Here is a 233,174-nt window from a genome sequence, read left to right as displayed (position 1 = left end):
ATATGAATGGATTCATATACTATGTGGTCTTCTGTGACTGATTTCACTTAGCATGTTTTCAAGGTTCATCATGTTGTAGCATGTTTCAGTACCTTATTCATTTTCATGGCCAAATATTATTCCACTGCATAGATATACAATCCTTGTTTGTCCATGGGGATACATTCCACGACCTCCCATGGAAGCCTGAAACCATGGAGAGTATATATAGTATGTTTTTTTCTGTACAAACATACCTATGATAAAGTTTAATTTATAAATTAGGCATATTAATGAAGAGTAACAATAATAATAAAATAGGACAGTTACAAATCATATACTGTAACAAAAGTTATGTGAATGGCTTTGGGGCTATTATTAAGTAACATACGGGTTACTTGAACAGAAGCTCTGCAATAGCGATAGTCGATCTGATATCCAAGGCTGCCGTGAAGTGACTGATGGGTGGGTAGTGTATACAACATGGATAGGATGGAAAAGGAATGATTCAGGTACCAGGTGGGACCGAGTGAGAGGGCATGAGTGTTCATCACACCACCCAGAATGGTATACAACTTAAAACTGAGCAATTGTATTTCTAAAACTTTTCATTTAATATTTTTGGACTATGGGTAACTGAAACTGCAGGTTAGGGGGGACTATTGTGCCACATTTTGTTTAGCCATTTGTCAAGTAAATGGACATTTGAGTTGTTCGTATTCTTTGCCTATTATGAATAATGTTGCTGTAAACGTGTACAAATTTGTACGTGGACATGTTGGATTGGTAGATCATCTGGTAAGTTTATGTTTACCTTTATAGGAAAATGCCAAATTGTTTTCCAAAGTGGCTGTACCATTTTGAATTCCAAACAGCAGGGTATGAGAGTTCCAGTTGCTCTGCATCTCTGTCAGCAGTTTGTATTGTCAGTTTTTAAAATTTGGAGCTATTCTCGTGTGTAATGGTAGTGATACACCACTACACAACTACTAGAAAAGATGTTGAACATCTTTGCGTGTGCTTATTAGCCTTCTGTATATCCTCTTTAGTGATGTCTGTTTAAACCTTTAGCTTGTTTTTTAAATTGGGTTGTTTACTGCGTTTTAGGAGTTCTTTATATGTTTAAGATAGAAGCCTTTTATCAGATACTAGGGGCCCGGTGCACGAAATTCGTGCACTGGGTGGGTGGGGGGGGAGAGTGTCCCTCAGCCCAGCCTGCCCCCTCTCACATACTGGGAGCCCTCAGGCGTTGACCCCCATCACCTTCCGATCGCCTGATCGGCCCCTTGCCCAGGCCTGACGCCTCCGCCAGAGGTGTCAGGCTTGGACAGGGGACCCCCATCTCCCCCCGATCACTGGCTCTGGCCCCCGCCCAGGCCTGAGGCCTCTGGCCCAGGAATCATGCCTGGGCAGGGGACCCCCATCTCCCTCTGATCGCTTGCTCCACCCCCCGCCCAAGCCTGACACCTCTGACCCAGGCTTCAGGCCTGGGCAAGGGGACCATCATATCCCCCCAATCACCGGCTCCGCCCCCCACCCAGGCCTGATGCCTCGGCCAGAGGAGTTGACCCTCATCACCCTCCGATCACCAATCACCGGATCGGCCCCTTGACCAGGCCTGAGGCCTCCGGCAGAGGTGTCAGGCCTGGGCAGGGGACCCCCAGCTCCTTGCGGTTGCAGGCTCCGCCCCTGCCCAGGCCTAACGCCTCTGGCCTAGGCGTCCGGCCTGGACAGCGGGGACCTGCAGTGGCAGCGGGGGGCGCCGCAATCGTGGGCTTCGCTTTAGGCCCAGGCAAAGGACCCCTAGCTCCTGGGACTGCCAGCTTTGACCGTGCCCAGCTCCCATCGCTGGCTCCACCCCTACTTCCTGCTACCACTGGCCAGGGCGGCAAAGGCGCCTGATTCTCCGATCATGGCTGGGGGGCAGGGCAAAGGCGGCCCTGGGGCCGCCTTTGCCCTGCCCCCCAACTCTTAGCTCCCCCCTGGGTTTCCGATCACTGTCAGTGGCGGGGGGCTTCTTCCTGCTTTCCCTTTCGCCTCCCTGCATTGTGCCTACATATGCAAATTAGCCGCCATCTTGTTGGCAGTTAATTTGCATATAGCCCTGATTAGCCAATGAAAAAGGTATCGCCGTACGCCAATTACCATTTTTCTCTTTTATTAGTGTAGATGTGATTTGGAAATATTTTCTCTCACGTTTTGGCTCTTCATTCTTTCTAAAGTATCTTTCAAATAGTGAAAGCTCTTATTTTTTTTTTTAAAGTACAGTTTATCATTTTGTTACTGGATCATACATGCTTTTGGTATCATTATCTAAGAAATCTTTGCCCAACCCAATATCACAAAAATTTTCTCTGATGTTACTTATACAGGTTTAAGTTTACCATATATGTCTATGACTAATTTTGACTTAAACTTTGCATAAAGTATGAGGTAAGTTTGGAGGCTGTTTTTTTTTTTAAGCCTGTGGACACACCCATTTGAAAAGATTATCCTTTCTCCATTGAATCACCTTTGCATCTTTTGTAGAAAACCAATTGACTATATAAGTGTCAGTACATTTGTAGGTAATTAATTCTGTTCCACGGACCTGTCTCTATGCCAGTACTACACTCTCTTGATCACTGTATGCTTATAATGAGCTTTGAAACCTGGCAATGTAACTCTTCCAACTGCTCCTTTTTCATAGTTGATTTTTATTATTCCGGTTCATTTGCCTTCCCACATAAATTTTAGAAAGTTTATTGATTTCTACAAAATATCCTTTTGGAATTTGATTGGAATTGCATCTTCAAATTTGTTTAGGGAAAACAGAAATCTTAATATTGAGTTTTCAATCCATGAACATGATGAATCTCTTCATTTTTAAAGGTCATTTTGGTTTCTTTCATAAGCATATTGTAGTTTTCAGCACACAGACCTTTTATATAACTTGTAAGATGTATACCTATGTATTTTCATAGGTTTTGTTGCTGTCATAAAAAGCATGTTTAAAAATTTTAATATCCATTTTTTTTATTGCTCTCATGGAAATACAGATTTTTAAAAAATATATTTTTATTGATTTCAGAGAGAAAGGGAGAGGGAGGGATAGAAACATTGATGAAAGAGAATCATTGATTGGCTGCCTCCTGCCCACCCCCTCCTGGGGACCAAGGCCACAACCTGGGCATGTGCCCTTGACTGGAATGGAACTCAGGACCCTTCATTCTGCAGGCTGATGCTCTATCTACTGAGCCAAACCATAGATATATAATGGGCGAAATACAATTTTTTTTTTATATTGACCTTGTGTCCTGTGAAATTGCTCAATTCACTTCTAGTAAAAAAAATTTTTTAAATATATTTCTTTATTGATTTCAGGGAGGAAAGGAGAAGGAGAGAGATAGAAACATCAAAAATGAGAATCATTGATCGGCGGCCTCCTGCACACCCCACACTGGAGATGGAGCCCGCAACCCAGGCATGTACCCTTAGCCAGAATCGAACCTGGGACCCTTTAGTCTGCCGGCCAATGCTTTATCCACTGAGCCAAGCCGGCTAGGGCTAGTAGAGTTTTTTGTAGATTCTCTGGAATTTTCTACAATCATTATAAGTAAAAAGTTTTCTTATTTTCTATGCTATATGCTTTCCTATTGTTGCTTTATTGCACTGGAAGGACTGCACATATATTTTTTTCTCTCTCTCTTGATGCCAACACTACATCTTGAATAGGAGTGGAGAACCAAGATATTATATATGTATTTTTAATTTCTAAAATTTGCCAGGATTTGCATTATGGCTCAACATATGGTAAGTCTGGGTTAATGTTCCATGTAAGCCTCCAAAGTCTGTATTCTGCAGTTGTTGGGTAGGTCTATATATACATGTCAATTATGTCTATATATACATGTCAATAACCAGACCAGAAAACACAACATGATGTATTAATTTTATTATTAAAATCACCTACATCATGTTGTGCTTTTTTTCTGGTCTGGTTATTCTAATAAAAAGAGGTGTGTTAAAATCTCACTGTGATCTTGGACTTGTCCATTTTTTTGTAGTTTTGTCTGTTTTTGTTTTGAGGTATATTTCAATTTCGAGTTGCTATACTTCCTGGTTAACTGAATTTCTTATAATTGAGATACCACTCTTTATTGCAAATAATGCTTTTTGTCTTGAAGGCTTTTTCCAAAATTAATGTAACTAAGCTGTTGGCTTCAGTATCCTTCTCCCAACTGGTTTATGAGCTTCTCTCGTTGTGTCTGGCAGAGTAGGAAATGATCAATAAATGTTGATCACATGACTGTCACTTAGTTTTCTACTTTCCAAATGTGAATAACCATGTATTTGTATATCCTTAAAGTGTTTTGGTTTTGTCTGTTTTTAATCTTTATAAATGGACTCAAACTATACATTTTATTTTTTTGACTCACCCTTGTTTTTGAGACGTACCCATTTTTATTACTCACTTTTCACTGCTGTATAGTATTATATAAATAACCCCTCAGGAGATCTTCTTCAGTCCCATACCTTCCAAATTTATATCCCTACTTGTGCCCTTTCATTTTGAGCTCTAGACTTCCACATCTACCTGTTTACTCAACATTTCTATTTTGATATGTAATAGGAATCTCAAATTTAATGGCCAAAATATATTCTTCATTTTCTACCTTCCCCTCCCAAGTTTGCTCCCTTTTCAGGCTTTCGTATCTCCCCATGACACCATTCACCCAGCTATGCCAGAACCCAAATCAAGATGGAAACACATTTGGTTTTATGTTGAGGTATAAGCAGGAGGACAGACTGACTGAACTGCGGTAAATATGATGAGATATCACAAGAGAAAGTCACAGAAATGGACAGTGGCCAGAACGTGTAGGACTTGTAGACCATGGTAAAGAGTTCAGGGTCAGACTGAGCGTAATAGGAAGTCACTGAAGGATTTGGCAAGCAGGAGTTAAGATCGTGGTGGGAACTATAGCTGTAGCAGTAGAGATGGAGAAAAGATCAGCTGGAGATGGTAGAACTTGCTGATAGATTAGATGCAGGAGTGTGCAAAAAAAAACCCCCACATTAACTCAAAGGTGTTATGTGATCTCCCTTCCCTTCTGGACCTATTAAGTGTATATGAGATGCTACCATTCCATCTCCCGTGATTTCTGCCTATTCTTTCCTATTTTCTATCAATACATCTCTGTATCTCATTGTAGGTTAATTTCATAAAATTAATCTCCCAGTTCACAAATTCTCTTCAGCTGTGTCTAATCTGCATTTGATAACTATCACATTTCCAATTCCAGTAACTTTTTCATTTTTAGATCTTTTCAAAGTTGCCTAATTTTTAATGTTTTATTTTTATATTGAATTATCTTAATCATTTTATGGTTTTTCAGATTATTCTAATTTGCAGTTAATGAACTAGCCCTCTTATTTGCATCTGCTGACTTTTCTTCCTCTAGGTAGTATGTATATGTACATTTAATCTTAGAACCTTTCCCCCTGTGGAATTCTACCAGAATCTATCTATATGTATTTACTTCTGCTAGAGTCCCAGAGTTGATTTTGTTGTTTTTTTGATTTGTGGTTTCACAGTATACACTCAGCCTAGACCCAGACCTTAAACTTAGTGGTGCAGGCCTGGGATTCTGACTTCTCATGGAAAACTTTATTTCTGGGCTCCTGGATAGTTTTGCTAGTCGTGTTTGAATACATTAGCTCTTTGTGACTTTATGGAGGGGATTAAGTCATAGTTCCATTTTATCCTGTAAACCTGAAACCCAGTCTTTTGTCCCTACACAGATAATAGGATCTCAGCCCCTATATTCTTCAATAGAACTTCATTGGCTTGAGTGAATTTACCAGACTAAGAACCTTTTTTTGAATTGGGGGCAGTTTCTGTCTCCTAAGCGATAATGACTGGTACTGATTTGTGTAAATAGTAAATAAACATTTTCTATTAATTGGCATAACTTAAGTTTTTGTTGTTGTTTTTTACATTGAGTGCTCTGGCACTTGATAATAGATTTTTCAGCAATTTCACTTTACAGCTCACTGACGCCAGCATAGATTCTGAAAAATTGAGGTTTTTTTTTTAACAAGAGAGACGATTGTATTGGGATCTTTTGGAACGGATGTGGTAGAATGCTTACTACTTTTATATAATTTCCATTCTACTTCTAGAGGCAAAATTGGGGAAACTATTAAGTGGTCACATTCTCAAACAGCTTCACTGAAGTATTTATTTTTGAATAAGCTTATATAGTCATCTAAAGGAATAAAATTATACTATTCTGGGTCAATCAGTCCAGCATCAGAGACTTTCACCCTTGTTACAATAAGCTCCTGTTGAAACACTAGAATCTTTTTTGACAAATATTTATGGATATGTTCATATAACAAAAATTATACACAGAACCCCAAATTTTAACATTTTTAGTTCTAAAAACTGCTTTTCCTATAGGAAACACATAACTGATAACCTCTGAATTATTTTTAACTGACATTTTCTATAATAAAAAAGGGGAGAGAAAAGTACAATGGATATCCATGAACCCAAACCCAGCTTAAAATATTAACATTCAGCTAGCATGGCTCAGTGGTTGAGCGTCAACCTATGAACCAAGAGGTCACGGTTCAACTCAGTCAGGGAACATGCCCAGACTGCAGGCTTGACCACCAGTGTGGGGCGTGCAGGAGGCAGCCAATCAATGATTCTCTCTCATTACTGATGTTTCTCTCTTTCTCCCTATCTCTAAAAATCAATAAAAATATATTTTTTAAAAAATTAACATTCTCCCATGCTTGTTTTGTTTCCCACATGAACACAGTTTAAGAAACATTACCATATCATTATCATAGCCACAAAATTAACAGCTGTAAATTTCTTTTACTATTATTCACTACTCAGTTCACTCACTTCAATTCTCCTCATGTAGCCATTATTCTTAGGCTGCACTACTGACTCCTAGTTGGTCAGTTAATTGAGAATACTTAATTCTTACCTGTTTGTGTTTTTCTTTATTTAGAAAGCTGGAATGAGATTTAATTTTGTGTAACTCAAAAGGTTATTTTAAAATTTTGTTTAAAATATTTAATTGAGTTTAGAGAGAGAAACTTCAATCAGCTGCCTCCCGCACAGGGTTCAAACCCACAACCTAGGTATGTGCCCTGACTGGAATAGAACCCACCACTTTTTGGTATATATAGGACAATGCTCTAACCAACTGAGCCATACTGCCAGGGCAAGGGTATTATTATTTTTTAAATATATTTTAATTTATTTCAGAGAGGAAGGGAGAGGGAGAGGGAGAGAGAGATAGAAACATCAATGATGAGAATCATTGATTAGCTGCCTCTGCACACCCCTTACTAGAGAATCAAGCCTGCAACCTGGGCATGTGCCCTTGACCATAATTGAACCCGGGACCCTTCAGTCTGCAGGCCGATGCTCTATCCACTGACCCAAATCAGCTAGGGCGGCTCTAATGTTATAGTCACACTAAGTCTTCCTCTTACCTTTGACCCTTAGAGGCAATCACTGTTATCATTATTCTGCCTGTGCTACTAGAAATATCCTACTCTTTTAAAATTTAAACTGCCTTGTCCAGCCGGAGTGGCTCAGTGGTAAGGATCAACCTATGAACCAGGAGATTGCAGTTTGGTTCCCAGTTGGGGCACATGTCTGGGTTGCCGGCTTGATCCCCACTGTGGGGCGTGTCGGAGATGGCTGATTGATGATTCTGTCATCAATGATGTTTTTATCTCCCTTCCTCTCTGAAATCAATAAAAAATATATTTAAAAAAAATTTAAACTGCCTACACATCTGACTTCAGCTTTGCCCTTCCAATTTGGAAACAACTTCAACATTTATGTTGTGAATTCTCTTCCTATTTCTTTAATGATATATTGCTCCTTACATAGTCTTAGAAAAATATCAATTACTCTGAGCTATGCTCAATAGTTGGCTTATGGAAATAGCATATAAATACTTAATTAAAAAAAATTCAACTCAGGTATATACAGGCTCAGTTACCCAGTGCTATGTACAAAGGGTGTCTTATATAGTTTCCTTTTGATTTTTTGCAATTTGAATGTAAATTCTAAACAATGAATCATTTAATTATTTGTATGTATGAACTAGTCATTTTATTCTTTTGCTTTTTTTAAATAATCATTTTGTACAAATAATACACATAGTTGCATATATATTACAGTTTCAATCTTATTTATTACTCTTGTGGAATGCTAGGTTTAATGTTACAGTATGGTTGTCATAGCTACTGAAATGTGACAAATGTCCATGTGTAAAAGCTGCAGAACAATATAAGTAATGATTTTTAACAGAACAGTTACTTTACAGCTGAGGTCTGATGGTTTTTTAACCGATGCCTATGTGTATAACCAGCCACAAACCTTGGGGATGTTAATTACCTGTACATGTATATACAAATATGTCCCATACATATATATATGCACATAGGCATTATTAATTTATGTGTGAAATTTATAAAGTTATATACATACACATAAATGCACATCTATATACATATATCCACCCTCACCAGTGAGATCACTTTTCTAACACTAATCAACTTCAGGCCAGTTATTATTGCTGCCCAGTATAACTACATGATTTTAGTACCAATACCAAGCACCTTTTCAGATGCAGGACAGGTGTATGTCTGTGCATATAGGTATGTATGTATGTCTATGTATAGAAAGGAATTACTTCTTTTTATGCTTTAGTCATGCATTACTTCAATAAACAGTCTTATCACCATATGTTTTAGAATTCTAAAGAGTGTAAAATTTACTTCTGGAAAACTGTATATGTTCATAGTTACAAAAAATATATATTATATATATATATGATTGAAACCTATTGTGTACGTATGTTCTCTGAATTGGCTATATTCTAGCCATTAGATAAGTTAAAAACAAACACCCTCTTAATAGGATGTTATTATGATAGCCTTAAATACCCCATTACCTGTATTTAGAATAGTTGATATATTTTAAAAGGTGACAAAATGACGTTAAAGATTTGAAAAACACTATGCATCAGCATTAAATATACAAAGGTTTCACCAAGGGCATGGTTCAATTCATTGTCTAAGATTTTCATATTCTAAAAGTGACCAATAGCATAGTCTATTTTTAAAATTATGGCTCATTGAGGCTTTTATGAACAAAAGCCCTGTTTTTAAAAACAAGTTCTATTTAAACAAAAAAATGTACATGAACACTAAAGTACTTTTGGATATTTATTCTGTACAAAGTGTCTATGTAAAATAGGAGGCTCGTTCCCAGTAAGAACACCTCATGGTAGCACATGTAAACCTGGTTTGGTTCCTCTGCTCTGCAGCTATTCAGCATGTAAAATTTATACCATTTCACATTAACATTTAAATTTAATACAGTGCAAATATTTGAGAATAACTTGTTCCCCCCAGTGAAACAAGAGCCAGCATTATGCTGAATATTCTTCAGATCTATTTACACACTGAGCTAAAAGTTCACCATAAACTTTGAAATTTGCTGAATATCAGCAGAAATGTAACCGAACTAGCAGCAATTGCATTAACAATATTTGATAGTTACTTGAGAGAATGCATAAAATTTTCCAGGCTGTACTCTGAGTCATATTGCTCTTGATCCCAAAGATCACTCAGGTTTTCGAGAATTGATTTCATACTTGCTTTTCCAGAAGTAGAGGTGTCAGCTTTTTCTGCTTTGCCATCCTTAAGAAAAATTGGCAGAAAGATCATTAATTCAAAAATTAGATTTTCCTTTAAAATACCATACTTGTTTCTAACATTGCTCTTATTCAACAGAGTTAAAAAATAGTTCAAGTGATGGTAAGTTCATCTCATTAGATAGCTTATTCTATTTTCCCACAGGCCTAATTTGTCATTTTAAGATTACAGAATTATAAGAATTTTAAGAACATTACACAGGACAGTTAATTGTGTCACAATGGCTTTGTCATTCTCTCTCCCAGACATATAGTTAAATAACCAGCTTTTTACCCAAACCATTCAAGAGAAAGTTGTAGATATTATGCCCCTTTATCCCTAGATAGAACAAGGACATCCTCTTAACATAACTGAAATACAAAGATCAAATTAAGAAAATTTAATACAAAATGATTTAATATAGTCCATATTCAAATCTTCGCAACTGTCCCAATAGGATCCTTTATAGCAATAGTTCTTGCTTCCCTGGAACATCCCCAAGTCCAGTTCTCCTTGCTAAAAGTCACACATAAAAGTTATTTGAAGGTAGCAATCCATATTTCTTTCAGCTTTCCTTTTTCTAGGTTACACATGTCTTGTTTTTAACCTTACCTTATATGATATGATTAAAGAACCTTCTTCCATTCTGGTAATCTTTTGGGGACTTACTGTTTAAAATGCAGCACCCAGAACCAGACATAATATTTAAATATGGCTGAACCACACAGTACAGTGGAACTACTTTCTCTCAGATTTGGCTATTACAATTCTGTTATTACAGCTAGCTTAATTACATTATCTAAGGCCAATTCTCACTATAATTTATACTGGTTGTACAGCTGACTTTCTAAACCTAGGCAGGACTATAACTCCAGCCATATTAGTTTTACATTAGATTGACCAGTATTTCCAGATGGTGCATCCTTTGATTATGGATATTAGTTCCATCACCCATAATAACAATAATGGCTACTATGTACTGAGACTCTATACTAGATACCCTTTCTAAGTGCTTACATATATTAACTTCATAACCATGTAATAATATAGGCATTATTATTCTCCGAAGGGTGTGGAACCTCAAAGAAATTAACTTGCCTAAGATCACCAAGAGGCAGGGCAAGAAACACAGACCCAGGTTTAGCTGACTTCAGTGACAGATGTCTGTTATCAGGAAAGGACTAAGGAAAGAAATCTTGGGGCAAGACACTGGAGACATTAATCAAAACTTCAAACATCCCCAAGAATCCTGGAGAGTTTTATCTGGACGTCAAAAATTTCCTCAAAAAATTGTCTAGTTGATACTATTGATACTAAAGTGAATGCCTTTTGCTAGTTCCTTCAATACTTTTACCAAGCAATCCTAGGAAGTCTGTGCATGCATTAAAGATAGGGAAAATTGGCCCTAACCGGTTTCTCAGTGGTTAGAGCACTGGTTCGTGGACTGAAGGGTCACAGGTTCGATTCCAGTAAAGGGTAAGTACCTCGGTTGCAGACGGCAACCAATCAATCAATGTGTCTCTCTCACATCGATGTTTCCCCCCCACCCTCCTTTCCTCTCTAAAAAAAAAAAAAAAAAATCAATGGAAAAAATATCCTATTAACAACAAGAAAAAGCAAATTGTGTTAAGTTCTTTACCTTATCAAGTGTGAATAGATCGAGAAGTTGATCTGTTCCCATACTCTGCAAACTAGAATTCTCTTGGCTAATAACTGTATTCGCTATGTTCATCTTGAATTTCTGCAAACCCATTATTTTCTCCTCCAATGTTCCTCTGGTTATCAATCGGTACACATTCACCACACGTTTCTGAGTAAGAAAAAGAAGTTAAGCACAAATAAACTGATTGGCTTGAGGTAAACCAAGTCAAGGGCTTGCATATTTAACTACTATCTAATTATGGTGGGGTTATCTGGCCCCAAGAGTTTAAAATGTTTGCACAGAATATTAGTGATGGATAGATAGAGTCCCAGTTTTCTTAGCCTAAGCTACCTCATTTAATGCCTGAGGAAGTGGTGCCACAGAATTAAGCTACTTGCCTAAGGTCAAACATTTGTTAGTATCAGGGGTAGAAACTTAAACCAATTCCTGTCTTTTTTGAGAAGTGTTTTTCCCAGTTCATAAGTTAACACCTGTGAGTGGTGACTCTTTACCTGCCCAATGCGATGGGCCCGGTCCATGGCTTGTAGATCGCGCATGGGATTCCAATCGTGCTCCACAAATACCACTGTGTCAGCGCCTGTTAAGTTAAGCCCCAGGCCACCAACGTGAGTTGTAAGTAAGAGAACATCAATGGATGGATCATTGTTAAACCTAAAAGTATAGATATTTTAAAATAAAATTAGTACATTTCTAATGTACCCATATAACAAAAATTAGACTACTTAATAAAAATTAAGAACACAAAAGAGAACACTTCTTTACAACTCCATAATATAGACACTTCTGTGACCACTTGAGATCAAACTATTCTCTTTTAGTATTTAGGGTAGGGCAAAAGTAGGCTTACAGTTTGTATGAAAATAATACAAGAATAAATGGTTTCACATACTCTGACTATAAACCTACTTTGCCCCACCCTGTACATAACATCTTTAGTAGTAGAAAGAATGGAAGTCAGAAACTTTACAAACAGAAATAAGTCCAACTGGATTATATTTTAGAGTATCAGATAAAGACTAAATTGAAAAAATGTAACTAAACACTAATTCTAATTAAGGCAAAACTCAATCATCAACCTTTAATGTAGAGAAACAGAAGATAATGGGGGAAAGGCTAGATCAGTTGGGGAAGGTAGAGGGTAAGGGTATTGAGGGTTGCTGCTATTGTACTGGTCGTAGCATCTATATATATAAAAGGCTAATATGCAAAGTGTCCCCTCAGGAGTTCAATCGCTCGCTATGATGTGTGCTGACCACCAGGAGCGGCACAGAACAAAGGAAGGCTCAGGTCGGCCCTGATTGCCCGCCAAGCCTAGGGACCCTATCCATGCACAAATTTCTTGCACTATAACTTCGAGGAAAAAGAAAAACTAACATATTACCAAGCTCCCATTTATTAGATTTCACTACGATTCAAGCAATGGGGCTTTGTGCTTTATATGCATTATGTTACTTCAATGTTATTACAGCTCTATGAAGATATTATCATTTGTCCTTATTTTAGGGAAACTCAAGCCCTGTGGAAGATAATCATGCCCAAGAGAACACTGCCTAAATAGCAGTCAGGAGTCAAACCTGGGTCTGTCTCCAAAGCTTGATCATGGGTCTCTAACTGTATCATGCTAAACAATCTCTTGAGGGTGCTTGTTAAAAATGCTTACTCTTAAAGTTACAAGTCTGGGACAGAACCTAGGAATCTATGATTTCTAAAGCAGCGGGTGCAGGCCACACTTAGGAAACACTGCATTCATTGATTTTGCTTCCTAGCTGGGCCAGCGTCCAACTTGTTCTGAGCAGAGGCACAGAGATGAAGATACAGATCTCAGCTAAGCCACATTTTTGCTTCTTTCCACCCCAACTCTCCCCAAAAAGGTGAGGTAAAATGTTATCTCTATTTTTTGTTGATGCCTTAATTCTCTTTCATACCCTTCAAAGTGCTATCCTAATAAAGCCACACTTTTTTAGCTAAACAAACTATTTATTCAATGGTATTTCTGTAGTTCTATTTTTTTTGGTTTTTAGAAAAATATTTTTTTTCTCTAATTTGTTTTTTAGTTCTATATTTTTAAAGAAAATACTTCATGAGGCAAACTCCTATGTAAGAAATAATACACTGACTATGGCCATGATTTATAGGAGTTTTAGAAGCCACTTACCGTGAAACAATGGCATGCCTCTGACCAGGAGGTATGCTTCCATCTAATCTCAGGTAAGTGACAGAGGGTAAGTGAGGCTTGAGAAGATCATGTTCTACTATATCAAGCATGCTTTTCAGCTGACAGAAGATCAGGATCCTGTGCTGGGCCACAACAGACTCTGTGCCACTCTCTGAAGTGCTGCCATTTCCCAAACCGCAATCCAACAGCAACTAGAAAAATATCAGTTGTTACACAGGCATTCAATAAAAGTAGGCAACCAATAGTTTTTCAAGCTATACCTCATATAAAATGGTTCCTAGATTATTTATTATGGTTATAATAAATAATGGCCCCAAATTATAAATGATACTCAAAATTTGGTCTGATATAAAATACAGTGAAACTATGATTCCCTCATTTTGGCCATTACACTGCTTTAACCACCAAGATCATATTAGCTTTATTTACTGGCAACTAATTCATACAGTAGGTTTGTAGTGAACTTACCATCAAATCAAATTCAACTTTGCCCTATGTTTGCCAAGTCTGACAGAATCTATATTTAAGTGTTTTCCTTTTAAAAATTGACTGTGCTTATCACCTTTAATTGTCACTTGGAGTTTCAGTTCATTCCATTCTACTGAAATTTTAAAATTCTGGCTCTAGCAATATTAGATATTTCTGGCAGTATTATCTGCTGATAAACATATTTCTTTACTTCTACTGCCAGATTTTTAAAATGCAAATAAGATTCTTCCTCTACTTCAGAGAACAGACATATTTTAAAAGAAAGCAAGCTAGTTCTCTCCTGAGATAGAACCTTTACTCTGAATATCTAAAAAAAAGGGTTCTAGAACAGCTCTCCATAAGAATAGCCAGGAATAATCTGGGCCTAAGTTGCAGAGTTCCTAAATTTCTTAATTCCAGACACTTCAGTGTGACAAGAGGCACTCTAAAACGAGAGATTAGTTTAAGTAATAACTGCAGGTAAAAAAGTAATGTACAAAAATATAAACTAAAAACAAGTTAAAGCCTGTAGTATAATTAAAATGTGGATGAAATTCAATTTTTATTTGAAAACAGGAACTTAAAAGCAGCAAGAGAAAAGTGACTTGTCATGCAAAAGGGATCCTCAATTAAGATTAACCCCTGATTTCTCATCAGAAACCATTATCAAGAAAGTGAAAAACAATGAAATAAAGAATGGAAGTATTTGCAAATCATATCTGGTAAGGGCTTAATATTTACAATAAAAAACAATCCCTAAAACTGAACCAAAAGATAAACAATCAAATTAAGAAATGGTCAAAGGATTTAAACAGCATTTCTCCAAAGTTATATAAATATCCAATAACCACACGAAAAGATGCTCAACATTATTACTCATTAGGGATAGCAAATCAACAATGACATTCCACTTCATGCCTACTGGGATGGCTATACTAAAAAAAATTGAAATTGTTGGGGAGGATATGCAGAAATTATAACCTTGGCACATAGCTGGTGGGAATGCAAATGATGCTGCCACAATGGAAAACAATTTGGCAGCTATTGAAAAGTTAAACGTAGAATTGTTGTATGACCCAGCCAGCAATTCCACTCCTATGTCTATATCCAAAAAAGACTGAAGAGAGACAGACAAATACTTATAAGTCAATGTTTACTGCAGCATTATTCACAATAGCCAAAAGGTAGAAACAACTCAAATATCCCATTAACACATGACTGGATAAACAAAATCTGGTGTAAACATAACAGTAATAATGGAATATTATTCAACCATAAAGCTGAAGTACCAATACATGCTACAACATGAATGAATCTTGAAAATAAGTGAAATAAGTCAATGATTCTACTTACATGAAATATTTAGAACATGCAAATTCATAAGACACAAAGTATATTAGAGGTTACCCAGTGTTGGGGTAAAAGGAGAATGGGAAGTTATTGCTCAATGGGTACAGAAATATTTTGTAAATAGTGGTGACAATTGTACAATACTGTGAATGTAAGTAATGTCATTGAATTATATACCTAAAAATAGAATGGCATATTTAATGCTTTATGTATTTATACCAAAATTTAACCAAATTAAAAATAAAAATGGTAAATATATCAGTAATCTATTGGAAATGCAAATTTACCTAGTGTTCTAGATCAGGAATGTTCAACACACATCTAACCCTTAAAAGACCTACTTACTTGTTTCAAAGCTGAGAGTTTAGGGGCATGTTGAATATCATGAAGTGAAGAATTCTGTACGGCCAGTTTTTCAGTAGTACTCTTGAACTCAGGGTGTTGAGGTGTTAAGACTAATGCTGGATGGTTGCACAGTTTACGTAAGTACTGTAACGCCTTTAAAAGAGGAAAAAGTATATCCTATATAATAAAAGCGTAATATGCAAATCAACTGAACTGTGGAATGACTGGTCGGTGGGGGTGTTGCCGAACAGGCGGTGCCAGGCCAGCCAAGGCAACACCAGTCGGACATCCCCCAAGGGCTCCTGGACTACGAGAGGGCGCAGGCCAGGCTGAGGGACTTCCCTGAGTGTGCAAATTTCGTGCACTGGGCCTCTAGAATATCTATAATAATAAAAGTGTAATCTGCTAATTAGGCCAGATGTTCTTCCAGACAACCTTCCAGATGATGCCGGGGCTGCAAGGAAAGCCCAGGTCCCAGGTGTCAGAGGGAAGCTGGTGCCAGCAGCCAGGGGAAGGAAGGCCTACTCTTGCACGAATTTTGTGCATCAGGCCGTGTGTGTGTGTGTGTCAAGATCACTTCACATGTCACAAATGTTTGCACTTCAGTATCTTTTCCTACTGTCTAGAATGCCCTTCTCTCTCTTTTGACTACCCTTACTCCTTCAAGAATCAGTTCAAATCTCATCTGTGATGCCTTCGTCTGTTTCTTGTGCAGTTTGTATTTATTTTTTAGAGCATTTATAGCTTGTATCAATCATACTGTTTGTATCCCCCACTAGACAATGAGCTTCTCATGGCAGAAAAAGGTTTATTCATTAGCTCCTATACCTAACCCTTTCCCACTCAAATGCCTCATAATGCTTACAGATGCTTCTGGCACCAGGCATCACTTCCCAAAGAAGGGTTACTCAAACATCAGTGTGTATAAAATGTCTTGAAGACCTGATAAATCTGCAGATCTTTCCCCTCTACATAGTATTCTGGTTCAGTAGGTCTGTAATGGGGGTTGGGGAGCTAGGTGGTTATTTCAAGTGGTTGTGTTTAAGAATCAGAACCCTATAGGATCTCTTCTTTCTTTTCTCTAATTCAGCCACAGCCTTTCTCTTTTGCCTTTTGCTTGGGCTATTATTTGTGTCTCACCCTTTGCCCTGGAGATTTGTATTAGCAAGCTTCACTGACAAGGCACTATAATAGAAACTGTGAGAGAGTTATTAGCCTTTACAACTACCTTTTTCCTCTTCTATCTTTAAAAATGCTTGCAGCATTTAATTTATTGGTGGCAAAGGGGTTTGGAAGGTTTTCTATAGTATATTTCAAAAGGGAAAACAAGTGAGTTGGCACTTTCCATGTCTTTTTCTTTTGCTACCCCCGTGAGCACAATAGGCAGGATGTCTCAGGACCTCTGTAGTTTTTGTATCCTCTGCCCAGAATTGCTTCCCCTTACATAACTGCCATGCCTCAATCCTCCTTCAGATCTCTGCTAAAATGTCACTTTCTCAGTGAGGCCATACCTGATCCCTCAATTAAAAATCACAACCTATCCTGACTCCTTTATTGCATAACCCCACACTGTGCTTTTTCTCTTACATGCATTTTATGTATTCATTTTTCATATTTACAAGGGAGGCAGTCTGTTTTGCTCACTGCTTTAATTAATCCCTGTGCCTAGAAAAATTACTGCCTTGTTGTAGGTGTCCCAGTATTTTTTAAATGGAAAGCAAAAGATTCTCTATTCTAAAAACCCCTTTAAATATATAATAAACAATGTAGATTGCATTTTACGTTTAATTTTAATATTAAACTACTTAATACGAAAATAGATTGGCACTTTTCCCTATTTCCAAGAATGTATACACAGTATTTTAAAAATTTAAATAAACCCACATTTCAGTGTTCCATGTAAAATCTGCATTGAAGAACATACTTAGGCAACATTTAAAAGTAGACTGTAATCTATACCTGGAATACATGGCCTGTAGCTTTAAGCTTTGGTTTTTCAGTTTCTTCAGAAAGTGCAGCTGAAGAAACTGTTTCATCAACATCACACTTGGCACGAGACTTAGCAAAGTCCTCGTAGAGCTGGACCTGCAAAATTTCCCCCACAAACAAACATACTTATTTTCAATTGTTGAAAAAATAACTAAGCAAAGGCCAATAAGAGCAATAATTTAAATCAACTCTCATTAAATTATGATACCTGTACTTTGCTACTGATTAGATAATCCATCTTGGTAAATTCCTTTAAAATTACATTTAGAAAACAAGTATAACACATTAAGTTGGGCTGCTAAAATATTAAAACAGTAGTCAAATAGTCCTAGACTTAATTTTTCCACTCTGTTCAGGAGATAAATATACCACCACTAAAAAAGAATCTGAACTCTTACAAGTAAATTAGAAAATCTCCCTTAAGTGAAGTTATGTGATCAAGACTAAAGGTACATTCCAAGAGACCAACTTTTAAAAGAATATTGCTGCCTAAAAGGCAAGTCTAAAATATTACCTTGGGGTTTGGGTTCTGCTTGTACATGCTAAAACAATGCAAAAGGGAAGAAAATCTAGAGGGCTAAATAAAGCCAAATGTCACTTCCTTCCCTGCCTCCAGTCTACTTAGTGTATTTTATGCTGATATTTTAATACCATCACTGGTATATCATTACAGCCTTTTTTCACATGGCACCTTTTATTTATTGTATTTTACAAAAGCTTCATTCCATTACCCATACAATATTTAAGAAACATTAACCCTATTTTTACAAACAAGGAATGGAGGTCCAGAGAAATAGGGTAGATAATATAAATGATCACAGAATTATTAGCATCTAAACTCTAGCTGCATAAATATATACCAACAGGCTGTCTTACATACAGGGGAAAGAAGGTAAGTTTGTAGGGTCAGTCTATATATCTTATTCATTTGATCAACTCATACTACTGAAATAGATTAATGACTAGTAACCTAGAACATAAAGTACATATTCAAACAAAAAATTCTGATTATAGGCCATGTCTTATTAAGTGTCTTCATAAGACATGGCCTGTAAGGGGCAATTTACCCTTATAAAATACTACACAAGGAAAGGCATACAGTACATTCTTTTGATAATGGTCTCTATGTACAAAATCAGACCTGCACAGAAGTCAAAATTTATTTCAGAAATTTACTGGTAATGCAATAATACTTTAAAAGGGATATGATCCCCACTTCCCAAAGTTTGAAACTCAATCCTGATATATGTTAGCTATACAACCTTGAGCAAGTTGCTTAACTTTCTGAGCTTCGGTTTCCTTATTTGTAAAAATGGGGACTGACGTAAGATACCTATAATGTTATATATGTGAGGATAAGACACTATAGGCAGATTTTTGGTCCTTATAAACATTTCTTCATCAGTTTAACCTTTTCAATTAACTAGACATATGAGAAAGCAACTATGACACTGAATTTTGCATGTTAATGCAAAATGCACTTATCCAAATATATCCACATATATACACAGATTCACTTAGTGTCTTATCTACATCTATTTAAAACAATATTTTTCTTTTTTTTTAAATATGTTTTATTGATTTCTTACAGAGAGGAAGGGAGAGAGATAGAAACATCAATCAGCTGCCTCCTGCACATCTTCTACTGGGGATGTGCCCGCAACCAAGGTACATGCCCTTGACCGGAATCGAACCTGGGACCTTTCAGTCCGCAGGCCAGTGCTCTATCCACTGAGCCAAACCGGTTTCGGCCAGAATATTTTTCAAGTTTAGGAAAGTAGAAGCTAGATTAGAGTGATAAAGCCAAAGGCTATTCCCCTTTTGTGGCTTATTCAAAGCATTTCACTAATAAACATATCACCATCAACCACAATCACCAGATTCCTAACCTGGAGAAGACTGAGAGTACAGTAATAGTCTTGAATAATTTTGGGTGGAAGGTCTTGCAAAACATCTTCTTTCATTCTTCTCAAAAGAAATGGTAGGACTTGGCGGTGTAGTGCATCCATTGCAAGGACACCTGTTAATAAGAAAAGAAAATGGCTCAAAAAAAGAATAAATTATATTCACTTGCACAGAAAATATAATTATCTCTTTTTCATACCTGCTTCTTGTTCTCGACTAGAGCTTCGAGCATCCCTACTTGCTAATATAGGTTTACCATATCGAGCAGCAAACTGGCGTTCAGTCCCCAAAAATCCTGGCATGAGGAAATCAAATAATGACCACAGCTCCAAAACATTGTTCTGAATATAAGAAAGGAATATATTTGAGTTTGTACTGAGATGATTTACTTACACTTAAAAATTGAAACATTAATTTAAAAAAGCCCATTATGATGATATAGATGAGATATTATCACACTTTTAGGTATATGGTATAAGTCTATATTTAAAGGTGTAATATTCAAGTCAGCATCCTTGGAGAAAATACTCTTGTCTTATTTGGGGGGAGGAGGGGAGATTTTCAAGTCTCCTCCACCAGCTAAGTCTTGGTCTATAGTATTAAGTCCTACTGGTGGCATAAAGTAGTAAATAAAAGAGCAAAAGGATGAATGTGTTTCTGATTCTTTTAACTTTGACACTCATATTGACAGCAATATTTAAGGAATCTGGCCTACATCACCATTTCTTCAACAAAGGAAAAACCTAAAGAGTTTGGTTATAGGTCAAGTCTGCCCAGTATTTAAGGTTCACAAAGAACTGGCACAAGTTCTTTCCAATTCTGAAGTTTCATAAAAAAAACAAAAAAAAAACAAAACACATTTTCATTTTGGATTCTTTCCCAAAATGTGTGTATCCTAAGGTGCCATTTTACCCTTTAACTCTTCCAGATGTCTGTCCTTCCTCACCCTGCTCAAGCTCTGGCTCACCATGCTGGGCTACCCTCCCATATGATGGACACCCTTCAAATCCCACTTAAGTTTGACTTCCCATAGGGACCATTATCAAATGGGCTACCATGGCTCTTCAGTGCAGAAACCCACCTTACAGCTTCAGAGCTAAACTGTTCAGGTGGGTATGAGGGAAAAAAAGATTGCTTTTAAACAACTCTTTTATTGTGAAAGCAGTAACCTATTTAAAAATACTGTGACGTTTCTATATAAGTTTAAATTGGAACAAAATAAATTTCGATAATGCAAGCCGAAAGGGTCTTTTTCCCCCTTTTAAAGGTACTTTTAAAATCCATAGTGTTCAAGTAATAGACAAAACCCTAACACTTATAATAATAATCAGTCCATCACCAAAAATAAGTAACAAGTACATTAAAAAAAAATCAATTATTTCAAAGTCACCTGGTGTTTTTTCTCCCACTAACTGGAGAGTGATGAAGGGTATCTTCCCCATCCAAGTGGGCTATCCAAACTAGGTGTGAACATTTGCAACCTCTGGAAGTACTGTAACACAATCTCTCTTATCTGAACACATCTACATATTCAACTATCTTCTTCCTTTTCCAACATAAACTTCTACAATCTCCTGCTTTCAACTGTTTCCTAATCTCAGGTATTCATGGTTTCAGTGTTAAATCCAATTGTGGTGCAACACTACAAAAGGAGAACGGCCATTTTGGAATAGAGTCGGACTAATGACTCCTAGACTTTGGACATAAGACTTCTATTTACATAGCCTAAAGTTGCATTTTAAATATGACTTTAAAAACCTAGTTTTCTCAGATACTGCTACGTACCAAATGAACAGTTATAAAAACATAATTACTGGAAATTATCATTCCTATAAACTAACAAAACAAACAAAAACCTTCTCATTTAATTCAATGCCAATGCCAATCCTTCTCTTCACATGGCAAATATTTTTTTTAAAGTAAATAATTACCTGTATTGGTGTTCCAGAAAGAATAATCCTATAATTAGCAGTCAGTTGTTTTACTGCTTTTGATAATTTTGTTTTTCCATTTTTGATGACATGGCCTTCATCAAGAATACAGTAGTTAAATTTAATATTTCTAAGGGAGAATACACAAATAAATTTAGTATGAAGAGTCTTTGAGGCAGGAAAATACTAAGTTTCTCCAAATTTGATACTAAGTTTTTCTAAGTAAATAAATAAATGATTCTTACCTAAAGAAATCTATGTCATTCCTCACAACATCATATGAAGCCACTATCAGATTATGCCTTTTTACTTGATGCTGTAACCTGTATTTAAAAATAAGAGTAGGACATGAGGAATCTGCAAAGTTTATAATACAATTTCAAAGGGGAAAGAAACTACATGTACCATCATATAAGGTGCTTTCAATCTGTCTAATAAGACTAACATTCCCTTCTGTTTGCATTTATGACCCTGCTACCAGAAGGCCATTCTTATAAATGGGCCTATTGCTCTAACTTAGTCTGATTAGAAAAGAGACGGATACCTGACTTAAATGTGGTAGACATTTTAACTTCACTTGCCAATACCCCTTCCTTCACTATTCCATGTTGTGCTGGAGGTTGAGGGGGAGCGATCAATCCTCGTATTCACCAAAGAGATGAAGCACTTGAATCAAGCTGAGACCCTCACAATATTCGCTGACCACAAAGGGCTGGTTTTGGGGCATGACCAATGGGCCTAAGACTGCCCATGATCATCATATCCACCAACTATAGACTGAAGTCCAGCACAGACCAAATATAAGTTACGTATTAGGAGAAAGAGCAAACAAGAGCAATCTAGATATGCCCGAAACAAGAATTACACCCATGAAATTATCAATTTAGTGAATTAATGAATTTCCTGTTTATGTAAGCTAGTCTGAGTTTCTATCACTTGTAAATAAATGAATTCTAACAGACACTACAGTAAATTTTTTAAGAATACAAGCTGTTGAGATGCCTGTGTTCAAATCTCTTATTCAATTAGCTGAGTGACCTTGGACCTAGGCCCCATGCCTTAGACTCCTCATCTGCAAATTAGGAACAAGAGAACCCACACCTCATAAGGTGATTGTGAGGACATACAATTTTACATAAATGTGAAACTGTTTAGAACAGTGCCTGGCCAGTAAGTGCTCAATATGTTACCTATTATTAATACAGAAGGAGCAGGGTATCTATGGACTAATCAGCAACCTATGACTATCCAAGTTTTTTTAAAGATGAACTGAAATCAATGAGATTCCCCTCTTTAAAATTTGTATTTAGGAACATTAGGGGATATACTAGTGAACACAGAGAAGGTAAAGCTAATAGAACTCTAGTGTTGCTATGGTATCAGGACAGCTAAAGCAGTCATTGTGGACTAAAAGCACTTTTGGGGAGAAGGAACTCTTAGGGAAAGTGGGTAGCTTATGACACTTAAATACTATGATCACAAGGCTCCCAAGAAAGGCATAGAGAATGGCTTTGGTTCCTGATAGTTTTCTAGCTCCAATACTTAGAAGGCCCAATTGATTGTTAAGAACAGCCCAAGTCCTTGATATTTTTTTAAAGAACTTAAATTTTGCCCAGCCAGTGTGGCTCAGTGGTTGAGCATTGACCAGAGATCATAGTTCTAATCCAGGTCAGGGCACATGCCCTGGTTGCAGGCTCAACTCCCAGTAGGGGGCATGCAGGAGGCAGCCCATCAATTATTCTCTCTCATCACTGATGTTTTTATCTCTCCCTCCCTCCTCCTTCCTCTCTGAAATCAATGTGTGTGTATATATCTGTATCTATAATAATAAAAGTGTAATATGCTAATTAGACTGACAGCCGAACGACCTTCCAGACAAAGCCGTGGCAGTGGGGGCTAAGGCAGAAGCAGTTAGGGGTGATGAGGCAGGCAGGCAGGAGAGTGGTTAGGGGCGATCAGGCAGGCAGGCAGGAGAGTGGTTAGGGGCGATCAGGCAGGCAGGCAGAGTGGTTAGGGGCGATCAGGCAGGCAGCCAAGCGAGCGGTTAGGAGCCAGCGGTCCCAGATTGTGAGAAGGATGCCTAACTGCAAGTTTGGGCCCGATCCCGCAACTGGCAGTCAGACATCCCCCAAGGGGTCCCAGATTGTGAGAGGGTGCAGGCCGGGCTGAAGGACAACGCCCCCCCCTCCCCCCCATGCACAAATTTCATGCACCGGGCCTCTAGTATATAAAAAATACAAAGAAGAACATTCAATATTATTTTATGTTAGTATCAGGTGAAAGCATAATGGTTAGATAATCATATACTTTACAAAGTGTTCCTGCAATATTTCCAGTACCCACCTGGCACAATAAATAGTTATTACAATATTATTAACTATACTCATAATGCTGTACTTTACATCCCTGTGACTATTTTGTCCTACTACCAATTTGTACTACTCAATCCCTTCACCTTTTCACTCGTTCCCCCAACTGTCCTCTGGCAACCATCGGTCAGTCTGTTCTCTGTGTCTTTGAGTCTGTTTCAATTTTGTTTGTTCATTCATTTTGTTCCCTAGATTCCCCATATAAGTGAGTCATATGGTATATGTCTTTCTCTGATTGACTTGTTTCACTCAGCATGATACCTTCTAGGTCTATCCATGCTGTTGCCGTGGTAAAGTTTCATTTGTTTTTATGGCTGAGTAATATTCCATGGTGTGTGTGCCATAGCTTTTTTACCTACTTTCTATTGATGGCCACTGGGCTATTGTAAATAACAATGAACATAGGGGTGGCATATATTCTTTTGAATTAGTGTTTTTGGCAAAGTTCTTGAATTTTGATGAGAGAGATTATCTTTAAAATGTATGTACACTTACCTTTCTTAAATAAATTTATATGTCTGATAACAAAAAAAGCTAACTAAATTCACCTGCAATAAATTTTATTCTTCCAAACTACTTAGAGCAAAAGAATTAACAGTTCTTACCTTATTCTTTCAGTAGGAGGTCCAGTATAGTGCAATGGATTGAGATATTCTCTGGAGCAAAATTTACCTACTTCATCCACCCAGTGACCTGTTAATGTTGGTGGACAAACCACCAAGGAAGGAAGTGGCATACATTCTGCCAATTTTGATCTTGCATATTCCTGGGCCCTTTACAACAACAAAAAAATAAATTAACCACCTTGTCTATATTTCTCAGCACCTGGAAGCCTTCTTTCAAAATAATATTTTAAATTACCTGTGACAATGATCTCCTGCTAGAATGCAGATGGACTGTAAAGTTTTTCCTAAACCCATATCATCGCATAGAATTCCATGAAGTTTATACTTATTAAGAAATGCTAACCAGTTCACACCATCCTGAAATGTTGAAAGAGAAAAATTATAACTATAAACAAATCATAAATAGCATTTTTACAGGCATGAAAGAAATAAATGGATATAGGATACCAACCACAATTATTTTACTAAATGAATTTTAAAAACTCTTTGAGGTACATTTGAAAGGAATAGTCACTATTTATATTTATAAGATAACTATAAAACTTTACCTGCTGATATTTTCTGAGTTCAGCATTGATTGGTACTGGAATTTTGTAATTTTCCAATTTCTTCCCGTCTAACAATTGCTCCAAAAAGTGTCGTTCCTTGGCTTTCAATTGGATTAATTCTTCTGACATATTTGGAGGGTCTGGAATGCCTGCCTAAAATGATTTTTTAAGTGTATTAAAACTATTTACTCATGATTAATTTTTTATCCTTAGATTATAAAATACTAGTAATTTTAAGTTTTATTAAAATATAAATGCAGAGAAAAAATTAATTCAAAAGTAGTATAATTTTAAAGACTGGAAAACAAACAGTTTAAAGAATCTGACAGGTATTAACCCTTTGCAGTCCAATTTTATTTTTGGAATTCAAACAGTCTGGTCCAAATTAATTGACGGGATTGAATGTTGAACCGGCTGCGGTGTCGACCTCAGCCTCAACGTTGGACCTGCTCCTAGCGCCTGGTCTGTCGAGTCAGCCTCCACATTGGACCAAAAAGGGTTAAAATGCTACAATGAGACTACTAAACAAACACATTTGAGGTATTCTAAAAAATACACGTACAACTTAATTTTTCCCGCACCATGCATTACTTAAAAAGGCAAATTAAAAAAAAAAAAGGCAAATAAAGTTGTATAGCTTATTTTAAGTGATATGCTGTTACTAGAGCTTCTCAATTTGGGTTATGATGTCCCAGGATATTGGTTCTCAAAATGTGGGCTGCCGACTCCTCAGGATCCTCAAGACCAGGGGTCCTCAAACTATGGCCCGCGGGCCACAGGTGGCCCGCCAAAAACATTTATCCAGCCCACCGGGTGTTTTTGCTGCCGCTGCCTGTCCTGCTTAGCAGCCGACTCGTCCCGGGCCCGCAGTGTGCATGTGTGGAATGTCTGAGAGACAGTGAACTGCCCCCGTTTAAAAAGTTTGAGGACCTCTGCTCAAGACCTTTTCAAAGGGTCACTGAGGTCAAAACCATCCTGTGTAATAAAAGGCTAACATGCAAACAGACCAAACGGCGGAACAAGAACCGAACAACTGGTTGCTATGACGTGTGATGACCACCAGCGGGCGTGCGCAGACCATGGCGGGTGTCAGCTATGGTGGGATAGTGGAACAGGTGAGCAGGGGCACCAGACCAAGGCAGGCCACCAGTCGCTGTCATCGGGGCAAGCCTCTGGTGGTTACTGAAAATTCTTTGCTCCTGCGTGCCACGGTCCCACCCAGTGCTTGCACCTGTTGCTGGCGCTGGCCCCGCTCACCCCCGCTGCTGGTGCCAGAGCCTCTGCTCGCACCCTCGGCCGGCATTTGGCGCCAGCCCCGATCACTCGGTGCCGTCAGTGGGTGTGAGTGGTGGCTGCCGGCCCTGATCACCTCAAGGGCTTCTTCACCTCCCCCTGCTCCTAAGGGGTGATCAGGGCAGCAGCTGCTACTTGCACCCACTACCAGCGCCAGCCCCACTCATATCCACAGCCAGCACCAGAGCCACCGATCGAACCCGCTACCCAGCACCGGTCCCGATTGCTTGGCGCCATCAGCGGGTGTGAGCAGTGGCTGTGGGCCCTGATCACCCTGAGGGCTTCTCCATTTCCCCCTGCTCCTAAGGGGCGATCAGGGCAGCAGCTGCCACTCGCACTGCTGACAGCGCCAGCCCCAATCGCTCCGTGCCTTCAACAGGTGAGAGCAGGACCAGTGCCATCAGTGTGTGGGAGCAGTGGTGGCGGGAGCAGGGCTGCCGGCAGACGGGACTAGGGGCTGTGGCAGGAGGGGCCAGGCGAGGGTGCAAAGGATTGGCCAAGACCCGCCCCTGTGCTTACCATAGCCTCATGGCCCCACAGTTCCTTTCAAGGTGCATGTATTCATGCACTGGGCCCCTAATTTCATAATAAAAGATATTGTTTGCTTTTACCACTGTGTTGACATTTGGACTGATGATGCAAAAGTAATATGGGTAAAACTTCTTGTCGATCAGAAAGAATCATGGCAATTGCACCACATATACTAGCAGTCACTGTATTCCTCCCAGCCATGCACCAGCATTTTAAAAAAAAACTGGTTTCAACCCTAGCCGGCTTGGCTTGGCTCAGTGGATAAAGCATCAGCCTGCGGGCTGAAGGGTCCCAGGTTTGATTCCGGCAAGGGCATATGCTTGGGTTGCGGGCTCAATCCCCAGTAGGGGGCGTGCAGGAGGCAGCCAATCAATGATTCTCTCTCATCATTGATGTTTCTATCTCTCTCTCCTTCTCCCTTCCTCTCTGAAACCAATAAAGAAATATATTAAAAAAAAACAAACTGGTTTCATTTCAGAACGTCTTTTAAAGTAGTAAACATAATTTTATTAAACTCAACCATGAATGCACATCTTTTTAACATTTTACATAATGAGATGTAAAGTATACATAAAACATTGCACTATATGTTGAGGAAAAGCACTTGTAAGACTGCTTAAATTATTATCTGACCTAGTGATTTTTCATAGAACATTTTACTTGACTGGACAGATAAACTAGTTATTCTGACTTGGGGATTTGGCTGACATTTTCTCAAAAATAAAATTTCACTTCCAAGAAAACAACTGACCTAACTTGTTGCCAATGACAAAATAAGCTTTCAGGAAAAACTTAGCACTGTGAATGTGGCAACTTGCCAATACTAAAAAGGAATTTTCTGTTGGTGATATTAATTTGATTTTGCTACAGTATGGTGAAATATACCAACCGTTAAAAATTTTACTGGCCATGGCCAAATAATTTCAATTTGTTGGAGCGTCGTCCCGTTATACCACGGTTGCAAGTTTGATGGTTGGTCAGGGCACATACAAGAAATGAATGCATAAGTAAGTGGAATAACAAATCGATGTTCCTCTCTCACACAACCTTTTTCTTTCTCTCTCTCTCTCTCTCTCTCTCTCTCTCTCTCTCTCTCTCTCTCTCATCAATTTTTAAAAGTTTTTTTTTAATGCAACTCAGTGAACCAATATTTTCCCAATGATGTATGCATAATGTTACAAAACACATATGGGTAAAAAATCTACTCAAAAGTGTAAGATTAACCAATTACTTCAAAAAAATATATATTTTTATTGATTTCAGAGAAAAAGGGAGAGAAATAGAAACATCAATGATGAGGTCATTGATTGGCTCCCTTCTGCACACCCCCTACTGGGGTGAGGGGATCTAGCCCACAACCCACGCATTTGCCCCTGGCCGGAATTGAACTTGGGACCCTTTAGTCTGCAGGCCGACGCTCTATCCACTGAGCCAAACCGGCTAGGGCTAACCAATTACTTTTAAAGTAAGGTAATTTACACATTCATTGGTAGAACGTTAGATTCTACATTGAAAACAAATTTATCAAGCTTTCTCTTTTTGAATTTTGATATGCTATCAGATAAAAGAATACCCACAATTATTTGAAAAGGCTGTCAAAATACTAACTTTTCCAACTACCTATCTCTGTGAGGCTAAACTTTCTTCAAATAACTCAACCCAAGGAACGTGTTGCAAGAGACTGAATGCCCAAGGAAATACAAGAATCCAGCTACCTACACCTAGTTCTAAAAGAGATTTGTTAAAATGTCAAACAATGTAATTTTTCTTACTAACTTTTTGTTTAGGAAATAGTTATTTTTCATTAAAAATGTTACATATGGGAACATCTAATGGATTTATTATTTAAATTAATAAATCCTTTCACATTACAGAAAATATGATAAACAAAAGCCCTTTGGAGATCTTCAATTTTTTAGAGTGTAGAGAGATCCTCAGACCAAAAAATGTGAAAACTACTGCCCTATGCTCTCTAAAGTTTAAAAAATTTAGAACTTTGGAAAAAGAATTATAATTAAATTCAATTAAAATATATATGTACACTGAGTTTTAAAAATGACTGCATGGTACATTTACAAAAGGTTTCAGAATTAACTTTAGTAAGATAGAAACCAACATTTTAGCACGTCTAATACCATAATGATATTAATAAAAATGAGGCCTTTCTGCACAGTACTTTACAAAGATGTAACAAAATCTGCATTTATCCTCATGGAATTTTTAATAAATGACATATAACGAGATCCTTTTCTTAACAATGAAACCCTAAGTCCAAGAGTCACAAATATTATTTAGTCCCAGGAACCCTTTCTGTGAATATCTTCTTCACTCCAATTCCTATAAAATCAGCAAGTTACTAATAGTGCAGGGAATTAGAATTGGTAGTTGATATTCCCTGAATCTTTGATAGTACACATTTTAGAAAAGTACATGATTCTTCCTATTATGATGTAATAGAAATCAAGATCAAGTGGAACAGCATTGAATCTGCATGACATTCTTGTTTCTATTGCTATGCTTTCAAGCTCACAAATCTTTTCTTATGCAGCATCCAATCTGCTATCAATTGCATCCAGTGTGTTTTTACAGTCTTGCATCACTGTTAACAACAGGGATACATTCTGAGAAATGCATCCTTAGGCAATTTTGGTGCTGTGCAAACATCAAGTGCCCTTACACAAACCTAGCTGGTATAGCCTACTACACACATAGGCTATACAGTAGAGCCCACTGCTCTAGACTACAAATTTGTACAGCATTTGATTGTAGGCAGTTGTATCACTATGGTATTTGTGTACCTAAACATAGAAAGGGTACAGTAAAAATACAGTGTAAAAGATAAAAAATGGTACACCTGTATAGGACACCTATCATAAATTGGAAGTTGCTCTGAGTCAGTGAAGGAGTGGTGAGTGCATATAAAGGCTTAGGGAATTACTATACACTGCTGTAGACTTTATGAGAACTGTCCCACAAGCCCTCCTCTGCCTGCTTCCTTCTGACAGGGTCAGAAATAAAACATTGAAGCTGTTGATGCTGCTCCATGAAGAGAGATGTGGGCTGGATTGACTGGAAACATGAAGGAGAAACTGGCTGGATAAAGCTTAGATCACTATAATAGTGACTGTCAGGAGGGAGTAAAAGGATCAGTAGGAGTAAGAAATTAAAATGGAGAGGTAAAGGAGCACTGAGGGTTGTAATGGCAATGTGGTTTTGCCTACTGCATGTTGGAGCAGTGGGCAGATTAAGGAACTTTGTGGTATTCATTTAAAAAGAGAGTGTTTAACATGGAGTGGGTGTAGAACTGAAGAGTCAATATTTTGGTTTGGAAATTTGTTTTTGAGTCCATGGACCTATCTGGCATAATGGGCTCTCTCTGACAATGAACTGATGGAACTATTTGTAATTATATTTTTCATCTCACAAAGTTCAATTTAGGTTGTTCTCATACCTTCCATTTTGCTCATTATATTCATACTGCCTTCTTGAACAAATGGAGTGCATTTTAATGTTCTTGTCTACTAATTATATTATATGGGCCATTTCAGAACCTGTTTCTATTGACTGACTTTTCTCCTGGTTACTGGAAATATTACATGGCTGGTAATTTTTTCATGGATGTTAAACATCACAATTATGTTGTCAGGTGCTAGATTTTCTTCCTTTAAATTTTATTCCCCTGGAATGTAGGTAAGTTGCTTGAAATCAATTTGATCCTTTTAAGGCTTGCTTTTAAACTTTGTTAAGGTGGATCCAATTTAGCCTTTTGTCAAGGGCTAATTTGGTTCCACTACTCAGGCAATATTCTTTTAAGGACCATACTTGGTGCTCAATATGGTTGAAGGCTTTTGACTCAGTTTTTTGGGCACACAAACTATTCCTGGCCCTGTGTAAGCTTTGGAAATTATTCCACATACTCCTTTCTATGACATTTCTCCCCCACCCCGTCTCAAACATATATTCTTTTTTTAAAAAAATATATTTTATTGATTTTTTACAGAGAGGAAGGGAGAGAGATAGAGAGCCAGAAACATCGATGAGAGAGAAACATCGATCAGCTGCCTCCTGCACATCTCCCACTGGGGATGTGCCCGCAACCCAGGCACATGCCCTTGACCGGAATCGAACCCGGGACCCTTCAGTCCGCAGGCCGATGCTCTATCCACTGAGCCAAACCGGTTTCGGCCATATATTCTTATATATGTTTGAATGTGAACTTGAATGCAGTATGCTAGAATACATATGCCCAGATGAATGCTCAGTCCTTGTGGGGACCTCTGGAGCTTCCTATTTATGCAGCTACTTCCTGTTGGGTACGTTGCCTTGCAAAGTCTCACCATCTTGTCCTCCCTTCACTCTGAACTCTGACTCCTCAACTTGGCAAAGGCACTAGGCTCTTCGTTTCCCTTCTTTCATAAAACATTATTCTGTGCTGCCTGTTGTTCAACATCTGAAAACCAGTTTCATTTTGTGTGGTTTTCTGGTTCAAGTAGGAGGATAAATCTGGTCCCTGTTTTTCTATTATGGCTGGAAGCAAAATATGCATCACATTTTTGTAATTTTCACATCAAAGGGAACCTTTTCTCATTTCTAAAGTCAGTATCTCTTTTCCTTGCCAATGTTTTATGTAATATTATTTTTTAAGTGTTTATATCCTTTATAACCTCATAGTGGATCTGGGGGCACTTCCATTCTAATTCACATTCAAACAGCTATTAAACTGATTTTCCCAAGACCCTGCTTTCAGCTGTTAAGACTACTTTTCCTAAAACATTGCTTTTATCTACTCCTTTGCTCAAAAAAGATATATTTTCTCATCACTCATGGATTCGAAAGCTAAAACAGGCCAAGGGGACTAAATATAACCAATTTAATTTATAAATAAAATGATGCAAAGCCCAAGAATCTAAGGATATGAATAAGACCTAGGAAGTGGGTGATGAAAACAATTCTGGATATAAAAATATATAAACAAATGTACAGTTTAGCCGAAACCGGTTTGGCTCAGTGGATAGAGCGTCGGCCTGCGGACTGAAGGGTCCCAGGTTCGATTCCGGTCAAGGGCATGCACCTGGGTTGCGGGCACATCCCCCATGAGGGGCGTGCAGGAGGCAGCTGATCGATGTTTCTCTCTCATCGATGTTTCTGACTCTCTATCTCTCTCCCTTCCTCTCTATAAAAAATCAATAAAATATATTTTTTTTAAAAAAATAAAAAAATGTACAGTTTAATCTATATATATAAAAGCCTAAGCAACCTGAACCAGAATGACTGAAATGACCATAACGACCAGTCACTATAATGCGCACTGACCACCAGGGGGCAGAGGCTCAATGCAGAAGCTGCCCCCTGGTGGTCAGTGCACTCCCACAGCCAACCTCCCACAGCCAGCCAACCTCCCTGGTCCTTCCCCCCTGGCTGGCAAACATCCCGTGGGCCCCACCCCCGTCTGTTTCTCTGGCCAGCAGGTGGCAGGGAGCAGACTCCAGCTGGCAGGCAGCAGGTGGCAGGCCCCAGCTGGCCTGGCCCCAATTGGGAATAGGCGAGATGGCCCCAATAGGCCCTGATCACTGGCCAGGCCTAGGGACCCCACCTGTGCACAAATTTTGTGCACCAAGCCTCTAGTAAATTATAAAAAACACACTTTTATAACCATTACCCAATAAAAAAAAGAGCCCTGCCAATATCCTAGAAGATCCCATATGTTTCTTCCCAGTGATAATTACTTTCCTTTCCCTAAGAGGTAGTCACTTCATTAACTTTCATGGCAATTTTCTTACTTTTCCTTATACCTTTATCATCTAAAGTATGCATCTTTTGCCTATTTTTGAACTACATTAAGAAAGGGAATCTTATGTAAAAGGATTCATTAATATTGTACTATGCATCTGTACTGTTCATTCTTATTGTAGTACAATAATCTAGTTAACATTAGTCTACTGATAATGAACATTGAGCGGTTAAAGACTACTATAAATAATGCTATACTACTACTAAATGTTCTTGAAGATGTGCCTTGGTATATGTCTATGAATTTTTCTAGGGTATATATCTAGGATGGTTTTGCTGGGTCACTGGGATGGGAATCTTCAATTTTACCAGATCTAGCCAAACTTTTTTTCAAAGAAAGAGGGTATCAAACTTATGCTCATACTTTGCTGGTAGACATGTAAAATGGTACAATTACTTTGGAAAACGGTTTGGCAGTTTCTTAAAAAAGAATTGACCCAGTAATTCCATTCCTAGTTAACAATCTGCTCAAAAGAAATGAAAGCACACATCCACAAAAGGACTTATAAGTGCAAGTTCATAGTATTACTTGTAACAGCCAAAAGCTGGTAACAATCCAGCTGTCTATCAACTGCGGAATGAATAAAGAAATGGTGGTATGTCCATACAATGGAGTACTATTCAACCATTAAAAAGGAAGCATTTATACATAGACAATATATGGAATAACGCGGACATCCAGTTGTTCTGTTACACCTGAGTAAGTTATTACGGAAATTTCCGAATGGTTCTGAGGTAGCTGTTTTCACAAATAAACTGAAGTATTGATACATATTATAACATGAATGAACTGTATATCTACTTATTTATAAGGATCCCACCAAAATATATTAAGGGGCTTGGTGGGCAGGGCTCTGGTACTTCCCTTGCTTCAAGCCATTATTTCCTGATTGGCCACATATATTATTTCTGTCCCATGAATATACTCCAAAATTCTCCAGTTTCAGTCCTTCAAGTCTGTTTCTCCATACTCCCACAGAGACTTCAATTGCTTTACATTTTCAATTATCATCTCTCAAATTTACTTTTCATGTAAACTTCAGCATAGAATCTTTACATGGATGTTATAGGGATACTTATAAATAATACTATTTCTAGAACAGCATTAATGAATTAGTCTTTTAGGAACCATAGTTTTACTTAAAACTCTTGTTTAAAAAAGTTACCCATTAAAGTATAAATTTCTTAATGCTTATAACAAACATATTCAACATTATTTTTGAAAACTTGACATATCCTGTAAGTCCATAAACCAAGTGTCTTCTACTTACCTCAAGTGGCATGAGTCTAATTAGGGTTGCAAAGCACTGCGTAGCCATGAATCTTACACTGTCTGTCTGATCGCTCATTCTTCCCAACACAGGCACAACTAAAAGGACAATATATGGAACAATACCAACATCCAGTTGTTCCATTACACCTGAGTAAGTTATTAAGGGAATTTCCAAATGGTTCTTAGATGTTTTTGCAAACGGATACACCAAGATTGTAACTTCTAAGACAGTTCCTCATTTTCTCATCTGTGTTTTGAGGGACTAGACCAGTGATGGTGAACCTTTTGAGCTCGGCATGTCAGCATTTTGAAAAACCCTAACTTAACTCTGGTGCCGTGTCACATATAGAAATTTTTTGGTATTTGCAACCATAGTAAAACAAAGACTTATATTTTTGATATTTATTTTATATATTTAAATGCCATTTAACAAAGAAAAATAAAAAAAATGAGTTCGCGTGTCACAGGTTCACCATCACTGGACTAGACTGTCCCTCAAGGTCTATGATTCATTTATAACAGCATTTGCACACTGTTGCTCTTTGTAAACATTATGTAATTTTCTCATGATTAAGAATATAAAATCATGTTTCCATCTGAGGTTGGCTGGAGGAAGTTTTACTAATAAGATTTTTTCATTCCTATACTATCAAGTTTCTAGACTTCCAATACCAAAATAAAGTGAGTTACATTTTAAGCAGGGAGCACAATGCTCAATGATTAATTCTAAACTTCCCATCAAGATCTTGACAATCATAAATTCGACATAACAGGCCCAGTAAGTTTAGTTCCCCTGCAATATTCAGCATTTCTGAACCTGACTTTCTACAGATTTGATCTCCATTCATCTTTCTTGCTCTTAGAAATATCAGGTACTTCAAATTAAATAATGTCAGTAGATGCCATATCCTTTTAGCAAAGAGCTTTGCCTGTATATTCCCAGTAATTTAGAACATGTAGTCATATTCTACCCAAGTAATGAACAAAATGTTTTATAATATAAGAAGTACCTTAATATCTGATTAATATTAATGAAGTATTAATTATAAACCATATATATAGTTCATAAAGTACATACAATTATTTTTGCCTATTGAAAAGATTTCCTAAAATAGCAATTCTGCAAAACTTTCTGTGTAAAAATTTTCACAATAAAATGTAAATATATTTTTAATGTATTTATACTATAATAAAAAATTCTTCAAAATAGAATGTAAAAAGGCAGTTTTCTTTTTGGAACAAATTTACTTGAATAAATCGATTTTATTTTAGCCATCCTTAAATAAAATAAATATAATTGCTGAACATTTTGTAAAAATAAAAAAGGATACAGGCAAGTGCTTCAATTGCACCCTCTTGCTTGATATTGTCATCAATTGCTCCCAGCCATGGAAGAACTTTCTCCAAAAAAATATTCATTGTTTCCATGGTAGCGATTTTGCTCATGATTCCTACACAACGAGCAGCCATGTGTCTCACTGCAGTGCTGGGGTACTGAAGGCACATATAGAGATGAGGCAAATGCTGTACCAACTAAAAAAAAGTTTAAAACAATAAAAATACTCATTAGGAAATGTACTGTTTAAAATATAACTATAATAGTCCACATTCAAAGGTTCTCAAATGCCAAAGTGACTCTAAATCCAAGACATTCTCAAACCATTACTGTCAAAATATCCTCAATAAGAAACTAATGTAAATCCAAACTAAGGTATAACTCTTTTAGAAAGAAAAGGTGCAGAACTTCCCTGCTCAATATCTTCTTTTAGTTATCAGGGAGTGTACAATTATTTCAAAAATTAACAGGGGAGTCCTCGCTCAGTTGGTTGGGTTTCATCTCGTGCACCAAAAAGTTGTTGCTTCGATTCCAGGTCAGGGCACATGCCCAAATTGCGGGCTCAATTCTCAGTGGGAGTGGTTGTGCAGGAGGCAGCTGATGGATGTTCCACTATCACATCAATGTTTCTCTTTCTCCCTCTCCCTTCCTCTCTCTCAAAATATAAAGAAAAAATGTATATTTTTAAAAAAATTTAATAGGGGAACACATCAAAAGGTATTGCCAAGATTCTCCTACTGAGGCTGGGAAAATGACACCACACATTACCAACCCCCTCCAAATCTTGTAGCATTAGCTTAGGTTTAAGCACATACTTTTTATCCACTGGGTTGAGTGATCCTGATTTTGTTCTAGGCACCATACTTTGATACGTGCATTTTCCACTTTAACTTCCTGGCATACCATAGTGTTATGACCACAACAGCAAGACATATGCCATTATTAAATGCATGCTGCACTGAACGCCAGGATTGATGTTGGTGAAAGCCAGATACCTGCTGAACAGACTAGCCTTTAATTTCAGGTGAATGCATATTGTTGAACGTGGGGGGTAACAACATATGGATGGATTCTTTACTAATGATAAATCAGTGAAATTTAACAAATAAAAGAACATACTTTATTACTGTATAAAAGGAAAAAGTTCATTCTTTTTTTTATATATATATATATATATTTCTTTATTGGTTTCAGAGAGGAAGGGAGGAGAGAGAGATAGAAACATCAATGATGAGAATCATTGATTGGCTGCCTCCAGCATGCCCCCCGCTGGGGACCGAGCCTGCAACCCTGGCATGTGCCCTTGGCTGGAATCGAACCTGGGACCCTTCAGTCTGCAGGCCGACGCTCTATCCACTGAGCCAAGCCGGCCAGGGCGAAAAAGTTCATTCTTGTCTACTCTCTCCTAGATTCTCCCTTTTCCATTAGCTGTAAGTAGAGAATTGGAGTTAGCACCCTGTAAATTGCAGAGAGCTTCCTATTGCAGCTATGTGGAAAAAATAATACTTTCTTCAATGGAAAAGTCAGGTAATTAACTCTATTTTCCTCCTCCCTCTGTCCCAATATTTTATAAGAAATTTTTTAATAGTCAAAAAACTCAAATTAGTGTTCTGTCTTTGCCACTAATTTCATCTTGTCCAGGTAACTTCCTTCTACCTTTACACTTATCTTGAGAAAAAGTTTTATTACCTGTGCTCTTCCTTTCTTAAACCTATATTATTAAGGTGGTAAAAATGAATAGGCTGCAGTTTTCTTTCCTGTTTATATCCAACTTCTGTGTCATCAGAGATCTGTCCCTACTGCCCTGTATTCAAAGGTCCCTGAGTAGGTTTCCTATCATTCATGTACTCAACTCTGCCTCAAATCCCATAAGAACTGTACTGTCAATAAGGAATCTAGACACACCATATAAAAGAAAATGCAATTACTAGGGATGGCATCAAATTGCAATTTTCCAGCCATAAGACTTTTATATAAAGCCACTTGTTTTAATAGAAGAAAACTACACTTGCATTAGTTAATTACCAAAGGATGAAGCTCAGAATCCATTGATGCTGCTGCCGTTTCAAAAACTTGCAGAGAATTCACCAATTCTTGAGCAGGGCCATCTCCGTTTTCCAGGAGAGACTTTCCATCTATTAAAATACATTGATTTCAGTGCATATCACCTTGTAAATAATTTTTCAAAATCTAGAGCCCACATAAAATTTTAATACCTCCCCAGTTACCATGGGAAAGTGATTTTGCCTTTTCAGTGTCAAATTAAATGCCATGCCTTAATTTAAGTGCTAAGATACACTTAAAGCAACTAAAAAAAGTTTAACATAATGACTGACCCATTCCAAATATCTTTCTAAACATATAATAGAAAAAAAAGCAAAAAATATACAAAATGAAAATAAATTAAAATAAATGCTTCTACCAACCTTCCATCTGAAAAGTTAACAGCAAGTCTGAGATAAACAGGTATAGGCGTTTTTATAAGAATATATGTAATAAATATACACTGACATTTGTCAAAATTCCAACTCAGATAAATATGTACACACCAAAATTATTTATGTCGATAGTATTCCTTAATGGACCAACCATAGCATCCCAGAGATGTGGCAATTTCACGGCCATTTCACCACCAAAATGCTTCACTATAGTTGTCAAGGCAAATTCAGCTCCTCTCCGTTGGACCAGGTAAGGTTTCTGGGCCTACAATTAAATGTTAGTTTTAAACAGAACTTCACAAAAAAGTATAATGCATTTGAAATTTCATTAAGAGAATATAAAAGTAACCACCTAAGAATTCAGTGTTACCATTATAAATATATATATTTTAAATATATTTCTTTATTCACTTCAGAGAGGAAGGGAGAGGAGAGATAGAAACATCAATGATGAGAGAGAATCATTGATCAGCTGCCTCCTGCACGCCCCCTACTGGGGATCGAGACCGCAACCCAGGCATGTGCCCTTGGCCAGAATCGAACCTGGGACACTTCAATCCGCAGGCTGACGCTCTATCCACTGAGCCAAGCTGGCTAGGGCTAAATATTTTTTAATAATTAAATTTACAGTGGCATAAAATCCAAACTAGATGTCTTCCATCCAAAGCAAAATACTTTTTTTTGGGTTGGGAATAAGGAATAGAAGAATATGTGCTGTTTTCAGAGATAGTCCTAAAAGATCTACTTTTCTTCCCCCTACCCCAAAGAAACTTATCTGCTAAAGAGAAGATTAGAAGACAGAATGATCTGTCCTTATTAATATTTGTTTAAGGGATAGAATAAAAGCATCTATTTAATGTAACCACAGGTAACTTCTCACCTAGCGATAATTTTATTATAATACAAAAAACTGTTGCCCCAGAAAGATACATATGTTTTACGAGTTATTTTTTTAAATTGATATCAGAGAGCAAGGGAAAGGGAGAGATAGAAACATCAATGATGTGAGAGAATCACTCATCAGCTGCCTCCTGCACACCCCCTACTAGGGATTGAGCCAGCAACTCAGGCATATGTCCTGACCAGAAATAGAACCCTGAACTCCTGGTTCATAGGTCAACACTCAACCACTGAGCCATGCAAGATGGGCACAAGTTATTATTATTTTTTAAAATATATTTTATTGATTTTTTTACAGAGAAGAAGGGAGAGGGATAGGGAGCTAGAAACATCGATGAGAGAGAAACACCGATCAGCCGCCCCCTGCACGTCCCCCACTGGGGATGCACCCGCAACCAAGGTACACGCCCTTGACCGGAATCAAACCCGGGACCCTTGAGTCCGCAGGCTGACGCTCTATCCACTGAGCCAAACCGGTTTGGCGGCACAAGTTATTTTTAAGTGGAAGAACTATACACACCATAGAGGTATAAGCGTAAAAATCATAGTAAATTTTTTACTACAATTATTATTGGAAGAATATAATCAGCTTCGTTCATAAAATATTTTATTTTAATCTTGAGGATATGTTTCTCATTAATGAGAGAGAGAAACATCAACATGACAGAGGAACATTGATTAGTTGCCTCCCATACACACCGTGACCAGGGATTGAACCCTCAACCTGGGTAAGTGGCCTGACCGGGAATCGAACCCAAGACCCTTCAGTGCACGGGACAACACACTGGCCAAGACAGAGTATTTCAAAAGAAACAGACAATAAGCTAAGATTTTTATTTTAAAACTTAAAATGCCTATATTTTATAGAAATATATTAAACACATGTCTTTTAGTATTGATAGATTATTGCTGAATTTGGGTAAGTTCCTGTTTTGCAACCAAAAGAGCTCTAGAGCATTCATTTCATTAATAATGTGACTTTAATATTTTCAATAACCACTTTTATCATCTTTAACCCTATGCAGTCCAATTTTATTTTTGGAATTCAAACAGTCTGGTCCAAATTAATTGACGGGAATGAATGTTGAACCAGTTTGCGGTGTCTCAGCCTCGATGTTGGACCTGTTCCTAGCGCTTGGTCTGTCAAGTCAGCCTCTACATTGGACTGAAAAGGGTTAAAGAATATTATACTGCAGAACAAGTAGACCAATAAAGAATAGAAAACCCAAACAAATCTTCATATAGTGTATATGAAGCATGATATATAACAGAGGGTACCATTCTAAATCAGGGAGGAAAGGATTCAAGAGTGGTATAACTGGCTATTCATTCGGGAGAATAAATTTAGATCCCTCCCTCACTTCACACATATAATAAATTCCAGGGTGACTAAAAGTCAGATAGGTGACAATTATTTGACACTTACCAATTTATCCTCTGAGTATCAACAATAATTCCTGTCACTGATAGGACTGAGAAAAGTTAGCTTTCACTGTTATTTAACAACTCTACAGTCACTGCTATAGGAGCTGAATTAGTTTACATTTGTGAAGACGTATGTACCAAGAAAGTATCTCTCTTAGGGAGATAAAGTTAGGCAGATAAAATTTGATGCATGAGAATTTGAAGAAATTTGCAGTTTTTCTGAATCATGTTGCTGGCATACTCCAAAGGGTTATTAATCCCAGTTCTTTCGCTTAAAAATATAAAAATACAATCCTGGAAGGCGAGATGACAATTGACAATTTTGCTATCAATCTGAAAGATATTCATTTAGAAACCAGAGTATTGAAAGAAAAAAGAATTTACCTCATCAAGTTCTATAAGGATATTTCCACTATTTCCTGGAGGAAGATCTGCTATTTGAGCTTTTACTGCTTTGGGGGTAGGACCTCGTCTACTTGTGATTGCAAAAGCAGCTTTCTGATGCCTATAGAGTGTAATTATACCTCTGTGCTTGGTGACAGTATGGTGCATTCCATCTTTTTCGGAGCTGGATACTAATAAGAAAAAAAAGTTACATAATCCTTTAAGCATAATATAGGTGACCAAATACATTCTGCTAAAAAAATAAAACATATTTTAAAACTATGTCTTTAAAGTCTCCAATCTTTATAGGCCAAGTACATTTTCTTAAGACAATGAAGTGGTAACAAAATTCTCAGTAATTTAGAACATTAATTTAAATGTTTTGATATCTGTATAGGTCCATACTTAATAAAATCAAGGTTGTAGGATCATGTTAATAACTGCCACATGCAAGAATAACTGGCCTTCAAGGTAAAGAATATTAATTTTTCAAAATGATTCTTCCTAGGCATAAAAACAAACTTTAAAAACATATTGCAAGCAAGTTCTCTCTATAAGAAATATCCAGAGTTAGGTCAGAAACATTGACCCTGCAAAATACTGTGCCTCACATAACACTGGGGTTGGGATGGCGATTGGAATTATCCTATCACATTTTTATAATGTTGACATTCAAAATGTCCACCACATTCCTCTTCCAGTTCAGATTTCTTTTCAAGACCTATATGTGCCAAAGTTATAAATTTATTACCTTTGCTTTCCCAAAATCTTATCAAAAGGAATAAGTAAATCACACAAGACTAAGGCATGTGAAAAAACGCTGGTCCTTGAGACTAGCCTAGAGAGAGCAGTTCTTGTTTTCCATATAGATTCTCCAGATGAAAACAGAAAAGTTGGCTAGTAATTATTTGCTAAAGGTAATAAAGTTCATTTATTTCATAAGATGTACAAAATTAGAGAAATCAGACTTTAATAGGAAGAACTTACAGTTAACATTTGATATCATAAAAGTTCACAATAAATTCTAACCCCAGTTCACAATAAATTCTATATTGCTGATGTTGAAAGAGAAGGGTTAACACCTCAGATTTCAGTCATCTTATATTAAATATCAGACCTTTTATGAATAGCTGATTTGAGTTTAAAGGGTTGTGATTTTATTAGCAGTATGTGCAAATTCTCTCAAAATGGAAAAAAGCACTAACATAAAATGGAATTTGTGCTTGAATTATAAGTAAATGAAAACACATTTAAATGGTTATTTCTCTATCCCAAATGACAGTTTAGATATATACCTTTAGAATTTTCCTGGCCACTTTGTGTTGGCACTGGACATGTGACACAAGGAGTTAGATAGGGGTCCACACAAAGTGAACTACAAAGGTTTTTTATAATTTTTGAATTGGGACAGGGTGTCCTCGTTGTGCACTGTTGAAGTAGTTTGGCTATAGACAGAGCCGCATAGTTTTGCACTAGTGTATTCTCTTCCTTTTTAATTGTCTCCATTAAAGGTTTTATGATAGGATTTAATTTCTCCGGAAGCTGCTGCAGGCTCACAACTGCACATGCAGCAAAAGTATGCACTCTCAACTGCAACACTTGCCACTCTTGGTTGGTCTCTGTAATTGTCATTTGGACCTGCTGTCGTTTACTATCTAACTGCTGTGACACTTGAAGATTTAATTCAAAAGATGACGTGACTTCATTAAAAACAGTAGTAACCTATTGAAAAAGAGAAATTAAAATAATTAATGATATCAACCCCAAAACAGTCCATAAAATCCTAAAGGGCTGATAGCAAGCTGTCTGCTTCAATTTGAAGTTTCACATTATCTAGTATTATTTTAGTATTCAATAGATTAAATGTCTAAAAAGTTCCAACTACATTTTATTTTAACGTTAGCATTATATTCTTTAAGAAAGACACAGTATCTTGAAAAGAATCGAACAGTGACTATCTGGCTTATAGGTCGATGGTCTCCCTTCTGGTGAAAATAACCGAATAATGGGGGGTGTATGTGGGGGGTGTAGACAATAGATTAATTCTTTAATTACCAAGAACTGCCTAAAGCTATATAGCTGTGGCATCAGACCCCATTAAAAGACTGCTCAGTACATCTTTTTTAACAACATCATCCTATCTAATAAAGAGGGAATATGCTAATTGACCCTCACGCCATCACAAAGATGGCGGCGCCCACAACTAATGAGGAAATAAGCTAATTGACTGCCCTGACCTTAAAGATGTCAGCACCCACAGCCAATAGGAGGGAATATGCTAATTGACTGTGATGCCCTCAAAGATGGCAGCGCCCACAGCCAATAAGGAGGGAATATTCTAATTGACTGCCACGCCCTCAAAGATGGCAGTGCCCACAGCCACAAGATGGCCAGCAGGGGAGGGCAGTTGTGGGCAATCAGGCCAGTGGGGAAGGGCAGTTAGGGGAGACCAGGCCAGCAGGGGAGGGCAGTGAGGGGCGACCAAGCCAGCAGGGGAGGGCAGTTAGGGGTGACTGGGCTGGCAGGGGATGGCAGTTGGGGGTGACGGGGCCAGAAGGGCATGGCAGTTGGGGGGGGACAGGGCCAGCAGGGGAGGGCAGTTGGGGGCTACTGGGCCAGCAGGGGAGCAGTCAGGTGTCAATCAGGCTGGCAGGGGAGTGGTTAGGGGGTGATCAGGCTGGCAGGCAGAAGCAGTTAAGGGCAATCAGGCAGGCAGGCAGGCTAGCGGTTGGGAGCCAGCAGGCCCGATACGTGAGAGGGATGTCCGACTGCTGGTTTAGGCCCGATCTCACAGGGATCGGGCCTAAACCAGCAGTCGGATATTCTCTGAGGGGTCCCAGGTTAAAGAGGGTGCAGGCTGGGCTGAGGGACACCCTCTGCTCCGGTGCACGAATTTTGTGCACCAGGCCTCTACTTGAAATATAATTCACATGTCCAGCTGGCACGTGGCTCAGTGGTTGAGCATCGACCTATGAACCAGGAGGTCACAGTTTGATTCCCGGTCAGAGCACATGCCCGGGTTGAAGGCTTGGTCCCCTGTGTGGGGCAAGAGAATCAATGATTCTCTCTCATCGTTGATGTTTTTATCTCTCTCTCCTTCTCCCTTCCTCTCTGAAATCAATAAAATATATATTTTAAAAAATATATATAAAGTTCACAAAAATACACCCATTTAAAGTATACAATCCAATGGTTTTGATTATAGTCACAGAGTTGTGTAATCATTGCCACAATTTTAGAACATTTTCATCATCCCCAAAATAAAAGTCATACCTATTAGCAATCATTCCTCTTTTCCTCCCAGCCCTATGCAACCACTTATCCACTTTCTATCTTTACAGATTTACCCATTCTGGACATTTCATATGAATGGACTAATACAATATGTAACCTATAGTGACTAGTGTCTTTCATTTAGCATAACACTTTCACAATTCATCAATGTAGTAGCATGTATGAGTACTTCATTCCCTTTTTTGTGTCAAATAATATCCCACTAAATGGATATACCACCTTGTATTTATCCATTCATTAGTTTATGAACATTTGGGTTGTTTCCACCTTTTAGCTATTATGAACAATTTTGCTATGAACATTTATATACATATTTTTGTGTGAGCATTTTTAATTACCATCTAAAGACTGAGTGATGGCTTACATAAAAAGAAATTAGTCTTCTTTATAGGTAACTGCAATCATAAAGAGATTCCATAAATAGATCCAGTCTGATTAATATTGGTCAGAAAAGCCTGCAACACTAAAGAACCTAACTTATTTTTAATGGAGAACCTAATTTTTCAGACTTAGAAATGATCAATTCCACTAAGGACAAAACTGATAATGCTGGCTTCTTATTATGAAAAACAAAGTAGGCACACATATAGATCTTCTTTTATCATTATAAAATACCAAAAACTTTAAGTTGAGCTATATCTGCTTGACCTTGTCAGTCTGCTCACTACAAAGGAACATGATCACATACCACTGTCTGTTTTATTTATTCAAGTTCTGCATAAAATTTATTTGAAACAGGATTTCATTGCTAAAAGTTTTAAAACACTGTCTTAAATAACTAGGTTTCTGTCTAGGCAACTAAGGGAAAGCTTTCCAATTACCCCAACTTCACTCATTCATTCATTTAACAAATACTTATTAATACTAAAGATGTTTTCATACATCCAAAAAAAATGCAGACTCTAATGTGGGGGATAGATATGTAAGTAAACAACTAAGGCAATCCTATATAATAAAAGCGCAATATGCAAATTGACCCTAACAATGGAACAACTGAGAACAACCAGTTGCTATGACGCACACTGAACACCAGGGGGCAGACGCTCAATGCAGGAGCTGCCCTCTGGTGGTCAGTGCGCTCCCACAGGGGGAGCTCTGCTCAGCCACAAGCCAGGCTGACGGCTTAAGCGCAGTGGCGGTGGTAGGAGCCTCTCCCGGCTCCTTGGCAGTGCTAAGCATGTCCAACTGACAGCTTAGGCCTGCTCCCTGCTGGCAGGTGGACATCCCCCGAGGGCTCCTGGGCTGCCAGAGGGTGCAGGCCGGGTTTAGCCCCCTCCCCCCACCCAAGTGCATGAATTATCGTGCACCGGGCCTCCAGTGTAACATATAACCAAGGTAAATTCAAGTTGCTGTGGGAGCACATGGGTTTGTTTGACTTTTCTTGGGTGACAAGATAGTGGAGGCTTGCCAGGAGGTTAATACCTGTGCTGAATTTCTTAAGAATGGGTACGTCAGGAGTTGTAGGGACATCTTTGAAAATAGTGTGTTAGGGAGTGAAAGCTGGATGTTGTTTAAGGAACTGAAAACAGTTTATCATGGCCTGAGCACAGGGTACAGATGGAGGAATATCAAGAAATGAAACTGGGATAAGCATAGAGGATTGAGAGTAGAAAATTCCTGGCAAAAGAAACAGGAGCTCAGGCAGAGTGAGAATGAGGACACACAGAAAGTGAGTGTGGTGTATTTTTCTGCAAGAGGAAAACTGAGTTAAAGTGGAAGGCTCTGGCTAAGTAGCTCAATTGGTTAGAGCGTAGCCTGATATGCCAAGATTTCGGGTTTGATCCTCAGTCAGGGCATGTACAAAAATCAACCAATGAATGCATAAATAAGTGGAACAACAAATCAATGTTTCTTTCTCTTTCTCTCTCATCAATAAATTAAAAAATAAATTGTTTAAGTGGAGGAAGTCTGAGAAATAAGGAGGAAAGAGATGAGCAATTTAAAGAAGGTACTGAAAGTAAGAAAAGAAAACTCAAATTTAGAAGGAGACAATAATGTTTCAGGGGAGGGATGCATTCAGAGTGGCACTTAGGGGATTTTACTAGGCTGGCATAGCATACAGAATGAAATGAAACAGAGACTTGCCTGGAGACTTAGAGGTGAATCAGGTTCTAGTAATAAAGGCCTTGACTAAGTTGAGGCAATGGAAACAAAGGATAAGCATATGAAATTTTTTGAAAGAAAATGTAAACAAAATGTGTGAGTGTGAATAAAAATGGCACTTTTTTGCTTAAAAAATTTCGTTTTAGTTGTGTTAATTTGAAGTGACAGTGAGACATCCAAGTAAGAATGCTTACTAGAAGAATATATAAAACATCAAAGGAGATAGCATAGCACAAAGATAAGAACTAAATTGTGTTAGCCAGGCTCACCAAGAAGCAAAGAGAGAGGGCCCAAATAAACAAAATCAGAAATGAAAGAGGCGAAATACCAACAGACCCCACAGAAATACAAAGGATTGTTTAAAAATACTATGAACAATTCTATTCCAACAAACTAGACAACCTAGAGGAAATAAACATATTCCTAGACAAATACTTTCCAAAACTCATTCAGGAAGAACCAAACAATTTCAATAGGCCGATAACTATGGAGGAAATTGAATCAGTCAACAAAAAGCTTCCAGCAACCAAAAGCCTGGGGCCAAGCGGATTCATAGGGGAGTTTTGCCAAACATTCAAACAACTAAAACCTATCCTCCTCAGACTATTCCAAAAAATTCAAGAGGAAGCAACACTTCCAAGCTCATTCTATGAAGTCAGCATCACCCTAATACCAAAACCAGGTAAAGACAACACAATGAAAGAGAATTAGAGGCCAATATCCCTCATTTACATAGATGCCAAAATCCTCAACAAAATTCTAGCAAATCAGATCCAGCATTACATCAGAAAGATCATACACCATGACCAAGTAGGATTTATCCCAGGGATGCAAGGATGGTACAATATCCGCAAATCAATAAATGTAATACATCACATAAAAAAATTGAGAGATAAAAATCACATAGTCATATCAATTGATGCAGAAGAAACATTTGACAAAATCCAATATCCTTTCTTGATAAAAACCCTCAGCAAAGTGGGAATAGAGGGATCATACCTCAACATAATAAAAGCCTTATATGACAAACCTACAGCCAACATCATACTCAATGGGCAAAAAACTAAAACCATTTCACCAAAGAACAGAAACAAGACAGGGATGCTCACTTTCACTACTGCTGTTCGACACAGTTCTGGAAGTGCTAGCCATAGCAATTAGACAAGAAGAAGAAATAAAAAGGTTTCCAAATTGGAAAAGAAGAAGTAAAATTGTCATTATTCGCAGATGACATGTTACTGTGTACATAAAAAACCCTAAAGACTCCATAAAAAATTATTAGATTTAATAAATGAATTTAGCAATGTAGCAGGACACAAAATTATCACCAAGAAATCTATGGCATTTTTATACAGCAACAGTGAACTTACAGAAAGAGATTAAAAAAACAATCTCATTTACCATTGCAACAAAAAAATTAAGATACCTAGGAATAAAGTTAACTAAGGAGGTAAAAGACCTGTACTTGGACAACTACAGAACACTGAAAAATGAGAAAGAGGAAGACATAAACAGATGGAAGAACATACCATGTTCATAGATTGGTAGAATCAACATCATTAAAATGTCCATACTACCCAAAGCAATCTATAGATTCAATGCACTCCCCATTAAAATACCAATGGCATATTTCATAGAGCTGGAAAGAACTCCCAAAAATTCATCTGGAATAAAAAGAGACCCCGAATAGCTGCAGCAATCCTGAGAAAGAAGAACAAAGTAGGAGGGATCTCAATACCTGATATCAAGCTGTATTACAAAGCCACTGTTCTCAAAACTGCCTGGTACTGGAACAAGAACAGACATACAGACCAATGGAATAGAATAGAGAACCCAGAAATTGACCCAAACCACTATGCTCAATTAGTATTTGACAAAGGAAGCAAGAGCATACAATGGAGTCAAGACAGTCTCTTCAATAAATGGTGCTGGGAAAATTGGACAAATACTGCAAAAAAATGAAACTAGACCACCAACTTACACCATACACAAAAATAAACTCAAAATGGATAAAGGACTTAAACATAAGATGGGAAAAAATAAAAATCCACAGGCAGCAAAATCTCAGACATATGCCAAAGCAATTTCTTCACAGATACAGCTCCTAGGGCAATAAAAACTAAAGAGAAAATAAACAAATGGGACTACATCAAAATAAAAAGCTTTTGCACAGCAAAAGAAACCATCAACAAAACAACAAGAAAGCCCACTGCATGGGAGAACATACTTGCCAATGATAAGGGTTTAATTTCCAACATTTACAGGGAACTCATACAACCTAACAAAAGGAAGATAAACAATCCAATCAAAAAATGGGCAACGGACCTAAATAGATACTTTTCGAAAGAAGACATAAGGAAGGCCAAGAGACATATGAAAACATGCTCAAAGTCATTAATCATCTGAGAGATGCAAATCAAAACGACAATGAGGTACCATCTCACACCTGTCAGAATGTCTATCATCAACAAATCAATAAATGACATGTGCTGGCGAGGATGCGGAGAAAAAGGAACCCTCGTGCACTGCTGGTGGAATGCAGACTGGTGCAGCCACTGTGGAGGACAGTATGGAGTTTCCTCAAAACTAAAAATGGAACTCCCATTTGACCCAGTTACCCCACTTCTAGGAATATATCCCAAGCAATTAGAAACACCAATCAGAAAGGATATATGCATCCCTATGTTCATAGCAGCACAATTCACCATAGCTAAGATTTGGAAACAGCCTAATTGCCCATCAGCAGATGAGTAGATTAGAAAACTGTGGTGCTATCTACACAATGGAATACTATGCTGCTGTACAAAGGAAGGAACTCCTACCATTTGCAACAACATGGATGGAACTGGATAACATTATGCTAAGCGAAATAAGTCAGTCCAAAAAAAGACAAATATCACATGATCTAACTCATTTGTGGAATGTAATGAACAACATAAACTGATGAACAAAAACAGATCCAGAGACAGAGAAGCATCGATCAGACCGTCAAATCTCAGAGGGAAGGTAGGGAAAGTTGGGGGAAGGGGGAGAGATCAACCAAAGGACTTGTATGCATGCATATAAGCCTAACCAATGGACACAGACACCAGGGGGGTGAGGGCATGAGCGAGGGTGAGGTTGCGGGGGCAAAGAGGGGGTAAGGACACATGTAACACCTTAATCAACAAAGAAAAAAAAATATTGCTACCAAAAAAAAAAAGAACCAAATTATGAGACTCGTGAGAAACAAAGAAGTGCCTGTATTTAGCAGGTAAGAGAAACATAGGGATTCAATGAAAGATACATAGACTACTTTTAAAAACTGCCCTTCCCTCAATACTCTTCCAGAGATTCCGGTATCTCGGGTCAAAACATTGGTGAAATAGCATAAGGAGAAACAAGTAAACTGAACAAACAGAGCCTAGATAGAGACTAACACTTTTAACAAATTTTTGACAAAGGTGCCAAAACAATCCAATGGGGGGGGGGGGGGGTGAGGGAGGAAACCTTTTCAAAGATTAAAAAACAGGAAAAAATGGTATCTTTGGGAAAAACAAACAAAATTCAATCTCTACTTCACACTATACATAAACATTAACTCAATATGGATGATAAATCTAAACATAAAAGCTAAAATTATGGAGCTTTAGAAGAAAATGTATGTGCATACATTTGCCACTTGCAGATAAGAAAAGGTACCTTAACAGGTCACAAAACACAATAACCATAAAAGAAAACAACTGATAAATAAGACTTCAGCAAAATTTAAAATGTCTGCTCATCTAAAGACACCAAAAATTAAGAAAATGAAAAAGCAAACCACACACTGGAAGAAAATATTCAGAAACATTTATCTGACAAAGGATTAGTATCTAGAATATACAAAAATTCCTACAACTCAGTAATAGACAACCTAATTAAAAACAGACAAAAGATTTGAACAGACATTTTAGAAAGAAGACCGACAAATGGCCAATAAAACATAATAAAGTGTTGAACATATTAGTCATCAAGGAAACACAAATTGAAACCAAAATGACACTATCACACAACCACCAGAATGACAAAAATTAAAAGGAGTGAACACACCAAATTTTGGTGATGATGTGGAGCCAGAACTCTCACATATTCTGGTTAGAAGGTAAAAATGAATAGCTACTTTAGGCAAAGGTCTACAATTTTTTATAAAACTAAGCACCTACCCTATGATCCAGCAATTCTATAATATATGTGCTATGCATCTGTAATTAGTTGCATATGCATGTGATAAAGCAAAATTAGCAATTCTATAATGTACTCAAGAGATATGAAAATATACTACTACAAAGACTTATATAAGAATGTTTATAGCAGCTCTGTACCTAATAGCAAAAAACTTGGAATAGCCCAAGTGTTCAACTGGAAAGGGGCTTAAATTGATTGAAATATCTATATTATAAAAGGCCTGTGGCCGAAACCGGTTTGGCTCAGTGGATAGAGCATTGGCCTGCGGACTGAAAGGTCCCGGGTTCGATTCCGGTCAAGGGCATGTACCTGGGTTGTGGGCACATCCCCAGTAGGAGGTGTGCAGGAGGCAGCTGATCGATGATTCTCTCTCATCAATGTTTCTAACTCTCTCTCTCCCTTCCTCTCTGTAAAAAATCAATAAAATATATTTTAAAAAAAAAAGAAAAAAAGGCCTGTGGCCCTAACACTGTAATGACCAAAGACTGGCACAGGTGGGTGGGGCTGCAGGCATGGCAAGGCCACGCAGGTAGGCAGGGCTGCATGATTTCGCGAACTGGGCTTCTAGTATTTATAATAAAACTTGGTAATAAAAAAATGAAATACTGATACATGAGTGAAATGTTTAAAACATCATTGATATAAAAAATATTTATATCAATCAGTACCGAGTCTATGATTCCAATTATATGAAATTCTAGAATGGGTGAAAGTAATCTATGGTGGCAAAAAAATCAAAACAATGGTTACGTGAAGGCAGGAAAAGGAAGGGATTGACTCAGAACTGGTGATAGGGAACTGGGTTTCCAAGGTATAGACATCTGTTAAAATTCATCAAATGGTCCATTTAGATTTGTGTATTTCACAGTATATAAATTTTAACTCAAAAAAGCAAACAATCAAATATTGAATTTTAGTTAATGACATACATGCTGAAATGTATTTATATCTGCAACTTAAAAATGCATAAGATGGACTGATGACTAGATAAAGGGATAGTTAGTTGCATACGCATGTGATAAAGAAAAATTACTAAAATGTTAACTTTAGAACCTAGTTGGTGTGTATATGAAATGTTCATTGTGTAATTTTCTCAAGTTTTATGTTTGAATATTTTCATTATAAGTTGGGAGGGGGAAGGAAAAATACTCATGAACTTATAGAAGCAGTTTTTTCCTATACTCTGCCAGTCTTAAGCAAGACACAGAAACAACAAAAAATGTAATAGCTTTTCTAATAATGGTGCATTGGTTTGCCAGAATCTGAACTTAAAAAAAAAAAATTCTTCCCCATCCCCTTATTTTAAGAAAAGTCAATACAATGAAATAACCTTTCCAAAGGATAGAAATGACAGGATATCGAGCCACAGAAAGATTCAACAAATCATTGTTTTATTTCATGCTCAATCTAAAATTAAGAAAGTTACTTCTTTACTCACCAGGTCATTAGCTTGATCTATTGTAAAAACATTGTTGTTTACTCTATTACCAACTTCAATATGTGCATCAGCTAAAGATGAAATAAGCTGTTTACACTCATTCTGCATTCGTGTGAATGGGACGGCAATTTCATCATAATATAAGTGTTCTGAAAGGATATCAAGTAAACGTGGCTGCACAGTTAGCGTAACAGCTTTACACTCCTAAAATATAACAGACAACAAATATTCAGAGCAAATAAACATAATTCTAAAGATGCATAAATTTTCACTTGCAAACTGCCAAGTTCTAAATTCCTCATTTTCAATTTATGTTATCTCCTAAACAACAGTTAGTTGCACAGAGAAAAGGTATCACACCCAAACTACTCTAAATTTTTAATATGAATGAATAAAGAACATGCACATGGAACTATTAAAGTTCCATTACATTTGCCAACTAATTTCTGTTACTTTACTCTGAATTTATTCTAAGTTTACATCTATATAGCACAGATTTAAAAATACATAACTGTAAAAAGAAATCAGTCAGATAAGAACACTTAGCATGCACAAAAAATGTTATTTAAAAACTCATTATTAGATATCTTAACAGTCGAACCCATAGCTTCACATGCCATACTGTAGAAATGGGTATATAATTTAAAAGCTACTTACCTGCCCCCAAATTTAACTAACCCTTCCCACTCTGTCTGGTTGTTGCCTGCCCCAACCAGAAGGGGAATGGCCTCAGTGGTGAGACATGAGGGGTTCTGTGGGATCTGGGTGATCAGCCTGGGCTTCACAGAGTAAATCCAGAGAAGCTCTGTGAGGGTCCAGAAACCGAACTGTCAACACTTGCTGCTGAGTCTGAGAGGCACAAAAACACAGCATCACTGCCTCTCCAGCACATTGAGTCGTCCCTAAAAACAGATGAGCCTTGCTTTTTCCAGAAGCAAAACTGGGGTCTCAGTTGCAATAAAGCATGGCTCAATTACTTTTGGGCACAGATCTGACAAAATGCTAAGAGGCAGTAATAAGCAGCTCTCACAGCAAGTGCAGACAGTTAAATTTCCAGAATTCCAGTCAATGGAATAAACAAAGCCAGCAGGAAGTTTCTTTAATTTACAGAAACAATTCTTATACAAAGTCATACATCTTACTAGAAGTTAAAGGGGATACATGGTATGGATTATTTGGAAACAAAGATTTTTGGCTTCAATGTGGAGATAATTCTTTGTGTGACCAAAAATTCTGCCCTTGCTAGACTACTCATACAAATGGATCTCTAGTACTCAAAGCCTCTTATCTTTGGTAGTTTTTAGTGATATCTGAGAGAGATATAGAGGAATAAATGACCAATAATTTCTAAACTGCTTCCATACATACACGTTATATTAGGAGGGACATTTCTTTTTTAAAATATATATATATATTTTTAAATATATTTTATTGATTTTTTTACAGAGAGGCAGAGAGAGGGATAGAGAGTTAGAAACATTGATCAGCTGCCTCTTGCACATTCCCCACTGGGGATGTGCCCACAACCAAGGTACATGCCCTTGACCGGAATCGAATCTGTGACCCTTGAGTCCGCAGGCCAATGCTCTATCTACTGAGTCAAACCGGTTAGAGCTAAAATATATTTTTAATGATTTCAGAGAGGAAGGAGAGGGAGAGAGAGATAGAAACATCAGTGATGAGAGAGAATCACATTGCCCCACACCACAGGGATCAAGCCCACAACCCAGGAATGTGTCCTGACCTGGAATCGAACCCTGACCTCCTGGTTCACAGGTTGATGCTCAACCACTGAGCCATGCCAGCTGAGAGGAGGGATATTTCTTAACAGAGAGTAGATCAAGAGTAAATGTTAAGTACAGGCATAACTAGTAGTCTCAGGTATAAGACTAGGAATTCTAAGAAAAAAGTCCAGGGTTAAAGGCAAATGAGAGACCAACAATGTTTCAATATAATCTGGAATACTTTTCTGTAACTGTTGGATTTTTATACAGAGAAAATTTTCACTTTTCTGTTTATAAAATATAATGAAAGTAATCCTAACAGCTATTGAAAATTTACTTAATGTAACTTAATTTCTTTTTGAGCAAAATCTTACCTTTTGTAAAGCAGCCCATTCACAAATTACCAAAGCAACACTAATTCTCTGTAAAGCAGATTTGGAGTTCAAATGGAAGAGTAGTAACTGGCCAAGGGATTCAGCTGGTTTAATTTCTTGGGTTACTACATTTACACCTGGATCACAAATACAGCAACAAAGTGCTCCTAACAACCTAAAAGGGAGAAAAAAGAAGTTACTATACAAGTTACTTGAGGTAAAGTTTCCCCTATTGAAGCTAACTTTTACCAAGAAGACATAACTCCAATCTTACCTTCACAAAAATATATAAATCCTATTTAAAACTTCAAAAAATTAAGTTTTCTTACATGTTTTTTTTTTTCCTTTGTAAATAGTGTGATGGAGGGAGGATTAACAGACACATTAGAGGAATCTTTGGGTTAAATGACTTTTGAATTTATGTATACTCACTTGGCTGCCATAATTCTGGCCCGCATAACTACAAAATCCCTGGTTGCAGGGTCTTCCATAATGGTGTCTGCACCTGCAATGTACTCCTGAAGTACTTCTTTACTCTGGCTTTGGCCTTGGCGTATCTTACCACCTGTTTTTTCCTAGAGGGAATGAAAAAAACAAACAACCAAAAACCATAAAACAATAAAGAGTAATCATTAAAGTTTAATAGCAACATCAAAAATATTTTTATTTGTTATAATCTCAGTAAAATACAGTTTTCACAAAATTTTAATGGATAAAAATTACTATGCACTTTGTTAAGATCCTAATAAAATAATTTCCCATTAAGCTAAATTAATAAAATCACACTTATAATAAAATACAGATTTCCTATGTGGTTACCATATTAATTATTATGAGCTAAACATGCAAATATAGTATGTCCCTTTCACTTACCTTGGCTCTAGCTTTTACTTCCAGCAACATATTTAAATCAATAGGTAAATGTGAAGGTTGCATCATTAAGCAAAGCCAAGCACCCATCCATGGACAAGCAGCTGCTACCACATACTGAACTGAAGCCTTGCTCAACAATTCCATCCAAACCTACAGAGTGAAGGGGGAACATGAAAGTGAAATTTTTCCAGTAAGGGCTAATAAATCCTAATACTTATTGTTAGGGAAAGCGAATTGGGGAAAAAAATTTTCAGAAACAGTATAGATTAATTTTAAAATTCAATATAGAGGCCTATTTTTAAAATACTGGGATGTTTGTTTGTTTTTTTGGTAGGTTTGTACATTTAAAATGTAATAAAAAAGAAAGTTAAAAAAATTTTCAGTATTTTATGAAAGTCATTTAAAATAAAGTATACCCTAAAAATAATAAGAGTTGTCAAAATCTCAATAAGTCAATGAAATCCTTTGCATATATCATAAAGTTCAATACTAATACAGTCCCACATTCAACTCACTTCGAGATATAAGAATTCATGATAAATATCCTCTAACTTTTGAGATCATAATATCCTAGTATAAATTAAGAACAGTATAAGTCTTGATTCATGAGCTTACTTATTCATAAGATACCTTACTTGATGACTAACATTACATGGGAACAACCAGGATGAAATAACAGTGGTAGAAATAACACCACTGTTAACAATGAGCCAATAATTCAAGATTAATTTAATGGGCTTTAAAGGTACAATAGTGCAATTCCCCCCTCCCATAAATGTTATTAAATATATCACATGGTCCTTCTTTAAACATTCCAACACATATAACCAATCTTACTAAGTAAGGGAGGAAAGTACTAAACTATGACAGACTCTACAGATCACCAATAAATCCCAAAAGATACTTTGCAGATCAATAAGCATTCTGATAAATAGCAAAATGAGTGATAGAGAAAAGCAGTCTTTGCTTCATTTTATTTTCTATATTGAGGCTATCAGAAAAATACTTAACTTAAAATACTTGCACAGAAGGTCACATAAGAAAGAGAAGCATGGCCAGTCAGACTTAACTATTATATTGCATAAGAAGCCTATTTCCTTGTCTCACCTTGCAGATCTCCAGACTTTTCAAATCTCTTAGGTGATTTCTAATTTCTTAAAAACCTCTAACCAACAACAGTATAGCAATAATGAAAGAATTTTAAAACTACCAAGTTATTAGGAAAAGGAGTACAGATATATTCACTGGGTACCTTGTGAATGAGGTCCAGAATTTCCTGGCTGCTTTCTAAAACACAAAATTGAAAAATGTGTCGCAGCATATCAGGCAGAATAGGTATAAGCCAAGATGAAGAGTTCTGAAAACAAAAACAGAATCAAAGCTTTAGCACATAACTCATGGGTATTAGCTTATCTGAAGAGTTATAAATAAGTCAAATAATCTTAAGTATTACCATAAAAAGACTATTTAGCTTTATCAAAAAGATTCAACTAGTGATAAATTCTGACAATATTTTATTACACCACCACCACATTTACTATTCCAGTAGTCTAGAGAAACTGAATAGCATATAATTGCTAGGAAACTGGAGAAGTCTGACTATGATTAACAACACTAAATTTTGCTTCAAAATGTTGAAATCATCCTCCACATGGAAGGAAGCTCTAACCAGCAACATCTCCTTGGTTACATTATTTATCACTGCTTTGTCAGGGAAATTTGAAAGATGATCAGATTTCTGCTGCTGTGCTGGATGATCAGAATTCAAATTCTGCCGCTGTGCTCACCAATAATCCAAGTAAAGAATTATAAGATGATACCAATCTTCAAAACTCTACTTTGAGTTCGCTATAAAATTAAGGCAGAGGTTCTTAATCTATTTTGGTTCAGGGGCCCTTTGAAAATCTGAAGAAAACTATGCACACTCTTTTCTTTGAAAAATCAGTTACATACATATTTAGGTGTAACATTTTGCTTCCAATTTCAGAGGGTTCAGGGATTCCCTTTATGCCCAGATTTAGCACCTCAACATAAGGAATTTTTCAACAATTCAAAAGTTCACCCAAAGAAAGCAATCAAATAGTGCTCAACCAAACACCTATTGTGTGCCCAGGATTCTCAGAAAGGAATCTCACATGTCTATTGTTGTTCAAATAAGTATAAACTCAATGACTAAGACTGACCAACCGAAAAATTCTAGTAACTAATTCACAGTATTTATCACCACACTCCACCATAATTTTTTAATTAATTAATTAATTTATTTATTTATATATTTTTATTTATTTCAGAGAGGAAGGGAGAAGGAGAGAGAGACAGAAACATCAATGATGACAGAGAATCATTGATTGGCTGCCTCCTGCACGCCCCCTACTGGGTATCGAGCCTGCAATCCAGGCATATGCCGTTGACTGGAATCGAACCTGTGACCCTTCAGTCTGCAGGTTGACGCTCTATCCACTGAGTCAAGCCAGCTAGGGCCCACCATAATTTTTTAAAGCAAACATATGCTGTTTGGAAGAGTATGCAGAGAAATTTGAAAATTTAAACTGAAATTTCAGGAAGCTAGAAGTTCTAGGGATAATGCATAACTTAGCTATGTATAATTTTCTAGCCAATGGAAAACTAATTAATAACAAAGATAGGACCAGGATTATATGTTCTCAAAGTAGTTTGAAAGATGTTTAAAACAGACAACAAAATCATCAGCTAGGGTAGCCTACTTACTGATATGCTATGCTTTAACTACTTTTCATTGAAAGGGAAAGAGAAACTGAGAAGCTCTTTTTCTCATCAGAGAGAATTAGGGACAATCTCAACAGAATTAGGAAAGCTATAACAGCAGCAAGCAAATATTTTAATATTACTCTTCTATAATCTTTTCTCTCTTATGATTTCTTCCCCATCATATTTACCACCCTCAACCCCACTGGAAATCCAAACAGTTACTTGTAGATCCCAAAGCTGTATCTATAGAGGAATACTGTTTCTCCTATATTTATAAACAATAAATGTGATATAAACTGTAGTAGTCTTCTCAGGCTACAAGCTTAATTACTATAGTAAATTCTACTTTATACTTATTAAAAACAACAAGGGGGAGGAAAGGATAAATAGGTAGAGAAGGGGGAGTGGGGGTGGAGAGTGGCAGAATTTAGAGAAACTATTCTGTATGATACAATAATGACAATATGTCATTATACATTTGTTAAAACCCATAAAATGAATGTACAATATCAAGACTGAAACCTAATGTAAACTATAGACTTTGATAATGATGTGTTAATGTTGCCTCACTGATTATAATAAATGTACCGCCCTGGTGTGGGATGTTGATGGTGGGGAGGAGGTATATGCTGTGAACATAAAACTGCTCTAAAAAGTAAACTTAATAAATAAAATAAAGAGAAAAATAAAATTTAAAGAATAAAGAGAAAACAAAAACAAAAAATCCAGCCAAATAAAAAAATACCATACCAGAATACATAGATCAATATCATCACAGGAATTAGCATTTAAAAAAATGTAGATTCTCCTAAGTGAAATGAGCCAGTCAGAGAAAGATAAATATCACATGATCTCACTCATGTGGTATATAATGAACAACATAAACGGGGGGGGGGGGGGGGGGGGCGTTTCAGAGATCAACCAAAGGACTTGTATGCATGCATATTAGCATAACCAATGGACACAGACACTGGGGCAGTGGGGGCTTATCCTGAGGGGTGGGAGTGTTGGCGGTGGTGAGGTCAATCAGGGGAAAAAGGAGACATATGTAATACTATAAACAATTTAAAAAAATGCAGTTTCTCCAGTCGAATAGTATAAAGTCTGCTTAGCAGAAAATAAGATAAGGCTGGGAAAACATCTATAGACCAAATTTAGTCCACCTGAACAATTGTACAAATATCTCCTTTATATATACATATTTTTATTGATTTTAGAGAGGAAGGGAGAGAGAAATAAAAACATCAATGAGAGACGATCACTGACTGGCTGTCTCCCGCACATCCCCAACTGCACAAGCCCACAAACCAGACATGTGCCCTGACCAGGAATCCAACGGTAACCTCCTGGTTCATAGATTGATGCTCAAACACTGAGCCACACCAGCTGGGCCAAGTATCTCCTTTTAGATATAGTTCCAAAAAGTAACATGCCTTTAGCTCACTATTAGTACTATCTTAAAAGATCACAGGTAGCCGTAACTGGTTTGGCTCAGTGGATAGTGTCGGCCTGCAGACTGAAAGGTCCCAGGTTTGATTCCGGTCAAGGGCATGTACCTTGGTTGCAGGCACATCCCCAGTAGGGGTTGTGCAGGAGGCAGCTGATCGATGTTTCTAACTCTCTATCCCTTTCCCTTCCTGTCCGTAAAAAAATCAATAAAATATAGTTTTTTAAAAATCACAAGGTATAGTTTGCCAATCCAGGGTCAATCCATCTCTTATAAAACTGAAAGTTGGCCCACCGATTTTCATTTATTTTACACCTGCCTTCTAGTAGGCATTGATTTAGACAGGTAACTTACTGCTGTTGCTTTGTATTTATAGGTTTATTTAACTGGATTATAGTGAGGGAGTCGGGCACAGCAGGGACTTTACTATTTTTAGTCCTTGCACAGAATTGTAGTTGGCAATAAATCCCTAACTGGCAAAATTGGTATCCTAGGAGGGCTTAAGATCTTGCCAGCACCCTTTGCTATGTCCCCTCCCCCACCCCCTTTATCTTCCTGCAAGTATTCCTGCAAAATGGGTAGGTGTGGAAAAAAGCAGCAATCTGGTCGTCATTACCATGAACATCTGATTCTTGCTTATAGGCAAATTAATCATTTTTTCTATCTCCACAGCAAATGAGTTTGGGTGGCAGGGAAGATCTGGAAAGAAGCTATAAAAAAGTGATAAGCCCTAGCTGGTGTTATTCAGTGGTTACAGCACTGCCCAAACACTAAAAAAAGGGCTGCAGGTTTGATCCCAGCCTGGTAGGGGTACATGCAGGAAGCAACCAATCGATGTATTTCTGTCACACTGATCTTTCTCTCTCTCTCTCTCTCTCTCTCTCTCTCTCTCTCTCTCTCTCTCTCTCTCCTCCCTTCCATTCTCTCTAAAAAAATCAATGGAAAAAATATCCTCAGGTGAGGATTAAAACATATTCATGCACTGGAGAGGGTGTCCCTCGGCCCAGTCCAGGAGCCCTCAGGGGCGGGAGGTGACCCGGTGATCAGGGGAAGGCGACACCCCATCACACCTCTGCTGCTGCCACTGCTGGCAGCGCAAGCCTCGGCTGGCCCTGGTTACCTGAGCCTCGTGCAGCCCTGGGCAGCTGGGCAGCCACCATCTGAGGTTTGTCTGCACCTCGGGCTGGCCCTGGGCAGGTGGGGAACTGGGGGACTCCGAAGGCAGGCGTGTGGAGCTGCTAGTCCCGCCTGGGGGCAGCCCAGGCCTTGCTGCGCCTGCTGCCCCGGCAGGGTTGAGGGGACTGAGTGCCACCATCTTTGAGGGCGTGGCAGTCAATTAGCATATTCCCTCCTTATTTGTTGTGGATGCTGCCATCTTTGAGGGTGTGGCAGTCAATTAGCATTTGCCCTCCTTATTGGCTATGGACACCATCTTTCCGATGGTGTGAGGGTCAATTAGCATATTCCCTCTTTATTAGATAGGATGGTTCTATTTAAAGACCTTTTAGAGAATGGCATGCCTGCATATATGTTTATGATCAAATAAATTTTAAGATTAAGAACATCTTTCTCATAAAGTCTTCTGGTTTTATAAAGCAAAACAAAACAAAATTACTAAAGATAATCAGAACTTTCAAGAGAACAGAGGCATCAGTCTTTATGAGGTATCTGATGCACTGAGCTACAGCCAGGTTTAGCCTCACCAAATTACCCTCGAATTATTGAGAGGAATAGGTTGAAAAGTTAGACATTAAAGCCAGAATAAAGTTACTAGTAATTTAGAAATAAGGTTAATTTTTTCACTTTGTACTTAAGATGATTTCATATACAGGAGTGGGAAAGCAATTCAATAGACAATTCATTTGGCCTCCATGTAAATTAAGAACTGAAAGATCAAAATTACAACTAAACTACAGAACAAACATCATTCAGAACCACCTGAAATCTAGCCAAACAGTAGTCCTACAACTAAGAATATAAAGAAGCTACATCGAGACTGGTAGGAAGGATAGAGACCGCACAGGCTGGTCCCATATCTATGTGTGGTGTATAAATATCTTGGAGTGTTATCTCAACTGCAGGGGTCCCCCGAGGAGAAAGTGGTCAGGGTTCCAGTGCCAGGAAGAGAAGTCTCCATAATTTCTGGCTGTAAAAACCAATAAGAATTGTAGCTGAGACAGAAGGCTGCTGAAGTCCCAGGCATTCCTCTTAAAGGGCCTGTGGACAGACTTACTTGGACACAGTCCTTCAGAGTTCCAGCACTGGGACAACAGCTCAAAAGGCTCCAGGGACACACGAAAGGCATTTTTCAAGGCACTGAACTATTCTATATGATATTATAATCATTTATATCTATCATTGTACACTTCTCAACAACCACAGAATTTATAAGACAAAGAGTTAACTTTATTTTAATTTTTTATAATATATTTTATTGATTTTTTTATAGAGAGGAGGGGAGAGGGATAGAGAGTTAGAAATACTGATGAGAGAGAAACATCAATTCAGCTGCCTCTTGCACACTCCCTACTGGGGATGTGCCCGCAACCAAGGTATATGCCCTTGACCAGAATCGAACCTGGGATCCTTCAGTCCATAGGCCGACACTCTATCCACTAAGCCAAACCAGTTAGGGCAGAGTTAACTTTAATGCAAACTATGGCCGAGCTGGTGTGACTCAGTGGTTGAGCATTGACCTATGTACCAGGTCACAGTTCAATTTCACATCGATCCCGGCATGCGGGAGGCAGCCGATCAATGATTCTCTCTCTTCATTGATGTTTCTATCTCTCTACCTCTTCCTTCATCTCTGAAATCAATAAAAATCTAATCTAATAAAAGACATATAGGGTCTTTTATTAACCATACCTCCGACACGCTTCCCATTGGCTAATCAGGGCGATATGCAAATTAACTGCCAACAAAAATGGCAGTTAATTTGCATAGGTAGGCTCCAAGCAGTGGAGTCAAGCCAAATGGCCCGAAGCCAGCTGAGCTGCGAGGCCTCCCAGCCCGGGATCGGCGGAGCCCCCAGGCCTCACAGCCCCGGGATCAGCGGAGCCGCGAGGCCTCACAGCCCCGGGATCAGCGGAGTCCCAAGGCCTCACGGACCTGGGATCGGCAGAGCCGCGAGGCCTCACAGCCCTGGGATGGGTGGAGCCACGAGGCCTGACGGCTGGGGTGGGGGAGGCTCTGGCAGGAGCCCAGCCAGAGAGAAGGCCTGGGTCCCGAGTGCCAGAGGAAAACTGGTGCCAGAAGCCAAGGGAAGAGAAGGCCTATTGCACGAATCTCTTCATGCAACAGGCATCTAGTCCTATATAATAAAAGGCTAACATGCAAATAGACCAAATGGTGGAACAACTGCACAACCAGTCGCTATGATGTGCGCTGACCACCAGGGGGGGTGTGCGGAACATGACGGGCATTGGCCACGGCAGGATGGTAGAGCAGGTGAATGTGGGCGCCAGACCAAGGCAGGGCGCCGGTCGTTGTCATCGGGGCAAGCCTCTGATGGTTACTGAAAATTCTTTGCTCCCGAGCATGGGGGTCTCACCCAGCACTCGCACCCGCTGCTGATACCTGACGCCAGTCTCAATCACTCGGTGCCATCAGTGGGTACAAGTGGTGGCTGCTGGCCCTGATTGCCCCTGAGGGCTTCTCCACCTCCCCCTGCTCCTGAGGGGCTATCAGGGCAGCAGCCACTACTCGCACCTGCTGCTGGCACCGGGGCTGCCAACAGACGAAACTGGGGGCCACAATGGGAGGGGCCGGGCGAGGGCTAGGAGGATGGGCCAAGACCAGCCCCATGCCTACCGCAGCCTCGCAGCCCATAGTTCCTTTCAGGGTGCACAAATTTGTGTGCTGGGCCCCCAGTGTGTGTGTGTGTGTGTGTGTGTGTATTTTTTAAGTCCTATGGATTTATTTTTAAAAAAAGAACAACACGAAGGCAAGAAATTTGGTAACTTTAAGAGGCCTATCCAAGTGAATTTAAGACTACAGTTCGTACATCAAAAACATTTAGAAAAAAACCACAAAACTAAAACAAAAATAAAGTAAAAATTCAGAACCCATGCCAGTTTTGTCATATCAACCCATGCCTGATCAACTGAGGATTACAAAACAGACCTGATAGTTTCTCCTTAGAAGAGTCTGAGTAGACAAAATAAAAAAGATAATGCAAAACAAAATTTAAAGATGCTGATTCATAGAAGTGCAACACAGTAGCATGCTGTAGATTAAAGCAAGTCTATATGGAATATCCCTAATTCACAGAGAAAAGCATGGTTAGTGAACACAAAGGAGACATTTATCTGTACTATAATCTATTGTCTAAAAAAAAAATCAATGAATGCTTTTTAAAGGTCACTGGCTCAAACGGTAGTACCTATAAATTAGAGCATGAAAGATGAATGGATTCCTTATCATAGTTTTCTAAATTCTAGTATTTTGTTTGACCCATAGGGTTATTTAAAAAAATAGGAATGTGGCCGAAACCGGTTTGGCTCAGTGGATAGAGCGTCGGCCTGCGGACTGAAGGGTCCCAGGTTCGATTCCGGTCAAGGGCATGTACCTGGGTTGTGGGCACATCCCCAGTGGGAGATGTGCAGGAGGCAGCTAATCGATGTTTCTCTCTCATCGATGTTTCTGACTCTCTCTCTCTCTCTCTCTCTCCCTTCCTCTCTGTAAAAAATCAATAAAATATATTAAAAAAAAAATAGGAATGTGAATATTACCTGAATGATTGCTATACACATTTCAGTGTGACTTCTGAAGTATTCTATCCTTGGAAATATCATGCTCTTAAAATTGAGTTATCCTTAAAAAGAAGCAAGTGCCTAGCAATTTCATTGTTAATCTTTAGAAGTACTACAGAGCTTCAAATGTAACCTTCTAATCTGAGATGGGTTCTGCCAACCATCAAATTCATCAGCAAAGACAGAATAAAGGTCTTTGACAGGAAGGGACTATTCAATCTTTCATAATATTTACTGAGGGCCTTCTATGTGTTAAACATTATTTCAAGTGCTAGTAATATGACCTAGATGAAAATATTACTATTAAAACATTCCTGCCTTCATCGTGATTATATCCTTTTGTGTCTATATGGTCACCATACTATTTCTACTAGGCCCAGCATTCTCCTGATCCTTGGATATGTAGTAACGGTAACCTGATGATCCAATTTACTTTAAAAAATTAATTTACATAAATTTCAAGATTGCTATACATAGTTATTCCTTCTTACCTGGTCCTGTGTTGATAATAACGTAAACAGAGTTTCCAATGCTGCTCTTCGAACTGATGATATAGTGTGATGCAAAAATGGCCAGACACGTGGAACTAAAACTGTGAGTGACTGCTGAATACTAATAAAGAAGACACAAGTTAATCTAATTATTCTCAGTTGAAACTCCATTGATACATTACCTAAATATCATTTCCTTGTGGACCTGTTATCTTTTTAGAGGAGTAAATTCTAAAAATATAATACAATTTTCATATGAACCTTCATTTAATATCTTCAATCAAAACTGTTATTACAGCACCAGTATAGCCAAAGCAAACAGTCATAAAGAAGAACAGAAATATTAACATTAGGTTCTTCTATGGTGCTAATGTCATAAATTACCTTTATCAAATTAGAACTTTCCAATATAATGCTTTTATTCCCAATCTGTTCTTACTCAAAAAAAAAAAGGGGGGGAGGGTGGCATGTATCTTAGCTGGTAGTAGCCTACACAAAATCAGGATTGCTAATCCTTACTCCTCTCCTGTGGGCAACCATAACATACACATCATTTACATCCACTCTGGGGCCATCTCTGCCACATGTCAAATGAGCAAAAGGTGGTATGGTAGTAACTTTGAAATGTATCCTGATTTAGTATTACTTAGTTAAGAAAACTCAAATATCTTCCTTCTTACAGGTTAGATTGTAAATAGGAAAGCAAGCAAAGCCACATCTAGGCTGACAACTTGAGCCATAGATTCCTGTCACAACCATGAGTGATTTATAAAAGTTACCTGGAATGAGGAAATGATTTGTAAATAGCATGTAGAAAAAAGCATGAATAAAAAAAGAATATGTCAGTGTAACTATTTATCTGTTGTTTTGTAGTTCCTCTCAGGTGGCCTATCTTTTAATATTTCAATACTTGAAGGTTTGTATAAAAAAATGACTTGTTACATTAATTTACACATTTAGTACACATGCAACACAGACTCAAAATATGTAAAAGCATAGTAACAATGTCTTGTTAACAGTGTAACTCCTCATGCTCCAAATGACATGCTGAATTTCTTCTGACATAAACTAGAAAGTATCTGCCAAATAGCACAATATATGAACAAATGTTCCAATAAAGCAATTTTGAAAAAAGAAAATGTAAAAGTACATTATTTCACATTGTGGCAACAGAACTTTCACTACAGTTTTTCATTTTCTTACATTATGTTGCTTTCCTAACACTATCTAGTTGGTGATTTTTTTTAAAGTCCTAAGTCCTTTATTTAGAGCAGATGTCAATAAATCTAAGGCCCACAGACTAAATCCATTCTACCTGGTTTTAAAATAAAGGTTTTATTGGAAACAGACATATTTACTCTTTCATGTATTGTCTATAGCTGCTTTTGTGTTACATTAGCAGAACTGAGTAGTTCTGACAGAGATCACATGGCCCACAAGGCCAAAATAATCATTATCTGAAGAGTTGAGTAATTTTGAGAGATCGCATGGCCTACAAAGCCAAAAAGATAATTATTTGACTTCACAAAAAGGTTGCCAATTCCTAACGAAGGGTAATTAAAAGCTCTTGCATTTTGCAGCTTGAGAAGAGCTTTCACACAGATTAACTCATTTACTCCCTATAGCTTTTATTACTAATGAAAGCATCTGAAATATATGCACTATCACCTCAGTTTTTCTATTCATTTACTTGTACGGGTACTTATTTAGCTCTTCCAATTTGTGGGCTATCCTGCTAACCTAAATTTAACATTGAAGTATTACCAGTTGGTCGGCACTATTTGAAACATTCTCTACACATTTTCATGCATCTATGATTATTTCTTGGAAATATTCATTCAGAGTCAAAAATCATTTATGATCATAATCATATGAACAGTCACTGAACACCCTCACTAGGCTAAGAACAGCAAATAATTGTCTCATCTGTGATTTTTTTAAAATATATTTTTATTGATTTCAGAGAGGAAGGGAGAGAGCTAGAGAGATAGAAGCATCAATGGCAAGAATCATTAACTGGCTGCCTCCTGCACATCCCCAACTGGGGGAGATCGAGCCCACAACCAGGTCATGTGCCCTTGGCCAGAATCGAACCCGGGACCCTTCAGTCCGCAGGCTGACGCTCTATCCACTGAGCAAAACTGGCCAGGGCTCATCTGTGATTTTTTTAAAGTTGCATAAAAATTTTTACTTATTTATCTTCAAGGATACTATTAATAGAAACAATAACATTCAGGAGCCAGTCTAAAAAGCAGGAAAAACATTAATTAGCTGAACTTCATTTCAAATATCAGGAAAGGAAAGTACATGACACTAAATTCTTTTGTTTTTTGGCTTCACTCAATCTCTCTGCCTTTGGACATTATATTTGTGCATGGGTGGGGTCCCTCAGCCTGGCCTACGCCCTCTCACAATCCAGGACCCCTTGGGGAATGTCGGACTGCCAGCAAAGCGGCAGGTGGCTGGGGAGGTACCTGCCGAGGCAAAGTGCCGAACCACTCCTGCTCATCCCGTTCCCTCTGCACTAGCTGCCACTTGGTAAGCTTGCTGAGCGTCGCTCCTGCTGTGGAAGCACACTGACCAAAGGGGGACAGCTCCTGCGCTGTGTGTCTGTCCCCTGGTGGTCAGTGCGTATCATAGTGACCAGTCAGACGGTAGACTGGTCAAACAATTGACTGGTCACTTAGGGTGTTATATATATAGATTACTATGTATCTTCTTCCTGGTGAGTAATTCTTGAAGTCAAGAACAAGAGTTAAAGTAAACATTACAAGGGAAAAGTGCCTAGAGAAGCAAATTTTGGAAAATGCAATGCTGGTGTTCAATGATAATTCTGCTAACTAAATACCATTAAATTAGGCAAAAATTCTACATTTTGGGGCTAGAGGTGAAAATAAAATGCAATAATTATATTTCTGAAGTCAACTATTATAAGATGAATAAGATGAAGACTTCTATAACCAAAGTAACCCAAGCATAAAAGAATATGACCTTTTTAAGCTCCAGTCCCAAATGTGCTAGTGGCTAGATAGTTGGGGGGGGGGGGGGGGGGAGAGAGGGGGGCGGGTGGAGGCTTCCTGAAAATTGTAGTTTTGGGCATCACCAACTTCAGCACTATTCCTAAAAGCTAGACTATTATATTTTTAGGCTTAAGTATTGGAAATTTATGTAAATACTTTTTACTTTATTTCACTAAATAGAAATAATTACCTGCATTGTTGGACCTGAGGGTAAGTTAACAGGGATGAAAGAAGAGTCATAATACTATTGGTTGAAGCTGTTAGATCATCTAGTTCCAGAAGAGCATCCCATAATGTATTTATAATGAAGGGTACCTATAAGATCAGTTATCAAGCAAACAGTTACTAATTTTACACAATATATTCACAAGCCATGCCAGGTTGTTTGTATCCCAGGAGTCACTACTAATTCAATAACATATACAATCCCAATGATCTTGAATAGAGTCAGGTTTGAGCAAAGTTAAAAAGGGGATATTATTTGCCTTTAACAATTCCCTACCCGTTTTTAATGCCACTCACATCTATTTTGAAATTTCTCTTCCTAACCGGATTTGCAATGGGAGGGAGAATTCAGGAAATAAAATAGCCAATACTTTACGTAAAAAAACTAAACTGTGAAAACAATACAGTGTTGACATATAGACATGACCCTCTTTGTAATTTTATTTAAAACAGTACTAAAGACAAATTTCACTTGTAAAATACTGCTTGCTGCACTTCCAAATACATGTGTTCTGGTTTTGATAATACAAGGGAAACAGAGAGACCTTGAGAGAGTCACTTCAAAAAATGAGACCAGATTAAAAAACCAAAAGCCAAAAACCAAAATCAAAACAATCTCGTATGTCTGAAAACCAAGAGTAAACTAAAGAAGAAATGTTTGCATTTTTCTCAAGGAAGTTCCCTGCATAGCATGTGTATGTAAATGGGAAGAAGGTTAATAGTCACAATTCACTCTTCCTAAGGATAATGTATAATTGAATTGTATATACCAGAGGACTGTCATAAGAAAAATGAAGGGTAAGGGGAAAAAAGTAGTCAATGTTTTTCCTAATACTTTATACCCCAAATGTAAATAAGCTATACAGGAAGAATATTGAAAAAAAATTAAATTTACCTTTTGTGTCTGAAGATACACAAGGCTTTCTACCACAGGTACTAATGATGCTGCAGCAACAGCTCTGACATCATCATCAAGGTCCTGGAGTCCTTCAATTATTTTAGTTAAAACTTTAGGCAATAAAGTATTAATTACATCCTGTAAAACAGTACATCAAAATAAATTAACTTTCTGTAGTACAAATATTGTGCTTCAACATTTTTTATTAAATTTGCCATATGAAAACATAAACCCAAATCTTTATTTATTAAAAAGGAATCACAGCCCTAACCAGTTTGGCTCAGCAGATAGAGCGTTGGCCTGCGGACTGAAGGGTCCCAGGTTCGATTCCGGTCAAGGGCATGTACCTTGGTTGCAGGCACATCCCCAGTGGGGAGTATGCAGGAGGCAGCTGATCGATGTTTCTCTCTCATTGATGTTTCTAACTCTCTATCCCTCTCCCTTCCTCTCTGTAAAAAAATCAATAAAGTATATTATTTTTAAAAAAGGAATCACAAACAGAAAAGAAAAATAACATCAATAGAAGCCTATATAGCTAATCCTATTTACAGAAGACTACAATATCAAGTACTTTATTATTATTCAGTGTGATTTAAAACATCAGAACATGTTCTCAAGGTAAGACTATGAATTCCATGTGACCACAGATACATAGATAACCCTGCTATTAGAACCTTAATGCCTAGTTCTCATTCAACCCCACTGATAGCCAAAAAGGGTATGAGAAGAGGGAAAGAAAAGTAACCCCTTCCTACTTCTCTTTATTCCAATCTACTCTTTTTTCAAGTTCCTCATCGAGCCAGCCTTCAGAGGCCATTCCTGTGATCACATACAATGGAATCTCACCTAGAATTGGTCTTGCTATGAAACAATAACAGGTTTCTAAACCTAATTCATCATCTTTTGATTTGTACTTAAATTGTTATTTGTACCTATCTCTATGACACTATCTCAAAAAAGCAAATCTTGAAGGACTGACTTACCTAAGAATAGCTTGTTTACATTTGGGGTAACACTAAGAATCTAGGGCCATTTCATATAATTAATGAAAAGAAACTGAGGGGAAAAACTCTCCCATATATGCTTCAAAAACTGAATGTTTACCTGACGAACTGCCAAAGCATATTTTATTCCTAGCAGACCACCATGTCTAACTTCCCATTGTTCCTGTGTAAGTAACTTAAGCAGCACATCCACAGTCTTATGAACTCCTGTTTCATTCATGTGTTTTAACACCACACCTAATGTTTGAGCACAAGTTTCACGAACTGGTGCCACAACCTACAAATGAGAAAGGAAGAAAACTCATATTTCAAAAGCCTTATTTTGCCGAATTTGAAATTTAATTGGGCAAAGCCTCCCTTAGGTGATACTTACTTCATCAGAAACAAAGTCTCCAAATCTGTCTAATGCAAAAACACAAAGGAGTCTAATAACCAAGTCTTCCAACCACTCTTGATGCTGCTGAATCATCTGTTAAACAATCATTTTTTAGTAACAAAGATCACACTTTGTATTGAGGGTTGGGGAAATATTAGGTCCAAAACAAAAAACTAAAATATTGGAACGGATTATTTTAGCTGTAGGAATATAACCAAAATATATTAGAGTTCCAATTGCTATCTTTAATATTAATCACATCCTCTTATTAGATTCAGATATACTATACCAAAATCTTTAAAATTCATGAATTCTATTATACTATTTGCACTCCAAGAAAAATGAAGGAACTACTTAAGGCTGCTCCAATATCAACTGTATCTATCATTTACTTACTATCTAGCCTATTACCAGTGTCTCCATGCTACACCAATCATATTGCTCACTGGCCTCTGAACTATCCTCCTATTCATTTTACTCTACTTTCTAATCCATTATGTCCTGCTCAAATATTGCTTCTACATATTTTTTCCACTCAATGTTTCTGAACATCTTTCCTGTGAACTTGTTCTTCCTGTCTATAAATAAACTTCATCCTAAGCTTTTTACTTTTACTCTTCCCCTCAAAATCACCTTTCCATATTTCTTATTATTTACCTTTTATTTTTACCTTATGGTACATGCTCTGTTACTTCTCTAACTTGGAAGAAGAGCCAACTACTGAAACTCGATAATAATTGTTCTTTACTAGACTTACCTCTTCTAAAGTACTGTCTCCCATTTTACCACCACTTTTCCCATGAGCTTTAAGTATTTCCCTAAGTCCAGTGCCTGCACCATGTCGAACCTAGAAATAACCAGAAAGCAAATGTCAGAGGTTAAATGCTTAAGAAACCAAGTTTAACTTCTTTAATTTGGAAAGGGAATATTAGATTTTTAAGATATTAGAATAAACTAAGTGATATTTCACAAGAATTTTTTTTCTTCTACTATTCAAGGAGAAATACATATATAAATGTTATAATCTTGGTTACGTAAAATGTTTTTTAAATCAAGCTAAGATAATAGCTATTCTAATATCCTCCCGAGGTATATGTAATCCACTTGGCTGTCCCTCCTATACCCTCTATTTGCATTCAGCATTATCCACATTAAAGAAAGTATCATATATTGTTCTTCAAAGTCCCAATATCAATATCTTAGAATATATGCATCAAAACTAAGTTCTAAAGCTACCAGTGTTAAGTGGCAAAAGAAGACAATTCAAATAAAATATCTCATGACTAATGCTTCATTATAGCCCTATACCCTTCTGAAGTGATATATGGAAGGGAGAAAACAGGCCACTGACACTGTACCCACTTATTCCAAGATCTCTTGTGAGTTAAAATATGAATAGCTTTAAACAGAAATATTATCAAAGGGTAGAAAGACTGCTTAAAGGTATTCCAAACCATTGTCTTTGAAATTACCCAGAGGCCAATATAAGAGGAAGAGAATGGTTTGAGACCAACAACCCTCAACTTCAACCAGAGGAACTTTACTTTCATATCTATTACATATTGGGACCTGCTGAAGATTTTCTTTGATGAAATATATTTGAGGTTTAAAAGCTGTTGTGGAAATTTCTACTTTTAATCAAAATTGTCCAAAGGAAATTTTTACTGTCTGGGAGAGATATACAAGCCTTTGTATTATAGAGAGAGAACTATAATACAAAGAAATAAACAAGTCACTAAAGAAATACAACAAAAATGATATGAAAGGTGAAAATCAGTCCAAAGTTTTCTACTTGGTAATAGAAAATGCCTTGAGCAGTGGTCCTGAGAAGGACACGAGGGAAGAATACGAACCATGATAAAACAGATTGTGCTTGACACAGTTCCCTTCATTGGCAAAGAAAATAAAGTTAGAAAAATTATAATAAAGAAACCGTAGACAGCGAGACTGGTAGGAAACGTGGAGAGGTGACATGAGCTGGCCATGCTCCCACAAGAGGCGGCTGAGATTCAGGAGAGATATCTCAGCTGCTGGGGTTCCTCCTGACATCATTCCTGGAGCACTCAGCTCAGGTGGTCAAGGAGACTGCACCACTGGGCCCCACAGGACACCTACTCCATAAGGCTATATACTACCTAATACACAGAAACAAACACATAGAGGCAGCCAAAATTGGGAGACAAAGAAACAGACCCCAAATGAAAAAACAGGTGATATCTCAAGAAAAATAAAAAAGCTAAATGAAATGGATGCAAGCAATTTATCAGATATAGAGTAAAAAAAAGGGGGGGAGGTTATAAGGATGCTCAAGAAACTTACTAAGAACTACAAAAGCATGAAAAGGACACAGAAACCATAAAAAATAAACAGCAGCCTTAAATGACACACTAAATCAGATGGATATAATTGGTATCTTCAAAGCATTTCACCCCCAAACAACAGAATATACATTCTTTTTAAATGCACATGGAACATTTTCTAGGACAGACCACAAATTAGGACACAAAACAAGTCTCAGTAAATTTAAGATGAGTGAGGAGAGAAACCAAGATGGCGGCATAGGTAAACACCGGAAATTGCTGTCTCCCACAACAACTTCAAAAATACAACTAAAAGACAGAACGGACATCATCCAGAACCACAGGAAGGCTGGCTGAGTGGAAATTCTACAACTAGGAGGAAAGAGAAAAGCATACCGAGACTCAGAGGAGGTGTGGAGCGGGAGTAAAATACAGAGGTACAGAGGCGCATGCGGAGAGGGCTGGCGGCTGAGGACATGGTTGTCTTTTTCAATAGGGAGGGAGTCTCAAGCTCTGAGCTCCAGTTCTGGGCAAGTCTCTGGGGACCCAGACTCATACAGGAGAAACTGGACTGTCTGGCATCGGTCGGAACTCAAGGGCAGCTTTCTCTCGGATGTGCTTGCAGCGATTGCCGGGACACTGAGAAGCAGGGCCTCTAAGGGCAGGACTGAGAGCAGCCATAACTGCTTGCTCCGCCCTGTTGATCCCCTGTGACCCCGGCCTGCCTAAGCCATGCTCAGAGGCTTTTGCATATAAAAGGCCTGGCCCTTTGCAATCTGATAATTACCTAACAAACTGCAGTTGGTCCAAGGCCCCAGGGCAACTTGCATTGCGTCACAGCTGGCTCCTGCTGGGTAGCCTCAGGCAAAGGCTAGATTACCACCTCCTTAGAGATCCAGGAGCCAGTGTGCTGAGTGGGACCATCCAGATTGCAGCTCCTCGGATCCATAAAGGACACACTCAGGGGGCAGACTCAGTGAGCACCAAAGCCCCATTGAAGCAAGTCTTGCCCCGGAGGGGTGTCTCCAGCACAGAAGTTCTCCCACTGCAGACACAGCTGATTCTCACAGCCAATTGGCCTAGAGGTCAATCCCTCCCAGTGTTACCTACAACAATTAAGGCTTAACTACAACAAGACTGTGCACAAAGCCCACAAAGGGGTGAGCCAAGAGTGTCTACCTCAGGTAATTGGGGAGGATGAGCCACTGGGCCCTATAGGACACCTAGCACAGAAAGCCACTCTTTTGATACAGCAAAGCATAAAAAAATGCGGAGACAAAGAAACAGGACACAAATGAAAGAAATGGAGGAAAGCAAACTACTGGACATAGAGTTCAAAACCACACTTTTAAGGTTTTTCAAGAATTTTCTAGAAACCACCGATAAACTTAATGAAACCCTCAAGAAATCTAATGAGACCCTCGAGGTTGTGATAAAGGACCAACTAGAAATTAAGCATACACTGACTAAAATAAAGAATATTATACAGACTCCCAACAGCAGACTAGAGGATCGCAAGAATCAAGTCAAAGATGTGAAATATGAAGAAGCAAAAAACACCGACCGGAAAAGCAAAATGAAAAAAGAATCCAAAAATATCAAGATAGTGTAAGGAGCCTCTGGGACAGATTCAAGTGTACCAACATCCGAATTATAGGGGTGCCAGAAGAAGAGAGAGAGCAAGATATTGAAAACCTATTTGAAGAAATAATGACAGAACACTTCCCCTACCTGGTGAAAGAAATAGACTTACAGGTCCAGGAATCGCAGAGAACCCCAAACAAAAGGAATCCAAAGAGGACCACACCAAGACACATCATAATTAAAATGCCAAGAGCAAAAGACAAAGAGAGAATCTTAAAAGCAGCAAGAGAAAGAAACTCAGTTACCTACCAGGGAATACCCATACGACTGTCAGCTGATTTCTCAACAGAAACTTTGCAGGCCAGAAGGGAATGGCAAGAAATATTCAAAGTGATGAATACCAAGAACCTACAATCAAGATTACTTTATCCAGCAAAGCTATCATTCAGAATTGAAGGTTAGATAAAGAGCTTCACAGATAAGGAAAAGGTAAAGGAGTTCATCACCACTAAACCAGTATTATATGAAATGCTGAAAGGTATCCTTTAAGAAGAGGAAGAAGAAGAAAAAGGTAAAGATACAAACTATGAACAACAAATACACATCTATCAATAAATAAATCTAAAAATCAAGTGAATAAATAATCTGATGAATAGAATAAACTGGTGATTATAATAGAATCAGGGGCATGGAAAGGGAGTGGACTGACTATTCTTGGGGGGGGGGAAGGGGTGTGGGGGATGCGGGAAAAGACTGAACAAAAATTGTGCACCTATGAATGAGGACAGTGGGGGGGGATGAAGGCGGAGGGGGGGGTGTGGGAAATGGGTGGAGGGGAGCTATGGGGGGAAAAAGAGGAACAACTGTAATAATCTGAAAAATAAAGATTTAATTAAAAAAAAATTTAAGATGAGTGAAATCGTATCAAGCATCTTCTGACCGTAATGGTGTAAAACTAGAAATCAATCACAAGAAAAAAAATGAAAAACAGACAAAGACATGGAGGCTAAATAACAGGTTACTAAACAATGAGAACAAGGAAAAAATCAAAAGATACCTTGAAATAAATGAAAATGAGAACACAACAACCCAAAATCTATGGGACACAGTGAAAGCAGTCCTAAAACAGAAATTCATAGCATTACAGGCCTACCTCAGGAAATAAGAAAAAACTCAAATAAATAATCTAACTTTAAATTTAAAGGAACTAGAAAAATAACAACAAAGCCCAAAGTATGTAGAAGGAAGGAATAAAGATCAGAGCAGAAGTAAATAAAATAATCTAAAAAAGTACAAAAGAGCAATGAAACCAAGAGCTGGGTGTGTTTTTTGTGGGGTTTTTTAAAGACAAACAAGACTGACAAACCTTTAACCAGAATAAATCAAGAATAAGAGAGAACACAGATAAATAAAATAGGAAGAAAAGAGAAGTAATGACTGACACCAAAGAAATACAATTGGACAATCTAGAAGAAATGGATAAATTTCTAGAAACACACAGTCTTCCAAAACTGAATCAGGAAGAATCACAAAATCTAAATAAACAGATTACAACTAATGAAATAGAAGCAGTAATAAAAAAAAAAATTCCTGACAAATGAAAGTCCTAGACTGGATGACTTCACAGGTGAATTTTACCAAACACTCAAAGAAGAACTAACACCTATCCTTTTCAAACTATTCCAAAAAGTTCAAGAGGAGGGAAGACGTCTTCCAAGCGCATCTTACAAAGCCAATATTTTCAAAAACTAGGTATAGACACTACAAAGAAAAAAAATTATAGGCCAATATCCCTAATGAACATAGATGCTAAAATCTTTAACAAAATATTAGCAGACCAGGTTCAGCAATACATTAAAAAGTTCATGCACCATGATCAAATGGGATTTATTCCGGAGATGCAAAGTTGGTACAATATCCACACATCAATAAATGTGATATATATACCACATAAACAAATTGAAGGACAAAAAATCATATGATCATATCAATAGATGCAGAGAGAGCATTTGATAAAAGCCAGCACCCATTTATGATAAAAACTCTCAGCAAAATGGGAACAGAGGAAGCATATCTCAACATAATAAAAGCCATATATGACAAACCCACAGCAATATTATACTCAATGGGCAAAAACTATAAGCATTTTCCTTAAGATTGGGAACAAGGCAGGTATGCCTATTTTCATCACTCTTATTCAATAGTTAGTACTGGAAGTCCTAGCCACCGCAATCAGACAAGAAGAAATAACAAGCATGCAAATTGGAAAGGAAGAAGTAAAATTGTTAGTATTTGCAGGTGACATGATATTATATAGAGAGAACCTAAAGATTCCACCAAAAACTACTGGAACTGATAAATGAATTCAGTCAAGTAGAGGATATAAAATAAATCTATAGAAATCAGGTGCATTTTTATACACAAATGAACTACCAGAAAGGGAAACTAAGAAAACAATCCCATTTACAACTGCATAAAAAGTTTTAAAAATACCTAGGGATAAATTTTACCAAGGATGTAAAAGACATGTATTCGGAAAATTATCAGACATTAAAGAAAGAAATTGAAGCTATATATATATATATATATATATGCATATACCACGTCCATGGATAGCAAGAATTAACATCATTAAAATGTCCATACTAACCAAAAGCAATCTATAGATTCAAAGCAATTCCTATCAAGATACCAGTGGCATATTTTATAGAACTAGAAAAATATTCCAAAAGTTTACATGGAATCACAAAAGACCCCAAATAGCCACAGCAATCTTGAGAAAGAACAAAGTTGGAGGAATCATGCTACCTGATATCAAACTATACTACAAGGCCATAGTAATCAAAACAGTATGGTATGGGTGGATGGGAGGTGATCAACCAAAGAACTTACATGCATATATTCATAACCCATGGACACAGACAATAGCTGACTGGGGCAAGAGGGCGGGCTGGAGGTGGGGGGGGGGGGGGGAAGGAGGGGCATATGTAATACTTAGAACAATACAGATTAAAAACCAAACAGTATGGGAAAAAAAAGTATGGTACTGGCATAAAAACAGACATATAGATCAATGGAACAGAATAGAGAGCCCAGAAATAAACCCAAACCTTTATGGTTAATTAATATTTGACACAGGAGGCAAGAACATACAATGGGGTAAAGGTAGTCTATTCAGTAAACAGTGTTGGGAAAATTGGACAGATAATGTGCAAAAAAAAAAAAAAAAAGAAAGAAAGAAAGAAACGATATCACCTTTTTACACCATACACAAGAATAAACTAAAAATGAATTAGAGACTTAAATGTTAGACTCAAAACCATAAAAATCCTAGAAGGAAATATGGGTGGTAAAATCTCAGATGTTTCATGTAGCAATATCTTTCTTGATATATTGCCTTGGGTAAGGGAAACAAACAAAAAACACAAATGGGATTACATAAAACTTAAAAAGTTTTTGCACAGCAAAGGAAAACATCAACAAAACAAAAAGACAACCCATTGAATGGGAGAACATATTCGCCAATGATAAATTTGGTAAGGGGTTAATATCTAAAATTTATAAATAACTTAAAAAAAAACTCAACACCAAAAAAAAAAAAACTAATCCAATATAAAATGGGCAAAGAACCTAAACACACACTTCTCCAAAGAGGACATACAGATGGTGAATAGACATATGAAAAGATGCTCAACATCACTAATCATCAGAGAAATGCATATTAAAACCATAATGAGATATCACCTAACACCTGTTAGAATGGCTATCATCAATAAATCAACAAACAAGTGCTGGCTAGGATGTGAAGAAAAGGGAACCCTCGTGCACTGCTGATAGAAATGCAGACTGGTGCAGCTACTGTGAAAGCAGTATGGAGGTAACTCAAATAATTAAAAATGGGACTGCCTTATGACCCACCAATTCCACTTCTGGGACTATATTCCAAGAAACCCAAATCACTAATTATAAAGACTATATGCATCTCTATGTTCACCACAGTGTTGTTTTACAATAGCCAAGATTTGGAAGCAGCCCAAGTGCCCATTAGCAGATGAGTGAATAAAAAAGCTGTGATACACAATGGAATACTACTCAGCCATAAAAAAAGAAGAAAATCTTATCTTTTACAACAGTATGGATGGAACTGGAGAATATTATGCTAAGTGAAATAAGCTAGTCAGAGAAAGACAAGTACCATATGATTTCACTTACATATATGCAGAATCTAATGAATAAAATAAACTAATAAATAAAATAGAAATAGGCTCAGATACAGAGAATAGACTGACGACTGTCAGAGAAGAGATGGTTTGCGGGGCTGGGTGGACAAGTTGAAGGGATTTTTTTTTTTTTTAATTTGTTAATACCCAAGGATATTTTTCCATTGATTTTTAGAGAGTGAAAGGGAGGGGGAGCAACACAGAGAGAAACATCAATGTCAGAGAAACATATCAACAGATTGCCTCCAGAACAAACCCCAACCGGGGCCGGGATCGAGCCTGCAACTGAGGTACGTGCCCTTGACTGGAATCAAATCCAAGACCCTTCATTCCGCAGGCCAATGCTCTACCCACTGAACCAAATGGTCCAGGACAAGTTGAAGGGATTAAGCAAACAACAACCTTGAGACACAGACAACAGTATGGTAAGAGGGTAAAATTTATAAAGAACTTAAAAAAACTCAACACCAAAAAGAAAAAAAAACTAATCCAATATAAAATGGGCAAAGAACCTAAATAAACACTTGACTTGAGGTGATGAATACACAATACAATATACGATGATGTATTATAGAACTGTATACCTGAAGCCTATATAATTTTATTAACCAATGTCACCCCAATAAATTCAATTAAAAAAGTAATACCTAAAAAAATAAATAAATAAAATAGGTTAAAAAAAAGAAAGAAAGAAAGAGATCATACCTCCCAGGAAGGATTAAAAAGGTCATTGCAAAGTTCTTCACAAAAGCTTTCCAAAGGCCATTCATTTGTCTAAATAAAAACACACACAATATTACTACTAATTCAAAAGGTCTATTTTATGCTAATAATTTAAGTAATTTAATAAAGTGTATTTATGTAGCGGTATAATAATAATAGTCAGGTCTTAACATGTTTAAATAATTAAAATTGCTATTAATGAAGTAAAGGAATAAGATTTTTAATATAATTTATTTCATTTGACAGATTATTAAATACTATCTACTGACACATTAGTATGAAAAAATTATAAATAATTTCAAAGGACACTTTAGGGCATTTCAATAGTACCTCTTCAATTAAGGAAGAACTGTCTGGAACATTATCAATCAAGACTTTGGAATCATTTGCAGACTGATTAATAACAACATTTGATATTTTTCGTTTCTTTTCTTCTGGTTCTCCGTCAGTGCTATCATTGCTAAAAAAAAATAAAATCACTGTTTGAAACGTGAATAAGGATAATGTGAACCACAATAAATGTAAGAAAACCCATCATTTGAACAAATATTTTGTCATATTCTTATGATTTATTTATAATTTCATATATCAAATAACAAAAATTAACCACTTAACCACTGAGTCGGTATGGCTCAGTGGTTGAGCATCGACCTATGAATTAGAACAGCCGTGGGCAAACTACGGCCCGTGGGCCGAATCCAGCCCGTTTGAAATGAATAAAACTAAAAAAAAAAAAAGACCGTACCCTTTTATGTAATGATGTTTACTTTGAATTTATATTAGTTCACACAAACACTCCATCCATGCTTTTGTTCCGGCCCTCCGGTCCAGTTTAAGAACCCATTGTGGCCCTCGAGTCAAGAAGTTTGCCCACCCCTGAATTAGAAGGTCACAGTTCGATTCCCAGTCAGGGCACATGCCCGGGTTGCGGGTTCGATCCCCGATGGGGGGCAAGCAGAAGGCAGCCGATCAGTGATTCTCTGTCATCATTGAAGTTTCTAATTCTCTCTCCCTCTCCCTTCCTCTCTGAAATAAATAAAAAAAATTTTTTAATTAACTACTTAAAATTTTTGAGCAAAAATATATCCTTATTGATGAATATAAAATAGCCAATTAATTTTTACTTTCAAATTTAACAAGTCTTTGTTTTTTGCCTTTCTAGAACCAGCTTCTCTCAAACTCCCTTGGTCTAACAACCTAAATCTGGCCAAGCATAACTTTTTTAGGCTTCTGTACTCAGGAAAAAATATATTGAGTGACACACTATAATTTTATTAGTTCTTGAAAAACATAGAGATAAGACAACTGATCAATAAAAATGTTTCCAAAAAATATGAGGAATGTTATTTTATGACTAAAGGACCAAAAATATTGAGGCTGGCTTCATAACAAAATATTACAAAGGAGAAGACAAGTAAAACTATTCTGAATTAACGGAAAGGAACAAATTAGCACCGTCAAGGTATATACAGCATCATTTTCTGTAAATACTGCCCCCATCTTAATGGTGTAATTTCTTTGGCCAACTATATTTTCTATAAGGTGATGAATGAAATCTGAGCCTTTCTAATCTCACTCCTTATTGTTTTTACTCTAATTCTCTCCAATCTAGCCACATTGGTCACCTTACAGTCCTTGAATTAGTTGGGCACATTTCTACTTCCAGGCATTTGCCCTTGCTATTCCCTCTATGTGGAAAGAAGTAAGGATTCTTTCAGATCCCGAAAAGTCAACTCTGTGAATCCCTCCTTGATCGGTCTATTTAAATTTTAAACTCTCTACCCCAAAACGTTTCACTTTTTTCCTTCTTAATTCTTATTAACATGTGATTTATTTATTTCACATCTTTCCCTCTAGCACAGGGTGGGGAACCTTTTTTTTTTTTTTTTGGCCAAGGGCCATTCAGATAGTTATGACATAATTCACTTAATATAAATTTATGTTGCTATGAAAAAAGTTCCTAGATTTATTGAATTTCGAGTCCCACCTGTGGTTGCCATGGCAAGGCCAGAACCCTGCTCTAGAATGTAAGCTCCAAAAAACAGAAATCTTTTATCTATTTTATTCACTACTGTATGTTGAGTGCCTAGTACAGTATCTGGCACATAGAAGATATTCAGTAAGTATTCATGGAATGAATGAAACACAAATCTGAAAAATAAGATCTAATATTTCCAATATTCAAATATTTGGCTAAAAGTGCTTATATAAATAAAAGCCAGTTGAAACAATTGCTAGTTACCATACAATCCTAATGAAGTTAACTTAAAAAATCTTGTTAACTACAAGCAATAAAGACTCTATACTTAAAAAATAAAATAATCCCATATAAAAATTTATACCAACTAGATGTTTATTATTTGTCCTTTACTGTGCCTAGCTTTTAACCCTTTGAGTGCCAACCAATATCCTAGGAACTATGCTAAAATTGCCAAGGCAGTTTGAGTTAAGGTTTTTAAATTTTTTTTCCCACATAAAGAGTGAACTACTAGCATCTAATAGTGACACTGCTATTGCGCTCCCGGCACTTTTGGCGAAAGACAGGAGGTGCGCGATCGCGCTCCCGGCACTCTAGGGGTTAAATAAACACTGTAAACACTTATTTTTTAGCTTTATATAGATGGGGAAAATGTCAAAAGGTTGCCATCTGCAACAAACATTTTTATAGGCTCTTGTGTTTAATTCATCATTTACTCAAGCACTTCTTGAATACCACTAAAAATTCTGATATAATAGAGCTGAATGGGGCCCAAGATCCTGCATTTTAACAAGTCCCTCAAGTGCTTCTGAAGGGGGTTGTTTTAAACCACCCTTTGAGAAATGCTGCTCCAACCCATGCACAGATACCACTTTTATTGACTCATTAAGAACATGAGAGAAAAAAGAAAAAACAAAAACGTGAGGATCATGAGTTCAACCATAGAGTTCTTTCCTACAACAAGTTAGGTAGACAAGACATAATTATTACCTGTTATTTGGTTTAGCCTCCAGCCTAAGAAACAGGCAATGTAATACTATAATAGTTCTCATTTTACTAATGCACTCTTCTTAACTTGTAGCCCTTACACCCGTGGTCGGCAAACAGTGGCTCGCGAGCCACATGCGGCTCTTTGGGCCCTTGAGTGTGGCTCTTCCTAAGCCTTAGGAGTACCCTAATTAAGTTAATAACAATGTACCTACCTATATAGTTTAAGTTTAAAAAATTTGGCTCTCAAAAGAAATTTCAATCGTTGTACTGTTGATATTTGGCTCTGTTGACTAATGAGTTTGCCGACCACTGCCTTACATCATCATCTTTCTGACTTCACTCTTTACTACTCTCATTTCCATCCACTCATCCTGGCTATATGGCCCTTCTTTCTATTTCCTGGATACTCCATGATTAAGGCATTTATACTGTTGCATCTGCCTGAAATGTGCTCCTCTTGGAAGACCTTCAGCCCTCGTTCAGAGTTCATAATTAGTAAGGAAAACATCTGCATGCAGATTTTTCTGGGAAGTTGTCCTAGTCCAGCCGTGGGCAAACTACGGCCCGCGGGCCGGATCCGGCCCTTTTGAAATGAATAAAACTAAAAAAAAAAAAGACCGTACCCTTTGATGTAATGATGTTTACTTTGAATTTATATTAGTTCACACAAACACTCCATCCATGCTTTTGTTCCGGCCCTCCGGTCCAGTTTAAGAACCCATTGTGGCCCTCGAATCAAAAAGTTTGCCCAGCCCTGTCCTAGTCCCTATAATAGTAAATACTCTGACAGTTGAGCAAGATAATTCAAACGGTACTCCACAGCTAGAGACAATGTCAGCAAAATGTTTTAGAGATCAAGCAGACACAGATTTAAGCTATATAGCAGTACTATTTTAAATGAGTAGCAGAAAAAGATTTCTACCTCTTCTCATTGGTTTCCACTGCATCCCTGGATCTCTGTTTTGCAAATAACTTGGCCATTCTTTTAGCTTTATTCTTTTGTCTATTGCTCATTCCTGCTCGAAATTCTGAGTCAATAAGTTCAGCTGCCTGGAGAGTCTAAAAGAATAAAAGAACAGAGTTTGAACTAAAGAAGTCAAAATAAATATCCATAGTCTCAGCCTCAAAAGAGGAGTATGTCTATAAATTTCACTATATACAAATTGACCACATTTTTTTTTTGAGAGCTTCATGCTATTCCACTGTATGGCTGTACAATAATTTCACTCTCTTCTTCCTTTTTCCCTGTTCTTCCAAATCCTAACAGATGCTCATGTTTCTTAATTTTTCTTATGTCATGGATGTGACACAAATGTATGATCCTAACCCACAAAAAAGACATAAGATTTCAAAATAACCATAATACAAATCAAAAATTTTAAGAATAAAGAATGTCAATGCAAGAAACTGATAATTATCATCTGCTGAAAAATATTTTAAAAATTATAGCCAGAAGTGATTGGTCCAGCATCCTACAGTCAACTTACCCCAATAAGCACTCTTCTTCTAAAGCACTCACTGCCTACTGTTTTTTGAATCTCTTCTCCATTCATGGGAGACATTATAAAGACTGTGAAGTTAGAAATGCTTTCAGCCCAAGCCTAAAGATCCTTTCTGCCACTTAAGATTCAAATGAAATTTACCATTCTACAACCAATTAAGGCCACTGGTATGGATCCCATGCTACAGTCTTGATCCAGGGACCATTGGTGCACATATAAGGCAATGGAGCAGTAATGAGCTAATGCAGCAGTAACTCCTCCCAAACGTCCATTACAACCAAATTTGGATCTTTCAAACCATAAACTGGCTGTTACCCATCCCATGTCCAACTATTCTGTATACTGACCATTTTCTCTAATATACCTGCCCATTCATTTTCTTACGCCATGCCCAATTACCACACTGTGATCACAGTACTATATTTTTGTTCTCCTTTAATTCTATTTTTTTTTATTTACCCCTTTTTCTACTTCACTTCTTTCCACTCTTTATTGGTTGTCACTATATTTTCTGCCTCTTTATACTCTTTTCCTTTTCCCTTACAGTATGTGCAATATTGTTCTTTGTCTGCAAAGGTAATTCATCAACACACACCCCCTAACCCTAAAAATATAAACTTGACAAATTCTAATGGATAAGAGAACAATTATTATAAAGGCAAATAGACCATTCTCAAGTAAAGGGCAAGGCCAAGGGAATGAGAAGATGGTTTTATGATTGCAAAGCAGGAAATCCTAACAGGGCTCACAGAACCATGAAAGAATATTGCAAGGGCAAGAAGAAAGGGTATTGAACCCCTGAAAGGTAGTATTTCACTTGTATGTTAATGTTCCTGAGGAGAAAGCCACAGCTTATAATGAGTCTGGGGTATTAAAAAAAAGAAGTGCACAGGCACCTATTGGAAATTGGAAGAACAGAGAGAAAAGGGGCAATACAGAACAGAAGTATGGTAAAGCCACTAACAAAATAGCCTGAGGCTATTACAAAAGAATGTGATCAATCTGTATATATTGATATTTCAGTTACATGAAGTCAGTAAACGTAAACATGGCTTAAAAGGGCACACATACTTGTCTACACAGAGAATATTTCAGAAGGATGCATAAATAACTACAACAGGATTGCCTATGCAGCATGGGGACATGGCTATCTATCAATTATTGGAAAGAAACTTCTTTTACTTCATATTGTATATCCTTTTTAAATGTTTAAATCCTTTTTATCATGTTTGTTACTTTCTCAAATTAAAAAATGAATCACAGCTCTAAAGATTTTAGATTCATATCTGACTATGATAGCCCTTACTATCCCACTCTCTCAAACATTTACTTTTTTTTCCCCTTTGCTAAAGAACAAAGGAAAGAGCAACTGGTGCAACTAGGAGTTCTCAACATAAGAGGCTTCAAAAGGTCCACTACAGCTCTTATCTAACAGTCCAGTCTCTACAAGGTAGGTTGAACTTCTATCTCTTTAAAATCTTTCACCAGAAACCCAATTTATAAAGACATTAGCAATGAACAGAATTAAGGACAGTATTTTTTAAAAATTGCAGTTGCATAGCAAAATGAAACAAGCCCTTTGTACTATTGTTTAAAATCAAACAAATAAAGGTTTTACCTACAGGTTGTTTGTTTACAAAGGTTGCTGAAGTTGGGGTATAATCTAAATCTTCATCATTAAAGAGTTCTTCAGTACTCATTCCAATGGCTTCTCCCATATTAAGGCCAAGTTTCTTCTGTAATAGTTTTCGTTGGCGTGCTATCCTCTCTTTAGGATCCACTTCACCTTTAAGCAGAAAAGAAATACATTTCCTCCAAATCAGCTAAGAAGTATTCTAATACACAAAGATAAGACTCTATTAAAATACCCCCTCCCCCCAAAAAAAGCCCAGCTGGTTTGGCTCAGTGGATAGATCATCAGCCTGTGGACTGAAGGGTCCCGGGTTCGATTCTGGTCAAGGGTACATGCCTGAGTTGCAGGCTTGGTCCCCAGTAGGGGGCATGCAGGGGGCAGCCAATCAATGATTCTCTCACCGTTGATGTTTCTATCTCTCTCCCTCTTCCTTCCTCTCTGAAATTAATAAATATATTTAAAATTTTTTAAAAATATAAGAGAAGCTCAAATAAAACTAACTTAAAAAAAATAAAATACAAAAAAATTTTTTAACTGTTAAAACACCCCTCCTGCCCTGGCTGCTTTGGCTCAGTGAATAGTGTTGGCCTGGGTTCTGAAGGGTCCTGGGTTCGATTCCAGCCAAGGGTACATGCATGGGTTGTGGGCTTGGTTCCCAAATCATTTTTATCATGTTTGTTACTTTCTCAAATTAAAAAATGAAGGGGGCATGCAGGAGGCATCTGATCAATGATTGTCATCATTGGTGTTTCAATCTTTCTCTCCCTCTTCCTTCCTTTCTAAATCAATAAAAATATATTTTAAAAAATTAAAATTAAAACACCCCTCCTGACAATAAGCAAGCCATAATCAGTCTTTAATAGTGGATAATTTAATGTCATAAACTCCATTACCTAACCATTAGAAAATATTTTTCATTGAGACTTCCCATTGCCCTATTGTCAATTATCGAGTATATATAAAATGAGATCTATTCTTGCCAAAACCGGTTTGGCTCAGTGGATAGAGCGTCGGCCTGCGGACTGAGAGGTCCCGGGTTCGATTCCGGTCAAGGGCATGTACCTTGGTTGCGGGCACATCCCCAGTGGGAGATGTGCAGGAGGCAGCTGATCGATGTTTCTCTCTCTCATCAATGTTTCTAACTCTCTGTCTCTCTCCCTTCCTCTCTGTAAAAAATCAATAAAATATATTAAAAAAAATAATAATAAAATAAAATGAGATCTATTCCTATGGAAAAATATAATCTTATTTTAGTATAACTATACCTTGTACATTCTCTGAAAGATCTAACCACGCTAAGAAACAAAACAAAAACCTAGGTTTTATTTGACAGAAAAGATCTCAACAAATACATGCTTATTCCAAGTGAGGCTTTTATGTATTCTGAGATGATATACCCCTAATAACAAAGATAAGGCATAAAAGTAGACAGATTTTAAATGTCCCAAGTAAAACTTGTACTACTTCACTGGAAAACAGATCAAAAGGTATTATTTTAAAAACTAGAGGCCTGATGCCTGTCCCAGCGCCCACCTGCACCCTCTCACAATCCAGGAGCCATCAGGTTATATCCAATAGACGGCTTAGGCCCGCTCCCCATGGGTCAGCAATCGGACATCGTTAGCGCTGCTGCAGAGGTGGGAGAGGCTCCCACCACCACCCCTGTGCTCACCAGCTGTGAGCCAGCTTCTGGCTGGGCGGCACTCCCCCTGTGGGAGCATACTGATCACCAGGGGATAGCTCCCATGTTGAGCATCTGCCCCTGGTGGTCAATGTGCGTCATAGCAACCAGTCATTCAGCAGTTTGGTCGATTTGCATATTACCCTTTTATTAGATAGGATATAATTTTGTGCTTAAAAATAGCTAAATTGCAAGATATGGCTCCCCAAAATTAGAAATTTTTTTAAAAACATTTTAAAAACTATAATGATTTGCTTTTAATAAGTTCTTATTGGACTAACTCTCCACAGATTATAAGCTCTAGACAAAATATGAAAAAAACAAATACCTGAAGACAATGACTGGAAAGTGTACAAAAGTAGGCATATACCTTTAGAGAATTGTCAATACCTGGAAGAAGGGCATGGCACTGGGTGAGTCTCCCAATTTTGCAGTTTTTAACCTGAGGGTAAACCCAGTCCATGGTGTATGGGCAGCTAAAAGCTGGATAAAAAACCCAGTCTCTCTGGCTTGAAGAATTAGAGAAGAGTCAGGGGTCAATACAGCTACTGGAAGATAGAGAAAACGCAGAAATTTGAAAGCCAGAGAGAAACAGCAAATTCTGTATAAACTCAGCCAAATCTCTGGGTGAATTCTGAACTTTGCACACACAGGGCAGACTCCACACAGTCCAGTTAAAGCTAAAATTTGATCTGAAATTTTAGCTGTTGGAATCTGTAATTTGAGTTTCACCAAATTAAATGCATGCTAAAACAAACAAGCAACAAAAGCCAAATCAACCAAAACACTCTGGAAGAATATAACAGATTCCAGCATGTGTGAGGGATACAACCTAAAATTAACTGACATACAAAGAATCAAGAACATGTAACCCATTCTCCAAAGAAAAGACAAACTCTGAGATAACCCAGATGTTGAAATTAGAGGGCAAGATTTTTTATTGATTTTAGAGAGAGAAATGTGGGGAGAGATAGAGAGAGGGAGGGAGAAAAGGAGAGAAAGAAAGGGAGGGAGGGAGAGGAAAGCATCAATGTGAGAAAGAAACTTTGACCAGTTGCCTCCTATACGTGTCCCAACCAGAGATCCAACCTGCAACCTGAGTATGTGCCCTGCCTGAACTCAAATCAAACCCTCCACCTTTCAGTGTATGGGACGACACTCACTAACTGAGCCACATCAACCAGGGCAATGACAATATTTTAAAGCTGCGAGTTTAACAATGCTCAATGTAAAGGAAGATACTATCACAATAATGAAAATATAGGATACCTCAATAGAGAAACAGAAACTATAAAAAAAGATCACCTTCAAGTGCATCAAGGATCTGCCTGAAGACTTGGAATGAAAAATTATCTATATGGGTTCTGCAGAAAGTGAAAAATACGGTCAAGTTTTAGACTCTGTCTTAGTGGGCCCTGTTCATACAAGAAGGCATATGTTTGTATTTCAGGCTGATGCACCTAATCCAAGACTAATTCCAGATGCAGAAGCAATAGGTCTAACAGTTGCGCTAATTACAAGCACCGATTGAGGTCAGAATTTATTAGATTTGGCTATTATGTAAGTAATGAATATTATCGAGACAGAATTAAGGGAAAATCCACCAGTAAAACTAGACTTTTCTAAGCTTCAAAGGAACATTTTGGCATCGAATCCCAGAGTCACACGATTCCACATTAATTCAGAAGATAACACAGAAAAACTGGAAGATGCAGAAAACAGCAATCCAAATCTACAATCACTTCTTTCAATGGATGCATTACACCTTCAGCATCAAAGGGATGGTCCACGTCAGAAAACTCACTAAATGTCATGTTAGAATCCCACATGGACTGCCATGTGACCACCTGCCATCTCTTTAGTACAAATTAAGCTATAAAAACACCCAGAACTATTTCCCTAAAATTTCATAAGTCATAGACACTAAGATACAATATGAAAAATTTGTTTAAAAAACATCCTGTAGAATGTTTATAAGAAAGCCAGTATTTGAGCAAATCGTAGACTATAAATACAACTATTTTAAAGTAATTTTTTCTCTGTTATTTTACTTGTTCTGAAACTAATCTGATTAAAACATATATATACTTTTAAAAAAATAAAGAGAGGGGGGGAAAAAAGATTGAAAGAACCAAACAACCCAAAAATGAAATTAAGAAAACAATTCTAGCCCAGCCGATATGGCTCCATGGTTGAGCTTCTGACCTATGAACCAGGAGGTCACCATTCGATTCCCAGTCAGGGCATATGCCCAGGTTGAGGGATCGATTCCTGGTGTGGGACATGCATGGGGCAGTTGGTCAATTATTCACTCTCATCATTGACGTTTCTTTCTCTCCCTTTCTTTTCCTCTCAGAAATCAATAAAAATATATTTTCTAAAATTCTACTTGCAACATCAAAAGCAAAAATTACAACTTATATTCTGAAAACTACAAAATATTGGTGAAAAAATTAAGGAACATTCCGTGTTCATGGATCATTGTCAAGACAGTAATAATTCCAAAACTTATATACAGAATCAACACAATTCCTATTTTGTTAGCTTTTTTGCAAAAATTTAAAAACTGATCCTAAATTTCACATAGAAAATCAAAAGATTCAGAAAATCCACAACATTACTAAAAAAGAACGAAGTTTAATTTTTTTTTAAATGTTTTATTGCTTTTTTACAGAGAGGAAGGGAGAGGGAGAGAGAGTGAGAAACATCGATGAGAGAGAAGCATCGATCAGCTGCCTCCCGCACACCCCGCACTGGGGATATGCCCGCAACCAAGGCACATGCCCCTGACCAGAATCGAACCTGGGACCCTTCAGTCTCCAGGCCGACACTCTATCCAGTGAGCCAAACCGGCCAGGGCTAATTTTTTTCTTTATTAAAGTATTACATATGTGTCCTTATCCCCTCACTCATGCCCTCAACCCCTGGTGTCTGTGTCCATTGGTTAGGCTTATATGCAGCATACAAGTCTTTTGGTTGAACTCTCCCCCTTACCCCCACCCTCCCCTACTTTCCCTCTGAGGTTTGATGGTCTGATAGATGCTTCTCTGTCTCTGGATCTGTTTTTGTTCATCAGTTTATGTTGTTCATTATATTCCACAAATGAGTTAGATCATGTGATATTTATCTTTCTCTGACTTATTTCGCTTAGCAAAATGCCCTCCAGGTCCATTCATGCTGTTGCAATGGTAAGAATTCCTTCTTTTTTACTGCAGCGTACTATTCCATTGTGTAGATGTACCACAGTTTTCTAATCCACTCATCTGCTGATGGGCAATTAGGCTGTTTCCAAATCTTAGCTATGGTGAATTGTGCTGCTATGAACATAGGGGTGAATATATTCTTTCTGACTGGTGTTTCTAGTTTCTTGGGATATATTCCTAGAAGTAGGATCACTGGGTCAAATAAGAGTTCCATTTTTAGTTTTCTGAGGAAATTCCATACTGTTCTCCACAGTGGCTGCACCAGCCTGCATTCCCACCAGCAGTGTACGAGGGTTCCTTTTTCTCCGCATCCTCTCCAGCACTTGTCGTTCGCTTGATTTGTTGATGATAGCCATTCTGACAGGTGTGAGATGGTACCTCATTGTCGTTTTGATTTGCATCTCTCAGATGATTAGTGACTTGGAGTATGTTTTCTTATGTCTCTTGGCCTTCCTTATGTTCTCTTTCATAAATTATCTATTTAGGTCCGTTGCCCATTTTTTGATTGGATTGTTTATCTTCCTTATGTTAAGTTGTATGAGTTCCCTGTAAATGTTGGAGATTAAATCCTTATCAGTAATAACATTGGCAAATATGTTCTCCCATGCAGTGGGCTTCCTTGTTGTTTTGTTGATGGTTTCTTTTGCTGTGCAAACGCTTTTTATTTTGATGTAGTCCCATTTGTTTATTTTCTCTTTAGTTTCCACTGCCCTAGGAGCTGTGTTGGTGAAGAAATTGCTTTGGCATGTCTGAGATTTTGCTGCCTGTGGATTCCTCTAATTATTTTTATGGTTTCCCATCTTATATTTAAGTCCTTTATCCATTTTGAGTTTATTTTTGTGTATGGTATAAGTTGGTGGTCTGGTTTCATTTTTTTTGCATGTATCTGTCCAATTTTCCCAACATCATTTACTGAAGAGACTATCTTGACTCCATTGTATATTCTTGCCTCCTTTGTCAAATATTAATTGAGCATAGTGGTTTGGGTCGATTTCTGGGTTCTCTATTCTATTCCATTGATCTATATGTCTGTTCTTGTGCCAGTACCAGGCAGTTTTGAGAGCAGTGGAGGCCCATGCTTCTTGGTTTTAAAACTTACCACAAAGCAAGAGTAACCAAGACTATGAGGTAGAGTTGAGAATCCAACAAAACTGTCTATGACCAACTGATTTTCAACAAGGGTGGCAGACAATTCAGTGGGGGAAAGAACAGTTCTTTTCAACAATGGCGTTGAGACAACAGGAGAGCCACATGCAAAAGAATTAAATTGGACCCATAACCCCACAACACATACAAAAATTAATTCAAAATGGATCAAATGCCTAATAGTAAGGGCTAAACCTATAAAACTCTTAGAAGAAAACGTAGGGGTAAGTGAGCTTAGATTTGGCGATAGTGTCTTATATATACCATCAAAAGCTTGAGAGGAAAAAAGATAACTAGAATTGTTCAAAATTAGTAACTTTTGTGCTTCAAAGGATACTATCATAAAAGTGAAAACACTACCCACAAAATAAAAGATGTTAGTAAATCATATATCAAACAAAAGGTTTATATCTAGAATATATATCTTACAACTCAGTAATAAAGAACAATATTCCACTTAAAAATGGGCAAAGGAGGTACATTTATACAATGGAATACTACGCTGTGGTAAAAAAGAAAGAATTCTTACCACTTGCAATAGCATGAATGGAACTGGAGAGCATTATGCTAAGTGAAATAAGCCAGTCAGAGAAAGATAAATATCACATGATCTCACTCATTTGTGGAATATAGTGAACAACATAAACTGATGAACAAAAACAGATCCAGAGACAGAGAAGCATTGATCAAACCATCAAACCTCAGAGGGAAAGTAGGGGAGGGTGGGGGTAAGGGGGAGAGTTCAACCAAAAGACTTGTATGCATGCATATAAGCCTAACCAATGGACACAGACAACAGAGGGCTGAGGGCATGAGTGGGGGTGGGTGGGGGTGGGGGCAAAAGGGGGATAAGGACATATATGTAATACCTTAATCAATAAAGAATAAATAAAATAAAAATGGGCAAAGGAGAGATGCAAATTAAAACGACAAAGAGGTATCACCTCATACCTGTCAGAATGGCTACCATCAACATATCAACAAATGACAAGTGATGGCGAGGATGTGTAGAAAAGGGTACCCTAGTACACTGCTGGTGGGAATGCAGACTGGTGCAGCCATTATGGAAAACAGTATGGAGTTTCCTCAAAAAATTAAACATGAAACTGCCATTTCATCCATTGATCCCACTTCTAGTATATCCTGAAACACCAATCAGAAAGAATGTATGCATCCCTATGTTCATAGCAGCACAATTTACAATAACTAAGATCTGGAAGCAGTCCAAATGCCCATCAGTAGATGAGTAGATAAAAAAGCTGTGGCACATTTATACCATGTAATACTATGCAGCAGTAAAAAAGAAGGATCTCTTACCCTTTGAGATAGCATGGAGGGACCTGGAGAATATTATGCTAAGTGAAATAAGGCAATCAGAGAAAGATAAGTATCACATGATCTCAATTCATATGTGGAATCTAATGAACAAAATAAACTGTTGAACAAAATAGATCCAGAAACACAGAAGCATGGAACAGACCGTCAAATCTCAAGAGGGATGACGAACATGGGTGGGTGGGTGGGAAAAGATCAACCAAGGAACTTGCATCGATATATATAACACATGGACACTGACAATAGTGCGGCGAAGGCGTGGGGTCGGGGGTGGGGGTGAACTAGGAGGAGTCAATGGGGAGAAAAAAAGGGGACATATGTAATACTTACCACATAAAGATTTTAAAATAAATAAAAATCCTATATAAAAAAGGCTAATATGGCCCTAACCAGTTTGGCTCGGGAGATAGAGTGTCGGCCTGCAGACTGAAGGGTCCCAGGTTCGATTCCGGTCAAGGGCATGTGGCTGGGTTGCGGGCATGTCCCCAGTGGGGGGCGTGCAGGAGGCGGCTGAATCGATGTTTCTCTCTCATCAATGTTTCTAACTCTGTATCCCTCTCCCTCTCCCTTCCTTTCTGTTAAAAAATCAATAAAATATATTTTTTAAAACAAGGCTAATATGCAAATAGACCGAACAAAGGAACCACCAAGCAACCAATTGCTACAAGGTGCGCTGACCACCAGGGGGCATATGCAGAACATGTCGGGAGTTAGTCGAGGCAAGATAGTGGAGCAGGTGAGTGGGGGCACCAGACCAAGTCTGGGTGCCAGTCGCTCTTTGGGGCGAGCCTCTGGTGGTTACTGAAAATTCTTTGCTTCCGTGCACCACGTTCCCGCCTGGTGTTTACACCTGCTGCCAGCGCCGGCAGCCAGCACCACAGCGCCGCTCATACCCATTGCTGGTGCCCGGCGCCAGTTCCGATCACTCAGCGCCATCAGCGGGTGCGAGTGGCAGCTGCTGGTCCTGATCACCGCTGGGGGATTTTCCACCTCCCCCTGCTCCTGAGGGGTTATCAGGGCAGCAGCCACCGCTCGCATCTACTAACGGCGCCAACACCGCTCACATCCATTGCTGGCACCGGCCCCAATCGCTCCGCACCGTCAGTGGGTATGAGCAAGACTGGTGCTGTCAGCGCATATGGGAGCGGCGGGAGCAGGGCTGCCAGGAGACGGGGGGGGGGGGGGGGGGGGGCGGCGGCACAGTGGGAGGGACCGGGCAGGGGCGTGGAGGATGGGCCTAGACCCGCCCCTGTGCCTACCGCAGCCTCGCAGCCCACAGTTCCTTTCAAGATGCATGAATTCGTGCACTGGGCCCCTAGTGTAAAATAAAACCATGGGCAAAGGATCGGAATAGGCAGTTCTCCAACAATATACAAATGGTCAATAAAGACATGAAAGATGTCCAATATGATTATCAGTCATTAGGAAAATGCAAATCAAAACTACAAAATAGCACTTCACTCACTAGTATGGATATTAATCAAAGTCAGTTAATAACAAGTTTTGTCAAGAACATGGAGAAACGCCCTAGCCAATTTGTCTCAGTGGACAGAGCATTGGCCTGCAGACTGAAGGATCCCAGGTTTGATTCCATTCAAGGGTTCAAGCCTGAATTATGGACTCGATCCCCAGTGGGGGTGTGCAGGAGGCAGCCAATCAATGTTCTCTCTCATCACTGATGTTTCTATCTCTCTCTCCCTCTTTCTTCCTCTCTGAAATCAATAAAAATATCTAAAAAAATATATATAGAAAAATATAAAACAGAATTATTAAAAAGGACAAATACTGTATGATTCCACTTACATGAAATACCTAGAGTATTCAAATTCATAAAGACAAAAAACAGAATAGTGGTTGCCAGGGGCTGGGAAAGGGGGAGTAATGGAAATTGTTTAATGGGTATAAAGTTTTAGTGTTTTAAGATGAAAGTCTGGAGACTGGCCACATGACAATATGAATGGACTTAATATTACTGAACAGTATGTACAGTTAAAAATGGGTAAGATGGCTGAAACCGGTTTGGCTCAGTGGATAGAGCATCGGCCTGCGGACTGAAGGGTCCCAGGTTCGATTCCGGTCAAGGGCATGTACCTGGGTTGCGGGCACTTCCCCAGTGGGGGATGTGCAGGAGGCAGCTGATCGATGTTTCTAATTCTCTATCTCTCTCCCTTCCTCTCTGTAAAAAATCAATAAAATATATTTTTTTTAAAAAATGTCCTCATTATTATAAAAAAAAAAATGGGTAAGATGATAAATTTTACGTTATCTACCACAATTAAAAAATGAATACATCCTATAACAGTAATAAAAACTATTTTAGACACAGAATCTAGAGACAAAACCTAGGGAGAGAACATGGCAAAAGAACCTAGACCAGCCGTGGGCAAACTACGGCCTGCGGGCCGGATCCAGCCCGTTTGAAATGAATAAAACTAAAAAAAAAAAAAAAGACCGTACCCTTTTATGTAATGATGTTTACTTTGAACTTATATTAGTTCACACAAACACTCCATCCATGCTTTTGTTCCGGCCCTCCGGACCAGTTTAAGAACCCATTCTGGCCCTTGAGTCAAAAAGTTTGTCCACCCCTGACCTAGACAGAACCTGGCGACCCTGGAATGGAGATAAGAAACGCCCTAACCTTTGCAATAGAAATTGACAGGATTAAAATAAACTGGTATAAACACAGATGTAACAAGACAGTAAACACCAAAAATTGGCTAGAGATCCTGGCTAGGCTGCTCATCAACTGAAAAAAAAAACAAAAAAAAAAACTATTTTAAAACAAAGCCCCAGCCCAGCTGGCATGGCTCAGTGGTTGAGCGTCAACCTATGAACCAAGAGGTCACGGTTTGATTCCCGGTCAGAGCACATGCCCAGGTTGTGGGCTAGATCACCAGTATGGGCATGCAGGAGGCAGCCAATCAACAGTTCTCACTCATCACTGATGTTTCTCTCTTCTCCCTCTCCCTTCCTCTCTGAAATCAATAAAAACGTATTTTTTTTTTTAAAAAGCAGCAGCCCTGGCTGATGTTGCTTAGTGGTTAGAGTGTCCGCCTGTGCACCAAAGGATTTTGGGTTCCATTCCCAGTAAAGAGCACATAGCTGGGTTGCAGGTTCGATCCCCAGCAGAGTACATGTAGGAGGCACCCAACAGATGTGTCTCTTTCACATCGATGTTTCTCTCTTCCTGTCTATTTTTCTTCCCCCACTCTGTCCCTCCCTATCCCTTCTTCTGTCCCACTCTAAAAAAAAAAAAAGAATTCAATGGAAAAATACTAGTATACTTGGGTGAGGATTAACAAACAAACAAAAAAGAAGTGCTGATATATGCTACAATATGGATAAACCTTGGAAACTTGCTGCTAAGTAAACGAAGCCAGTCACAAAGACCATATATTTATGATTCAATTTACAATAAATGTCCAGAATAGACAAACCTATAGAGACAAAAAGTCACTCAGGGTTAGAAAGCTGAGGAACAAAGTAGGGGGTAAAACGGTGTTAGCTAAAGGATATGGAGTTTCTTCCTGAGGTAATGAAAATATTCTAAGATTGACTGCACCTATCTGTGAATATACCAAAAACCATTCACTTATATAGTTTTAAAATGAGTAAATTGTATAAAATGTGAATTATGTCTCAATAAAGCTACTTTTTAAAAATTTTAAGGCTGCTCTATCCAGAAGGAAAAATAGTAGGCCCCAAATTAGTCCTCTTGTTCCAAGGAAAGTTACTGGGAAAAATAACCTACATACCTGCAAAGGAAACTAAGACCAGCACCTAAACTAATCATGGATGTGTTCATCACATACATCAGACAAATAAAGATGAACAGACATTTAAAGAAAATCCAATTTTAGGGTTTTAAATAAGCATGCTGTGACAAACCAGCATTTAAAACTGAGTTCCGGGGTTTCCAATCCTGGTTACATATCAGAGTCACAAGTGCAGTTTTTTCTTTTAAATACAATTTCCTAGAGCTCTCCAGAGATCTATTAAATCGGAATCATCTCTGGGGTAAGACCCAAACACATTTTTTTTTAAATATATTTTATTGATTTTTCACAGAGAGGAAGGGAGAGAGACAGAGAGTTAGAAACATCGATGAGAGAGGAACATCGATCAGCTGCCTCCTGCACATCTCCCACTGGGGATGTGCCCGCAACCCAGGTACATGCCCTTGACCGGAATCGAACCTGGGACCTTTCAGTCCGCAAGCCGACGCTCTATCCACTGAGCCAAACCGGTTTCGGCTTTTAGTGTACTTTTATTCCTGGATTAGGGACAAAGATCTCTGATAATGTTCATGGGTACCTTAGTAAGTTAGCATACTTTCTGTTTAGAGAATTTTTTCAAGTTGAAAAGTTTCTACCTCCCTTATTAGAAAAACTATTGCTTTTCTGGAACTTGAGCAAATTTTCCTAATTTTCTCTAAAAATAATTAAACTATATTTCCAAAAGAAATCATATAAGGAAGAGGGAATGGGTACTTAAAATTTTTTTAATATGTACAAATTAAAGAGAATTTCATTAACTTAGCTGGATAGATATACTTTGACTAACGATTACTTTATTTGGCAACAAAACACAGTTATGTTTTGGTTTTAGTCCAAAAAAATAATTTATTTACTTACAAATCCATTAAAAACATCAAGGTTTTTTCCACTCAAGGCATCAATCTTGAATGGCCAAAACATTTATTTTATATCCAGATAGATTCTGTAAGTTTAAAGATAATGGGATAATTACCTAGCCACAATTTATTTTTCATTTTTAGTTTTTGCTTGGTCACCAGCAAGAATAGATCCAATTGTTTAAATACTTAAAACATAATAAAAACTATCATATAGCCTCTCAGATTTCCAGAATTGTGAGAATATTACCACAATCTGGCTTTTAAAATCGTTTCAATTGAGGCTCTTGGGTAACAATTTAAAATTTCTATATTAGATAAAATAGCTACTGAATATTAGTATGTACCATTAATAATGCATAGAGGGTGGGGCAAAAGTAGGTCTACAGTTGTGAGTACACAAAACACAGATTATTTATTAATTATTGTATTATTTTTCCATATGAACAATTGTAAACCTACTTTTGCCTCACTCTGTACATATAGTACATATTCAGTTAAGGGAAGAAAAATATTCATATGGTAGCTTTAGACCAAGTATTTCTGGTTATCTTCCCACTTGTAGCACCTCCAAATCCTTCCTGCAAACTTTCGTTGATTTATATTTCATGACGTTATATTCTGCATGACTAGTACATAGCATATCAAGTGATAAATTAGTTTGAACACACGTGTTTCAGACTTTCTTCTGTAGAACTACTACATACCTGATTTTTCATCTTGTACTTCAAATTCTGCACCAGCAGATCCCAATAGTGACGCCCCATGTTGTAACAGTCTACATATATCAAATCTGTCAAAATTCAATCGATCTGTAGTAGATGAATCTTCCATAGCACTTTCTGAAGTAGGTTCTAGATAAAGTTTAAAAATATTTAATTTGATCACACAGCCAAAATGTAAAATGAAAGAAAACAGCATTACTTGTGGTGGATGGGTAATATTTTAAGAAAAGTAAAAGGGGAAGTAGAAAAGCTACTGTGGATTTACTTATGATCAGCTCTTATTTATGAATAAACAAACTATTTAGTCGGTGGCTCCCCTCCTACAAACTATCAGAATGTTAGTGGATGTATGTATAGCTGTTGTTTGCTATAAAAGCACAATGTTATATGAAAAAATGCATCCCCCTTCATGTTGAAATACGTATAATAAATATCATGCTGTCTCCACTTACAATTAAATTAAAAAAAAAAAAATACCAAGGTAGGGGAGAGAGCAACCAAAGGATCTGTATGCATGCATATAAGCATAACCAATGGATACAGACACCAGGGGTGAGGGCGTGGGGGGGGGGGGGGGGAATGGGGCCAACGGGGGGATAAGGACACATTTATAATATCTTAATAAAGAAAAAAAAAATTTTAAAAATACCAAGGTGGCCCAGCAATTGTGGCTCAGTGGTTGAGGGTCACCAGAAGGTCACGGTTTGATTCCTGGTCAGGGCATATGCCCGGGTTGTGGGCTCGATCCCCAGTATGGAGCATGCAGGAGGTAGCCAATCAATGATTGTCTCTCATCATTAATGTCTCTCTCTCTTTCCCTCTCCCTTCCTCTCTGAAATCAATAAAAATATATATTTTTTTAAAAAGCTAAAATAAAAATACCAAGGTAACGATGAGTTTATTAGCTAAATTGAAAGATAAACATATTCATATAACTAAAACTAGTAAGCATCATTCCTCCCTATAACACAAAGCAACTACTTATTCAATAGCACTCACTTCTCAAAATATGAAGCTACCAGCGACATAGAAGCATCGAACAGACTGTCAAACCTCAGAGGGAAGGCAGGGGAGGTTGGAGGCAGGAAGTGATCAACCAAAGCACTTGTATGCATGCATATAAGCATAACCAATGGACACAGACAGTAGGGGGGTGAGGGCATGTGCTATGGGGCAGGAGCGGCCAGGGAGAGGTCAGTAGGGGAAAAAGGAGGCATGTAATACTTTCAACAATAAAGAATTTAAATTAAAAAAAAAAAAGAAACTAATTATAATCCACTGTTAAATTGCTAAAATTATATCTGAGGCCTAAAAATAACTCCAAAATGTTCTGTATCCTTTCCAAAAAGGTATGCCATTATAAATTTTTAAATATATTGTTAATTGTCCATTGGTTTGTTGAGCTGCCATTTGTATATAATTCATCCATAAACAAAGCATAATTGCTTCACTTAAAGAGAACTGCTACACATATTTTAAGTTTTCTAGTGATGATAAGCAACCTTACTATAAATATTAATGCCAGTATAACTAATAAGTTTTGTAAAAAAGAATCTGAGTTCTACCATCTCTATATACCAAAATAATCAGGGATAATAACCTGAAAAAGAAAAAGCTCTTTTCTAAAAAAAAAAAAAAGTTATAACTTCTTTTGGTTATATATTTCATTTGACTACAGAAAAGACAAATTAACATAATCACTGAAAATAACATGTGCCAGCAAATTAAAGCAAAAATTTTAGATAATTGAAACTTATAATAAAAGTGATATTATCAAAGTGACTTGAAAATGAAACCCACTTGCACCATATTAAATTTTCACTTAATTAAAATTTGCATCTTTACACATTTTTAAAAGCATACAATCATTTTTAAATATTATTTCAGGAAGTCAGAAAATGATTTCCACTATAAGGCATATAAAGGACACATTAAAAAACTAAGCATCCCAGTCAGGGCACATACAAAAATCAACCAATAAATGTATAAATAAGTGGAACAACAAATCGAAGTTTCTTTCTCTCTCCTCCCCTTCCTCTCTCTCTCTCAAATCAATAAATAAAAATTAAAACAACAAAAAACTAGGCATAACCATCCAAATAGCCACACATAATTGTGATTAAATTTAGAAAATAATTACACTATTCTTCCACCAACAAAATAAATAGACTACTGCTTCAAAGATTTACTTTGTATTGATTTAATTTTATTTTTTAGGACATAAATTCCTTCAGGGAAGTAATAATCTCTATAAGTCAAGCATATTGTAGAATAATTTATTTTCTTAAGAATATTTTTATTGACTTCTGAGAGGAAGGGAGAGGGAGAGAGATAGAAACATCAATGATGAGAGAGAATCATTGATCAGCTGCCTCCTGCATGCCCATGCTGGGGATTAAGCCTGCAACCCGGGTATGTGCCCTGACCACGAATCGAATCATGACCTCCTGGTTCAGAGGATGACGCTCAACCACTGAACCACACCTGCCAGCCTAGAATAATTTAAAAAAATAAATATGAAAACATTTGTTTAGTAGTCTGTTTTTAAAGTATATGAAAATCACCTTATTCAATGTCATTTTTTGATAAGGCTACATCTAAAAGCATAAAAATTAAGACTTAAAATTATTAAAGTATAAAATGTATAGTTTAGTTAATTCTACAGTTAGGTGTTTTACTGCAAATAGGTTTTCCACTTAAAAGCACCTTGTTTGGTTCTTGGCACTGGATTCCACTCAGGTACGTTTTTCACTATAGCTTCAACAGCTTGTCCTGCTGCTATCCGAGTATCCCAATTTGTACTCCTTAAGTATATCAGCACCTTAAAAAATGATAAAACAAACACAGTTATATACCAGAAAATGTTGTTTGTTCAAGGCAGCCAGAACAGAGATATACAAATTTACATGTTATTAATGTATTTTAATTTAGCAGCCATCAAATTTATATACAACGTCTTGAAATTATTAAAATCTTTTGTAAGATTATATCATTCACATGAATCACACCTTAAAAAGAATTTTTAATAAATGAAGACTTAAGTACATTTGAAAAATAACATAGCTTTTAACCTGCTAAAAAGCAAAGTGTATATTTTAAGTCTTATTTAATGCAAAAAGTTATAAAAATCTAGCAGAAAGAATAAATGAGGTAAGATTGCAAGAGATAAAATCAGTATGCAAAAATCAATGGAAAGTGTTCCTATAAACTTTCAATAAACAACCTGAAAATAAAATTAATAAAATAATTCCATTTAAATAACATCAGAAATATAAAATACTTAAGAATAAATTTAAGAAGTACAATACTTGAATACTGAAAATCACAAAAATTCAAAATATTGTTGATAGAAATTAAATAAGATCTAAATAAACAGAAAAATACCTCATGATCATGGACTGAAAGAATCAGTATTGTTAAGATAGTTAATACTCCCTAAATTGATCTAGATTCAACAAAATTCTTCAAAATCTCAGTTGACTTTTTACAGAAATGAACAAGTTGGTCCTAAAATTTATATGGAAATGCAAGGAACTCAGAATAACCAAACAATTTTGAAAAGAATAAAATTGATAGATTCACACTTCTTGATTTGAAAACTTTCTATAAAGCAACAATTACCAAGACAGTGTGATACTGGTGAAAGAACAGTTATCTAGATTAATGGAATAGAATTAAGAGTCCAGGCCCTGGCCCAGAAGCTCAGTTGGTTAGAGCAGTAGTCGCCAACCTTTCAGACCTCACGGACCACCAGTGGTCCGCGGACCACCGGTTGGTGACCACTGGGTTAGAGCATTGTCCCTGATATGCCAAGGTTGCAGGTTTGATCTCCAGTTAGGGCACATACAAGAAGCAACCAATGAATGCATAAATAATTGGAACAACAAACTGATGTTTCTCTTTCTCTCCCTTCCTCTCTCTAAAATCAATTAAAAGTAATAATAATAATTAAGAGTCCAGAAACAATACTATGTGTCTATGATCAACTGATTTTCAACAAGAGTGCCAAGACAATTCAATGGATAAAGTGTTTTTATTAACAAATGGTGCTGGGGCAACAAAGTAATGATTTTGAACCCTACCTCACACCATACACAAAAATTAACTCAAATGGGCCATAAATCTAAAAGTAAGAGCTAAAAACTATTAAATTCTTAAAACATAGGGGTAAATCTTTGTGACACTGGGTTAGGCAAGGGTTACTTAGATATGACCCCAAAAGCACAAGTGTTGGTTTTTTTGCACGTGATATTTAAAAAAAAATGGACTTCATCAAAAGTAATAACTTTTGTGCTTCAAGGACACCATCAAGTAAGTGAAAAAACATCCAACAGACTGGAAGGACATATCAAATACCTGATAAGGGGCTTGTATACAAAGTATATATAAAAGTCTTACAACCCAATAATAAAATAACAAATATCTCACTTTAAAAACAGGCAAAGGATCTGACTGTTCTCCATAAAAGATAAACAAATAGCCAATAAACACATGAAAAGATGTTCAACATCACTAGTCATCAGAAAACCCATCAAAAGTACAATGAGATATTACTTTACACTCACTAGTATGTATATAATCAAAGTCAGTTAATAAGTTCTGGCAAGGATGTTGAAAAATCAGATCTCTCATACACTGTTGTTGGGAATGTAAAACGGTGGAGCCAGTTTGGAAAACAGTCTGGCAGTTCCTCAGGATCCAGCAATTTTACTCCAGGCATATATCCAAGGGAAAGGAAAACATGCAACCACACAAAAACCTGCACATGGATTTTCATAGCAGCATTTCATCATAGGCCGAAAAGTAGAAACAACCCAAATGTCCATCAACTGATGAATAGATAATAAGGTATATCCATATGGTATATCCATATCTATACAATAGAATATTATTCAGCAATAAAAAGGAAGGAGGTAATGAGACATGCTACAATATGAAAGAACCATAAAAATATAAAATATTATTTTAAGTATAAGAAACCACTCACAAAATGTCACACAACTATATAAAATGTTCAGAATATGCAAATCTATAGACAGAAACTAAATCAGTGGTTGCCTAGGACTGAGGATGAGAGAGGGAGCAATGAAGAATGACTGCTAATGGGAATGAGGTTTCTTTTGGGGGAGATAAAAATGTTTTAAAATTAGATTTTGGTGATGGTTGATATATCTGTGAATATAATTTTAAACATCATTGAACTGCATACTTTACACGGGTGAACTGTATTATATGTAAATTCTACTTCAATAAAGCTGTTTTAAAAACAAAACTGAAAGGCAACAAGAAAACACTGAAGGGAGAGAAGAGAGAGTAGGAGGTAAGAAGGTGCTAAAAACAAACTTTGCCTCTTTTGGAATTATTTGATGGCAGCCAGTATGCTGGGGTCTCATTTATGAAGACCAGAACTCACTTGGAAGGCTGGAAACTTTTTCTCAGTTCAGCATAGATTAGTCTTGTTCATTGTTTCCAGTTTTAGCTCATTCAGTCCTCTCTTCCCTTGGGATGAGAGGAAGTGGGTATGCTTCCCTATCCCTCCACCTTACACATGAGTATAATATTGCCTAATATGCATCCTTCTCCATTGTGAGAACATGGGACCTGTAGATGTCAAATCACTGTCTCTCTGTCTACATCTTGGTCAGAAATGGTAGTATCTAAGCAGGGAATACATTGGAAAGAGAGTCACTGAGTCACTGTTAACCTTTATGGTAGGAACCACATAGTACAGATTTATATATATCAACAAGGGGCTTATAACTCCTACTCCTAAGAATCAGGGAGGAACAAATGAAAATGAAAAAAGGGATAAGATCAGTGGGAAGAGAGGTATCATGGAGCTTCGAATGTCTGGGCTTATCATATTGCCCCTCCCCCAACCTATTCCCTATTCTTCCTTCCCGCAAAGCACTCTTGTTTTTACTCTGCATGCCAGAGAATTAAACATATGGAATTTGCTGCTTACTATCATACAGACATATTTCCACAAGCCCAGAGTTCAGTGAAAGTACAGTCATTGCTTGAGGAAAGAACTTAGGCTAGCATTATGAAAAGAGTGATCCAACAAAGCAAAAAGCCTCCACTTACTAAGAATATAATGACAGCTAGGTTCTCATATATTTTAATCATGCCCATGAGTACTCGTCCATTTTAAGACTGCCAACTGTGATATAATTATTAGCCATTAAAAACAAGTTAGACCACCAATAAACTAGATTAACAACTTAGTTCATTACCAAACTGGGTCAGATTCAAATTTGTGCCACAGGTAAAAAATGTTATGTTGTCACATCCCTTAAACAATTAAACTTGATGCAAAAACAAAACAAAAATACTTTAAATCTTGCAACAAACAAAATACATTATAAATAGCAAAAATCTAAAAATATTTGAAAAACGTTAAGATATTTAATGGAATTTGAAGACCACAAGCTGTCACTAAAATAAAATAAGACAATTTCTGTCTTTTGTTATCTATGGACAAATTTTCACAATTGTATTAGAATTTTTAAAAAAAGCATTCTTACTTTAGATAAGAGATTATGTAGTTCATGGGGATGAAGCTTTACCACTTCTCCAAGTTGCTGTGCAGCAGCTTTTCTTGTAACTGGAGTAGTGCCAGTATCCAGTAAGATAAAAAGACGGTCAAGCCTAAAATGCCAAAAATACAATGGTTATTCTGAAATGTGTTTTCTCATATGTATGAGTTAATAAATGTACTGAGCATCTGTGAACAAAGACCTATGTTAAAGCTGCAGGGGAATCTCTACTCTCAAGCAACTTGCTATGGCAAGACAAATATACAAATAAGTAGAATACAGAATACAGTAAGATACATGTCAGAAAAAACATACAAAGTATTTTAAAGAGTAGGGACAGAGAAAACAAATACTATATCCCCAACTGTGTAATACTGAAAAGGCTTTGTAAAAGAAATGGTGTATGAGAAGGACCATAATGGTAAAAAATAAGATTTCAATACTGGTGGAAATGAGGTGGTAAAAGGGAAGGGGGAGAGACACCTGGAAGAAATAATACCACCAAGGCAATAAGAAAAGGACTACATTTAGAGAAGTGACTAGTAGCTTAACTGTAAGATAACAGTGGGAGACAGAAGTAGTTATAGAGCTCTAATGTGGAGATCTTTGAATGTGTAGTTCAACCATGAAGGTCTTGAATTAAGAAAGTGATGAGACTGGAGCTATGTTTTAGAAAGATTGCTCTGGCAGCAGTTTGAAGCATGAAATAAAATGGAAAGAACCTTTTAGATAACTTAAGGCTAAAAGTGCAAACCTGAACTATAATCATAGCAAGACTAAAAAGAGGTGGAGAGAAATGCTGAAGTAAATCACACATGGTATAGTAATTAAGTGAAATAAATGTTAAGGAAATAAAAAGATTCTGAGACTCTAAATCTTAGAAAATGAAGATGTCATTACAAGAAATGGGAAGAACTGGTGAAGAAATGTTACAAGATGACAAGTTTACCTTGGCCGGATGGCTCAATTGTTGGAGCATCATCCTATACACCACCCCCAAAAAAGGTGATGGGTTCAATTCCCTGTCAGGCCATATGCCGAGGTTGTGGGTGCATAGGAGGCAACCTATTGATGTTTCTCCCTTCCCTGCCCCCCCACTTCCACCTTCTTCTCTCTTTAAAAATCAAACAAACGTATCCTCAGAATAAATCCAGAGACATGGAAGCATGGAACAAAGTGTGGAATCTCAGAGGGAAGGTGGGGGAGGGGAGGTGGGAGGAGGTAATCAAACAAAGACCTTGTATGCATATATGCATAACCCATGGACACAGACAGTGAAGTGGTGAGGGCCTGGGGGTGAGGGGGTGCCAATGGGGGAAAAAGGGGGACATACGTAATACTGTCAACAATAAAGATTTCTTTTAAAATTAAATATATTAGATATAAAAAATAATAATAAACTGTAGAGAGGCTCATATTTTACTTCTGGGATTATTTTTCTTTTATAGAGAGCTAAAAAGTTAAAAAACAAAGTTCTGAAAATCTTTTATAAGGATAAACCTCGGGGGGGGGGGGATGAAATGGGCAGGGTTTTTCTTTTTCTTTCTTTTCTGCTAGTTTTTCAAGCTAGCTAGTCACTAATAAGTACAAAATCATTATAACTTAAGAAATATATAACTAAAATAGGTCTTTTTCAGTCAAGAAGTTTAAGGGTACTATAAAAACTTTTCAACTGCTTCAGAACAACACTAAGGGGCAAGGTTAAAATTTTATAGTTAAGGATGTATAAGAAGGACAAATATTTGAGGCAATTTAAGCCGTAACATAAAGAAAAAAAGAGTAATACAGCACAGTTTTGTTCCTATATAGTGAATGGCACACTGAATGGTTATAAAGAAATTTTTATAGGACATGCAAAAATTAACTTACTTTATACAGACATGTCCCATCGTATTCATTCAATGCTGTCTAAATATTTGTCTTTACCCATTTATCAGTTTTTGCTACAGGAGTTGGTGAAGTGACTCAGGGAGATAGTGGGACAAAAGGAAAAAATTTTTTTTCTGACAATTGGTGTTCTTAAAAAGTTCTAAGACTAAGTTGGACCCCAGACCTCGTGCCCACAAAGTGATTTATCACATACATCCTATACATAACTCTCAGAATCCCCTTTATTTTCATCTTTAAAAGTGGTTACAATGTTAAAGTTTATAAGAACCTTCTCTGAACCAACAAATAATCTGTACATTGCCATGACAATATGATTTTTGAATGTCTATGCTCACTGAAAAGAAATTTATGAAAAGAAATTCTAAACATCTACAAACTACTTCCTGTAAGTATGAAGACAAATACTCATTTATTGTTTTTGTTTTTAAATATATTTTTTATTTCAGAGAGGAAGGGAGAAGGCGAGAGATAGAAACATCAATGAAGAGAGAGAATCATTGATTGGTTGCCTCCTGCACGCCCCCTTCTGGGGATCGAGCCTGCAATCCAGGCATGTGCCCTTGACCGGAATCAAACCCGGGACCCTCCAGTCCGCAGGCCAACACTCTATTCCACTAAGCTAAACCGGCTAGGGCAAGACAAATATTCATTTAAATCTTCTATATTCTATGGCAGGCAAAATTATCAAAAATTAAATGTTTTACTATAAAAAATGTATTAATCTTAGATCAAATTTATGCTACAATGGACGTATAATTGTACTAGAAGGCCCAGTGCACGGATTCATGCACCAGTGGGGTCCCTTGGCCTGGCCTGCTCCCTCTCACAATCCAGGACACCTCGGGGGATGTGAGACTGCCAGTTTTGGCCCGATCTCCACAAGCCAGGCAGAGGGTCCCCACCACTGCATGCCTCTAGTATGCATATAAGATCTTTGGTTAATCTCCTCCCACCTCCTCCTGAGATTCATCAATCTGTTCCATGTTTCCATGGCCCTGCATTGAGCATCTGCCCCCCGGCGGCTGTGCACATCATAGCTACTCGTCGAACTGTCGCTTAGGCTTTTATATATAGAGATTGCTGCATGTACTCATGTAGTTTTTTTTTTTTTTTTAAATATATTTTATTAATTTTTTACAGAGAGAAAGGTAGAGAGATAGAGAGTTAGAAACATCGATGAGAGAGAAACATCGATCAGCTGCCTCCTGCACATCTCCCACTGGGGACGTGCTCGCAACCCAGGTACATGCCCTTGACCGGAATCGAACCTGGGACCTTTCAGTCCGCAGGCCGACGCTCTATCCACTGAGCCAAACCGGTTTCGGCTACTCATGTAGTCTTTATAACAATACTAGAGGCCCAGTGCACGAATTCATGCACCAGTGGTGTCCCTCAGCCTGACCTGCAGGATCAGGCCTAAACAGCTCTCCGACATCCCCAGAGGGGTCCTGGATTGCGAGAGGGCACAGGCCAGGCCAAGGGACCCCACCGTGCACAATTGGGGCTGGGGAGGGACGCGGGAGGTTGGCCAGCCCATGAGGGACCGCGGGAGGGCTCCAGGGCATGTCCGGCCCATCTTGCTCAGTCCCGATTAGCTGGACCCTAGCAGCAAGGTAACCTACCAGTCAGAGCATCTGCCCCCTGGTGGTCAATGCACATCATAGCAACTGGTCGACCGGTCAACTGTCTGCCCCCTGGTGGTTAGTGCACATCATAGCGAGCGGATGAGCAGCCTTAGCATATCATTAGCATATTACACTTTGACTGGTTGAATGGATGACCAGACACTTAGCATAGTAGGCTTTTATTATATAGGATGTTTCTTCAATATATGTATAGTTCACAAAGATTCAGCACTTTCCTATACGAAATAGTGATAAAATGAAAAACAAGACTGGAAATTAGAGAAGCTTTAAAGGTCCTACTTCTGTCACTTATTAGAGGACTTAGGGAAGCTCACTTTGCTTAACCTCTTATTTTGGAGGTAAAACTAGATATTTTGGCTATATTTTACAGCATCACATCATTGCAACATTTTTGTATTTTTTCTTATATAATGTTTTTCATATCTTTGACACCTGATGTCAAATTCCTTAGACATCTGCAAAGATTTTAACTACTTCATAATTCCTTTTCCATATGGAGTTTCTGCTTTTTTGTGACCAAAAGCAAAGCTGGCCACAAAATGAACACTCTAAGGAAGTGGCAATACTAACCTGTTTATAAATCCATGTGTAAAAAGTTGAAAGAAAATTCACAGTTTTCAAAATTTTCCCCAATCATTTCCACATTCTTCAAACCCCAATTACCATTCCCTATTCCTTAAAAAGGAGCAGACACCCTGCCAGTGATGCTCAGTGGTTGAAGATCAACCTATGAACCAGGAGATCATGCCTGGGTTGTGGGCTCGATCCCCAATAGGGGGCGTGCAGAAGGCAGCCAATCAATGATTCTCTCTCATCACTGATGTTTCTATCTCTCTCCCCCTCTTCCTTCCTCTCTGAAATCAATTTTTTTTTAAAAAAGGGTTACTTTACTGCATAGACAGATCTCCAGGATATGGAACACAAATGATCTCAAGTTCTTTCTTAACTATCTCTAAAGATTGGTCTTTATACTTATCCTCTGTATTAGTACCTTGAACCAGTGCTTAAAAACACCTCTTTTATTTCCTCCTCATACAATTTAATTTTTATCAGTCACGTTTCTAATCCTTCTCTACTACTGAAATAGCATACCTGAAAGTCACCAATGAACTTGTAAGATCCAAATCCAATTTTTTAAAAATCCAATTTTCTTGACTCTTCTATGACATCTGACATCAGCAAAAATACTCCTTAAAATACTTTCTTTTCTAAATTTTCATATTTTATTACCCTGTTCTTCTTTGAACTCAATTCTTTCCTTGGTTTCCCTATTCTTAACACATTTAATATGAACATTCTCCCAGATTCCATCCTTGGCTGCTCTTCTCTCACCAGTTTCTCCCTTAGGAAACTATATTATTTGTTAAAACTATAACACAGTACAAATAGTCCCTAACTCTGGCCCATCTGGAAGCTCTACTGCCACACTTTCAACTGCCTGGTAAGCATAATCTCATACTGATGTGATATTATTTGCCAGATTTACTTCCTTAAGCACCCTTTGGTCAAATGACTACCTTATTCTAAACTTTTTAATGGCTCACCCTTGCCTATCAGATAGCAATCAAAAACAAAAAAGTCTCTCCCAAACATGAACCTTTTTGGTGTTCATAACTTTGTCTATACTGTTTCTTCCACTTAGAATGCCTTTTCTGGGTTCAATTCTTCAGCTAGCTCCCATCCATCAAGATTTAAAGTTGTGCCCTAGTTGGTTTGGCTCAGTGGATAGAGCATCGGCCTGCAGACTGAAGGGTCCCAGGTTCGTTTCCAGTCAAGGGCACATGACCAGGTTGCGGGCTCAATCCTCAGTAGGGGATGTGCAGAAGGCAGCCGCCAATCAATGATTCTCTCTCATCATTGATGTTTCTCTCTCTCTCTCTCCCCCTCTCCCTTCCTCTCTGAAATCACTAAAAAATATATTTTTTAAAAAAAGATTTAAGCTGACACTGGTTTGGCTCAGTGGATAGAGCGTCGGCCTGCGGACTGGAGGGTCCCAGGTTCGATTCCGGTCAAGGGCGTGTGCCTGGGTTGCGGGCATATCCCCGGTGGGAGATGTGCAGGAGGCAGCTGATCGATGTTTCTCTCTCATCGATGTTTCTGGCTCTCTGTCTCTCTCCCTTCCTCTCTGTAGAAAAATCAATAAAATATATATATATAAAAAAAAAAAAAGATTTAAAGTTGTTTACCCTTTGAAACCATTTCAAACTACTAAACCATAGAGATTATTTTCTCTTCCGAAATCCACATGAATTCTCATCTTAAATGGGCATTTTGGTATTTATTATGCTTTGCTTTGTGGCATCTCTTACACTGAGTTGTCACATGATGTCTTATGCCCATTAGGCTTCACCTCCTTTGATGATTCTTTTTGCCCCGCTCCCCCACAATACTTTGCACAGTGTCTCTGCACAGTATTTAAATGTAGTTGAGTAGGTGGTGCTTACTGTGATTAAAATTATAAAGAAAAGTTCAAATTTCTTGGGAACAAATTAGGCACCATTTTTAAGCCAAAAAAAAAAGTGTGCTGTATTATTAAATTTTTTTTTTTTGCTTCCTTTGAGAAACAACCTTAATTTACAACAGACGTATTACATAAAAACAAGTTATTAAAATAACAGAACTGATGGCAAGATAATATTTCAATTAATGAAGAGATTAGCATAACAGTACTTCAGCATTCTGAACATCAAGGCACTTATGTCTGCTCCCAACAGCAAGCTGAAAGAGACCATGCAGTAGGCACTGTATTCCTTCAATAATTTCCAACCTTCCTAAACTTTCCTTTAGTCCCCTGCTACCTAGCTTCATCAGAACCACAAGCTGCCCAAAGACCAACTCCTAACTTAATGCTGATCTGTCTCAGCCACACAGTTACTCCTGCCTCTCCTTTCTGCAAAGCCTTTTATCACAATGCCATGTCATGTCACCTGTGCTCCTCCAATAGCCAACTGCCCTAAGAGTAGCAGATCAGCTCACTCTCTCATCCAGTTCTAGGTCCGTTTATTCTCACATCTTCTACCTGGTGGTAATAAACATGTCTCCCTGAACAGAGGAATGGAGACACAAGATGCTTCCTTGGTCCTCTTGACTCACAGTCTCTTTTGGAGTTCTCCATTCCTCTCTCCAGGACAGCAGATTAGACACCACATAAAAGGCAGAGAACAAAGAGATGCAGACCAGGATCTGACAAGAGGGCAGTCTGATCTGTTACCCCACGGTAGACAGCTATAAGGCAAGCATGGTAAGCCTCAGGGCCAGGCCACAATGGAAAAGGCTGGTATAGTGAACTGATGGGAGAGGGGCAAGGGCTTGAGATAGGGTCAGTATTATGTTGGAGGGCAGACAGAGCCCCTGGTGAGGGAGAGGTCCTGAATGAAGCTAGGTGGTCAGAAGAAAAAGGAAGTTAAAAGAAGGGCTGATTGAGGAACACAGTACTTACCACAATACTTCTTTCAGCTAAACCTTCTCTTGCAGAAAAGCTAGTAGAAAAAAATGCCATTCTTCATTCTCTGAAGATAGACAGATGGAGAAGAAGAAAGAGGTAACAGATGTCAACTGTATAAAAGGTACCAAAGAAGATAGAAGAATAATTTAAATAAAACCTAAGGTAATTATATTTGACAATATCCACTACTTCGGAATCTACTGATGATCAGAAATCTGGCCCATTTTCAATTTCGGTTTTAATTCAGAGAGATAACTACTCAAGACATGATTCATGTTTTGTTTACCTACTTGTGATTTCAGGCAACTGTTCTAAAGACTACCTAGGAAAAGGAAAGAGTACAAGAAGTTTGTAGAGTTTATACTGGCAGCTGCAATCTAATCCCTCTTCTTTTCAGCTCTCTGCAGTATGATACCTCATAAAGACATAAAAAGAAACTGAAAGAAGTCATACAGGGTGGGCTAAAGTAGGCTTACAGTTGCAATACAAATAAATATTAATTAATTAATAATAATACAAGAAATAAACTGTGTTTTGCATACTCACAACTATACACCACTTTTGTCCACTCCTATATATTATTACTATGCCCTAGATTACTACTCCATCACTAATAAACAGGTATATGTTGCATTTCCACTCCTAAGCCAGTTGAAGATGGAAGAAAAAAGGTATAAAATATAACTTCCTTAATCTACTTCCAATCTCAATATTCTCGGAATAAACTTAATCTCTGAAAAATTGTGGAAGGTGAACCAACAGAATAACTCACAAGAATGGCTTTGTAACCTTAACTAAAAGAAAATGATCAGTCAATTCTGCCCAATCTGTTAGGTATTTTTTATATTTAGCAAAAAATTACATTAAAATTTAAAACAGAAATTATCTAAATTTTCACTTTTCTTTATTATATAGGGAATAAGGTAAGAAAATAAATATCTAACATGAACACTGTCCTAAGTCCCACATATTATCATTAAGAAAGTTACAGTCAAAAGAAAAAAATTTCCAAGAAATTCTCTAGCCTGGTGTTTTAAAGCACAAATCTTCTAATTCAAACTATGGGTAATTTGAAACTATGCTAATGTTAGCTCTTTAAACAAGGATGTAGATTAATTTAAGATAACACGTAGAACACAAGGGTGAATATGAAGATGTGAAACCACACCAAAGCCAGGGGCACAGCCAGGTGCATGCTAGATAAATTGTATTTCCCCCACAACAACACTAGAACATAAACTCCCTGGGAATGGGGACTCCATTTTTGTTCTCTGTTGTATCTCCAGTGCCTACAATATAGAAAGCATTCTGCAAATACTTGTTAAATGAATGCTTAAGTATATATACATACACCGGTGTGACTCAGTTGGTGTCATCCTGGGCACCAAGAGGCCTCCGGTTGGATCTGGGTCAGGGCATGTGCATAAGTTTCAGGCTCAATCCAGGGTAGGGGGTGTGCAGGAAGTAGTCGATTGATTTTTTGCCCTCATATCGATGTTTCTCTAACTCCTCTCCCTTCGCCTCTCTCTAAAAATCAATAGCGATATATATATTTTTAAATACAACAAAGTTATGTTTTCTCCTTCAGGACATTTTTTTCCTAATCTCTATCCCTACCTAATAGCCTACTGCCTTTTGTATGATTTTTGTTTGTTTGTTTAATAAACTTTTAAAAAATATTTTTATTGATTTCAGAGAGAAAGGTAAAAGAGTGATAGAAACATCAATAATGAAAGAGCATCACTGATTGGCTGCTTCCTGCATGCCCCCCATTGGAGACCGAGCCTGCAACCCGGGCATGTGCCCTTGACCAGAATCAAACCTGGGACCCTTTAGTCTGCAGGACAACACTCTATCCACTGAACAAAACTGGCTAGGGCTGTATGATTTTACCTTAAAGATAAAATATAGGTTCTTTAGAAGAACTATCTGTGGTTTTAAAACAATACAAAATTATACACTTTCCCCATGTATATCAAAATCTCTGGATGCTCAAGACCCTTATATAAAAGAGGCCCAGTGCACGAAATTCGTGCACAGGTAGGGTCCCTAGGCCTGGCCAGCGATCAGGGCCAGTTGGGGCCTTCCTTCCCCGGCTGCCTTCCTTCATTCCATGCCACCCCCTGGTGCTCAGCACATGTCATAGTGAGCGATCGAACTCCCTGTCTCCTGGTCAAACTCCTGAGGGGACACTTTGCATATTAGCCTTTATATATATAGAAAATAAAAGATGGCATAGTATTTGCATATAACCTACATATATCATCCCATATATAGCAGGTCCTCAAATAACATCATTTTGTTTAAGGTTGTTTTATTATAATGTTGATGAGATGATGAAATGCCACAGGAAATTAACTCTTGTTTATACCAGTTAGCATATGGTAAAATGGTTTCATTATAAGTTGTTTCCCTTACAGTCTTAGGATCCATCAACAATGTTAAGTGAGGACTTGCTGTAGTTTAAATCATTTCTAGATTACGTATAATACCAAATACAATGCAAATGCTATGTAAATAGTTGTTACACGGTATTGTTTAGGGCAGGGGTGGGGCCGTATAAAGCCCACAAAATCATTTGGTCTGCCCCTGCCAAGGCAACCACAGGCAACAATAGAAATTCAATAAATCCAGGCACTTTTTTCATAGCAACATAAATTTATATTCAATAAATTATATTAAGCAAATGATATAAATATCCAAATGGCCCATGGCAGAAAAAAGGTTCCTCACCTCTGGTTTAGGGGATAACAAGAGTCTATACATGTTCAGTACAGATGCAACCATTGTAGGCCTAACTACATAGTACACATCAACAACAATGTAACTTCTTTCCCCCAAATATTTTTAACCCAGACCCATGATTGCTTGAATCCACAGATATAGAACCTGCAGATATGGAGCGCCCACTGTATGTAATTCATAATAGTCCCTTCTGTCAATCCTATAATGAATTAAAATTTGTAGTAAAAGAGGAATAGGCTTAGCAAATACAAGAAACATATGCTGTCCTATAGATAATTAAGATCATTTTAGCATTTCCCCTGTCACTAGGAAGAATCCACTGGAACTTCCCCCACATCAAGGAACTTCCTTTTACTTGGCAGAATAGACCTGTTGAAACAATGTTTCTCCGAAGTATCAGCAGTGCAGAGAGAATTAACAAAACTAAGCAAAGTTCTGTTCATATGTAGCAATTTGTTTCTTCCATAACAGGATATGTTCCGATTTTTTCCTGAATCCTTTCTGAACACTGCATCATTTTCAAATGCAAAGATATATGTCACAGATGTAAGATGTAGCTTCTAATGTAGTCAAATCATGGTTACTGTCTAGGCATTTTAGACATGAACCTCATTTTGTTTAGCTTATAACACTGAGGAAAAATTCTCTATATTTAAAAATTTCCTCTATATGATCAAGGAAAAACTGTTCGTATTAACTAGTCAATGTAAAACAACAGTCAACTGATTCAATTGTGGCATAAACAGGCAAAGGCATCAAAAACAATCTTTAAAAAACAAATCTCTGCCCTGACCAGTTTGGCTTAGTGGATAGAGCGTCAGCCTGCAGACTGAAGGGTCCCACGTTCGATTCCGGTCAAGGGCATGTACCTTGGGTTGCGGGCATATCCCCAGTAGGGGTTGTGCAGGAGGCAGCTGATCAATGTTTCTAACTCTCTATCCCTCTCTCTTCCTCTCTGTAAAAAATCAATAAAATATATATTTTTAAAAAATTTATATTAAGCCATCGAGCCCAACAGTTACAGATTTACCATCTTCTGTAATGAGCATAATACTCTTTAACAATTCTTCTAAAACTACCCCAACTAGGTAGTGACAGGTGATACTAGAGCAGCGGTTCTCAACCTGTGGGTTGCGACCCCTTTGGCGGTCGAACAACCCTTTCACAGGGGTCGCCTAAGACCATCCTGCATATCAGATATTTACATTATGATTCATAACAGTAGCAACATTACAGTTATGAAGTAGCAACGAAAATAATTTTATGGTTGGGTCACAACATGAGGAACTGCATTTAAAGGGCCAGAAGGTTGAGAACCACTGTACTAGAGAAAGGATCACAAAATAAAACAGCAGAATTCAAAGATTTAACAACTGTAATATAAATTGTCTGAAAGCAACACGAAAAGCAGTAATATATACTAATTTGTCTTTTTGCTGAGGCTGGTTTTAAAGGAGCAAGTCAAGTAGCTAGTGAGTGAGCTTTGCTTATTTTCCAGCATTCACATGTAAAGGGTAACTTTGTTCTCTACTCCTACATTTATATACTCCTTAACAATTGTTTATTAAGGGTCGAAAGGAATTATAATTTTTCAGTAATATTTCACTGCATTTTATGGAGAACTTCAAATGCTACCATAGTGTATGTGCTGCTGAAGGGAGAACAAAATGCTATAATTGTACTTGCAATTTTAGAGGGTCCCAAAGTTTGTGATGGGTGTTGTTTTTGTGAAATTTAACCCACCCATGTGCATTTTGTCACAGTCTTACAATTCAAAGTATAATAAATCTATAGGCCTTTATAAAACTATAACCAGGGTCTAAAAAATTTGATCATTCAAAATGCAGTAATAGCCAGTTTGCATTCTAAAATGCCACATTATCACAGAATTATGCCAATTATAAACTTTTAAAAATAACTCTAGCCCAGCTAGTGTGGCTCAGCAGTTGAGCATCAAATCAGGAACCAAAAGGTTTCCAGTTCGATTTCCAGTCAGGGCACATGCCCGGGTTACAATTCAATCCCCAGTGGGGGGGCCATGCAAGAGGCAGCCAATTGATGATGTTCCTCTCTCATCAATATTTCTCTCTATATATCCCTTTCCCTTCCTCTCTCTCTCTCTCTCTCTCTCTCTCTCTCTCTCTCTCAAATTCAATTTAAAAATATATAAAAATTAATTCTAATAATATTTATTATGTTAAGTTATAAGCCTAGCCAATATTCCAGAAGAAAAAAACCATGTAGCTAAACTCAGAAGCACTCACTGGAAAACACTGGAAATATTTTACTATATATAAATTACAGTAAATCATGACAAGTATTAAAACAACAAAAAAAAAACTCATTTAAAAAAATGTACTGAGCTCCTAGTAGGAGCCAGGACCTCCTGCAAGGGATAGAAAGATCAAACATATTCCCTTCTCTCACAAAGTTTCCTATATAATAAAAGGCTAATATGCAAATCGACCAAACTGCGGAATGATTGGTTGCTATAATGTGCACTGACAGGGGGGGGGGGGGGGAGGTGCTCAACGCAGGAGCTGCCAAGCTGCAGTGACTTGGCAGTGGCGGTTCTTGGGTGATGCACCCTGAAACCAGAGAGTAGGGAGCCCGATTCCTTGCAGGGCCACGCAATTCCACCTTGAGCCGTGAGTTATGTTGTTGCTGGGGCACTGTCGGCCCCGAATCTGGTTTACTGCAGATTGCATTCCATACTCTGTACAACAGCAACTTTGCAGAGTGCCCTCTCACACTCCAGGACCTCTAGGGGGATGTCGGAGAGCCTGTTTAGGCTCGATCTCCGCAGGCCAGGCCCAGGGACCCTACCTGCTGGAGGGACCATGAGAGGTTGGCTCCAGGCCGTGTCTGGCCCTGCCCTGTAAGCCACCTTCTAATTAATTTCCTTTCAATGTGCACGAATCCGTGCACTGGGTCACTAGTGATAAATATTATGATTGACAGAACACATTGGTGCAAAAAGCTCAGATGAAGTAAAGGCCAGAGAAGGCTTCCTGAACAAACTGACATATTGCCTTAGACCAGCCCTGGGCAAACTACGGCCCGCGGGCCGGATCCGGCCCGTTTGAAATGAATAAAACTAAAAAAGAAAAAGACCATACCCTTTAATGTAATGATGTTTACTTTGAATTTATATTAGTTCACACAAACACTCCATCCATGCTTTTGTTCCGGCCCTCCGGTCCAGTTTAAGAACCCATTGTGGCCCTCGAGTCAAAAAGTTTGCCCACCCCTGCCTTAGACCCAGAATATAAGGTTGGAATTAGTCAGACTTAGGAGTGGGACACAAGAAAGAAATGTTCCAGAAATAAAGATTAGGAGGTGAGAACACAAATTTGGAAAAGGGGAGAAAGGAAGTGAGAGAGACACAGAACTTGACACAAGATGAAACTAAAAACGTGAAGGAGTAATCAGATCACAAAAGACCTGGAAAGATGTGTTTGTTGAGAAATTTGGACTTTATCCCATGTCATTAGAAAACTATTGGGGTTTAAGCAGAAAAATGACAATATTAAATTGTGTACATTAGCAAATGACATGGCTGAAGTAAAGAATATGTTAGAAAGAGCTGCCATGGGAGGCAAGAAAATCAACTGGTTGCTGTTCCAAGTGTCTTGGATTAGAGATGACGGTGCTATGAAGCAGGATTGTGGTTACTGGTATGGAAAGAAAAACTGACCAGAAAAAGATTATAAAGGCAGAACTGATGACATTGGGTTTGGTAACCTGCTAGATAGGGGGAAAAGAGAGAGGGAGAAGTCAAATATTATCCCAAATTTCTGAATCTGGCAACTGAGGGAATGATGATGGCACCAACTTACTGTTACCTTTCTGTTGGAAATATTTACAGGTCCTAAAAACGTTATTACAGTTACTTTTCAGTTATGTGCATTGATATAAACAGAGCAAAAAACATTTCTGATTTAATTCTGGCAAATAGGCTTTTTATCTCTTGAACTATCTTCCACCTACTCTGTATGAAATAAGATTAAAATGAGTCCATATTTCACATGCATACAGTAACAGGAGAAAAAAGATAATTAGTTAATAGAGAAACTTTGCTTAGTGCATGGAGAAGGCCAGCTTGAAATTCAAGTTTGCAATTTAGAGTGACTCTGCAGATGAAAAAGGCAAGAACTGACAGTATCCCCAAAACACAAGAGTCTCAAAAGTGTTTTCTTTTAACCTATTATATTACAAAAATAAGCACAGGAGTAGCTCTTTCATAAAACCATGACAGGCTTTTTAAAAAGTAGAATTTAATAGAATTTTGACAAGATGAATAGGAAAGAATCTCCTGGGGTGGGGGAGTGAGGCACTACCCGCTGAAATCCAACGTCAGGGACAAAAGGCAGTCTCTCTTGAAACCCACTCATTCCTTCAGAAATGTAGGTGCCCTAACCTTCTGGTCAAGCAGATGAGTCTCTTTTTTAATCACTTTCATTTTGACTCTATAAAACCATATCCAATACTGCGAAAATACACTTAGCTCTAAGAAAGGAACTTAAAGAACAACTCATTCCCTTACATACTGTTATCACCTGGGAGACAAATATCATACCAAGTTTATGTATCAATGTATTTATAATGCACATATGTATGTATTTATATGGAAGGTAACACATTAAAAAGGTGAGAACTTGCACAGTCTTGTAACGTTCTGCATTTGCAAAAATCCAAAGTACCGCTTGTGTTCTCAAGGCAGTTTTATGTATCACAAAATAAGAACTTCCTCACACTGAATGAGTTCAGTTAATCGATGAAATACAAAGTAGATGCCCCATAACTCCAGGTACCTAGCAACCCTCTTCACCCAACTCCCCTGGGGCTTCTCCCACACACGATTTCATCAGTTACCTGGGGAGTCTGTGAGGGATGGGTGATCCTTTCTCTTGGAAAACAGATACAGCTGGAGCACAGTGTGTGTTCAAGGACCATGTTCAATTAATTATGCAAAAGAATAATGAAAACGACTCGTTTTCTCAACTATCATTTTTCCTTCCGTTTATGTCAGTGGTTCTCAACCTTCCCAATGCCGCGACCCTTTAACACAGTTCCTCATGTTGTGGTGACCCCCAATTTCATTGTTACAAATTGAACATAATTAAAGCATCGTGATTAATCACAAAAACAATATGTAATTATATATGTGTTTTCCGATGGTCTTAGGCGACCCAAGGGGGTCGCGACCCACAGGTTGAGAACCGCTGGTCTATGTGGTAGAAGGACCCAATTCTCATGAAAACGGGCTTCATGAACTCTAAGAAACTGGCTAACTCCTTCTAGTTGTCGTCCCAGGGGCTGTCCCCTACTCACATGTACACAGACCCACTACAATCAAACATCCGACGGAAAGTTTCCCCACCATCCTGCCGTGCTGCAGGAAAGGCATGCAAATATGTTGGTTTCCCCTAGGCGGTCCTGTTGACAGGCAACACCCATTTTTAAATAATTTCAGATCTGTGATATGCCTTTCGCGCTTTAGTTAAGGAAAACGGTACTAATACGATCATTTGCCCAAGATTACCACGCTGACGACTGAATGTGTACTACTACACAGAAGGTAAATTCTACTGTAACGTTTAAAAAAAAAAAAAAAGTCCTCAGGGGGAAAAAAAAACAAAACTTATCTCTAAAGCCGTAACTATAAAATGTTCACGTAACTAGCAGCTCGCTTAGATCCTGGTACTCTAATTGCCCCATCCCGGAGCGTTCCTACCAAGTTTTCCCGTGAAATGGAGGTTAGGGAGCAGCCTTAAAACACGGAGATAAAAAGCTCTCCTCGAACTGAAAGAGGGAAGAGAAACCAGACATGAGAAATGCGGCGAGGAACGAGAAAAGCAAGCTCTATCGTGGCAATAAGTCAATTACATACACACGCACACACACACAAAAAAAACATGTTTTGAACCATTCACGAGGAGGAACCCGCGCCCAAAGCCCCGCAGACAGAGGGGCGAACTCCGTGGTCCGTGGAAGAAGGCGCCCGAGCCCAGTGACAACGGGAACCGCTCCCTTCTAGGAGGCGGCCGCGGACTGGAGACGGGGGCTGGCCGGCGGGGGCCGCCTCCCCGCCGGCTGGTCCGGAGCGAGACCCACCTGGAGACGGCCATGGCCGGGCGCCGGCGGTTCGAGGTTCCCCGCGAGCTGGGCGCCGCGCCGCCGAGGCGCTAGTTTCCCGAGAGCAGCGCGGCACAGGCCCAGACCGCGGGGCAGAGGGGAGCGGCTGGCGCGGCGCGGGGCGTCCGGGCGCGGGCTCTCGGGCATCTGCCCCCCGCCTACCGACGCTCGTCCCCGCAGCGGCCCGGGAGCAGGGGTCTGACACAGCGGAGGCGGCAGTCCTCCAACCCGCACGACTTCAAACCCGGTGCCCCCAGCCCCGCTCTCTGCTGACGCAGGCGTCCGCACGCCGGACTGAGCGTCAGCGCGCCGGAAGTGACGTCAGCTCCCCGCGAGGGGCTCCGCTCCTGGGAGAGGGCGAGCAGTGTCAGCAGCTTGGCCCTGGCAGCGAGCGTTTAAAAAGGGCGGAGGCAAGCTCTTCGTGCTCACCTGGAGAGGGTCGTTTAATTTTAAAACGAGGCGGGGCGAAGGAATGTGGGGCCTCTCATTTATTTTTCAGAGAAGGAAAAAAAGGCGATTTAACCGTAGTTCCGGAAGTTCAAAAACTTAGTTTCTACTTCCTTACCGCCCCATCCTCATCCCACCGAACTGCTTGTAGCGAAAGCAATCGCGCAGGACCTCAGGGCTCTAGTCCAGGTGGGGAAGCCAGTGGGAGGGGAAAAATGAAGACAGATTTGCGGTGGCACTTAAGACACGGCGCGCACGTTTGCCCTATTTGCCAGAAGTTCTGCATAGGTATTAGAGGGAAGGTCTTTTAAAAAGGCAACTATTTTGCCAAGTTTGACTTCCCAATTGTTTAATGGTGATGGTGCCATCATTTTCTCAACCAGATGTGAAAACTCCCAGACTTTTCTTTTTTTTGGGGGGGGGGGGGGGGGCAGGGAGTGGGAAGGGTCAGGTTTATCTGGTTATTCAGTCGCTTAATTCATTGGGTTTTTAAATGTTATCCAGTCACCTGGTGCAGGCCCTTATCAGCATAAACTTGATTTTTATGAAAGTAGTCAACGTAATATTTCTCCATCATCTTCTGCCGAGCTCATCTTCCAGGCCACTAAGATTAATCTTCAAAAAAACCCCACTGTTTTTATTGTGTCACTCCTCTGCTTGTAAAACTTGTACATTGGCGTCTCATGACCCGAAGAGGGCTATGTCTCAAGCCCTGAGTCTGTTTTTCAACTATAAAATGAGGCTAATGAGAAGTACTATAGAAGGTATGGAAGTAAAATGAGGTCATGCATCTAGAAGAGCTTCCAAGAGCTTTGTAAACAATAAAGTAGTATATACGTAAATGTAAGGGGACAGAAACTAGCTTAAGTACCTGCTATATGGTAGGCACGTGGTACGCATTCTCTCATATAATTCGTAGGCTTGACCTGTAAAGTAAGTTTTAATCTTCACTTTATGGGCGAGGAAACTAAGCCCAGAATGTTTTAAGTAATTTACTAAAGATCCAAGCTAGTAATAATATTTACTGTTCATTCATCAATTATTTATTCATTCATCAAGTATTTATTTGGCACCTATTCAGTGTCAGACCTCTGCTAGGCACTTCTATGCTATTAAATCTGATTAAGCTGATGTTCAAATATCTTCACATTTCACAGTCTCCTCCCACCTGCATTCACAAATTTATCTCCTACGACAAACCAGCAGATGCTATTTACTGGTTGTACTATGTACATTCATTTATTCAACCAAAATTAAGTACGTACCCCCTTGCTAAACTCTGTACTGGAAATTGTGACTTCAAAAGAAACCAGAACAGACAAGGTGCCCACTCTGGTTGAAGTTATATTCTAGGAAAAAGAGAAAACAGATAAATAAGAAAATACCATGTTTACATGTTATGTAAAACAGAATGATGAGCTAGAGAGGATGGTTAGAGACTATAAACTGGGTAATTAGGAATAATTGAGGAGTCACTTGAGGTGAGGCCCAAATGACAAAAGGGAGCCAGCAGTGTGAGAACCTGGGGAGCCTTCCAGGTGGAGGATACACTAAGTGCAAAAGCCTAAGAGAAGTCTGCCGTGTTGGGAGATGAGCTGGGAGAGGTAGAAAAGGGCCAGTGTAAGGAATTGGGATTCCACTCTAAATGCAGTAAAAAGTTATAGAGGGTTTTAAGCATGTGAGTAAAATGATCTGGTATACAGGTTAAAAATCTTACTCTCGCCGACACCTGTTTGGCTCAGTGGATAGAGCGTCGGCCTGCGCACTGAAGGGCCCCAGGTTCGATTCCGGTCAAGGGCATGCACCTGGGTTGCGGGCACATCCCCGGTGGAAGATGTGCAGGAGGCGGCTGATCGATGTTTCTCTGTCATCGATGTTTCTGACTATCTCTCTCCCTTCCTCTCTGTAGAAAATCAATAAAAATATATTTAAAAAAAAATCTTACTGTAATATCCAAGAGGTAATTAGACATGTAGTTATAAAGGACATTTAGAAGAGAGGAAAGGACTAATATGATAGGTTTGTAAGGGATAGCATGATAACCAAATATATTGCTGTCAGACTAAGTTGTTTTTAAGTCATTCCTCACCACACTTACCAGCTGTGTGCCCAGGAGAGTTATATAACCTTTCTAAGCGTCAGTTTCTTCATCTGAGAAATAAAAATAATAGTACCTCAGAGGGTTGTGATCAAGATTAACTGAGATAATGAACATGATGTTTATTGTAATAAAAACTAAAGATATTATTCATTACATTGGTTATTCTTTGTGTTAACTATTCGACCTTGAACAAGTGACTTAACTATGTCTCAATTTTCTCAGCTGTGAAATGGGGATAATAATAGCACTGGTCCACCACCCTTACCTGAAACCCCTGCCAGATGGTTTCTTAAATTTAGAATTCTTTCAGTTTTGAGAAGTTATCCAATATACATGCCTTTTTATGTCACACCCCAACAGCTTCTAGGGCAGCACCTTATAATCAAATACATTTCTAGTTCTGCAGCAAAATGTATTAATAGGCATACTAAGAGGAATAAATAAAAGACTGTAAATAGCTACATGCCAGTTCAGATGAGGTTTTGCTTCCAAATGAATTTTTTTAAAGTATGGTTTTCAGACCTTTTTCAATTTCAGAATTGTAAATAATGAACCATGTACCGTACTTTTAAGGTACATGTAAAGTTGTAAGGATTAAATGAGTGTATACATGAAACACAAATATTAAATGCTAAATAAGTAGCTATTATTATTTTATTATTATTAATCCTCATCCAAGGATATTTTTCCAGTGATTTTTAGAGAAAATGGAAGGGAGAAATGGAGGGAGAGAAACATTGATGTGAGAGAGACACATCTATTGGTTGCCTACTGCATGCACCCCAACAGAGGCCAGGGATTGAACCTGCAACCCAGCTACATGCCCTTAACGGGGAATCGAACCCAAGACCCTTTGGTGCACAGGCTGATACTAACCACTTAGCAACCAAGAGTACAGAGTCGGGTCACACACAGATAACTAAACCAACCATTGGTAATGGGGATGGAATTTTCCTTAGACCAACCATGAGACAGATTCAGCTTCCCGTGAGATAAGCTCTACTGTGAGAGTTGGAAAGAAGGTTGCTCCACCTCCAGGCATCATACATCCAGGAGAAAGAAGGAAAAGGAAGGAATAAGAGGCAGTGCTTGTCTCAAGAAAGCAAAAATCTTCCCAGACTTAATATCTCATTGGCCAGAACAGTGTCATTTGGCCACTAAAACTGCAGGGAATTCTGGGAAGATAGTGGAATGATACATCCACTAACTTCAGCCTTTTCTCATATGCTCAAAAGACCTTTGATATGAATATATAAAAGTATAAATTATCCAGTTAAATTATTTAGAGGTTTACATCAAAGTTATTACATCTACAGATATATTGTTGTCTCATGCTAGCCACAAAATAAATTTTAGATGGATTAACTGAAATTTTAAAAATAAAAACAACATAAAAAGTATGTATATTAAATTTTATATATAAAATCCCAAATGAGATTTTATATGGATACAAACTCTGCCTTCCTGTAGTCAAATAAGAGGTTAGTTGTGAAAGGAGGGGAAAAAGAGAACCAGCCTAATATCCTAACCCCAGGCCCATGGTTGAAATAAACATAGGCACATTCAGGCTGAGGATCTTGAAATTGAGTGTTTAAAAGTCTACTCAGGCCTACACACTTCTTGAAAAGTTTTTGGGTATCCCCAGGGGTACATATACTCCAGTGTAAAGACCACTGCTCTAGGGGAAACTCTGTACACAAAATCTCTACACGAGTGTTCACTGCAGCACTGTTTATCAGCTAGCAACCTAGAAATGGCCTAAATGTCCATCTCGAGAATGATGGAGAAATTAAATGTAATATAGCATACGATGGAATACCAACAGCAGTAGTTAAACTAAATTAACTAGATCTATATATGCCAATATGGATGAACCGCAAAACTGTAAGTTGAGTAAAATAAGCAAGGTACAGAACAATATGTACAATATCATACAATTTCTATAAGTTCAAAAACTATATTTACAAAGCAATACTATTTGTATTTTTGAATTATGAATTATATTAAACATACAGAAAATATAGAGAATAAAATCTATGCATGTACTTACCCACCAGATTTAACAAATGCTAATATTTTACCATATACGGATACATTTACAAGAAATTGAATGTGTAATTGGGGTCTTATATTTCTCTCTAATCCCTTACTCCTCCTTACCTTCCCAGAAATAATTTATTAAGAAGTTTGTGCCCTGGCCAGTTTGGCTTAGTGGATGGAGTGTCGGCCTGTGGACTGAAAGGTCACAGGTTTGATTCTGGTCAGGGGCACATGCCCGGGTTGTGGGCTTGATCCCCAGTAGAAGCCGTGCAGGAGACAGCCAATTGATAATCCTCTCTCATCATAGATGTTTCTCTCTCTCCCTCTCCCTTCCTCTCTGAAATCAATAAAATGTTTTAGAAAGGAGTTTGTGTGTAAACTACCTGTCCATGTTACCATTTTGCTACATAGATGTGTATCTATATCCAGAATACATAAAGAACTCCTACAACTCAACAACAACAAAACAACCTAATTTTATTTTTTTTTAATTTTTTTAAAATATATTTTTATTGATTTTTTACAGAGAGGAAGGGAGAGAGATAGAGAGTCAGAAACATCGATGAGAGAGAAACATCCATCAGCCGCCTCCTGCACATCCCCCACCGGGGATGTGCCTGCAACCCAGGTACATGCCCTTGACCGGAGTCGAACCTGGGACCCTTCAGTCCACAGGCCGACGCTCCATCCACTGAGCCAAACCGGTTTCGGTTACAACCTAATTTTAAAATGGGCAAAGGACTTGAATAGACATTTCTACAAGGAAGATATAAGATGGCCAATAAACACTTGTAAAGATGCTCAACAACACTAATTACAGCATTGCAAATCAAAACTACAGTGATGCCACTTGACACCCATTATTATAAAAACGAAAATAAGCAATTAATCAAACAAACAGTAAATAGCAAGTATAGATAAGGATATGGAGAAATTTGAATCCTTGTGCACTATTGGTGGGAACGTAAAAAGGTGAGCCGCTCTGGGAAAGCCAGTATGTAGGTTCCTCAAAAAGTCAGAAACAGAAGTACCACATGATCCAGTAATTCCACTTCTGGGTACCAGTATATACCCCAAAACAATTGAAATCAATAACTCAAAGATATTTATATACCCATGTTCATAGGACCATTACTCACAGTAGCCAAAATGGGGAAGCAACCCAGGAATCCATTGACAAGTGAATGGATAAGCAAAATGTGTACATATATACAATGGAATATTATTGTTTTAAAAAGGAAGGAAATTCCAACACATGCTATACCATGGATGAGCCTTAAAGGCATTATGTTAAGTGAAATAAACCAGTCACAAAAGGACAAATTCTGTATGATTCCACTTATGTGAGCTCCCTAGAGCAGTCAAATTCATAAAGACAGGAGTAGAAAGGTGATTGCCAGGAGGTGGAGGGAGAGAGGAATGCATTATTATTTAATGAGTATAATTTCCATTTTGGAAGCTGAAAAACATTCTGGAGATGAATGATGGTGATGGTTGCACAACAGTGTGCATGTACCTCATGCCACAGAACAGTACACCTAAAATATAGTTTAAATGGTTAATTTTGTGTGATGTATATTTTACAGAATTTATAAAAAGTAACTTCAGATAAGAAGTGCCCCCTTCTGACGTGGCACAGCACATAGCTGTGTCCTTACATTGGGAACGATGTCTCTGACAGAAAGCATGGTCTCTGGAATGTGTAATACGACTCTTCAGATAATAAACGTTTTCATTGTAATTAGAGCAGAATTTCACAAGATGTCACTCTTTAGCTGAGAAACTATTCCAGTTGGCTCAGTAGCTGATAGCAGTAATGCCAGAGCAACTAACAGAAGCTTGTAACTAACTACTCCTCAGTACTTTAATCATACAAACATGGTTTTCTGGGAAAGGTTTTCATCTCCCAGGTGTTATTAAGAAGCTATTCTTGTTTATGAAACTTATGTGAATATTTTAAACTTCATTGGTACTAATTGCTTTTCATAATAAATCAAATTGGTGTAATTAAGACACAACTAACTTTGATATTGATTGTAGTAATACGAAGCTGAAATGTAAAAATTATTGGTCATTGAAAGTCAGGTGGCTTTTGGCTTTAACACTCAATGATGTGTGACCTTAGGTAAATGATTTCATCTCTCTGGTATCACCAGAGTGGTAAAAAAACAACACACACACACACACACACAAAACACAACAACTTCCTTTCTTAGGTCAATATACACTATTGTATATTTAATATATGCTAACACATATTTAAGTACATTCTTCTAATTTAAAATATTTTGCTTTTTATAGTAGTACTCAAATTATAACTGTTCAAATACACCACCAATAGGAGTTCAGTAATAGAAAATACTGTCTGGCCCTAACCGGTTTGGCTCAGTAGATAGAGCGCCGGCCTGCAGACTGAAGGGTCCCAGGTTCGATTCCGGTCAAGGGCATGTACCTTGGTTGCGGGCACATCCCCAGTGGGGAGTGTGCAGGAGGCAGCTGAATCGATGTTTCTCTCTCATCGATGTTTCTAACTCTCTCTCTCCCTCTCCCTTCCTCTCTAAAAAATCAATAAAATATATTTTTAAAAAAAGAAAAGAAAAGAAAATACTGTCTGCAAGATGGATTTCTTGACATCTTGGGGAAGTATTTAGAAAAATACATGTGTAAAACAATTATAGTAAAAAGTGTAAACTCTTAAAATTTAAAAAAATCACATTTATTGCTGAAATCGTTTTTTTTAAAAAATATATTTTATTGATTTTTTACAGAGAGGAAGGGAGAGAGATAGAGAGTCAGAAACATCGATGAGAGAGAAACATCGATCAGCTGCCTCCTGCACATCTCCCGCTGGGGATGTGCCCGCAACCCAGGTACATGCCCTTAACCTGAATCGAACCTGGGACCTTTCAGTCCGCAGGGCGACGCTCTATCCACTGAGCCAAACTGGTTTCGGCCTGAAATCGTTTTTTAAATGATGATATCCTGATGTATATTTTAGCTTTGTTTAAATATAAAAATTTCAAGATTCAAGAACATTTCAATTCTTAAAGATAATAGCATTTGAATTAGTAATATTACCTTGCAACTATAATCCAAATAAATTATTATTTTTTAATCTTCTATTTTGGTAAGCAGTTTATAACTGATTTATAGTACCTAAAAATAATCCAAAGCTTAAATGTCCACCCCTGGGTGAACTGCTGGACTCTGTGGTACATTAATAAACTAGAATATATTTTATTAGTAGTAACAATTATTAGGATTAAATTATTGTGATAAGAAATACTATTGGAAATGAGTGAAAATATTGAAGTCAGAATGATATAAAAAAGAGTGTAAGTATGTAAGTAGTGCCTGGTTTAGAATATTGCTTTGTTTAATTTTATTGTTTGACTGTTAAAACTTAGGTCTTTCTATTTAACTTTTCTGTTCAGATGATTAAATATGTTAAAGAAAAGAAAAGAATTACTTGTTAAAATTCACATGATTATTTTAAACACTGGAAGCTAAATATACGATTTATATTCATGCTACAGTGCCACTTCTATCGTGTGTGTGTGTGTGTGTGTGTGTGTGTGTGTGTGTGTGTGTATTGGGCTGGTGGTGGGAAATCTCCCAGTGTGAAAGGAGTCTGGGAGGGGCACAGTGGGAGAGACCCCTTCCGTCCCATTAACGTTCGTTCACTGGGAGTTGGCTGAAACAGACCTCTCTTCTACAGTCATTCCCTTTACCCTAATAGGGCTCCGCTACCGCTGCTAGAACTCGGTAAGCTCCTGGGGAATAGCCTGACATGCTTTGGGGGGATTGCTTATTGGATGTGGAGAAGGGAGGCTGTGGAGGTGGTAGTTATCAGGCATTGCTTTGCTTCCGTGTTTGCACGGGGTTTAACATTTTATTTAAAAATGATTATTTAGACAGTAAACTATTTTTTCCCAGAAGAACTTTTCAGGGGGGCTGCTGCTGTGGCCCACTGGCAACAAGCGCCCAGAAAGCCTGGGGAGAGGGATTTCGCAGGTGTCGGTGCTGGGGCCAAGGACTGCGCGGGGGTTCAGCCTCTGCCTCTGTCCCCAGGTCGCAGGGATGCTGCTGTCCTGGCCCTGCCACCACTGAAGCACCCAGGGGTCCCGGAAGAGCCGACCTGAGCCATGAGTCCTCTGAGGCTGCGAGCAACACTCTTGCTGCTGCTGCTGCTGCTGCTGCTGGGTGGCTGCCTCCTCGCGGCCGCCCGGAGGGACCCGGGGGCGGCAGGCAGCGCCCCAGAGGCAGCCCGGGGTGCCGTGGGCGGCTCCACCGGCCGCTTCATCAGCCCCGAGCGCCACGCGTGCAGCTGGCAGCTCCTGCTGTCCGCTCCAGGGCCGGCGGCGGGCAGCGAGCTGTGGCTGCGCTGCCAGGGCCCGGACGGCGAGCGCCGCCGGTGCGCCTACCGCGGGGAGCCCGGGCGCTGCGCCGCCTACGCCGCCCGCGGCGCGCGCTACTGGAAGCAAGTGCTGGGCCGGCTGCGCAGGAAGCGGCGGCCCTGCCAGGACCCCGCGCCGCTCCGAGCCCGCCTGTGCGCCGGCAGGAAGGGCCAGGGCGCCGAGCTGCGCCTGGTGTCCCACGCGCCCCCGCCCGCCCGCCCCACTGCGGCCGGCTTCCCCCCGGATCCCAAACCCCGGGCCAGGAACCGGGGGCGGACCCGGGAGCCCGCGATCGGCCCCGCCGCCAGCGTCCCGCCTCCCCTGCGCGCGCGCCCCGAAGGGAAGCCCTCGGAGAAGAAGACGAAAGGGGGCAAGAGGAAGGCGGCCTCGGACCCAGACGAGGAGCGGCCCCTGGGGACAGGGCCGGATCCCGACGGGCTGGACGGGAACGCGAAGTTCGCGGAGACCTACTGTGCCGAGAAGTGGCACTCCCTCTGCAACTTCTTTGTTAGCTTTTGGAACGGCTGAGGGTGCCGGCCTGGGAAGAGATATGGGGGTTTGGGGGTCGGGGGAGAGGGCGCTCAGCTGGAGAAGGAGGCGAAGGGCACCTTAGGTCCGGAGGTACGGGATAGAGAGTGGGGAGGAGTCCAGGTTCTAGAATGGAGGTGGGGGTGGGGGCTTGGGCTGAGAGTGTAATGTAAGGGGATATGGACAATCTCTGAGACAGCAGAGAAGTTTAACCAATTTGAAGAGTCTCCACCCTGATTAAGACCAGAAGAAATAGTGGAAACAGAAGTAGGCATACCTTAAATGTGTAAAAACTGTAGACTTGGGGGAGAGATATGGGTACAGAGAGACTGAAAAAAATAATAAGGGGGGAAAGTGACTAAAGTGATGTGACTCTCACGCGGGAAGCTGATACAATGTGTACTGTTTAGCGCACATATTAAAATGTAATCACGAACAACTGATAGCTTGAGCCAAGTGGACCTGTATAATGTCTTCTCACCTAATCAGCCGACAGGGTTTCCAACTTTTTTCTCTTTCCGAATTAATAGTAACTTGGACGCTGCTTGGTAATATAGATGACGTCTGCAGGGATAGAAGCCATTCATTGGTCAAAATGGACTCGAATGAATGATTTTAGAAGTGCTACTTTTAAACAGTGATGCCTCATGTTCTGAAACTTTCCCATTACCCTTCTAAATTCAGAAGTGAATTGTAGAAATTGAGGGCTCCAGTAGGTTTTAAAAAAATAATATTTTATAGTTGACCATATTTTTAAAAACCAGCTAAAATGTAAGTATGTATCTCAGAGTCTTTTGGATCATTGTGGAAGCTGTATTTCTGTTTCATGTAATTGTTAACATATTTCATCTTAAATAAGATGTAATGAGAGACTTTGCACATGTTAGGTGCCCAATAAAAACTGTGTGGATAGATTTAAAAAACTGACAGGGCAATGGAAATTCTGACTGCATTTGATCTAGTTCTGAGTTTATCTTGAAGTAGGCTGCTAAACTTATCTTCAATTGTTGGGAAAGACAAGAAAGAAGCCTATAAGTCAAGAGTCACAAACTGTCCATTTGGCCTGCGTGTGGTTGGTTCACTTTCATGTTTCCTCTCTTTTTTCCTCCCTCCCACATTGAATGTGTTGCCAGCACTTAAAAATTAGGTAATTTCATTAAAAATCCAGATTTTTGAATTGTCTTGAAAAATCAGATCTAGAAACATTGGACCTACCGTCCTGCATGGCAACAATTGGCTGACACCTACCGTTGGCTGCCCCTTTAGAATAGGCATGTTTTCTGGAATTCTCCACTGCTCCTGCACATCTTATCAATCGACTTCATTCGTGTTACAGGCCTAAGCCATTAGACATTTAAGCCACTGCCCAATACAGTGGGGCCTTGACTTACGAGTGTCCCGACTAATGAGTTTTTTGAGATACCAGCTGTCTCTCGGCTGATTTTTTGCATTGAGTTGACAGAGTAATTTAAGTTAATGAGCTCCTTAACCAGCTCCTTAACAAGCTCTGTCTCGCAACGAATTAAACTCCTAAGTCAAGGCCCCTCTGTATAAGGTTTTACCAACCTTCTGTATTTCTTACCTCCTCCCCTTTAAAATCATGGTCAATACGGCAATCTTACAGATACCGAACATCTCTTGAACTTTTCCCTCTCTGTCTGGCCTCTAGGAAATGTAAACAAACGATCTTTTACCGATTCTGTACATTCTTGTATTCATACAATTGGCAAAAATACTCAGATTGCACACAGTTTCAGGCCAGGTTTATGAGATCACATTTGAGTAACAATGACCACCAGATAAAATTCATCTGGGACAAGGAAAGGACGCTCAGAGTGGCTGCAGACTATTCCCTAGAAATACAGACCAATGTATACTTTCTTCAAAAAGATTGGCAAAGTTGGGGTGTCATCAGAAAAGGGTATTTGAAATAAAACAGCACTGTCTGGAACCATTGTTTTACCTCTCCATACAAGACAACTGCCCATTCCTTCCTGTGTGTCCTGTGGCCGGCTGATGAACGTACCTCTATGAAAGAGAGAAAGGCCAAACTCTGTAGGCCAGATACACTGTGTAGGTCGCTACTTCTCTGCTGCTTTACTGTTTAAGCAGATCTATACTAGACTCTGTCTCAGGAACAGGAGACAGACTACAAGGGGCCAATTGCTTGCAGTGGAAGAGAAATGGACAGATTCTACCATCAGCATCCTGGGTGACTTTCGTTAAGTCCCAATATCTCTGAAATGTACATTGAGGGGAGTTGGGCTTGGTTAAATCTGAGGTCCCTAAGGCACACTACCAGCATTCTGGAAACCTATATATAGTTTTTCATAGAGAAGATAATGTGTGAAAATCAACAAGTGCTACATGTAGTACTACATGTTATAACCCCAGAAAGATCATGGAGTTAGAAAAGACCTAGAGAAAGACAACCAAAATGACCAGAGAAATTGAGAAGGCTTCTGTATCTGGAGCATCTAGAACAGCCGTGGGCAAACTACGGCCCGCGGGCCGGATCCGGCCCATTTGAAATGAATAAAACAAAACAAAACAAAAAAGACCATACCCTTTTATGTAATGATGTTTACTTTGAATTTATATTAGTTCACACAAACACTCCATCCATACTTTTGTTCCAGCCCTCCAGTCCAGTTTAAGAACCCATTGTGGCCCTCGAGTCAAAAAGTTTGCCCACCCCTGATAGAAAGACTTGGAAGGTTAAGCTAGAAGGTGAAATGTGCAGGTGGGAAAAGACAGGATCAAAATCTCTAAAATAATGAGGCGGATGTATATGGGAAACATGGGAATTTCCCCCCTCGGGTGCTATTAGGAGTGAAGGGGAAGTTGCCAGACACCCTGGTTAACGTCAGAGCTGGCACCAGCATGGGCATCAGAAGTAGCAAGGCATCTGTAGCTCAGTCTACAGAAGACAGAGAATTTGTTAAAAGCATCAGACCATCTTGTTCTGGTTGTACTTCCCAAGTTATTTAGCACAGAGCTAAGAGGGAATAGCGGAATTTTTCTTAACTCATTTTGACTAGGCAAAATTTTCCAAACCTTCAAAGTCTCTATCTTTTCAGTTTGTCCTTCACACCACCAACATATTAATCTTCTAAAACAAAGCTTTCATTCAATGACTCAGTTTATGACTTTAAATAAAGGCAGGATCAGTGCTGGTGCTGTGGGAAGCTCTATTGAAGCCTGAGGCAAAAGGAAAACCAGTAATAATGATCCCATCTTTATTTAAAAAATGCAGTACTTTGTTCCTCGCCGATTGTTTTGCATTAATTTTGATTTTTAAAATATTGCATTAAGATATTTATTTTGATGACTGAGTTTGTTGGGACTGCCTTATATTTTGCACCCTAGGCAAGAGCCTCACCCCTCTCACTTGCCTCCTTCAAGTACTGGCCCGAGGAGGCCGTTCTGTGATGTGGGTGAGCACTGGTTTTGAGTCAGACATGGCTGGTTTGAACATTAGTTCCACCTGCCACTGACTTTGCGTTATTTTGAGAAGGTTGTTTAGCCTCTCCATGTTTCTCTCTCCTCTTGTTCAATAACAATAATGGCTAACTTCCAGAGTTACCATGGAGAATAAATTCTGTGATACATTGGATACTACTCAGCACCACACAATACTTGACATATAATAGGCACCCCATAAATGTTACCTCTCCTTCCCTTGAAGAAGAGTAAAGTTTAAAGTCAATTAGTTTAATTAAACAATAAACAAATAATGTTGGACGCTGTTCCAAATGCCCTGGACTCTGGTGCTAAGGAAAGGGGCAGGGCACGGGGATACCCTGATGTAGTTCCAGCCTTCAACAAGCTGGAATGTAGGATTACACCACGAAACCATTAGAAAACAAAACCTAACAACAACAATAAAAATTGGGTTTCTACATGTAAAAGATTAGGGACATGGAAGCTGAGAGAAGGGCTGGTTATCTGGGAAGCCTTAATCTAGGAGATGTCAGCTTGAGGTAAGGAATGGCGGAACCCAAGAAACAGGTGCGGGGGAGAAAAGACACAGTTTAAACCTGAAACTCCTGGGCCACGCCCTCCGCTGCTTCTCAGTCTGTCTTGGCACTCATAAACATATCTGTGCTCCAGGATGGCCCAGGAAGAACAGGTCCGTGGTGTGAACACGGCGGATTCTGAAGGTGCTGCTGCCGGACCCTGTCAGCTAATGGCACCGCTCATGACGGGCTCTCCCGTAAAGGGAGATTGGAGCACTGCACTCTGTTTAATAAAAGGCTAATGTTTCAGTTTGGTCGAAGCGTGAGCTAGGACTTTTTCCTTCTACCATCACAAAAATATACTACAGCTAAAAGCTACTAAGAGCTTAGGTGAAGGAGACCAACATGCATGGGTTCAAATCTCGGTATTACTACTAACAAGCTGCATGACCTTGGACAGTTTACTTCGTGTCTGTCTCAGAGCTTCAGTCTTCTTCTATGTAAAACAGGGAAAAGGGAACAGTAATTCCCCCGTCGGGCTGTTGGGAGGGTTAAATGAGATGCTCATGAAAAGCACAGTGCCTGGCACCTTGCAAGCCTGCAATAACTCTATCCGTAGTGCTCCCATTTCCTTTAGTAGACCAACGCGGGCATCCAGAGGGACTTTCAGCCTTAAAGGGCGGCACTTACACAAAATGGCAGTCAGCAACTCTGCATCTCAGCTGGGAACGGCGTCAAAAGAAAGAAGCAGGAAATGTGTAGGTGTTGAAGAGGGAATTATCCGATGAGGAGGGCAATATGCAGTGCTTGCCTCCCTAATGTGGAAGCAGGGGGGTATGTGAGATCTTCAATGAGGACGGCTTGAAAGGAGAAGAGAATGTTTTGGGTCTTGAAGGCTTGGGGACGACAGCTGACCTCCCAGCTCTATGGCTTTCTTTTTTTTTTTTTTAAATATATTTTATTGATTTTTTACAGAGAGGAAGGGAGAGAGATAGAGAGTTAGAAACATCGATGAGAGAGAAACATCGATCAGCTGCCTCCTGCACATCTCCTACTGGGGATATGCCCGCAACCCAGGCACATGCCCTTGACTGGAATCGAACCTGGGACCCTTCAGTCCGCAGGCCGACGCTCTATCCACTGAGCCAAACTGGTTTCGGCTCTATGGCTTTCTTACAACTTCAAAGAACAACTCTCCTTGCTTCCTGCCCAGGCTCAGGGCTGCAGAGCTGTGATGAATTTACCCCTAGTTTGTCCCACCTGTGTGACCTCTGGCTCACCACATTCAAACTCGTCCCCGTTTCAGTTTATAAAAGCAGGCATGAAAGCAGACCAGAGCCCTCCTCTCCTTTTCAAAACAGGATGTTGGCTTCGGTCAAGTTAAAATTATTGAGTGGTCATTGTGTACAGACAAGCGGGAAGAAAAGACGTTGAAAGATGCCATTAATAATAAGGTAAGATGCCTAAGAATAAACTCAATAAGAAATATGCAGAGCTATATGAAGAATACAGAAATACTTCAAAGGGCAGAAAAGAAAGCCATAAAAAATGAAATTATAGATGAGTGTATTATTATTACATAAGAAGCATTAAATTATTTTTTTCAATCTATAAATAATCTATACATTTAAACATGATTTCAACAAAACCACTAGCAGGATTTTGGGGGGCTATGGGAACGAGGCAAACTGTTTCTGAAGTTCTAAAGGGGAACCAAAATGAATTTGGGGGCTGGAGGAATGAAGGGTTGGATGTTTCACAGACGGGGGGGGGGGGAGGGGGGGCGGGGGGGGAAGCTCTCATTGAGGGTACAACTTGAAATGGCTCAATACAGAATTTCCCTAAGGACTGTTGGCAGCACAGGGCAAGGCAACGTAAATGACTGAGGGGACTGTTTCTAGGCAACCACAGGAACTCTCCATGAAAGGCTAGAAGCTTCCGACCAGCACTTCGGTTAACAGTCGCCTCCTTTGAGCTGGGTGGTCATGTGATGGTGGTGGGGCTGAAGACCCTGACCCTTTGATCCAGATGTTCTTTTGTTTCCATGCACAATGACCACAATGAGAAGGATTCTTCTCCCAAAAGGGATAGGGCCCTTTTGCATTGATTTTAAGAGGTGGGGAAGAGAGAGATGAAGGGAAGACAGCCAGTGTGGGACCTGCAGGAGGGTGAGATGTCACAGTTTATGTTTAGTCATATATAAGTATTTGTTGGCAGTGCCCTGGGATGAAATACTTACCAGCACTTAGAGGCAGCTATTTACATTTCTCTCTTCTTATCCCTTCCAACTAATGCCCAAGGCTCAGGAATGCTTTTACTGTAATTACATTTTTTAAAAAATATATTTTATTGATTTTTTACAGAGAGGAAGAGAGAGGGATAGAGAGTTAGAAACATCGATGAGAGAGAAACATCGATCAGCTGCCTCTTGCACACCTCCTACTGGGGATGTGCCCGCAAGAAAGGTACATACCCTTGGCTGGAATCGAACCTGGGACCTTTCAGTCCGCAGGCCGATGCTCTATCCACTGAGCCAAACCGGTCAGGGCTGTAATTACATTTTTAAAAAAAGGCAAAGCAAAGCTAAATAAAACACAATACAACAGAACACACACACACACACACACACACACACACACACACACAGGATTGGAACATTTGGAAAATGTACCAACAGCAGCATGCCTACAGCCAAAAAGATGTTTAGGACAGCATATCCTAATGCCTTAGCTCATACCAGCAGTCTCAACCATGTGGGTATGCAACCATTTTCTCAGGTGGGTGTGGATGTTCCTGCAAAGCCCTGTTAAAATCCATAACATAAACCCTCAGGAAAATCTGGAGGGTGAAACCACTTTGTGTAACTGTGAATGGCTGGCACCTACAGTGTTATAAAAACTTCCAGTGAGTCACCCAGAACGAAGGAGGACCTCAGTGTAGGATGGCAGCATGTGTGCCAAAAAGCAAGTAGGCTGCGGGAGGAAGGCTGGGGCAGACAGAAGGCTGGAGAGCTCTTATTTGCCCGCAGGATAATTAGCCTCCTGGGCTCAGCTGTAGGGTGTTAGAGGAGGGGCCAGCAGGGTTATTTGGCTGCAGCCTCAAGTTCCTAGCAGCCCTAAAAGGTGACCACTGCTTAGTGATAGATTTGTTCAAAGTAGCAGAGGAGGCCTTCTCTTTTATGGAGTAAGAGAGAGGGAGATGGAAACATCAACGATGAGAGAGAATCATTGATTGGCTGCCTCCTGCACACCCCACACGGGAGATCCAGCCAGTAACCCAAGCATGCGCCCTGACTGGGAATTGAACCGTGACCTCCTGGTTCATAGGTTGACATTCAACCACTGAGTCGCACCGACCAGACTGAAAAGCATCTTCTTATATGTCCTCTTATCTACCTCATGAGATGGCATTTTATGAGTGAAGAAACAGGTTCAGGGACATTAGTGAATTCTCCAAGGAGAGAGGAGAGCTGGAACTTGAACTGAGTTATTTTTGTTATGGCACAACTGTCCCATCACCAGGCCATTGACCTTGAACACCTTCCATCAATACCCTCATCCTTGATCCTCTATGAACCCTTGTTTCTGCTGAGACACAGTGTCTTTCTGCCAGGTCTACATCCATACCCTTATGGAAGCATCAGACTTTTGCACTTAACCAGGGGAAACCACTTTCAGTGATTTTGTTATAGGGGCCTAGTCCGCCATCCTGGCCAGCAGACTCCATCACAGTAACCTGGCTAGCATAAAGATGTGTCTGATGAATCACCTCCTTATTGGTAAAATGATGATGTTGGCCTATATGGCCCTATCCAAAGTCAGTTCATTATGAGAAAAATAAGGGCAAGATAGTGAATTTTGACAGATCTGAATTTTTTAGATTAAGGATTATTCTTTATTCTGAAGTTATGTCCCTTCTAATCTTTTTATAGGAGTGGAGGGAGATAGATTTAAAATAGCCTTTCTTTTATAAAATGATGATGCTAGTATTATAGATGGTGATTTTAAAAATTGAATGTTCTCACTTGGCAAATGTCATTCCTCCAAACGTAGGAAGTTTTAATGGTTTTGGAATTCCAGATGTTGGGAAACCACTGGTTTAGGGGATGACCTAACCTTCTCTGACCTCCAGGGGTGTCACCAGTGATGTTCTATGGCCTCAGTGAGCCAACGGCTAGCTGATATATGTCATTTAGTTAACCAAAGGTCATTTAGGTAAAAGCTTAGCCTTGTGCTCAATACACAGCCCTGGCACATGAGTGTCACCAATTTCTACCAAATGACTTGTGAATATAGTGACAGTAAAATAACATGATGGATAAAATACCTTCCAATTATACAGGCTCTTTATGTGTTGAATAAAAAGATGTGTTAATGTCTCAAAGGTAGTATACAGTGTTAAGAACATGAACTCTGGAGTAAGATAACCAAGGATCAAGTCCCAGCTCCACATGCACCAAACTACTTATTCTAAGTCTCACTATTCTCATCTTTAAAATGGGGGTAATAGTGCCCTGCCCAGGTAGCTCAGTTGGTTACAGCATCGTCCCATTATGCCCAGGTTTCGGGTTCAATCTTCAGGCAGGGCACATATAGGATCAACCAATGAATGCATAAATAGATGGAACAGCAACTCAATGTTTCTCTCTCCCTCCCTTTCCCTCTCAAATCAATAAATAAAAAATAAATTAAATTAAAATGGAGGTAATATTAATGGTGCCAATTCTATGAGATTGTTCTGAGCAGTGTGTGTGTGTGTGTGTGTGTGTGTGTGTGTGATATAGCAAGCACTCAATGCACACTGATTATAGATAAGCCAGGAGAGAGAGGCAATAGGACTATAGGAAAAGAATGCTGAGGTCCACATATGTAATAAGAACAGTGACAGGACTTGGGGAAAGTTTTAAAAATATTTTTAAAGGTTACCTATGAAGAGAAAAAATAATGGTTTAATTTGGGTTTGATCAGAGTTATTGTAAAACAGCACACAAATCATGGATCCAAAGGGAGAGGTAAGAGAAGATGGAGACAGCCCTCTGGGACATGGCCCTGAAAGTGAGGGCCTAGGAAAAGGAGCTTTGTTGCATCAGGTTTGGGTCAGACTCCAAGGGAGGAAAACACATTGGTTGGTCTGCCCATGAAAACCAAGATGTGTACTGGAAGCTTAGCAACAAAGTATTTCTGTCAAAAATCTTGTTTTAAAAATGTGCTAACCTTAAGGAAAAGATAGATCTAGAATAACCACAGTACCCAAAATTAAATTCCAGAAATGTGCTATGCAGGCTAAAAATAATAAAAACCTTTTAAGAAAATTACCATAAAAATAAATAACATAACTAGATGCAATGCAATCCATCTTTATTCTGGATTTTAAAAATCTTGGTTCAAAGGCATTTTTGGAACAACAGAGAAAATGTAAATATGGCCTATATTTTAAGTGATTATTACTTAATTAGGGTTCATTTTCTTCGGTGTGATAAATTATATCAGAGTAGAGTGTCATGCGATCTCCAATATACCTTCAAATAATTTAGGAGAAAAATATATCGCTATACAGATAGCTGATTAAGTAATATAACAAGATGTTAACAAGTAATAAAGCTAGAAGGAGAGAGAAATGTTTATTTGCATTATTGCATGACATTTTCAATGATTCCGCACATTTGAGTATTTTCTAAATAAAAGTTTTAAGAGAAACTAACGGGAAATTGATCATTCGTCTACTTACGAATGTAACAAAGTTACAGAGAAGGCGAGAAAAGAGAGACAAGGCCTGACTGTTCCCACATGCAAAGTGCGGAGGCGGGGGCTGCAGTTTGAAGAGCTTGCCTGGTGCTGGCTTCCCTCTTCTGGACGCTGTGTCGTGACTGCCAGCAAGGGAAGCCACCTACGTGACGTTGGCTTCCTGGGGCCCCACGATTACCTCAAACTATTTTATAAATTATTTGAATTGTAGCGAGAATATGTGGACTCTGGGGAAAGTAATTATGGTGATTAAGCGGTGAAAAAAAAAGGGCAACACCTAAGGGACCCGGGTACAGGTAGAGGACAATGAATTGGGCGGTGCTGCCACAGCGGTTAGTGCTTCTGCGCCGGGCGATGCCCCGGGTGCCGGGGGATGCCCGCGGCGGGCGGGCGCGCACAGGGTTAACCGCGGGCCAAGGGCTCCGCGCATCCTCTGCCCGCCCACATTTCGCCACTGAATGGAGGCGGTGGCCTGATGCCGGTGGGGTGATGTCGCCCCTCCGCGCCCGACCTTCCCACTGGCCGGGCCCGCGCCCCTCCGGGACCCCCCGCCCCGCGCTCCGCAGTCACGTTATCTTCTCCACCATTCTTGCGGCCAGAAGAGGTTACAAAGCGGGACATGAGTAAGTCTGCGGGCGTCGCAGAAACCAGAACGCGGAGCCCGGAACGTGGAGACAATGATCATGTTCCTGAAAGCTGCCCTTCTTCGCCCCCCGCGGGTCGCCCAACTTGTAATATGACCCCTTCCGCAATGTTACAAGGGGGTCTGTGTTTGCAAATCTGTTTCTTTGTCTGAATTTGGAAAATAAAGCGTCTTACAGCTTCAGAAATATGTGTGTGTATGTGAGTGTGCACGCGCCCTTTCATTGAATCCATATGAAAATTGCCAAATGGGGACACATTTACTAATTTGCCTTTGTCTAATTTTATAAAATGTGTATATTATAAACTCTTAAATAATAGCAAAACCAGGGTGTAAGTCTACAAAACCTAAGTGTAAATACACATTTTCATAAGTAACACTCCTGAGCTAAGTCAAATCATTTAACCTTGTGACAAACCACATTTCTGAATCTTTTATTTGAGAACTTCAGCTGGCAATAGTTCCTAAAATATTTTATAAGATATATGGAACATAAAATAGTGCAAATGCTTCATTTTTATTACATGATCAAATGACTGTGAAGAAATGGATCAAGTGGGCAAAACATAATGACACTATCATCAGAGGAAGTAAATTGGCACGTACAGAATGAGTCAAGTAAAATGTCCAAATAGAAAATTAATCCACACTCTTTCAACTAGTCCCTAGCCCATAAGAATTTGGGCTCTGGTAATTCAAAAGTAAGTGGGACGGGCACCGGTCCTGCCCTCAAAAATCTCCCGGGAGCCCTGGATGGATAGCTCAGTTGGTTAAAGCATCCTCCCAGGTTTCAGGTTGGATCCCTGGTCAGGGCACATTCAAAAAGCAAATAATGAATGCATAAATAAGTGGCACAACAAATCAATGTTTCTCTCTCTCTCAAATCAATACAAATAAAAGAAAGAATCTCCCAGGATTCCTGAAAAGGGGCACCAAGTGTAGGGGCCAGTATTATGAAAGGTTAAGTACCAGGTACTGCAGGAGCCTAGGAGGGTCCCCCCACAGGGTCAACTTCACGGAGGTGAGTGGAGGTGAGGGGAGAGCGAGCAGGACTGAGGGAAGGCTTCTTGAAGGAAGAAATCGAAGCTAATTTGGGTCTAAAAGTTACCATGGCTGGTCCTCAGGTAAAGAGAAGGTAAATTGCAGCATTTTAACAACTGGGGGGTGGGGGGGAGGGGGGGGTGGGGTGGGGTAGGAGGGGATTTTTCTTTTCTCTCAACTCACCTGCTTCATCTTCATCTTGTGCTTTAGTTGTCGCAGCAGAGGCAAAGGTTAAAGGATTATGGTTTCTATCTTCAAATGGTTTCCCTCTCTTTATTAAAAAGCACAAGACCTGGCAAAATTATGAGTACATCCATCATGAAAGGTCAAGAACAGACCAAGGAAAGAGAGGCCACAGGAAAGAATATTCCTTCATGTTAATGGAAGCAAACTGTGCAAGCTGGAAGTTAAGGTTCTCTCTGCCCTGGTCATGAAATGGCCTCTTGCAATTTAACTCTTGTTCTAAATAGTAGTTGCAGGCCTACAGGCGCTTTACAAAAGAGAAGGAAAACTTCTCTTAATCCAGCTGAAGCAGCCTGCATTTTCATTAGGTCAGAGACCACAGAGCGTGAACTCCTTCTTTGGGAGGAAGAGGGTGCTATTTTCTGACATTCTAAGAGACCCACCAAAGCCCTAACTAAACAGCACATACAAGAAGTTGATTGGAGAGCCCCAGGGAGTGAACCCCGCACTGGCTCTATCTTATTAACCTCTAGAAACCTTTGCATCTCTGTAGGAAAGCAGGAAGGCAGAAGCCAGGCATTTATTCCATTTCATTGGTCCTCCCCTGAAGCACTGGGTATGTGCAACTGTGACCACATGGGATTAAAAAAGGGCAATCTTTTGTGACCTAGATTCAAGCCACAAAGGCACTCCAAATTTGGGGACCTCTGAGGGGACAGGGCCAGGACGGGGTCTGGAGGGAGAACACTCTTTTCATTAGTCCCATACCCAGTGCAATAAGGAGTCTGAGCCTCTGAAACCAACCAATCAGCACAAAGCCCCGAAAAGCGAAAGCTGACCTACTAGTAAAATGAAGTCAGTCACAGGCAAAGCCCGTTGACAGGGAAGGAGAATGTTTAGTAAGAAAATAAATGTGGATTTTGAAGCAGACTCCCCCAAAGTAGCTGGGAGCTGTTGTCGAGCCCTGAAAATAAATCAGGCTTTTCCAAATACCCTTTCTTCTTGGGCACAATGAGGTAACGCCTCCTCACATTTACATGCAGCTTATAATTTGCCAAGTATTTGCACAGACATTACCTCAGCCGAGCCTCATGGTTGGCAGGGCATGCATAATCTTTCCCCTCATTTAATACTGTGAGAAACTGAGGCTCAGAGGGAAAGAGCTGCCCCTTATGCCCACATCTGACTGTAAAGCACTTTCTACTCACTGGTATGTTTTCAGATCTGGGTTGAGCATAAGCTCTACTGGAGCCACCCAGAGTGCTGGTGGAAAACAGATTTCTGGACCCCACTCTGATCTTGCCAGAGTGACCGTTTGGGGCAGCACTTGGGAGACTATTTTTAACCTGCAGATTGCCCAGGTGGTTCTGATAAGTATCATGTTTAGTAACTATCATGCAACGCACCTAGACAAGATTCAGGAGTGTTTCATTTTGATTCATGGCTCTTGTGAGGTCTTGCATCTAACTTTTTAAAATATGTTTTTATTGATTTCAGAGAGAAAGGGAGAGGGAGATAGAAACATCATATGATGAGAGAGGATCATTGATTGGCTGCTTCCCCAACCCCCACTGGGGATCCAGCCCACAACCTGGGCATGTGCCCTGACTGGGAATCGAACTGTGACCTCCTGGTTCATAGGTCAACCATTGAGCCACAATGGCCAGGCAGATCTAACATTTCTTGGTGTTGTACCAGTTAGACCGTGTGCTGCTGGAAAGTATCAGACATCTACCTACTACCTTTTTCCCCTAACACCCTTCCCATAGTTCTGCAGGGATGTTCTGAGGACACTTGCTCCTGACCCCCGGACAACCGAAGTTGAGATACTTTATTCTATGTGATGGAATGCAACGCAGTCATTAAAAATAACCTTTTCAAAAAGAGAATATTTAATGAATGGGAAAATGCTATGGATACATTACACTGAGTGGCCCAATTATCATGACCACCTGACGTTTGTAGGCAAATTAGCCGTACACTGCATCGTATGGGATATGGAAGCCGAAGGCCTGTTCAAACACCTTTGCTGTCTGCAGTTACCAAGATAAAACATCTCCAATTTGCACAGGAACACAAGGATTGGACAGTCGAGCATTGGAAAAAAGTCATGTGGTCCGATGCATCATGCAGGAGATAAATCACGTTTCCAGTTGCATCATGCAGATGGCAGAGAGAATTTGGCAGAAACAGCATAAAAGCATGCACCCCACATGCATGAGTACAACCCTTCAAGCTGGTGAGGGCAGTGTTATGATTTGGGGCATGTTTTCCTGGCATGATTTGGGCCCTTTAATTCGTGTGGAACGTCTGAATAGCACAATATACCTAAGTATCATTGCTGATCAAATTCAACCTATCATTTTGATAGCGTATCCCAATGGAGAGGGCTTCTTCCAACATGACAATGCGCCATGCCACGGTGCTCGTATTGTGCAGGAGTGGTTTCAAGAACATGAGGGAGACTTTACCTTGCTTAGGTGGCCCCCACATTCACCAGATCTCAATCCAATTGAGCATTTGTGGGATGAAGTTAAAAGAGCCACAGCCATCAAATCTCACAGAACTGGACAGTGCTATTCATCAGGCATGGTGTCAGATTCCTTGCATCACCTTTCAACATCTCGTGGAGTCAATGCCGTAGTATTGAAGGCAAAAGGTGGCCCAACGAAGTCCTGATGGGGTGGTCATAATAATCTAGTATTGAAGGCAAAAGGTGGCCCAACGAAGTCCTGATGGGGTGGTCATAATAATCTGGCCACTCAATGTATAAGAAAAGATTCAGGTTGAGCAATATGATCTGGATTTGTTAAAAACAAATTATCTGTCTGTATGCATAGAAAACATATTGTAAATAATTGCACCAAAATGTTGATGGTGGGTTATTTCTATAATGGGTGATTTTTATTTTGCTGTTATTTTATAGCCTTTTCCAAATTTTCTACAATAAAATGGGTGTTACTGTTACCATCAGTAATTTTTGTTATTACTTAAATGGATGTTTTAAGGCTCACCCCCGGCACCTGCCACAGCACTTGGAGGAATTAATCCCATCCCAGAGAAGATGGGGATCGTGGACAGGTATCCAGCCCTGAAAGTAAGTGCTGTTACCACTTTAGTTCAGTCCTTTTGTTTGAAAGATGCTACTAGATGTTAAATGCCAAATTACATCATCTGGAATCATGGTGACTCTTTGTGTTGTCAGCTGGGAGAAGGGTGTGTGGTGCCACCTCTTACTTGCTCCCTCCAAGCCCCACCAGGAAGGGCTGGGAAGACATGAAGATGTTGTGTTACATCAGGATGGTATGCAAATGCCAGCTCGTCTCCAATCCTCTAATCCTATCAGGAATGCTTAGCGTGTTAATTTGACCACCTTTCACAGCTCATAAATCTACTTGGGGGCAAAGCTGAGCTGCCAGACACCATCAAGCAAAACTCTTTCTGAGGCTGGCAGTTTGAGTAAAGCAGCAGGGATCATGCATCAGTAAAGTCCAATAAAGAGCTTTGTATGTGGGGGACTGGAAAGCAGCTTCTCACATTTGGATACAATAGAACAAAACAGTGGGAAACGTGAATGTCTGATTATCTGGACTGGTGGTCTCCCCTATGCCCCGCCTGCCCACTGAGCCATGGATTCTCATTCATTCACAATTCTTTGCACGAAGATGGATCTATCTGGTTCCCCAACAACTGCCCACATAGACTGTCAGATTAGTTTATTTAATCATTGTCTGTAAATACAAATGGACTATATTCACTTCCACTGGAATCTGCTAGCCTTTTTATATTAAAATCTTTTAAACTTCAGCCAGGTCATTTCCTTTATTCATTCTGTGGTCAGAACAGAAACATTCTACTCTTTCTGGGACAGAACACTCCCAGGAAGAGTTCCCACTATTCCCTCTTGAGGAATATGTATGGTTGAAATTGCCAATAGAAATCAGTTTCAACCTCTGGATGATAGCCTCACCCAGAATCCATCTGTTCCTCCATTGTTCAGTTTTAAATTCAGCTGTTTAGAGATTCTAAGTAAAAACATTCTTTCCAGCATGTTTCAAGAGGGAAGGCACTGAGGTAGGCAGTTTGATTTTCAACTTCCTTCTCAGTTCAAGCCCCTTCTAAGGAAAGTTGGAGCAGTTTTCTGCCTTTAGGAGCATGAAGCTCCTCTGACCAAATCTGCAGGCTGATGTGGGGCGGAGTGCTGGCTCCAGGACAGAAAGACAGTTGATCTGAGACTTAAGTACCAGAAGCCAGAGATCTACCCATCCTGGATCTGTTACGGTACAGGCAATAAATGGCATTCCCCCAGAGCCTGGAGGACTCCTGTCCCCTTAGGACTGATGAACTGCTCCCAAGAGCACAGCAGACTTTGGAGGGTTGAGGGACATGGGAAAGGGAATCCTAGAGACTTATCAGCCTTGGCTTTGGGCAAGTTTAACTCTTGAGCTCTAGTTCCCTTATCTGAAAGAGGATCCATGTGGAATTATGTGGCTCATGGTGCAGGAATTTAATAGATGGTAACTATGATTGATAGTTATTGCTGGGGGTTAATAAAACCCTTTATATCCTCTCTTAATACATGGATATATTTCAGTCTGTTTACCAATCTTTGTTCACCATGCTTATTGTATCCCACTCCGTCCTGGATGTCTTTTCTGAAGAACAATCCTGAGTTCTTTCAGCAAAATCTGAAAATGTGTTTTTTGTCCTCTTTTTTGGACATAAACTTGGAATACCAATTTATCTGTTAGAAAATTCAAGGCTAACATCCTTTTCTTTTTTCTTTCTCAGCACTTAGAAGGTATTTATTTTTATTTTATTTTAAAATATACTTTATTGATTTTTTACAGAGAGGAAGGGAGGGTGGAGTTAGAAACATCGATGAGAGACAAACATCGATCAGCTGCCTCCTGCACACCCCCTACTGGGGATGTGCCCGTAACCAGTGATGGCGAACCTTTTGAGCCCGGCGTGTCAGCATTTTGAAAAACTCTTAACTCTGGTGCTGTGTCACATATAGAAATTTTTTAATATTTGCAACCATAGTAAAACAAAGATGTAAATATATATATATATATTTTAAATATATTTTATTGATTTTTACAGAGAGGAAGGGAGAGGGATAGAGAATCAGAAACACCGATGAGAAACATCGATCAGCTGCCTCCTGCACACCCCCCACTGAGGATGTGCCCGCAACCAAAGTACATACCCTTGACCAGAATCAAACCTGGAACCCTTCAGTCCGCAGGCCGACGCTCTATCCACTGAACCAAACCGGTTAGGGCAAGATTTATATTTTTGATATTTATTTTATATATTTAAATGCCATTTAACAAAGAAAGATCAACCAAAAAAAAATGAGTTCATGTGTCACCTCTGACATGTGTCATAGGTTCACCATCACTGCCTGCAACCAAGGTACATGCCCTTGACTGGAATCGAACCTGGGACCCTTCAGTCCACAGGCTGAAGCTCTATCCACTGAGCCAAACTGGTTAGGGCCTTAGAAGGTATTTAATGTCTTCCAGCTTTATTGCCGCCAGGGAAAGGCTGCTGTCAGTGTATTATTCCTTTGTTGTTAATGTCTTTTCTCTTTGGTTGCTTTTATTTTTTTAAAAAATATTTTTGTTTATTTCAGAGAGGAAGGGAGAGGGAAAAAGAGAAACATCAATGATGAGAGAGAATCACTGATTGGCTGCCTCCTACACGCTCCCACTGGGATCAAGTCTGCAAGCTGGGCATGTGCCCTTGTTTGGAATCAAACCTGGGACCCTTCAGTCCACAAGCCAATGCTCTATCCACTGAGCCAAACCAGCCAGGGCTCTTTTTGGTTGCTTTTAGGTTTTTCTTGTCTTTTGCAATTCTACTACATGTCTAGAAGCAGACTTGTTTTTATTCACCCTACTAGGTATTTGTTACGCCTCGTTGAGGATTCACATTATGAAAAAAATCTTCAAATCTCTTCGATCACTTTTTTAATGTATTTTTATTGACTTCAGAGAGGAAGGAGAGAAAGATCAGTGATGAGAGTAATTGATTGGCTGCCTCCTGCACACCCCACACTGGGCACTGAGCCTGCAACCCTGGCATGCACTGACTAGTAATCAAACCATGATCTCCTGGTTCATAGGTCGACACTCAACCACTGAGTTATTCCGGCCGAGAACTATTCTGTTCTTTACATTGCACTTTCTCATTCTGTTCTCCAAGTCTCTTATGCCTTTTCTAGTTCCAATATCTTCCTGTTACAATCTGGGTCTTCTGGTTTATCTCCTAGTTCACCAATTCTTCAGATATGCCCAATCTGTGGTTTAATCTGTTCACTGAGTTCTTAATTTCATTAATTACATATTTTTTAGTCCTCAAAAGTTTTTTCAGTGTCATCTTTTCTAATGGTTTTTAAGCTTTCTCCCCTCCCATTTTAAACATTCTTATCCCAGTTATTCTAAGAGTGTGTGTGCTAATCTTCCAAGATTGTGTCTGAAGACTCGTGTTCAAAACAGATAGTTTTGGATTTTTAAAAAATGTTTTCATTGAATTTAGAGAGGGAGAGGGAGAGCTAGAAACACCCTGCACGTCCCCTATTGGGGATCAGGTCTGCAACCCAGGCATGTGCCCTGACTGGGAATTCAACAGACGACCTCTTATGGGTCGACACTCAACCACTGAGACACACTGGCCGGGCTGTTTTCGATTTTTGAATGAGTCCATTTGAGTGGAGCTTGTTTTTTTTTTTCACTGTAGGAATGATACAGCTTGGGTTATGGGTATATTTTCCTTATCCAACCAGGCTGCCATGTCTCCTCTGATGCTTTTATGAGTAATTTTCAAAATGGGATCCTCAGGCACCTAGAGATTTATACACTTTACATTTTGAGCTTCTTAAGATTTCATTTATTAAAAACATATTTTTAAAAATAGGGCTTTTTTTAAAAAACTGTTTTTATTGGTTTCAGAGAGGAAGGGAGAGGGAGAGATATAAAACATCAATAATGAGAGAGAATAATTGATCGGCTGCCTCCTGCATGCCCCCTACTGGGGATCGAGCATGCAACCCGGGCATGTGCCCTTGACCGGAATCAAACCTAGAACCCTTCAGTAGGTAGGCCAACGTTCTATCCACTGAGCCAACCAGCCAGGGCAGGGCTGACATTTTTTATTTTTAGGGGGGGGGGAGGTGGGAGGGGGAGAGAGAGAGAGAGAGAGAGAGAGAGAGAGAGAGAGAGAGAGTGAGAGAGAGAGAGAGAGAGAGAGAGAGAGAGGGAGAGGGAGAGAGAGAGAGAGAGAGAGAGAGAGAGAGAGAGAGAGAGAGCGCGCGCGCGCGCACATGAGAGAAAGAAACATTGATTTGTTGTTCTACTTATTTATGCATTCATTGGTTGTTTCTTATATGTGCCCTGACCAGGGACTGAATCCGCAACCTTGGTGTATCAGGACAATGCTCTAACCAACTGAGCTGAGTGGCCAGGAAAGATTTCACTTAGATGAAGGTATCAGTGGCTAATCTTGCTGCTTTAAAAATTCTATGTTCTATGTCTCCATGACAAGTGAGAAAACCCAACCACTAGTTCAGGAGCATACAGGGAAATAATAATTAATACAAAAAGTAGTAATTAACTACAACAAGCAGTTATTGTCAAGTATAGTACTTAAAGGCACATACAGAATATCATTTGGAAAAAAAAAAGCATCATTTAGTTCTTTCAACAACCCTGTAAGTACTCTGAAACTTATCAAGGTCATATAATTTGGTCAAGACCACACAGTTGGTGAGAGATAGGGTAAAATTCAAATCCAAATCCATCTGACCTTAGAGCCCAAGCACTTAATCACTATTTATTTATTGACTCAAAAAGTTTCCTGAGGAATTATTATATGCCAGGCAGGATGTGCTAAGTGATGGGTCCAGTGGTAAACAAAACAGATATATCTTTTATACCTTTCAAATTATCTGAGGGACCAGTTTTTTCTTCCTTTTATTTGTTGCAAACTTTTTTGTAAAGAAAAATTAAAAACATCGCAGCAATGTCTAAGTGCTCTAAAAGTTTCCTCATTTTTTTTTCATCTCTCCATAAGCTGCTAACAGTCTGCGGACCAACCTACCCGCAGGCTACTTTTGTATAGCACTGCTTTTCAGTATATTGGCAGGCCATTTGGGGGGCTCTGTATACATAGGGTGTCCCAAAAAGTGTACCCACTTTGAATAATTACTAATTCCAATGGGTTAAATCTGAAGAGAAACAACTGAGCTATCAGAAAAAAGTGTGTGTACATTTTTTGGGAACACCCTGTATTTGTGTGATTGGGGGCAACTGTGGGTGGATAATGAATTAGAGAAGACACTTCCGATAATGGTGGCTTGTAATGTGGAGAGCATAATTAAATATTTTAAGTCACAGTCTGCCTAGCTAGTAAGCATGAAAAGAGGGGTGGGGTGGTAGAAACTCAGGAGCCAGTGAAAAGGCCACAGTATAGTCTAACTTTACAAAAATACGACAGTCCTCCAGGGGAAGAATGGGTACTACAACTTGCTTCCTCTGTCACTCTAGTCCTTTAACAGCACGGGACAGTAAGTAAATGGCAAGTCAGGAACTCTAATCACAAAGGCTTAGGGAACTTTATTTGCATGTTTTCTTTCTCCATCTCCCTGCAAATAAGTGGATCACATCATACATGGGAATGCATACTTATGAACTAGCCAGCAAACATTTTAATACTGTCCTAAGTGAAGCAGGAAGATCAAACTGCTGAAATATATTTAAAGCCGTGATTTATGGGTTATTTGTGCCATTATTCTCTTACTATGAAAAGCAGAGAATTGAGCACACATATGTGGACATTCAGTGTACTGAAATGCATAATACATTTATTATGCTTTCTTTCAAGAGTAATAAATACCACTAAATTTAAGATTTGAAAACTTGTAATTTTTTATATAATATAGAGAACAAAAATATACTCCTCTTTATAAGAAGAAAGATTTCCCAGGAATGAGCTTTAAGGTTTGCCAAAAGTAGTGTTGGGTAGACTAATTGTCTAAAAGCATATTACAGCTACTTTCAATCTTAAAGTAGCTGAGAAGATATGGTCACAACCTTCAATATTTCACTCTTTAAACTGCATTCTTTATCACTATTAGACTCAGAAATACAGTGTTTTCCTGCAATTGTGGTTTATTGTAATCTTAATCCATTTTCTCAAATTCCATTCAACACACTTATACTACTCCAGTAATTACCATGCTACCTGAAAAAACAAGTGAACAGTTTATTAAGAATTAAATGAGGGTATGGAATGTGATACAGTACAAGTAAGACACTCTAGATGAATATAACAGTACTACTCACACAAAAAGTTAAATCTCACTTCAAAAAAATTCACAAAACAAAGGAAAAAGCAATTCCATCATTATAAAGTAAGGTATTTCATGCAAAAACTCCAAAAAAAATCCCCTAGCCCCTCCAATCCCCCCTTCAAGCTCCCAACAAACAAAAAGCTATCTGAAAATGTCACCATGCTAACATATTAACCACAATATAATCATTTATAGAAAAACTTGAACACACTAATTAAGCAATGGATTAGATGAAACAACACAGGCTGCAATATGGTAAACTTAGACCACAATAATTTTACATGATAAGCAATTCCAGATTCACTCATAGGGTGAGGATTATGGGCTAAATGATGAGATATAAGGTATGTAAATATAAACTCCATCAATTCATCTCATTATCTTAATTATAAAACATGGAAGCTTCCAGAATCTCAAAAATTATATAAAATTTGGCATACTTCATTTGAGTTCCAAGAAATGACTTTAGGATTATGTTTGCAATTATTAGAAGGCTGTATAAAATCACTTAAAGGTCAGGATTGACCTCAAATAATAATCACAACTTACATGGCATTTTATGGGATAGCGTTCTCTCTACAGCTGCCAAACAACTTACATCACAGAAACTCCAGATATGTATTTACTCTGATTAACTCTTAATCAAGGCAAAAAACCCACCATGATTTTCTAGCACTTTATGTACAAGTTACTGTAAAGGACCAATTAGTTAGAGACTGAATGAAATGTAAAACAAAGGTAAATTGGTATAGAGTGAATGGGAACATCCTCATTTACAAAGACTTAAGTGAGTAAAACTCTTGCCTTGACTTATGAGGACGCTAGAGTCAACAAACAGACTGCCAAGCCGTAACTTGTGTCTCTGTACCAAGATGCCTTAGCATTTTTCATGGAAAAGATAGTTTATATTAGAAACTAGGAATGGCATTTTATGGGATAGCGTATCTCCAACTGGGTGTAATGTCATGATGAGGTGGCCTAGAGCAGAAGCACCCTTCTCACTGCACCTGCCCATTCAGGAGGCAAGGAGAGAACTGGGACACCTACACTTCATGTTCTGGGTGGAGCTTACCTATCGTGTATAGACTGGCTGTAAGTATAAGAGTAAGGCCAAAGAAAAAGAACAGGAAAAAAATAGGACAAAAAAACCACCCACTCCCATTTGCAATTTTTTTCTGCTTACATTTACAGTGATTAGAACATACTGGAAAATTATTCAAGATTATCCTTCCCATCTCTGAAATTTAACTTCCTATTTATATTCCATGAAAAGAACAACGTAATTGTTCAGTGGCAGGACATAACCTTTCTAAAAAAATAAAAGCACTTGCTCTAATTTTCACAGAATGATATGAAAACTTTTTCCAACGTGAAACCTAGAGTTTGATGCCAGTAAAGAAGCATCTTTAATATTCAGGACTACCACAGTTAGAGCTCTTTGGAATGTATCTTATACATATAAAGGTAGCACAAATTAAATCCCCAGAGAGTTCATGAAATAGGCTCTTAAATGGGAAAGATTTCTAATGAGAGATACATGCTTCCATCAGCAAATTAAATGTGACAAATAAATCTTTCCCAACTGACAAAGTCTCTACTGACAACTCAACACAGCCTCTGAAATCAAATGTAAAGATCAATCATGATGATGTAGGATGAAGTGCAGATGAGCGGTACACATGAAAAAAATCTGTAACCACTGCAATTCTGAAACGGTAGATTTATATTACAAAGCAATGTAAATAAATATCAGGCTAGTACAAAAGCTCTTATTTACAGTTTTACAAATGAAACTGTATTCAGTGTAAATGCTGTGTTTTAAAGAACACAGTACTGAATTAGTAAAATGAGTTCTGTTGGAGGATTACAGTTTCTGTTAGAATCAATGCATAACGTATAAAAGATTCAAGTTAATTGTTTATAATTTAGTACAGACAAACCCAGTTTTAACCTGGAATGGCATCTGTTAAAGTGCTGAAAAACAGGAAATATTTAGAAAACACTGTACATTATTAAAGCTTTATCAAGTCAGAATGTTAAAACTTCTTTCACATTTTTTATCCTTTTGCCACAGGCTTGTTGAACAATGATTTTTCTCAGCAAAGGAGTAAAAATTAAGAGGCCACCAGCTGTTTTGATGATTTTAGGTTCAGTGGAATTAGTTTCCTAAAATAATTATCCATCAACCATACCTTCAGGCCTCACAATCTGGTAAGTAATTAAATATTCAGGATAAGCCTAAAAGAGAAAGATTAATTCAAATATTGGTAAACAAAATTTTTTTTTAGAAGAGACTTACTCTAAGCATTCCTAAGCTTCAGGGAAGAAGTTTTAAAACTTAGTGCTGTGGATCAGATTCATGTGAGAGCATTTTCTCAAAACACCTCTACCTTGATTCCTGTCCCTTAGATTCTTAAGATCTGGAAGGAGTACTAAGTATGTGTTTGTCTGTTGTTTTTTTTTGTTTTTTTTTTTAATATATATTTTACTGATTTTTTACAGAGAGGAAGGGAGAGAGATAGTTAGAAACATCGATGAGAAACATCGATCAGCTGCCTCCTGCACATCTCCTACTGGGGATGTGCCCACAACCCAGGTACATGCCCTTGACCGGAATCGAACCTGGGACCTTTCAGTCCGCAGGCCGACGCTCTATCCACTGAGCCAAACCGGTTTCGGCTTGTCTGTTTTTAATGACCTAGATCCATGGTCGGCAAACTGCGGCTTGCGAGCCACATGTGGCTCTTTGGCCCCTTGAATGTGGCTCTTCCTAAGCCTTAGGAGTACCCTAATTAAGTTAATAACAATGTACCTACCTATATAGTTTAAGTTTAAAAAATTTGGCTCTCAAAAGAAATTTCAATCGTTGTACTGTTGATATTTGGCTCTGTTGACTAATGAGTTTGCCGACCACTGACCCAGATGGTTCTAATACATATCTCCAATTCAGAACACAATCTAGAGATGCTTTGACCAGATCTGTGTCACTAAGAGCAAGAGGGAATTATACATTTCTTTGCTATAGGCAGATTAACTACTAAATATAGAATTCTACTTAAATGTATTTTAGAAAAGCTGGAAAAAAAAATCCAGTATAACTGGCAAAATCTGAATAAGGTATTTTCCTGATTTTGATAATTTTAAGAGAAGCTCCATGCTTTTAGGAAATACACTTATAGTACAGATTTAAGGATAAAAAAACATGCCTATGTTCCTAAGGGTAAAGGAACTGTCCTCTCAAGTAGGTCAGAAAAAGAAAAAGTATAAACACCTACTCAGGAGGGCGAGACTGATAAAGGAGAGAGAATGTTAAAATGTTAACATCTGGGCCCTGGCCAGTGTGGCTCAGGTGGTTGGGCGTCGTCCCAGAGGTTGCTGGTTTGATTCCCAATCAGGGCACATGCCCAGGTTGTGGGCTCAATCCCTGGTGGAGGGTATGCTGGAGGCAGCTGATGATGTGTCGCTCTCATATAGATGTTTCTCCAGCTCTTTTCCTCTCTCTCTAAAAATCATTTTAAAAAATCTTAAAAAAAAAATGAACATTTGAAAAATCTGGGTAAAGGGAATTCTTTACTATTTCTGTAACTTTTCTGTAAGTCTGAAATTATTCCCCTCCTCCCCCCCCCCCACAAAAAATTAAAAAGAAACCCATTTCTCAAGACAATATACCTTGTTAATTTAAGAGATTAGTAAGAAGAGATTCAAGTATGGCTCTAAAGTATTTTTGAAGATAACAAATAAAAATGAGTTACCTGTTCTCCTCTGTAAATAACATATTCAGCTAATGCTAGGCCATTTACACTGGGTCGACCAGTGACTGAGTGATGTCCTGGAGGAGAATGTGCCATTTTCATTGCACTGAACTGCAGGAACGATTTCCCTAAGGTTACCCGGCAAAAGAGCAGCTGCCTATAGCGTGAAAAGGAAAAGATCTTACTGAATACAAAGTAGCATATGACAATTTTATTTGTGTACACTGTCTAAGCTTTTTAATACATTTATACATAAACATTTATTACTGTTTTTATCATTTCACTCTAAGTGAACTTTATAAGAATGTCTTCTACTATTCTCATTAATGAAAGAATTTTTCACTTTAATTATAAAACCTGAAAATGTAATAACCGTATAGGTATCCAGACTCAGCCATCCTGCTTCAGCAAAAACACAAATCATAGCCCAAGTGGGAAGGAGGAGCTTTAAGGGACTTCCATGAAGTGGTTTGCAAAGAACGTTTTTCCAATGAAGTCCAGTGGATTCTACCTTCAAAATATATTTACAATCTATTCTCTTCTCTTAAATGTTCACTTGGACTATAATAATGGCCTCTGATTTAGTCTTCCTGTTTCTACTCTAATTAATGTTTAAACAATTTTCCATTCAAGCAACCAGTGATTTAGGAAAAAAACAAAACCAAAAACCAAAAACATAAATTAGATCACATCACTTTTCTGCTTAAACCCTTTTAGAGGCTGCTCACTGTACTTAGAAGAAATCCCCAAATTCCTTACAATGGTACCAAATTCTCTAATCTTATTGTGTTCTTCATGCCCCAGATACATTTTCTTCTTTCACATAGTCAAACTTTCTTCCCCCATGACCAGGATACATAATATGCTGTTTCCTCTACCAGCCATTCTAACACTCTTCAAATGGCTAACATTCATTTTGCAGGTTTCAGGTGAAATGTTACTTGCTCAACTAGGTCTTCCCTACCAGAAGTTTAAGTAGGTTACTTTCCCACTCCCCTCTGGCATATGATTGGCCTTCTTTAATTCCAAAGAACTATCTCCCGTTCCTGATTTTGATGGACCAGTTGATGATTCTATTCTCCAAAGAGATACAATCTATACTTGCTATTTAGCCTCCAGATAATAAAAGTAGAAATAGCAATGTTCAATTTATAAAATATTAAGAAATTATAAGCCTTCTAACCAGTCCAATTTATGATCTAAAATAGAAATGGGTAGGAAGTCATATCCAGGAGAGCTGACTTCAGACACCTACACAAAGTCCAAATTCAGGGGGAAAACAACAAGAACTAAACAAAAACAGACCTCTCTCTAGGGCTATAGTTCTTCACCTTGGCAACCTCTCAAAATCAGCTGGGAAGCCTTTAAAAATCCCAATGCCCAGATCATACCCCAGTCCAATTAAATGAGACTCTCTGAAGGTGGGACACAGACATTCATTTTTAAAGCTTCCTGGGTGATTCCAATGTGCTGCTAAGACCGAGAACTACTGCTCTAGGTTGTTGTTTTTTCTTCTAGATCTGTAATCAGAAGCATCAGGAAACTTGGTAGAATTCAAGTTCTAGGACCCCATCCCAGAACTATTAAATCAGCAACTCAAAAGATAGGGCCTGTGAATCTGAATTTTCATTAACCGTCTAGGTAATTCTGAAGCTTGCTAATGTTTGATAACTATTGCTCTAGATCTTTATAAGCAGTGCCCTAACTGTAGAATTCATCTCAGTGTTTGATCTTATTTGATTTTTCAAATGGCAAAAGATAATTTATTTATCAGGAGTTTATCAATTAGAGCCAAGTTATTTGAATGCTTTTAACAACCGAGTTAGACCAGGATAACTACTTTGTACTCCCTCCCCCCTTTTTTTTGCTTATTTACACTTCATGAATTTGCATGCCACCCTTGCACAGGGGCCATGCTAGTCTTCTCTAAATCCAATTTCAGTATGTGTGCTGCTGAAGCGAGCACACAAGTAGTTATTTGATAATAATGTGCTTTCTACAGGATTGATGTGCTTTATTATAACTTTTCAAGTAGTAATATTATAAATTGAAGATTATGAGCATATCATAATGGAAGAGAGACTTCTTCATGCATTGCCATGAAATAATTAGGTTTCGTAAGTAGTACCATTTTAGCATGTGAATACTAGAATTTTTAGAGTTCACAGCCCCACAATAAAATCTCTTTCATGCCCAATGATATGTTCTTCTCCATATTCTTTAAAACACCAAATGTACTAATGATTAAATGAGTTAAACAGATCAAGTGCTTAGAACTGTGCTTGGCCCATAAAGTTTACCTAGCCTTGCACCCCCAAATTTTCAATATGGAACCAGTTCTTATCTGATTCTTATAAAAATAAATGAGAACAAGTGCTCTCTTACCTGTGGCAAATGTAACAAGATCTGTCTTTGTGAACTGGACACCCAGTACCTCCTCCAATTCCATATACATACTGATTGCTTTTGGAAGAGTTTTCAGCAAAATAAATCCCAGCTCCGAACATGCCACCTATATAAGCATGCCTTTCATCGAAGCCTTTATGGATAATTGCATTCACAAAGGGAGACCCTAAAACACATATAGATGAATAACAATTTTATCTTAAAAGAAAAAGAACAAAAACTAAAGCTTCTTAAAAGTTAAACTCTTAAGTATACATACATCACTACAATAAAGCAAAATCATAAAACAAGGACAAGTTAACTGTCAGCTGATTCGCTGCTTTAGAATAATTATTTTAGAGGAATTACAAAAGTCAATGTTCTAATAGGGTGGTAGTAGTTGAGCTGGTAAAATAAAGACACATACATATTCAACTAGAATAACAAACAGATCACTTGAAATACAAATGCCAGAGTTATCAAATTCCAGACCCTAAATCTATACAAATCAGAATCAATCCTATATAATAAAAGGCTAATATGCAAATTATCCCCTCAACCAGGAGTTCTACCAGAAGTTAGACCAGGGGGCGGGGTCGACCCACCAACTGCCCACGGCCCCTCCCCCACCTGGCCTTGATCAGGGCAGGCTGGCTGGACCCCACCCATGCATGAATTCGTGTACCAGGCCTCATGTAATCTTATAATTCACCTCATATAGCAAGGATGAGTTCATTAGGTCTCAGAATGACACCCATGTCTATGTACATTTTTTAGATATCAAAAGTAACCAAAGTGATCTTTTCAATGTTCATTCTCTTCTTTATATCTTGTTTTTCCTATCTTTCCAGTGCTCTGCCTTTCATCACCTGCTTTAACAGATTCCATCTGCAAAAGAGGTGTGCCTTCATTCCCTGCACAGTGACTTCTTTCTCCTTCTTCCTTGCACGTGTGCAAAGACAGGGAGCTTAGCCAAAGGGGAGGAACTGAGCACGGGAACCGGGCCAGGGAGTGGGGTCAGGATAGGAGTTGGGAAAAGCCAATATAAAATAGCTAACTGATTCATCAACATCAGTGACCCTGTTCATTAAGAGACAGGAAAATACAATGAATTCCACTTTACAGAAACACTGAAGAACAGAATCACTTATTTGAAATAGGAATAACAAACCATTTAAGTCAATACATAAATATTTTTGTAGGTCAATGCCAGAATAGGATGCATACATTCTTTTGAGGTGATTTTCAGTTCTTACTTTAATTTTACTTCAATCAACTAGTTAAAAATAAAACCATTTCTCAGAGTGTCATAATAAGCAAAATATTATATGAAGAAAAAAAGGCCCTAGCTGGTTTGGCTCAGTGTATAGAGCATCGGCTTGCAGACTCAAGGGTCCTGGGTTTGATTCCAGTCAAAGACACATGCCCAGGTTGGGAGCTCGGTCCCCAGTAGGGGGCATGCAGGAGGCAGCCAATCAATGATTCCCTCTCATCATTGATGTTTCTATCTCTCTTTCCTCTCCCTTCCTCTCTGAAATCAATAAAAATATATTATAAAAAAAGAAAAGAAACTAGGACTTAAAAAAAAAAAGGAGGAAAATATGAATAGTGAACATTCCCATTTCTGTATTTTTTCCATTATGGCAATCTTGTTTATAGAAGCTATCCATTGGGAAATATGTAAATTCAAAAGAGGTTGAAAATATGAATATAGCCCAGTCAGCGTGACTCAGTGGTTGAGCGTCAACCTATGAACTAGGAGGTCCTGGTTTGATTCCCGGTCAATCTCAATCCCCAGTGGGGGCTGTGCAGGAGGCAGGTAATCAGTAATTCTCTCTCATCATTGATGTTTCTCTCTCTCTTCCCTCCTCTCTGGTATCAATAAAAAACAAACACAAAACAACGAAAAAAAAAATACGAATATATAAATATAAAATTTACAAAAATAATTTTAAAAAATGACAAAAGGGCCCTAACCAGTTTGGCTCAGTGGATAGAGCGTCGGCCTGTGGACTGAAGGGTCCCAGGTTCGATACCGGTCAAGGGCATGTGCCTTGGTTGCAGGCACATCCCCAGTAGGGGGTGTGCAGGAGGCAGCTGATTGATGTTTCTCTCTCATGGATGTTTCTGACTCTCTATCCCTCTCCCTCCCTCTCTGTAAAAAATCAATAAAATATATTTAAAAAAATAAAAATAAAAAATGACACAAGGACTATATAGATTCATTATTATTTCATACTTGACAAAAAGCTATTCTAGCTCAGCCGGGTGTAGCTCAGCGGTAGAGCGTCGACCTAGGAACCAAGAGGTTACCGGTTCGATTCCTGGTCAGGGCATATGCCCAGGTTGCGGGCTTGATCTCTAGTGGGGGACGTGCACGAGGCAGCCAATCAAAGATTCTCTCTCATCAATGATGATTCTATCTCTCTCTCCCTCTCCCTTCCTCTCTGAAATCAACAAAAATATATATTAAAAAAAAAAAAAAGCTATTCTAATGTGGAGAATGTGGTAAGGTAGGAGGAGAGCAATCTTACCATGAAATAGCATTCTTTCATTTGCATGGTTGTGGTTTTCTTCAGAAACTTCTTTTCTCCTGTGAGTATACCTTTCCCATAGTTTCTTGTTACAAACTTTCTGAATCTATAAAAAAGGAACCAGAAAAATAACATCTTTAGCTCATAATAATTACTTATCTTCTTGCTTATCTTAACCAGAAATGGGCCACATAGCCACAAGAGGCAAAACTTTTCTCTAAAATGTAAACTATGGCCGAAACCGGTTTGGCTCAGTGGATAGAGCGTCGGCCTGCGGATTGAAGGGTCCCAGGTTCGATTCCGGTCAAGGGCATGTACCTGGGTTGCGGGCATATCCCCAGTGGGGGATGTGCAGGAGGCAGCTGATCGATGTTTCTCTCTCATCGATGTTTCTGACTCTCTATCTCTCTCCCTTCCTCTCTGTGAAAAATCAATAAAATATATTTTAAAAAAAAATAAATAAAATAAAATGTAAACTATGTTATTTTAATCAACTAAAGATGGAAATATAGCTACATTTTGGAAACTGAAACCTTCAAAGGGAAAAAAGCTATATAGGCCATATGTAAAGGTCAATAACCATTGATTAAAATATTTCCATTCTCATTAATTTATAATTATTACTAAATATCTCCAACTCAGATATGTTTTCTGTATTTAAGTATTAAAAAGAGAATATGTCTTCCCTTTGTTTTATCTGGTTCAAAGTACTTTATCTGTTTTTAATTAAAATATTTGAAATAGCCTACACCAATAAACATTCTTAAAATATACATACACATATCCCTTATTACTCCCTCTATCTTTCCCTATCCCTACAATTCTTAAAATTTTTGTCTGGAGAAGAGTTCAAAATGGATGCTAGTCTCATCTCGAGTATTTACAAGGTCAAATTTCATAATCCTCGAGCTGTTTCTTAGCTGTGTTTAAAGGTGCTATAGCCCCCTGATGGTCCTAGAGCACACCTGGGAGCTGGTTGTAATTCTGACTCAAAATAAGCCAATATACTGCCACAGACAAAATCGAGGAATACAACAGGCACAAAGGGATCTCATTTAGGTAAAAAAAGTAACAAAATTAAAAGTCTTACCATTGAAAAAAAATTTTTCGTTAAATATTGCATTAAAATATATTATAGAGGAAAAAACAGCTTACTCAAATTCAACTACTGGCATACCTCAGAGATATGGTGGATTCAGTTCCAGACCATCACAATAAAGCAAGTGTCACAAAAAAGAGAGTTGTTATATTTTTGTTGGGGGAGGGTCTGGCCTTCAACTTGAAAAATCTGTGAAGCTCAATAAAGTGAAGTGCCAATAAAGTGAGGTGTGCCCGTATTCTGGAAATCAAATATATGTTCTCTCTCCTGCCCTCACCCTTAACAACTGTTTGTTACTGTTTGCAGACAAAGTAGACTTGACTGAAAATTTGCTTGTAATAGGCATAATTATTTGTTTTATTAAAAATTATTATATATGTCCGTGAGTGGAAATATCAAGATGTCATTCTTATGTCATCTTATATAATAAAAGCCTAATATGCTAAGTGTCCAACCGTCTGTTTGACTGTTCGACCAGTCACTATGATGTGCACTAACCACCAGGGGGCAGACGTTCTGACCAGTAGGTTAGCTTGCTGCTGGGGTCCGGCTGATGAGGACTGGAGACAAGCCGGACAAGCCCTGGAGCCCTCCTGCAGTCTCTCCAACTGGCCTGCGCCCTCTCACAATCCGGGACCCCTTGGGGGATGTTGGAGAGCTGGTTTCAGCCTGATCCCTGCAGGCCAGGCCGAGGGACCCCACTAGTGCACAAATCCATGCACCGGGCCTCTAGTACTATGATAAAAACTAACAAAAAACATTAGTCCCAACCCTGGCCAGGCCTGGGTTTGATTCCAGGCAAGGGCATGTGCCATACCTTGGTTGCAGGCAACCAATCAATGTGCCTCTCTCACATTGATGTTTCTGGTTCTCTCTGTCTCTCCCACTCTCTTCCACTCTCTAAAAATCCATGGGGAAAAAATATCCTCAGGTGAGGATTAACAAAAAAGAAAGAAAGAAAAAAGAAAAGGAACACACAGAAGTATGATCCTTTACCTGAATAATGCATTTGTTTTAAATCATCTATAATAGTATGTGCATAGTATATAATATATATAATATATAATATATATAACATATATATATATACAATATATATATAATAATAGTATGAGCATAGCAACCTCAATGTATAGTTTTAGTATTCACTAATTCTAAAATATGGCATCTAATATTATACTCATAATAGTATATTTGTGAAACAGTAATATATACAACTGAAAGATGATGCTCACTCTTGAGTTTAAAATCTAGATATTTGCCACATTTTAATTCTAGCCACCTTATATTTATAATGATTAGGAATACTAGTATATCAATGTAAAAAAGAAAGAATGTATCAATGTAGTTATTACAAAATCATTATGCATCTCAAGTAGAATGTACACTCTTTGCTTGCTATAGTTAAAGAAAAACAGCAAAGTTGGAAAAGGTCCTAAGAAGAGTCACTGGTATCAACAAGGAGACAGAACTCTCATTAGAATGACTAAAAAACATTTTTGAAAGACTATTTTTGGAAAAGATGAAGGTATTGAGGGAGTACTATTAAAATTATGAAAAAGTGATAGGTATGTTGACTCACAGAAACCTGGAGTAGTCAGTTAGGACAAATAAAAAAAAACATGATGTAACTATAAAGATGAAGTCCTTTTAGGAGCCACAAAAAAATTCAGCTTTGTTACCACAGAGCACCTTAATAATTTATATAAAGCCCTAACTCTACAGGACTTATCATTACCCCAAGGTAAAGCATAACTGCTAAACTTGAATATTTCAAGAAGCACCGAATTACTGATCATAAAAACAGTACAGGGTTTTCAGAATTTTAAGCTTTCCAAGGGTATATTCTTTCCCAAAATATCCCCTGTGCCATGTCACAGACTTATAGGGCTGGATAGATCATTATATTCTTATGAAAGTTAATTATGGTTTTAGGCTTTGAAAACTATGGTCTCAGCAAACTATTTTTACTAACTTATTACCTTGAGAATATTGTATCTGTTGAAGATTCCACCTGCATGACCTCCATCTCTGTGCTCTCGGACTGTACTTTGCATCTGATGGAAAAACATTTCAAATATTTAGCTATTATGTCTTTTCTGATTTGGGGAACATGGTTCTTGACTTATATGATTCTATTTTTGAATATAAAATGGATTTTTAATATTTTTTGTGGTTTAAGAAATATGAGTTCTATAAGTTCACAAGTACTATTTTCTAGTGATAGCTGTTAGCTAGTACAAACAATCTGAAAACGTATTTATAGGTGAAAACTATATAATTCAAACTAAAGGAAGAAAAAACAGCTAGAAGCACAGGGAGCTAAACATACAAAGCTAGCTAACCACTTGACATACCAAAATACAAAGATTTGTTTCCATTTGTTTTGCCCTAATAAAGCACAATTTGTATTTTATCAAGAGTTGGAGTTTCTTGGGTTTTAGAACTAAGTCTCACTCAATTTTGTATCTTTGTAGTCAACTCACACATATAAAGGGTACAAGTTCTTCAAAGTGTAAAGCACTATTAAAAGGTGTTAGTGGATCCATGAATTTTGTAGAAAGAAAGCTGGAAGAAAAATTTTCTGGGTGTGTCCTCCACTGTTCTGGGTCCTGTCTGATACTGGGCTTTGCAATTGCCTTCACGAAGGGAGGTGACATTAGCATCTTCATTCAAAGGACAGCAACCACTTCTCGAATGGAATTCTGTGTTAGAGCATTAACTGTAGTGCTGAACTGGAATTAAATTACTGAAATTAAGGTTTACTGAGGGAGTCTATCTTAAATGCAGATTTTGAAAGTTTTCCAGGTAGGAGTTAGGGACAATAAAATATTCTATGAAATTTTCAAGTATATCTGGAAATCTACAGGAAACTTAGTTATTGAACTGACATTTATTTAAGATATATGAACATACCTCTTCCTCCACAGACTGAAACTCTTTATCATCAGGAGACAGATCGATAAGAATTGTTCCACTTCCAGAAGTGTTCAGAGTTAAGTATGGATTAAGACCTATTGAATGAAATTTGAAGGCAAAAATTCATTTGTTAAAAAAACCCCACAAAAACAACCAACCAACCAAACAAAAAACATCAACCAAAAATAACCTGATTTATCTGATGCTTACTACCAATTTTAAAAGATGTTTTAGATTTCACCGTTTTCCCCACTAATGTCCTTTTTTGTATTCCAGTATCCAAAACAGAACATCACACTGCATTTAAACTACTAATTTGACCTGGCAAGTCATAAGGGTTTTGTGGGAATAGTTCAGAAAATCTTTCTATTCTTTATCTTCTAGTCTTACTGAGTATGTCTTTTTCAAATTATCTCCTTTATTAAATGTGCAACCCTTCCAGCATTTAATCCCTTTATTTATTGAAACTATGAGGAAGAATTATGACAGAAACTTGCATAACCTCAAGTAATTTTAAATCATCCTAGAATAAGAACTCCATAAAGTTTACTAACTACTGACACTTATTCTTACCCATAATACCAGTAGGTTCTTTAATTCAATGCAATGAATTTGTCTTATTTCCTGAATATCAATGGTCAAGATAACCACATATATTTTTCTAACTTTATTCTCATAAAACTTTTTAAATGGAATCTTAAACAGGTTTTTCCCATTTCTTTGGTATATTTATAACAATTCTCCTTTAATATCTACAACATGATCTCCAAAGTTCTGCTGTTTTTCCAGGTATGGATCGTCCTTTACTGCTGGGTCAATGCATGGCAGGCGGTTTGCCTCTGGAGGTTAAGAGCACTATTTGAATTTAGAGTTCTGGTCTGAATAACTAACTGGATTACCACCAACATGCTGCACTCTTATGAAGATTTATAGGCATGGCTAAATTACAAGGTTTCTAGGAAGTACAGAGACTATGCAGAGGTGAATAGGTTACAGCAGAAACACTTAATGAAGACTGACATATGCTTGAATAAGGCATCTTTGGACCTCCCTCAAGAAAGACCTTTATCAGTGTTGAAATATCAGGACAGGGAATTTATTAATTTGCTGCACTAAATAATAGCTAATAAAGCTTTTACGTCAGGACCAGAGGTGGCATGGAGGTACATATACTTGCCACTTGGAGGCAGTATCTGTTTCCATCATGGTTTCCTGAGCCTTTCAACAGTCTTAATAACTGTGTGCCACATACTATGATGTACTTACTGTACAAACACTGCCTGCTTTTCCTTTTTAACCCACCTCTTTCCATCACACTTGCTACCTTACCAGATGGTTTTACTGTAATAGAGTCAGGATGGCAGTCCACAACTGAGGGTTCTAGTTTCTCTTCATTTTTGATACTATTTATATTTATACTAACATTCCAGGGAGCCATGGGTTTTCCCTCCTCTTTATCTTATAAAATTTTTGTCATCTATACTGTAAATATTCAAGACTATCTCTAAACATTTTGCCCTACACCCTACCAGATAAGTAGGATGCATTTACCTTTAACTGATCCTATTCCAGACTTCTAGTATACAGCATTCCTTAGCTTGCGTTATTACCTAATTTTTAGAGGCACTCCTTTACCTTCTTCAAGAGCTAGATCCTCTTCTGGCAGGTATACATTCTTCCCTGAAAATTTTCATTTTTGCTAATGGAGGATTATCTTCAACCCTAGTTGTATAGCCAGGACTTCAATTTCAGGATGCTTCTGACCCCAGGGTAAATAATTTCCTCAATTTAACAATGAACTTAAAATGTGATTTCTGAAACTTAATTCACCTTTTTATACTCAGGACCTGGTACATGGGAAGGGTTAACATCTGTTGACCGAATACAATTTGTATATTCCTTAAGCATTAACATCCAGGAGAAATAAAAATATTCAACTTTGTTTTGTTAAATTTCCTCAGTTGCAACATTGTTTCCCTGTATTTTCACTGCAAGTGTTTAGAATTTAGCTATTTACTACAAAAGAGAAATTTACAAAGTCTTTTATGGGCAGTCCTGAACACCTAATCATTGCCTATTACTATAAGATACAAGATACCCAAGTTTCAGATCTTTCAGAATCAAAACTTTGGAGCTAGGATAACTTCAGAAATAACTAAATAGAAATAACAGCGCTAAAGCAATCCCTAAATTTCTGAATGGCCCAGAAGTTTTCTTAGGTTCACACAGTAAATAGCAGCAGCTCAGGAGGCTTAGTAGTAGCAGCAGAGTTAAGACTTGATTCCAGGTTTCCCGGAGCTCTTCCTATTAAATGGACTCTTAAGATTTTTAAATTATCAATTCGTAAGTTGAGGACTGCCTTTATGGAAGCTGTTAAACTGACAATAGCAATGATTTAAAATGAAATACCTTGTTGTCCAGAGATAAGTCTCTCAACTCCTTTAATTAATTTGTGTCTATGTCCATAAGCATTGATTCCAATCTCTTTCAGCTCCTTGTGCCCCATCTCAACTAATACATCCAAAGTGATCTTACAAAAGAGAATAAATTGTTTAGAAGACTTACTCATTTGGTGAACATTCATATATTGGTGATCTCACAATGTACTAGATTCATACATTTACTTCAAATTAATTTTTGAACAGCTTAGGAATGAAAATAAATCAGCTGTTAAACAAAATGAAAAGCTGCAGCTAATTTTAGCTAACTAGCTAATTTAATTATATAAAGTTGAGTCATGAACTACCAAAAGTATCACTATCATTTAGCATAAGAACCTGAGAACAAAGCAGCAAAACAAAAAATGTATTTTCAAATTAACCATATTTAGGTACACTATTATATCTTTCCACCATCCCTCATGTATACAAGGCTTTTAATTGTTCCTCCAGGCTCCAGATCGTGCTTCTGCATCACTGTTCAAACTAATCCTTTATCTCAATTATCTTATTCCCACTTTGTGAAACTAAAGACACTTTAAAAAATCCTCTTCTATTTATACTATGTTTTCTCTGGAATCCAGCTCGCAGTAATCTTTTCTTTCTTTGCATTTCTAAAATAGATGCCCCAAACTTAACTCTTCATATGTTCTTGTTATAGCTCTATAACTAGATCGGAAGTTCCTTAGGGTATGAATAAAAAAAATCTGTAATTATATTCTGACAGAGTACTGTAAATTGGGACTATTCTAGAAAAGACCAGATATATAGATGGCATATCTATAGGGTATCTAAAAAAAAAGTATACACACAGTTTGAATAATTATAAAGGCAGTGTTTATTGAAATACATTTCACTTTTTAAATTGAGCTATCAGCTGTTAAAGTGTGTACACACTTTTTTGGGACACCCTGTATATAGAGGCTAGTGAAGTGTCAGTACAGTGAGTAGTTACTGATAAAACAGAACTAAACAAACAGGGCTCAAGGGTAACTTATTTTTGGTTGAATAAGCTAAACTTTGCATTCAAAAAAGTTATTTTACTATTACTACACGAGAGTTAATTTTATGTGCTAATAAATTGAACAGAAATTCCAAGACCAAGCCAAATTAGAAGAGTGATTTCCAGTCTCTTAAAAAAAAAAAAATACCCTCCCTACACTCCAAACAAGTGGAGCATTTCAAGTATGCCTGACTTTTTCCTTGAGGTTCCATAAAACACCAAAATAAGGAAAACAGTTAACCAACTCACCTGTTCTCGCTCAAATATATCCATTAGGTGTTCAAGCCCAAGAATTCTTACAAATTGAGTTATGCTAAAATCTACCCCTGGAACTGAAAAATACAAAATCCAAAACAAAAAAAATTCACACATCAGAATAATAGATATCAACATTATGACAAAATTTTTGTAATATTACTGTATACATAAAGAAAGTAAAAATAAAGCAAAATGTGAATAGCCACTAGGGATATAATATTGAATAAAACGTTAAAAATTACAAAGAATGCTGTTAAGAGTTCATCACTAGAAGAAACAATTAACCAACAGGACACTCTCAGGTTAAAACAAATCTTTTAATTAAAATAATTTTATTTTTAATTATCTTTAAAATAAGTTTTCATAGAGCTGAAACTACTGTTATATGTAAATTTTATCTCCATTAAAGAAGCTTCCCTGTCTTTGAGCATGTAAGCTACTTCACAAAATAATTTTCACAATGTCACATAGGGTGAGATAAATTTTGACAGGTAAAAGGTTAAAGAATACAGCTTTTAGAGACTGCAGATATGTGTGTGTGTCTTTTTATCTTTTTAAAATTGGGTATTTTGACATGGAATAAAAAGTATTCCATAAATTTGTATACAAGAGGTAAATTAAGGCACAGCTACTCAACCAAAAGGACTTCTAAACTTTTTAGAAAGCATATTTACATCTAAAGAGTAGGTTAACAGCATCAAGTCTCAACTTGAAAGGAGAAAATGTCATTAGGAATTATAATAATGTAAGGAAAGTAACAAAATGCTAAAACTTTCCAACTATGTTAACCTGATACTAACAGTTATATTTAAAGTTAAAAAAAGAGACTTTTTAGCATTCCAAATATCAAATATGTGCCTACAATGTGAGTTAGAAAACATTTTCATAAAATCTCACCTTCTTTTTTCTCCAAACTGGAAGCACCCTCTGTTCCACTTGAACTAACCACTGAAGACAGTTCAGAAAAGCTCCCGGATAAGTTATCGAGACTGCTGGCTGCAGAAAGACTTGATGGGCTGGATGGACCCGAAGACAGGGCATCAGCAGAGACTCCAGGGCTTCTCATGCCATTGAGCACTTGAGGTTTATAACATGAAGGCAGCGCAGAAGGGGGCATGGCTGCTGTCAGGAGAGCACTGACATCATCTGCCTAGGTTACATGCCAGAGAGATGAAATCTGTTAAAATTCTACTACACCCAGTAGAATGCATTTTCAAATGACAAAACCCCTACATATTTGCTCTAGAACTGCTTTTCAATATAAAAACGATTATTTTAAAAAGTGAAGCAAATAAGTGATATTCAGCTATACTATTATTCAATATAAAACATAATTCTTCCAAGACACAGAATCAAAACTGTTAAATGTGGCAGAGCATTAAAAAAATCATAATTTTGATACTACAATGAAAAATATCAATTTAAAAAGGTAAGAGCTTTTAACACTTGCAATTACTGTGAGAGAAGTAATTTAACATACATTAAACTTTAGCAAACATCATGATTGATTGTTTACTGGAAAATATTCAATGATATTTGTTCCTCAATACTGAATGTTTTTGGGGGGTTAACAAAGACAATTATTTTAATAAAATTTGCTAGAATTGAAAAAAATCCCCAAATTTACTGGCAGGTTAATTTAATTAGTGACATTACCATTCTTTCATAATGCTCAATTAGGACACTAGGTAATTAACATTCAGCAAGAAGTAAATCAGTACTTGTTTTCATGGTTAGTGATTTATTTATACTGACTATCCGATCCTTATCCTTTTGTTCCCCCCGAGTCTGAGGACTCTCATGGGACTCATGGTTTGTATATAACATTTAAAAATAATATTAGCACCATTTTTTTTGGGTGCTTTTTATGTACCTGGTACATGCCAAGGACTTTAAGTACATTAAATCTCATATTAACCAAATATATTTTATCCCCATTTATAGATGAGGTAACTGAGGCTTAGAGGTTAGGCAACTTGCAAGATTGTACAACTAGAAGTGGTAGAGGTGGAATTCTAAGGCAGTCTGTTCAACTCTAAAGCCCACACGTGTTCTCTAGAGCACTTTGTTTCATTGTCAATTATATTTGGTGGACTGATAAATGAGTTGATTGAACAAGAAAAGTTGACTTTTAAGGAAGTCTGGAATGGGAAAGACATTTCCCTGAAAAAAAAGTTGCAAATATGATTGGATTGTCAACCTAGAAAAATCTATTTAACCTACAATGTATTTCAACTAAATTAGCTTTTCAATATAACTTATAACAATGGAATCTCTCTCAGTGAAAGCAGTCTGAAGAGACTTCCCTTCCTACCTCAAAAATTTCTTCTCCTTTCCCTCACTGCTCTGGTCAATATCCCCAGTGGTGGAGGCAAGACAGGTACCTGTGTTACAGTGGTCAAAGCAGAGGTAGAGGCTAGTATGGAGATTCCTACAGGAGTTCCCTCAGGAGAGGAAGACAAGACTTCCACAGAAAACTGGAGAAACAAGCTTGTTTCGTGAACAGCTCTACTGGGGAAGAAATATGAATTTGGGATGAGGTAGTGTGGGAGGGAATCTACTAGAAGCAGGTTTTGTGGCTGCACCTGAGGGCAATGCTCCCAGCTAGGGAAATTCCTCAAGGCCCATGTCCTGTATTATCCTGCACCTGTATGCACTGCCAGTATTCAATGGGAGCTTGTGCCTATTTTGGTTCCCAACTAATATAAGTAGTTATGCTTTATACTTCTTTTTTCCATTTCCCAAAGTACTTAAAACACAATAACTAATAATTCTATTACTTAGTTATTATATTTTAATACCAAAAATGTTCTACAATTAAATTGGGCTATAAAACAGATTTTACACATTCACCATGAAGACATTTTATATATACCAAGTGAATTTTAAAAAGCGAGAAAAGCACTGAGTTTTTCAAAGAGCCCATCACTTACTGAAACTAAATCTAAAGGTGTTTGTCCTTCCTGATTTTTAAGAGTAGGATCAGCTCCATGGGCCAACAATAAAGCACAAAGCTGTGTTCGTCCCTTTTGGGCTGCTTCATGCAAAGGTGTGAAAGCCCATTTATCCGTGGCATTGACACATGCATTATACTTTATTAGTAAAGCTGCTACATCTACGTGCTGTAAAAGAAAATATTCCTGTTACAGTCTGAAATTTTATTCCACTTTAGTTCCTAAAAAGTAACTAGCCCTATATACCTATTTTTACATGTATTCATACTTAGCCTGGAAATAAAAAACTGTTTCTTCCCAACATCACAATGTATAGGTAGTTAATTAAAAATTATAGTAGATATTTAAATTACTTGAGAAATTATCTAGAAAACATGAAGAATTTGACAAAGAAGTGAACTAACTAGTATGACTTCAATAATTTCTCAATTATTCAGATGTTATAACTGTGGAACAATGATTTATAAATAAGCAGCCTTCCTCAATTATTCAAATTATACTACTGGAGACTGTCAGTACTGGTGGCAACATTTAGGGTTATAAAAAGTCAGGAATAATGCATCTGAACTACAGATTCCTATGAATCCCAATGAGTTTCCTAGGCACCAACAAATAAATCAACAGCTTAGTGAAAGTAAAAGATTGGTGGTAAGATAGTAAAATGAATGACAAATGTGCTGCACATCTCACAGCAGACTTACAATAGATTCAGAATTGAAACTTGTAAGTTATTTAACCTCTTTAGCCCTCATATTTACTTCTCTATAAAATGATAAAGTCAAGCTAAATTCCCATTGAACTGTAATACTGATTTTCACTTTGAAAATCTCAAAGACTTTTAAAGGTAAAATGGAAGAACTTACCCCATAAGATGCTGCATTATGTAAAGGAATAAGTCCTCCTTTGTCTTGGGCATTCACATCAGCTCCATGTTGCAACAAATACTCTGCAACTTCTAAATTATTATAGCCAGCTGATTTAGAAAAGAAGTAAAATTACTTTTAATTGTTAATATAAAAAGTTACATATAATTATAGAAATATGAAATTCCCCTTTGGGGTCTATTAAAAAATTTATCTTTGAAATAAAATCTGCCCACTGGCCTCAAGTTGGAAGCTCTCAGGGATGATACTCATTTTAGAAAACCTGACTGATATGACTGTATCTTTTTTTTTTTTTTTTTTTTTAAATATATTTTATTGATTTTTCACAGAGAGGAAGGGAGAGAGATAGAGAGCCAGAAACATCGATGAGAGAGAAACATCGATCAGCTGCCTCCTGCACATCTCCCACTGGGGATGTGCCTGCAGCCCAGGTACATGCCCTTGACCGGAATCGAACCTGGGACCCCTCAGTCCGCAGGCCGACGCTCTATCCACTGAGCCAAACCGGTTTCGGCGACTGTATCTTTTAAAACCTTTTTTCCAAAGTCCCAGCCTTCATGTTGTTATATACAACTTCCAGAATTCAGATACACGGTCTCCAAGGCTGCAAGTTAAAGGCATTCAATCATATAAAAGCTAAGTTAGGACCTCAATGCAGAGCAGGAGACAGCACCCAGCATGGGTCTTAGGGCACCAATTCCCCAAAAGGCCATAAGAACATGCTTTTATCTCCACAAGTCTGGCAGCAGAACCTATGTGTTGCTAAACCCATGAAGTGAAACAATATTTTATAAATATGCCATAATCTGTCATCTTTGAAACTGTCAGCTATCTTAATACATACTCTTACGGTATAGTACGACACATACTCACAGGCTGAAAGCAAATCTGGAAGTTAACTTTGCCAAAATAAAACCAGATATGACTTGAAACTTTAAAATAGTTGAAAATATTTTATCTACATTTAATTTTTATTGTAGTTTTTATACTTTTGCTGAAGGTCCTAAGGCAAAACAATTTTAGTAAAATAAAGCAAAGAAAGACAAACCTACAAAACTATTATAAGCTAAGTGTTGCACTGAATGTACAAACCCTTCTGGGTCTCAAGGTATAGCACTGCCCAGGTGGGCAAAAATATTTTGTGCATACAACGTATTTGCCACTTAAAAAAACAACATAATTAAATAGTGATGTTAATGTTCTAGATAAGCTTCCATAAAAATTTAAAAAGCTAATATAAATAAATATGCACAGCACAATTCAAATCAGAGGTTAGGTCACTCTTGTCTTACATGAACTAGAAACTCCTGATTGCCAGTAGAAGCAGAAAAGCTTTTTATCACCATGTGGCTTATCACTTCCAAAATTCTCCAAAAGACACAGATAGAGTAATACTTCTCCTTGGAGAGTGGGGTCCCAACTTACATGGGGTGAGAAGTTAAAAATCACATCTAATCAAAATTATCCCTTAAACACTAGGAACACACTCATACTGAGACTGAAATGAATAGATTTTTACTTTTTTCTTTTTTTAATACATGTTTTAGATAAAGTTGTGTGAGTAATATAGGCATAGGACACAAATCCACTGAAGTATTAGCTGTGGCTCAGTGATTTTAAAGGCCCATTCTCTAGCACCTTCAATGTAGCTGAAAAAGCTGTACTGAAACCACAATGCTGTATATCTGCACTAAAAACAAGGTGCACGATGCCAATTTTGAGTGAAAATTTAGAACAAATATTATGTACTCAAGTGTGTCCTCCAAAATTCCTATACTGAAGCTCTAACCACCAGTTACCTTAGAATGTGACCATCCTAGCAGACTGGTCTCTTATAAAAGGAGAGTGGGACCGATAGAGAGAGAGAGACGGGGATGTGTTCACAACAAAGAAAGGCTATGTGAGGACACAGCAAGAAGGTGGCCCTCTGCTAGGCAAGGAGAGGGGCCTCAGGAGAATCTAATCCTTAAAATCTTGATCTCCAGAACTGTGAGGAAATAAATTTCTGTTGTTTAAGCCACCAATCTGTGGTATTTTATAATTAATATAAGAAATAACTTTGGTGAGAGGTTTATGTAACTTCTGAAAAGTCTTTTAAGATTTATTTTTCTGCTTGTGCTTAACAGCTATCATCAGAAGAATGGAAAGCTTTAGCTTCTCATGAGGAAAGCTGGGTCAAACAGGCATATTTTTCAAGTTTCTGTACCTAAAACTCACTCACCAAAGATGATTCAAATATGGTGACCTGAAATAAAGGTTCCAAAGCACACATGGTGAATGGCAGAGCCTCTTTCAACTACTACTAGATTGACCATGACGTATAGTTGCCTAGATCAGTGATGGCGAATCTTTTGAGCTCGGCGTGTCAGCACTTTGAAAAACCCTAACTTAACTCTGGTGCCGTGTCACATATAGAAATTTTTTTATATTTGCAACCATAGTAAAACAAAGACTTATATTTTTGATATTTATTTTATATATTTAAATACCATTTAACAAAGAAAAATCAACCAAAAAAATGAGTTCGCGTGTCACCTCTGACACGCGTGTCAGGTTCACCATCACTGCCCTATACAAACACACTAGAGCCGTGGTCGGCAAACTGTGGCTCGTGAGCCACATGCAGCTCTTTGGCCCCTTGAGTGTGGCTCTTCCTAAGCCTTAGGAGTACCCTAATTAAGTTAATAACAATGTACCTACCTATATAGTTTAAGTTTAAAAAATTTGGCTCTCAAAAGAAATTTCAATCGTTGTACTGTTGATATTTGGCTCTGTTGACTAACGAGTTTGCCCACCACTGCACTAGAGTGTAACAGTGGTATTAGGAGATGTTTGATTTGAACCCTTTACATTTATTTGTAGAAGATATTTTACTCAGATAAAATGAGTCTTAGGTTTCACCAGACTAAATCTGTGAAACTCCATTCCCTTACCTGCTAAATGTAAAGGTGTTGAATGTCGGCCTTGGGTATCACGGCAATTGACATTATCAGGAGAAGACAACTTCTTCACTCTGGCTAAACAGCCCTTCTTGGCAGCATCTAACAAAGCTGAGTCTCCCCTCAGCAGATCTTGGATGTCAGTGTCTCCATCTTTAACAAGATCCAAAGGAGTATTGCCATCCCTGTTCTTCTTTGTAGGATCTGCACCATGCTGGGCATGTGAAAAAAGAGAACAAAGAGGAACTGACTTAGGTTTGTCCTTGGTCAATGAGAAAACAGTCAATGTAAGTATACTAAAGAAAACTACTGCCTACTGAGACTCTACCTTAAAGGTTAACATGATTGTTATCAATGTTTAATTTAATATACAGAAAATTATAATAAAAAGAATATAGAGGCAGTTAAAATGTATTGGGGTTTTATAATGCAACACTAGTCAAAATTTTAAACTACATTTAAAATAAATTAACTTTCAAATACACCATTTTTAGTTTCCACAAACATTGAAATAAATTATAAATTTAACTTTACTCTTGTTTTTACTGTAAAATATGTACACTGGTACCTGTATTGAATCAGCACTATCAATTTGATTAGACTCAAATAAATCTGGCTTAGAAACAAGGAAGCATGGGACAGAGTGCAGAACCTCAGAGGGAAGGTGGGGGGGAGAGGGAAGGTGGGAAGCAGAGAAGGTGGGGGGAGGGAGGTAACCAACCAAGGACCTTGTATGCATATATGCATGGCCCATGGACACAGACAATGGGGGTGGTGAGGGCCTGGGGCAAGGGGGTAGGGGAGGGCTGGAAGGGGTTAATGGGGAAAAAAAGAAGACATATGTAATACTTTCAACAATAAAGAATTAAGTAAATAAATAAATCTGGCTTATTAATTATATAATGCATCAACTATTTTGAAGTACTAAGAAAAAAACATAATCAGAGAACTATTAATATAACAATAGTTGACTTTATACAATAATAAATCTACTCAACACTAGGATGACAAAAAATCCAATTAAAAAATGGGCAAAAGACCTGAATAGATACTTATCCAAAAAGGACATACAGATGGCCAATAGATATATGAAAAAATGCTCAACATCACAATAATCAGAGAGATGCAAATTAAAACTACAATGAGGTATCACTTAACACCTGTTAGAATGGCTACTATCGACAAATCAACAAAGAACAAGTGCTGGTGAGGAAGGATATGGAGAAAAAGGAACCCTAATGCACTGTTGGTGCAGACTGATGCAGCCACTGTGGAAAACAGGATGGAGTTTCCTCGAAAAATTAAAAATGGAACTGCCTTTTGACTCAGTGATCCCACTTCTAGGAATATATCCCAATACTCCTAAAACACCAATCAGAAAGAATATATGCACCCCTATGTTCATAGCAGTGTTTATAATAGCCAAGATCTGGAAATAGCCCAGATCAATAAAATAGAACCAGAAGCATGGAAACATGAAACAGACTGACAAGTGCCCATCAGCAGATGAGTGCATAAAAAAGCTGTGGTACATTTATACAATGGAATACTACACGGCTGTAAAGAAGAAAATTTTTGCTCTGGCTGGTGTGGCTTAATAGAGCATTGGCCTACACACCAAAGGGTCTTGGTAATAGACCCAGTCAAGAGCATGTAACTGGGTTGCAGGTTCTAATCAGTGTATCTCTCTCATATCTATGTTTCTCTCTCTCTCTCTCTCTCTCTCTCTCTCTCTCTCTCTCTCTCTCTCTCTCTCTCTCTCTCTCTCTGTCCCCTTCCCCCTCCCTCCCTTCTACACTCTCTAAAAAGCAATGAAAAAAATATCCTCAGGTGAGGATTTAAAAAAACCCCTCAAAAAACCTCATCCTTTGCGACAGCATACTAGATGGATCTGGACATGTTAAGTGAAATAAGCCAGTCAGAAAACACAAAAAACATGATCTCACCAATAGGTGGAAGCTAATGAGCAAAATAAATTGATAAACAAATTAGAACCAGAAGCATGGTTACATGGAACAGACCGACAAATGTCAGACAGGAGGGGGATGGAGGGGACTGGATAAAGAAGGTAAAGGGATAAGCTAAAGAATATATGTATAGCTCATGGACACTGACAATAGTGTAGTGAGAGCCAAGGGACGGAAAGGTGGGAGCTGGGTGAAGGTGGGCAAAGGGGGGGGGGGGGGGAAATGGAGAACTGCAGTATTATCAACAATGAAAAAATCTAAATAAATTAAATAAAATAAAAAATCTATGTGTGGTAAACATACTCATATTAAAATAATGTTCCTGGCCGAAACCGGTTTGGCTCAGTGGATAGAGCATCGGCCTGCGGACTGAAAGGTTCCAGGTTCGATTCCGGTCAAGGGCATGTACCTGGGTTGCGGGCACATCCCCAGTAGGAGGTGTGCAGGAGGCAGCTGATCAATGTTTCTCTCTCATCGATGTTTCGAACTCTCTATCTCTCTCCCTTACTCTCTGTAAAAAAAATCAATAAAATATATTTAAAAAAAAAATAATAATGTTCCTGGCATTTATTCTGATATCTAGGTAGAGAGTTAGATACTGCTTCCTATTCCTTTATTAGTTTAAATTTATATTAGAAGTATTAAACATTTTCTATGTAATACACCCTGTCAACAGTAAGTGCTTAAATATACCTGGAGCAGGAGTTTGCAAATTTCATATTTTCCTTTTGCTGCAGCTTCATGTAAAGGTGTAAATTTCCATAAATCGGCTACGTTAACTACTGCTCCATGCTTAACAAGAAGTTCTGCAACTTCATAATGTCCGTAAGAACATGCATTGTGCAAAGGTACAAGGCCTCTGAAAAAAAAAAAGTAAGCCATGCAAAGATATTTTTTAATTTAAATAATTACATATAGCTGATAAATTTCTTGAACTGTAAAAGAGATTATGCTGATTATACAGAACCTAAATATTGAATGAAAGCATAGATGGAATTATTTTGGGGGGCAAGCAGGAAATAGTTAAAATTGCAGAGAATATATTAAATACCTAGAATTGTATATTTTTAAAGAAAAATAATTTTAAAACAAACTGGAAGATTTTAAATATTACCAAAGCAAATTAAAACATTTTTTAAATCAACCACACTATTGTAATCTCCTTGGTCATCTAATCTAATAAAAGAGAAACATGGTAATTGGCATACAACCGCTACCCTTCCCATTGGCTAATCAGGGCAATATGCAAATTAACTGTCAGCCAAGATGGCAGCCGGCAGCTTGAAACTAACATGAGGCTTGCTTGCTTCAGTGACGGAGGAAACCAACATTCCCTGCCTGCCTTGCAGGCCTCTGAGCCTGCAGTTTCAAACACTGTAACAAATATAGAAGCTAAAAAAACAACAACCCAGAAACCAGCTTTCAGCAAGCTGGGATCTCAGAGCTGGAGTCAGAGCTGGAGTTATACATTGTTTCGATTACCTACTTTCAGCAGCTGAGGCCTAAGAGCTGGAGCCTCAGAGCTAAAGCTGGCCCAGAATTAAAAAAGAAAAAAAGGAGCGGTTGGGAGCTTCCATCACCCGCCAGTCTGAAAACAAACCTCAGCCCCTCACCCAGACTGGCCGGCCATCCACCCCAGTGGGGACCCCCACCCTGAAGGGTGTGTGACCAGCTGCAAATAGCTCTCAGCCCCTCACCCAGGCTGGCCAGGCATCCCAGTGGGGACCCCCACCCTGAAGGGTGTGTGACCAGCTGCAAACAGCCATCATCCCCTCACCCAGGCTGGCCAGGCACCCCAGTGGGGACCCCCACCCTGATCCAGGACACCCTTTAGGGCAAACCAGCCAGCCCCACCCATGCACCAGGCCTCTACCCTATATAGTAAAAGGGTAATATGCCTCCCAGCACCGGGATCAGCGTGACAGGGGGCAGCGCCCAAACCCCCCGATCGCCCTGCAGCTCTGTGTGTGACAGGGGGTGGGGCCACAACCTCCCTATCCGCCCTGATCTGTTTGTGACAGGGGAAGGCGCCCCAACCTCCTGATCAGCCCTGCTCTGTGCCTGATACGGGGGAGCTCTCCAACCTCTGATCGCCCTGCGGCTGTGTGTGACAGGGTAGAGCCATAACCTCCCCATCGGCCCTGCCCTGAGTGTGAGAGTGGCGGCGCCCCAACCCCCTGATCGGCCCTGCTCTGTGGGTGATAGAGGGCGGCGCCACCCCACCCCTACCCCCATGGGCCCTGGTCTGTGTGTGATGGGGTAGAGCCATAACCTCCCCATCGGCCCCGCCCTGAGTGTGACAGTATAACTCCAGCTCTGAGATCCCAGCTGGCTGAAAGCAGGTTTCTGGGGTTTTGTTTAGCTTCTATATTTATTACAATGTTTCAAACTGCAGGCTCAGAGGCCGGCAAGGCAGGCGGGGAACGTTGGTTTCCTCCGTCACTGAAGCAAGCAAGCCTCATGTTAGTTTCAAGCTGCCTGGCTGCCGGCTGCCATCTTGGCTGGCAGTTAATTTGCGTATCACCCTGATTAGCCAATGGGTAGGGTAGCGGTCGCACGCTAATTACCACGTTTCTCTTTTATTAGATAGGATAAGGCATTATGCAAATAAGCCTGTATGTAAATGCTAACCATCATAAAATCTTAACTAAAATGAAGAAGCCATATTTAAGCTAATGTTAGGGAATAGATTTCCCTGAAAATAAAACAACTACTAACTATCATAAAAACATTTTCAGATTTTCCTAATAAGGTCTGATAAAAGAAAGAGACTATGGCAATGGCTGGTACTTGCCCTTTGTCTTTAGCATGCACATCAGCTCCATGTTGCAGGAGATATTCCACCACAGACACCCTGTTATAGCCAGCTGCAAAATGGAGTGGTGTAGACTGACGCCCTTCGATGTCTCTGCAATTCACACTCTGAACAGTACACAATTTCTGTAGGATGGAACACAGCATACATACAATGCTACTTATTCTGGTTTCTTATTTTCATTCATTTAGTAGAAATTTCAAACGTCTGAGTTATTTTCTTGCCTCATCAAATTAGCATCCTCAGAAACTATTGCTTTTTATTCTTATTTCATCTTGTCATTTATTGAGAATCCCTCTGTTCCTCCCATCTCTAGTACCTGTATTATCTTCTGCTAAGACTAGTAGGTAACTTTTACCATTATCACAATTACTACTTACATAAAGGTAATCTAAGTATCAATTATCAGCAATTGTAATTTGCATTTTTGGCAAATATATGTAGAAGCACACTGCATCATCAAATCATCAGTATCACCTCAGGCTTATGAAAAACTCAGAATCTCAGACCCCATCTATTGAGTCAGAACTAGCATTTTAATAGGATCCCTAGGTGATTTGTAAGCACATTAAAGTTTGAGGATTACTGCTCTAGATCAATGATTTTCAAATTTTCATGTTCATTGGTTCTCACCTCCAGATTTTCTAACTCAGTGTGCTGGGCTGGGACCTGAGAATTTGCCTTTCTAACAAGTTTCTAGATAGTGCTGATGCTGATGCTGGTAGTCAAGAAATTACATTGGTAGAAAATTAATGAACTACATGGAATGAACTAACTATAGAATGTTATTGTTTCTTAAATGGGAGAATTAAGAAAATAGTCAAAGAATTTTTTTGTGTTCTTTGGTTTAGGTAACAAAGCCTAGCGGGAAAAGGCCATAAGAGCCACATTCAAAACACTCAAGAGTATTTTGCATGAAAAGTATAAACATTTGGAGAATAAAAGCAACACCAATAATAAATCACAGTGCTCAAAAAAGGTCAAATGAAGCTAGCTAGTTTGGCTCACTGGATAGAGCATCAGCCTGTGGACCAAAGGGTCCCAGGTTCGATTCTGGCCAACGGCACATGCGCGGGTTGTGGGCTTGATCCCCAGTATGGGGTGTGCAGGAGGCAGTGGATCAATGATTTTCTCTCATCATTGATGTTTCTATCTCGCTTTCCCTCTCCCTTCCTCTCTGAAATCAATAAATATATATATATATTTTTAAAATGGTCAAATGAATGTTAGTATTAGTAAAACCTCTTTCTCTCTCTTTAAAAAAATTTTTATTGATTGATTTAAGAGAGAGGAAGAAAGGGAGAGGGAGGATTTGTTGTTCGATTTACTTATGCATTCATTAGTTGCTTCTTGTATGTGCTCTGACTGGGGATCAAAGCCGAAATCTTGGCGTGTTGGGATGATGCTCTAACCAACTGAGCTAACCAGCCAGGGCACCTTATTCTTTTAAAGAAACAAATGTATGGGTTCTTTAAACAAAATTCATTTCCATGAACATGCAATTTACTTAAATTTGTGACTGTGATGCATTTAGAGAGATGCAAATGAAACTAAAGTTTCTTTTATTATTTAATGATTCTTATTTTCAGAAAACTAGAGTAGCATTATTTACCTCTTGAAACAAGGCATATATAAATAACTAGGCTCTTCATTATAACAATACAAACACATTAAACATTATCAAAATAAAAACACAAAATTAAAAACATAAGATCCTATCTTACTTTTACGGTTTCTACATCTCCAGCCTTTGCAGCTTCCAGCAACTGTCGGTCAGCTTCTGAATTACCTAATGGGATACCCTCTAAAGAGAGAGAGAGAGAGAAAAGTAATTAACTACTACTAAGGAGGTAGAACCAAGCTTTAAGGGCGGAGGCACCTTATCTGAAAGTTAGAGTTCTTTCAGAGTTTGGTAGATTATGTAGGAAATCCCTATGGAGTAGAAGAAAAAAACAGTGTAATGAGTTAGGAAGAAATAACAGCCAAAAATTCTAAAAATGTTTCCTTTTACTACCAACTCTTACATGGTATGTGGAAAAAATATAAAGGTTAATTAACAAAATTAATTTCAGGGAAGCATGTAATACCTTGAAGAAGCTGCTGCACATTTTCATTTCCCATCTGTAAGGCAGTAAAGCCCTGAAGGGATATGATATTAGGATCACACCCGTAGCTCAGGAGTAGGCGGCAAGTTTGTAGATGACCACAGTGTGCAGCTCTGTGCAGAGAAGTCTGACCGAGGTTATCCAGAGCATTAACCTTAATAATGCAGACAAAGCTGAAATTAGCCTTCAATGCAAAATTTAAAGCACCCAATCATGTATTTAGCATTAGCTACTAATTTAAAATTCTCAATTATTCTCTTAAGAAGCCTATTCAAAGCAAGTATTTATGCACAAGTCAAGAACATAAATTCACCAATTCATGATGGCTGACATCAGAAGGAAGATTCAATTTTGGGTTAAAAGTGTGAGATGTTGAATAATAGCTGTGTTTAGCATTAAAAAGTTCAATGCATTTAAAGCTGGACATTGCCTAAGTCTAATCCATGTATTTCTATGGCTCTCTGAGGTCCAGAAATGTGGACAATAACCTGAAGAGTATAGTCAGTAACAAAGCCTGAGATTAGATAAGCACGAAAACATTTATTTCTACTGGCTTAATCTTCTACCTTTTTAAATCATGGAAAATATAATCTGTACATATAAATACACTATGGTATATTCATGCAATGGAATACTTCTGAGCAATAAAAAGGAACAAACTATTGATTAGTGGCTGAATCTCCAAGACAATATATTGAGGAAAAAGCCTTACACATGAGTACATATTGTATGATCCATAGACACGAAGACCTTGAACAGGCAAATGTAATGTATGTAGGAAAAAATTACAAAGGGTATTATCTCTAGGGGTGGAGAGTGCCCTGTCTCTGCCATGAGATAATGTTCTGTGTCTTGGTGATTTAGTAAATGTACATTTAAGGTTTATGCATTTAATTGCACGCAAATTTTACATCTAAAAAAACCCCCCGTAAATGAATATTGACCTCTAGATCAGCAGTTGCCAACTGGTGGTCCACGGACCACTGGTGGTCCGTGAGGTCTGAAAGGTTGGCAACCGCTGCTCTAGATGTGCCTATTTGGAAGTATTTGAGAAGTGCACAATAATTTGCAAATTACTTTGAAATGTGTCAAAAAATAAGATATATTGATAGAGGGAGAAAATTAAGTGGTGGGTATATAATTATCTTCTATAAAGTTCTTTCAACTTGGTTGCACTTTTAAAAATGTTTCTAATTTAAAAAAGAACACCACCTGTAACATTCCCTATTCATCCCTACTCCACCCCTCCCAAATCAAGGAAGTAATTCCTCAGAACATAACTGAGAAATTAAGTTTCTTGGTAATCAATCCTGTGGCCACTAGTGTTTTGAGAAACTGTTCAATTCGTATTCATGGAAGTGGAGAATATTTCAACAGGAATATAGTACGACTTTCTCAATGAACCCAAAACTAGACTATAAACGGCTAATCTTCAGGCTTACAGGGCCTGAAAAGGCCATTTAAAATGCTCAGGGCAATTAATCTATTTATTCATATATGAAAATTCACTGAAATATGAAATAAATTCACTTTAAAAAAAGTTTATTTGGGTACCACTTTATTTTACGATTAGGGTGACCGACTTTGTCCTGGTTTGCCCGGGACTTCCCGTTTTAGCACTGAAAGTCCTGTGTGTCTGGAAATTCCTCAGTCCTGGACAAACCTAGATGGTTGGCCACCCTAGTCAAGACTGATTCGCTGAGTTTCATAACTCAAGGTTAATATGCATCCAGATGTATAAAAAAGCAATCAGTGAAAAGCTATAGAACAGACAAATGAGATATGCCAAGCAGTCAAGCAGAAATAACTTTATTTCATTCAATAATTTACAATAGGAAAGATGGAGATTATACATTATTAAGAATTCCCCGAAATCAAAGAGAAATTAAGACGATGAGAGGCAACAGAAAAAAAAAAATTATAGAATTCTAAGTGTTCCCTTGAGTGGGAAACCCAAGGAAGGACAGACAGAAACGACTCTGCAAAGCACATTTATAGAAGAGCCTGGGGTCCACCCAAGGGGAAAGGGTCTCTATTCCATTCTTCTCCATTCAGGGCAGCTCCATTCTTCCTGTTTTATTGTACATTTCTACTAAAGATTTTGTTTAAAGGCAATGATCTATGGCTAAAAATTATAAAAACTGTTGAATTAAGTGACTATCATCCCAATCTGGGATGCTATGTATATCTTTTACTGAGTATTATTTTTTAAAGTTCCTGGGTAAGAAATTACAATTTGTAGCCTGGATGAAAACATAATTATTCCATGAATAAAATACTTTGTGCACAAATGCCAACTAAAAAACAGTAACTTCCCAATATGATAGTATTTATTTCCCAATATGGAGAAAAAACCAGAGGGTAAGAAATGCTGTGGCTGGGGTAAATAACAGGAGTTATCATGGTAATCAAGGAACAGAAGATTTGAGAAAAGAATACTAGAATGATGACAGGTCAGAATCAGAATGTCTCCAGCTGGTTACATTTTCCTGAAGAGTATAGTTGCTAGAAAAAGACCTTAAGGATAACTTGACCAGTGGGGTGTGGTTAAAAGGAATAGAGAAGGAAGGATATATAGGAATAATGTACTTTTGAGTAAATCCATAGGATTTCTAGAAAAAAAATGAAGAAAAAATATCTGCAGGATTATTTTAAAATATTGATTCAGAGGAAAAAGGTAATACTTATGAGAGAGTAAATAGTCTAGGAAGGCAGACATTTAACCTGCTAAGTATAAAATAACTCATTGGATTACCAAAGATTACCAAAAAGGTAATACCTTTGCTTCATGTTTCACCACAACTTCAACAACATCATTATGAGCTTTCTCAGATGCGACGTGTAGAGGAGTCAAGAATCTTAAAGAGAAAAAGCCAGCCAGACAATAAGTGCATTTTTTCAAAAAATAAAATATCAATAATTTTTAATTATTAAAAGTATACTTACTCTTTAGTCTTTTCATTGATGTTTGCTCCTTTTCTTAGCAACAGTTCACATATTTGCTTTCTTTTGGGGTATGGAGATGCGGCAGCACAATGCTAGATAATTTAAATTGCAGCATTAATCAAGGACTATACATGACTGCTTTTTATTTAAGAACATCTGTTTCTAATCTAGATTTTTTTAAAGAAACAACTTTTATTTATTTTTTTTTATATATTTTTATTGATTTCAGAGAGGAACGTAGAGAGAGAGAGAGAGAGAGAGAGAGAGAGAGAGAGAGAGAGAGAGAGAAAGAAACATCAATGATGGGAGAGAATCATTGATTGGCTACCTCCTGCATGTCCCCCACTGGGGATTTAGCCCACAACCTGGGCATGTGATCTTGACTGGAATCGAACCTGGGACCCTTCAGTCCGCAGGCCGACACTCTATCCACTGAGCCAAACTGGCCAGGGCTAGAAGTTATTTTACTTCTGTGTTTTATGTTTGACTTTAACTTTTTTAACTTTGCTACTCAAAGATTTTCTATTCGATAGAATGTGCAACAATTACCAAATTCTGGCAGGGCCTGAAAATCTTATTTGCCTGATAACATCTATTACTAAATATTCCAATTAAGCTTATAGTTGTCCTACATATTTGAAAAAGCCACTACTGATGTGATGAAAAATTTAAATTAATGTGACTATTACTCTTTTCATAACTGTTCCCATTGAGAACACTGTTTATATCATTTTTTTAAAGGTTAACTGACAAAACAGCCCAAAGACTGGGGTTTCTTTACAGGAAGAAATAAGACAGCACTCATCAGTTCTGGCTTCTGCTTGGTAATGGCACTGATGGAATAGTTGGCCAGATGAGTAGTATTTGTTTCTCTTTCAACTAGTTGCTCCAGCAGAATAAGGAACTTGGATTATCAGTGGTAGAAAATGATACACTTTAAGTTGAATGTGGCAGCATCTATGTGCATGATACATCAAGGAGGAAGGGAGACATAAGATAGAGATCCGCTAGTTTTAAACCTATAAATACCTCATGGTCATGTCCCAAATCTTTGAATCCCCAACATCCAGGATGACACTCATACACAATAGGTGTTCAATAAATGTCTAAATGAGCGAATGACTAAATCCATGTATGCATACGTTAAAATTGAAACCTGAAAATTCATGGAATAAAAGTTCCAGATAATTGTTAAGCTAGGTTGTTTTATATATCTAAATACACAGTACACATGAAATTTATTCTGATTTTGACCTGTTAATTACAAAGCATATCTGATAGTCATGACTTTGTTTCAGATTTATTCGTTGATGTTGCTGCTGTCACAAAAATCATTCCTTTGCTCTCAATGAAACCATTTCTATATGGTGAACATTGTTCCTTTGATATGGTATAAGTAATCACCCCAGGACATCTAGCAGGACAGCACACAAAATGGAAATAGTTTACTTTCAAGAATTTTGATCACATCTACTTCAAATTGCTCCCATATTATTCTGTCCCATTCTGGGACAGGGCCTGCAGTCTCTGGAAACCTGGAAGGCAGTGCCCCTGGAATCACAACTATGCAATATTTAGGGAAAACAACAAGTAGTACTAGCTCTTTAAAATTTTCCATGTCAATCTTTCCAAGTTTCTCTGTACCAGCTTAATGCTCCTACGATTTTAATTTTGCACTAGTATTTCTTATTAGCTTGCAGCTTTGCTATTGTTTTACTGGGTATTTTTTACATGTTAAGTAGCAAAACGGTCTAAAATGTTTTATAGATTTCTACATAACCTTCACATAGTTTACATCATAGCATTAGGAAGAAAATTAAACATAAAAGCTATCAGGGAAGTAAGGCTACTATGAGTTAAATTTGCCCTTAAACACATGAATTTATGTAGGGCCATTTTTCCTCACCCAAAACACATTCTGCAATTCATACAGCAGGGCTTGGTTTCTTTTAATTTCTACTTCTACGATAGGCTCTGACTATACCATTCCCGTTTCTCTCTTTCATCACTTATCCTTTTTTTAAAATGTATTTTATTGATTTTTTTACAGAGAGGAAGGGAGAGGGATAGAGAGAAACATCGATCAGCTGCCTTCTGCAAACCCCATACTGGGGATGTGCCCGCAAATAAGATACATGCCATTTATTGGAATCGAACCTGGGACCTTCCAGTTCTCAAGCCAATGCTCTATCCACTGAGCCAAAACGGTTAGGGCTCATCACTTATCCTTGCCAGCTTCCATCTTTTCTGACTGCTTTTCCACAGACTGCCTGATTCTCTCATTTAATTTGTTATAGTTCCACAGAGTGGTTATTACCTCTACCTCTATCAGGGAAGTAGCCTCTACTCACACACTTTATTTACACAGGATAGAGGAGAGATATACAGACTTTAGATCTCGCTTTGCCCTGGCTGGTGTGACTCAGTTGGAGCATCATCCTGTACACCAAAAGGTTGCGGGAATGGTCAGGGCCCATACCCGGGTTGCAGGTTCGATCCCCAATCTGGGCATATGGGAGGCAACCAATTGATGTTTCTCTTTCTCTCCCTCCACCCTTCCTCTAAAATACAAAGCATATCCTCGAGCAAGGAGGAAAAATATTGTAGATCTAATATTGGAAAAAATAAAAAGAGACAATTCTAGAAGAAAACCAAGTGATTTTTATCTTGGTGGTAGAACTGTTTTCTTTTTCCATTATTTTCAGTGAATTCCAAAATTTTAATCATAAACATAATAAAAAACAAATTATATGAACCATTCATAATAAAAAATTACACACAATATATACCAGTACATAAACAAAACTTGTTTCTGGAAATATACTCAAATGAATAATAACATTGCCTTTTGGGGGGTGAGGTAGGTTGTCTATTTTTCTGTATTATTTAAAATTTTTCTATATATATGTGGAGGCATTAATTTTTAAAAAGCACAGATTTTAAGACGCTATTACAAAAATAGGATATTATGGTAATTACCCTGTATCATCAGAAGAAGTAGGACACTATGATTAGTTCTGCATATTTTTGGTTACTGTATTACAAAAACTTAAATCTGAAACATTACCAATGCTGTTTCATGCGTTTGAGGATGCTTAAAATTCACCATTTCCAGAGAGAGATGTTTTTTGATTCGTGTAACATCAGCTTCTCGTGCAGCCTGCAGCAAAGAATGGCCTTTAAATTCATCTGGATGAAGGAAAAGTATATAAATCTGCATGAGAATTATCAAATTGGTAAGATTTACCTAGCAAAAGACATAATATTTTTCTTTAAATTATTTTCAAAATTATCTACCAAAATAGCCAAATAGAGAGTCTAAAGATATTCTCCAAATATAACCCCTAAAAAGGGAGACAGTGGTATTCCAGTTCCCCTGTTATCCAACTCATCTCCAACTGTATACACGGATTTAGCCCATGGCCAACTCAAAGTCTATTTTGGTCTGGAAATATCTGGAGTACTGCAACATATTCCCAGATCAGAGAGTTCTCACAATTTCCCAAAGCATAGAACTTTTCTCAGTAAATAAAACAGAGGGTGATCACAGTCCCTACACTAGCATTACAGCAATAGCAGATGGCTTTGCTCACACATCAGAGAACTGGGGACTAGACAACTGGTTATTTCAAGAGGTACCTACTGATGAACAAATGAAAGAGGGTATTTTCTCAAGATTGCTCTCTTTTATGTCTCAGATTTGTGAAGTCATGCAGTGTCCTTTATTATTCCAAAATCATGTAAATTTCCTATTTATGTATAGCAAATTGTACCTGAACTAGGTGGCTATGTCTCATTACATCTATTTCAGCTATACATAGAAGACCATAGAACTGTCCAGATACCAAAGAACATTAGATGACAAAATCTGGGGACTAGATTTACAAGGTGGCAATCCTACAAATAACACTTCAACTTCATGGCAGTTTCCGTAGAAAGTCACATCAAAGACAGGAACAAAACCCAAATTCTTTTCAAAAGCATACCACCTATAAGACTAATACATATAAAATGCATTTAACTTGACTTAAAAAGAAAAGAATACAAATATATTTTCATCTTAAGAGCAGAATAAGTAGAAACTTCTGAATGATTAAGATATGCTAGTCTGAACAAAAGATACCCACAGCTAAGGAAATTATTCTATCATTTAAAAATTTCTAGAAACAAGAAATAGTTTTTAGTTTATTGATATAATAGCTAAACATTCATCATTTTATACTCACATGCTAATCTTTCTTTTAATTGTGGTGTGGGAGCCAAGTCTATAGCACTTTTATTGTGACAATTCAGCAGTGTTGGATCTGCACCATAACTTAGGAGAAGAGAACACACTTCAATCCTGTTCTTAGAAGCCGCCTCATGAAGAGGAGTGAATTGCCACAAGTCCATTGCATTTACACAGGCACCATGCTGGGGGTGAGGAAAGGAAGCACATATTTAGTGTCCAATTTTTAAGAGAATTTAGAATTAGTAGTAGTCTATAGTATAACATCAAGGAAATTTAAACATGCCCCCAAAGTTCACTTTTTAAACCAATTATTTCAGAAAAAGAACACATTTTCTCCCCATGAACAAACAGTTACTGGTTGCTAGGCCTATGCACAAAGGCCTATTTAACTCTTTTATTGTTAAAAATAGTTGAGAATGAAGCTTTAGATTTAACATGCATCTTTTCCAAAAATTCTTATTATGTAATTTACATATGGCAAAAATGCAGAGTTCTTAAGTATATACAGTAGTTCCTCCTTATCCATGTATCACCAGTGGATGCCTAAAACCATGGACAGCACCAAACCCTATACAATCAATCCTGTTCTTGAACATCTTTCTGTTCTCCACCAAGCTTTCCACAGAAAATATGTCTTGGTTGTGGACCAACCATTCAGTTTTTAACCTGACAACCCTTTCCTTCATGCTGATACCTCAAAAAGCACCTCTCAGGCAACAAACAAAGCATAATTTTAAATCATAAAGAGGCCATCAAGAGTGCTAATGTTGCTAAGGGAGTAAAAGTGCTCACAAAACAACAATCCCAGACAACTTAATAGGCAGAAAAACTGTTGTTTTTAAATACTATCAGTTAACCTGTGATAGTATTTCAGAGTCAGTGATATATGAAAAAGTTTAAGGCTAGTAGGGGATGGTTTGATAAGTTTAAGAAAATAAGTGTTTAATTACAGATTAAATAGTACATTAGACATGTTCTGTATAAAAGAAGGGTTAAAACAGGGAATCATTTGGTGGTCTGGAATGAAGTAATTCAAGTTACATAATGGAAAAAAATTAATGGAAAAAAATGATTCGGTTTTCAAACAAATTGATTCCCGAACAGCCTTTTGGGACAAATTAAATTTGAGAAATGCGTTTCCATGTGTATGTTTTTTCCTATACATACATACATTCCTATGATAAAGTTTAATTCATAAATTAGGTAACAGCAAGAAGTTAATAACAACAATAAAATAGAACCATTAAAACAATACACTGTAATGAAAGATATGTGAATGTGCTCTCTCTCTCAAAATATCTTATGGTACTGTACTCACCTTTTCACTTAAAGGAAGCACTTCACAGCTTCTCTCTGGCATATCTGAATTGCCATTATCACTAGTCTTGCTTTTGGGGGCCATTATTAAATAAAATAAGGGTTAAATAGAAGCAGTGCAATACCAGGACAGTTGATCTGACAACAGACACAAATGGGTAGATAGCATACACAATGGGGATATGCTGGATTCATGTCTCAAGTGGGACAGCATGACATTTCATCACACTACTCAGAATGACGTAAAATTTAAAAATTGTTTATTGCTGAAATTTTTTTTTAAAAATATATTTTTATTGATTTTTTACAGAGAGGAAGGGAGAGAGATAGAGAGTTAGAAACATCGATGAGAGAGAAACATCGATCAGCTGCCTCCTGCACATCTCCTACTGGGGATGTGCCCGCAACCCAGGTACATGCCCTTGACCGGAATCGAACCTGGGACCTTTGAGTCCGCAGGCCGACGCTCTATCCACTGAGCCAAACCGGTTTCAGCTGAAATTTTTCATCTACTATATTTTCAGATCAGTTAACTGCAGGTAACTGAAACTGCTGAGAAATGAAACTGTAGATAGGTTCAGGGGAGACAGGGGGACTAATGTAGTTTGATGTGTTTTGAGAAATGTACATATTCATGATATCCATCACCCAATTCAAGATCTAAGACACTCACAGCTAAAGAAAAGAATTGGGGGAGGAGGGGAGAAAAAAAGACACTTTCATTATCCCAGAATGTTCCCTCATGCTTCTTTTATGGACAATTCCCACCCCATTCTGACTCTTAGCATATATTAGATTTACCTGTTCTTAAATTTCATAAAAATGGAATAACTCAGTGTGTACTTTGTGTCGTTTTTTTTCACACACAATGTTTCTGAGATTCATTCATGTTGTTGTATCAATAATTCATTTTCATTGCTGAGTAGTGGCATTCCATTGTACAAAATATACCATAATGTCATCCTGTCGATGGCATTTGGACTATTTCTAGTTTTTTACTATTATGAATAAGCTGTTATGAACATTTATGTACAAGTCTCTTTATGGATACATTATTCTTTTGCATATACCCCTAGAAATGGAATTGCTGGGTCATATGGTAGATATGTTTAGTTTTATTAAAAAGTGCCAAATACTTGGAATGTCTGAGTTCCAGTGCTCCACTGCCTTTCTAACACTTGGTATTTTAATTTAGCCATTTCCAACTATTAGAGTTGGATGGACCACAGAAGTCATTCTAGTTTAATCTCTCATCAAACACAAAATCCCTTCCACACTTATCTGTAGAAGGTGAACCAGCTACCTACTCTTAGTACTTTTAATTCCTGGAAACTAATTCTCAACTAACATAACTTTTATACTTAATAGATAACTTCTGTTGTTAAAAAGTTCTCTTTTACATTAAGTTAGTTATGTACTTTAAACTTTGATCTATTGGTCTTTGGAACAAAAGAGATCAATATACTTCTTTGCAATATTTGAAGGCAATTCTTTATGGTTTTCTTTTCCAATCTAAACACTTTCAGCTCCTTCACTCATGGTTTCTAGACTTCCTATCACCTTTGTGGCCCTCAACTAAATAGACTTCAGTTTAAAAAATTCACTTAAAAATATTAAGAGCCTAGAATGATAGATTCTCAATCGGTTTGACTGCACAAGTACAATGCATCTGTTAGGACATTTGCTCCTGATGCTATACGTCTACTACTGGCATAAAATTATGTTAGTTTTTCAAGCAGTCACATCACAATCTGTATGCATCACGGTCATGAAAAGCAGTCTACTGCATGTTTGTTGTTAAATGCCATCATGTGCTAGCCCAGTGGTCGGCAAACTCATTAGTCAACAGAGCCAAATATCAACAGTACAACGACTGAAATTTCTTTTGAGAGCCAAATTTTTTAAACTTAAACTATATAGGTAGGTACATTGTTATTAACTTAATTAAGGTACTCATAAGCTGGCCTTTGCTAAAAACGTCCTCAATCTGATTGAGGTACATTCGCTGAGGTCGACCCCTTCCAACTCTCCCATCCACACTCGTCTTGTACACTTGTTTCAGATAGACGAGTGTGGATGGGAGTTGGAAGGGGTCGACCTCAGCGAACGTACCTCAAAACAATGTACCTCTCCCGTGCTGCGTATCCCGCGGCCCGCCTGTGCCGCGTCTCCTTTCGCCCGACCTACCAACACCCCCCACTTCTTCTAATGCCACTTCTTCAAAATAGACTCGCCCAGGCCGAAAACCGACTTCTGCACATGGGCCACAAAGTTTCAATCGCACTGTACGTGCGCGCCGGCACATGGTATTTTGTGGAAGAGCCACACTCAAGGGGCCAAAGAGCCGCATGTGGCTCCCGAGCCGTGGTTTGCCGACCACTGTGCGAGCCAGACTTGTTAGCAAGGATTGCTTACTGACTGTGTTGCCCAGGACTTCCACCTGTATTCCGTCTGTCTACTTGCTTTCTACTGATTGTCCTGAACTTGAGTACTCTGTAACTGTTTGTATCCTCGCCTCTTCTAACCTCCTCTATCTATATGTATAACCTCTAGTCAACTTCCCACACTTATTTAGTAAACACTACATCTTAGAAAAACACCAGTCAATTGTCTTTTTATAAAAGTCTCATTGCAATCTGTCTGATGTTTCACTCTCATCCATAACATTCCAAATACCCTGCTGTATTCAAGATTCAGTTTTACAATAAGCAAAAGCATTACTGCTATGAATGTATATAATATTACAGCCACATAATAAATTTTAAAAGGCTTATGACTATTCAGAGTAACCATTATAACAAAGTTGTTTCTGTGGGAAAATGTATTCTGTGGTAGTACATGCTCCAAAGGAAGCATAGAGGCATTGGAAACAAATGTCTTCTTTCCGTTCCTATGACAGCTGCTGATATAGAATGAGGGAATGTATTCAAGGGGCAGAGTGAGTGCAGAGTGAGAGAAGTCTGAAGACAGTGGTCAAATACATACATAGAGACTGGGGGACAAAAAAATGTTGGGGTATGCGTAACATCCTTGGATCCACTCTAAGGAGAATATATATCTTCTATTCTCATCCAATAGGGAGCAAAATAAGGAATCTCTTGCCAGTCCCAGGAACCTGCTTGTTAAACAACAGCCACCCAGCATATTGGAAGAAGGAAAGCTATCCAAGCAAACCTGTTCCAACTCAAAGTAAAACTGGGCAAGTCTTGCAAATGTAAATTGTAGTTTTAATATATGATTGACTAAAAATTGCTCTGATATTTTTAAGAGTTTTGAAATTTCACTTTAGCTACAAATTATAGAATCACGTTATCTGCTATTCGTAAGATGGTAGTGCTACTTTAAAATCTTAAGGAATCTCAAAAATCTCAAGCAGTCAGATGCTGACCTATCAACCATCTACCCCAGAGGTCCTCAAACTTTTTAAAAAGGGGGCCAGTTCACTGTCCCTCAGACATTCCACACATGCGCACTGCGGGCCCGGGACAAGTCGGCTGCTAAGCAGGACAGGCAGCGATTGCAAAAACACTCAGCGGGCCGCATGTGGCCCGCAGGCTGTAGTTTGAGGACCCCTGATCTACACTTTGTAATAATTATAAATACTCCTATATCCACTAAGCACCAAAAACACACAGAAAAACAGATACACTAGGTATTTAAAATAACTTATATAATTATAAGAAAAGTACAACAGAACTAACCTTGACTAGAAGTTCAGTTACTTCATAATGACCATAAGAACAGGCATTGTGTAAAGGCACCAGATCACTACAATATGAGAAGGGGTAAAGCCTGTTATTAGAGATTCCCAAGACTTAGTTAATTTAATTTAAATTTACAGTCAGACTTAAATAGCAAATTGTGTATGTGACCTTATAATAAAAATGTACAAAATTTAATAACATCCATTTGAACCCTGTCACATTTGGCATTAGCTTTGTCCTAGCAATTCTAATTCCCAAGTCTCTTTCAATACATTTCATCATCCCTACTCCCGCCACTGCACTGCCATTGTCTTGGTTTGGGCCTTTACTATTTCTCCCTGTACTACTGAAATAATCCCCACTTCAATTTGTCCTTGAAGCTATAGCCAGATTTTTTCAAAAGGTTACCCGATGTAGTTACTTCTTGTTTTAAGTCCTTTACTGGTTCTTCTTTGCTTTCAAAAGACCGTTCCAACTACTCAGCCTAGCATACAATGACCTGATGATCTATACCTTACCCTTCTATAACAGTATACCAAACGCTGAATGCCTCTTCACCTCACTTACTAGAGAACTTGTATTGTCAGATATCTTTTCATGCCCCCTAAAGTATAGTGTAAGCCTGAGTGGTTGCCTTAATGTTTTATAATTCCCTATGCCCTCAGATATATCTGAATATCATAAAAGCTCAATACATGTTTATGCTGTTTAGTAAAACATATGATTTTTATAAGGTCACAGAAATTACTATAAGGATAGTAATATTTAAGAAATCCTAATTTTGTTCAAATACTTACCCTTTATCTTTAGCATGGACATCAGCTCCATGTTGCAGTAACAGCTGTACAATCTTTACTCTATTGTATCCTGCTGCCAAATGCAATGGAGTTGACTGAAATATCAGAAAAATTAATGAAATTCAAATATTGGCTGAAAAAAAGGTGTGAAAAGCTAAAAAAAAAAAATCAAACCAAAATCCAGAAAAAAGCCCTTTAACTTTATTGTCTAAATAGTCATCAATTTGGTTTTAAAAAAATCCAACACATATACTGAAGGTATAGTACAAAAGTTTATAAATTCATTATTGCAAATAGGAACTAAATATTTATTATCAAAAAAGTTTTAGTAAGTTTAAGAATCCAAATTATTGCTTAAAAGAATATATCAGCATTCTCATCAAATGTTTTAATTTATAATAAGATAAATGTATTTTCATGTTACCAGGAGATGAACACAAACTTAGGGGTAAATGAAAGTACCTTTCTACCATCACTTGCATGGCAGTTGACATTTAATGGTGTGAGCAGAGCCATCATTTTTTCCTCATTGCCACTCCTAACACACAAAAGAAAATTTATTAGCAATTTCTCTTTTTTAGCACATCCCATATGAAGACATTTATGTGAACATTTAAAAAAATGCATTCTTTTTTTAGTTTTCTTATTAAAACAAAACAAAACATTTAAATGATGAAGATTTCATGGGATATATAACACACCTGGCACTTTCCAAGAGTTCGTCTTTCTTATATTCACCTATGAATCAGGGAAAAAACAAAACCAAACCAGAAATTAAACATTTCAATTACAAAAGTAACTATAGTTTTATACATAAAGATGCTCATTGAATTATATTTAAAGTATATAAATTTGAAAATAAATTTCCAATAAAAGGAAAACGGTTAATCAGTAGAATATTGTACCGTTTAAAAATATTTATATGAAGAACATGGAATACCTTTGTTATAAAAGTGAAAAAAATTCAATGATATATAACAAAGTATCACTGCAACTATATGAAAACAATATGAACAGAAAAAATAAAGCCAAGGAGGAAATACACAAAATTTTCAAAAAGTTTGTCTTAGGTGGGAGTTTATGGGTGAACCTTTTTTCTTTTTTCTCCTTAAATTATTATAGAAAACCAAAATGCTATTCGCGTAACACACAAAATGCATATACAACTTCATTCAAAAGCCAACAAAACAAAATCCAATATACCAACATTTAGAAATGACAAGATAATCTATAGCATCACCAACTGAACATAACCATTAACATTCTTGTGAACCCAAAAGATTTTTCAAGACTAAAATTATTTTTATTACAATGCTTTTTAAAATAGTCAGCCTTCCATATCTGCAGGTTTTGCACCCATGACTTTAACCAATCTCAGACTGAAAATCGTATTTTCAATCCATAGTTTGGGAATATATGAATTTGGAGAGCCTACAGTATGCATTGATTTGCGACTTTTTTTTTTTTTTTTAATCTATTTTATTGGTTTTTTTACAGAGAGGAAGGGAGAGGGATAGAGAGTTAGAAACATCCATGAGAGAGAAACATCCATCAGCTGCCTCCTGCACACTCCCTACTGGGGATGTGCCCGCAACCAAGGTACATGCCCTTAACCGGAATCGAACCTGGGACCCTTGAGCCTGCAGGCCAATGCTCAATCCACTGAGCCAAACCGGTTAGGGCTGATTTGTGCCTTCTTAAAGAACTTGAACATCCAAAGATATTTGTATCCATGGGAATTAAGGGGCGCTCTGTGGACAATGAGGGCTAACTGTATGTATAAATAAAAACAGGATTAAGTATATACTTTATGCCTATAGCTTTTATATTTATAATGAATACAAAGAAACCTTTACAATTAATACGGTTTAAATAAACATAATTTAACAAAATGGATAGTGTTTACTGATTTGCTGAAATAAAATCCAAACTGCTGCCCATAATATGAATTGCATATTGGCTACTGGTGCAAGGTTTCATTTGAACCTCAAGGTTTTTTTTAAAAAATAAAAGCAGGGAATTGCATGGAATAGGGAAGGAGGAATACCAATTTTGAAAAGAAAAAGAAAAAGCTTTACCTTTCTTAGATAAGAATCAAATGTCAACTGTACAGAAGTAAAAAAACAACAACAACTGACACTATTTAAAAACATCTAGTTGAGGTCATTAACCACAGGAAGTTCATTATATTCTTCCTGGAATACCCAAAGAGAGTACACAAACTTACCAGTCAGCACTGCTTTGGCAGACGGGTCTGCTAAATCCAACGCTGTCCTTCCATCTGTATTTTGGATGGTTGGCTCAGCTCCATGCTGCAAGAGCACTGAAAAATAGCAATACTACTTTTTTCAAGATGGTATTCATGACAATTTGATTTCTGACTCAAGGTTAAAGATATTTCATATCCCAAAAGTGTGGTAAATGTTTTATTTTAAAGATAAGTATAACACATTTTATTATTTAATGTACTATACACACTTAATGTATTATATATTTTATTATTTAATGTATTACACACATTAATGTCTCCTAAGTTCAGTCAGATTTTCCTTTGCTAGACAAGTGACTAAGGACAGATAAGAGTGTATAAGAAAATAAAAGGCAAGTCTGCTTGAAAGATTGTTTTTTCATTCCAAATGAATACTGCCTATGTTAGAAAGGTTGTTCTATCATAACAGAAATAAAATTTCTAATCCTATAGAAATATGGATCTGTGGTTATTCAAAATAAAAAAAAATGTGTAGGCAAATTCTTAAAAACAGAAAACAAGAAACAAAAACACTCTCTGTAGGGTTAACAAACTCCAAATTAAAACTATAATCCAAAGCACATAAAAAGAAAGACCTGTGCTATATTCTGTAGTTATTGTTATGTAAAGATATTACAGCATACTCTACAAATAAGGAGCTGGGGAAAGACAGGCAAGTACATGCAGAAAGGGAAGCCCAAATCCACTCTTTGATTGGGTTACTGTTCATTCTAGTCTATTCCTATCTGTAACAGTACTATCCAACAGGAATAAAATGTGAGGCACTAATGTGAACTAAGTATGTAATAAAAAATGAAAAGAAACATGCTAAATTTTAACACATTTTATTTACCCAACATACTGTCATTTCTTTTTCCTTTCTTTCTTTCTTTCTTTTTTAATAATATATTTTATTGATTTTTTTACAGAGAGGAAGGGAGAGGGATAGAGAGCTAGAAACATAGATGAGAAACATCGATCAGCCGCCTCCCGCACACTCCCCACTGGGGATGTGCCTGCAACCAAGGTACATGCCCTTGACCGGAATCGAACCTGGGACCCTCAAGTCCGCAGGCCAACGCTCTACCCACTGAGCCAAACAGGTTAGGGCAACATACTGTCATTTCAATATTTATATTTATATCATAATCAAAATAAAATTGAGACACTTTGCATTTCCTTTTTTCATATTAAGACTTTGACATCTGGTATATTTTCCCCTTAGAGTAGATCTCAATTTCAAGAAGTCCTCAGCTACCATACTGGATTGGATAGTGCATGCAGATCTATAACTATATTTAGAAAACCCTACTTATTAAAACTAGTTATTTATATGTCAGAGACTCAGGACCTAGCAAAAGGCAGTAGCAATATAACAATATAAGATAATACACTGGGCAGAGGTTACTAGGTAATCTATTTCGTATCTTTATAAATTACCTAATTTGAACTAAGATGGTGACTTTAACCTAAACAGTGACTTGGGGTTTGGAGGGCAGGAGAGAACAATGTAAGTCCAGCACAGAGCCCTGGACTTTCCCTAGTACACAGGCTTTCTATCTGCCTCAAGAATTTCAACTGCCCCTATGTCAGAAAATAGAACTAAGGTAGCAGAGTCCAAAATCCCTGTTAGGTTCAGAAAAGTCATACCAGGTTAATAAAAACTCTCAATCAAATAAGCGGCCTTGTCACTTATACTTTTCTGTCAATGATCAAACTGTTGAGCAAAGCCTATCTCATTTGTTAAAGTATTCTAAATGACTGATAATTTTTCCTTCAAATGCTTCTTTATGTATCCTGCCATTTCTATTCTCCTATAATAACCCTAGTTCATAACCTCATCATTTCTTATTTGGGTTATTCTATAGTTTCCTAGCTAATCTCTCTGATGCCATCCATTCTACCAGCCACCTATCAGATCACTCTTGCTAAAACACACTATTTTCATCACACTGTTGTTCCCTTCCTTAACCGTCTTCATAATATCAAGCTCCTTAACTTGGAATTCAAAGTTCTTTATAAAGATGTCCCTGCCTATCTTTTCAACCTTTCTCCCACTACTTGTTGGAAAGACTTCAGGAAGGAGTGACTGGACTCCAGCCAACTCACTGCCCTCATTATCCTCGAACACTCCCTGTTCACTGCCATGACTTCCCTGTTCACTGCCATGACTTTATCTGATTCTGTGTGTGTGCTATCTCCCAAGAGAATTCAAATTTCCAGAAAACAGGAATTTTGTCTCTATTCTCTAAAGAGCTTAAGCCCAGTACTATACACAAAATGACACTTAGTAAATAGTGGTTAGTTTAAATTATGAAGTGTTCTTAAGTATTTAAGTTCAGCCTGGCAGAATTTGATCATATTAATGAATGAAGTCAGTTAGATTCAGAATGGTTACAAACTATTTCAGGAAAATTCTGGAAAGTAAACAGTCTTACCGATGCAAACATCAATCTTTCCTTTAATTGCAGCTTCATGGAGAGGAGTGTAATTCCAATTATCACGAGCATTTGGATCTGCACCATGTCGCAAAAGGAGAGTGACTACTTCAGCATGACCAAAAGAGCATGCATTGTGAAGAGGAATAAGGCCCCCATCATCACGTGCTTGGACATTTGCACCATTCTGAAGCAAATATTCAACTACATCTTTCCGCCCAAATCCTAAAAGAAAACAAATTATTCATATTTAAGTCCTCCAAAGAAAAATGCATAAATTAGAATTAAGTAGAAGCCATGCTAAAATGTTTCTGGATGGGAAATAATAAAGAGGGATTCAACAATTCAAGAACTCATTGATGAGATAAAGAGAGAGAGAGAGACTCAATACTGACACTTATGACAATACTGAAACTGAAGTTTAAGCTGGGTAGAAAGGGTGAAGTGATTATATTTATACTAGAGGCCTGGTGCATGAAATTCGTACACGGGTAGCGAATTCCCTAGGCCTGGCTGGCAATCCAGGGTCAATCTGTGGGGTGACTGGCGGGGCAATCAAGGGCCCCCCCACTGGTACTCGCCTTGGCTGGCCTGAGGCCACTCCTGCTTTGGATGTCTGCCCCCTGGTGGTCAGTGCACGTCATAGCAACCGGTCATTCTGCCACTTGGTCGATTTGCATATTAGGCTTTTATTATATAGGATAGTTACAAACAGTCCAAGACACAGATAACTTCTACTTCTATAACTTTGTATCAACATGATGTCTGAAATCCATCTGGAGACTGACAGCAGAGATCAGCATGTTTCAAAGTCACATTGTAAGGACTGTACATGTGAGTGGAGATCATGTTATACTGAGAGTAGATAAAGAGTCTGAAACTTTGAAGCCACTTCTTGGCATAAAAGGAAATTAGAGGGGGTGAGTAAGTAGCTATTTAAAATTTTAAAATCTTCCACTGTTAGTTTAGTGAAACCTTTAGATTCAAGATACTTCCTAAACTCTAATCCCTGATGAAATCCCATTCTTATAGTCTCAAAAATAATTCAAAGCATCTGTTAAGTACTCATTTCTTGAGGAAAAATAGCTTTGCAGGTTTTTTTTTCTAATCATGCTCTTATTGGCCAGGCAGAACATGAATAGGCATACCTTAGAATCAATGCCAACCTCCATATCCTAAGGATCTCTGTATAAAGGAATCAGAAACCTAAAGTTAGTAGTCATGGCTGCTCAAGATATATTGTGGTTTATTTTATAATTATGGAAGAGCAGTCATCTTTAAACACTGCTCAATGTCATGTATGAAGACACTGATGAAATCATACATTGTTGAATCTACTATAAAGCACTAACAATGAAAAAAAAACAGGGATATTTGGAAAGCATACTTGCTGATCAATAAACTGTCACTTAATGGCAGGTAGTGTGTCCTGTTTATTTCTGTTCACTGGCCAAGGCCAGAATCTAGCATATAGGACTTAATAAACATTTGCTTAGTACATGTCTAATATTTTGAAATAGTAAGCAAATGACCCTGAGAGAATATGGAGCTGATGATTTGTGACCACAAAGAAAAGCAGTCTATTCAATTTCTCTTGTCAAGTTTCATCACTACCTAGGTGCCATCAGTTTCAGCAGTTCCAGGAACTGCTAACCATGACTATTGTTAACAGTATCATATTTTGCTGCTATACTGGAAACATCCTTTCAACTGAATGGCTTCCATAAAAACTATAAAGTAGTGGAAGTCACTACTGAGAAACCAACTAAAACACTCAGAAAATCTTACTGAGAGCTGCCACCTCCCAGTTTTTATAGTCTGAAGACGAGATGGGCCACTGATGATTTAACTGGTCTAATCCTATGTAATAAAAGCCTAATATGCAAATCGAACAGTGGAATGACTTGTCGGCGGGGCCTGCGAGAGGGCGGCACCAGGCCAGTCAAGGTGGATGCCAGCGGGCAGGGACAGCAATCAGGAGGCGGTGGTGACCAGCAGCAATGGAGGAGTGATGGGGGGGCAGGGCTGGAGCTGCCCCCCTGGTGGTCAGTGTGCTCCCACAGGGGGAGTGCCACTTAGCCACAGGCTGGGCTGATGGCTGGTGAGTGCAGCAGAGGTGGTGGGAGCCTCTCCTGCCCCTGCGGCAGCACTAAGGATGTCTAACTATGGCTTAGGCCCGCTCCCCCCCCCATCAGTCGGACATCCCCTAAGTGCTCCCGGACTGCGAGGAGCAGGCCGGGCTGAAGGACCCCGCCCCCCGCCCCCGAGTGCACGAATTTTCGTGCACCGGGCCTCTAGTATGAAATGATAGTGATGCCTTGACAAGCTAAAGGTAAGCTGGAGTCATATACGGCTTTATCAGAAAAAAAATAATCAGAAACAGGAAATATAAATAAATGCCATGAAAGAGAGAACGCTCATGTAGTCTGGAAGATGTGATGCATAATCAAGCAGACTTAGGCTCTTGTCAGGAGTCTTGTCAGATTTTTCTGAGGGATGTCATTTTAAACTTACTAATAATTTTAGTCAGCAAAAACCCAGAAAGATATTTTCCACATATATTTCTTTCGGATGAGAAATACAAAGGAGAAGGTTTTGCCCAGCTCAACTTAGGACAATATACCATCTATCTGATCAGACTAAGAGAAACTTGGAAAAGGGTGCCATGACCTCTGGGCTGATGAAATTCTAACTATCTAAATGGAGAAGTACGTACTCCAAACTAGTTCTGAATGAAGTCAATCGCCTACCTCTAAGTCCAGCAAGAGCTGAGGAAAAAAGTGTAGCTCAAACCTTGATAATATACTGGGGAGATCTGCTAAGTCAAGAAAGATTCTGAATTCTTAAATATACTGGAAAAAAGTGTAGCTCAAATCTTGATAATATACTGGGAGATCTGCTAAGTCAAGAAAGATTCTGAATTCTTAAATATACTGGTGTTTATTTTTTTATTTTATTTTTTTAAAATATATTTTATTGATTTTTTACAGAGAGGAAGAGAGAGAGATAGAGAGTCAGAAACATCGATGAGAGAGAAACATCGATCAGCTGCCTCCTGCACATCCCCCACTGGGGAAGTGCCCACAACCCAGGTACATGCCCTTGACCGGAATCGAACCCGGGACCTTTCAGTCCGCAGGCCAACGCTCTATCCACTGAGCCAAACCGGTTTCGGCTACTGGTGTTTATTTGATACTAGAGGCCCGGTGCATGAAATTCGTGCATAGGCAGGGTCCCTAGGCCTGGTCAGTGATCAGGACCGATCTGTAGGGCAACTGGTGGGGGGATCGGGGGTCACCCCGCTGGCACCCAACTTGGCCGGCTGGCACCGTCCACTCGCTGCCCCCTGCTTTGGCTGGCCTGGGGCCTGCGGGCAGCTCCTGCATTGAACATCTGCCCCCTGGTGGTCAGTGCACATAATAGCAACCAGTCGTTGGATTTGAATATTAGGCTTTTATTATAGAGGATTTGGGTTTTTTACTGATGTAGGATTTTACTCACTCTCCCCCTACCCCCCAAAGCAAAAAAGCAATTTTGGAAACAATAATGTCTAGTTCTAGTCCTAGGTAAGGAATGTGGGTACATTTTATGAATCTCCCATAATTATGATGTTGGCCTACAGACAAAAGAAGGAAATACTATTGAAACATACTGGATGTCTTTAAAAGTACCACTATGAGAAAGGATATGAACAGCAAGTATAAAAGCTATTATATCTTTGATAGCTGAGCTGTTAAAACCTTCAGTTGGGGCAATCATTCCACTTTGTTATACCAGTCAGTGTCTGACCTGTTGGTCCAACTGTCCGTCCTATGCAGAAATCCTTTCTACAACATCTCTGAAAGATGCCAACCCCACCAATTCTATAGCTAAACAGATTGTTAAAGGGAGTCTGACTCCCTGCAACCTTCCATCTACTGGTACTTGTTTTGACTGCTGAAGCTATACGACTCGTATCCATTTACTTTTCTACTGGCATGTCTTAAATATATGTGAAGAGAGTAACACTGTCTGACCTTAGTCTTCTTTCGGCTCTAGAATAAGTAACTCTAGTTTTCATCTGTTGCTTGTATAATAAATTCCAGAGGCTTTAATCCCACTTCCCTTCTCTGAATAATAATAATAAAAATCCTTCTTATATGCAATCCACACAATTGAATACAATAATTGAGGGTCAGTCTGACTGGTCCAATGTAGAGTTGAGTAGCATACTACAAATACAGAACAGTAACATAACACACTACAAATACAAAACAAGTGTTACTTTGCTTATCTAGAACTCTACAATGCAAGCTCTTTTCCACTTGTCATTCTTCTAATATACATGTATACAGGACTTAATAACATTTGCTTAGTGCTGTTTAATATTTTGATATGTATATCATCTTCTGTCACCATCTCTATATCTAAAATTCTTGAACCTGATAAATGGTTTTACACATTTCTCTACTGAATGATACCACGCTGCACACTTCCCAAAATATTTAAAATTCTCAAACCATTGAATTCTATTTTACCCGCCCCAGTTCTAAGATTCTAGAGAATGCTATGTATTTCTTTGGCTATGATGGACAATAAGATGACTTTCTCCCAAAGTTTCTGTCCCTCTTCTAAACAAGTTCTGAGAAGCAATCACCTTTACTGAAATCTGCTCTTTTCTAGGGGATTACACTGTCAAGCATTTCAGATGCTACTGTTTTTAGCAAAATTAAAGCTGCAGCCTCTCTCCACCAACTTGCCTCTACAAGTTTTGCAACACGTCACAAAAATTCACTCATATCCTCTGTATGAGGGATGGAATGTGGGGGTAGGGAGAGGATAAGGAGGGAAGGGAGCTGGCAGTGGCGGGACTGAAGAGGAAACAATTTTTCTTATAAAAATGACTTCTTAAAGTATACTTATCTACAAGGATTGTAATCCAGTTCAATAAAAAAATACACCTAATAGAAAAAGTTCCAGTTTATGTTGGTTGCGATTTTCATTAACAGAACTCCTTTGGGGATGGCAACTGACTATTCTTTTAACTAAATGTTTTAGATGAAAAGACAATTTTTTCTGAAACTGTTCTTCTATCCATTTTCCTTGGTCTGCACAGACTTATTCCTGTTCCTTGGACATCAGAACAAAAAGACAAAAACACGCTCCCCTCCCCCCCGCAGTAAAACCTCCAAACTTTAATTGGCTAAAAAAACCTGTTTTCCTCCACTGCTTACTCTGTAAGGCACAAACCGAAGAAACAGCTTGGTCAGGCAGCTACATAGTCTCACCACCTACGTTGAGTTTCCAATGGCATGTTTAGATGCACATTAACATGACTGATAACTCACCATCCGGGATATACAATGTATTCTCCATATAGTAAGAGAAAATGCAGCTGGATGCATTTATTTAAAAATTGAGAAAACAAGTTCTCTCCCGTCATCTAATAATTTAAATCAAATTTACAAAGCTAATTTACAAGTTTCTTTTTTGTGATGTGGCATTTGCAACTTCTAAATAATGTTGGGAAGGACTTTAAATTTAAATTCTTTTAAAAAAAATTAACATTATTTTTCAATTATAGTTGAACTACAATATATTATTTTTATTTGTACAACATAGTGATTAGACATTTATATATAGAGTTATATGCCTGCTTTTTAAAAGATATATAATTTTATTGATTTCAGAGGGGGAAGTAGAGGGATAGAGAGAGATTGAAACATCGATGAGAGAGGATCATTGATTGGCTGCCTCCTGCATGCCCCCCACTGGGGATCAAGCCTAAAACCTAGACATGTGCCCTTGACCCGAATCGAACCTGGGACCCTTCAGTCTGCAGGCTGAAGCTCTATCCTCTGAGCAGAACCAGCTAGAGCTATGCCTGGTTTTAAATTCAGGACTTTAAAGCTCTGGTATATGTAGACCATTAGCAATTTTTATTGTATTATTTTCTTTTCATACCTTAAATTCTTAACTGTATAATCTGTACCTGATAATATGGAAAATTGTGAGTGGTGGGCTCGTTCTCAAAATAAGTTTTCCATTTCAGTCTCAACAAACCACAATAAACCTATGTAGAAAGTACTTTGAAACGTTGGACAGACTGAGGGTGGAATGGTGGTGGTGGTTGTGGTGGTGGTGGTGGGGGGGACACACAAAATCAATAAGAAGCTAAACCCATAATCTTAAACCTCTAAATAGTCCTATTTTCAGATATGAGCTCATTAATACATCAAATTCTTGAAAGGTGGCAACTAAGATCTTCCTTGGTTATTTTTATCCCACATATCAAGTGAACAGAATCTAAGTAACACTACCCTTTGAATTACATATCAGTTGGTTATGACAGTTTGTCAAATCAGTTGTTTAAATGTTGAATATATGGTCAAACAGGACAATCCAAATTAGCTGAGCAAAGGCAGCACCGAACACCAAAATTGTAGGCAAAATGGCTAAACAGCTTAGATTTGACTTGAGCATTCTTAATCCCTTCTGCTGCCCACAGGCTGTTTCTAGTTCTCTCACCAACAACCCCTCAAACCTTCTCTCTTTAAAAAGGCTCCCCATTGGGAACCCAACAAAGTTGTAATTGATCAAGAAAGCATACCTCCCAATAATATTTATGTTTTAAAACTGGTACAGGTTAAAGCAAACAAATTTTTGTTGGTAGTAAAAGGTATGTGAACAAGGAAATCTTTCTTATGCTCCTTCTTTGCGCATCATTCCTATTCCAAAAGAGGAGAGTGCTTTAAAATATATCCTTCTGTTTCTTAAAAAACTATTTTAGCCTGGCCTGATAGCTCCCAATACAACAAGGCTGCAGGTTCCATCCCGGGTCAGGGCACATACAAGAATCAACCAATGAATGCATAAATAAGTAAACAACAAATCGATAATTTCTCTCTCTCAAATAAATAAAAAAAATTATTTTAAGCAATCAAGTAATACATCAAATAAAACACCAGGATTATCAGAAGTATGAAACCCTAATCCCATTTTCAATTATAAGAACGGGGTAGTCTTGATCTTTCCTAAAAGTGAAAAGTACAGAAATAAGCTGAGTATCTCACTTCTAGTTCTTTTAAATTCTTCAATGAAATGTAATATGCTTATATCATAAAGTGAACCTAGTCAATACTAAAAGTCATTCAGACGATATAAATCTCAGAATGAAGCAAGATCAGTCCCAATGTAACGCTAGATCCACGCTAAAGTATCTGCACCATCTTTCCTCTCTTCCTACTACTTTTCCACCCCAAGGGTGCGTGCGTGAGCGTGTGTGGCAGAGACCACCATCCCGATCCAGCCTAAATCAGACCTCAGTTCTCCCGATTTTGACCATTTCCAGTACTTGTCTCTCCAGAAACTTGCTAATGATACCTAGATAAACCTATTCAGGCAAATGTGTCAATGGCCCACTAAGCGACTCCTTCTAAATTACATCTTTGCATTTTACAAAGGCCTTTAACACCTTAACCAAAGGATTGGTGAGAATCACAGTGGAATGTGCAAGGAGGACAGATTTTGGAGGCCTTTCAGATTACAAGGTCTACCACGTCCCTGCTTTCTTGCGTGCAGAGGCCTTCTAGGGGAGCAAGACCGGAAGTTGATCCAAGTATTGAAGATACAAAACAAAGCCACAAAAAAAACACACCTTGAGCGCGGCACGCTCCGTGCAGCCCCTCCCCCAATCTCCCCAAGCCCCCCTGGATGAGAAGGAGAAGCCCAGGCCCGGAGTGCCAGCGGGGAAAGGCGGGCAGAGGAGCCCGCGAGCCCGGCGGGCAGGTGGGGTTTGGCGAGAGGCGAGGCGGCGCCGCCCGGGTTACCTGCGGCGAAGTGGAGCGGCGTGGACTTCCTGCCCGCCGTGTCGCGGCTGTTCACCTTCTCGGGCGTCACCAGCCTCTTGACTCGCTCCACGTCCCCGTTGCGGCACGCCTCGAACAGCTCGCGGGCGGCCGGCTCCATGGCCTCCGCCGCCGCGCCCGCGCAGGCCGCGCCCCCGCCGGCGCAGCGGCGGCCCGACATGATCCTGGCCGCCGCCGCCGCCAGCAGCAGCGCCAGCAACGGCAGTAGGAGCCCGGGCCCCGCGAGCAGGAGGGCGAGGCCCGCCGGAGGAGACGCACTCAGGGCCTGGGCCGCTCAGCTCCCTCCGGTCACCGGGGTCGGCGCAGTCCCATGGCCGCGCCGCCGGGCGCCCCTCGCTGGGCCTCGGGAACCCCCGACTGCCCCGCGACGGCGGAGGCAGCTTGAACCCGACGTTCGAGACCCGAGGCGACGCGGCGGCGGAAGCTGGGAAAGCCCCTCCCTCCCGCCAGCACCACGCCGTCCTGGGAGCGCGAGTGACGACGTGTTGCGCGTGCGCAGTGGCCGCAGCCCGGCCGGACCCGTTTCGGCGAGCGAGGGCGCGCGGAGGGGCTTGTGGGAAATGTGGCCGCGGGAGGAGAAGGGGATTCGGCCCACCGCCATCTTTGCGGTGGGTTTTACTGAAGTAGGACGACTCTGCTATTGTCCTTTTTTAAAGCGTGAATTTCCTTGCTTTGTTACACCGAGAAGAGCCTTTGAAAGCGTCATCCCCCCGCGATCTTGCATATTATATTGGAATTCTCACTGTGGAAGTTTCCCCCCCTTTTTTCAGCTTCCACAATCCCTTTCTTCTGGGGGATTTATCTTGTTTTCCTTTCCTGTTTCTTCCCTGCTCTCCACCTGATGGGAAGTTTGGGTGCGCTGCCTCAAGATCATTTAAGTGAAATTAGGAAGGCCATGGAAGTTTGTTCCAATTCTAAATTAATAATTGCGAGGTATGGCTCTGGTTAATTATTCTTTCCATAGTTGAGTTGTTAGCTGAGGACTAATCCAGTGGCCCACAGGTAAACCAGTATTACACTGACGTAGCTGAGGTGTGGATGTCTGGGACAAAGGTCAATGAATTGCAAAAAAATTTCTTCTGTTGCCTGAACTTCTTTAACCTGTTTTTCAGGTTTTGTTTGGAAATGTTGACTCACTACTATGCTATAAGATAGAGGATGTACACTTTTGGCAGCATTTTTATAATTATGAAAGTTACGGAAATATATATGTATTCATTAGAATAACTACTATAAAAAAACCATAAAATAGGGTTGGTGAGAACATGGAGAAATTGGAACCTTTGTGCACTGCTGGTGGGACTATAAACTGGTGCAATGGCTATGGAAAACAGTATGGCATTTGCTAAACCTTTAAAAATAGAACTGCTATGTGATGCAGTAACCCCACTTCTGGGCATAGAAAAAGGAATTGAAAGCAGGGTCTTGGAGAGATACTTGCATGCCCTTGTTCATAGCAGCATCTCTCTATATAAAAGGCTAATATGCTAAGTGTTTGTCCGGGTAATGACGTCAGGTAGCAATGCCCAGCTTCCTCTCCCTGGCAACTAGCCTCCTTGAAGTTTCTTCAGCCCAGGAACACGACTTGCTTTATAGCCAGGTGGAAACATTTTACACTGTAACCAAATGTCAGAGATACTGGGGGTGAGGACTTCCTGTGCCTCATCTCATTTGATCCTCGCAGAAATCCTGGAGTAGGTAGATAGGAGACTTGGTGGAATCCTATTTTCTTTTCATTAGCCGGAAAACAGAGATTTAGAAAGCTTAGAAACTTGACCCGACTGAAAAGAAGTTAGAAATGGTGGACCTTGAAAATGACTTCAGGTTTTCTCACTGAGCAAAATATAGTCAAACACTGCTACAGTTAAATATTTCATCCTTTGTTCTTTCTGTGTGATCTACAATAATAATCTGCTTCGTGTTGATATTTACTGCTGTGTTGCTGACAAGTACCTGTAAGAGAAGTTGGGTTGCTTCACTGGGCTGGAAAAAGTTTAGCTAAATCAAAAAGCAGGTCTAATTAGGCAAATTTATTCTATATCTATAAAAGGCTAAGTTGACTTGCACATGCGCAATACATAATAAAGCTCTCCCTGGCACCAATCACACTCGTGTGTTTCCATCTGTCATTGTCGATCATGAATTTTGTTGGCACTTCTATTATAGAGAAAGGGCAAATAGCAATATTAAAATATTCTAATTAATTTCCTTTCAATGTGCACAAATCTGTGCACCGGGCCACTAGTTATTTATAATAGCCAAGAGGTTAAAGCAACCCTGATGTCCATGAACAGGTGATTGGATAAACAAAATGTGGTGTATACATACAACAGAATATTATTCAGCTTTAAAAATAAGGAAATCCTGTCATGCTGCAGCATATACTAGTATGAACCTTGAGGACATAATACTAAGTGAAATAAGTCAATCCCCTTTGTCCCCAAATACTGTATGATTCCACTTATATGAGGTGTATTAATTAGGATTACCATAATAAATCCCACAGAATAGGTGGCTTTTTAAACAACAGAAATTAATTTTCTACAGTTCTTGAGACTTGACATCCAAGATCAGGGTTGGCAAGTCTTATTTCTCCTGAGGCCTCTCTCATTGACTTGCAGATAGCCATCTTCTTGCTGTGCCCTCATAGAGTCTCTTCTCTGTTCATATGCATTCTTGGTGTCTTTGTGTCCAAATTTTCTCGTAAAAGGAAGCAAGTCAGATTGGATTAGGGCTCACTCATGTGGCCTTATTTAATCTTAATTTCATTTTTAAAGGCCTTATCTCCAATTATCGTCACATTCAGAGGTACTGGGGGTTAGGACTTCAACATGGATTTTGGGGGAGGATACTATTCAGTTCATAACATGAGGCAAATATAGAAGCAGAAACTTGAGTAATGGTTAGTTACCAGGGGGCTGGGGAGAAGAGGAAATAGGTTTATTGTTGAATGGGTATAGAGATTCAGTTTCACAGCATGGAAATTTCTGAAGATCTATTGCATAATGTGAATATACTTAACACTATTGAACTATACATTTAAAAATGGTTAAGATGGCATTAAAAATGCAAAGAAAGTTGAATATCTTCATTGTTTGTGGTCTATTTGTATTTTTCTATTGGGTTGATTGGTGTTTCAGGTTTCTAAGGATATATTCCTAGAAGTGGGATTGGTGGGTCAAGAGGCAGTTCCATTTTTAATTTTTCCAGGAAATTCCATATTGTTTTCCGCAGTGGCTGCACCAGTCTGCATTCCCACCAGCAGTGCACGAGGGTTCCCTTTTCTCCACATCCTCACCAGCACTTATTGATAGAGAAACTCTTACACGGATGCACTAGGAGACATGCACAGGATGTTTATTGCAGTTGCTTGTGGTAATCAAGAGTTGGGGATAAATTACATGTCCTTTATAAAAAAAATGGATAAGGAAAATATATAAGCATAGGATTGAATATGATGTAATGATCAGAAGAAATGAGCTGGATTTTCATAGAGCAATATGAATAAACGAGGTTCACAAAAAATTAAAAACAATGCAATTGACAGCACAGTTTCATGTATGTAAGTTAAGAAATACACAAAAATACTATCAAATATTTTCAAGGACAAATACATGTATGAAGGTAGATTGAAAGAACATACATTAAATACATAAGAGAGACCTTATGATTTGATGCAAGCTTTCATCTTGGGGGAGCACATGCTCTAAGATGGAAAAGAAAAGGCAGAAAAAGTGAAAGGCAATGAAAAAGTGAAAAATGAAGTTTGGGACCAGGGACAGAGATTAACAAAAGACAATAAATAAATCAAAATTTTAAAAAAGATGAGGCTTAACCTGGATGGATAATACTAACTTGCCATGAAATTAATATTTTTTATTCAATTCTATACACCTGAGGTAAAAAAAATTCACCAAGGTATAACACTTTTTGAAAGAATTCTATTTTTATTTTATAAATATTTAGTTAGGTTATCTATACCAATATGAAATAAATGAAATAAATTTAACATTTTGCTTCAATGTTTTTTTAAAAAATGGCAAATTATTTTATTAGGTTAATGCAGAATACATTTAATAACATTTCTATTTCTCTGAAAAACTTAGCACGTTTATTTTGCTCCAATCTTGAATAAAATTTGTTTTCAACATGCTTTATTAATTATATATTTGTTTTTAAATTATGTATATATATATATTTTTTTTTGTTTGTTTCTTGACAGCTCAATGGCAAGTTCTCATAATTTATTTAAATTCATAATTTGCTATAGGGCACACTAATTACTATACGGTTGGGATCTAGAGACCATCATATATCTGATGTTTAAAAATGAGAAATTTGCCCTAACTGGTTTGGCTCAGTGGATAGAGCGTCGGCCTGCGGACTCAAGTGTCCCAGGTTCAATTCCGGTCAAGGGCATGTAGCTTGGTTGCGGGCATATCCCCAGTAGGGAGTGTGCAGGAGTCAGCTGATCAATGTTTCTCTCTCATCAATATTTCTAACTCTATCCTTCTTTCGTCCTCTCTGTAAAAGATCAATAAAATATATTTTTTTAAAAATGAGAAATTTTCCTATTCAGCAATCGAAGTTTCCGGAGCATAACCAATAACTTCACTGAAGGGGAAGCTCTAAAACTCTCTGGTTGAGTCTTCTACATTTAGCATGATAGATTAACTTATTGCAGAAAATTGCACTCTTTAAGAATAACTAGAGAAGTTGGGTTAAAAAAATTCTCTTTATGCATATTGGTAAGACAAGTAAGCATTTGAGAGGTCAAGATTCTGGAGAGGGGAAAACCATAAAGAGCTGAACTAACATTCCACAGCCATGTTTTTCCATGGGGAATTTCACAATTCTGTGCTCAAGGAATGTGCTGATATCCAATTAAAGTCTTGGGCAAAGGGAAACCATCTGCTGAAAGGCAGAGAAACCATCAGAGCATTTGGCAATCCTTTGGTTTTAAAGAGACAAAGTGGAAGCTGCAGGGGCAGAAAATTGAGCCCAGTTGGTCAGTTTGTTTTTTGTTTTGTTTTGTTTTGTTTTTAGCCATTTTGCTGAATTCTAAAGCTGTGAAAGACAGGAAGGAGGCTAAGAAGCTAGGCAGAAATTTTCTGAAAAGTAGTGTGGAGTTTCTGGCTGTCCCAGGCAACCAAGGGATCAATGATTAGAGTTTAAGACAGGTCATGGAGGAGGGGAACCCCCCAGGGTTTTAGTCTGAACCCTGAGGCTATGCTGTACTGTGGGAGTGATGAGAGGAGGCAGAAAGAACTAGAACTGCAGCTTAATCTTGAGTCAGCTCAGCCCCTGCTTGGACTAAGGTGATCAGTCTAACTTTGCCTCCCCAGGAGAGGAAATGGTGAATGCACTCGTGATTTCCTCATCCCAGAGCTTCTACAATTTTTCAACACAATATCTAAATATCAGAATATCAGGCATACCAAGAAATAGAGAAAAATGACCAAAAACATAAGAAAAAACAGGTGATTTAGAGTTATAGATACCAGTCAAATATTAAATATAACTGTGATGAATATATTTAAGAAAATAGAGCCCAGCCTACGTGGCTCAGTGGTTGAGCAGCAACCTACGAACCAGGAGGTCATGATTTGATTCCTGTTAGGGCATATGCCTGGGTTGTGGGCTCAATACCCAGTAGGGGGTGTGCAGGAGGCAGCCAATCAATGATTCTCTCTCGTCATTGATGTTTCTATCTTTGTCTCCAGCTCCCTTCCTCTCTGAAATCAATAAAAATATATTTTAAAGAATAAAAAATAAATAAAGGAAACAGAGAGAAAGGAGAAAATAGATTAAGAAAAAGAGAATTTCACCAGAAACAAATGGGACATAGCAAACAGATCTAACATACATATAATGAAAGATTCAGGAGATTAGGAGTAAAAGGGGGAGCAAATGATCCAAGATGGGAAAAGAAAACACAGAAAAAGTGAAGGGCAATGAAAAGTTAAAAATATGGGTGAAAATGAATGGACTTTGATGGTATGAAAGAGCAATAATGTTCTTTGAAATTTAAAATATGTAGAATTAAATGCATGATACAAATACCACAAATGGCAGGAAGTGGTAAATTGAGTTAAAGTGTTCTTAAGTCCCAGCATTGTCAGGGAAGTAGTAAAAGTAATAATTAATTTAAGGCTGTATTGAGGGTTAAATTGTGTTCCTCCAAAAAGATATTTATATTCTAACTCCCAATACTCAGAATGTGACCTTACTAATATTTGGAAATATGGTCATTGCAGGTATAGTTCCTTAAGTAGAGGTGAGGTCATACTGGAGTAGGGTGGGACCATAATCCAATATAGTGTGCTTATAAGAAAACAGTCATGCCCTGGCTGGTTTGGCTCAGTGGATGGAACCTACAGACAGAAGGATCCTGGGTTTGATTCCAGTCAGGGGCACATGCCCGGGTTGTGGGCTTGATCCTCAGTGGGGGGCATACAGAAGGCCGCTAATTGATGATTCTCTCTCATTACTGATGTTTCTATCTCTCTCTCCCTCTCCCTTCCTCTCTAAAATCAATAAAAATATATTTAAAAAGAAAACAGTCATGTGAAGACACAGAGATATAAGGGAGAATGTCATATGAAGATGTTGACAGATGTTTGAATGATTCCTCTATAAGCCAAGGGATGCCAAGGATTGCTGGCTATCACCAGAAACTATGAGAGAGGCATAGAATAGTTCTTCCTCAGGCCCCTTCAGAAAGAACCAATCCTGCTGACACCTTGATATTTGGACTTTTTGTTCCTAAACTATGACAGAATACATTTCTGTTGTTTTAAGCCATCCAGTTTGTTGTAAGTTTTATGGCAGTCCTAGGAAACTAATACAGATTTAAAAAATTACAATATTTAGGCTAACCACTGAAAAATAGCTAAAAAGTATAAATAGCTAGCCCTGGCCAGTGTGTTCAGTGGTTAGACCATTGGCTCATGCACCAAAGGGTCTTGGGTTCGATTTCTGGTCAAGGGCAGTACCTAGGTTGCGTAGGATCCCTGCCTCACTTGCTCAGTCAGGGTGAGTGTGGGTCAGGGTGAGTGTTGGAGGCAATGAATCAATTGGATGGATTTTTATCTCTCCTCTCTCTCTCTCTCTCTCTCTCTCTCTCTCTCTCTCTCTCTCTTTCTCCCTTCCCTATCACCCTCCCTTCCACTCTCTCTAAACAATCAATAGAATCCTTGACAGCTTGGCTAAGTGGATAGAGCGTTGGCCTGCAGACCGAAGGGTCCCAGTTTCCATTCAGGTCAAGGGCAAGTACCTCGATTGCAGGCTCCTCCCTGGCCCAGGGACTTGTGCAGGAGGCAACCAATCGATGTGTTTCTCTCACATTGATATTTCTTTCTGTCTTTCCCTCTCTCCTCCACTGTCTCTAAAAATCAATGAAAAAAATATCCTTGGGTGAGGATTAAAAAAAAAAAAATCAATGGAAGAAATATCCTCTGGTGAGGATTAACAAACAAAAAAGTATAACTAACTAATAGATGGGAAAAAAAGAATAATAGTATTATTTAATTAACCCAAAAAAGATAAGAAAGATTAAAAAACACCTGGGTGAGATATAAAACAATAAGGTAGTAGATATTATCATAATATTATATATTAATTATTACATTAAATGTACATGAACCAAATATTCCAATTAAACACTTGTCAGTTTGGATATAATAAAACTCCTATTATATACTGCTTATAAGAAATATACCTTGATATAAGTCATAGAAAATTTGAAAGTAAAAGAATTAAAGAGCATATCATGCAGATGCTAATCAAAGGAAAACTGATGCAGCTATATCAATATCATATAAGAACACTTTAAGGCAGACATTACTGGAAATAAGCATTACTGGAGAAGAGATGCAAAACAAATGCCAACACTCAATAGCAATAGCCAATCTCTTCTCCTAAATATCAAACACTTAAATTTTATAATCAACAAGTACTTTTTAAAAAAATATTTTTTAAATTGATTGCAGAGAGGAAGGTAGAAGGAGAGAGAAATAGAAACATCAATGATGAGAGAGAATCATTGATCAGCTGCCTCCTGCAAATCTCACATTGGGGATCAAGCCTGTAACCCAGGCATATGCCCTGACCGGGAATCGAACCATGACCACCTAGTTGATAGGTCGATGCTCAACCACTTAGCCACACTGGCCAGGCAACAAGTACTCTTTGATCTGAAAATATGAACAATTCCAGAGATAATTTTTATATATGTCTTTCAGTCTTTTTTTGGGGGGGGTGGGGTGGTGAAACTCCTTATTCTTTAAGGAAATTCTCAGATGTTGTTTAAGGCTACGAACTCAAAACAAGTACTAAATAAGTCCTAGAGATCTAATACACAATATAGTGAATATAGACAACGATATCTATCTATATATATAAAAGCCTAAGTGACCATTACAACTGAGCAATCAGAATGACCGGAACGACCTGTCAACCAGTCACTATGATGCGCACTGACCACTGGGGACAGATGCTCAACACAGGAGCTGCCCCCTGGTGGTCAGTGTGCTCCCACAGGGAGAGTGCCGCTCAGCCAGAAGCAGGGCTAACGGCTGGCAAGTGCAGCTGCAGTGGTGGGAGCCTCTCTCGACTCCACAGCAGTGCTACTGAGCAGCGGTGGCAGGTGCAGCAGGCCAGGGTGTCGCTGTGCACTGGCTCTGGCTCCTCCCTGGCCGCCTGCCGTGCACTGCTACATCCCTCGGGGGATGTCCGACTGCTGGTTTAGGCCCCATCCCTGCAGGCCAGCCTTGCGAGAGGGTGCAGGCCAGGCCAAGGAGCGCCCCCCCCCCCCATCCCGCCCCTGTGCACAAATCCATGTACTGGGCCTCTCTGTATGATAATAACCAAACTTGCTAAGAGATGATTATTCCAGCCACTAAAAAGAAATGATAATTATATAAAGTGATAGTGGTGCTAATTATCTCTACAATGGCAATTATACTATAATATATAAGTGTAACAAGTTAACATGTTATACATGTTAAATTTACATAATGCTATAGGTCAACTATATTTCAATTTTAAAAAGAAAAATTTCAATATGAAACAAACAAAATTTCTTTTTTTAAAAAAAATATTTTACCGATTTCTTACAGAGAGGAAGGGAGAGAGAGAGCCAGAAACATCGATGAGAGAGAAACATCGATCAGCTGCCTCCTGTACACCCCCTGGGGATGTGCCCGCAACCCAGGTACATGCCCTTGACCGGAATTGAACCTGGGACCCTTCAGTCCGCAGGCCGAAGCTCTATCCACTGAGCCAAACCGGTTTCGCCCAAAATTTCTATTTTTTAAGAGTACATTACACTTTTAACATTTACTGACATTTTCCAAAGTGAGGCCTAAAAAATAGAATCATAAAAGCTTTGTCTGAGTGAGTTTACTAAATGGCTGCATAAAAGGTGATTTTTAAAACGTGCAAATTGCCGCAAGGGGGCATTACCCTTACAGTTCTTGGTAAAGTCTGCCATCTAGTGGAAATAGTTCTACTGATTTTTTTAAAGACTGGCAAATAGAGTGAATGTGAACCTTCAGTTCAATTGCAAACTGTAATGCTGGTTTAAGGCTTAAAAAGAAATTAAAAAAGTATTCAGTGTTCACATACTTCCTTGTCTTATGTCCAGGTCTGGTAGCAAAACTGAGGGTCAGGTTGCGGGGTCAGAAGATAAATTAGTGCTTCGTACAAGGTCCAAGGAATAGGTTGCCATTAGAATAGAGAGCTCTGGACACCAATAAGCCTTGCTTTGACTGCATTGAATGCAATCTCAAGGCAGCAGAAGAAGACAATTTTGTGGAATAGAAGGAAGTTTTACAATGAAAGCTCAACAACTAGCAGCTAGTTGTGATGTAGGAAATTCAGCTAGTTAGTAGTCATCAACTCGATTAGAGTCTCAGGATAAAATGTCCTTTAAGCTAATGGTTCAAATAACGAAAGCATTGTGCTATACTAAGCACGCCCAAAAGACTCCAGTTTTGAGAAGGAACGGTTTAAAGCAGAGTCTGAATTAGGGGTGAGAAGACCTGAGGTAGGTCTGCTTTTGGTGTGTACAGTTTATATGACTCTGTTCATTTTACTTATTCAAATTACAGGGTTTTGTTTGTTAATAGGCATAGTATAGTGTAGTAATAACACCCATTCCCATGACTCATACCTAGGAAGAGGACAACTCTGTTTTTTCAGTTCCTACCTAAAACTTTGATGCCAGTTGTGAATCAGTGCTACCCAGAGGCACAGGTCAAACCACATTGTCATCATACTTAGCCATCAATGTGTTTTCTCTAACTTTTGATGTCTGTAGACCACTTAATAGAATTTTAGACCATATGCAAACCACCAATTTTAGGTTAAAAACTCTATTAGCATTAAAAAATAAATCATAGGCAGGAGATGGCGAAGGTGTGTAGGTGGCAGCAATTCCCCGTTGAGATCGATGCAAGAGCTGGACTCCTGGCACCACAAGCGCGTTCACTGTAGGTCCCGTTTCTCTCTGCAGAGGCTGGCGGGACCATACGGCTTAACTAGTATATTCAACCCCCCTCCAAAAACATTAGAAAGTATTCTTGATGGGATGTTTGGACCTGCATTTTTTTAAAAATCTCAGTTTATTTAAAAACTGTGAACCTGAAAGCATTTCAGATTGGACTTTTGATGAAAATTGTCTATTCTGTTGTTTGAAAGATAAAGTAAAGGCAACCAAGAAACTCATGAAACTTGTTGAATGTGGTATTTTATAGTTTTTATTTTTTTTCAAAATTTGATTACTTTGGTGGAGACTTCCAGGAAAAGAAAGGTATGAGTCTATATTTATTTATAAAGGATTTGATAGTAACTCAGTTTGCCATTTAGTGTTTCTACTCTGTTGACTAGCCTTTTAAAATATATATGTATATTATTGATTTTTTTACAGAGAGGAAGGGAGAGGGATAGAGATCCAGAAACATCAATAAGAGAGAAACATCAATCAGCTGCTTCCTGCACATTCCCTACTGGGTATGTGCCTGCAACCAAGGTACATGCCCTTGACCAGAATGGAACCTGGGACCCTTCAGTCTGCAGGACAACGCTCTATTCACTGAGCCAAACCAGTTAGGGCTGTTGATTAGACTTTTGAGAAATACGTATTCCAGCATGTGTTGCTTTTATTCATATAGTTCTTGGGTGTCAGTTAGTTATTCTGCCTAGTTGTTTATTTTAAATATGAAGTGTTTGGTAATTTAAGTAATGGGAGCCATTTGGACAAAAAGAATATCAACACGGATCTGGATCAACTAGCTACTAATTCACGCAGATTTATGATAGACTGTGGTTTATTCTTTAGTATAAGATGTTTCTTCATAATATTTGAGCATGAATGCTCTTTGTATTCAACTGCAGAAATTGGCTGTACCTTTGTGTTTGTGTTTTGTTTTTTGTTAAATAAAAACATAAATAGAATTTTGGTTTAAAAACATTTCAATTGTTGGAAAAATTTATTAGTAACGGTTTTCTGTCTTTTGTTTCTTTTCATGCTACTTCTGTCCCCAGTTTTAAAGCTTTGGAAACATTTTGATTTCCTTCCTCTGCCTTGTACATGTCTAGCTTTATGTCATTAACCAGGTTCTGTCAGTTGTTCCCTCACCAAATTTCATCCCCTCCCACCCCCATTCATCATTGTACTTCAAGCTTTTAGCATTATTTCTGAACTACTGAAATAGCATGATTCGTCCCTCAGTTGTCTTCAGTCTGTTAAACACTGCTACAGGCTTGACCCTCACCCCTCCATAGTGTGGGAATGTTACCCTATACTGAGTCTCCAGTGATTTTCTCTTTGTCTTCTGGGTACATTAACCTGACACTCAGTGACTCGGTGCCCTCCACAGTTCATTTTTCTTTCTAATGCTGTCCCACTTGTGCTATATATGTATATATATATATATTAGCTAAACTGGTCTGATAATTTATTTAACATGCTTTTACTATTTGGACTATAGCATTGCACTCGTGTTATTCTCAATAGCTTGTACTTCTTTGCTCTTACTCTTGCCCGAGCACCTCCTTTCTTATGAATGGCAAAACTTTGGTCTTTACTGATGTTTCAACCCTTCATGCTGTTGTAGTAAATATTATCTATCCAATTATTTGTTATTTACTAGTCAGTTTTATTTTGTCCATCCTCTTCTATGTTTGAATCTTGTATTCCTGACTATATTGTCAATCTCTGAAGACTGTGAATCATGTTGTTTGCTTCCTTTTACCCTTGCACATAGCCTTTTACCACCATTGTTGACAGGTGCATTAAAATCTGAAAGCAAGTTTAAAAAATAAATTAAAAATAAAGCATATTAAAATTATCTATAATAATAAAAGCTTAATATTCTAATTAGACCGGATGACCTTCCAGACGAAGCTGGTGCTGCGAGGGAAGCCTGGGTCCCAGGTGCCTGCCGGTGGCTGGAGGGAAGCCCAAGTCCCTGGTGCCAGAGGGAAGCCGGTGCCAGCAGCTGGGGGAAGGAAGGCCTACTCTTGCACAATTTCGTGCATTGGGCCTCCAGTTAACACATTTCGTATCGCTCAGGAGTTTTCTCGTGTTCCGCGCGCCATCTGTTAAGGACCACTCACGAGTGTTCTCGTTTTTCACGCCCATGGAAAAAGGAGCGGATCTAGATACTTATGTAAATTTTGTTTGGTCCCTCTTCATAGAGGAAAATGTTTTGCGCAGTACCATACGTTAAAAAAGTACTAGGAACTTTAATTGTTTAATTGTTTTTGTAAGTAAAAATGTTATAACTATTGAAAAACAACACCTAAAGTGCATTATGATGATTTAAATAACGTGCAGTTTGCCCAAACACGTGTGGTCCCTGGCGTATGTCTTAGAGATTTCTATGCGGTACGCAATGTGTTAATAATAATATCTGATAGGTTTGATCATGGATGACCTGAATTGTAGTTTGGATTTTTAAATAAGTGATTTTAGAGAGGGAAGAATGGAAGGGGGGGCGGGGGAGAGAAAGAGAAACAGCGACCTGAGAGAGAGAGATATACATTGATCAGTTGCCTCCACTATGTGCTCCAACCTGGGATGGAACCCAAAACCCAGGCATGTGCCCTGACCAAGAATCAAACCTGTGACCCTTCAATGCATAGGACGACACTCCAACCAACTGAGCCACACCAGCCAGGGCTGTAGGTCAGATTTTATGCAGAAGTTTTTTTTTCTTGCTCTTTATTTTCTTCTAAACTAGAAAATGCAAATTCACAATTATAAGTCATCAGAAGTGGGAGCTAATGTGTGCAGACTTTGTCAGATAGTTTTGGATTTTTTGATTGAATACAGATTCAAAAGTGTTGGAGAGATTTTTCTCTGAACAGCACATTTGGTTTTCTTCTCAGTCAGATGCTATTGTTTCAAATGTTTCAAACATTTGGATGTCTAGCAACGCACTCTTTGGTTGTATGTGGCTCTAAGAAATATTACTTGATATTCTGTTGTAGCATCTGGTTGTAATGTTAGAATATGCCCAATTATATATCATAGATTTCTTTCTTTGAAGAGTAAAGAGAATCAAGTGCTGGCAGAGTGAAATTATTGACTATTGAATCATTTTTCACTACGATTCAGTTTTCTTATGAAATATCAGTCCTTTAACCTCAGCATTATAAACATCATGATATTTTTTATCTTAAAAACAAGAGGTTCTGGTTAGTCAAGATACCAGGTATATTTCTGAGACATACATATTAAGGAATCCACTTGAAATTTTAAAAATGGTCTTTACAGCATGATCAGAATAGATGATGATTCAGGGTAGAACAATATTTTATTCTCTGTCTTCAAAGTTTAAAATTTATTCTCTGTCTTCAAAGTGGATGCACTTGGGGCATCCACTCCACTCACTCCTCTGCCAAAAAAAAAAAAAAAAAAAAAATCTCCTGCACCCTTTCATCATGTATTTGCTTTGCCTATATATCTAATCTTTTCAGATAAAGTTGTTCCAAGCACGTTTGGACATATCTGATCTTAAAAAAAATTTGCTTTTGAATTTGCCTTTGAAAAGGAGCTGTAAAAAACTGATTTATAACAGATGTTATATTTTTCCCATATCACAATAATTAGAAACAAAGAGCTCCAAGCCTCAAACCAAAATGTAAATGGAATAAGAAATAAAATGAAATACGTTATATAACACTATTTAACGTAAAATCACATGTACATGATATATTTTGTAAGAATGCCTATAAACAAAAAGATACTTACTTAATTGCTACAGAGGAATGGAAGGGATGCTCACATACGTCCCTCTTGGCTCATAATAGTAAGAGTGGAAATTTAGGGATGGGGAGGGGTTTGAAGGAAGTTCCCTAGATTCCCTAGGTATTCCATATATATTCTCTCACTAAATCTTCACAACAACCCTGTGAGGTGGGTTATTATCGCTATTTTACAAATGAGAAAGCTGAGACCCAGAAAAGCTAATCATATGTCACATAGTTTTTGAGTGGTGGAATTGGGACTCAAATCTTGATTAATTCTTAGGAAAGGGTTAATAAAAATCATGGATATGCTTGAATCTGTTTGGCCTAGTCCTCACACTAGACAACCAATGCTTACATAACGTAGATGTTGTTGGGAGTTATTTATTATTTCTATAGCACAATATGTCGTATTATATCCTAAGGAAAAATCAAACCCAGAATATGAGAGGAACTTAACCTGTAATTAGAAGCATCTTTTTTTTTTTTCAATTCTCCTAGCTATGTGGTATTTTTCCATGGCCTTTAAAAGCATATTTGTTACTCTATAACTGTGTTAAAAATAGAAAAACCAGTCCTCTGGGTTGTACATATAATGCTGCAATCAAACTGAAATTTTACTCTCCAGCTAGTTACTCATTAAGTAGAGCATATGATAATCAGAGATTTGACATTGGAATTGGTTAAAGTTGAAGTTGGAACTCTGGATTGATTGCCTATTAAATTCATGTCATCGATCCAGTGGGAAAAAAGTTTATAATGGTTAAATTTTGTTATCATAATGTGATATTGGTATAATGTGAGTATGCAAACTTCCAAAATAAAAATTTCCTGAATAAAAAGTTCACATTTCTCCTTAAAAGCACTTTATAATGAATGCTAAACATACCTGTATTCAGATTTATAAAGAAATAAATGATCTATTGAGTCAAATCCTATTCATATGCAGTTTTTATATATTGACCTTAAAATTTCAATTACAGATTATCCACAATTCACTTTAGTGTTTAAAATTTCTTTTGTTTAAGTAGAGGACAGGGAAAAAATGAGGCCAGGGAACAGAAAAGGGAAAATGGGAAATGCCATAGTTACTGGTGACAAAAAATGTTTCTTTTAATTGAATGGGGAAAGAAAATAGACCAAAAAGAGAAGTAAAAACCGGAATGACTCACCATTGGTAAGGGGACACCAGTAATATAAATTTCTCTCTTTCTTTGTTATAAAATATTTCAAAAAGTGAAGTGGCTTGGTGAAATGTGGGTGCAAACTGAGAAACAATAAAAGGTTTGGCTTTTTGTTTTGGTTGCTATATTTCCAAGGCTACAAACCCAACCTGGAAAAGCTTAATTGGCATGTCCTCTGCCAAAGACATCACCTAATGACTGCAATAAAGAAAGCAGGCAGTGTCCACACTGGGAGAAGAATTTTGTCTTCCTTTTACATCATAGACTGGCACCCTTTTAAAATGAGGGTGCCAAAGTTCCTCCTCCCTTCCCTTTGGCATGTTGAGGCAGCTCATGACGAGCACCTTTGGCTATGGCTTCTACACAGAGAGGGAGCAGGATAGCCCATAACACTGAAGTGGAGGAAGAGGCAGGTAGCAGACAGTCGTAGGCAGCAGGGAGGTGGGGATGTGTTGGTAATCAATTTCGGCACAGCCTAAATGCTGTTGGGTGCCAATTTATGATCTGACTTAAAACACATGTTTTTGATTTGATGGTGAGGGTAATAGTGGTGCTGGGTGAAAGGGGAGGAGTGGGACTGGGTAGTGGTGGTAAATGTCTAAGCAAATGAGTTTTTGTGAAGGAAAGACTTTGCTGTGAGCAATTGGTTAAAACAGGTGGAATCCTGCAGAATTTCCTAAAAGGAGGATTTGATTCTTCATTTATTGATGCTATTTATAGTTATCCTACTGAACAACGTAATCCAGGATTTATCTTTAGCCTTCTGATAACTCTTGAAATATGACATTTACGTTCAAACATTCATTGGCCAAGTGGTCGTGTAAACTGGCAGGACAGCCCAGCTGGTGTGGCTCAGTGGCTGAGCATCGACTTATGAACCAGGAGGTCATGGTTCGATTCTTGGTCAGGGCACATACCCGGGTTGCGGGCTCGATTCCCAGTGGGGGCGTGCAGGAGGCAGCCAATCCATGATTCTCTCTCTTTCTCGCTTCTCCCTTCCTCTCCAAAATCAATAAAAACATATTAAAAAAACAAACAAACTGGCAGAACAGGGCTCTGTCCTCTTTCCATTCAACAACTATTCATCTCATTCTTAGTGTTCTAATTGCAATGTGGAAGATTTTTTAAAAGTACATTGCATTCTAGGGGATTTATTTGTGAGCAGGAAATTTTGAGTCTAGTCAGGGAAATCATCTATAACTCACACAAAACGGTTTATAGTAATACATATATATGAGAATGCTTGAGTCTAAAAACTGTAACAATTTAATTAAAAACAATTCTACTGTGGTATGGAAAGGTTATCTGGAGAAGATTGGATTTTGACTTGGGCTCAAGAGATGGAGCAGGATTTAGATAAGAGAGATGTGTTCTAAATTGCCATCACTTGATTTAACATTTAGAAGAAAATGCATGATGTACATATACATATGTAATTCAAAATAAGGCAATTTGAAAACTGTAAACCACAAAATGTGCACATATGATGAAAATAAAATAGGTTATTCCAGATTCTCTGGTTGCAAAATTCCTCTCTCTTTCTCTCTCCCCTCTGCTTTGCTAATGTTTTAAATACCTACTTACTTTGTCTATCATGTTATCCAGCAATGGGGGAATGGTGACGTCGATGGCTTAGATATAATAAGGAATAGAGGACAATAAGAAAAGTTTTTTATTATTTATTTGAGCAGGAAGATATTAGGAAATAGGTAAATCCAATGGTATGGTGTGATTAGGTTTTACAATCTTTGAATGCTAACTAGGTGAACATTATCTGAGAGATTTTGAGAAGCCATTAAAGGTTTTAGAGTGTGGTGGTAGATTTCATTTATGATCCTCTATTTTAGTGTAAGAAACAGATAAAGACAGAGTAGAGGAAGTTGAGACTAGGTGATGAATGTTCAGGTAGAGGGGATAGCATGTGTAAAGGCCTGGAAGTGACATGTAGTATTGGCTTAACTAAGAACCCAAAAGAAGTTTGGTGAGACTGTCAAGTATGAGTTGTAGGCACAGTGCTCAGCAGGGATCAAGGAAGCAAGTTCTGAAATCTACCAGTGTTGGGGAGCAGGGAGGGTGGCTGAGAAAGGGATTATAGAAGTGAGACTTGAGCTGAATCTTTATGTACTAGTATTCATGAATCCAATGTTGAAAAACAAATTCCAAGACCATCTGCCAGGTGCTGGCAGAGCTGGGTATAAAAATGATAAGCCAAACAAATATTCTCTGGCACCTGTTCTCATACAGTATATAATCTAGCTCTAGTGAAAAATCATTACATAAATAGGTACATAATACAAACTAAGGGAAATTCTATGAAGGCAAGATGCTATACTGGAGAGATCTAATTTAGATTGGGGGTAATAGTAGTTGTGGAAAGTCCCTCTGAGAGAATGACATTTAAGATGAGACTATAAGGAAAGAGAAGAGACAGGCATAGATAAAAACAAAAACTTGGGGATAATTTATAAGCTTTTAATATTTAGACATCTGAATAATAATTAAAACCTCTGGATAATTCATAGATATTTTTACTAACATTTTATTATGAAAGCTTTAAAACACATGGAAAAGTTGAAAGAATTGTATAGCAAACATCCATGCACTCAGCATTTCAATCAGGGGTTGACAAACTACAGATGGGCCAAATCCAGGTTTTTCTGTAAATAAAGTTTTATTGGAACACAGCTATGCCCATTAATTCCTCTTGTTTCTGGCTGCTTTTGCACTACAACAGCAGACTTGAGTAGGTCCAATGGAGATTGCAAAGCCTGAAGTCCTTAGTATCTGACCCTTTACAGAAAGTTTGCCAACCTCTGCTTTAAGTGATTCAGTTGTTAAAAGATTGCTATATCACAAATCTATTTGTTAATCAAGCTATAAAACTTATTGTTTAAAAGAAAAAATATAAAATAGTAATTTAGAAGTCAGAGTCATTTCTCTAATAGGTAAGAATTATTACTAAAATTCCCATCACGTAGATAAAATTAGTTGCAACATTAGATCAAGAATCAGATTAACTGAATTTTTGAATTTTACTTTATTTCTGCCCGAATCATAGTGGTTCATTTATGTTTATGTCTACAAATCTGGTATTAGGTAAGAGAGAAACTTCCTTATCCTAGTTGAGGAAAAAACAAATTTCCACTTTTTAATAGTAGAAAAATATATTGTTGGTTAGTTGTTAATGAAATTGTATATAGTTAGGTTTGTTACCATTTGTGCATTGAAAGTTCACAAGAACTGTTTTTTGAGTCTTTTCTATGCTTTAGGAAGAGAGTTCTAGGTAATTTGGGGGATGTGAAGATGAATCAAAGAGTCTGTGCTCAATAAAAACACTAACTGGAAAAGATATCTTCCCCCTCCTATTCATAGCAGCATCATTTATAATAGCCAAGACATGGAAACAACCTAAGTGTCCACTGATGGATGAATGGCTAAAGAAGTTGTGGTATATATAGCATACACAATGAAATGTTATTCAGCCATAAAAAATGAAGAAAACCTATTATTTGTGACAACATGGATGGACCTTAAAGGCATTATGCTAAGTGAAATAAGTCAGATTGAGAAAGAAAAATACTGCATGATCTCACTTATATGTGGAATCTAACAACAAAACAAAACACCAAAACATGAAACTTATAGAAAAAGAGATCAGATTTGTAGTTACCAGGGATAGGTGGATGGGAAATTGGAGAAAGGTGGTCAAAAGGTACAAACTTCCAGTTATAAGATAAATAAGTATTAGGGATGTAATGTACAACATGATGTCTGTTGTATGATATATATGGGCAATTGTGAAGAGAGTACATCCCAAGAGTCCTTACCACAAGAAATGTTTTCTTTCTGTTTTAGATGATGGACGTTCACTAAACATATTATGGAAGTCATTTCACAGTACATGCAAATCAAACCATCATGCTGTATGCCTTAAACTTATACATAGAGCTGCTTATCAATTATTTCTTAATACAGCTGGGGGAAAAAGATTCAGTCCTCAAAGCCTATAGTTGAGTGTGGAAGATCAGATAGGGGCACAGCTGCGATATGACAGAGTGAAAAGTGTTTGATGTAAACGTACAGCGAGTGCTGTGGGAGAACAGAGAGTTGGCATATTTTTCTCCTAGTAGATGGGACCCTGAAGGAGATGGCATTTGATCTGGATCTTTACAAACTGATGGCACATGGGAACGTGGCGGAGGAAGGGAGGAGCAATCTTTGGGAAGCAAGATGGACAGCGCCAAACTAAATCAGCTTTCTGGTTATGCAAAGCTTGTGAAATTTAATTACACTGTGAAACCCGCATAGGGTTTTCATTATCACTGGCCTTTAATGACTTGCGATCAAGGGACAACTACAGTAAAACAAACAGGAATCTTACGAAACTGTGGCTTGCTGAAGGGTAGTTGCTAATCATTCTCTTCCTGCTGGCAAATTAGCCAGTTCAGTTCTTGGCAGGGATACAATGTCAACAATCATTCCCCATGTAGTACACTGGCTTAAATGAGTTAATACAACTCCCCTCTATAGATATTTCTATGATTATATCTTAAGGAAATAATAAAAAATGTGGATAAATATTTAAGTATATGAGGATAATAATCATAGTATTAGTTATATAAAACGTTGGAAAATATGTCCATGTTTAATGATATAGCAAATGGTAGCTGTCTAATGTTTCAAGATAAAAACCACATGTAAAAAGGCGATTTATAAAATTGTTTATACAACTTTTGCCCAATTTTGGATCTACCACTTAACAAAGGAACTTTGGTTGAGGAAATGAACCAAAGTGATTTGGTAATGGAAATATCATTTTCTGATAATAATCTTGCCAAGATAATGTGTGCTTTCTATTTAATGGGAAAATGTATAAAAATATTTTTTCCTGGGTTCTGGTAACATGGCTTACTGAGATCCCCCATTTTATCTTCTTTCCTCACTCCAAGAACATACAAATGCAGGACAAAATATTGCAACAAAAAATTAAAATGCAATAGAGGAGCTCAAAATAAAGACAGAGAATTCTGTGGGAGCCCAAAACAGCAAGGGAATGTTAAACCAGATGTGTAACTTCATCATCTGATGTGACAATGGCTCAGGAAGATATTGGGCTGGAAATAGACTTGAAGGGACTAGTAGCTGGGGATTTCATATTTATGTTCACTTAAGGACAGAAGATGTGGCTTTGGTCCCAGAATTTTCATTCTAAGAGAGAACATAAAAAAGGTAACAACTCAGTGAAATTTGTAGAAACAAATACCAAATTTCTCTTTAGCAAACACTTCTGTAACAGGATACATAGGATTTCTATAGGCAATGCCCTTTCCTAGGTCCCTTTACCTCCCCCTAGAAATCCCTGTTGAAAATATGCTCACAGTAAAAAACACATACCCATAAGGAAAGAATACTCTATGAGGGAGAGTCAACAGATCAACAAACAAATAGAATTGGCAAATCAATTATCTGAGATAAAAGACACTATAAAAAGTATGTGTACAATTTCAGAATAGAAATACCAGTGATGGCGAACCTTTTGAGCTCAGCGTGTCAGCATTTTGAAAAACCCTAACTCTGGTGCCGTGTCACATATAAAAATTTTTTGATATTTGCAACCATAGTAAAACAAAGACTTATATTTTTGATATTTATTTTATATATTTAAATGCCATTTAACAAAGAAAAATCAACCAAAAAAATGAGTTTGCGTGTCACCTCTGACACGCATGTCATAGATTCGCCATCACTGATCTATACTAATAAAAGGGTAATATGCTAATTAGACTGGATGTCTTCCAGACATCCTTCCTGACAAAGCCTGGGGCATGGCTGGCCTGCAAACCACCATGGCCCCTCATCCAGGCTGGCCCCTCCCTCAGTGGGGACCCCCACCCCGATGGGGGGCATGACCAGCCTGCAAACCACTCCAGGCACCCTTGCCCAGGCCAGCCCAGCCCCTGAGGGGGGACCCCTCACCCCAATTAGGTTGTGGCTGGCCTGCAAGCTGCCTTTGGCCCCTTGCCCAGGCTTGTCCTGCCCCCAGCAGGGACCCCCCACCCTGATCAGGGGTGTGACCAACCTGCAAACCCCTGGCGGCCCCTCACCCAGGCCAGCCCTATCCCAGCAGGGACCCCCCACCCAGATCCGGGACCCCCTTCAGGGCAGGCCAGCTGGCCTCTATCCTATATAATAACAGGGTAATATACAAATTGACTCTCACAGCAGAATGACCAGAATGATCGCTGGACCAGTCACTATGAGGCGTCCTGACCCCCTCTCGGTCCCTTCCCCTGGCCATTAGGCACTGATCACCCAATGGTGAACGGGAACCAGGGGTGGGTGGCAGCAGAGGGCAGGGCCGGCTGCGGGCAGCTGGGGAAGTGGCCCTGACTGCAGGGCAGGCCTAGGGACCGTACCCATGCATGAATTTCATGCTCCGGGCCTCTAGTCCTATCTAATAAAAGAGAAACATGGTAATTAGCCGTACGTCCGCTACCCTTCCCATTGGCTAATCAGGGCAATATGAAAATTAACTCAGCCAAGATGGCGGCCGGCAGCCAGGCAGCTTGAAGCTAACATGAGACTTCAGTGACGGAGGAAACCAACGTTCCCTGCCTGCCTTGCCGGCCTCTGAGCTTGCAGTTTGAAACATTGTTACAAATATAGAAGCTAAACAAAACCCCAGAAACCTGCTTTCAGCCAGCCGGGATCTCAGAGCTGGAGTTGATACAATGTTTCAATTCTAGAACCCAAACAAACAGATACCTGCTTTCAGCACCAGAGGCCTCAGAGCTGGAGCCAGAGCTAAAGGTGGCCCAGAATAAAACAAAAAAGAAAAAAAGGAGCAGTTGGGAGCTTCAGTCACCCGCCAGCCTGAAAACAGCCCTCAGCCCCTCACCCAGACTGGCCAGCCACCCCAGTGGGGACCCCCACCCTGATCCAGGACACCCTTCAGGGCAAACCAGCCAGCCCCCACCCATGCACCAGGCCTCTATCCTATATAGTAAAAGGGTAATATGCCTTCCAGCACCGGGATCAGCGGAGCCGCGAGGCCTCCCCGCACTGGGATCAGCGTGACAGGGGGCAGCGCCCAAACCCCCTGATCGCCCTGCGGCTCTGTGTGTGACAGGGGGTGGGGCCACAACCTCCCTATCCGCCCTGCTCTGTTCGTGACAGGGGAAGACGCCCCAACCCCCTGATCGCCCTGCTCTGTGGGTGATAGAGGGCAGCGCCCCAACCTCCTCCCCCCCACGGGCCCTGCTCTGTGTGTGACGGGGTAGAGTCATAACCTCCCCATCAGCCCTGCCCTGAGTGTGAGAGTGGCGGCGCCCCAACCCCCTGATCGGCCCTGCTCTGTGGGTGATAGAGGGCGACGCCCCAAACCCCCCACCCCCCACGGGCCCTGCTCTGTGTGTGACAGGGGGTGGCGCCGCAACATCCCCATTGACCCTGCCTTGAGTGTGACAGGGGGCAGTGCCCCAACCCCCCAATCGGCCCTACCCTGAGCATGACTGAGGGTGGCATCGCAACCTCCCGATCTGCCCTGCTCTGTGCGTGACAGGGGGCGGTGCCCCAACTCCCCAATCGGCCCTGCTCTGAGCCCGACTAGGGGCTGCACCTAGGGATTGGGCCTGCCCTCTGCCACCCGGGAGTAGGCCTAAGTCATCAGGTCATTATCTCCCGAGGGGTCCCAGACTGCGAGAGGGCACAGGCCGGGCTAGGGGACCCCCCTCACCCCCGAGTGCACAAATTTTTGTGCACCGGGCCTCTAGTCTATATATAAAAGGCTAAGCAACTGGCTGACCAGCCAACCGATGGGTAGGTATTACACGCACTGACCACCAGAGGGCAGATGCTCAACACAGGAGGTGCTAAGCCACAGCAACTTTGCAGACTGCTCTCTCACACTCTGGGACCCCTTGGGGGATGTCAGACTGCCGGTTTCAGCCTGATCCCCACAGGCCAGGCCAAGGGACCCCACCTGCCAGAGGGACCCCACTCACTCTGCAGACACACTTCGAGCCCCGACGCTGCCACAGGTGCTGCTGGCTGGGGAGGGACCACCGGAGGTTGGCTCCAGGGCATGTACAGTCCATCTAGCCCAGTTCCACTCTGTCGACCACCTTCTAATTAATTTCCTTTCTTTTTTTTTTTTTTTTTTTTTTAAATATATTTTATTGATTTTTTACAGAGAGGAAGGGAGAGAGATAGAGAGTTAGAAACATCGATGAGAGAGAAACATCGATCAGCTGCCTCCTGCACATCTCCCACTGGAGATATGCCCGCAACCCAGGTACATGCCCTCGACTGGAATCGAACCTGGGACCCTGCAGTCCGCAGGCCGACGCTCTGTCCACTGAGCCAAACCAGTCTTGGCTAATTTCCTTTCAATGTGCATGAATCCGTGCACTGGGCTGGGCTTCTAATGAAGTAATAAAAACTACAATAAAAGGATAGGACAATATGACAAAAAAGAACTTTTGGATTTGAAAATGGTTCATTGGGGCAGTTTAAATATTTAAAAACTATGATCTAGGTAAAAACATAGATGATGATTTCATGATATCCAAAGATCATACTCTCAGGGTTGCCTTTGCAGGAGTTGGAATGGTTTATGTTGCATCATCCATATTCTTACTTCCCACCCCCACTTTCTGTCTTTATGTGACTAATGACATGAGTAGGCAGGAGGACCGGTGAACACTAAGAGTGAAATGTGCTGATTTAAAAATGGGATGGTTGTTCCTTCATTCCGGATCTCTTCAGCACTATTTTAAAACCAGTTTAAACAGCCACAAAAGTGGTGTGATGCCTTCAAGTTACTTACTTAGGACAGCAATAACTTCCAATCAGAGTAGTTTAAAACTGATTGGCGCCGGTTTGGCATAGTGGACAGAGCGTCAGGCTGCAGACTGAAGGGTCCAGGGTTCGATTCTGGTCAAGCACATGCCTGGGGTGCAGGCTCGATCCCCAGTAGGGGGTGTGCAGGAGGCAGCCAATCAATCATTGATGTTTCTCTCTCTCCCTCTCCCTTCCTCTCTGAAATCAATAAAAATATATCAAAAAAACAAAACAAACAAACCAAAAAACCTGATCAGCAACTCTGCAGAGACAGGAAATTTGAGTTACAAAGTCCAGAGGTGGGAATGGAAGGCTGGGGGCCAAATCCAGCCTGCAGATATGTTTTATTTGGATATAGAGTATTAATAAAATCATTTTTGAATTAGTTGTCTATTATTAAAAACTGAGAGATTTCACATAAGTACACAGACTTCTGAATTCACTTGAAAAGCTGGCTTACCTAGCCATGATGAAAATGGATACTTCTTGTTGGCAACAATGAGCTGCAACTAAGCAGCATCGGCCCCCTTCTCCACTTCTATCCAGACCCTTCGATTCCCTCTCGAGTCTCCAGCACTGTGGACCAGTATCAGTGCAGTTTATTATCACACTTGAAGTGTATGGTTGTACAACTCAGACCACCTGCCTTTCTTTGTTCTGTCCACAGGGATTCTGGGAGTCAGGATAAATTATGTGACTAGAAACTGGGGTCAAGCTGGGGTCAGCTGGATCTGAGCTCAGGGTAGCAGCTCTGGTGTTGCAATCTGACAGCATGACCCTTGCTGAGTCCTCAAAGGTTTAAATGCTTCATTCACTCACTCATATATTCACTGATTCATACATTCATTTATGACACATTCATTGAGCAACTATGGTGTGGCAGGCATGGAAACCAAAAGATGTAGGGCCCACTTCAAGAAACTCAAAATTTAGTATAGAAGATCGCATTATGGGAGATGAAGAGTGGGGAGGTTAGTGGTTATCTCTAGACTCTGTGTAGGGTTGCCAGATTCAGGAAATAAAAATATAGGATGCCTGTTATATGTGAATTTCAGATAATGAAGCAATATTCGGGATATACTTTTATTAAAACTGATTTATTGTTTTCCTGAAGTTCAGATTTAATTGGGCATTCTTATTTTACCTAGAAACTCTAATTCTAGGACCCCTGGGCCTCTATAGTCAGTGACTTGGTTGGTAACCTGAATTGTTCACCTTTGGAAAGAGAAAGCCTTTTTCTCTTAGAAATTTCTGGTCAAGTCAAACTCCTAAGTAATGTTTGGCCTGCCTCCCTGTTGAAATCCAAACATAGATGTTGGTCATCTTAAAGTCTAACCACTAGCTACAAATGGTAGTCAATAGATGGAGATCTGCTAATCATCCTAAAGTATAAAATTTTAGGGGACACCACTTGAGAACTAGCAGCAGAACATAACACTTGTTTTTTCAACAAAGCACAAGTCTATTAATACTGGGCAAAATTATTTGAGTCAAAGGTAAGGTTATAGTTTCTATTCTTTTAAAAAATATAATTTTATTGATTTCAGAGAGAAGAGAGAGAGAGAGAGAGAGAGAGAAATATCAATGATGAGAGAGAATGATTGATTGATTGATTGCCTCCTGTACGCCCCACACTGGGGATTGAGCCTGCAATCCCGGCATGTGTCTTGACCAGGAATTGAACTGTGACCTCCTGGTTCACAGGTTGACGCTCAACCACTGAGCCACACTGGCTGGGTTATATTTTCTATTTTTGAAGAGACGTAATTAAAGCTTAAACATGTTTACTTAAGGGTTCTAAGGACAGGCAATTTGCAAGGAATTGGTGAGGAGATGAGTATGACATCAAATTTAGAATCTAACATTTATTTGTTTATGAGAGACATTTTCTAACTCTATAAAATGTCATAGCTACCCAATAAAAATAATCATGAAAATACCCATTTCTTATTGAATACTTAGTATGTTGTAGATGCTGTGGCAAGCATTTTATATGCCTTATTCCATCTCATTCTATGGTAGTAGAAATAGGTTCCAGTATTCCTTCCATAGAAATGAGGAAATTGAAGCTTAAAGGACCAGTCCTGAGAACAGGGGGGTTCTTTCACGGTCACACCATGGTAAGTGGTGGGCTTAGTCTTGAACCCAGACTGGGGTGTCTTACTCTGCATTCTGGGTCTTATCTACTTGATTGTGTCAGTGATTCAGTCCCATCGGTTGGGGACTCACCAGCAAAGTCGCAGTGAAGTCCTTTGAGGGACTGAAGAGAGTGGATGTTTTTGATGCTGTTAATGTCTGCAAATTCCTTTGTGAGGAATTATTGGTCTTTTCAGAAGAAATTGGATAAGAGCACACTTTCTACAATGAGTTTAAGGTCCCTGGAAGATGTGGTTTTTTAGACTCTCTTATCCAAAAGACCTGCATGTTCAAAAGGCTGTCTAACCTTTAATTCTCTAGCTTTTTAGATTTAAAGAATTGAAAGTTTTATTTTAAGAAAATAAAAACACACACACCAAAATCTATTACTCATTAAAACATTGTGTTATTTTGGTTATGTCCTTTTTCAATGGAGCGTGCCCTCATTTTAAAGGTTCTTTTCTTGGGTGACATTTTGGGGTACGGAAGTGTTCTGTCAGGAAACTTCTTTCCTTTCTCCAATTATGTCATTTCCCTGCACTTAGACCAGCCTGATGCTTCATTAGTCTGGACTCAAAGGAATCTTTGAAGGACAAAGTATACAAAAGAGTAACCCACTTGAAAAACTTTTGGCATAATTGATCTTCCAAGAACTACCTCAATGTGAAACATAACAAAACAAAAACAAACGAGCAAAAAATAAAATTTTCATAAAACAACTATTGGTCATTAAAATTTTTTTTCAAAACACACACACACACACACACACACGATTTGTTCATATAATCAGTCAGCAGTGCCAGTCATCGTCCCAGGTGCTGGCTTTTACCCATGAGCAAAACAAGCCTCATACCCTTATGGCAATTGCATTGTAATTGGGGCAGACAGAAAAGTATAAGAAAATTCTATAAGATATTAACAGGTGATAAGTGGTATGGAGAGAAATAAAATATAGGATGGGGAGAAGTGCTCAGGGAAGGCCCGAAGAAAATGAGAGCATCAACCATGTGAATATCTGGGGAAAGAGTGTTCCAGGTAGAGGGGACATCAAGTGCAAATTCTGAGTACAGAATACATGATGGTCAAAAAAAAAAATAAAAAAATCCGAGTTTACAGAAGCATTTATAATGAAGAACAACAGGTCCTTGCTTCACCCAGTAGCCCCACTGCTCAAAGGCAGCCATCTTATTTTTAAAAATTGTTTCTGTTTTTAATTCTCTTGGTTACTTCCAGGTCTCTAATTTATATGCTCAAACAACTACACTTTGATTTATCAGCTTTAAA

The 233,174-nt window shown here is 38.6% G+C and overlaps 3 protein-coding genes and 1 pseudogene across 4 annotated transcripts; 2 read left to right on the top strand and 2 right to left on the bottom strand.

Annotated features, from left to right (window-relative positions):
* Positions 1-9,216: 9,216 nt before the first annotated feature.
* Positions 9,217-119,749, bottom strand: BTAF1 (B-TFIID TATA-box binding protein associated factor 1). Its single transcript, XM_081104322.1, has 38 exons — positions 119,432-119,749; positions 103,577-103,700; positions 99,756-99,870; positions 97,032-97,178; positions 84,313-84,476; positions 82,111-82,247; positions 78,551-78,680; positions 78,203-78,271; positions 70,151-70,240; positions 69,391-69,486; positions 69,118-69,294; positions 68,011-68,151; positions 67,081-67,205; positions 63,871-63,991; positions 55,704-55,808; positions 54,452-54,601; positions 54,011-54,153; positions 53,579-53,753; positions 51,481-51,684; positions 41,735-42,161; positions 40,440-40,630; positions 37,842-37,995; positions 37,318-37,427; positions 35,288-35,489; positions 33,955-34,103; positions 25,070-25,222; positions 24,757-24,878; positions 24,501-24,668; positions 21,772-21,849; positions 21,527-21,656; positions 19,795-19,936; positions 19,580-19,710; positions 17,661-17,786; positions 15,702-15,854; positions 13,518-13,729; positions 11,854-12,013; positions 11,339-11,509; positions 9,217-9,705 (listed from the first exon to the last, which is right to left on the bottom strand). Exons 1-38 carry the CDS (start codon positions 119,443-119,445, stop codon positions 9,562-9,564), a joined length of 5,550 nt encoding a protein of 1,849 aa, XP_080960448.1. The 5' UTR covers positions 119,446-119,749; the 3' UTR covers positions 9,217-9,561.
* On the top strand, positions 85,922-87,876 carry LOC308529144 (histone chaperone ASF1-like; annotated as a pseudogene). Its single transcript has 2 exons — positions 85,922-85,960; positions 87,305-87,876. The product of its transcript is annotated as a histone chaperone ASF1-like (transcript).
* Positions 119,750-128,040: 8,291 nt separating the features above from the next.
* On the top strand, positions 128,041-128,965 carry FGFBP3 (fibroblast growth factor binding protein 3; the record flags this gene model as incomplete). Its single annotated transcript, XM_081104321.1, has 1 exon — positions 128,041-128,965. Exon 1 carries the CDS (start codon positions 128,186-128,188, stop codon positions 128,963-128,965), a length of 780 nt encoding a protein of 259 aa, XP_080960447.1. The 5' UTR covers positions 128,041-128,185.
* A 20,826-nt stretch (positions 128,966-149,791) lies between these two features.
* TNKS2 (tankyrase 2) lies at positions 149,792-205,964 on the bottom strand. The gene is made up of 27 exons (XM_081104312.1): positions 205,435-205,964; positions 197,627-197,851; positions 195,168-195,263; positions 193,642-193,678; positions 193,403-193,478; positions 192,941-193,035; positions 192,141-192,207; positions 187,118-187,304; positions 185,959-186,080; positions 182,892-182,983; positions 182,725-182,803; positions 179,928-180,099; positions 179,565-179,644; positions 177,820-177,965; positions 175,719-175,884; positions 173,053-173,272; positions 170,099-170,208; positions 169,215-169,403; positions 167,179-167,431; positions 166,273-166,355; positions 164,992-165,112; positions 162,580-162,677; positions 161,646-161,720; positions 158,565-158,670; positions 156,031-156,217; positions 153,646-153,802; positions 149,792-152,131 (listed from the first exon to the last, which is right to left on the bottom strand). The coding sequence occupies exons 1-27, from the start codon at positions 205,631-205,633 to the stop codon at positions 152,069-152,071; spliced, it is 3,501 nt and encodes a 1,166-aa protein (XP_080960438.1). The 5' UTR covers positions 205,634-205,964; the 3' UTR covers positions 149,792-152,068.
* Positions 205,965-233,174: the final 27,210 nt, after the last annotated feature.

Source organism: Myotis nattereri (genome assembly GCF_964212035.1).
Source record: "Myotis nattereri genome assembly, chromosome: 13".
NCBI classification, from domain to species: Eukaryota; Metazoa; Chordata; class Mammalia; order Chiroptera; family Vespertilionidae; genus Myotis; species Myotis nattereri.
Note: the sequence above shows the minus strand (reverse complement) of the source record. Positions and strands in the feature narration are given on the sequence as shown.

What these genes read in the sequence shown, in the direction of transcription:
- TNKS2 (XM_081104312.1), bottom strand. Translation starts at nt 205,633, where the DNA reads ATGTCGGGCCGCCGCTGCGCCGGCGGGGGCGCGGCCTGCGCGGGCGCG. An exon ending in ATCAATGAAAAGACTAAAGA is followed by an intron (nt 182,804 to 182,891) that starts GTAAGTATACTT and finishes TTTCTCTTTAAG; the next exon opens with ATTCTTGACTCCTCTACACG. An exon ending in TGTGCAGCAGCTTCTTCAAG is followed by an intron (nt 179,645 to 179,927) that starts GTATTACATGCT and finishes CTCTCTCTTTAG; the next exon opens with AGGGTATCCCATTAGGTAAT.
- BTAF1 (XM_081104322.1), bottom strand. An exon ending in AGTACAAGATGAAAAATCAG is followed by an intron (nt 84,477 to 97,031) that starts GTATGTAGTAGT and finishes TTCTGCTTAAAG; the next exon opens with GTGAAGTGGATCCTAAAGAG. An exon ending in AAGTAAAAGCTAGAGCCAAG is followed by an intron (nt 54,154 to 54,451) that starts GTAAGTGAAAGG and finishes CATTCCCTCTAG; the next exon opens with GAAAAAACAGGTGGTAAGAT.